A 206,420-nucleotide genomic window follows, 5' to 3' on the forward strand; every position below is an offset into this window, starting at 1 on the left:
CAGCATTCAAAACAGAAGGACTCTAGAAGATGACAGGCAACAGGGGGTAACTTAAGAGTTCTACATCCCATGGCAAACCCAGTTCAATACAAGTTCACCATTCATGGGGAAGGCAGCTAATGTGATTGAGTATCCCTCACACAAAAGTGAGGGAAAGAGGGAGGACTGTAGTAGGTCGATGGTAGAGGAGGCGCTTCATAAGCATAGCCAGGTTTCATCTCCGGAAGGTTCCAGATAGAGTTGGGAAAAACGTTCCTTTCCTGCTTCAAAAGATGGAGAGCTGCTGTCAGGCTGTACAGGCAATACAGTGGTCTAGACTAGAGTAGGCACCATAAATGCTAATAAGCAAATTAGCAGAAAAAGGTTTTTAAAAATACTGTAAATTTGAATTATGGCATGTAGGGGGAAAGCTATCCAGACTTGTATGTGAGCGAGGAACTCCCATTCACTTCAGTAGGAATTATTTTCCCAATGAAAAGCGCAAGCATGAGTAGCTTGTTGTGTTGCCCATTATTTTTCCTTAAAAAAAACAAACTTAGAACTTTTAAGAGAATAGCACAACACATGAAAAATTCTCATCAAAATGTCTGTAAAATTCCTTGGAATCACCTTTAAAGGTAAATTTAGAACATAACTGGAAAAATTCCTTATTACCTCATTAAAGCAACTTAATTTCCACTCTTTGGACGGCTTTCAAAATGTAACAATACTATGTCCTAATTGGCTTCTTCTTTGAAAATAATTCCTTAGAGGTAACAACTGTATTGCTTGGAACAGTGGTCCCCAACCTTGGGCCTCCAGATGTTCTTGGACTTCAATTCCCAGAAATCCTGGTCAGCAGAGGTACTGGTGAAGGCTTCTGGGAGCTGTAGTCCAAGAACATCTGGAGGCCCAAGGTTGGGGACCACTGGCTTGTAACATGTTACTCCTAAACTCTGGGTCTGACTTGGTGCAATGCCACTTGCTTGCTACATCCACTGCAAGAGAAAACAAATACTCTCGTGCTCTGCTTTAGAGCTTTCCATAGTCCTCTAACCTCAGTTTAATCCTTTTAGTGTCTAATGGAATTTCATGCTGGATTTTATCTAGAATCCACTTACTGTATTTGTCTTTCTGACAGTTCTCAGTGTCCCTGAAGCTCTCCTCCACATTTTGAATGAGTTCATTATTTTCCTGTCAGCTTCCTTTGCTGTCCAACTTTCACATCCCTACATAGTAATCTAGAATACCACACTATGGATGTTCTTGGTCTTAGTTTCCTGTAACACATCTTTGCTTTTTTCAAGTTCCTTAATAGTTGTCCTTCCAAGTCTTAGTCTTCTTTTGATTGTATCTATCAATGACACCTTCTTTTGAGGTGTCTATTTTGATATTTTAAAAGTAGATTCTATGCAAGGAAATCTGAGGAAAACCAGACAGATTTTTTTTTTAAAAATCACCCGGATTTTTCTTTTTTTCATAAAGAGTAAATTGGAAATTATAAACAACACTGTGAATCATTCATAAGCATATTACCAAAGGTTGCTAGCTAATCCAGATTAAGTAACATGTGTTTGGAAAACCCTATGTTAATGATGTCCTATATTTTTACTAGCCAATGAATATATTAATGTAAAGGGTAATGAAAACACAAATAATAAAGTTTTCTCCATTTTCTTTATTTTTATTGTATTACGTAGAAACCCAAAACTTAATGGGATGAGTTGATAGTATCTTTTCTTTAGATTCACCTTGTAATTTGAGGTTTTAAATTTTACTTAATTTGTTCATAAATCTGACCTAGAGGAGAGGATTTTGTGAGAGGCAGGGCACTAATTAGAATAGGTCTTCATGCTACACATCAGATATGTTCTTGTGTTGCATAGGTTGAATACAGTTTAAGCTGAGGGAACATGCTATAGGTCCAATCAAAATCAGGGGAGCAGATTAGTCATAACTGTAGTCCTGTTTGGGATTGAGAGTAAGCCCACATAACCTAGATTTAGAAGACATATCCAGCCTTAAGAGTTCTAGTTTAGTTCCAATGCCATGTCTTCTAACCTGGACTGAGTACCATCTCTTGACAGTATGCTCAAAGCCACCAGTGTAAATTAGAATTCCCAGTTTACCCATAATGAATAAAGAGAGAGATCCAGTGGAAAAACCAACCAACCGACTCACCAGCCGAGAATGTTCTGTTAGGTTTTTCAGAATTGAAAAAAAATCATTGCCTAAAATCATTTATTAAAACTGGAAGTACCAATCAAGTACCAAAGGTCTACAGTTTAAAAGACCATTTTCATTGTTCCCCTGATTCTCTCCACAGTTTTCATTCATCCTGGTTCTTTCCACGATCAACAAAAATTAAAATCTGTCCTAGCACATTTTAGATTGAAAAACAACTTCCTCCTGTGCTCATATAGTTTGCTTCTGAAAGTTTCATACTGTCATATTACTCTTTGTTCTGAAAGCATATGATATGATATGATGCAATTTCTGGTTTTCCTCCTTTCCTTTTACTATTTCTTTTACTCTTCTACTATTGCAGCACATTGGTCCTTACCTTCACATGACTGGAGGAAAAATCCATCCCTTTTCTGCTCTTGAATTCCTCCGCTATCCGCTACAGCACAATTTAAGAATGCCAAGAAGTAACACATTTATATTAAGTCATCCTGACAGTCTCAGTTGGAACCAAGATTAAATTGGATGGTGGCTGTCACACCACTTGTCTCTGCTAGTGTTGTCAAATCTACCTTTCCCTTGTCACTCGACTATTTAGATAAAGGTCTCTTTAAATCACCTCAGGAATAAACATGTCTTCCTTAATAATCTTCACTTATTTCCTCCCTTCCTTTGCCTACTGCAAACAGCCTTAGTGTGTGTGTGTTTGTCTCTTCACTCATGCCCTCATAACACTCTCCATGTAACCAGCCCTCAGGTGTTGTACTTAACACCATTCAGCGTGAACAGAACAAATAAGGTTTTATTAGAATAACAGCGTTAAAAGAGCATTTTTCATTCCCAGGCTTTAAATTAATCCAGCACAATCTTTCACTCTCTATTACTTCTTCCGTCCCCGTCCCCACCCCCACCCCTCTCTCTGGTTGACCTCTTTGAGGTTGACCTCTTTGAGGTTGACCTCTTTGAGACTGCTCTGGAGGAGACTCAAGAATCCCTCACAGACACTCCTTATCTAGTTTCCCTCCCAGCCAATCATTCTTCCCAATACTCCATGCTCCTCCCATGACAAACTTACCAAATCATACCAAAAATACCTTTAAATACAACCAAACATCCTGGTGGCCTTTTGGATATTTTTGAATTATGGGCCACATAATCCCTCTGTAACAATTTGTGGCAGATACATTAGCAGACTACTGTACTGTATAGCAGGCTAGTAAGCTAAACTTTGGGCGATGAACCAGGAAGAAACAAAAGGGAATAAGGAACTAATTTACCTTTTTTGAAGGAAGAGGAAATGACCCAAGGCCAACAATTTACAAGTAGTCACTTATCACAGAAAGTCAAAACTGTTTAAAATGCTCTACTCCACCTAGCTCTCTATATCTCTCTATTGCAACCCCAGCATAATTGCTTGCATTATTCTCAACACCCTTAGCATTGAGAGATGATGACCAGGAGTGATGGTGGCTGCTTGCAATCCAACCTGGATGGCTGCACATTCCCCCTCCCTCTCCTGCTGGGTAGGCTCCAGTTACTATTAACCTTAGTGAGTACAGTAGCACACTTTTGCTTTGAGTAGTGGCTGACACTTAACCTTGCTGATTTATAGCTGGGAATCATTTCTCTGTTTGGTTTTCAATGGTAGCACTACTTACTTCCTAACTCCTTTTCAGATCTAAAGAGGACTCGCTTTCAACCCTATCCAGTTTGCAACCTGGGTCCCACTTTCAGTCATTTCATCCCATGCATTTCTTTGCTGCGCCTCGCCTGGACATACAATGTGATGCCACTAGAACAGAGAGAAATCCATTTGGGAATCTTGTCCCACCAGCTGAGGATGCACAGCCATTGGATAGGCCAGGAAACCTAGGGCATAAACACCTCAGAGACCTGAAACGGTTCAACTATTCAGACACATATATAACTGTGTGAGGTCGAGTTGATTCTGACTTATGATGACCTTTTCCAGGGTTTTCTAGGCAGAGAATACTCAGAAGTGTTTTACCCTTTCCCTTCTTCTGGGGGCTGTCCTGGGACTGTGCAGCTTCCCCAAGGCCACATATAATTAACCCCAAACTGACCTTTAAAACTAACACAAAAACATCTTCTTCAGGGGTGGGGGAATGCCAAGCAGCAAAAGAGGTTTTTCGTTGCTCACAATTGTCTCCCCACCTTTGCTGAGGTTCCTGCATGCATGTCATTCTTTACCAGGAACCTTGGGAATTGTAGGAGGGGGAAGGCTGGTGGCTACATTTCTCAACATGCTTTGGTAGAGAAACTAGATATCAACACAATCAAGGTCTGCATGCCATTTATTCTTTTATCACGACGATACTTTTTTGTCCCACTTTTTGACTCTGCTGAGGCTAGTCTTAGCCCTGTGCTGTGTGGATACTGGGATGCAGTGCCAGGACCAAAGAAAGTTGAACAGGTGCTCAGAGTGAAAAGGCTCCAACCTAGGAAGCACCACCTGCGTGGTTTTCTGTTCCATATGAATTTATAAAGGGAACTCATGTTCAGAAGGTGACCTGGTCTGTTGTGCTGAACCCAACCTATCCATGATTTCCAGGAGGAGCTGTACTGCAAATTGGGGAAACAAACCTTTTGGGTGACAGTGAGAGAGAGGAGGCGCTGAGGATGTGAATGGTGATCAAGGGAATATTAAAGCAGGAAGTTTGCACGACAGGGATGATGATATTTTCCCAGCATTAGATTGCATGCCGAGCAAGCTGGAAGCGCATCCTTCCATTCATTGCCTCTTTTATTTTTTCCTGTAGGTACCACACACAACTATTTCCTTTCCCCAGCGAATTGAATGCAAGGACAGATGTGACCCAGATTCCCTGGGCAAAGTTCCTGACTCTCTGGTAACTATTCTTATCTGAATGAAGCATTTGGGGCCATTCCAAACAAAAAGCCCAGCATACCCCTAATGGTCAATATATTATTGCCTATTTGTATGCATTCCAAAGGGGGAGCCCTGTTGGCCTACATCAGCAAAAGCTGTAAAGAGTCCTATGGCCTCCTGATGAACAAGACATTTAGTATGGCATGTATTTCTGCTCAGTTTGTGCTGAATTTGCTTTGGCACCTTGGACATGGGCTTTGCTAATACCATATAACAATGGCTGTAATCAAGTCCCACATCCAAATGTCTACAGCCCATCTTCTGGATATATATTTTTAAAGCATACATTTGTGCAATGGTTTTGAAATAGTTTTCCAAGGACAGGTGAGGTCCACTGGATAGAAACTTGATGATAAGGTGCATTAAAAATGGCTGGATGACCACTAGTGGTGTTCTTTGTACCAGATGCAGCCACAACAGCTTGTAGGAGTGTTTGGAAGGCACATGCATTCCCAAATCAGCAATGGTGAGGAGGGGGGCATGGCAGTCCTAGCTAGTGCCCAGTTTGTAGCCCAGAAAAAAATAGCTTTCCTAAGCTCTGCCGTTGTTTGAACTGAGACTGGGTCACTGATTGTAGGAAAGATAACTAAATCCTGAGAATCCCTTGTAATGATGTCTGGGAAATTCCACAACAGCAGATTCTCAGATTTGATACAGAAATGGTTCCTGAGAAAGGCTGAAGTCACTCATTTTTAGACTGGTCTTTCCAAAGGTGATGAGCTCCAAAGATTGGGTGTGTCAGCTGGAGAGAACAGGAGTGGGAGACAAAGACACTTTTAGAGTTCACTGGGTTTGGCAGTGTGGATAATTCTGTTTTTTCCCCTACAGCCCCCTCCCCCAGCCCAAGCAGCATAGCTAATGGTGAGTTTCAGGCCAAAAACATCTGGAAGGCTACAATCATCCACTTCTGAGATAGAGAATAAGTGAACTACTGAAACTCAATGCTGCAGGGTTCAGTTTCCATCTCAAGGAACTGAGAGAAAACTAAAGGGACAATGGCTGGCAATGACAGAAAAGGGACAGAATGAGATGGGATAAGCCAGTGGCTCCCAGCCTTGGGTAACCCAGAGGTTTCTGGCTTGCAACTCCCAGAAACTCTGGTGGTGAAGGCTTCTGGGAGTTACAGTCCAAGAACATATGGGTTATTCAAGGTTGTGTGCCGCTGGGGTGAGCTTTCCATCCCAGGCGGTAAGGAAAAGGAAAGGATCCATTTCTTCCTCTACTGCTTTGTCTTTATCTTCTCTAGGGCTTCACCTTTTCTGATGAGGTTTTTTTGAATATTGAACTTTGGTCCTGAAATCTATGCCTTTTGACTTGGTTCTAAGCCTGGCTTTCAACGTAACATAAACTGACCCTTGGCTTCTTTCTCTGTCTTTCCCAGCAGTGCCTCACAAAAATAAGAGAGGGACTTCACCATTATCATAAGCTTCTGACCCAGTTTTCTAACTCAGGGTTAACTGCTGAGCTCCAAGATGCCCTGAATTCATTGCTGCAGTTGCTCCTTATAGAGGTGAGTACGTCTACTGGAGAGCAAGAGTTTGGCCAATGGGATGCCAAGGTGTGTGTGTTTGGGGGGGGAGGGAATTCAAAGGAGCTACTGAAATGAACAGGGCACATAGGAGGGAGCTTTTTCTCTTTTTTCAGTCCAGCTTTTAAGCCAGGGAGAGACCAGATATTGATTCTGTGAGTTTAGGTAGACTGTGAAGGAAAGGGCAGTGGAACAGGCTAGAGGAATCTTCGCAGGACTGCAGATCAGGCTGGTTGCAAGATGACAGTAAGGGTCACAGTGGAGACATTCACATTCTCCCAGACATCTTAGGAACTGTTTTCAGTGCTTTTAGTTCATTGTTCCTTAGCTCATTCTGTAAGGCTTGGGAAGGTAGCATTCAACTTTGACATGGATAGAAAAAGAAAAACATGGTCAACAAGAGGTAGCAACCCTGGGGTCATTTCCGTATCCCCAAAGGCTAATCTGAAGTGCCCCCTATGGAAAAAATAGTTGCTTAGATGGGAGAGTGGGACATTTCCCCACTTCTCCCCATGCCTTGTTGCAGGTTCTGCTTATTCAAACCCAAAAGTTATCCCACAACTAGAATAAAGCAAGGGTGCTTATATGAGGTCCATGGCGAAAAGCAGCCTCCAGGGTCATTTTTGCAACCCAAAGGCTACCATTAAACCCACCACCTTCCCCATGAAAAATCCAGAGTTTTTAATTCCATTGTCATACTGCTCTAACAGTTAGGAAGATTTTCCTGATATTGAGCTGAAATCTGGCTTCCTGTCAACTTGAGCCCATTATTATGTGTCCTGCTTTCTGGGATGATTGAGAACAGATCCTGTCCCTCCTCTGTATACCTTTCATGTATTTGAAGAGTGTGATAATATCTTCTCTCAGTCTTTTTTTCTCAAGGCAAAACAGGCCCACATCTTTCAGCTTTTTCTCCTAGGGTTGTTTCAAGTCCCCCTGAGTGGCTGCATTTGGGCCCAATGCAGCCCACAGTGGGGGCCTGGGAGCAGAAATGTGCCCCTGCAGCCCTTTGAAAATGCCCACCTATCATATTAGTGCAATAGTACCATGGCAGGGGTGGACGTAACAGCCGAATTGGATACTCAGTGTGCTTAGTGGATAGAGTGATGGACTAGGACTCATGACACCTGGGTTCAAATCCCTGTTCAGCCAATCAAAGCGTACTGGGGTGGGGCAGACTCCTTAAATAGCTCGCTTACCCTGAAAGCTCTACTACGGTCACTGTCAAGTTAGTTCCAATTTGACAGTACACAACACGTACCATGCCAGACTCAATGCCAGTACCTTAAGCAAAGGAAGCCTCATTAGCCAATAAGGAAAAAAAAAACCAAAGCCTATATTTTCATACTTTTACTGGGCTATCTGGAAGAGAGCAGAAAAAATGAGTGTGAATCTATAGGATACCCAGACCAGAAGGCAAGATGTCTGTAAAAAAGGTTTGAGGCATGTAGAGGACAGAAAGGAGAAGAAAAACAAACCCACTCCCGGAGAATGGTGTCTTACAGCCACTCCCCTCTGGTCTCCACAGATGTGTATATTCATCTTGTGGAGGGGTGATGATGAGTGTTTATAAGAGCCAAGGTAAGGTTACAGCAGCTGCAAGGGAGACCCAGAATTTAGGACAAAAAGGAAATGTAATCCAAAATACTTAAAAAAAAATCTTCTACAGGATGGAGGCAGCCAGAAGGAAACAAACAGCCCAGCCATTCTGGATAATGTGCAAGAGTGGGAGAAGACACCGCTGCAGAATTTCACCCTGTGGCGTCTGCAGTCCTTTGCTGTTGTGGTGGCCAGAGTCCTTTCCCACTGCGCCTCTTTATCCGAGGCCAGCATGATCTAAGGGAAGAAGCCAATGTACGATGTATTTCCACTATGTGCTTCTATTTATTTATTTAATCTTTTGTTTGTATTGTGTTTGTTTATGATCTATGCTTCTATTTAAGCCATTTAATCTATTTATTTGTTTGTTCGTTTGGCCTGACTCCTGCTGGACACATCTTAAAATATTAAGACCTTCTGTCCCAGCTTTAAATATCAAGGAGGAGCAAGTTTGTTATAGAACTTCATTTCCAGACGAGGTACCCGCACTTCTGTACTATGTGCCCATCCTCTTTTGTGGGATGACTTGTGGGTTGTAACTATTACTCTTTCCAAAGAAAGAAGTCAACAAGGGAAGTATTTTCATTATGTAATTCTACTTATTTAATGTGTTTATTTAATCTTTTTATGTGTGTATTTATAATCCATGTATTTATTTATTTATTTATTTGCCTACTTATTTTATTCATTTGGTTGGATCCCTGCTGGATACTGCTATGCCACTTGATCCAGAATGTGTAAGGGAAGCCATGTGCCAATTTTAGATTCTAAGAAGGAGCAGGTTCATTATAGAACTTCACTTCTTCATTACCGGACAATGTATTCATTCTCTTTTGTGGGATGAGATTTGCAAGTTATACCTGTGCACATACTTTGCATGGATTTACTCTAATAAAGCTTTTGTTATTCTATGTGGAAATGCATTTTTGTCTCATTTGGGAAATGTAAGGAAGAGAAAATTAGGGAACCAGGGGTGGGGGAGAAAAAAACACACATCAAAGCTGATCTTAAAAAATGTAAGCTGCAGTTTGGAATACACTCTGGGAGCGATAGAAGGGTTCAGAATCTCTGATGGCTGAGATGGAGGGGTATAAGGAAGAGCATGGACCCTAGCAGGAGAAGGAAGTAGTAGCCAGTGATGTCAAGAGCATGGGGTAGGCAGAAATCCACACTCTGCTGCCTTTAACTGCTTTTGCTTGTTCTTCACATTGGAGAGTAATGTTGGAATGTGGGTGTGGGTGTAAATCTGCTGGTGCGTTTGACACCTTCATCAGAGTACTACTGCAATCCCATGTTCCCTAGTGGCTGGCAATGTTATGTTTTTGGACAGCTCCCACAACCAGCATAGCTAGTGACCGAGTTGGCCAGGGCACTGAGAGCTGCTGTCCAGAACAAGAAACCTTTCCAAGTTTGGTTTTTCTGGAGTACTTTTCCCTTCATGGGCTACAAGGGCTCTCGCCAGGTTTCTTTCAGAATTCTATGGTGGAGAAAATCCATGCTTCACATTTTCCACTGTTCCGATGTAGCAATGGAAAAGGTAGAAATGGGATGATAATCATGAATATGTTTTTCTTAAAAGGAATTTGATTACTTCTCTGTCAAAAGAGGGACATTTTTTAAAACAATTCAGTAATTTTAATTTGCTGTTTAAATGTGTTATTTTAACAGACAAGGGCTAGAATCTTGCTCGAGAAAAATGTGTACACAAGCCTTAATTGCACATATAGGTTCTTCTTTGTTGGGGTGTTGAGGGTTGAAGAACTAGTTGCACAACCAGATGATGGGCATGCCATAAGAGGGAGGAACTGCTTACATGATGACCCCTCCTTGGTTTCCCTCTGGCCTAAATGTGCTACAAGAATAAAGGTGAAAAACAGTGCCGTTTTACTCCTTTTAGTCTTCACATATTACCTTCCAAATCAAACCAAGGATTTCCCTGCCAATTTGCTAGGCAATTAAAATCTGAACAGATATCTGTACTGCCCAATTTGGTCTGCGCTCTTCTCCAAATGATGGGAAATGGCAGAGTAGTTTGACAGGTCCAGTCTCCCACAGAGAATTCTGGAGATATAAACAGGGTTTTGAAATAATCTGTTTATTGATAACTATACAGATTGAGTAAGTAAGAAATGACAGCCCTCACATACAAAAAACCCTCTCTGCTACCAATCATCATAAATCTAAATTAAAGCATGCAACCTCCAGCAAGAAGCTTCTATGGTATTCCACACTTTAGAAACACACACAATGCCTCCTCCTTCACCAAGTGCTTCTCCTATTATACCAGGAACACAGATTGCCAGGGCTCTGCTGCCAAGTCACTAGTCATGGCACCCCTTTCTGCCAGATATTTTCATCTGACTGAAATTATCTATCCACTTCCGCAGACTCTCCACAGACTCAACTCTCTTCCCCTGACGGGGGTCTCTCCAATCCCTCCGCTTCCAAAGGAGTCACTTCTGGCTTCTTCTCCTCCTTCCACCCCGTCCTATAATTTAGGACTAAAGAAGTTACCCAAATCCTAGCTCACTCCCCTGCTATCTTATATCCTGAGGTTGAGGGGCAGGTTTTAAAAAACAAAGAAGCTAAACAGAGCATTTTGAAATCTGAAGCAGATTCCTCCTGAACAAAAGAGACTGTTTTTTGCCAGGGAGGCTCAAGATATTTTGCTACCATAGGTTTTTCCCTCACACATACCTCTATATCCAAAAGGAAAATAACTGGGATTGAAAAGGCCCTCCCCATCACACCGAAAGGCAACAGAGAACTTTAGGGCTACGGTGAAAAGGTTCCAAGGCCCACCAACACACAAGAGTTCTATCTGCCAAATGAGGGCTGCCCCGAGGCATTTGCCCCACCCCCAGAGGGGGCTGCCCCAGTCTACCAAGGGGCAGGTCCCATCCTGTTCAATAGCCTTTTGTCCTGCAAAAAGCAATTGCTCTCTGTGAACAGAGGACAAAACAAGCATGACTTTGGAGTGAGCACCAAGAACAGAAACTGCCCAGAAACAGGAGTGTTTGGAGAGAAATTAATGAAAAGAGGTGAAGAAAACTCCAGGAGAGGTTCACTGTGCGGAGAAAGGGGCTAAGAAAGGACTGTTGCTTAACTGTGGTCAGAATCCTTACTGGTGTATGTGGGTGTGTGCATCAGAATCAGTGTTCAGTTTCTAAATAATATACGTATATAATATGTGGAGAGTAGGAATGAGAAAGCCATAGTTCCTATAAATTCTTTTCTTTCAAAAGCATCCCTGTTGTGTCCAAACCTCATTATTTATTGACACACACCCCACTCCCATTATCCTCCAGGCACACCAAAACCCCAGTTAGTCTAGCCCTTCCATTTTACATGGACACTCAACGCAGCCACCCCTCCCACCAGTGACATTCAGAGAAACCAGAGTGAAGCCAGTTTCCAAGATCATTCAGTGTCCTTCTTGAGTTGATTAGTTTTGAAAAAGGCTGTTTTGCACTGGGGCATAAGGATGGCAGAGGTGAACAGCAAGAAATACAGACATCCAACTTGGCAAAAACCCATCAGTACCACTATTGCCAGTTGGGTTTATTTCTAAGATGAGAACCACTTGTGCTATCAGGCGGTAGGAGAAGAAACCTATAGGAAAAAGTCTTCTTCACTGAGATGCAGTTGTTTTAATTCTTGTATCTCTTCAGATGCCTCCTCTCCAACTGGTGGTGAAAGAAAAGGATCTGAGAAAACAAGGGAAGGAGAACATCAATACAGGTGAAAACAAAGGGAACACTGCAGAGACGCTGAGGGATGAAGAGACGCTGAGGGATGCCAGAAGCATCGCCACTGTGGTCCCAGCAGGAAAATCTTTGATCTTCTCGTGGGTGGCCACTACTTTGAGACAAGTGAATGTTCACCCTTAGCATGACCCTTGACTGCCAGAAAGATAAACAACTGGATCCTAGATCAAATCAAGCCTGAACTATCTCTGGAGGCAAAAATGTTGGAGCTGAGGCTGTCCTATTTTGGGCATGTCATGAGAAGAAAGGATTCTCTGGAAAAGGCAACAATGCTGGGAAAGGTGGAAGGCAGCAGAGAACAACCAAATAGGAGATGAGCTGACTCCTAAAGGAAACCACAGGGCCTGTTTGCAGGAATGGAGCAGAGCTGTTGAGGACAGGACATTTTGGTGATCCACCCATTCACAGGGTCACCGTAAGTGGGAAGTGATCCTTGATGGCAATGTTTAACAGCAACATGACCCTAGAGGACTCACCTTGCCTCTCAAACAAAAGGCCTCCAAGTCCTTGTTCAAGGTCGCTCAAGTAAGCGGGCAAAGGAATGTCGTTCTCAGGGAGTAGCTCATTCGCCTCTGGAGACTGCCCCTCCACAGGCAGCTCTGGAAGTTGGACCTCTGCAGCTTGAATTTCCGGAGCAGGAACCTCCGCAGCCTGAGCCCCTTCTGGTTGGCTAAGTGAACAAAACAATCACATTTGTGTAAGGGACAAGAAGGCAATGTCCCACCACTTTATGAAATGTAAGATGCTTGAAATGTAAGAGGCCTGTCTTCTACTACTGAACTACCCAGATTATGGAACTCCCTCCCTAGAGAAGTTCTACGCAGGCTGCTAATCAAGTTTTCATTTTTCCAAGTGTTCTTTTTAAAGTGTGTGCTGAAATGTAACCTCCCCACCTACTTTTCTACTTTCCTCTCACTATGAAATGCGCTTTAAGTTGATAAGCCAAATGAATGGTGGAGGCGACCCATCTGGAGGTAGAATGGGAAGTCACCTGACGGCCTTTTGTAGGTAGCCGATGGTTTATGAAGAGACGAGATGACTGTCTAAAAGGTTAGGTACGTTGGAGATAAAAAGCAAGAGCTCTTCTGACATCCAATGTATGGAGTAGTTTTTCTTGGTTTGAAGAAGGCGACGCAAAAAATGAAGGAAGGACTATCGGCTGGGAAAGATGAAACTGAGAGACAATTTTGGGGAGGAAGGAAATGTCCATGAATAACTTCACCTTATCAGAAAAAAACTGTAGATAAGGGTAGTCGTAGCGTAAATCTGCCAATTCGCTAGCTTGTCCAGCTGAGGTGATGGCTACGAGAAAAGCTGTTTTAAAGGTGAGGAGTATTGAATCAGTGGTAGCTAATGGCTCAAAAGGAGCTTTGGTAAGCTGTTTCAAAACAAGAGTTAGTGACCATTGTGGAGAGGGAGGTTGGGCTGAGGAAGTGGGTAAAGCAGCCATGAAAGGGCTTCAGGATTAAAGGGGTGCGATTGTGCAGCCCTTTCACGGCTGCTTTACCCAAAGGGAGCCTACCCTTCCTTTTTCCTAAGCCCCGTGGCTTCACAAAAGGCAGGGAAAGCGGGTGCCTTCCGTGTATAAAACGACCCTCCGTTTTTTGTCTAAGGAAAAAGTGTTGTTTTATACACGAAAAAATACGGTATGTCCATTTTACTGCAAAATGGTCTACCCAAATTTCATGACTGTAAGACAGGGAAGGAAATGGGGATTAATACCCACAACAAACAAGACCTAGGGAAGCACTGGCAGAAGGCAGGGAACAGGAGACAGCTTCCACAATCTCTCTCTCTCCCCCTCCCCTCACTCTTGAGGGTCCTGGGCAGGGGCTCCGGAGTGGGAAGAGCCGAGAAGACTGCCCTCCCTGACACATGGGTGAAGGCTGCCTACTGGCGCTGCTTCTCAGGGCTCAAGTCAATATCTGTGCACATGGCCGAAGGGACAAAGTGAGCTTTGCAGCCGGTGGTTCCGCCACAGCTATCAAGGTCCGAGAAAATGTGAGGAGACGGCATTGCTCACCTGGGATGGGAGACTCTGATCAGGCGACGCTTCAGGTATTTCCTGTGTTCTGACAGGTCTGAAAGGAGGAAAGACACACAACAGAACAGAAAGTGAAAGAGCCGGAGCGGGGTGGGAGTCTTCTTCAAATGCTGCAATGGACTCCTTGTGTGTGGCCAAGGCTCCGCTGATTCTGTGCTGAACGTTTTCCAAAGTGTGCAGAAAGGTCACCCCCCCACCCCATACTGCACATTGTTTTGATGGGAATGTTTACATAATAAGTCGTCATGTGCATGTTTTCCAGCAAATGGCATCTGCATGAAAGATGGGGTGACGGGACTGGGAGGCAGGGGCTAGTGTAGGTGCTGCCCTCTAGCTCAAACTCAAGGTGGGGGGGGGGAAGAATTTAACTCTTCATCCCCACCTATTGCAGCCCTGACTGGGTCTCCACTACAGCTGCTGCTGATTACATGAGCAGGGAAGATCCAATTCATGCTTTGCTTTTCATGCAAATGCAAAGCACAAACACGGGAGGGAGGGTGCAAGCTGGATTGCGAACGAGACAAAGGGAACAGATCAAATCATTTCCGTCTTGGCCTCAGCCCTGATCAAGACAGCACCCTCCCAGCTTTCATGGTTATGCTTCACTTGCTTTTAAAAATCTGTCTTACTGTTCCACATTTTTAATAGGCAAGTCATGATGAAGAACACTTGGTAGTCCTGCCTCCCAGCAGGTAAAAGAACAACTGATAATGAACCTGACTTGCCACTGATGATTTCCAGAAATAGACACCGTTCCTGTATTTTCATACATATCCACTCAACTTTAGCCCTATTTAACAATGCCAAGAAGAGCTCACCCGTGTCAGGGTCACCATCCTTAATCACCCAGTTGTGGAGTTGTGACAGAGTGAAGAGCAGAGCGTTGGCAGGCTCTCCATGAAATCAGTAACTTTGAAAAACCAGGGCCCCCAATCAGGTGGAGAGCCTCTCTCTGTACCTAAGGCTTTCCTCTTCAGACCATTCCTCTTCATCATGAAAGGAACAGGGACACGGAAGCGTCCCTCCCCACGCCTTGAGATCCACCTGATTTTGAATGTCTGAGCTCTGGAACGTCTCAGCGCATCCAGAGGCCAGGGGTCTGAACTAAAAGTAAAGAAATGCGAAGTGTTTTTAGAGCCATGAGGCTGATTCTGGAAGAAATGTTGCCGTAACCGGTAAAAGCGTATCCTGCCTTTTCCAGAGGATACAACGCTTGAAAGAAAAATTAGGCCAAAGAGAAAAAAAGACACCAAAGCTTGAAAACGTTTGCCACTAAAGCATCGCAAGGCACTACTTACAGTATTTTTCGCTCCATAAGACGCACCTTTCCATAAGACGCACCAATTTTTTAGGAGAAAACAGGAAAATATAATCTGTTTTCTTCGCTCCATAAGACACACAGACTTTCCACCCCCGTTTTGTGGGGGAAAAGTGCGTCTTATGGTGCGAAAAATACGGTAAGTACGCTCCCCTTGATGTTGCTAAGAAAACCCCACCCCAAACTATGGAGCACTTTTTTATATCCTTTAAAATGTCACTTTGCAAACAAATAGAGAGATTAAGATAAACCTCCTGGGACCAGTTCCAAAAATGTGCTGGATTCTGCACATGCTGACTACAGAAACGCACAATACATCAAAGCTGTGCTGCACAAAGCTGCACATTAGAAGGCCCAGCGTCTTAACCCATGAATGTAATCCCCAGTGGAGGACCAAAGTTCAGGAGAAGCCAACAGTGATACCTTCCTGGCGTTCACTGTAATAAGGACCAAAAGCTTCATCCCGATCAATGTCTGGATAGAGGTAGTGGAACGGGTTCTCAGGGATGTTCTCTTCAGCCAGGATGTGGTAGTCGCGGATGATGTCAGGCAGCGACAGGATTTTGAGGTCATCCTTGGTGTAGGGCTCAACTGCCTGGAATTTGGGGGAACCTATGAAATTTAGAAGCACATTGATAGAAAAAATAATTTAAAAAATCATTACAGCATCTCAAAGCCTCAGACTAGGGTGTTAGTCTACACAAGTGATGTGGAATTTCCTAATAATTTTTTTAAAGTGGACTGACAAAAATGGAAGACACATAAACAATGTTTGTTGACAAATCCTGCTTTGCCACCCTCTCTTTAGTTCTCATCCTAATGTTGTCTGAAGGGATGGCTGTGGGGAACAGGAGGGTAAAAGGCAGAATCCTGCACATTTTTGCAAAATTGCTGAAGGGCAATCATGCAAGCTTTTCCGAACCGCCCCTACCTAGGAATTTCCATCGTGCAATTTCCTGCACAACATCTGGAAAATTTGGTATGTATGCAGCTGTGCAAAAGATAGCCCACCCAATGGGAAAAAAAAACAACTGCTTGATCACCATTCTGCCGGTAGCTTTCACAAAATTCTGATTGATTTATGAACTACTCCCTGCTGGCGAGGAAGGCACAGCTGAAGAGTCATGGGGCACTTGCTCCTCCCTAAAGGACACACTTCTAGTTCCCCTTTTTCTTGTCCTTCAGGGAAAGTTGACCCTTCCCTGCCTTCTCCACTCCCTCCTTGTGTGTGAAGCATTAAGCCCAAAGCTCGCAAGCTTGAGCAAAGGCCATCCATGTCCGCACGCACAGTCTGGGGACATGTAGAGGCAACTGCGTCGTTGGGCAGCTCAAGCAATGCACTGTGCTTGTCACCCCTACCCCTTGACCTAAACAGATGAAAACAAGGCACCGCAGGAGAGGAGGAATCTGGGGGAACAAGGGAAAGGAGAGGATGCTAGCACTCACCTTGGTTGTCATACTCCACCCAAGTGCAGGTGATGCCACCGTTTGGGCTACTCTCACTGAAACGGAGCAGGAAGGTGCCCCCCACCTTCCTCTTCAACAAATGCCTCTCCCGTTTACGGCTCACAAATCCCATGATGAGCCTAGGGTGGGTTGGGAGAGGAGGTTTTTAAAAACTAGACTCTTGGCTCACCCTGAGCAACCTCTTCATGACTCCTCTGGCCTTGTCCTTTTCCTGCCCTCCGAGATCTTCTCTCCTCCCACCGCCCCCAGTGGATTTCCATAGGGACCATCTCTCGTATACTTGTATCCCATTATTCAGCCTTCCTTAACAGCTCACCCTCCTGTCCTTGGCATCTCTTAGCAAGACCTTCCCCCCAAGGTGAACACGGGTTCAATCCCAGCAGGCACCCTGCCCCTCCCATTTCTTGCTTTACATATGTGAGAGAGAGAGAGAGAGAGAGAGAGAGAGAGAGAGAGAGAGAGAGAGAGAGAGAGAGAGTAGGTGGCCCTGGGACCGCAAGGGTGGAGGCAGCTCACTACGAGATGAGGCAGGCAGGTGGGGCAGGCCTAGCTCCATAGCTTTCAGGGACACTTCCAGCACATTTATAAGAGTCATTTTTCCGAGTCATTCTCCATCCCCAGAGGCACTCCTTGGAAATGTTACGTTTATTGGCCAACAACTTGAAAAATCCAATGACTGCCTGCAAAGCAGGTGCGCCTCCTGCTCTGTGGGTCCTGCCTCCTGACTTCTGTCCTGAAAGTTCCTTCTCACTTCTGGGCATCTCATGCAAACCGTAAGGTGACACCCCCCCTTTTGTTGTTGTTGTGACAGTGGAAGAGCAGAAGAAGAAAAAACTCATGGGTGATGTGGGTCTAGTTGTATTATCCAGATTTTCCTTTCCTTTCCTTTTGTTTCCACTTATAACTCACAAAGTCATACAAAAGAGCGTTTTGGCATTTTAAAATGTGTGTGTGTGGGTGCATGTGTGTATATTTTTAAATCACTGCACAACCCAGATGATTTTTCTAATGAATGATGGAGGCATGATTCCACCTTGCAAATAGTATCTTCATGGTCTACAACTTGCTAAGTGTCTTTAAAAAGTGAGCTGGGACCTAAGATTCCTTAAAGTTTAACTGTCTACATGAGAAGAAGTCGACTCTTCCACTCTCCTCTCTGCTTCATACCCATTCTTCCAGAGTTCCAGCAGGTGTTCCCGTATCAGAAGTATGATCCCATCCATCCAGGCCCAGAAGGAGACATTGGCAGTGGTCAGCTCCTGGAAGGGGGAAAAAAACCAGGTGGGAAAGGTAAGCAAGAACCTGCTGGGTGTGGGGCAAAGAACTGACCAAAGGAATTTTTTTAAAGGAAGCATTTTATTCCATGTTTCAGTTTTGTTTCTAATACTATTCTTATTATGGGTTTTAATATGATATTGATTTAATGCTTTTAAATTATGGCAATCATTTATTATTTGGCTTTTAACTTTGTCTCTTTTAATACTGTATAAGCTGCCTTGTATCTTTGAGGAGAAAGGCGGCACAGAAATATGTTAAATAAATAAAAATAAGCCAAGGAAAGGGCACTTGGGAGGGCAGTTTAATGAACACTTACTTTGGAGAACTGATTCCAGGTGATGGTGCTTTCTGCCACGACAGAGGATCCTTAAGTGGGAAAAAGGAAGGAAGGGATGAACAACTGCAGGGGGGGGGGATTCCCCACATGTCCCCAGTGGAACGTTGGCCTCAGGCACGTGCGCGTGTGCACATACACACACACACCTTCTGCCATGGACTACCTGGCAACCCAGACAGCCTGATGGTCCTGTGGAAGGCAACAATGGGGCTCCAGGGGAGAAGGTCCGAAAGTGGATGAGCAGCCATATGTGAAGGATGGAACCAGAGCAAGGGCAGGATGGTAGGAGCTGGGTTTGAAGGGGTAGGATGAGGGAAGACGTTCATTGCCCTCATCAGATAATGGAGTCAAAGGGGTGGGCAGAGATCTCTGGGGAACCCCCTTCTATTTTCTGTGCCCTTGATGAAAACCAGCTGTGGTGGCGGTGGCTGCTGCTCTAAGGCTCACAGGCAGAGGAATGAGATCGGCTTTGCCCCTGAAAAAGGATGGGGGAGGAGACCTGCAGGTTGTTGCACCACCTGGGTCCTCACAATAATGGTACAAGCACCTGGGTCAGCTACACCAGGAGTCTGGAGTCCATGGAGCCTCGGGTTGAGGAAACCTGCCTGGCCACCCGGACCTTTGAGGGGAAGTGGGTAAGAATGCTGGGACTTCTTCCTAGAGCTTGGCAACCTTACTTCTTAACACTTGTTTAGTCATTAAGTCACGTCCGACTCTTCGTGACCCCATGGACCAGAGCACGCCAGGCCCTCCTGTCTTCCACTGCCTCCCGGAGTTGGGTCAGACTTCTTAACACTATAGCTCCCCAAATCCCTCAGCCAAAGCTGATCATGTTTGTTCTGAAGATTCTAGGAGCTGTGTCAAGAAAAATAAATATCTCTCTTTAGCTCTGCTTTTTTAGCATCCCACCTACAAGCTTCTGCTTTATGGCTGTGAGACATTACTGAAGTACAGGCTTGAATAATGAGAGATGCCATTTCGAATAATTTCTGTTTCACCCAAAGTCCTTTGCTGAGGAGAGAATCCCTCTGGGGAAAAATTCCAGCCTGGCCCTCCTAAATACTAGGCCCCGTATTATCAGACTCCTGTGTTACCACAGAGTTTCTCTCCCAGCATCTTGAGCTGCTCCGAGTTTAGGGTTCGCTCCGTAGTGGCAGCAAACTGCCAGCTCAGCACGGTGGACAGCTGGGCCCAAGTGGCAGCTGGTGGTTTGGAGAAGAACCGCTGGTTCTGCAAGAAAGAAGATGGGCAACACGATGGGCCTCAACTGGCGGGAAATGTCTTTGCTAAATGCAGGCCCTGAGCAGGCTGCCCCATGGGATCTGACGTATCAGGAGGGCTGGGATTCTAAGAATCTTAACAGGCAGCAGCCCAGCCCACAAAGAGGGGATTGCAGAGGAAAAGTGAGATGGGTATGTCCGTTCTTACCATGGGGTCTTTACTGAGCATGATGAACCATAAAATGGAAGCCCAGGCGGGGGACATCTGATTGGTGTTAGAAACAATCACCACTGGCAAGGTAGAAGTCTAATGGAGAAAGATCATAATAGATGAAAAGAGCATAAATCTTTGCCCCATCTCAAGCCATCGACAGGCAGGTTAAAAAAGGATCGAAGCTCTTTAAGGCAAAGCTTGGTCACATTGAATTAACAACACAATACTACAAGAGGGGCCCCACAACATGCCCATCACATGATTGTGTAGCTTAGTTTGCATAAAGGTTAACCTTGCCATGAAGCCCCATGTGGCAGCAAGTAAAGATGGGCACTAATCAACTCATGTTGCTTCATATGAAATGCACTGCATGGCACCACAGCTGCCACACGGACATTTCCCCCCCCCCCCCCCGCTGGCTGGCCCACTCACAATCTATCACACACTGCTGGGGCCCCCCTTCTCCAGCAACGGTCCAGTCTGGCCAGGAGTGTGGCCTGCCCTTCACAACCCTCTCTGGCAGCCTACCCACTCCATGGCTGTGCAGGGGGAAATCCCTGTCCGGCCTCCTTTCCCATCTCCTCGTTGGGAGTGGCCAGCTGTTGGGAGGAGGCGGGAAAGGGCAGGCCAAACCCCTGGCCAGACCTGGAGGCGCCACCGGAGAAGGACCCCAGCGGCATGTGGTAGATTGTGAGTGGGCCCAGCTGGCTGGGGTGGGGTGGGGGAGGGTCTGCACAGCACCTGTGGAAGTGCAGCTCCGTCTCTAGCAGCAAGGCATGGTCAAGTCCATGCTCCACCACTCAACTGTTCTAGAAAGAATCATTGCTCTCAGGGCAACAAAAGGCTGACCACACACTAGAGGCCCACAAAGGCACAAGCCAACTCAGTACAGGAGACAAGTGGGTTCCCCCCTTCCGCCCCTTGACAAGATCTCTGGTTCTTCTCATCTAACAAACTGTGTGGAAAGGGAGACGTTCTGGTACTTGTTTCCACCTCCACTCCCCAGTTTTGTGAAGCACCAGAATGCAACTGATAACTTTGGGCTGCTCTTCTGTGACCACTTAGGTGTGGGGAAACCAGGACTCTCAAAGCTATTTTTGCAGATACAGAAGCAAGCCTCCATGGCTCCCCCCAAGTAAAGCAAGGCATGCTGCTTATGTGCCACCCCCATGGTGCTCAAAGCACTCTCAGCAGCTAGAATTGTGGTGGTTTTCCTACTCCTGTAGGCAACTAGCTGCAGCAGGTTTTGTGTGAGAGTGATCATAGCCTTCCCTGACCTAGAAACTTGCCTGCCCCGCAAAAACAACAACAACAAATAAACAAATCCATATAAAAATGGACATTTTATCACTTCCTATTTTGATCTCTCCTCCCATAATTTTTGGCCATTTGAAGCCATTTCCAGGCCCACGGCAGGTACTGGGGCTGATCATTTGGCTCCTACCTCTCATCACCACTGCTCTCCTCCTGGTTCAGGAGAACAGCCTTGGGCGAGAGTTTTGGTGAAAAGGTGGGGCATGCACAAATTAAGCACATAGATTTAAAAAGCAAAGCAAAGTGTACTGCTTATATACCACCCCATAGCACTTCAAGCACTCTCTGGGCGGTTTACAAGTTAATTATGCAGGCTACACATTCCCCCCCCCCCCCAGCGAGCTGGGTACTCATTTGACCGACCTCGGAAGGATGGAAGGCTGAGTCAACCTTGAGATTGAACCCCAGGTCGTGAGCACAGTTTTGGCTGCAGTACAGCAGTTTAACCAATGCGCCACGAGGCTCTAAAAAAACCTGCAGTTCTCCAACAAATGGCCAGAAGGACAACTGTTTCTAGCCACTGCTAAGGCTCAGCAGGAAGGCTGATGACTATCCCTTGCCCTTCTTCTCTGTTATAGGAGTAAGGCCCCTGAACTGACAAGCCAGCCTGGGGCCAGGAGGGAAATCAGGCTGATCACACTGGGCCACCAAAAGGCACAGCCTGACATTACAGTGGTACCTTGACACATCAAAACGAGGCTCCTTGTCCTGCCCATAATATTTCTGATGCCTTCAGTGGGGTCTTTATACCTGTAGCTGGCATTTGATGCCTTGGTAGCAATAGTCCAACGTAAAGGTGATTATGTGCAACTCCTCCAGGATGGACAACAAACCCTGTGAGAGAGAAAGAGAAGAAGAAAGAGAGAGAGAGAGAGAGAGAGAGAGAATGAATGAATGAATGAATGAATGAATGAATGAATGAATGAATGAATGAATGAATGAGGATGTGCAAAAAAAAGGTCCAACTCTCCATATTAAAAACAGTGAAAGGTAGATCCTTCTTATTTCCTTTCAAAGGGAGAACAGAGGCTGAGAAAGAGTTATGTCACACTCATGTCAGCAGCAGGAGAAAAACCCAAATGGGAACACCTCACAGGCTCAAATTCAAGCTACCAAATTAGAAAGCAAAAGGAGCAGAGAACTAATTCCAACACGGCTCTTTACATGACAGAATACCTGCTAGAACTGTGGTTTTGTTCCTTCATTGGACTCCTGAACCCCCCTAACCAGCATTGGGCTCATAAGAGCTGTAAGATAAGGAGTAACTTCCAACACTCCTTAAATATAAATTAATGGAGCATCACATGCTTGAAAAGCAATTATTTCTTACAACCTAGACAGGGTGCCAATAATTTTGGCCAGTGTATTTTTGGGTTTCTGTGTGGGATTGTATCAGATTTGACTTTTATTCTGGTTTTTTGTGTTGTTCCAACGCAAACCAAAGAAATGAACATGTGCATACCAAAACATTTACAACTGCAACAATTTTCTGAGAGAAGGGTTGTGTTTTCTTACAGAATTGCAAGGGTGCCAATATTTTTGACCATGACTGTATATGCTGACATGATTTCATAATTGCTTAGTCCAAGGTACTTGGATAGATGTGACTTAACTGAGAGCTATTTTTAAATAATTTAGAAAGTATGCCCTTGTAATTATTTTTAAGTTATAGTCTTTATTGTATCACTCTTCAGCAACATATTATTTTTCTTAGAGCCTTTTAAAGCTTTGTTATTTATATTTTCCATTTAATTCATTAAGTTTTGATAGTTAAATTCCTAAAATACAGCTTTTTTACAGTTACGGTATGTTTTTTTGAATATTCAGTAAATAATTTAATAGGGAAAAATATAGTAGGCATCCTTCAGTCTCGAAAGACTATGGTATCGTGCTCTGTATGGAGGACTTGGAACAGCGTCTAGTGTGGCTGAGGAGGCCAATTCGAGAGTGACAATCCCTTCCACACTGGAGACAAATCCAATCTGTCCCCTGTCCAGCTCCCTGGTTTTGCTTCCTTTGTGACTTCCTCTTTGCCTCAGCCTGCTGGACAAGGGTCTCTTCAAATTGGGAGAGGCCGTGATGTACTGCCTGCCTCCAGGCTGAACGATCAGATGTCAGAGTTTCCCATCTGTTGAGGTCTATTCCTAAGGCCTTCAGATCCCGCTTGCAGATGTCCTTGTATCGCAGCTGTGGTCTCCCTCTGGGGCGATTTCCCTGCACTAATTCTCCATATAGGAGATCCTTTGGAATCCGACCATCAGCCATTCTCACAACGTGCCCAAGCCAGCGTAGACGTCGCTGTTTCAGTAATGTATGCATGCTGAAAATTCCAGCTCGTTCTAGGACTACTCTATTTGGAACTCTGTCCTGCCAGGTGATACCAAAAATCCGTCGTAGGCAACGCATATGGAAGGTGTTCAGCTTCCTCTCCTGCCGGGCACAAAGTGTCCAGGACTCGCTGCAGTACAGGAGTGTGCTCAGGACACAGGCTCTATAGACCTGGATCTTGGTATGTGTTGTCAGTTTCTTATTGAGCCATACTCTCTTTGTGAGTCTAGAGAACATGGTGGCTGCTTTCCCAATGCGTTTATCCAGCTCGACATCTAGAGAGAGGGTGTCAGAGATGGTTGAGCCAAGGTACACAAAGTCATGAACAACCTCCAATTCTTGTGTGGAGATGGTAATAGAGGGAGGTGAGTCCACACCCTGGCCCATGACTTGTGTTTTCTTCAGGCTGATTGTTAGTCCAAAGTCTTGGCAGGCCTTGCTGAAACGGTTCATGAGTTGTTGGAGGTCTTCAGCAGAGTGGGCAACAATGGCTGCATCGTCTGCAAAGAGGAAGTCCCTCATGCATTTCAGTTGGACTTTGGTCTTCGCTCTCAATCTAGAGAGATTAAAGAGCTTTCCATCTGATCTAGTCCGGAGATAGACACCTTCTGTTGCAGTTCCAAAGGCATGCTTCAGCATGACAGCAAAAAAGATCCCAAAAAGTGTTGGTGCGAGGACACAGCCCTGTTTCACTCCGCTTCGGATGTCAAAGGGATCTGATGTTGAGCCGTCAAAAACTACAGTGCCTTTCATTCCATCGTGGAAAGACCTGATGATGTTAAGGAGACGAGGTGGACATCCAATCTTGGGAAGTATTTTGAAAAGGCCATCCCTGCTAACCAAGTCAAATGCTTTTGTAAGGTCTATGAAGGCCACTAAGAGTGGCTGTTGTTGTTCCCTGCATTTCTCCTGCAACTGTCGGAGGGAGAATACCATGTCAGTGGTGGATCTATTTGCTCGAAATCCACACTGTGATTCCGGATAGACTCTGTCTGCAAGCACCTGGAGCCTCTTCAACACAACACGGGCAAGCAGCTTCCCTACAACGCTAAGAAGAGAGATACCACGGTAGTTATTGCAGTCACCCCTGTCACCTTTGTTCTTGTACAACGTGACAATGTTTGCGTCCTTCATGTCCTGTGGTACTCCACCTTCCCTCCAGCAGAGACAAAAGATTTCATACAGTTCGGTGATGATGATCTCCTTACCGCATTTCAGCACTTCAACAGGGATGTTGTCCCTTCCAGGTGCCTTGCCAGAGGTGAGGGAATCCAAGGCCGCATTTATTTCTGCTAGGGTTGGTTCGCTGTCCAGCTCTTCCAAGACAGGCAGGCACTCAATGTTATTTAATGCTTCTTCGGTTACTACATTCTTTCTGGAATATAGCTCGGAGTAGTGCTGCACCCAGCGTTCCATCTGCTGTGCTCGGTCCTGGATGATCACACCTGTAGTAGACTTTAAGGGAGCAGATTTCTTCTGTAATGGACCTAAGGCCTGCTTGATACCATCATACATTCCTTTGATGTTACCTGTGTCCGCTGCTATCTGTATCTGAGAGGAAAGCTGAAGCCAATAGTCATTGGAGCATCTCCTGGCAGCCTGTTGGACTTGGCTACGAGCGGCTCGAAGAGCTTGCAGGTTGTACTCGCTAGGACAGGCTTTGTATGCTGCTAGAGCTCTTCTCTTACCCTCAATGGCTGGCATTAACTCCTCCGAATGGGCTTCGAACCAGTCAGCCATCTTTCTGGTCTTCTTGCCGAAGGTGGACAAGGCGGTGTTGTAGACAGTGTTCTTGAAGTGTTCCCATCGTTCAGGTGCATTTACATTAGCTGGACCTGGAAGGGTTTCCTCGAGTGCTTGGGCAAATTCCTTCACTTTTCTTTGATCGCGAGTCTTGTTGATGTCAATACGTGGTCTTCCTTCCTTTTTCATGTGATACAATTTCTTTGTTCGCAGTTTTACTCTACTACACACCAGGGAGTGATCAGTATCGCAATCAGCACTCTGGTAGCTGCGTGTGATCGTAACACTAGGAAGGCTCCCTAGACGTTCTAGGGAAAAATATAAACGTCCCTAGACGTTCTAGGGAAAAATATAAACAACATATTTATATCTGCTTACATGTGCTTGTTCAATAAAAAGAAGAAAAGCAGAGATTTTCTTGGACATTCAATTTCTCTGTCTCGCACAGGGAAAAAAAGTTAAAGGATATTCAGAACGAAGTAATGAAGGACTGTCCTTTGCAAAAGGCAACTGAAAGATGGGACTTATTTTACAAATGGTTAGGATCACCAAATAATGCTTGAATAACATAGAATAAAATGTGGATTCAAATCTAGAAGGCAAAAAAGAGTAGAAAAGTAGAAATGGAATTTTGGGATGATAATGTGAATAGAATGGATGTTAATATATTTTTGTATCTCCTCTTCCTCATAACCCCAATCCCTCTTCCTTTTACCTTTTGTATCCCATACCCCAGAGGTCAGGGAACTTTTTTACCTTTTACCCCCCAAAAATTTATATACGTTGACATTACCCCCCCGGCTGTCACCGCCCACAGCCAACCGCCCGCCTCTGCGCTTGCCCGGGACCTGTGGCTGCTGCCTGAGCAGCCAATCTGGAGCCGCCACGCCAGTGGGAAAGCGCATCCTTGGCGAGTGGGGCCAGGCACCGGCCATGAGCTCAGGTGAAGTGGGGCAGGAAGGGGGCCTCCTCCCCAGCGCATCAGGTGGATGGGTGCGGGCAGGAAGGAGAGCCTCGGCCAGGGCTCCGCTGGGCAGAGAGTCCAGCTGGCCTGGTACGCCGCCCTCGCCTCCACTTTGAAGGTGAGGAGGGCAGGCGGGTGCCCTGTGCAGTTCCTCGCCAGGGCTCGCTCTCCCCGCGACAGAACATCCGCCTACACACAGCATTATTGGAAATAAAATGCCTGGGGGTAAACTGCCTGCTGCAACCGTCCTCATTACCCCCAGGATTTTCGTTTTTACCCCATTTGGGGTAATTTACCCCTGTTCCCTGACCACTGCCACACCCTATCCCAAGTTATTAAAAAAAAAAGGATATTCAGAACGAGTGAGTAAATTATACAAGGTGCAAAATATTCCTCTGGGTCACCCTGGGATGAATGCCAGCTGTGATGAACACAGGCTTCTGTTTTTCCCCTGGAGGTCTATAAAGTTCTGTGGGACTCTAAGGGAGAGGTTCAGATTCAGGCGTCAGTCTCCTTGACCTGACTAATTAACCAGGTTGGGAGGGGATAACAAAAACTGCACTCCAACGCCACCTGCAGGGCCACAGGCTCCCAAAGCCCTGAGTGACCATCATGGAAAGAAGAACGAAGGGGCTCACCTTCAGGCAAACTCACCTCGTTGACCCCTTTGTTGCCCTTGCCCGAGCCACTGCTCTTCTGCTCTTTCAGCATCTGCCGAGAAAAAGGAAAAGGAATCGCACATCCTTCAAGTTGGGAGCAACCATAGACCACGCATGCGGTCTTACCCCATTGCCTGCAGAAACAGCTAATGACTTCCTTACAGGCCACAGGCTTATAGCAGAATTCATTAGGAAAGATTTGCAAGTAATTGTTCAAAAGCAATTAATCAGCAAGAGAACCTGTATATGAAGCCAACCACACAATCACATAAAAAGGGAGGAAAGTGGAAGAAGTAACAGTAGTCAAGGTCAACTTCTATCCAATTTTAAGGGAACATCCTTTACATCTCACCTATGCACTTGACCCATAATCTGCCTGTAAGCAGAATCCATGCACTAAGTTATTTTTAAGACAAAACAACAAAGCAAGCACAATAAAAGGCAATCTGTCAGACAGATAAGGCCAATTTCTTTAGTTTCAGAGGCCAGCCTGTTCCCTACTCTTACAATCTGGAGGGCGGAAGTATATTTTGCCACAGAAACTGCCGTCACCTTGTGACACTCCTGTTGCTTAATCATGTCAACTTAGACTGCAATCTAATGTATTCAGGAGCAAGCCCCACTCCACTCCATGTACTCAGGAGCAAGCCCCACTCCACTCCACATGGTGCACAGCCACAAGACACACATTTAGATGTGTGTCATATTAAACAATCAGAACGTCATAGTTAGGAAGCTAAGAAAATACTTTGAGATCACATGCAAAATCCAACTGAGGAGGTACAGCATTAAAGATTGGGCTATATATCTCTAATTATATAGTCACAGGAACAGAGAGATATTGCAGGGGGATGTTCCTTTCATAGGTGCTCTCTGACCTCCTTCTCGAGTGTATAGTTTTCATCTTTATGTAAAAAGACCAGATATTTGGAAGACAAAACTACCTATTCAATTAAGTTAGCAACGTGAATTTGCTGCTGATTTAAATTGTTATACCATTTAAGAGGAAACACACCAGGATGGTCTTCTATTTTCACCAAGTCATACCAAATCAAATGGTTTACTTGTGTCTGAATTTTTTTGCCACATGGCATTGATTTACAAGAACGCCATTAGGGTAGTAGGTTGCTATTTCCCACTCCACCCAGCATGCATCACCGGAGATAACTCCCTCGTGCATTGTAACAGCCTCGCAGATATGTGCCATGGACTGCCAGTGGGTGCCCCCGCACCCCCAAGCTTGGGGAGAGTCTGGATTTTCAGCACCTTCTACCACTTTAGTGGCATTTACCCGCAGCACCCCTCACTCCCTTCTTAACGTGAGAACGTTTTGAATTTTCCACACACGCACTGTCCTCTCCCCAGACCCGTACAATGTGCTTGAAGTCGCAAACAAGCTCCTGCACTTGAGGGTTGTCCATTGTCAAGGTTTTGGTGTTTGATGGCAAGATGTTGAATCTCCGGAACCTTTAAAGGAAAGAGAGAATGATAATGAGGTAATACGTGCACACGACCCATAATATAGAGGTTTGATGTCATCTTCTAGTGGACATAAATTGATACCATCACATTGAAATGGACTTTGACTGGTGTTACGTGTTGTTCACACAAAGAATCCCAACTCCCTGCCTATAAACCAGGGCTCAGCTCCTCTCCTCTCCTGCACGGCTGCCACACACACCCCTGCCAAGTTCCATCTTAGCTCTGTGGTTCTGTTCACGGGGACCAGCTCTGGAACTAAGGCTGCAGATTTAGACTAGCCATTGCCAAAACAAACCATTCCTGAGAAAGTGATTTTTTTATTGCTTTGGTTTCTATAAGTGTTTTTAAATAGATTGCATGTATGCATGACAAGGATCATGATACAAAACAAACTTCCTACTGCACAAACCCATATGAACAGAAATAAGGACTATAGTGGAATACTAACCAAGAATATATAATTCCAAGCAATTTCCAGTGCTCACAGGTTGTCCTTGTGAACTTACCAGAGGACTGGGGCCATGGCTATGCCCCATCAGCCATGACAACCATGCACCCTACCCCCTGTGAAGGTTCGTGTAGGCGGGCTGTCCCTTCTCCAATAAACGGACGAGACTCTTGTGGCAAACCAAACGGCAACGTGTTTATTTCAACCTTAACATCTTCATTGACAATTCCCATAAACGGGTTTAGAGACGTCTGGAGACCCGGGTTCGGTTTGGGAGGGGTCCATAAACTGTGTACAAAAGGGTTAGAGTTCTCTGGGTTCCAGGGACCTGTTGAAGGCGGCACAGGTCCTGGTCCAGGGTTCACTTCTTCTTCCAAGGAGATTAAGGGAAGGGTCTCCTCGTCTCCGCTCCAACCGTCCCATGAGGACCCATCTTCTATGGTGTAGCCCCAGGGCCCGGGTAGCCCCCCAGCTTCCTCAGTTCGGAGATGTGCCATTGGCGTTTCCTTTCCAGCTCTCGGGCCACCGCCTCCCTCTCTTCCCTGAGTTTCCTACGCCACTCTCTCGCCTCCGTCTCACCCCAGTAAGACGGACGGGGCTTCAACCCGAGCTGTCGGCGCTTCTCTGCCTCTTCATGCGGCACCCGGACTTGTTCCCATTTGTGGGTCCACGGATCCTCCATCCACACCCACTCCCAACCGCCCGGAATATCCCTTGGTCTCCCTCTTATATCCCCCATCCCCGCCTCTATCTCCTCCTCCCTTTTTCCCGCCTGAGGCCGTCCCGTTTCGCGGGCAATTCTTAACCCCTTCATGTCCTCCTCTAAGTCACGGGTGTCTACCCCCTTGTTTAGGGTGAGGGATCCGCCGCATTCTGCTCCCCAGTCAGGGGTTCCCACTCCTTTCTCTTCCCGTCGCGGTGGGGATGGTGGGGGGGAAGTCTGTGTCTGGCTGCTATTCTTCAAGAGCAGCGGCACTCCAACCATGGCTTCCACCTTGGGAGCCTCACATACCCCCCCATCCGAGAGTGCCGCACGCTCTTCCTCGCTCCGCGCCCACGGACCCTGCCGGGAAAAATAATCTACGTTAGAGTGTTCCTTACCCTTACGGTATTGGACCTTGAAAGAATAGGGTTGTAACGCTAGATACCAGCGGGTAAGCCTGGGGTTCGTTTCCTTCATACGGTTTAACCACTGTAAGGGGGCATGGTCTGTTACCAAGGTGAAGGGGGCTCCCTGGAGATAGTACTTCAGAGTGTGGGTGGCCCACCTTATGGCTAGCGCCTCTTTTTCTATAACCGCGTATCTTTCTTCTCGGGGTTTCAACTTCCGGCTCAAATAGAGAATAGGATATTCTTTACCCTCCCTAACCTGGGACAATACCGCCCCTAAACCTCTATCCGAAGCATCAGTGAAGAGGATGAAGGGATAGCTGAAATCCGGGGAGAACCTTATGGGCAGTTCACATATGATCCCCTTCAAGGTCTCGAAAGCCCTTTCCTGGGCAGGTCCCCACTTCACTTTAACTGAAGCCCCTTTTCTGGTGAGGTCCGTGAGTGGGGCAGCTATGGATGCGAACTGGGGTATGAACTGCCTGTAATAGCCAATCAGGCCCAGGAATTGCTGTACCTCCTTCTTAGTCCGTGGCTTATACCATTGCGAGATCTTGGTCACCTTTTCCTCCTGCGGCTGTACCTCTCCTTGTCCTACCCTGAAGCCCAGGTATTCCACCTTGTCTACGCCAATTTTGCATTTTTTGGGGTTGACGGTTAGGCCGGCCTTCCTCAACTCTTTGAAGACCCTCCGTAAGTGGGTTAGGTGTTCTTCCCAACTGGTGCTAAAAACAATGATATCATCTATATACGCCGCAGCCCAGTCCCTTTGCGAGTCTAACAACCGATCCATAAGCCTCTGGAAGGTCGCGGCCGCCCCATGTAGCCCGAAGGGCATTTTAACGAATTGGAAGAGCCCCTTAGGGGTGCAAAAGGCCGTCTTCTCTCTATCTTGGGCTCTCACCGGAATTTGCCAATACCCTTTAGTTAAATCGATCGAACTCAGGTACCGGGCATTCCCTAATTTATCTAGCAAGTCTCCCACCTTGGGCATGGGATACGCATCAAACTTTGAGACCGCATTAACTTTTCTAAAATCGACACAGAACCGGAGAGACCCGTCGGGTTTGGGTACAATGACGGGAAAGCTGCGCCAGGGGCCCTTAGCCGGTTCTATAACCCCAATACTTAACATGTCTTCTACTTCCTTTTCTATTAAGGCCTTCACGTGGTGGGGCCACGTTCTACCATTCTCCCTTACCACCACCCCGGGGTCAGTTTCGATATGGTGTTCTACCAAATTCGTTTGACCCGGAATCTTTGAGAACACCTGGGGAAATTCATCTTTCAAGGATAGGGCTTGCTCCTTCTGGGCGGGGTTCAGGAGCTTGCCCACCATGATTTCTTCTTCCTCCTGCATTTGGCTTACTTCTGGCCCCAATTCCTCATCCGTCTCTCCATCGAAGAAGCATTCACGGTCTACCCACGCTTTTAGTAGATTTACGTGAAAAACCTGCCTTTTCCTTTTCCTATCTGGGGTTTCCACTTCGTAATCTACTTCACTGAGCCGTTTCACCACCTCATACGGCCCGTGCCATTTTGCCAGAAATTTAGAAGTCTCAGTCGGCAGCAACACTAATACCCTTTGTCCAGCTTCGAATTCTCTAAGTTTCACTTTCCTATCATAACGCTCTTTCTGTTTTCCCTGTGCTTGGGCCAGATTCTCTTGAGCCACCTCCCAGGCCAATTTCAAATTATTCCTCATCTCTACTATTTGCTGCAGGGCATTCCGTGAAGCATCTTCACCCTCCTCCCACTTTTCTCGGATGAGGTCCAGCACCCCCCTAGGTTTCCTCCCGTACAACAATTCAAATGGCGAGAAGCCCGTCGAAGACTGAGGGGCTTCCCGCACTGCAAACATTAGAGGGTTAACAAACATATGCCATTTCTTGGGGTGTTCCATCGCCACCTTTCTCAACATCCCCTTCAGAGTCCGGTTGAACCTTTCCACCAATCCGTTGGCCTGGGGATGATAAATGGAAGTCCGGAGGGGCTTGACCCCTAATAGTTCCCACATTTGCTTAAACGTTAAGCTCATGAAATTGGTTCCCTGGTCCGTTAGCACCTCCTTTGGGAATCCCACCCTCGAAAACACCCCCAAAAGCTCTTTGGCCAGTACTTTCGCCGTTGTTGACCTCAAAGGGAGGGCCTCTGGGTATCTCGTCGCATAGTCAATTATCACCAATACGTACTGATGTCCCCCTTCCGACTTGGTAAGGGGTCCCACAATGTCCATGGCAATACGGTCAAAGGGCCTATCCACCAACGGCATGGGTACCAGGCCCGCCCCCGGGCCAGTCTTAGGTTGCGTTAGCTGGCATTTGGGACATGATTTACAATAATCTTCCACGTGCTTCACCATGTCTGGCCAAAAGAACCTTTGGCGGATGCGGGCCAACGTTTTCTGAGCGGCCAAATGACCGGCCACTGGCAAATCGTGGGCCCAGTGCATTACCCAGCTCCTCAAGTGGTCGGGGACTACCAGGGTTGACTCCTCCCCCTGTTCCCCTCTTCGTATCTGATACAGCAGTCCTCGTCGCACCTCAAACCCTTCCCCATTCACTGGGGTTTCCCCTTCAGGGTAGGCTTTTTGGAAACAAGGCCTTAGGGAAGGGTCATCTTGTTGCAGGCCCCTTACTTGATCTCGGGACAACTGCATTATCTCTCCTTCCCCTTCTCCCTCTTCTCGTTCGCCAACCAGTCCGTCCTCTGCTCGTCGCGCCAGGTCCTCCAGGCCTGGCCAGTCCCTGCCCAACAACATCTCGCGGGTTAAGCCTGGAACGACTCCTACTTCCAAGATGGCCTCCTGGGTCCCGATAGTCACGTTTGCCCTGGCCGTATCATATTCTTTGGCGTCCCCGTGGATGCACCTTACTACCACCGTTTCCCCCAGTCTCGGTCCCTCTAGTTCTCGTACCAGGGATCGGGTGCACCCAGTGTCTATTAGGGCCCTTTTCCTCTGTCCGTTAACCTCGGCAGTCACCACCCACCCGGGATGGAACTTCTCACCCACCTTAGCAGCGTTCGCATAGATGTTGGCCCACGCATACTCTTCGGCGGGGCAGAATTTCCGGATGTGGCCGAACTGGCCACAGCCGAAGCAGGCGGTCATTTTCTCTTTCCCCTGGTTCCAGGTGGGGGCTAGCTTGCTTTTCGCCGGGTCGGTCGTGATCGTCGGGCGAGGGATCCGTGATCCGGTTGGGTTCACATACTCGACACGGTCGGGGCCCTGTTTTTTCGGAGTCGCCATCGGGGTTCCTCGTGGAGCTCCTGCGTTTACCGTCTCCGCCATCTTGTCCTTGCTCCGGGGTTTCTCTCCCCCTGCTGCAGGGCGATTTGACCATGGATCTTCGGCTCCTAGATAGTCCTCTAGTAACGTCACAGCGCCCTCTACCGATGTGGGTTTGTGTTTCACTACCCAGTTCCTGGGTCCGGAGCTCAATGTTGATACCAATTGTTCCAGTATTATTAATTCTAACACCTGTTCTGCCGTTTTTCCCTTCGGTTGTACCCATCTCGTAGCGTTTACCCGCATCTTTTGCGCCACCGTCCGCGGGTGTATGCCCGGCTTCAGCCGCAATTCCCTAAATCGTCTACGGTAGGCCTCCTCATTCAGATTCAGTGTGTTGAGGATCGCTGTTTTGACCTTTTCATAGTCCCCTGCGTCTTCTGGGTCTAACGTGTCCACTATTTCCTGAGGCAAGCCTGTCAGGTAAGGTGTGACAATTAGAGCCCACTGGTCCTTTGGCCATTGCGCTGACACCGCCACTCGTTCAAATATATTCAGGAACGCCGCCGGGTCGTCTTGGGGACCCATCTTTTGGAGTTTGATCGGTGGGCGGTGTGCAATTGCCCCTCTTCCTTCCGCAGCTGGCGTCTTGGCCGAGGACCCTATTTGCGTTCTGCTTAGTTGATCTATGATGAGCTTCTGTTGATCTGCCAGTTGTTTCATCAATGCTTCTTGCCCTTCCGTTATTTGTCGTATCCATCCTTCCGTTTCTTGCATGGCAGACAGCCCCCCGCGTTGGGCGCCAATATGTGAAGGTTCGTGTAGGCGGGCTGTCCCTTCTCCAATAAACGGACGAGACTCTTGTGGCAAACCAAACGGCAACGTGTTTATTTCAACCTTAACATCTTCATTGACAATTCCCATAAACGGGTTTAGAGACGTCTGGAGACCCGGGTTCGGTTTGGGAGGGGTCCATAAACTGTGTACAAAAGGGTTAGAGTTCTCTGGGTTCCAGGGACCTGTTGAAGGCGGCACAGGTCCTGGTCCAGGGTTCACTTCTTCTTCCAAGGAGATTAAGGGAAGGGTCTCCTCGTCTCCGCTCCAACCGTCCCATGAGGACCCATCTTCTATGGTGTAGCCCCAGGGCCCGGGTAGCCCCCCAGCTTCCTCAGTTCGGAGATGTGCCATTGGCGTTTCCTTTCCAGCTCTCGGGCCACCGCCTCCCTCTCTTCCCTGAGTTTCCTACGCCACTCTCTCGCCTCCGTCTCACCCCAGTAAGACGGACGGGGCTTCAACCCGAGCTGTCGGCGCTTCTCTGCCTCTTCATGCGGCACCCGGACTTGTTCCCATTTGTGGGTCCACGGATCCTCCATCCACACCCACTCCCAACCGCCCGGAATATCCCTTGGTCTCCCTCTTATATCCCCCATCCCCGCCTCTATCTCCTCCTCCCTTTTTCCCGCCTGAGGCCGTCCCGTTTCGCGGGCAATTCTTAACCCCTTCATGTCCTCCTCTAAGTCACGGGTGTCTACCCCCTTGTTTAGGGTGAGGGATCCGCCGCATTCTGCTCCCCAGTCAGGGGTTCCCACTCCTTTCTCTTCCCGTCGCGGTGGGGATGGTGGGGGGGAAGTCTGTGTCTGGCTGCTATTCTTCAAGAGCAGCGGCACTCCAACCATGGCTTCCACCTTGGGAGCCTCACACCCCCCCACCCCCGACACAAAAAACTCACTGCTCTCCAGTTTTTCCCTGGCTGCCTCTTACCCTCCGAAATCAGCAGCATCCCTACAAAGAAACGAGAAAGATAAAAAAGACTGATCAATGGATGATGGAGCTGCTGCAGCTCCCTCTCAGCTGTGCCACTGCATTCTCCAGCACTTCACTGTGAAGAACTGGGTGGCTGGGTGCTTTTATAGGACAACACACCTGTCAATCTCAATCTTCACCTCCGCAGAATGGTTTCGATCCAGCAACTTCACCAGGAGCCTGGAGAACAACAACAACAACCAGTTACAACCCTTGTGACCAAAAGTGGTGGCCTTCTATGGTTTTTGAACGGACCTCTGCCCCCCCATCTCCTTGCAAAACCAAGGTTCTAGACAAGGACCTGCATTACTCTGCCAGCCTGCAGCAAAAACAAGGGCCGAGCACAGCAAATGGAACACTGGGTGCAGCACTACTAGAGCTATATTCCAGAGATAATGTAGTAACCAAAGAGGCACTAAATAACATCAAGTGCCTGCCTGCATTGGAAGAGTTGGACAGCGAACCAACTTTAGCAGAAACAAAAGCGGCCTTGGATTCCCTCACCTCCAGAAAGGGACCTGGGAAGGATAACATCCCTTCTGAAGTGCTGTAAAGAGATCATCACCCCCAAGGTGTATGAAATTTTTTGTCGTTGCTGGAGGGAAGGTGGAGTACAGGACATGAAGGATGCAAACATCGTCATATTGTATAAGAACAAAGGAGACAGGGGCGACTGCAATAACTACCGTGGCATCTCGCTTCTCAGCATTGTAGGGAAGCTGCTGGCCCGTGTTGTGTTGAAGAGGCTCCAGGTGCTTGCAGACAGAGTCTATCCAGAATCACAGTGTGGATTTCGAACTAACAGATACACTACTGAGATGGTATTCTCCCTCGGACAGTTGCAGGAGAAATGTAGGGAACAACAACAGCCACTCTTTGTGGCCTTCATAGTTTGCACAAAGGCCTTTGATTTGGTTAGCAGGGACGGCCTTTTTAACATCCTTCCCAAGATTGGATGTCCACCTCAATTCCTTAAAATCATCATGTCCTTTCATGATGGAATGAAGGGCACTGTAGTTTTTGATGGCTCAGCATTAGATCCCTTTGACATCCGAAGCGGAGTGAAACAGGGCTGTGTCCTCACGCTGACTCTTTTTGAGATCTTTTTCGCCATCATGCTGAAGCACGCCTTTGGAACTGCAACAGAAGGTGTCTGTCTCCAGACTAGATCAGATGGAAAGCTCTTTAATCTCTCTAGATTGAGAGCGAAGACCAAAGTTCAGCTGAAATGCATGCGGGACTTCCTCTTTGCTGATGATGCAGCTGTTGTTGCCCACTCTGCTGAAGACCTCCAACGACTCATGAATCGCTTTAGCAATGGCTGCCAAGACTTTGGATTAACAATTAGCCTGAAGAAAACACAAGTCATGGGCCAGGGCATGGACTCACCTCCCTATATTACCATCTCCACCCAAGAATTGGAGGTTGTTCATGACTTTCTGTACCTTGGCGCAATGATTTCTGACACTCTCTCCTTACATGTTCAGCTGGATAAACTCATCAGCAAAGCAGCTACCATGTTTTCTAGACTCAAAAAGAGAGTATGGCTTAATAAGATGCTGACGGCATATACCAAGATCCAGGTCTATAGAGCCTGTGTCCTGAGCACACTCCTGTACTGCAGTGAGTCCTGGACCCTTTGTGCATGGCAGGAGAGGAAGCTGAACACCTTCCAGATGAGTTGCCTCCGACGCATTTTTGGTATCACCTGGCAGGACAAAGTTCCAAACAGAGTAGTACTAGAACGAGCTGGAGTTTTTAGCATGTATACATTACTGAAACAGCGATGTCTACATTGGCTTGGGCATGTCGTGAGAATGGCTGATGGTCAGATTCCAAAAGATCTCCTGTGCAGAGAATTAGTGCAGGTAAATCAGCCCAGAGGGAGACCACAGCTGTGATACAAGGATATGTGAAAGCGGGACCTGAAGGCCTTAGAAATGGACCTCAACAGATGGGAAACCTTGACATCTGAGTGCTCAGCCTGGAGGCAGGCACTGCTTCATGGCCTCTCCCAATTTGAGGAGACCCTTGTCCAGCAGGTTGAGGCAAAGAGGTAGTCCCAAAATCAGCAAAATCAGGGATCTGGACAGGGGACGGATTGTATTCGTCTTCAGTGTGGAAGGGATTGTCACTCTCAAATTGGCCTTCTCAGCCACACTAGACGCTGGTCCATGTCCTTCATACAGAGCACGTTACCATAGTCTTTCGAGACTGAAGGATGCCCAATCTAAAAGGTGTTGCAGAACGATTACGTATTACACTGATAGAATTGTGACTTGATGTGTTTTTGCATTATATTGCAGCTTTAATCTAACTAGCAAAACAGAATAGCGCATGGAGGGGGCGGTGAGAACAACAGCTGCCAGTCTGAAGGCCCGGTTTTGCAACCTCCCTCGAGACCCAATATGGGTCACTCATAACCCTGCTGCCAAAATGAAATTTGACACAAAGAGGGAAAAGCCATAATCCCAAAGACCCTTTAAAAGAGGCATATTTTTTTTTTTTTTTGCTTTGTGTTGAAACTGACAAGCATGGTAGATGGCAACATTCAATACCACTGTTTGCTCCTGAATTTTGGTGGCACTTTGGGGTACATAGGGCGAATTGCCCGAGGAGCGGCATACAGACAGCTGCGGAGGCTACATACTCTTCATTTTTCTTATTTTATCTTGCAAGTCACCCAAAGAGATTTAGTCAAGTACATGTGCATACATAAATAAACAAAATAGACATAAACTTACCTGAGCATTCTGCAAGAGACCCAAAGAGGTCCCTGGCCATGTGTTGCTATTAAAAAAAACCTGGGATGTCTTTTATAACACACTTTTATGGTACAGGTCTCATGTACCTCACACTTATAAATCAAAGGAGCAAGAAAATCCAGCAGGTTATTCAGAATCAGGGTGGATAAAAATCAATGATGTTAATTAATGAATCAAATTGATTTAAATTTAAAATTTTCTAAATTTACATTGTCAAAAGAATACTATTTTTAAAAAAATGATTTAAATCATATCTACCCTGGATCTGGAACTAATCTGGATCTGAAACTTAAGGATCAGATCATCCTTCTTTTCACCATTAGGGTTCCCCTTCATTCGGGATGAGACCACGGCTGGAGTGAGAAAATTCCTCACCTGACACGGACAGAAAACTTCTGGCTAGTTTTCAGCACCAATGGACGCCGGTTGGGGAAGGGCATGCAAGGCTGACTCTCTACCACGAATGCACTGCAGACAAAAGCCAAAAGGTATTATTAGCCTGAATCCACAACTTATCGAGGCTCTGCCTCCAAGGCCCTTGGACTCTTGGATACCTTTTCAGAAGGAAGACAATTTGCTCCTGGAGACGATTTTTAAGCTGGGGCAACTGGACAGTGAGAGGGTCTCCTTTGTAGGTCAGCTTTTGGGGCAGCGCCTCCATTATGTGCAAGAACTGAAGCAAATGGAAGAGGTCCTCAGCGTGTGCTGTGAACCTGCAGACACACACAAAGGAGGGAAGGTCATAAACAAGATAGATGTGTTACTGAAAAGGGCATAAGAGCTGAGCAGGCATCAAGAAGCCCGGGATGTAGCATGCATGGACTAGACTGTGGACACGCGCGCACGTATGTGTTCAGACTGAAAAACCACACATAGTGCACCAGGCCTAGAACAGCTTTCAACTTTCACAGTTGGATGCCTCCAGATTAGAGATGGGGGTATTTGTATCTGTATGTGAATACCTCCACAAAGGTGGACATAACAAGGGTCCAGCACCCTGGGACTGGACTGCCCACTTGCCCTTCCGCTGTTGCCGCGGGCTCCGCACTCCCTTCCTATCACTCCGGAGTTTGCGGACTGCAAGCCACTCCTGGCAGGAGATGGGAGGATGAGCCCCATTGCAAGATCGAAGAGTGGCTCGCAGACCGCGAGCTCCGGAGCGATAGGAAGAGAGTGCGGAGCCTGAGGCAACAGCAGAAGGGGAGTGGGCAGTCTGGCCCCAGGAGGGTGGACCCTCGTTATCTCCACCTGTGCGGGGGCATTCGTATTTGCATACAATATGAATACTCCCACCTCTACTCCAGAGATAATGGGCAGTGATCTCCATAACACCTGTGGACATGGCCAGTAGTGAAGGAGCATGAGAGCAGAAGTCTAAAACATCTGGAAGACACCAGCATGGCAATATGGAAAGCAAAATGCCCTTTTTGCCCTTACAGAGAACAAAGGAAGAAATCCTGGCCAGCACATCTAGTGGTGAAAGCTTCTGGGAGCTGCAGTCCAAGAACATGTGGGCACTGAAGTCCAGGAACCACTGGGCTGAAAGGTTACTTTTAAAATTCTCCACTTGGCTGCATTGCCTGTCCTACTGTATGGGAGTCCAGCTTGAATACAATCCCATTCATCCAACTAGCAACTGCACAAACAACCTTTTCAAAATTAAAAGAGCAAAATTAAAAGAGCGGCTTGGGCCCTGGATACCTGAAGGGCTGCCTCCTTCCATATGAACCTACCCGGCAGTTAAGTTCTAGCCAGGGGGCCCTTTTGAAAGAGCCATCCCTCAAGGAGGTAAGAGGGACGGCTTGTAGACAAAGGGCCTTTTCGGCAGCTGCCCCCAGACTATGGAATGCCCTACCGACTGAGATTCGTCTGGCGCTGACGCTGATGACATTTCGGCACAAGGTCAAAACCTTCCTGTTCCAGAAGGCTTTTATTGAAATAATATCAACTGTGGGTCCTGATGGCAATTTTTAGATTATATATTTTGTTTTATTTTTTTACTGTATTTTAATTGTTGTAAGCCGCCCAGAGACCTTTGGGTAGTGTGGGGGGCATATAAGCTAGCTAGCTAGCTAGCTAGCTAGCTAGCCAGACAGACAGACAGACAGACAGACAGACAGACAAGAAGTAGAGGAAAAGGGTGCATGGGAAGGCCCTCCTTCACTTTCTGCTTGTTCCCAGGGAAAATTCATTTCTCTTCCTTCTACTATGAGACCTGCAGCTAAGCTCAGAGCAAGCAGGGAAGCCTGTAGAGGAGGTGATAAATTATGTCATCATCATCCATGCTACTCAGAAAGTCCTGGTTTGGTCCTGTGAGCCCTGGTTCCCCTATACATCAGTGGCAAGAAACATTTCCATCAGTGAGTCTCACCATGTCTCCAGTTGTCCTAAGCTGGTATCACAAGTGTCTCCAATACATGCCCGTCGTTGGCGATCTTTCCAGGCATCCCGCTGTTCCAGCAGCAATTCCCTGAGAGTGTCAGAGCGACCCAGCAGTTCCTGAATCCGGGCCAGTACATCCTGTTGGGAGACCTAAGATAAGTGGAAGTGGCTTTAGGGTGCAGGATGGGAGACTGGGAGAGGGAATGTGCCATCTTGGAGTATCTCTGCTTTAGCAAGGATATTGGAGGAAACAGGGACTTGGAAAAATGACTTTTTTTTACTACTCCCAGAATATTCCAGCCAACATGACAATGGAATCAGAGGGATTCTGGGAGCTGTGGTCCATAAAAGTTACTTTCCCAAACCCACCAAAGATACAGAAATATTTGCCTGAAGGGGCTGGACCTATTTTCACCAAACCCAAGGTTACAGAGTTCTGATGGGTGGAGCTCAAACTTACCTTGCGGCAGACGTTCAAATTATTTAACATGACTTGCATTTCCCGTGTTCTTTGGGACTGAACAGCATCAGTACTGGTGGTTGTTCTTTCTGAAACACAGGAAGACATTTAAGACAGCAACGGGCAACAGGCCCTGTCCAACAAATCAATTCCCAGCCTTTCTGCTAGGAAAGCAAGGGTGTCAGCAAACTACTTTTACAAGCAAACAGGGAACATACCACTGGGATGTGAAAATTAACCAGTTTCATTTGTAATGGCATTTCTCAGAATCCCACAGGCATTTCCATCTGATCTTGATTTCTTATCAGGTTGGGAGATTCCTTTTTCTTTCTTTCCACACAGAAATGTGTGTGTATTCTTTTAATGCAAACATATACACATTTTCCTATTACATGCATATTGGTCATAACAATTTTTGAAATATAGGTATGATTCTGTGCAGACACCCCCACGCACCCAAAATACATTAAAAGTATCTGAAAAGTGGAATTTCAAGGAACATGCACTCTGCTGCAGGGCCACTCAGAACTCACACGACGGGTATTTTCACAGAGAAATGTAAACCGAGCTTCTTTTCTATTTCTAGACTCCACATATTTGTTTCACAAAAGAATTGCTGGGATTGGGGCCGTGACAGAAAAGCTGGTGGTAGCACCAGAAAGATATGCAGGCCCCCCCACTCCCTTTACTTAGCAGAAGGAGAAAGGTGCTTTGGTTTTCCTGCTTTTGCTGTAACAGCTCCCCTTCTGAAATTTGTGGCAGAGGTTACTCTGTAAAATTAGTAAGTTATTCAGCCTTTACTAGGGAAGTCAGGGGCACTATAGCATCCTACACTCATGCTATGGTTCGGCACATCAGAAGATCAGGGGTGGGGGTGGGGGAAGCAGGCACTCTGCTCAGAAAGGAGGAAAGAAGAATGGAAAATCTTCAGTTTTGTGAAATCTACTCTGCCATTTACCAAACCATGAGATCTACCAACTGCAGACAGTTGCAAAAAATTTAGAATGAAATAAAACTCTAGGTGCCAAAATTTCTTTCAGGCACCAGAAGTGAGCCAGGCCTCATAGTTTCACACCAACCCCAACTATCAGCTCTTGGTGACCTCAAGCTTTCTACTCTTTAGTACTATAATTTAGAGAGAAGAGAGAGAGAGAGAAATCATTTTGTTCTTGCCACTGTTCGAAGGGAAGTAAGGAATCCTAGTTAATCTATCACAAACCAGCCATCAATGCACTGCTAGGTTCTGACGAACCTCTTGCCCACCTCTCTGTGAAAATATCTCCTTGAGAGTCCCTGACGCCGGAGGACAAGGTCCCTCCTCCCAATTTTTCCATGCTTTCAGCCACACGTGGCTTCCACCCAGAGTTTCCCCTCCCTCACCTAATATCCTCTGTGTTTGTAAACGGAAACCACAGGTGTCCTCTAGCAATTCAAGTTGATCTATAGAAGTTCTCAGACCCTGCAGGATAGAATGAAGGATCACACTCAGACAATAGCAAACACATCAGACGTGACAAGCAAATAGGTAGGGGAGAAGGTGTGCCCTGCCCTTGATAACGATTCATTCACCCAGTTCTGTGAATTCCAGTCAGACATTTCTATGCTTCCCCAAACTCCCACAAACACGCACAGAGCGTTGCTTACTTGCCAGGATAGCTACTGCCCATTTACCATGTGGAGGTGGTGGTGCTGGTGGGGAGACCAAGCTGCCATTTTGCAAGAGACAACTGCATGTGGTGGAAGGGGATGTAGGCCAGCAACCATGGGGAGAACCCATGACTTGGGCCTCTCTTAGGCATTCAAATATTGCCTTAGCAGCTTCCAGTATTCTTGCTACTGCAGCTTTTGAGGGAACAATGGAGAATATGCCATAAAGTTGCTGCCACCGCCACCAAACATGTTGCAGGGAGTAAAAGGGGAATAGCGGCCTTTGAGCCAAGGAACAAATCCCCCTGTGTCAGAAATGTACACGGCCAGAAATTTACCATGTACTGGAGAAGCAAGAATCAAATTCAAGCATAATTTCCCAAGCATGTCATGAATTAGGTTGTGTCAAAGGTGTTCCTAACATCTCATTTTTCTAGGGTTGCTTTTCCTTCTGTGCCTGCATGAAGTGAAGATGACTAGACTCCCAAATTTAATCTAATCAGTTCTTGCCATTTGACTGACGTAATGCGTTGGGCTGTAGGAAACAGCTTATCTTAAGAACCACAGTCTCGCCTCCTGCACTGCAGCTCCCCCACAACCGCCAGGATCTGAGCTCTGTGCCACAAAGAAGCTGTGACCATCTGTACCCTACAGGAGTAAGATTTCCAGAGGATCTTATCTACACCTCCCTAAATCCCTGATCATTGACCATACTGGCTGGGGTGCTTCTGGGATCCGTTAAAAAACAAAACAGAAGATATCAGGATGCTTACTAATAGCATACAGTGTTTCTGCAAAATTACCACAGGTGCAGTTAGAGCTGGAATAACAAGCTTGGTGTTGTGAGGATACATTTCCCATATGGCCACACCATTTTGCTGCATGACTAGAGAGTTGAGAGGAGCAGAGAGAATACAGGGAAGAGTTGGCAATGCTTCTTTTTATTAAAAATGTTTTATTCTTATAAATTATGTAAGATGATGACATAATGATCTAAGGCCATACATTTCCCACCAATACAAAAGCAAACTTTCCTAAACCTTGGGGAAGATTTGGATGTTTGCTTGCAGTAAGCATCCAGCTATCCTCTGGTGTTTTTTTTTTTAAAAAAAAACAACAAATCCCATAAGCCACCAGTCAGGATGGCCATCCATCAGGCACGGTCCTCCAAACGTTGTGTCCTCCAATTACCTATCAATCCCAGCCAACACAGCTAATAGTACAGGATGACAGAAGATGCAGCTCAAAATATTTGGAGGTTCTCTACCTCTGCTTTAGAAGGAATGGTGCTGAGGATAAGTGTATCTCTAGGGCTCTTCTGAAGAACTGCAAAGATGGGACCTGATACATTCATTGGAGCTCCCTCCGTGCTAGAGCAGGCGTACGAATAATTACGCACCATCAAGTAAATTCTGACTTATGGTGTTTCCTAAGTAGAGCCTACTCAGAAGTGGTTTTCCATTCATTTCTCGGGGTAGGGTGGGGGCACTTCTGGAATTGTGCAGCCTGCCCAGGGCCATTCAGACTGCTTTTCTCTCAAGAGGCCCAGTGGGGACTTGAACTTCCTGGCTCTCCAGGCAGACACCTAATCACATGGTACTGCATGCAAACAGTGTGGTTTGCAGTGACCATAAATTAAAACTCTAAAGAACTCAAAAACTTCTGCTGCAAACAACAAGAGCACTACCAGCAGAAAAGCAAAAGCACCCAGCTTAAAGGGTAAAAGATGGGCAGACTTCCCCAAACCACCAAGTCACGGTGCCTTATATGCTCACCTGAACAGTCCTTCGCATCTCGTCTAGCCGTTTCTCAATGTTGTGCCTCTGGCTAGAAGTCATGGAAGCATCACTTGGGGGCTCCACTGCTGGCTGCAGGGACAGGGAGACGAAAAAAAAAGAGAATCTGTAACAAATTCTAACTGGCCAAACTCTTTTCACAAACAAAACAACGCTTGGGCTAACATTCCTTCTTTTTAAATAAATAAAAGTTTCTAGTCCTAAGTGTTGTACAACTGCTTTGAAAAATCCTTGATTCCTTTGCTGAAGAGAAAGACTGTCTGAACTGTATGTGAATTTTTCATATTTTCCCTAATCTCATTTGGTCACCCTTATACACCCTGGCTCTTTTTCAGCTCATTTATCTACACTGTTCTTCCTCCCAGTGCAACTCACAAGGGGTGGGGGTTGGTGGGGGTCAGATTCAGCAAACAAATATCAAGTTGAGCACTCAATTGCAAACTCAAAGCATCCATGAGAGAAATAAAATGTAAAAAGTTAAAAGAACGAGAGAAAGAGAATAATGAGAGACAGAGAAACCTTCTTATATAATTTAGTGACTAGCACAATTAGTTTTCGGTGCAAATCTTGAGAAAGCAGGATGCATTAATATTAGCCTGGAAGTGGGATTCTAAACAGAGGGAGAAAGGCAAGGTAAGTGGGATAGCAGCACTCAACAATTGGGCTTGCGGGTAAGGGATACTATGCAACCGACAGGAGAACATGCATTTATTATTTGTGTATTATTTGCAATTACTCTATATCCAAGCTTTTCTCCATGAGTTAAAGGTGAGGTATATGGTCCCCCCCCCTTGTTGCCCCCACAAACTCTGCAAAGCAGGTTAGGGTGTGTGTGTGAGAGAGAGAATGACTGAGGTCAATCAGTGAGTGTCATGGCTCAGTGAGGACATGAAACTGGGACTCTCCAAGTCCCGTTCTTTTATTTTTAACCGTGACATCACACTGGTTCTAGCTGAACACCTCCCTCTCCTTTCTTCTGCCCCCATTGTGCTTCACTTACCTGAGAGCCAGCTGAGGCTGCCAACAGGATTGCTCGCTCCTGGGTCAACAGGCCATCAATGACAGCAGCCAACTTCTCCGGATGATCTTGATACATGTACTGAGACAAAAGATACAGCAGGATGGAATATGGAAGACAACAGCCACACCTCTTCACATGATCTGTGGCAGAACTTTCTACCTCAAAACACATAACTCACCACTCCTTCACATATCATCCTATAGTATTCCCATACACCATTTTTAACATGTGATTACATTTTTATGGCCCTTTGCCTTAATCATTTCTCTTCCTGAACCTAGACACGTTTAATTTTTCTTTTTTAATTTCTCTTTTAGCTCAGAAAAGAAACCCTTCAAAATTAAGATAACAAATGCCCTGAAATGTAAAAGCCTTGAGAAAATTGCAAGAAATAATTCTGGAAGGGAAAATATTTTTCTCTAGATTATTTTCACCATTTTTGGTGGAAAAGTTGAAAACTTTGTACAATATAAAAAAGAAGGTTTTAATGAAGCCTCTCCCCCCTTCTTTTGGAATAAAGCCAAAATTATCTAAGTTTTATTCACACAAAACAACCAAGAACTGATTAGCATGACAATATGCATGTTAGACAACCTACAGAATTAGGGAACTATAATTTGTGTATATAGTGCAAACACAGGGCATGCAGATCCAGGTGGCATTTATGCACTTGGTAGATAACTGACATCTTCAGAAAAGAACATACAGAGACCTTCATTGCTTGTGAACTGATGCTCACCTTGTGTAGATGACTGTTTGCCCTTTGTAACCTTTGCAGGAAACAGTCACACAAGAAGCAAGAGTGCCTTCGTCCAAATAATACATTTTATCATAGAAAAATGCAGTTGAACGGGGCCTACAAGGCCATCAAGTCCAACCCCCTGCTCAGCACAGAAATACAATCAAAGCATATCTGCCAGGTGATTATCTAAGTTTTTCTTGAATGCCTCCAGTGTTGGAGCACTCACCAACACCCGAGGTAAGATGGTTCCACTGTCGTACTGCTCTTACAGTTAGGAAGTTTTTCCTGATATCCAACTGAAATCTGGCTTCCTTTAACTTGAGCCCATTTTATTTTAATTTATTACACACCATGTGGTTTCTATATTCATTTTAACTACTTCCTTCAATTGTTTTCAATATTTTTAGTTTCCTGGAAAACCGCTCAGGAAAATTCTGTTCTTTGCCAGGACTTCCAACACTTATGGAAATGTAACACCTCCAGTTCTAGTCCACAAAAAGTTATGTCACAAAACAGCACCATAGAATGCCTGTTTATTTAGATATCATTGAATTCAATGGGGTTTACTTTCAAGTAAACACACAAGGGATTCCTGCCAAGATCAGTTGATCTTTACTGTGTTGCTGGCCGTTGTCCTGAGGCGTATCAGCATGCAGTACACAGTTATTTCAAAGTATAAACAGCCGCAGCCAATTGAGGGATTCATTACTTATTCATGTGCACAATGGGAAGTGAAAAACTGAAAAAGCTGATCTTCTTGGGTTTGTGCCTTCTGCGTCCTGTTAATTTAACAACTAACTAAAGAAGAAGAAGTGGGAAAATAGTTCTAGGTTTAAGGAATTATCTTGAAAAGTGACAAGACTGACTTGCTCCTATTTTCAAAAAAAAACCTGCCATGTTATTTTGCCTCTGCATGATGGCAAAAAGAAAGAAAAAACATAAAAACCGGCCTTTTATTTTGCCTTTTCTTCTTTTGCCAACGTGACTTGCTACAAAAGTGTATCAGCTATTTGATCATCTGTTTTTAACAACTCTAGGCCAGACTGAAAACCGAAGTAACTAGATTTAGCTTCACTACTTTAGAAATTCTTGGCTTGCTCTTCCTTCCTTTTCCCCCCACAATTAATGTTCTCTTCAAAAAAATTTTTTTAAAACCAACTCTACAAGAAAGAAAAACCAATTTGACATGGATTGAATTTCCATGGATGTATATCATCATCATCATCTTAGAACTGCAAAGCTGGAAGAGACCCTATGGTTCATCAACTCCAGCCCCTGTCAAGGAGGAACAGTGGGGAATCAAACTCATAACCTCTGGCTCCACAGCCAGATCTTCATGTACTGGCTATATATCATCTTACATTGCACTCAATGTCTCATAAAGTACTTCACAAACATTTTTTTAAATAATAAGCAAAATTAAATAGATTTCTAAAAGTACAGAACTAAGCAGTTTTTGAAAATCAGTAGATAATACTAATATCCCAGGGCAATCTTCTCTGATGGCTTCAGACAGCTTGGACAAGGCCAAAATGAATGAAGAATCCACCACCATGGGAGAGGTTACTTCTGGAAAAGCATCACACTGGAACTGCAGTCCATCAATGCTCCCTCCCACAGGAGGCCAGCCTGGCTCCATCTTTGCTGACCTTCTGCAAGCAGATGAAGACCTTTCTCTTCAGGCAAGCTTTTCTTTAGCGACTGAATGTCTAGGAGTTTTTAAAATGGGATGGTTTGTATTTTGTTGCTCCTAAACCTGTTTTTAGTAATGCTTTTGCCTAATGTTTCTTCAATACAGTATAATGTTACTAATCCTTTTTTATATTTGAATAATTTTCCTTTTGTTAGCTTTTAATATTGTGTTTTTAATTATATAAGCTGCCTTAGGTCCTTTTTCAGGAGAAAGGTGGGATAAATATAAATAGATAGATAAATAAATTAAATAAATAAACACAATGTGAAGCTCCCCCATCTGGCCAGCCATCACAGCTGCTGCTTGAACAACTTGCAGGACCAGAGCACAGCAACTTTGGCAAGTTAGGCAGGCATATTTTCCCTCCCCTGGTCTTTGGAATGTCGTAGAACTTTCCAAAACTTCTGCCCATCCCAACAATTCATTCAAAGAGCCTCTGCATTCTAAACGTAACCTCTCCTCCTCAGGGACTGTTCAGGACTTTAAACGCCTTTTAAAAAAATGCACATGACAAGCAAACTTTTGTATAAGATGCAAACCACTTCCCATGAGCCTTTTTAGGGGTGGCAATCTGCCATCTGGGAGAAAATAAAACAGGATGCTGGGAGTTTGGAGGGGAGACTGGTGGCTCTGGGAAGCCACTTTTGGCCCTTTGCCTGTCCTTGTCCCAGGGCAGTAAATATCCTTGGGCTCTGTTCTATCTTTGCCCATCTGAGTTGGCCATGGGGCAATGAATGGCTATAAAGAAACCGCTGTTTAGGTTCCGACTTTGCCTGAGCAACAACAGTCTTCATTCATATGAAGCTCAGCTCAGACTTCCAATCTGCTTTCTCAGCTCTCTGTTTCCCAGCTCCCTTCTGAACTCTCTTTCTGTCTGATCTCTCTCTCTCTCTCTCTCTCTCTCTCTCTCTTTCTCTCTCACACACACACACCCTGTAGTACAGAGTCTACACCTGAAGTTGGAGTTTGGAACGATGCAGGTTGTGTTTCACCACTATTTTAGAACTGTCTTCTTCGTTGAGCTCAAGGCGTCCCAGCTCATCATCCAACATATCCTGCATCGTGTGGAAAAGGCAGCAGGCCTGTGAGGAGTCGGAATGGGCTGCGTATCTCCTAAAACACAAACAAAAGAGGAAAAGCCCTGGCTTCAATGCACAAGAATGATGTAGACACTGGCAGGCAGATTATCCAGGCACACCTGGACAAGCATATGGAAGCAGGGTGAGGAAAACCAAGGCAGCTTCTCTTCCAAATCAGGATTCCACTGTTTGGATCACAGCCTATGTGGTCCTGAAGCTGGTACGAGCAAAGGCAGATCAACTGGCCCATAGACAAAACCATCTGAACTGGATTTAGGAGCGGTCCGCCACTCGCTGAAGAGATCTTCTTCCAGTCGAGACAAAGCAGTCCATGTGGAAACGCCTGACAAAGGATTCTGCAAATCCCTTCCCAGAAGACGCCTTGTGGTTAAACGCAGATGATGCCACCATGCTTCTAGTGGCGTGAACAGTGATGCCCCAGAGCAGCCTTGAACCAGAACTCTGGAAGCACAGACTGATGCAATCAGCCACCTAGAGAGAGTAGGTTTAGAAAAGCCTTTTCTCCCATGGCAGAAAGTTGAAGGACACAAAGAAGGCATATCTCTGCATGAAGTGTCTAGACCAGGGATCCCCAAACCCCAGTCCGTGGCCTGGTGCCAGTCCGTGGGCTTCCCAGGACTGGGCCGTGGAGACAGATCTCCGTCCCCCCCCGCATGCACGCACAGTGGGTGTCATGCTCGTGCGCATGTGCACGCGCAACACACCCATCCGCAAGTGTGACACATGCCCTGCAAGCACAACATGCACCCCACAAGCATGGAGGTGCCTCCGCCCCCCCCCAACCGGTACACGGTTCCAAAAAGGTTGGGGACCGCTGGTCTAGGCCATTTGAGATTTCTTCAACTGGACAAGAGAACCAAAATTCCACTATGGGTTTTAGTTCTCTCTCTGTCCCTTCTTCTCATATATTTACACCTGAGACAGCAAAATCACACACCTATTATACTGGAACCCAGGGTCATTCAATTAAATTGAAAGGTATGGCATGTTAGGACGGAGAAGGAAGCGTTCATTCACTCAGCACATGGTTCAACTATGAAATCCACTCCCTTGAGCCACAGTGATAGTCACAAACCTGGAACGGGATTTTCATATTCTGCCTCTCTTCCAACCAGCTCAAGGAGTCCACATGGCTTTCCTCCTCCCTACTTCATATTTTTTTACAATTCTGTGAGACAGAACTGAAGAATGTGACCATCCCAAGGACACCCAGTGAATTTCATGATGGTCTTGAACCCAAATCTTCCAAGTCCCAGGCTGGCACTCCAACCAGTATATTACCTGAAAATAAGCCCTAGTATGATTTTTCAGGATGCTCGTAATATAAGCCCTACCTCAAAAATAAGCCCCAGTTAAGTGAAACCCTGCCCTCCACCCTTGTGCAGCAACCAGAAGAAGATGACATGACTGTATTTGAATAACTGTAGATTATTGTACATGGGGGAAAAATAAAACATCCCCTGAAAATAAGCCCTAATGCATTTTTGGAGCAAAAATTAATATAAGACCCTGTCTTGTTTTAAGGGAAACATGGTATAACAAAAGCAGTGATAGCTATGTTGGCACACAAACATTTTCAAAATTCCATACCAAGGAAATAGTTTTATAGGCTAATGAGAAGGACAAAACGGGGCACACAAAGATACACAAGTTTTTGACAATATTTTCTCCTCATCAAATGAGAGGATAAAAGCAAGCACAGAAAAATAAGCACATGCTGGGGGGGGGGCAGAAGGGCTGATCTCAGATCCTTCTTGCCTGCAGTTTCAGGATGCAAGAGGTGTTGCAGATAAACAAATGGGTTTCATCAAATTAAAACAGTGTGGTTCAATTTCAGTGGAGATAGCATACAGACTCACTGAGAGCTAGAAAGAAGCATGAGGCTTTCTATTTTAGACAATCCGAGTATTGCACAGCAAACTCAAAGCTGCACATTTCTTCCCAGAGGTAGTATGTAACTTTTAGAACTGCAACTCACCAGACCATCTGGGATGTAACTCACAGAACTGCAATTCACAGGGGGAATGGAAACGCCAGTTACAAAAGAAGGGAGAAGGGAGCCTGCATTCTTAGCAGAGACAAAAAGGTCTTACCAGTCCTGATCCTCAATCCAGTGGGACAGGTACTGTCTCACTTCCATGGGCAAGGAATCTTCCAAGTAGAGGCAGTGCACCTGATCCAAATATACGCTATCCAATGACTGGATCTGCTGCCATAGAGCCATACTGGGAGTCGATACTGACCTCTTCACACCGACCAAAGCCTAAGAAAGCAAGTCAGGACATCAGGAGCTGGAAATACAGGAGTTCTGTTGATGGGCATCAAACAACAAAAAGAGTAACAGACGACACTACTTGAGTTGACATACACTTTTAAATCAAAGAATTTCAACAAGCTAAGAGAGCAGAACATTCTCTACTTTTGAACAATGTTAAGTCACAATATGTGCAACTACAGTACTAGAATTACTCATTCATTTGACCCACTTCCAATCAATCTATCTAGCACAGATTGCCAATAGAAAAACAAGTGAATTCTAGATCAAATCAAGCCTAAGTTCTCACTAGAAGCTAAAATGACTAAAGCAATAATATCTTGGGCATATCATGAGAATAAAAGACCTGCAGGAAAAGAAAATCTCATCAGGAAGAGTGGAAGGCAGTAGTAGGAAGAGAGGAAGACCTAACATAAAATGGATTGACTCAATAAATGAAGCCATGGGTTTAGTTTGATCACAAGATCTGAGCAGGGCTGTTAACAATAGGACTCATTAAGAGTTACTTAATTTACAGGGCTGCTGTTAAGTCAGAAGCAACTTGATGGTGCACCACACACATAGATACACCCCGTCACCCATACACAAAATTCAACATCACCTACAGTAGAAACAAAGGACCTAAAGGAAATTGAATTCTTGTGAATCTGGAAAAAACATCTGAGTTCAGCTTTGCTTCCAATCCTCTCAGATATCAGACGATGTAAATAATGTTGCTGTGATTGGGTTCGTTGAAGAGCTGGAGCAGTTCCTCTCTTTTGGCGGGTAATGACAACTGAGTCTCTTCTTGAACACTTAACTTTTTATTTATTTCAACATTAGGAGAATCGATAACAACCTCTATAGGCTCAAACAAATCACCATCTGGCAACTGTCCATAGCTTGGAAATAACAACTCTTGGTTAGAACTAATATGATTTACTGTGGGGCTGGCCCAAAGCATTCCTGATCTGTGGGTTTCCGCAAAGGATCATTTCGGTCCGTGCAAATTGTCCCACAGCAGGGACGTCATGCCCAATCTCTCTCCAGGAATGGACTGTTGAGGGTGGGTCCCGGACGGATCACTTTCTTCAAGGGACCTTGCCCCCGCAGGAAAACCATGACCACCCATTCCAGTAGATCCAACATCGCGCTGCTCCCCTTAGGTCTCCGTGGATCCAGTAGCAGTCCTCCCACTTTCAAATTAGGGAAATCTTCTAGCATCCCATGCGTTCTATCATAGTCCACATCTTTCCCTTTCCCCCCTTCAGCATCTTTACCCAATTCTAATCCCGTTGGAACTCTGAACACCTCTTTCCCTCCACACTCTTCTCCTTCTTCCTCCCAAACTGGTAAAACAACTCCTCCCCCTTCTCTGCCTCTCTCTCTTCCACTAGAGAAATCTCCACATCTCCTTTCTCCCCCTTGATTCCCCTCTTTTCCTCTTTCCATATTTAACTCTTCACTTTCTCTCATCTTGGCTGACTCTATCTCCCGCTTTGTCTTGGTCGTCCTGAGTTGAGGGGATGGCTCACTCTGTTCTCTCCTCTCTTCTTCTACAACTCATGTAGAATAGTTCTACAACTGTGAAAACAGTTGCATATTGCACAGTAGAATCAAAACAAAGAGGATGTGAAACCAGGAGGATAGAACACAAAACCACGAAAGATGGCAGAACAGATCAGACAAGTAGGTGCAGATGTCAAAAGGGATTTTGAAACCAGGAAGTACAGTTCTCAACAACAGCCTGTAACAGGAAAAAAAAAAAACCCGAACCAAAAGCAAAACAAAACAAAAAAACATACTGAGAGATTTGCTCTAGCAGCAGTATTCTCAGAGGTGCTGAACAGCCTGAACTTTTTGGAGTAAATTGCTGAAGAACTTCCATCTTGGTATAGCTACACTAGCTACCAATATGAAGCAACCAACATGAATTTGACCCAACTCCGGGAGGCAGTGGAAGACAGGAGGGCCTGGCGTGCTCTGGTCCATGGGGTCACGAAGAGTCGGACACGATTTAACAACTAAACAACAACAACAAACACTAGGAAACAATCTAATGCTCCGAGTGAGGCCAACTGAAGATGTTCTTGACTTCCCTTTCCACTTGAAAGAGAGGGAAACAGAAGGAGGAAGGGAGCATTCTCAACTAGAGAGTGGTAGAAGTGTCTACTCCCTTGGCCAAATTTCCACTGGCTGTGTTTTAAACAGGACACTTGAGGGAGAACAGTCTTGGGGCAAATGAGGATCTACAGGAGGCAGGCCTTCTCTTTCCTCTGCCACCCCTTTCAAAGAGAAACCACACCAGCCCAAGAGCTGATCTAGTAAATTCTTTCCTGTACTAGTACAGCAGGTGACTCCATCCTTCAATGTCCTCTTGGTCCCAGGGACCGCAGGTGCCATGGGCTGCTTTAGTTACTACTCTAGACTTCCCAACATCATATTATTGCAGGTCAGCAACAGTGAGGCAGAAGCATGCACGGAGTGGACTTTTCCAAGGGAACAGAACTGTTCCTATTGCACACTCGCATGCAAGACGTAAGTGTGTCTTCAGTTATAATTCAGGGGTTTTTAAGAAAACACACACTCACATACTTCAGCTATTAAAGATTTGAGAGGCACTAGCCTAGACTCATAGATGAATGCTACTGTAAATTCAAAGAGTTACATTTAAAAAAAAAACATCGCATTGCAATCTACACATGTTTATTAATTAATTTCATGCGTCTTGAATTCCAGGCAAGGGGGAAAAGGTTATGGTGTCTAAAAGTGTCAAAAACAGCATTTTCTGCCCCCAGAAAAGAAACCAGAGGCTGGCGATCTTTCAATATTAGAATAACTGCAAGATTCAGTTAGGGGGCCAAGTGAGGTGCTCTGTACCAAAGTTCCGAAACACATTTCAGAGTTTCCAAACGTGTATAAAGCACTGCAGTGGTACTGCAGATGGTTTCGTTAGCTGCTTTAAAAGGGCTTGATTAAATTACAGACATTTAGCAGGAGTGAATCAGAATTTCTCTCTTGGTAACCCTAGACTCTAGGGTCCAGAGCAAGAGCTAGAAAATATAAAAGACTGCTGAGGGCACACAGAGAGATTAAGAATAATGGAGGCAAGCAATTGGATTAAAATGGGACACTGTGTAATATCATCACTCATAAGGGAAGGGAAAACTACATAACGAGCCATGAAAAACTGTTGCTAATTAATGAGTCCCTAGGACTCCTGTCATACACCAAGCCACACAACTGGTGTTTAAGGAGAATACCAGCAGGGAGTTGTTAATTACTGCACTGGGAATTTTTCAGAGAAAGTTACACCATTTCCCTCCCGCTGGCATAAGTGCACAGCAGGATTCTGGCCTGTCAAGATTTGGATTTTTTAATATGTAGAGTGTTAAAATAATTAAGAGGATATGGAAAAAGCAGCCCTGAAAATATAGTCTATGTTTTGTGATATCTAGATGAATTTACTGTACATGATTAGAAATGGTTGTCTGATTTCATTTTGGAATTGACCCTAAACAGGATAAATGCTAGCTGTGATGAACCCAGCCTTCTATTTTTTTCCCCCTACAGGTCTATTATAGGGCTCTTATGGGCATCAAATCCTCTGACATGACAGGCCAGTGTTATCAAACCAGCCGCCAATGACTGCCCTAATCACAGGCAAAAACCTGTGCCAAAAACATTAAGATTTTTTTAAATCACATGTTTAAATTTAAATTGGACTTCACAAAATCTGTATTGTGAAATACTTTTTTCTTTTGGGGAAAACATTCCCTGTGTGGTGAAACAATTTTAATTTAAAATTGTTATAGCTGAAAGTCTTCATTATGGAATAGGGATTGTAAATTCTAATTCTATATTGCAAGAAATTATACTGTATATCAATTTTTTAAAAGTTTTGTAAGCAGCATCCAACAGTTCTTTGATAAGGGCATCCATTTTATGGGGTTACACAGACTTCTATATAAATTATTTAGATTAATTTCCATTGCTTCCCTAGTAGTCAGTCCAATAGACCCTAGGAAAACCTGCAGCTGTCAAACTGGGTGTGTCTACACAAATGCATGCATTTCAACACCAGTATCTGGAAATGCAAAATAAAAGATCAGACCAACTCAAATTTTCTCAGGTAATTCCTAGATTTCTCTCTCTCTCTCTCTCTCTCTCTTACTCAACATGATATAATGTTGGGAATTTTTGAGAGCACTATTAAAATCTCCAGGATCAGTGGTACTGATTCCCTCAGAGTGGCAATTTTTTGCAGGCAAAGTCCTTGCTTCCCTTCCTCTCTCCAAGTGCTCGCTTTGGCAGATATATATATATATATATATATATATATATATATATATATATATATATATATATATATATATATATATATATATATATATATATATATATATATATATATATATATATATATATATATATATATATAGTTTTATTTAATAAAATTACAACATAAATAACACATATATTCTCCACAACACATTTGTGCTATATTACCCTCCACCGTCAGGATTATATAACAATACATTTACTACATGTACCTACAATTGTTTTCAGAATTTTGTTTCTTGTTTTAACTTGTGCATCCCATCTCCTTCCAAAACTGTATTGATTCTTCTGGTGGCGTATATCCTTTATGTTTTAAAAATACATTTTTTAATAAATTCGTTCCAAATTTGACTAAAAACATTCTCTTTCACTAGCCCTTTTCTAACTTTCAGTTCACAGGTCAGTTTGTCATTAATGACTAACTTCCACATTTCATCATGCTATTCTTCTAAACTCAACCACTTATTATTTTTCCAGTTCTTTGCCATTATTAATCTTGCAGCTGTCACCATAATTATAATCAGTTCCTTTACCCCTTTTTCTATTTGGCCGTTTCTAACTATGTTTAACAAAGCTATCCTTGGACATTTTTCTATATTTATCCCTATAATTTCTTTTATTTCACTAAATACCATTTTCCATTCCTTTTGTTTTTCTACACAAGTCCACCACATATGATAATATGTTCCTCTTTCCTTCTTACAACTCCAACATAGAGGTGGTATCTATTTATTCATCATATGCAATTTTGCTGGTGTTAAGTACTATCTCCATATAACTTTGTAGCAATTTTCCTTTTTTTCCTCACTGATATTTTTCATTATTCTTTCCCCCATATCATGTTCCACATTACTTTCTTCATTTCTTTGTTAGAGTCTCCTTGCCATACCTGTTTTAATGCTGTTGTTTTATATTCATCCTCAAGTAACATCTTATATATATTACACTTATTATCCCTTTTCTTTGGTAATGATCTTTCATCTCTTCTCTTTTCTCAATATTTTCCTTGAATTCAGTCATTGCCCCACATTCTCTTTTTTTATCCAAACCTTAGTCCAGTTATCTAACGGTCTTATATTTAGCCAAGTAAATCTTTCTTTTCTTAATACTTCTTTTATTCTCATTGTATCAAAGATCTTTATCCAGTCTTTAATTTTACTGTAATTGCTCTCTGGGACATGCCTCAAATGGTTAGTTATATGCTGTAGTATAATTTAATATCAGGTATACCCAATCCTCCTTTTCTTTTGAGGTATATACCATAATTTTTTATGGATTCTTACCCTTTTATTTTTGTTGCAATATCTATTAATTAGATCCTGCAATTCTTTTAATTACTTATCATGTATCTTTATGGGCAGCATCCAAAATAAAAAAAATTAATTTAGGGATTATCTTCATTTTCACTATTACAACTCTTCCAAACCATTATATCTTCAATCTATGATAATCTCGAATTTGTTATTTAATTCGTTTCTTCACACTATCTAGATTTGTTTTCATAATTTCTTTTGGTATCCTCTCTAATTGCATTTGCTAATAGTTCTATTATCAAAATAAACAGTATTGGAGATAACGGACATCCTTGTCTTGTTCCTCAGACTACGGTTATTTTTTCTGTCATTCCATCAATTACTATACAGTAATTGTAGCTGTGTTTTCGGAGTACAGTCGCTGTATAGTGTTTCTAAAATATATACCAAACCCTAATTCTTTTATTAATATCTTTACAGCTGTCCATCCCACCTCGTGGCGCAGTGGTTAAAACGCTGTACTGCAGTTAAAACGGTGCTCACATCCTGGGGTTCAAATCCCAGGTAGCCGGCTCAAGGTTGACTCAGCCTTCCATCCTTCCGAGGTCGGTAAAATGAGTACCCAGCTTGCTGGGGGGGGGGGGCAATGTGTAGCCTGTATAATTAAATTGTAAACCGCCCGGAGAGTGCTTGAAGCGCTATGGGGCGGTATATAAGTCCAATAAATAAATAAATAAATTGAAGGCCTTAAAAATATCCAATTATAGTATACCTGCTTTTATATTTATCTTTTTGTTATATTTATTATATCAAGTACTCTTCGCACTAAATCTCCCATTTGTCTACCCTTTATAAAACCATTTTGGTACTTACTTAGGTATATATTTGGCAACAAATCCATTCAATCTTTTTGCTAAAATTTCCATAAAAATTTTTGCACCCTGGTTCATCTATGAAATTGGCCTGTAGGAATCCCTACTCATTGGATCTTTATTTGGTTTCAAGATTAATAGTATCATTAAATGTTTCTTGCTGTGTTCTTAATATGTATTTTTCACAACCTCCTTTCCCACTGCACTGGGAGACACATGAATAGAGATTAGTAGAGGCTTGAAATTCATCTAGCAAGGAGACCGAGAAAAGTATATATTGTGGAAACATTAATACAGTGTGCGTGTGTATATATATATATATATATATATATACACTGTATATATGTATACACTGAATATATATGTATATATAAAAGAGAGAGAGAGAGAAACAAGAAGAGAACAGTTTTGGGGGAGGTAACAGTGTTTCAAATTGTGGTTGAAGTCACCATTTAATTTTATTTGATTTAAATGAAATCTACCCAAGGAGCAATGTTTCCATTGGTAACTATAATGGTTCACTTCAGCTTCTGACTAAGAGTAAGAACTTTCAGAAACGCAAAGTACAGGAAAAATCTGACATATCCAGAAGAAAGAGAATGAAAATTGCCCTTTGTCCAAACAACAGTCATTTTTTCCACTTTTATGGCTGGGTGTCAGTTTAATCCATTTAACACTAATATGGTCCTGTTTGCAGCATCAACGTTGTCCATGCATCTGCTCACTAGTCCTGCTTATATTTTGCCTGCCCCAATGCTAATCAACTCAGGTGGCCCCATCTTTGCTGTCCTTCTGCAAGCAGGCAAAGACGGTTCTCTTCAAGAAAGGCTTCCCTCAGTAACCAGCTACCTGTGTGTGATTTTTATACAGATTGTTTTACATTACTGCTTTGACTGGTTTTTTAGTACATTTTGGTGTTTTTCATTTCTCAGAGTGACATTTTTTAAACTGTTGAATACTTATTCATCTTTGCCTTAATATTACCTTTTAATGATGTAAAATGCCTCCTTATTTATTTTTCTTAGTTTTAAAATATCATATTTTAATGATGTTAACCACCATTGTATACTCATTGTTTTCACCTTTACATATTGCCTTTCATTGATGTAAATCGTCTTGGCTCCTTTTCAAGGAGAAAGGCCGAGTAAAAATATTTTAAATAAAACAAACAAACAAACAAAAGGCCCCCATTTGGGGGAAGAAAAAAATATTTCTTTTCACATTGTTGTATGTTGCAAAATTTGTCAGAAAGATGTAGCAATGGGTTGAGGAAAGTCAATGTACTGTATAAAGAAAAGGATTAGCTGGTAACAGTCAGCTCAAACACCATATCAGACATACATTGATGTCAGTCAAAAATCTACAAAGCTGGGAGGACGGGGCAGACTATGACTTCGTAGATGCCTGCGGCTGATGGAAGTTCCAAACCAAACACATTGGAACAGCCATAGCTGTTTACCTCTCCTGCAAAGCATCTACAAGAAACTTCCACCTAATCCCAACATACTGTTGGGCAACTCCCATCTTCGCCAACCACTGGCTATACTGACTGAGGTTGATGGAAATTATAATCCAACAATACATGGAGGGTGACATATTCCACATCCCTGCCATACAGTAAATGGAAAATCACCCTCACTCTCCAAGTAGGCCCCTTAAGGAAACTGTTGGATTTACAGGCATACCTCTGTTTACGAATGCCTCAGTTAACGTAATTTTTGGTTTACGAAGGAAAATCCATTGAAAACAACACCTCGGTTTATGGGGTTTTTTTTAGTACAAAGCATGTTTCCCCAGGATGCATTGTGCCTGGAGGTTTCTAGCGCCGTCCCCATTCCTATGGCAATCCACGTTTCAGTTTACAAATTTTTCGCATGACGTAACATCCCGGATAACTCATTAAATTTGTAATATGAGGTACGCCTGTACTGGAATCATAAAGTTAAAAAAGAGATGCCACCATTCACACATAACTTGATCCACAACCACCATCCTCATAACTCCAACATTAACCATTATCAGTATTAATCAATTTGCTAATTAAATATACACATTCTGAACTCAGTCCTATGTGCCAGAAAAAAAAATTGGTAAGAAGACCCTGCAGTCCAAATAGAAAATCTGAAGATAGAAATTTTTTTGATTAAAACATATTAATCATTGTATTTCAAAACAGTCCAGTCTTAAAAACATTTGTATACCTGTATAACTCTGAATTACACATTTGCAAAGAAGCTCACATGGTTTTAAACAAACCAGCCAAAGGGGACATATCTGATATATGAATAAGAAGTGCAGAATTGAGAGTTGTAATTCAAAATTCTTGGTAAAAATAAAGAAATGCAAATTAAAAACCAAAAAGGAAATAAAAATATTAAATCCAGCACTCATTTGAATAAGAGCTTGGCAGGGTCTTGGACAAGGCCTTTTAATTTTGGGGTGATATCACCAAGACTGCCCAATTTTTGGTTGCCACCAGGATGCCTAAATGCCTCTAAGTTAAGACATTTGTACAAAGGTTTTTAATGTTATCCCAGCTAACTAGCAGGTTCCTCAAGAGAGGCTAGCTGTGACCATCTAGGCCAGCACTAAATGCAGAAGAAACCAATGATGAGTTTCTAAGTGGGCATGCCACACACCAATCAATCTGTTCCTCTCTAAAATCCTGTCAATGTACTGTATTGTGAACCCATCGAAATTCAGAAGTAAGCCTCAAAAACTGAGCAAGATAGTAGTATAGGGTGTTACCATGGCATGGACAAGTCAGACTCTCTTTAGAAGACAGGAATGACTTTCAAATTGTCCCTACCCAAGATAGTTCTCATATGAACTGTATAAACAAGTCAGGGCGTGCTGGCCTGGCATACAAAGCAGTGACTGAGATATTTCTTATGGACTAGCCCTCACTAAGCCTGGAGAATTAATGTAATCTTCCACCTCAGTTTTACCATACATGTGTGTAGTTGTCTCTTCATATATTTCCTGTCTGGCTGGCATCAAATTTTCCCTCATGGGGCCAACTCAGGAACAAATAACTCCTCCACCACTTGACTAAGGAAGCCATCGGGATGATGGCCAGACAGACCAGAAGCTGCTTCCCTCTAATCAGATATTTTCTATACCTGCAGGACTGCAATACCTGTGAAGCCTCCAGTCAAGACATTCCTGGCAATGCTAAGTGAGGATGATGGGAGTGGTCACACAGCATGTCTAGAAGGAGTAGGGAGCCCTGAAAGCATACCGTTTACGGAACAAAAAAGCTGTTAATGTTGATGCTCAGACCAGAAGGTGAAGAGAGAGCGCCCCTCCCCAAGGGTGTTACAGACTTGAGAGGAGGAGGGGCCGCTGACAAGAGGACTGGAAACTTGGAAGTCAGCTGACGCCAAATAAGTGGGGCTCACACCAAGCAAAGGTTTTAAGGTGCCACGACACTCTTCGTTGATTTTCCTTTCCTCCCCCCCCCCGCACACCGTTAAGGTTAGGTATGCTTAGGATCCCGTCTCTTTTTGTTTACATCATTTGTCAGGCGAAGGTAAAGGAAGTCCTGCTGCCCATTCAGCAAGCTCTCCTTCCCCCGCAACCAACCGACCAGCCCCCTTCTTCGTCGCGGGTTTCCCAGCCTTGCTCCCCGCCATCTCCGATGCCTTCTGCCACCCTCTGGGACCGACGCCCCCCACCAGAACCAGAACCAGAACCAGAACCAGGCACAGGCACAGCCATCATCGCCCTTCTCCCCCACTTTGCCCTGCTACGCCTACGCGATCCTCCCCCCCCCCCCTCCTTTCGCTCCTGAGCCCCCTCCCCCTCCCCTCGCAGCATCCTCCGGCCGCCTCAGGACACCCCGCATTCCGCGCGCGCAGCCGCTACTACCTGCCAGCCCCCGGCGCGCGATTCCTCTTTCTCTTTGCCGGTCTGAGCAGCCTCGCAGGGCAAAGGGATTCCCACCCATCTTTCGCCTGATTGGACGAAGAGCCCAAGCCACGTCCCAACGCGGAGGGAGGATAGGCCATGAGAAAGAAGAGCCGGTCCGGGCTGCCGAAGATTTCGATTTCCCAGGTATGATGTCACTCGAAGGGGCGGGGCAGAGCATAGATGGTTTGTTTACACCAGGTCGTGTTCCTGAAAGAACATCGTCGATTGTTTGACAGCTCTTTGAAGCTTTCAAAGAAGATGCGTTACAGCGGGTTGTTGTTTTTTTTAAAATACCGAACGTCTGAAGAAGTGGACTTGATTCTCGAAAACTCACATTAAAATATACGCGATAGCCTTAAAGATGGCACAAGTTTGTTGTCCTTTTTAAAATTTTAATTCTTTCTTCTTTTTTTGGATTTTGCTTGATATGTTTTCAAAGCGTGTATAAGAAAAACAATTAGGACACAAATGCAAGACCAGGCGATGCCTTTATTATACCACTAAAATAAATAAATAAATCAAGGGGTCTAATGAAGGTATCGCCTGCTCTTTTGCAACTGTATTGTTTTGGAGACCACAGGGCCCTTTTCTGGTTGTTCCAGAACAAAACGAATAGCTTCGAGAGAATGTCTGAGGGAGCTCTTGTAATCGGGGAAACTCCAGAGTGAAATAAAGCTATTAGCTTTAAATGGGCCAGGATACTTTTTTTAGTTATATTTCTGATGCAAGCCTTTCATAGAATTTCAGGGGCCTCTGTCAGGTTTTTTGTCTGCATGGAGGAGAGAATTGGCAAACAGATAGGCTGATGTCAAGGCAGCAATGTGCTGTCACAGACAATAGACATCTTCTCTGGACCAATTTTTTGTCTGGTTATTCCCCCATCTCCAAATTTTATACCATTTTTGCCCCATTAAGGTTTCTGGAGAACCCAAAGCATGCTTTGTTGGTCACTTTTTTATTATCCAATAAAGGTTTTACTCAGTCTGGGACTGTATGGATCCTGATTTCTCATTAGATAGAATTGATTCCATCGTTGGAATCTGTTTCTCTACAATTATGGACTGGCCTCTTGAGTGCATATTAGAATGGAAAATTCTGCTTCAGAAAATGTGCAATTTCTGACCGACATTTCTATATCTGCAATAGACCTTTTCTCTAATGCAGGTCAACAAACTAGGATTTGTTAGGCATGTTGCTTGCCATTCTCTTGACAAATCAGGGCTTGTTCTTGGCTTACAGTTCCTAGCTTGAGTGACCTCTCTTCCCCACCTCAAAAATAATTTAAGAGTGCTTACAATTACAGTAAGGTTACTCTAGTGAACCCCTATTAACTAATTTCCTCACCTTTTTAAAGGTGAGAGACCTCTAACAAAATGTTGCAATGAAGTGTGCTGGTGTTCAGGTTTCCAGTCTCTTCTTTTCTGTCTCCACCTCCCACAGTTAACAACTGTTTACAGTAAATTATTACTAGACTCCATGAAGCCCCCAACCACAGTTTAGTGTTGTTCTTTTTCAACAGCTGTTCTGCAAAACTGGAGTTCCCTTCTGTAGACTTTGAATTCCCTTCAACCTGCTGCTAACTCTGTGTTGCTTGTGGGTCCAGCCAATTTCTATAAATAATAGCCCTCACAGTCTGAAGTTGGAAAGGTAAGGAATGCATCAGGGGAAAAATTAATCATTTTGTTCAAAGGGCAGTTGACCTCTTAGGCTTCTGAACCATTTCCATAATTACACCTAAACATTCCCACTGTAGCAAGCTCCTTCTACACTGTGTTTGAGAAGAGAAAGAAAAGCAATGATACTGTTCCTCTTCAACCATAGTCAAAATCAACATAACGCTCTGTGCTTTCCGAGAGCGACCTCCATGTGTTGATGAAGAGTGGATATGTGAGCAGGTGTCATGTTTGCAGATTGTAAATATTGTAATATGAGTTCTAATTCAGGTAGGATAAATGCAAATAAGCCTTGAAACAATTAACTTTTGGAATGACAGAGGCAAACAAGCTAGCAAAAGGGACAAAAGCAGTAAGAAGATATTTAATGGATAACGAGTAAGCAGGAATAAAATAAGTGGTACCAGTGTCTGGTGCTTCAGAAATCTATTTGGGCATTAGCCTAATCTCTGTTCGGACTCCCTGCAAAACTGCATCCTTTGGTGTCTAAACAACTTTAGACACCATTTTAAAAACCAATAACTATATATGTAGGTGCCCACATGACAATTTAGAATAATAGTATCCCCTATCTTTTCTTCTCCTCTGTTATCTGTATTCTTGAAGGACAAGCTGTGGATATTGTTTGCAAACATCAAACAATATTAGAACTGCTGGATAGCTCATTGGATTAGGCATTGGCTGCAGAGCCAGAAGTTGGGAGTTTGATTCCCCACTTGTGCCTCCTTGACACAGGCTGGACTTGATGATCTATAGGGTCCCTTCCAGCTCTGCAGTTCTTAGGTGGTGGCTGTTGTATTGCAAGGGACTTTTAACCTGGGATGATCAGAGTTGAGGCACATCTAGATGATGGTGGCTGGTAGTAGGAGGGGGTGAAGGATCTTCTTTCTCTTGATTGAAGTAGTCGATCAATCTATATATACCCACTTTGTACCCTGGCTTTAGCATTGCAGAAATTCCCAACGCAGCACCACCACCTACCCCACCAGTCATACCCATCAGTGCATCATAGCTCAGATCTATGGCACCCTCCAAAACACGTTCTTTTGCCAGGTCTGTGCAGCCTTGGGTGGCATAATAGACGCTGGTTCCAAGGTTATAGTAGGTACTGACTACAGGCACCCAACTTAAAACTTCATAGACTTGTTGCTCTTTCTCACTAAGACAATCTTCTGGGCTGGAGCGCTGGACTCTTGCAAGACCATGGCATTGATGTAGCCAAGAATGGGCACCATGGTGTGGTAGGAAGAAGCTGCCATCACGAGCCACCACTTGGAAGGAACTGGTACCATTGGAGGCTACTCCAGCACAAAGATCTCCCAGATGGCGACAAGCTAGAGCAGCTGATAAAAAATCCTTGTAGACTCTGTATGCCCGGCCGTGCAGGAGTGTTCCATTCACCTGCCTGAGGCCTCTGCAGTGCCAAGCTTGGGTGGGCGCTAACTGGTCCAAGTTGAATTGCAAAGCAACGCTGCTTTTGTTTTCATGGGAGGGACTCGGTGTGCCCAGGGCCCCTGCCATTGTGACCAGGAGGTGCTCCGTATCTACCTCTCCCAACTCTTTGGAGAGTTGCAGGATCAGGGTTTCGGCATGTGAGGGACAGCCTGCACTTTGCAAAGCAAGTGAGAAGGCAGCTCGAATGAAGTTCTGGGCAATTGGGGGCACCTTGGCAAAACCTCCTAAGGCCTCAGGCATCAAGTCTCGGCAGGAAACACCTTTTTGCGGCAACTGGAGCTGGGGAGATTTGGGGTTGAAAGAACGGAAGAGGCTGTGGAGAGCTCCAGGTCGGTATTCAGAAGTAGACTGGTGGGCTCTAAGTTCCGTTTCTTTGGGGTTAGCCATGGACAGGAGGTGTCCATCCAACCCCTGAAACATCAGAAGGCCAAAGAAAGCAAAGACAGCCATAGGTGACGGCAAGTACATGTTGGACTGATACTTTGCACCCTGCTGAAATGAGAAGAGACAATTAGCCAAGGCACCTCCAGTTCAGAACCTCTTCCAGGGGAGACATAGAGGGGTAAAGCAGAGAAGGACATCTTTGCCTAATGGGGCTTCACGGATGAAACAGGTCCAAGGTTGCCTCACTGCCTAGGGAGATTACAATAGTTTCAGCACTTTTTTGTGAAAAAATAGTGGGTTGCTTTTCCCCAGAAAAAATGTTGTTTACATTAATTAAAAGCTTTGTATTTTACACAAAATGGAAGTTTTTAAAGTGCCCAATACATTCACCCAAACATGCCCCCAGATGCAAAAACAAGAGGGCTTTTTAAGCTGATGTGGCTGATGGCCAGAGTGTGCTGGTCTTTTCACGCTTGTGAAGACGTGAAGAAAAAAAAAAGAGCATTCTATCATTTTTTTCAATTGAATGTCTTAATGTACGAGAACATGTTTAATTTTTGTCAAGGATGGTGTGTTCATTACATTCTAAAGTCCCAGGCCTACTGAGTTGGGCACTCTCCTTTAGGAATGGAGGAGAATGGCATTAAGCAGACTCCAGCAAAATCATACCAGTCGTCAGACAAGCTGCTACAGTTCTCTTCACATCCCAAGTCAGTCAATTAGTTTCATTTACTTAACCGACTGAAGGAAATATGGGACACTTCTTGTCTTAAGGAAGAATTTAGTTCTGCTGCCACAAGGGGAGGGAAGCATATTCTTGGATCAGCAATGAGCCATACTGGCTCCCTTGGAAGCCCACAGGATTCATTTCGAAGTGCAAATCTCAGTGGCAGAAAGTTACGAGGAGGAAATCTTTGGACAGGAATAAGGCTGCTTCAGACAACAGGAGAGATCTGCCAGGAGGGCTCCAGCCTGACCCTTCTCCCACATCCTTGCACAAATTATAGTCTTTTTGCATTGGAGAACGTGGCCCTTAAAGCAAAGCAGCAGCATCATGTTTCAAGGAGGAAATAGGAAAGGAAAGAATTGCTTGCCCCTTCTGCCTCCTGGGAAACTAAGATGTGGCATACTTTTGCCTCCTTCCAGGATCAAAAGCAGGGATGCAGGCAGCGGGGGGGGGGGGGGGGGACCAAGTGAGGGCACACATTAAGGGATCAATAGTGGCGGACCAAAGGGCGAATGTACTAGAAATGAAGGCGATCCCTGACCATGTACAACAAGTTATTTGCAAACAAATCAGCAAAAAACACAACTTTTATAAAAATAGAAATTTTTCAGCTGAGGGAGCCTTTCCTTTGTCATCAGTGCTTACAAAACAATGCAGACACAAGAAGTTTTTTTAAAGCAGTGTTTTAAGCACTGGTCAGGTATGATCTCTCTTTCTCTGTGTGCTTTGCAACTCTTTAGTCTGACAATGGGATGAAGCCCATCTTGCCCATTTAATGCTCACAATGTTATTTCCATAAAGGAAAAATAGGGACATATCCACACATCTCTCTGAAATGTGTGTGTGACTAAAACATGGAAAAATGTACACACACACATGCTTTAGGTAAACAGGAAAGTGCATGCAAAAATGGACAAAAAATTTCCACTCAGTAAGGCGGAGAAAATCTCACATCCGTTGAGGAACAAGGGCAAAATAAGCATGCTGTGGCAGAGGCTAGTGTTTCTTCCTCATGCCACTCTCCCATTTTAGAAAGTACAGGAGACTTTCCCATCTCTTTGGCAGGCTGCCTTGCCTTCAGAATGAAGTCCTGAAAATTAGTCCTTTACACATGATCTCCTTCCATCCCAAACTATTTACCGCATGCCTTGAAACACTAGCATGCCCATGTCTTCTGACACCCCTTCCCTGGCCACCCAGAGGGAACTGCTTACCTCTGTGGAGCAAAGATGTGTGTACAACACCTCAGGATGAGAATGAAGAGCTGTTGCAATTTCATGCCGATATATACAGCCAGTCTTATCAGCAGAACCAATTGCAACATGCCTCTTCATGGGTAAATGCTGGCATTTTCTCTCCCTTTGCAAGGGCCCTAAATATTTTCTCTTCTCCTTAATTCTTATGCCTGTTTGATTTGGCAGTTATTTTGAGATGGGAGAGAAAAGAAGGATCATTAGGGATGGGACTTTCATATTTAATGGAGGTTCATTGTGGGAGTGAAACGCCATAGCAGAATGAGGTAGAACGGCTGCTCCATCTGCATTTGGTGGTCTTACTGTTCCTCTCCTCAGTGGGGAGAAAAGATCCTGGCTGTTGAATGGACATCATGAGCTCTCTTGAGATTTGCAAGACCCCAGGGTTTCCCACGGAGCCATTCTCTGTCAGAATCCGTCCTCACATGGGGCTTTAGCAAGTGTCAGGGAATTTCATGATTGCAGGTTAGAGGGGCTGCTCTCCCTCATGCTTCTAGGGAGCTTTCACTCCCATATTCCAGTCTGGGGAAATTCTTGCCAAATTATCGGTGTGGAAATCAATTAAATACAAAAGTCCTGTCTCTAGCGATCAAGAGAAGCAAAGCAATTTGGAAGGTAGAGGTGAGGAGAGAGAAGCTGCTGCATGTTGGCTGCTCTTGTTTGCACAACCGAGATCAATACCCCTTTCTACAGCATATAAAGTTCAAAGCTTCTGGACGACCCAGGTTTCCTCACCACTCAGCCAAAATCCAGTCAGATTACTTGGGTCAAATATTTGGAAGACCTGAAAATATTAAACCTTGCTAAAACCACCCTGTTTGTATTGGGGAAAAAAAAAAAAAACCAAAAAGGAAGGTCTACATCTACACAGTCACGCAACACAGGACCATGTTCTCATAGCCTTCCCAACCGGAGTCCCTTTGCTGCTTTGTGGAACCCCAGGGGAGAAGGCAAAGAAACGTTTGAGGCATTTTATTTCTTTTTTTTTTTTTCTTAATATCAAAAGTACATCACACATGCAAATTACGAAGAAACATTTCTTTCCTAACATGGAGGACAGAACCGAAGTAAGAACGTCAAGTAAGAGGCATCCTGTCTGAAGCTCTCTGACATGGCCTCCCTTCGAAATGGGCCCAATGAAGTCAATAACTGATAAAGCCATGGGGGGGGGGAGAGGGAGAGGGGGAGGAAGCAGCTCAAAGCAAACAACAGGGGAGGCAGGCATCTCTATTTGCGCAGAGGGAGGGAGGGAGATGCTTCCTGTGTGTAGAAAAGAAGGCAGCTTCTGAATCCACCCCATCCTCTGCAAGTCACATTCCGTTCCTAATAGCTGACATTAAATGGGCTCCGTTTCCAGTTCCAGCACCCGTTGTTGAAGAAGGAATGTCTGAGGTAAAACAGTGTGCAATGGAAGCAGCAGAGAGATGGAGATGAGGGTGGGGTGGGGGTGTCCATAAGGCAGTGTGTGAATAAAAGCAAGAGGGCCCCAGTCTGGGGTGGACATGGATATGAGGCAGACCCACAAGTCAGGCCCAAGGATACCATTCAAGAGGTGGGTGTCACAGGGTATAAACAGATGGCTATAAACATGGAACAGTTTAAAGGAACTTTCTCACACCAAGTTGACTGCACTTTGCAAGGTGGGGGAACAGCATGGGAAGAAGCATGCTGGCTCATCATAAAAAAGGCTTATTTCCCACGTCAGGTTTAACACTCATCATATCTCTGCCACAGAGCTGAGAGCAGCATGGGAATCAGCACCACTGCCACTTCTCCACTCTCCTCCCCTACCCTCAGTGGACGGCACATTATTTCCCCTCCCCTTCATATCCATGAGTCTGATCTCTGTGCCCCCTTCCCTGAAACTAAAGTATTGTGCATGGAGAATGCAGGGATTCTGGCAGTTTTCCACTCTGGTCCATCCAACTCCTCATGGTCTGAAGGGAGTGGCTGCAGGTCCTTGGCTTAGACCTCTGCGCAAAACGGCTTTGCTGGGCCCAGTCCCAGTGTGCAGCCCGAGTCCATCAGTCATCCTCCTCTTCTTCCTCAACTCGGAGGCGCTTCCTTTTGCCAGAGGGACGTGGTTCATCCTCATCACTGGAGCCTGTAGGGGCCAAAAGCCAAACATGGCGTCTTAAAGATTTATAGCCCTAACTCTAAGCACGAAAAGAGAAAATGGACCCTTAAAGGTTCTGAGGGTGGAGAGAATGGCAGGGAGAAGTCATAGGGGCAGTAATTAATATGTTACAAATGGTACCTCAGGAACAACACAATATTCAGGATACTAGAAAATCAAGATGAGGAAAGACAGGAATCACACTTCACTTTGATACTTAAAAAAATGGATAGTGGTAAGATTTACATACTCTCAGAGGGTTTGTGCCTCCAGGTTTGTGTGCAAATCTTGACATCCTTTCTGACTTTAGAGGGCTCAGAGCAGCAACTTACGGAGATAGGCAACAGGCAGCCTCCTTGGGAGGAGGCAGTTCTACTGCATTCTCTATAGCACGAATGAGTGACTGACCGAATGAATCAATCACAACTTTACAACTTCCTTTGGGGCCCCACAATTTCTCGTCCATTTTACTCACCAGTATCCTATTATCCAAATGCAGAGCAGAAAGGTAATCACGTATGCCTCTGGCAGGCTCTCCAATCTATGCCCATTCTCATGAGACTGGTTGTGCAAGCGGTTATGTGAGAGGAGTCCCGCAGGACTGAGGGCCACTTAGACAATTTAATTTTCACTCCACATTTAGGTTCCAAAATGGCCGCCGGACGCCCAAAATGGCGGCGCGCAGCATTTTCGCGCCCTGCCCTCGCTTACCGAGGGCGCAAAAATGGCGGCGCTATGGAGAAACTTCGCAGAACAGTGAGTTTAGAAGCCATAGGAACGCATTAAACTAAGTTTAATGCGTTTCTATGGCGTTTTCCGTTCTGTATAGCTGTTTCCCCATAGCGACAGTAACCTCGCTATGCGGGGCACCACTGTAATAATGATTGATTTCTGAACTTCACACCATGAATTCTCCTATAGCACCGGTGTGCACTCCAGCACACCGTTCAGAGATTACCGTCCTGTGTCTGGCGCACTGATGAAATTGCAAAGAGGAAAGATCTCACAAGCTAAGGAGGAACAGGCAGAGAGACGTTTCAGGGAGGGGTGGTGGGAGTGGATATGTTATAGGCATGAAATCTACCTTGATGGTTGCTCTCCTCCTCCTCCTCTTCCTCTCCACTGTCACTGATTAAGCGGCTTCGTTTCGGTCCTGGAAGGAGCTGGGCAGGTTCCTCCCTGCCAATGAGAATGGCGAAATGAGAACTTTTGAGACATTTTACCACCTTTTAGTCAGAAACTTTGGGATTGGGGGAAGAGTGGCAGGCAAGACGTGAGTGCAAGACTGAAATTAAATCTTCCACCACATCACTTTAGATAGGCTTTGGAAAACTGATAACCCCCATTTTCCTTTAATAGAATAGTGAAGTTGGAAGGGGCCTATAAGGTAATCGACTCCATTCCTCTGCTCAGTGCAGGAATACAAATCAAAGGAGCAGTGCCATATGCCGTACTGCTCTAATAGGATGTTTTTTCCTGATATTCAGCTGAAATCTGGTTTCCTATAACTTGAGCCCATTGTCATGAGCTCAGGGATGATCAAGAACAGATCCTGCCCCTCCTCTATATTTCAAAAGTGCTATCATATCTCCCTTCAGTCTTCTTTTCCCAAGGCTAAACATGGCCAGTTCTTTCAGTCTTTCCTCACAGGGCTTGGTTTCCAGCCCCCTGATCATCCTTGTTGCTCTCCTCTGAACTTGTTCCAATTTGTTAGCGTCCTTCTTGAAGGGTGGTGTCCAGAATGGGACACAATACTCAAGGTGAGGCCTAACCAGTGCCGAATAGAGGGTGGACTAGTACCCCGTGGGATTTAGAAACTATACTTCTGTTAATACAGCCTAAAACAGCATTTGCCTTTTGTTGTAGCCACACTGTTGGCTCATATTCAGCTTGTGATCTACAACGAGTGGAAAACCATTCTGACACTACAGTATATGAATTTCTCTCTCAGAATTTCTAAGAAGAGCCATAGAAGCTCAAACTGAGCCTCTGTTGATGTAAAGAGATGAAAGAAAAGCTGAAGAAACACATACATAGGATCCCAGGGCTGCTGGCTGACCACTGATTCTATATAGCCATATATGGGGCAGGTTAATACAATGGAGCAAGAACCATAAAAGAGGGAAGGAGGGAGGGGAGAAAAAAAGTGCTCCTTCAGTGGATGTCTTTGCTTCTGTTTGGGCGATGGAACCTGTTTCTAGAAATCAGATACATAATCCTGAGTTTGAAGGGCAGTCCTAACGAACTCCAAGATCTTCTGGAAAGGAATCTGTCACTCTCATTCCCTCTGAACAGGAAAGAGAAAATGGATCCTAAAAGGATCTGGAGGATACGTATTGCAAAAATGCAAAGGTTCCCAGGCTCATCCTTCCCAACCAGTGAGGGGTTGGTGGGCAAGCCTTCCTCCATTCCTGTATGCATAGGCTCCAGATACAGTCTTGCTTTTCAACAACAGGATTCATTAACAGAGGAGGACAGGATATAAGAAGCTCAGGAGTTCTCTCCACTCCTGGGAGACTCCCAGGTGGACAGAGTGAGGGATGCTTGTCCCTGGGAGGAGTCAGTCTTGCCTGGGCCCTGAGTTAACGTCATTTGAGTCTTTGGTTTCTGCCAGGAAGGTTCTCCAAAGAGGGCTAAAGGTAGCCGCTCAGGGGAAAAGGCAGCTTATAAATCTTTGCCTTGGTCTTTCTGGAAGTGGCGACTGCTGTTACTGCTGCTGGAGGTGCCACTGTTGCTCCTTTTGCCTTTTCCACCTCCAGCATCACTTCCAGGTGGGCACTGGCCCTCTGGCCCTCCATGGGTGGCTGTCAGTGGCAGCAGGGGTCCCAATGTTGGGACTTGGGCACAGGAGAGGGCTGGGCACCCCTTACCTGTCGCCTTGTTCACGAGGCAGCCGGAGATGCACAAGAAGAACCCCTGCCCAGGAATCTTCCTGGCATGTGTAGTCCTGGGCTGCCTTGGTGCTCAGTGCCTCCCCCTCCTCCATCCCCGAGGTGTCCACAGCCTCCTTCAATGGGGCCAGCTGTTCCTCATCTTCCCCAAGCCTCCTCCCAGTCTCCCCCAGCACCTCCTTTATGGTTGACGATTGATAGACAGCCCCCTCCCTTTCCTCCTTCCAAGTGCTGTGGCCCCCTCCTGGGATGATTGACCCTGTTCCGCACCAGGGTTAGACCCAGCAGTAGCTCGGTCCAAGGGCCCTAACTTGGGGGCTTAGGGTGGGGGCTGTTGGCCCATCTGGGGCACCAGCAGCAATGGCTTTACATTAAATCACACCCACGTTTGGTCTGACCGTTATGGTCTTCTCCACCTCCAATACCTCATTAATCCCTGCCCTCATGCACGTTGGCTCCTGCCCGCTTCCACCTTAAATTCTCATGGATTATCCCAGTTCTTCTCACCTTTCTGCTGTCAGGCTCCCAGGCTCCTCTAGACTGAGATGGTCTTCCTCTGAAACTAAGGTGGGAGAGGGAGAAACAACATGAGAAAACCCAGGTCACCTCTACATAGTGATAGGATAGTCTGTTGATGAGGCAAGCTAGTTCCTTGAAGCAACCATTTACCTCAGAGATATTCAGCTCTTCAGAGCTGGTTAGGTACCCAAGCAAGGGACTGGAAAAATCCCAGAGCTAGAGGGCTCCCCAACCTCCCACCTGTAGCACAAGTCCTTAGGGTTGCAGATAACATCTTAGAAAGAGATTGAAGTGGATCCCAACCTTGGATAACCCAGGAGTTCTTGGACTGCAGCTCCCAGAAACCCTGGCCAGCACAGTTCACGAGGAAGGCTTCTGGGAATTTCCCCCTGGGAGTGGTGGGGGGAATGAAGCTTCCAAGTTCTGGTCAAGTCTCAGCCCAAGCCTCAACGGGGTCCAAACACAGAGATGGTGGATTATGTCTCTGTGTCTGTAACTCTTCCACAGGCCAAAAGGAAGGCTGGGCCTAGCAGATTCTTCCCCTTTCTGGATGAAACCCATCCTTCCCAGCTGGCAGTGCCACAGACAGGGTGCTGGGTCTGACACAGTGAAGGGAACAGAAATGGGAGAGGATAATGCCATTTAGGATTAGAAATCAGTAACTGATTCCTCACATTCACGTGTGTTTTGAGAAACGAAACTAAGCAATACTAAGTTTTTAAAAAAGCCCAGGAGGGAGTGCCTTAATTTCATTAGGAAGCAGAATAAGAGGCTGGGTGACTGATTAACCAAGAGTCAGAGGAAGTTATTTTGGGCTTGGTTTTGCAATAAGTGGGAGCTGCCCTTGGGCATTAATATTCTTTCTTCGGTGTCTCTTAGTGCATTCAGACCTTGCAATGCAAAACTGTGTTCTGTTATCACACCTTGTCCGTGCTTGTTGTACGAGTGCAAAGGGGGAAGGGGAGAAAAGTGTGTGCAGACTTGCACCAGAGCCCACCAACACAAGTGCAAGTGAAGCCACTGTTAGGGAACATAAAAGCGTGTCTTTTGGGATAATGCTTATCTTTGACATCAGAAGCCACATGCTTTTGTTGCTTCAGATTTCACCCAGTGAGTGCATTTTAACTTTTGGGCTTCCAGATGTTGCTCAACTGCAGCTCACATAACTCATCATTGGCTTTGCTGATTAGAACAAATGAGAGGTACAGCCCCACAACATACGGAAGGTCACAACATCAAGCTCCATTCCCCACCACTACCGTTGCTTTCTGCATAAGAAAGTGACAGCCTGAAGGAGTGACTATTCTGCCTGTGTAGCCTCTCTATGTGAGCCAGATGTTGGGTCGGTGGGTGGGAAACAGAAAGAACAGTGGCTTGGGCTCCCAGATATTCTTGGGCGACAAAAACCAGAAATCCTGGCCAGCACAGCTGGTGGTGAAGGCTTCTGGTAGTTTTAGTCCAAGAACATCTGGGGACCCCAAGGTTGGGAACCACTGAGACAGAACAGCCCCCCTTTCACCTGTTGAGTCTGACACTGGATATGTAGTGGGGCTACTGCACTTACTGTACTCCCATCAATGTGTGCAGGCTCCAAAGGCTCAAATAATGAGTAAATAGGGCTTTTATCTGTAGGTCTTGGATAATATAGTAGCATATGTGCAACATAATGTAGGAGAAACAGGGTGAATAAAAATCAATGATTTGTTAAAGTCACATGATTTTTTTTAATTGTCAAAAAAATTCAGGTTGTTGGATTTAAATCAAATGCACCCTGGGGAACAGGGGCTAGTTTCAACAGGCTGGGTTTTTGGTGTTATCAACACTTCTGTTTTCCCTATAAATCTGTCTCCCAGCATCCAACTTACTGGCTGGTCGCTCTTCAGTCTCACCCTCCATTTCCTGTGGGGCCATGGAAGCTGCCACTCGTCGTAGCAGCTCTGGGCTCAGTTTAGCTGGGATGCGCCAGAAAGATTCCTGTTGGAAGTTTTAAAAAAGGTTGCTGGCTAATGGCCCATAAAACAAAAACATCTGCTTCTATACTTGGTCCCCAATTAAAAGCCCTTAGCTGCACTAGTGCCGACGGGAGAGGTTTGTCCTGAACATCTGCAATCTCAGAGTTCAGGCGTTCTGCACCTGTTTGATTTAAAAACAAAAAGCCCAACTATATGTATTGAGAAAAAATAGTATGCCAAACTCAGACAAGAAAGGAGAGCTACAAGAAGAAAAGTTCAAACTCCACTCTTTTAAGGGAAATGCACAGTATAAATAGAAGTAAGTAAGTAATTAAGTTACTTACTTACCTTAGGGAACACCAGAAATGACACAACAATTAATGGATATTTTATATGGCTATATAAGATACTAAATTACAAAAGATAGACTGAATGGTTAATGGAAGAATAGAAGTCTCAGATTTCTTCTCCGGAGGAAGACAAACCTCTTCCACCATACCTAAGAATCACACAGGTTAGAGTGTTTGTCCAGAATTGGGATGGGGGAGTGTGGGTTGCTGCTCTCTCTTGAATGCATAACACTTCGTTCTACATCGTTATTTCAACCCAATGAGACCACGTCCCTCCCTCCACCTCTCCGAGAACACACCTGGCAGGAGGGAAATCATGAATGATATCCTAAACCATGAATCATGTACGGGGCTGTATTTTTGTTTATTTATTTATTTAAAATATATTCATTCCACCTTTCTCTTTAAAAAGAACTCAGAGTGGCTATACATGTCGGGACCTCATCCTTGTGTTTTGTACTGGTGCTGAAATTGTGGATGTGTTTCCCAGAAAGCACTGTAAGTGACTGCAACCTAGAAGCTAAATACAACAAATCCATTTCCTAAGTAGAAAACAACTAAGTATACATCCCAGACTGAGTGAAAATAAAAGTAGAAAGGAGTGTGGCTGAAAGCTCACCACATTTCCAAATAAGCAATTAAAACCAGAATAAGCCATTTTGACAAGTACAGAGAGCAATTTCGTGATCTAGAACCTTTCTGAGGACCATCTAATCTTGCTGACATGCAGAATTTAGGTGTGGTTTATCCCCACCCCCACATTTCCAATTCAAACAACTTCTAGTAAGCTCCTAAGAGCACCGTTTTCCTTCAAAATAATAGAGAATGTAGTTTTAATTCTAGCAATTATGACTGCAAGAAATGGTGGGTGGGAATAGAATGACATGGGGACATATATAACCTGTGTATAAACCACCGAATGATTAAAACAACAAGAAGAAGAGATTATGATTAGTTGAAATGCTTGACCAGCAATCCCAGGGCAAGAGTGAGTGACACCTTTATTACACCACTAAAAAATATATATATTAACGGTCCATAAAGCTAGATTTCTAGGTTGAGCACTGAGGAGTTTTGGGTGTTGCAGAAAAGACAATAAAATAAAATAAAATTTCAAAAAATCATGGTTAGACATGCACTCATTTAAAAACAAATCCCAAAATGAGTGCTAGAGACTCAGAGCGGAGATGCTGATTTCAGATTTCACCTCGGGTGGCATGGAGTGGAACATCTCTCTCAATGTTGTTAGATAAAGGCTTGCCCTAAGCTGCAAGTAACATGTATTTTTAAAGTGTCCCCAAAGAAAGAAAAAGGGCAAATAACACCCCAAATTCTCACTGTAAAACTGTTATGTGCACTCTATTTTCGCTTTACCCCCTAGGAAAAAGAGTTACCTGTTCATTAGCCGGCGCCCGCAAGCCCATTTTCCGCAGAAGTTTTTGGAAATCCTTGTGCTCCATGGCATCCTCGTTTTCTTCAGACAGTGGCACCAAAGGCACAGGCTGAGCGCATCCTGGTGAAAGAGGACCAAACGCTTTTCAAACTACATTTGGCTAATCACACTAAGAAAGAGTAGGAAAGAATTCTTGTCTGTACGGTCTTGGATGGTGTTTAGCTCCTGTCTATGGAAGGAAATGAAGGTTCAGCTCTGAGCCCCTCGCTCTCTCTGTGCCTGAATGAAATAAATGCAAGGCAAAGAATACAGCCACGAAACCGGAGCTTTTCACCTTAAGAACCACACCCCTTCAGTCCCAGGCCCAGTTCCCCCCTTTTATTTACCATCCTCTTCTCGGTCTGTCGCTGTTCGGTTCAAGCAGTTCTGGAGCCACAGCAGGGGGCCAGAGAAACCTATGTGGACAGAAACAGGTAGAGAGATGAAGGGGCTTCTTCTGTTAATGGTCTCAGATCAGAGGCACACCTGGACCTCGACAATCCACAGGGAAGATGTAAGATGGTAAAACGGACAGTCCTATTTCAGAACATAGAAGGACAAAAGAAGAACCTATATTGCAATATTCAGTAACATTACCTAATTTTATGATTCTGCTGCAAACGAAAGCACTGGGGCTGCAGGGAAAGAAGTGGGCTAGAAAACCTTTTCCAGAAGTAGAGCTTTGCTGTTTGTGCACACTATATTTTGAGATGATTGTGGGGGAAAAAATCCTATATACAGATTGAAATGGTCATGTCTGTTCTGCCACCCCAACGTGCTACAGGCTCGGAACAAGAGGAAGTGTGAGTCGTGTTATCTCCAAAGGCTGAACTTGAAAAACTGTGAAAACATGCAAAATAGGGGTCTGGATAATCTTAGGATTCTCTTGAAGCCACTGCTGATCCCCCTTTGTCTTGAAGAGAACGGCAAAAGACAAGAGCATTGGTTGCATTTACAGTCTACAATAGTTGGACCAGGTCAACGCTTGCCACAATGGCATGTGCGGTCATCAAGACTACCGTGAGATATTCTGCAGCTTTCTTTCTTTTCTTTTCTTTTTTTTTTTTTTTTGAGGGGGGGATTTCTCTAGCAAACCAATTGATGAGAGTAGAGTGGGGAGATGATCCCTGAAGACAGAACATTCAAATTGCACCCAAGTCTTGTGCTCCTATGTCAGCATCAAGCAACTTAGTGCGCTCTGGATATTTTAAACGACTCCCATGAGTCCCAGCTAGCACGGGCAGTATTCAGGGGCTTATGGGAGTTGATGTCTGAGAGGTGTGGAGGGCATCAGACTGCTTGCCCCTGCAACAGAGAGGGCCACCGAGTATCATGATAAGACGCCAAAGTTCCCTCTAGGAGGGCTGCCGAACAGCCTTACCTTCCTGCCTCAGGCTTTCCACCATGGCTTGCAAGTCTCCATCTGTTGCAGCTCCCCGCTTTTTCTTCACCCGCCTGTCCAGGGACCTCTTGCCCACATCTTTATCCCTATTGCCCTGAGATGGCTCCTCCTCTTCCTCACTGTCCAGGTCCTCCTCCTCATCCTCCTCCTCTACTTCTTCATCATCAACTTCATCCAAGTCAGCTATACCTAAGCCTTTCGAGAATATATCCGTATTCTGAAAGATAAGAAGGTTTGCTACAGTACAATTGGCCACAACAGATACCCCTCTAGTGTCTTCATAGCAATCAAGTCCTCCTTTCACAGCCTCAACTCAATCTGGAACTAATAGTCCGGAGAGCGGCCTATCCCACACACAATGCTGCCTCATGAGAGTAGTTCACAAGTCCTCCATCCTGGCATATATTTTATTTGCAAACCACAGCTAGTTTTTTTAAAACTCTCCTTATATGTACAAAATATCCCTTACTCTCCCATCATCTCTTTGCCGTCACTGTGACATGGGACAGCAGCAGCCATTTCAACCTGGGTAGAGAACTGAGGATTCGGAAGGCCTACAACCTCCCTCATCACCAGTCATGGAGGCTGACGGGCAATGTCAGCCAAAACATCTGGAGGGCCCAGAGTCCCCCCTCCCCCGTCTGTCCTTGCTGCTCCCGGGAATTACTAAGGGCCTACATTCTGCAGAGGGAAAGGAGGTGTCAGTCTGAACAGGAAAAACTCTTGTCAGGGAAAAGGAAAAGCAGAGAGTAAGAACATCAGGAACTCAGTGGAGCTGAAGGGCGAGAATAAAGATGAAGAGCAGTCCCTGTGGTCTACTCCTTCCTCACTCGCTGCCCCCACCACCACAAAAAACAATAACGTGAAGGGACCAAACTAGTCCAAGGCACTGAAGGCCGTCAAAAGTTCCAGCGTACCCGGGTAGGCAGACGTACCCCTATAACCATTTTGGCACATCAACCTATACACAACAGCCACACAGAGAGAGACACACAGAAGGAGGGCTGGGCACCATACCCCACCACAGGAGCCAGGCTTGCGCTTGCGCTTCTTGTAGAGCTCCTTACGGTCCGAAACGAGCCCCATGCTGAGCATCTTCTCAATAATGCGGGCCTTGGAGCGCTTCGCCGTGATGTGCTTCATCACATTGCCTAGGATATCTACCAAGAGGGAGAAACGAGGACAATGGTAGAGAGACTCCCAAAGGGAAAGATGAGGAGGTGGGACCAAGGAGGTGAATAACTCTGCGTGCGAAAAGGTTCTTGGAAATTAGCACTCAACAGAGGCAAACTTTCCACAAAGGAAGTTTATCCATGTGGCTCTAAAGGTTTCAGTCTTTGCTCCTCCATTGTGTCTCCACCCACCCCGTCAGTCCAGCCACGGGGAAGAGCAGCCCTCTGATATCTGGCTGCAGGCTGGCGATCCTCCCGCCAGTCCAGTCTCACCATCCGTGGCCTGGAACTCCTCGAAGAGGCGCTGAAGCTCCAGCTCCTGCTCCTGCGTCCACAGCACAATGCGTGTTCCCTTCCTGTCAACAACAGAGTAGCACACTAGCAAGGAGGACGTTTACCTCCTCATGTCCCCAGCAAGCAAGGAAACAAGCAGAGGGAACCAAGATGCAAAAAGGAAAAAAAAAGAATGAGATCCTCAGACAAGAACCATGCCTGAACTCAAATCATAGAGGAAGAAAGGCATGATGGCACAGATACTGCAAAATTCTGCAATGCCCATCAATAGATCACATTCCAGAGCAAAGCACCCGAGGACTTCCTGTGCCAAGGAGGCAGGGCTTCCATGCCCTAAGGCAGGGGTGGGCAATTAATTTCTATTGGGGGGGGCACATGAAAAATCTGAACTGTGTTCAGGGGCCGAACCAACTTTACTTAAAAATAAAATGAAACAGTGATGTTATGATTGTTTTTATTTCAAACTTGTTGATCTTCACAAATACTAAAGAGGTTTTTTGCAGTATGTTAAAGATAAGCAACTGATCAACTTTAGACAAAAAGCTATAAATGGTTTTGACGTTCAAAACTGTCCGCGGGCCGGACAGGAGCAGCCCGCGGACCGTATATGGCCCTCAGGCTGCACTTTGCCCAGTTCTGCCCTAAGGAGACCTCATTTCCTCCCTACACCTACAGAAGCTAACCAAAATATTTTTCTTTTGTGCATATGCTTGCTTTGCAAGCTTTATACAAGTCACCAAAATGCACTCTCTTTTCAACATAAAATTTGCATCACCTAAGAGTATGGTTTTGATAAACACTTACTACAGGTATGTTAAACAGAGTGCACAGAAGCCTGATAAAATTTAAACTCCTTGGCTTGCTGCTACTCTTACATGGTTACTCCAAAATTAAGTGCTGCTAAAAGAAATGTATTCCTAAATGAGTCTGCTTAGGGATGCAGCTCAAGTGCAAAACCAATCCAGCTAAAGACCAAACAACTATCAGCAAACTCCATGCTAATTAACCATTCACACGGACTGTTCTTGATTTGTCACCAGAAATTCTGCACTCAGAACATTCCATTTCTGCCTTGAAACAAACTCCCCATATCCAAATGTACAATTATCTAACTGGGCAATATCTTCTTCAATTTTTATGCACGTAGAACCCCAACTGTGGAGGCTGCCACAGTGATCTGTTGAGGTGCCAATGAGATATCCAGTTTTGCACAACCACGCCTTCTCAGATGGCTCCAGCAGCTTCTGCCTGTGGAGCTCTGCCTGTCTATAAACCCAGGACAGGTTGTTACTGTCTTTCATAACCGAACCTTGCCAGCATGGAATTGTAAGATGGAGGACAAGGATTCAACTTAAACTCAGCCAAGAAATTACTGGGTGGTTTTCAGCATTCTATGATATCTCAGTCCATGTGCCCTTTCTGTAAGACAAGGATAATTACTGACAGACGTTTTAAGAGTTGCTGAGGTGTCCCTAATGCAAAGTGGAGAACGACAGGGATATACACCTAGGGAAACATAGCCATAAAGGGCACATCGGTGCTCTTTGAAAGCTGGAATTTTTGCAGATGGTTTCTGGGTATTTCCAAATAATTCACAACCACCAAAGATTGTATTAAATTTACTGTGGTGCAAGGAATGTTAAAAGATGTACCAGAACGTAAGAGGAATTTTGTACATCTAGAGCAGCCTACGAGAGACACCACATTCTTTCCTCTTGTGAACCCACCACCAGCCTCATCCACAGCTATGGCTAGAATCTGCAGCACCCACAGCAAGCTTGCTACACCTTGGGGTTGGTGGAAAGGAGACCAGGCACTTTCTGCCCTTCAGAACAAGCCAGGGGCTTACCGTTCTCGAGGGAAGTCTCGGACGCGGTTGGCCAGTCCCAAGTGCACCAGCTGCTTGGCCACCTGCTTACGTGTCCGGTTGCGAGCGCTCAAGTGTGCCAGGATGTTGTTAAGGACATCTTCCCCTGATAGTGGAAAGTTGAGGAAGGAATGTGTGAGGAATGACTAGGCTAAGAGGAGCAGAAGAACTTGCTCTTTACCCTCTTCTAAAGGGGGGAAAAAGAAGAAGAGCAAGAAGAAGCTTCCCCACTTGAGCACCTGGCAGGCATCATGTTTTACTGGCCGACCTGGTGACATGAGTCTTGCATAGCCATCAAAAGAGCCAGCTTTGCTAATAGCTTGGGAAGCTGACTGGCCAGGTATTTGGAGGGTTCTCAACTTGCCACAGGCTGGAAGTCCTCCGCTTTTTCTGACTTTGGCCCACCATTAGCCATACTTGCAAATATGGAATGAAACTACATTGATTTTTTTAAAAACACATACGCCCACTTCCTCCTCTTTTCCTTAGGGTGACAATACATAAAAGTGGCCGCTATATACTTTTCTGAGAACTGCCTAAAAGTGGATTATTGCAGAAGAAGATTGCTGTGTCAGGGGGAAAGGGACCACACCTGATACCTTCTTCTCTGCAATTGCTAGAAAAATAAATAAATAAATGTACTGTTCTCCCTTCTTGTTTAGTCAGCTCCTTCTTCTCTCAGGTTACAGACAAAGCTGCTGTGGGAGTGATGGCTGGTAGATTCTACCTACCCCATTTCCCCTTGAAATTCATCTTCTCTCCCTCTTGAAATGGCAAGGAAAGAAGATTGTTTTACTCTTCCCTTTATGTCCACTCTCCCACATACACCTCTGGCCCCAGTATTCTCTTCTGAAATATCAGCATCTAGCTCTTAACCTCCCCCCAGACCAAAGAACAAAATGCAGGCATCCAATCTTGAGTCTTCGTTTCGCATTACTGGAAGCCTCCTCCTACTCTGTCTTCCAAATTGTACCCTTTCCCCCTGTGCAGTTTGGTACCTTCCACTTCCTTGTACTTGTAATAGAGTTGCCGCAATTCCTCCTCCTCTTCCTCAGTCCACCGGGAGGCCTTGCAAGCGTCAGAGCTGTGTGAGGCAAAGAACGTCACAATCAGAAAAGTTCCTTGGATACAGGATCGCTCTTTAAGGGGGACGACAGGATACCATATAGGGCTACCTCACCAACTATTTTGTTTTAACATCTCTATGAAGCTGCCCATTTGAGAAGCTTTGGAGTGAGATGCCACCAACACAACAACCAGCTCTACCATTTTTATTTACTGGTTCCTCAACACCAAGGAAGCAGGCGGAAATGCTGCCTGAGCTTGGCAATGGGCTAGAGGAGAGTGAACAAGCTGAAACTAACTCCTGACAAGAGAGAGGTGCTTGCTGGTCAACAGAACATCAGATGGAAGAATTGGAATTCATCCTGTTCTGGAAGAGGCTGCAGCCCTCGGATAGGCCAAGTTTGTTGGTCTGGGAATACGCCTTGACTCTGCAGTGTTCCCCCAGACTCCCAAAGTGGCAGCAGTGACCCAGGAATGCTTTTGCTCAACTCCTCTTCGTGCCCTTAGCTATAGCATTTCCTGAGTCAGCCTGACTTAACAACAATCATTATACGTAGGTCTTAAGTTAGACTGACTACTGCCATGCTCTCTATGTTGGGCTACCCTTGAAGAGGGTCCAGGACCTTCAGTGGGTGCAACGTGAGGCAAATTATGACCAGATGGCCCAATACTAAAAGATCTGCCCTTGTTGCCAGTTGCCCCTCTTCAAGGTGTTAATTTTAATCTTTAAACCTCTGAATAGCTTGGGGCCTGGCTATCTACAGGATTCCCTGTCTTGTTACAAGACTGTCCAGATGTTAAGGAAGATCTTCAGAAGAGGCCCTCTTAAGATTACCAACAGTCTCAGTGGCCTGTCTAACAAGAACATTGGAGGGGGTTTTCTCCTGTGTGGCTCCTAGACTTTAGAACAGTGGTCTCCAACCTTGGGCCTCCAGATGTTCTTGGACTACAACTCCCAGAAGCCTTCACCACCACCTCCGCTGGCCAGGATTTCTGGGAGTTGAAGTAAAAGAACATCTGGGGGCCCAAGGTTGGGGACCACTGCTTTAGAATATGCTCCCTTCACAGTTGTGATCCGTTTCCATTCTGTCTGGTTTAAGAAGGCTTAAAAACACATCTTTTAAAACAGGCATAAGATGTTCAATCTGCCCTGTTAAGTTATTTTTCAACTGCATGCATAGCTGATTTCAATGACTTCAAACCAATTACTTGGTTTTAATGGCAGGGGTTTTACTTGATTTTATGAGTTTTCTTAAAATTGGTCTACCTGTTTTTACTCTTCTATGAAGACTATAAACTGGTCTAAGTTCCACTTTTTAGTGCAAAGGCAGAGCATGACATAATAAAAATAATAATAATAAAGTAACATTTCTATAGACAGATAGAGTTACTGGTGGATCTGGGGAAATGGGCCTGTAGAATAAAAGATCCTTGATTTTACTTTTAAAAAGATTTCATTATCAGGTTTTCTTAAAATGTGGCTTTACATACACTTATTTGTTCTTATTTTTTTGTCTTAACAGCCTTCCAGAGGCATTTCTCCCAACTCCCATCATCTCTGACCACTGGCCACACCGGCTGGGCCTGGCGGGAAATGGGAGTTCTACAACATCTGGAAGACCTAAGCTGTCTCAGAGGTACGCTAGTTCTGGGATGCTCAGCATCCACCTGTGACCACCTGTAAACATATCCAAAGGGCCACTCCCAAAATTCACATCTGAAAGAGCTGACAGACAACTGGACTGTAATGGGAAAGGACAGAGAGCAACACGGCTGTCTTTGAATCTTGTATCAAGATTCAAAAGAGCAATATCCATTGCTCACAGGGTATAAAGGGCAACCCTAAATAGATGGGGGCCACTGAATGGTGTGCTACCGTCTTCTACTGCCAGTCTACAGAAAAAATGAGGCGGGGAGAGAGAGAACATGAGAAATAGCCATAATAATCTGAAGGTGTCAATTGGGGTCTTGGCCTGGTACATCATCCCTTGCTTTTCTTTGGATATAGCCCTCTAGAAAACTTGTTTGATCATGATTTCTGGAGCTTACCTTCCATCCTCCCGCAGTGAGGTATAGCCTTCTGTCATCTCACGTACTACAGCGGTGCTCTTCCAGAATAACAGTTCCACGAAGACCTTCTTGTTGGTGGAGGCTAAGGCAAAAAACTTGCCCACAATGTACTTGGCAAAGGTCACCAGCTCCTAGGGGTGGGGTCAAGATAGATTTTTTTTTAAAGTCTGCAAAGGCTCAACCATCACTCCTGTAGAAAGATTTCATACCCCTTCAAACCTAAAAGGTAGTTCTATGACTCATCAGCTTGTGCAGACACATTAATTAAACAGAGCAATAATTAGCAGGATTTGTGGCTTAATCCACTGAAGACAGCAATGGTGAAATAAGCGAGTAGCTGTAGATGCTTAAAGCTAACACAACAGAACATGTGAAGGTCTGAGAGGGAAAAAAACAAAAACAAAATTTGAGAAGAGGGGATTGTAAAATATGAGGATATGCCTTATAATAAGTTAAGACAACTATGGCAGTCACTGAGCTCTGCTACTTCAGGATAAATGGTGACACCAAAGAATATAAGGCCTAACACAGAAAAATAAAAGCGTCCGTCCATCCTTCCTTCCTTCCTTCCACTTGAACCACCTCGACTCCTCTGCAACCACAGGCACTCATCCAACTGAGTCACTTGAATGTTTTTTACATGGCGCTCCTCACCTTATAAGCTCCAGCAGCAGGGTCACTGAGGAGTCGGTTGAAAAGGCAGAAGACAGACAGCTGAAAGAACAGGCCCTCCATTTTGAGGTCATAAGCGATACGGTGCAACATCTTGACCACACAGTGGTTGGTATGGGGGCTGTTCTGCTGGTAGTTCTTGAAGAGTAGGATATAGGCCTTGACTACATTAGCTGCAGCAAACCTATATGCCAGGACACAGACATGTTTACTTTAAGAGTAGGGCAAGACACCTAGAATCAGAATGCTGTGTGTATGTGTGCTCAGGTTCCTAAAAGAATTTTGGATTTGTTTTATTTTGTTCTGAGTTTCTAGCCCCATGATGGGCAAAGGGATAATGGGTATTAAAGAGAACAACAGGGCCTACAGTATATACAACATACAGGGAAAGGTGCCCCCTTGCAGCTTTTGTCCCGCTCCTGTGTATGTTGTATATAAGGGTTCCCTCATATCCGCCATTTCAGGCGCCTGTGGTAGATCAGGGAACCAATCCCCTGCAGATACGGGAGTCCTACTGTACTTGGAATGAGAATGCAAAAGGAGGGATTGTTTGTGAGACCTGAGGTAGTCGATGTGCATGAGCAATGCAAGACCAGAACAGGACAACCTTCTGACTCTTACCCACAGCCAAAATTCTCAAAATCTGCTTACCGCTTCACATAGTCCAAGAAATTAAACTCTTTTTCTGACACCTGTACAGGTGCCAACTCTTCCTCAGCAATTTCTTCTTCCTCAGCTGTTTCCTCGGGTTGATCCATCTCGGATGGTGCTTGCCCTGCATACGTTGGAAAAAGCTAACGTGAACACTAAAGAATAAGGCGACTGGTCCTATTCGGAGATCCCATAGTCTTTGCTGACATTGGAAGGGGAGACAGATCGTGGCTGAAATCCCATTGTGTATCATTTTTAAAAATTGATAATTTTCAGTCCATTCCTAACTGGAAAATAAAAAGTTCCCACCGTGATTCTCAAAGGCTGCACGCAGACAACAGGATTTAAGCCTGTGCATTAAAATGCATCCCATATTAAAGCATATAAAATGTTGGCACTGTTAATTAATGGCTGCCTTTTGTGGTTGGTCCATTTCTGTGGAACGCCTCCTTCACGTCTGTTGCCCTTCCTTTTCTTTTCTTTTTTAAGGCAGAGCTTACATCAAACTGACTTCATAATTAAAAGAAGGGAGGCTGAATCTTTAGTTGTTATTTGCATTCTTATTTTTTATAGTTTTTAGAAGTTTATTAGGATTGCAGGTTTACTTTAAAAGCTTAAAAACTGTTGCTTTGAAAACATGTTTTATTGTAACTCTGTCACCCTGGTTAAAAACTATTTTCAAAAGGCAACGTCTTGAAAAAAGTAAAACTGTTTCTGTCAACACAGGAAAACGCCACAGATGGTGGAAGCAGTGAAAAGACACCTAGGAGTCCCCATTATTTGGCTTTGCTACAGTCTAGGTCTTTGTGTGCCTACAGGTGTCTTCAGCATACATGTGCTGCCACAGACCTCGTTAGATGGAAAGAGTGGCTGACCACCAAAGACATAACACAAACTGGGCTCCAGTTTCATGGGAATAACATGGGCACACCAATACCCATATGCTTCTGTGGGAGGGGGGGAGGGAAAATTTAATTCAGTTGTAGTTGAGGCATGTTTAGTTAGTTCTCTTAGAAGAAGTCAGTTTGATGAAAGTTTTGTATTTGATTAGAGTGAAATCTCAACCTAAGAGTAAGAAGTATGAGATAGCTAAAACTTGTATTGTGAAAAGTCTGCTTTGAAGGGGAAAGTATAGAAATAAAGCATGTTTTGCTAGAGAATGTGTCAAATACAGCACCTACTTATAAAGAATTCTGCTTAAACTAAAAAGAAAGGAGAAAAGAAAGTAAATGAGGTCTCAGTTGTGTAAGAACATAATAGGTCAAAATACTGATTTCTATTATTTTTTTAAAATAAAACTTCTTTTTCATTGTATAAATCCTTTCAGTTATTTCCAAAAGCAGCAGTTGCAAGATATGATCCTATGTATAACCCTAGCCTACACAGGAACACATTTTCAAAGTTCTGTCACCAAAACAACATAGAGCCTTGTTCTTAACTCTTGGAGGGGGGAAGGGGGGAAGAGTGTAAATTAAGTCCTTAGCCATGGCAGAGTTTCACCAGCATCTGAACGGGAACACTTGCTCTTTGTCTGTTTTGGTTAAAGGACTCCCTATTACCAGTTAAATGGCAACTCCAAGCTGAGTGCAGGGGTTGGGGGTGGTTGTAATTTGGTAACAGCACCCATTGGACCAAGAGAGAGAAAGGTGGGATTAAACACCTGTCTTAAACCAACACAAAAGGTATGTCTAGAAGGGCCCTGGGACTGCTCCTTCCCCTCAACGTTTCTATGCCATTCGATGCCAGAAAGGGAGACTGGATACTCACGAGGGAGACTGGCAAAGAAGATCTGTTTCAGCAGCTCAGCTTCTTCACCTGGCTCAAGGTTGGGTGACCCAAAAACATCTCCTTCTGGCCACACCTCCCTTAAGGAACAAAATGAAGATGGGACGATCAGCTGGGCCCAACAGGCAGAACAGTGGTAAGACTTCCCTCACCCCTCCCAACATCAAGCACTGGAAGCACTATTTTGCATACTCGCCCACAAACACACACAGAGCCCAATAGCAAAAGTCCACCAAATACCAGTCCTCGTCTCATGTACACATGAGGCTCAAACGGGCTTTATGAATATATATATTTAGAAAACAAGTACATATCCGCTGGATAAAACTGATGAAAATATGCAGTATTACGCAAATAAATCTATCTGTATGAAGCTTGTGGTCTTTCCCTAACTTTAATGTGGTGGTGGCGATAATGGGTGAGATGGCACACTGCTTATCCTCACATTAATCTTTGTCTAAGCCTTTTATTCCTTTGCCTGGACTGAAATTTAGATTGCACATCTCTGGAGGATGTGCATGGATGGTGTACTATTTGCCAAAGACAAGGTCACATGGGCCACAGCCCTGGATTTTTGGAACTGGCCCTTCAGATTAACATTTGATAATGTATCAGGCAAAAGCAAAATAAAAAAAGTAAGACAGAAACATGACACCTTAAAGACTAACTGCTATATTTTAATGAGCTTTTATGGACAAGTCCACTTCCTCAGACACTTGCCCAGAAATGCTCATATAAAAATATAGAAGTTAGTTTTTAAGGTGCCATAACGTTTTTGTCTTCCTTATTTTATATTTTGCTTTTGCCTTTGGTTGATATGCCTGGACGGACCAACGTGGCTACCTCTTCTAAAACTACAACTTTTGAGAGTAATATCTGTTTGGTAAATGAGTCACCTAAAACAGTTTTTACATTTTTAAAATAAAACACTCCACTGTCCCTGACACTTCCTTTACTTCCAAGTCTCTGATGCACACTGAGGGGCTTCCATCAAATCCATCCATGAAAGCAGGATGGACAAAAAGTTGCCGCCAGGCAGTGTCACTGCTGTTGGGAGTGTTGTCCTGCCTCCATCCACTAAGAAGGCACCTGTGTCAAGTCCCAGGCTCAGACAGTCCGTACAAACAAGTTGTGCACCATGACAGAAATGTAAAGGCCTGGCCATTTTAATCCATAAACTGTCAGGGCAGAGATACAGCCCTAAACATGATTTTCTACCTTGCTGAGCGCAAGAGGGATAAGGCGTCGAGTGCCCGGTCAGCCAGCAGGTTGTCCTGGATCCGTATCATGGCCTCGGCACGCTGCTCCTCCATCGGAACCTTGGATGCCGCATCAAAGGGAACAACGTCTTCCGGGAGAGGCTCTGAAGCCTGGCCAAGGAAAGACAACAACACTGGGTGAAAAGGTATAGCAAAAGAAAGGCAAGCTCAGCACAAGAGCGCCGTTTCAGCCTTGTTGACCTAGAGGACATTTGCAGAAAAGTCAACATGCTAAACATCACACCACTGGGCGAGAGTATCAAACTGAAATGGAGACCATTTCTATGGCAGAACATGTTGGGTTTGCTAATGTAAAAAATCACTCAAGGGAGGAAAGGTCAAGGCTTGTCTTTGCCTAATGCAAAGCTGCAGCTGAAGACTGAAAAATACAAAAAATGTGGTGAATGATCTTATTGTCTGTACAACACTATGCATGAACTTCTATAGAGCTTCTAAGGCTAGGAGTGAAACTTGGGGACAGAGCATGTGCTTTGCATGCAGGAAGCCAATGCGCTGTCTCTAAGGAGGTGTGGAAAGAAGCCAGCAGCCGCATGCATCCCTCCCCCCCCCGGGGACCTTTTTGGGTGACCCCACAGTTCCTGCTGGAACCCTTCCTTTGCCACTGCTGTAGCTCAGTACTAGAGGGACAAGTGGCCTGACCCGGCACCCAAGGTAGGTCTTACGACACAGAAAAGAGAAGTTACTTACCTGTAACCATGGTTCTGCAAGTGGTGCTCTGTGAATCCACACAACTGAGTTGTTCTCTGCCTGTGCAGGACCTCTCGGAAGTTTCTAGAGCTTGAAGACATGTGGTTAGTGGCACATTCCCCCATGGAGCGCATGCTCCACCCGCCAGAGACGTCCTCAGTTCCCATAAGTCGGACGCTATCAGAAAGTAGATTGAGACGACAACATGACGGACAGAGGGGAGGCAGGGCGGGATGTGTAGATTCACAGAGGACCACTTGAAGAACCATGGTTACAGCTAAGTAACCTCTCTTCTTTGTGGTCTCTGTGAATGCACGCAGGTGGGTGACTAACAAGCTCACTTACCAGTTGGTGGGACGTCACTGAAGTAAGGTAGTACAGCTCGGCCAAAGGCTGCATCACTCTTTGCTTGAACGTCCAGACAGTAATGGGAAACACAGGTCGATGGAGTAGACCAGTGGTCAGGCAACAGGGGTAAGTTACCCCAAATGGGGTAAAAATGAAAATCCTGGGGGTAACGAGGACACGACCTTAACCCCCCTCCCTCTTCCTCCTCTTCTGCCAGGAGAGGGTGTCCCTGGCTGCCCGATCGCCCCCTTCTCTGGCCCGGCTGCAACCGAGCCACAGCGGATGGCGGATGGCAACGGGCCCCAGCCAGTGGCATCGGGCAGCCGAGGTGGCGGCAGTGGGGCTGGCCATGGTGGAGGGTGAGGCCGGGGCGAGCAGCCGAAGCACCCCGGCCAGGAGGAGCCTCTCCTTCTAGTGCGCGGAGAGGTGGATTATGGCGGAGGGGGTGGGTACAGCCACGACAGTGGCCCAGACCAGGCTCACCCTCCCAGAGGAGCCCGTCGGGCGGCAGCAGCACTCGCCCAGACGCGTGGCTTCCTTCGGCGCCACCTCCACGTCGGCTGGTGGGGCCTGGCAGAGCCTTTCGCCCTCCGTGTGGCAGCTGTCATTGCGCTTCAACGGCAAGGCCCGCGGGAGCCCTGATGCCGAGGCCTGACACGGACGCCCTGGTAAGCAGCTGCCGGAGCCAGTGCCGGAGCAGGAGGTGGCGCTGGGTGCCCCCGACGGGCGAGCCACCTGCTGTTCTTCGAAAGCCACCCAGGAGCCGACCGCTGGCAGAGAAGGAAGCCGCCCCTGCAGGTCCAAGGACTGAGCGTGGCCCCACCAGGCAGAGGAGAAGGCAGCCGCCGCCGCCCAGGCGCAGGTGGCGAGGCTTTGGCGGTGGCGCTCGACTGGCCATACGTGACTGAGATCCTTCCTTTCAAATCAAGGGGGTAATGTCAGCGTATATAAATTTGGGGGGGGGGGTGTAAAAAGTAAAAAAATTCCCTGACCCCTCAAGTAGACCAAGTGGCAGCGCGGCAGATGTGTGAGCTGTCAATGCCATGTTGAGCGGTAGTTGATGCAGAGAGAGCTCTGGCAGAGTGTGCTCGAAGAGCGTCTGGGGCTGATTTGCCCGATAGTTCATAAGCCAGGGTAATTATCTGGACAATCCACCTGGATATAGTTTGTGATGATGCCGGTGAACCTTTATGAGGGCCATGAAAACAAACAAAGAGTCATGAGGACCTTCTGAAAGACTTTGTCCTGTCAGGACAGAAAGCTAGGGAGCGCCTGACGTTGAGCATATGGTGCATGCGCTCAATATTTATCTGAGGAGATGAGAACAATGAGGGTGAGATCAGAGGCTGGCTTAGATGAAAGTCTGATACAACCTTTGGAAGAAAGGGTAGAGGGCGACTTTGGATGAAATTGAATATAAGTTGGATCGGATCTGAGGGCTGAGAGTTCACTAGCTCTCCTAAGCTGATGTTATTGTGAACAAAAAGAGGGTTTTGAGAGAGAGTAGTTTGAGGTCGGTCATAGCCATGGGCTCGAACGGAGACTTTGTGAGTGTATTTAGTATGACTTGTAGAGGCCACTGTGGCAGAAGGGGTCGCTGGATAGGTCGTATGTTACGAAGACCCTTTAGGAACTTTTTCAATGTTGGATGCAAAAATAGTCATGCTGGCTCAGGGTGTGTATGCTGGTGTGCAACAATCGCAGAAATACAAACCTTCAGTGTGGAGCGAGACAATCCACAGTGGAAGAGATGTAAAAGAAAGGTGAGGAGAATATTTAGAGAGACTGATGATGATATCAAGTGTTGGGAGGTAGCAAAAGATACCGATTCCATCTGTGAAACGGGAGGATGAAGAGATTTCTCACAGAGGTGAGATCTCAATCGTTGTAATTGTAATTTGAGTGCTGACTTAGTGACTTCTTTGCACTCTGGAAAATTATGAGTTTGGTGTTGTTCCCCTAGGCAAAAAAAAAAAAAAAAAACAACGGCAACGATTGTGCCCGTTGGATCTTGTTAGTGCAAAGCACACACCATTTGAATGGCCCAGGGGGCATAAAAGAAGCGAGGGGGAAAAGGGGGTAGGGAGGGCAGAAACAGATTTAGATGGAAAGGAGAAAAACTCAGGCATTGTAGAAAAAGAGATAACTCACGAGGGAACGTCAAAAGGAAAGGCAAAAACAGCCACGAGGCACGATAGAACAAAGCGAAACTGGTAACTCTAGCTCGTCGAAAGGTCCAACGTGAGTGGTGGCTAAAAGGAACTGAGGAGGTCTCTGGCGGGTGGAGGGGGGACATCCCACTAATCACATTTCTTTAAGCTCTAGAACCTTCCAAGAGGTCCTGTGCTGGTGCAGAACCCAATTGTGTGCCTTCACAGAGACTACGAAGAAGAACCTGCTAATTTTAGAACCAGAGCACAAGAGCAGAGAGCTCGGCTACTGCAAAGGGAAACATTCTCCCCACTTTGAGAATAACAACAAAAGCACCACCTGGGAGTTTTAGCACCACCTGGACCAAGCCCAACACCTTCATTCCCCATTGCGTTCTCCTACCTGGATGTAACGACTGATTTGTTCAGCCAGCTTTGGCCACATCTGCTCCAACTGTTCAGGAGTTCGGGGTTGCACACCTGAGCCAGCAGGACGAGCCTGGGGTTTCTTCCTCTTCTTGCATTTCTTGCTCTGCAGCAACACAAGCCACCGGGTTTTTGAATCAGCTTTTGAGGAAAAGGGAATGCCGACACAAGTGTAATATACCCAGAATCCTTTGCCCACAAGGACTGTCCATCAAAGAGGTGAAACGGGAGGTGGGGAGTGGGTAAAGCAGGGCGTTCATAGTTGTGGCCCCTAGCCTGGTTGGAAAACATGTCCTGAAACAGCCAGCCCAGTACCCTGTTTCCAAACAGTCAAGGGAACAAATGTACTTCTTTTGTTACCGAGTTTCAGACGGATCTGGCAGCTGCTGTTTATTTTAACTATTTATTTATTTATTTTTATTTATTTGATTTCTATCCTACCCATCTAGACCAAAGATGTACTCTGCGAGAATTATATTGCCAGGAGTGAGATTAGGGGAGAAAGACTGTGCCTGGAGGAACTGCTGGATAAAACTAAGATGCAGAAATATTGCAAAATAGCTGAGTAATCCTGTCCCAAAGGTTCTTAAGACAATGAATAAAGAGCTGCTGGACCCAAAGGAATAGAGCTCAAAAAACATCACGCCAAGATACCTGGACCACTAGGTTGTTCCTGCCTTTGCAAAATCTCTCCAGCATCTTCAAGAAAAGGTGAGCGGTCTCCACCAGATCTTTAAGGAATGATCTGGGCTGCTTGGTCTCATCAAACTTACGGAAAAGGGTGAGGAACAGTTCACGGAACTCCATCATGTAGAAGATGTTATCTAGGGAGGAAAATGGGACGGTGTCAATCACATTCCAACACCCTCACAAAGTCAATACTTCCTGGTCCGTAAGAAAAAAATATTAGGAGGAAAAAAGTTTGAAAGCTTTTCCTCCCTAAATCTCTTGGGTCTCCGGGAACCGAGCGAGAGGAGAAGCAAAGAGCAAGAACCACATCTTTCTTCTCCACTATTTGCTCAGTAAGCACAACTTGTCCATTTTGTTCTGGGTGTTGGACAGATCCTGACTGCAATGGTTACCAGAATTTCTAGAAGACCCTACTCTGGTTATCAAAACAAGCACCATTTGCTGTCCTCACATGTCTCAAACATGGCTCAATAGGACTGGCTCCCGACGTTGACAGGAAAGATGGAGTATTGTTCTAGGAGGCTGCCTTGCAGGGCACTAAACCTGGTTTCTAATGAGCTAGATTTTGTTAAAAAAATCCTCACTTTTAAGGATGTGGCTACTGTGGCGCACAGCTTCTTCTTGAGAATGGTCCATTTCGTGCACAGTCATCAGCAGCTCTTGGTAGGCCTTGAGAGCCAGATGCATCCTAGGAAACAAAACAAAAGAAGACAAGACACAAGAGTCCTTTTTGACATCACACAAGATGGAGGAGAAAAGGGTCCTTTTAAAGCCACACCAGCCAAAAGAAGATGGGGACATAGCCGCAAAGCCACGCCCCAGAGTGCCAGGCTCCTTACCTTCTAGACCAAGATGTGGCTTCCTTCTTATCTAGGAGCAGCATTTCATAGTAGTTGGTCAGACTCTGCTCAATAAAGTGAAAGGTCCGGACGCTAACAGTCTCAGAAACCAGCTGAGGCTGGAAAGAGTAGGCCCGGTTGAAGGCCATGAAAAAGGCCATAGCCCACAAGTAGTATGTCTCATCATGCTGCTGGGCCTTCTCTCTGATCAGGTGATCCTGTGGATGGATGGATGGATGGATGGATGGATGGATGGATGGATGGATGGATGGAAGGAAGGAAGGAAGGAAGGAAGGAAGGAAGGAAGGAAGGAAGGAAGGAAGGAAGGAAGGAAGGAAGGAAGGAGAGAGAGAGAGAGAGAGACGGTGGAAGGAAGGGAGGGAAAGAAAATAAGTAAAAGTAAAATTGCAATAGTTGAATCTTTATTATCTCTCCTTTTTTATACAGTAGTCTTATTAGGACCATACCAGATAACAAAGAAACTGGAAATTAAAAATATAGTGGCCAGTCAGCTTCCAATTTATACTACAAGAGCAAATGTACACAGATCTGCTTCTTTCGCCTGATTTATTCACTTTTTCAGACTGAAAGAACTGTAAATCTAGCCCTAAGTAACTCTAAATTCTGGGGCAAAGCAAAATGAAAAAAAAAGTATGGCAGTTGGGGATGGAGGGGTCTGCGCTAGCCAAAGACTAAATATTAAAGAAGTATAATTCCCTATGCCCATCTATTGCAACTTAAGTATTTAGCAAATTTCCAGTTTGAGGTTTTTTTAAAAGGTTCTACCCTGTTTTTCAGCATCTGAAATGGCCAAAGCAGCCTCCACCCAAAAAAACAAAAACCCACCCAAGAAATCAAAACCGTTCTTTAATATGGGAAAAAAAACCCAGCATGGAAATAAAAGAGAGATACAATGTATAAATTAAATTACTAGAACAGCATAATGAGAGTATTTTTTTAAAAGGGCCCTTCAAAACATTTTTTCTCAGAACTAGGTTAGTAAATTCAAGGCACAGCAGAGTAGGAGAATAATTTGCTGCCCTCCTAAAACCCAGAAGAGATTCTCTTTCGGTTTTTAGGAGTTCCACAATCTGGGTGCCACCACTGAGAAGGCCTGCTCATGTCCCTAACAAGCATACTTGTAAAGGTGGTGAAAGAGGGAGCAGGGCCGTTAGGTGTTGAGAACTGGGTACAAAGAGGACATCAGAACACACAAGGGAAAACACTCTTTAAAAAACCAAAAAAATAAAAAAACCTGGCTCTGAACCTTTAAGTGCTTTTCAACTTTACAATGGCAAGCAGAATTTATCCCCTGAGGGATTTAGTATAAGCAAGCCATCACAGCAGAAGTTAAGGAACAGTGAAATTCAGGGAGAATATGAGGCTCTGACAAGCACTAAATTCATTTACCATCTCATTCGTAAACAAAGCCCTCTACCGCTAAACTAAGTAGCCTCTCAGGCGGAGGAGGTCCCACTAGCTCCAGCTCCAACTAAAGAGGTATCTGCATTTCGGAGCAGATGTCCTGAAGCAATTAACCATTTAAGGACCCTTCCGACATTACCAATGCTACTCCTTTTCTGCTATTTTCCATTTGCACACTCCTCTGCAGGACAGGGACCTCACTCTCACCTTGACCAGATACATGAGACGATTGTAGCAGTTCTCCAAAAACTCCACACAGAACTCCTTGAGGAAAAGCCGCACATTGAGAGCCGACCGGCGAGGGGCGGCCTCAGTGTCACAGGCCAGCTGCCGCCTCTTTGGCACCCGGCGGGTCTCCTTGCCCAGATCGTGGCTATAGTTCTTCACCTGCCCAGCAACAGAAAAGAATACGGGTAAAAACGCACGTGTTGAAGGCAGGGAGTGGAATAATGCAAGGGGTTTCTTTCACACACACCCTACTCCTTTCCCTGCCTAAGATGTCTTGACTGCCCTCATCAGCAGGAGTAGAGGTGCTGCGATACCACATGAAGGGCACAGCAGAAAAATCTACAATAACAAATGCTTCCTACTTTACAGTTTGCTGGATAGCTCAGGGAGTTAGGTATCTGGCTGCAGAGAAAGAGGTTAGGAGTTCAATCTCCCACTGTGCTTTCTGGGGGAAGAGGCAGCCTGTGTAGTCTTGGGCAAGCTGCAGTCCCAGGGTGTTCCTAGAGGTCTACTCTGAGTACTCTTTACCCGGAAACCCCCCAAAAGAGTCGCCAGGTCAGAACTGACTTGACAGCACTCAATTATTATTATTATTATTATTATTATTATTATTATTATTATTATTATTATTATTATTATTATTATTATTATTATTATTATTATTATTATTATTATTATTATTATTATTATTATTATTATTATTATCACAGTTTGCAGAGTTTTAAGACAAGAGGGAGATGCTGCAGCCTGGCCATTTTTAAGTTGCAATGAAATACATATTGCTTGTGATCCTAGCAGGGGGCTGCCCCCAACATATGGGAAAAGATTCCCCCACCGCCACCTTCTTGATCCACAAGCTACCCTGAAAATGAAGACAGCTGGTTTTTCTGGTGGGCCTGGAAAATGTGACAGAGAAGGTAGACCAGCACCAGAAAAAGGAGAGGAGCTGAAAAGGAGCCCACGGAGGCTGTGCTGCCAGTGGCCTGTTCGAGGTTCCGGAGGCTGCCTATTGACACACACGGCAGCAGATCAAATATACTACTGTACTAGGAAACCCAGAATTCCTCTTCATCCAAATTGCCTGCCACCAGAGCAGCCACAATCTGGCTTTAGGACAGGGCAGTGAAATCTCTCGGCCTGCAAGCCAGATGTGGCCAGAGAGGATTCCTCCAGCTAGCCCACAGGCTCTTTCTACGGATAATTTCCAACCAACTTTTCTACGGATAATTACCAAAGGCTGTTTAAGGCTCTTACTGGAGAGCTGCTGCAGGGAATTCAGCCCTGATTTGCACATCAGGAACCTGTGGCATGGTGGCTAACTCTTGGGCAGGCAAGCAAACTGGTGAAAAATGTGGCTCTGTCCAATTGGCCTTGGTTATCTCATCCCGCCCTGTGCTCACAGCTGCCTCTGGAGACCCCAGGACCTTTCCCAAACTAAAACTGAATTCACATCTGAAAAAAGGTCCCTCATCGATTCTTAGCAACTATGAAAAGGAGACAAAAAGTTCTCAACCGGCATGGTGGTGCACTTGCCCACAGGACTCCATGCTGCCTTTTCTTAGCCAGCTGGCTTCCTACTTGAGGAAGGAATACCAGACCACAAGCAACAAGCTTCCTTGGCAATGAGAAGCCTGGTCAATCTGGCCTTTTATTCCACTTATCCCAAACCCAAAGCATGGAAAGTGACTTTTAAGAAGAATGAATATTATGAGAAGTTGAAGGCATCCATAGCTGTGCAGTGCACTTGGGGACCCTGCATCCTATAGCATTGCTCTGTTATAGATGGCTTCCGTGTGCCACTATATTTCATCCTCCTTCCTTCCAGACCGCCCCCCGAAGCCCACACATAAGAGTTTCAGCCCACATACGTTGTGTAAGCCCTTGTGCATCACGACATCTCTGTCTCCAATAGACTTCAAGCCCTGGATGACGTAACAGCCACCAAAACGAGAGTGCCTGTGGAAGGGGGAAGAACAGATCCCTCAGAACAGGAGCTGCTGATCAGCGAAAGAACAGCAACAGGATGAATGGAAGGCCTGGCAGAGAACACTGACTGAGAAATGGGGGAGAGATGACCTCCAGAGGGGTGTATGATTGTCTACCAGCCAAAGGCTGTGGAGCTGAGAGGGAGGAAGGTGGGAATTATAGTCCTCAGCATCATTTAGAGGACTGAATAAGACCGTCTTCCTGCAGAGACTGAGTCTTTCCTTTTTAAGCTTTATAGTGGGCTCTTAACATTTTAATATTGGTTTGTTTGGGAGACAGGGTGAAATTTGTGATTTCATTAATTTTTAAAAAACAGGCAGACATTTTTACAGAGGTGTAAAAATTTCCCAGTTGAGATATATTCAGTAGTGAGCATTAGCCCAAATCTTATATATATAAAAATAAGTACGGAGTCTATATATATATATATAGGACAATAGCTAGTAAAGCTTATGGGAGAGAAAAAAGGGGGGCAGCACTCAGAAGCAGTTCATGCTGGAGTTTACCTAGATCTCTGCTGGTGAATCAAAGGCTCACTGGGGAGGAGCCCCAACTCCGTTCCAGATCACCTACTCTGCATCCTGAAAGTCCCAAGTTCAATCCCTGACATCTCTAGTTAAAAAGATAAGGTATCACCAGCCATTCAAAAAGACCTCCCTCTAGAAGAGGAATTATTTTTCTTGCAGCAGTTCCTGAATTTAGAAATGGTCCCCAATGATAAAGATAGTCTGTGAAACTCAGGAGGAGGAGGAAGACAGTGTGCCCCCAAGACACAACCTCCTCAGAGATTCTGACCTACTACTCCGCTGGAGTATACGGCTCTTCTTCTCAGCCAGTTCCTTCTGCCTCAAGGCCTCCAGCTCAGTGACGTCAGCATCCCGTTCCTTGGCTGAGCGGGCCTGCCCAGTTGCTGCCAGCTGCTCTGGCTTCTGTAGAGAACACAGAGACTTTAGTGTCTTCCTGCAACCCCAGCAAGGCTTACCCAACCAGGTCCCTAGAACTAAACATCCAAGAAGATGGTTAAGTCTACACTGCCTCTATTTACTCTTTCTCCAGTTAGGAGAAGCCCTATTTAAAAAATGATCAAAATCCTGTTGCATAAATCATGAAGCTTAAGGGAGACCTTATTACCAGCAGGGGAGACTTGCTGGTAACTAAAGAGTTTCTGCATTCATCCTGGGGGCTCACACAACTTGTGCACAATCAGTCTTATTGTGCGCAAGTCATATGAGCCTCAGTACCAGTGATTTCTTCCTGTCCAATACTAGTGGGCAGCTTGTCACGATCTGATGCAACAGGATTTTGGCCAATAAATTATGAGAAAAACCATGCCAGATTAAATGAACTAACCCACCACCTTCTCTCTCTGCCAGCAGTCAACCAAAGAAATGTGACTCTTAAAATATGAGCACACTTGAACATGCCCATCTTTGTTTTTGCCTTCAAGGTGTGGTAAAGGTATACCACCTATGAACAGAAGTTCTCTTCCTAGCTAGTACAGCTAATAATAATTCATTCACTAATGTTTTGTGCCACCTGCCCACATTAAAAAAAACAACACCCAGGTCAGAATCGTGCTGAGAATTAACACAATTGCTATTGGCCACCATTTTCCACTCAACCAAAAGCTACCCTACTCACAGTGTCCCAGAGCTATTAGAGCAGTGGGACGTGGTGGCGCTGTGGGCTAAACCGCAGAAGCCTGTGCTGCAAGGTCAGAAGACCAAGCAGTCATAAGATCGAATCCACGCGACGGAGTGAGCACCCGTCACTTGTCCCAGCTCCCGCCAACCTAGCGGTTCGAAAGCATGCAAATGCGAGTAGATCAATAGGGACCACCTCGGTGGGAAGGTAACAGCGTTCCATGTCTAAGTCGCACTGGCCATGTGACCACGGAAGATTGTCTTCGGACAAAGTGCTGGCTCTATGGCTTGGAAACGGGGATGAGCACCGCCCCCTAGAGTCGAACACGACTGGACAAAAATTGTCAAGGGGAACCTTTACCTTTACCTCCCAACCCCAGATGTTCTTGGACTACAACTCCCGGAAATCCTGGCCAACCCAACTAGTGGTGGAGGCTTCTGGGAGTTTTAGTCTTAAGAACATCTGGAGACCCAAGGTTGGAGACCACTGCATTAGATACTAAACCTCTCATACTGGTAGGTGTCAGTCTTTCTTGAATCAACACTCAATCTCTTATTCTTCGTTCCCACCACCATAAACTTTGGGATGCTACAAAACTCCTGGCAATTTAAGGCCCACTTCCAACACAAGGAATTTCAGCAAAATGCTCTTCCTTTAACAGGCTGGTGGTGCAAACAGCCCCTGGCAGAAATCACAGGCCTTGCCTTTGATCACCTTCTCCATCCCAAGCCCGCAGGCCCCGCCATCACTGGCTTACCTGATCCCGGAACATAAGGGAAGCGATCTCTAGCACGTGCAGGCTCCATTGCTGCTCGCTCTGGGAGCTGGCCAGGAATTTAAGCAGGTCATCCATGCCACTGATATGCACAGCCCACAGCACTCGGTCATGGATGTTGGCGTCGTCATCAATATTCTGCAGTCAAACAGACCGTAAGCTTGTGAAACCCTCAGTCTTAAGAAGCTCCAAAGTGTAGTGAATGTGGGAGCCGGTAAGTCTCTCATTCAGACTGAATGTCAGGCCAGCCACTATCTTTTAGCCTAACCCAGCCTTCCTCTTAAGGTGCTGTGTTACAACTCTCAAGACCTTCCCAGCCACAGAGGTAGTTCCGCACAGCTGGAAGTCACCAAGATGGGACAGGCTGTGAAAGATCTCAGGCCATCACATCTGAAACATGGGAGCAATCCCACATCTGTGGTTGAGCAACGGGTGTTGTAAGCCTCCAGGCACTCCTTTAAAAAACCAAAACCAGATTCAGATCCTGCTCTAATTTGATACCAGCCTAGCCCAGGCAACTGCCCTTCACACAAGTACCTTCTCCTCATCAGGATCTGCTGGGACATGCAGCACATTGCGGACAAGAAGCAGGATGCGCTCGATTAACAGGTTATCCTCTTCCTGACGCTGTTCCCAATCCTGTAAAAAGGAGTGGAGAAGTCATCACAAAATATGCCCTCTGCCTCTGCAAGAAAAAGCTGCCTGGAGGGCAGTGTCTTTCGTCTCTTGCCAGCCTCCGCCCCCCCAAATCCAGTCCTGCTCAATGATGTTTTGTCCACTTCCACAAACAATTCCACATCTTGGTTACCTTCTACCTGACTAACCCTCATGCTTGATGAACACACGGGCCAGGCTTACATGTAATGCTAATGCAGGTTACTGATCGTCGAGTTCTGTCACGGTTCTGAATATAAGCTGATCATATAAAGGAGCCGTAGCTATTGTCCCAACCGTAAACCGCAGTTAGTTGCCATGGTTTCTTAGAATCCTAGAACTGGAAGGAACGCTATGCATCACTGAGTCCAGTCCGTGTCAAGAAGGCACAGTCGAGAATCCAATGCCCAACCCCTGACTTTGCAACCGAAACCACTGAACTATTATTCAGCAGTTCCTGTTGCTAACTATTGTTTATTATATGCTATCAAATCATATCTGACATCTGGAGACCCTAAATTTCAAGGCATATCAGGTATTTAAAGAGTAGTTTTACCAATGCCACTCCCCTCTGAGTTTCTATGGCTGAGCAGGGGAGATCTGAACCCAGATTTCCAGAATCCTATTCTGCCATTCTGTCCATTATGCCAAACAGGCTCTCTATTTGAACTGCAAGGTTATTGCGGTAAGAACTTATCACTACCTAGGTATCCAGAACGGCGCCTTATTTCTCCATCTACTCATCCTGAAATACAGTGGTGCCCCGCATAGCGACATTAATCCATTCCAGATTGTCGCTATGCAGAAACATCGCTAAACGGGACAGAAAAAGCCATAGGAACACATTAAACTTCGTTTAATGCATTCCTATGGCTCCCAAACTCACCGTTCAGCAAAGTTCCTCCATAGCGCCGCCATTTTCGCGCCCTCGGTAAGCGAGGGCAGGGCGCAAAAACACTTGCGGTGGCCATTTTGGGCACCCGGCGGCCATTTTGGAACTGCCGATCAGCTGTTCTAGGAACACCACAATGCGAAGATCGGTAAGCGAAACGCTTACCAATCATCGCAATGCGATTTTCGGCCATAGAAAACATCGCAATGCGATCGTAAAAATGATTGCAAAATCCGCATTGATATGCGGATTCGTCGTTAAACGGTGCGCTAGTTAAGTGAGGCACCAAGAGCTGACAAAAGGAGCAGGAGACAGACTTGTAGTTTGCTTGATAGTGCATTCTTGGCTAAAACAGCAAACCTTGGTTAATATAAACCAAGGTTTAATAGGATGTGATCAATCAAACTGCTGTAGAATGTTGATAGTAGCTGAACCTGGCACTCACCAGCTGCAGCAGATCATAGAGCTTCTCACTCAGCACCCCAAAGATCTTCTCATTGGCAAAGGCCTACAGGTAGGGGGGGAACGTGTATTAAAACTGTGGTCCAAAAAAATGATCCCAAAACAGAAAATCCCCAAAGTGTCTAGCATAGTAGACAACACAAACCACATCTTTCCACCCTCGTCTCCAACACACTTCTTGAGCCCAAATCTCTCCCCTTCCATTTTTCCATGGACCAAAGCTCACTCTATGTCTGAAGGCATCATGATCTTCAGCCAGCCACTGAATATGGCAAAGCAGCCCTGCCACAAAACTGTGAAACCACGGTAGCATTTCCTCAGGACCGCAGGGAGCGCAAGCATTCCAGAAGTCATGAAAGCATGCACTTATCACTATCTCAAGAAGGATCAGAATGGCCCCACTTCCCCCAAAACAAGACAGGAATATGGCTGGACCAGCTACTCACTTCCTTATAAGCCTGAAGATAGGAGACAATCTGCAAGAAGTGATGACGGAAGCTGGCATCCTGGGGAAGTTTACCGAAGCAGAGGACTGCTGGCTGGGTCAAATTTACCATTAACCTGGGAGTGACAACAGAAACAAAACAATTGGTGGCTCTGTCAATTACTGTGAAACGGCTTAAGTTCAGACCAGCTGAATGTTTGGACATGGCCGTGGCGGTAGTGGTGCTATGCTAAAACCACCAGCCGGGAGCTATGAATTCCGCTAGTTAGTCTGCTCTGTTGATACAGGATAAGAATTAGAAATAAAGGGGAGAGGAGAACAGCACCCGTTATCTGCGGCACACAAAGCCAGAGTGATGCCAGCAGACCTATCCATCATGTGGGGAGGTGTCAATTAAGATTCAAGAAGATTTACGGGATGCACTTTATCAAGCGCTTATTGGCTCAGGTTCGTAAGGAAAGATACGTATGACTCCTGTGGCCAAGAATCCTACCAAGTTTATTTACACTACTTACTGTTTAGCCATACACTGTCATACAAGCGCCAAGGAAAGACCTGCATGTCGAAGACGCTATCACCCACAGTGTTAAGACACTGCGGTGATAGCATCTGTGACATGCAGGTCTTTCACCCACGGTCACCCACTACTTAACACTTCTCATTGTTACAGCTTTATAGTGATTCCAAATCAGCCATTTCCCCCTCCACTCCACCTCAGGTACCTGATAACAGCATCAAAAAGCTGTTTTTCTTGAGGGTACTGGATGACGATAGGTATAAGGTCATTCTGTAGGATCTGAGCTGCCCCCAACTGTTGCCTAATATCCCGAGTCTCATCTTCGTGACGCAAGTAGCGGATCAGGTCCTTCACACTCTCTGGAACAGGTGGGAGAGAACACAAGGTGTGTAGGAACACAAAAGCACACGGCATTTCCATCCAACCACATAAAGCAAGAGAGTAGCAGGGACTGCCATTTATAGGTAGACAATTAGAAAGCCAGACTGCATTTTTGGTTAGAGGGGCCTTCCAAGGAAGGACAGCTAAATAAAGACCCCAAACGGCCCTGAAAAAAAAAAGGTAATAAGCCCGTTCCGTGTTATGCACTGTCAAGCTGGAACTGAGTTGTAGCAACCCCAACAGGGCTTTCAAGGTGAGCGAGTTACTTAAGGAGTGGTTTTACCAATTCCACACCCGCCTCCAATGAATTTCCATGACCAAGCAGTGATTCAGACCCAGCTCTCCTGAGTCCTAGACCATCACTCTATCCACTAAGCTACACTGCCTCCATTTTTCCTTGTTGATGACTCACTCAACTGGCTCCATTTAAAAACACATGACTTACAAAGCCCTCATCCCAGGTCTCTCACCTAAGCAGTCTGGCTCTTTGTGGTAGGTGTCCCCCTCCAAGAAGCCGAGGGCGCTGCAGGTCGCCAAGAGTTCACAATTCATCATGTACAAGTCCATAAATCTCAGTCTAATTGAAAAAGGGAACCCTGTGGGATAGGAGGGAAAAAACAGTTCTGCTATGCCAGTGCTGGATTGTTCACAAAATCAACAAAAATCTGAGGTGCTGCTTAAAGTCTAATGTTAGTGCGTAGAAATAAAAACATTTTACACAGACTCAAAAGTGGCTGGCAATACAAATGTATACGCTGGTTGCCAAAGGATGTCAGGCAGTTACCCCTTGGAGGTGCAATTTTTTTTAAAAAAAAAAATCCATTTTCCACTTATTTATTTGAATCGGCAGACTTCTTCTAAAGTTATCAAATGTATTATGCAGTATCATTTTTTTTCCTGAGTGGCAGAAACACACATATGTGGGAGGATTCAAATAACACCTACTGCAGTAGTTGCACCATAGCTAAAATTCCACCCATTTCCCATGACGCAGCTACCTTGGGATGAATGATCACCACCTGACACAGACCTGGCCCCATCACCATGGGTACCTATGAAAACTCACACATTGCAGAATGACAGACCCACAATTCAAAGCACTCCAAGGTTCACTTTTCCATTGATATTCATCCAAACATTAAACACGAGAAATCACTTTGGTTTAAGATTTTAATTCACAATAAAAGCAACAGAAAAATCTGGTGGCACCTTAAAGACTAAGAAAGTGTGCTTGCCATAGGCTTTCGTGGGCTGCAACCTACTCCTTCATATAACAGGGAATATAATCCACAGAGGTTTATGGCAAATAAAAGTTGTTAGCCCTTTAAGGTGCAACAAGACTCTTCTTCTTTGGTTTTGCTGCAATGTTGTTGCTATGTATTGTCAAGTTGCCTCAGACGTATGCCGACCTTATGAATGAGCAATCTTCACAATGTCCTGTTTTCAGCAGCCCTGCCCAGCTCTTGTAGACTCAAGTCTGTGTCTTGCTCTAGGGAGTCAAATCCAGCTGGTCTTCCGCTCCTCCTGCGTCCTTGCACTTCTCCCAGCATTACTGTCTTTTCCAGAAAATCCTGACTTCTCATGATGTTCCCAAAGTATGACAACCCCAGTTTCAACATGATTGCTTCATAATTTTTGCAATAGACTAAACCCATCTCCTTCCTTGGAAATGCATTTACATTCCGACAGCATGGCCTTACAAATAGGGACTCGGAAGCTATCTTCATTGTGTTCAATGGACCTCATGCCAGGTAACTGTATAGAATTTTCTTTTTACCTGCTCTTTTCCTTTGTTTCCTCCCCCATCCAAGTCCCACTGGGCTTTCTCTTTCTTCCTATAGACTCCTCTCTTTGTTAGCCCTTTTTCCTTTTCTTCTTCTTCTTCACTGTACGGCTTTTTCTCCCTCACTCACTCTGTGCTACCACAGATCCGCACACATTTCCCCTGGGTATGCCATTCTTCTGCTTTTTCCCCAGACATGGGTGTTTCTGCCCTCTCGTTCACCTGCCCCCTTCTAGTCTCTCTCTCTCTCTCTCTCTCTCTCTCTCTTTTCCATTACTGCAGGCCTGGCTCCTGCACCCCCACCGCCCTGCTCCTCCTACTACCTGGCAGCTATCATGGACATGTTTTCCACACAGAAGCAGCAGTTACAAGTGGGAGGAATAGGACTGTTGGTTGCTACCAGCTATTCAGTCTGGCCCAAACTATCATCTACTATCAAATCTAAAGAGAGAGAAAAAAAACACACAAAAGCCAAAATCTTGTTATGCAAGAAAAACAACGTTTGGAGGAGAATTCCTGCAAGTTTAAAATTATACTCCATGCATCAGAGGAAGAGGGTTGTCGTCCATGAAAGCTCATGCCAACAAATTTGCTAGACTTAACAATGCCACAAAATTATTATTATTATTTTACATAATATAAGCTTTTCCTTCCAGTGTCTCCTAACCATTCATCCACCCACAAGTTGTCGATGTTTATACAATGAAGTTCGAAAGAGTGACAAACAATCCTTATGTGGAATTCCCTTCGGTGGGAACAAATAAACAACAGGAGCAGCAACTTGCTGGTAAGCTGTACAGTACTTGCAATATATCAATGGTTCCCAACTTTGGGTCCCCATATGTTCATGGAACACAATTTCCAGAAATCTTGGCCAGCACAGCTAGTGGTGAAGACTTCTGGATGTTTTGGTCCAAGAACATTTGGGGACCCAAGGTGGGGAGCCCCTTCAGTAAACCATACATTCCTCCATTTGTACAAATCACCTTACCTCACCCATAGATCAGGATTATGACTGAGAACAAGAAATCTTTCCCTCCCCAGGATAAAGATTTTAAGTATACAGGGTTGTGGGATAAGGAAGTCACATTAAGTAATTCAGTAGCCCACACAGAATCTCCACTACCAATTGACACAGAAGCACCACCTGGACCACACAATAAAGCAGAATGTGCCAGCTTTTTCCAAGACACTTTACAAATTCTTCAGTTTTCGGACATAATTTTACTGGCCGAGACGAGTTACAGGATGGGAAGACACCGACAAGTTACAAAAGGGAAACCATGTTGTCTGAGCCCTTACAGAACATCAGGGAAACTAGTGTTTTATCAAAAAGCGGTGGTGTCTTTTTGTTATGCTGCAGAATTATAAAGTGCAGAATGAGGAGCAACCCTGTAACCTGTTGGGAGCACTGTAAGTGGGAAAAGCTATTATAAAATAAACCAAAGCTAGCCACTGCCAACTGATTGGAATAGGATTGTGATTAACTGTACCATAAAAATGCATGTGAAATCTGACACAAGACTGCATTATTTATAGCACTGTAATAACATGGATAAAATCTTACCTATGTTTCAAATTTTCAAAAATACAGGCAGTCCATGGACAAAACAAAATGACTGCACAACGACCACCTTATCTGGAAGCACCCACAGCCACCAGCGGTGATTAGGAACTGAACGTTTTCCCCACTACAGTACTGAGAACAGCGTCCAATACATATGACAAGAGGGTCTGGTTTATTTTTAAAGGCAGCAGTAACCATGAGAGACAGAGAAGACCTCTTTCTCTACCGAGCATCAGCATCAGGCTGCTAACAGAGCATCAGCCTCACGAGACAGCAATGGAAGCTTGCAACGAACATCACATTTCTTCTTCCCTTGTAAAAAATTTCCTTCCTAGGCAAGCAGTGGGTGCAAAGGGGACACAATTTCCCTCCATGGGTCAGGAAGCAAGAGAATGGGATCTCACTGGCAACTAGAAAAAAAAAGGCGGCTACCAAGCCCACCCCAAAAATGGGCGCAGACTTTTCTCATGAGCTAAGTTTGCAAAATGTAACGAAATAGGCAAAACCTGCCATGGTCCCATCCTCCATATGGGTTTTCCTCCATCTATTAGGCATATAGTCTCCCCTCTTGCATGCACTATAGTGAGCAAAATAAAGGCAAACCAGCGGACTAAGATTTTTTTACATGGACTGCACAGATCATCCATCTCAGTTTTCGCCCCAAATAGTCAAGTCACATACTTTTTAATTTCCCCCAGCACAAGCATTAAACCCTGAATGATACAGAATCAAGACCACTCAACCCACACAAGATAGGAAGAGAGGATAAATGGCTCTCCTTTGGCTAGATCAGAAACTTTAGCAAGGTGTTCCATCCCCCCACCTTGGCGCATATGTTATTGCAATTTAGTTTACCAGCAAAACCTTCTCTATCCCAAGACTGTCATGCACACAAACTCCTGAAACACATGTGCAGCTGGAATCCTTCCAAAACCTCTGGAGGCTGCAAGAGACGGACAACTCAGCAGTGTGGCGGGCTGCAGAGAACAACAGGTCTGTACTAACAGCTGGCCAAATTCTCTTGATGCTTAAAAAGAGGAGACTGGCTCTCCCCACCCACTTCTTGACAAGGCAGCTCCCTCCTCCATTGCTTTGTTCACACAGATTTCGCATAACCTGGTTTATGTAATTGGTCCACTTATCAAGAGTGCCGCAGAGTTCTAACCTAATTTCCACTTCTTGTGGTTACAATAACTGAGGTCACTATGCAGGGGAGGAAGGAGAAGGGGAAATAAAGCAAAAGGTTTCGCAGCACTACTTGCCTTGCTTAGGACGCACATCTGCATAACATGGTAGCACCTTAAATTGACAGATATTAATCTCTGTTGGAGTATCCATTTTTGCAGGACTAGAATACTGAATAAAATTTTGATTTAGGCCTTATAGAAAAGAGAAAGCATGTCATGCTGAAGTTCCAATCCTTTTGCTAGTTTGGCATTTTCATACAAACTTTGGAAACTAGTAGTGGCATGCTAACTATGGAGAATGGCAGGTTAAGCATCATATCAGCAGTGCATGTAGCCCCTATAAAGACCATGTCTCCACACATGATGTGGCAAACCCAGGGTTAGTTGCAGAGTACACTCTGAACAGGCATCCAAACCTGACTCTCTGGTGAGAGTTGTTACCTGTAACATACATACTGTTTCTGAGTTTTGCACAACAAAGGAAGATTCTGAAAAAGGGTGTTGGAAGCACTCTCCCCCTTCCTGCGCACTTGTTTTAACTGTGCATAACGTCCAAATACAGTGAGAGAGGAGGAGAGAAATCAGGACACTTTACAGCCTTCTTCAGCTTAATTCCCATTGAGCAGAGCAGAATCTCCCGGAATCACCTTCTGAAATCTGGCTTGTAGGGAGACCTACAAGAGTCAATAGGGGCTGCATGCCCTGTTGTTCTTGGAACATCAGCAGCCTACCAGCATAGCCAAACTAATTTCAGTATTCAAATCAGGCAAGACACCAGGCTGAAACGGATCAAGACAATCCTTGCTGTCTAGAAACACCTGACTGAGTTGCCTTAACTGGTTCAAGGTCCTTGCCCAAGAAAAGGGTTTATGTGCCCCAGCCAGTAGTTGCCACAATCATCTGGGTCCTGGGGAAGCTTCTTTCGGAGTAATCTGACAACCATGAGCCCTTCAGGGCTGCTGGGTGTTTTCCCTCCACAAGGTATTTGAATACCGCAGGGATCAAACTAGAAAGATAAAAGGGACACATCACCATCAGCAAGATGCTCATACAGTAGACTGAATTGCGTAGTAAAGATAAAGGTTCCCCTTGACAAGTAAGTCCATTTGTGTCCAACTCTAAGGGTCGGTGCTCATCCCCATTTGTAAGCTGAAGAGCCGGTGTTTGTCTGTAAACACTTTCTGTAGCCACATGGGTGGCATGACTAGACACAGAACACCATCACTTTCCCACCAAACTGGTACCTATATTCATTCACTCGTATTTGCATGCTTTCGAACTGCTGGGTTGGCGGGAGCTGGGACAAGCAACGGGAGCTCACCCTGTCACGTGGATTTGAACTGCCAATCTTTTGACTGACAGCCCAGTGGCTCAGCAGTTTAACCAGCAGCGCCATCCATGTCCCTTGAATTGGGTAGCTTTACCTAATTATAGATGGAGGGAATGAATGGTCAAAAACTGAAGTTCTAGTATCCGGTAGTATAATGTCTTTCCCCTCCAATGTGAGGAAGATCAGGATTCTACACAAGGAGCTTTCTGCTCTAACGATTTCTCCAGTGCAACTGCACTGATCCAAGCCCTTCCTGGTACAACCCTGGTGCTCACTCGGGACACTGATAAACAGGGTTCCTTGCCCTCCGGGTGACTAGAACCCAGTTCCATTGCCCATGGAAACTAGTTACCTGGCCATGAATGAGACAGGCAAGAACCTATCAGAAGCGATAGTTCTGAATTACGTAACAAACCTCTTTTTTTTTTTACCACAATGTGCACTGCTGTGTATGAACAAAGCCAGGTAATGACCCAGAAGTGGGTCACAGAAGGCCCCCTGCTAGAATACTTCCAGATCGACACAAGGCCTCGCAAGATAACAGGTGCATCCATGTCACTGTAAAGCAGTCTATTCTTTTGTCCAAAACAAATCCTGGCCACGTGTGGTAAGATCACAAGAACTGGCTGGCACCAGTACAACACTTGTGATGTAATGGTAGAAGGGGTAACTGTGTTAATATGTGTAAGAATTCTATTTTGTAAAAGCAAAATAGAAATAAAAAAAAGTTTTAAAAAAAGACAAACGTGGCGGCACCTTAAAGACTAACTTTTTTCTTTTTCAATTAGAACTTTTATGAATAAGTTCACTTCATCAGATGTAAGAGGAAGAGATTCAGCATGGCAAGTATTTATAGATGGCATCAAAATATAGATATCAAATACTGTATAGATTGTGGTTGGTTGGAAAGAAAGTCAGTGAGTGTATAACACCGTGGTGATAGCGTCTTTATCATGCAGTTCTTTCACTGAAGCTTGTGCTGTAAAGAATGTGAGAACCTGTCATAAAATAGTAATGGTAGAGTAACATGAAGGTTCAGGGACGTGGTGGCGCTGCGGGCTAAACCGCAAAAGCCTGTGCTGCAGGGTCAGAAGACCAAGCAGTCATAAGATCGAATCCACGCGACAGAGTGAGCGCCCGTCGCTTGTCCCAGCTCCCGCCAACCTAGCGGTTCGAAAGCATGCAAATGCGAGTAGATAAATAGGGACCACCTTGGTGGGAAGGTAACAGCGTTCCATGTCTAAGTCGCACTGGCCATGTGACCACGGAAGATTGTCTTCGGACAAAACGCTGGCTCTATGGCTTGGAAATGGGGATGAGCACCGCCCCCTAGAGTCGAACACGACTGGACAAAAATTGTCAAGGGGAACCTTTACCTTTACCTAACATGAAGGTTAATTAGATTGGTTATTTACAGTCACTGATGACTTTCCCTCTATGAGCTTTCCTTTGTAATTAATAGCAATAGTATGTGACTTACCCCAGGCAATTGGTGACCACAAGAGCATCGTCAAGAATCTGTTTTACGTATTTGTGAAGGCTTTCACGGCCGGGATCTAATGGTTGTTGTGTGTTTTTCGGGCTCTTTGGTTGTGTTCTGAAGCCCGAAAAACCCACAACAACCAATCTGTTTTACCTTTTAGGTTTCTAAGGTGGACCTGCTGAATGGGAGAAAAATATCTGGGAGATGCACTACACTATAGTATTTGTAGTGTTTATATCTAGTAGTGCCCTAAATAACCTTGGCTTATATTAAGTCCATTAATGTGTGTGTCTAGCATGTATATATATTTAATCTTAGCTGTTTCTCTCTGGATTCTTGTCCTGTAGTTTCTTTTTTCTAGGATGACCCCTTGCAAATAATCTGTGGAATGCCCTGGTAAATTAAAATGATGTTAGGCAGGTTTCTGTGTGTTGCCATTCCTGATGCCTGATTTATGTCCATTAATTTTTTTGCATAGAAATTGTCCTGTTTGTCCTATGTAGAGTGCAGATGGGCATTGTTTGGCAAAAGACGGCATAAATAACATTGATAGAAGAACAGGTAAAAGTGCCTTTGACATGTTAGGTCCAGTAATTGTGTTGCTTTAATAGATGTGGGAGCAGAGCTGGCATCAGGGTTTGTAGCAGGTTTTTGTTTATCTCTATTTATTTATTAGTTTTATTTATAATCTACCGCCTTTCTCCCAACAAGGGACCCATCTCCATGTGTGTTGCATAGTCCATTGTGTGTCAGTAGTTTGAGGTTGGAGGGTTGTCTGTAAGCCACTATAGATGTGCCACCAAGGGCTTGGGAGAGTGAAGTGTTCTTGTTGAGGATGGGTTGGAGATCATTTATGCTATGTGTGAGTGGTCTCAGTTGTGGACTGAAAGTGACAACTAGTGATGTTCAATTATTTTCTCTTCTGGTTCTGTCTTGTAGTAGGTTGCTTCGTAGTACCCATCTTGCTTTATTAATTTGTTCCTTAATCATATTGTCAGAGGAATGCTTGTAGGGGAAAAAGTCATCAATGATTGTAAATAGCCAACCTAATTAGCATTCAAGTTACTCTACCATTGTTATTTTATGACATTCTTTATAACACAAGCTTCAATGAAAGACCTGCATATCACAGATGCTATCACCACAATGTTATATATCCCCTGACTTTCTTACCAACCAACCACAATCTCTGTATTTGATATCTATATTTTGATGACATGTATAAATACTTTGGATTTCTCCCTTCCAAGACATTTATACAACTTCCCTGGATTTAATATAATATAATCTTAGAACTGCAGAGTTGGGAGGGACCTCGTGGATCATTGACTCCAGCCCATCAAGGTGGCACAGTGGGGAATCAAACTCCCAACCTCTGGCTCTGTAGACACAGACCTAAACCACTGAGTGTCATTAGCCACCAGCCAAGGGGCAATCCAGCAACACCAGGAAGACCACACTTTCCCACTCCTGATTTAACCCTTTTTCATCAAATTATCATCTTTCTCTATCACAAGCAAACCTTCCACTATCATTTAAACAGCCCTAGCTCCTGCCAACCTAGCAGTTTGAAAGCATGTAAAAATGTGAGTAGATAAATAGAGTGGTCGCATAGACCAGATGGGCGGGATACAAATCAAATCAAATCAATAGGTACAACCTCGGTGGGAAGGTTAACAGCACTCCGTGTCTAGTCACGCTGGCCACATAAACACAGAAACTGTCTTCAGACAAACGTTGGCTGTGGCTTGGAAACAGGGATGAGCACCGTGCCCTAGAGTTGGACACGATGGGACTAAATGTTAAGGGGAGCCTTTACCTTTACTGTACCTATGACTACAGAATCTATGATGAATTGCACCTTGGACACATAATAATAACCATGTGTTGTCAAGTTGATTCTGACTTATAATAGTCCTTTTTCAGGGTTTTCTAGGTAGAGAGAATATTCAGAAGTGGTTTACCATTCCCTTCTTCTGGCGGCATCCTTGGACTGTGCAGCTTGCCCAAGGACACACAGGCTGGCTCTACTCACAGAAGGAACAGGGGAGAATCAACCTTCCAACCTCTGGCTTTGCAGTCAGATATCTAAACCACTAAGCCATGTGCATTATTAGTAAAAAAATATCATCAACTTGGATGTTCAAGCAAAGCAAGTATTTAAAACTAAAATACTAACATTATAGTGGAGAAACCAGAGTTCCATAATTTTCCTGGACAACCTGGCCCAAGCACCCTCCCTCCCCAAAAGTGGCTGCGCCCAACAAACTAGCTGCACCTCTAAGAGGTACAACTGCATGACTGGCAAAAATTTTGGGACCTCTGGCTTGCTTTTTGCATGGCAGAAGATTTTAAAATTGGAAGCAATAGAAAAATGGTTTGCAAGGAACGTGGTGTGAGAGGGGTACATTCAGCTCTCCGAGGTCACAGGAGGACAGGTGCAAATGTAATATGAAACCTGGAAGCAAAATGAGATTTCTGGTAGTCCATACTGCTATAGGTAACAAGGCCCATACACAGTAAGATCATGTCAAAGTTTAACATCACATGTACCTGGTAACATATTTTGTTGGTTTTATGTTTAGAAATATGATATGGAAATTGGGGGATGTTTCACACACTGTTACACTGAATGCCAAAAATTACACCAATGCTTCAGAATATTGAAACTTTATTTGCAATCCTAGGAGTCAAAGGAGTTCAACAGATTCATTTTTACTTAATAACTGATCCCACTATCTCAGGACTGCTGAACTTCATAATAGCCTTTAAAATATAGTTCTAAAAGCCAAGTGACAAACTGTTTATACCCCCCCCCAAAAAAAAACCTCAGACACAAAGAAATATGGTAATAACCACGTGAAAGCCTCATGAAAGAATCTTAAAGGCTACACGCAGCTTGGCGGTTACACAATCTTAGCTCTTCACTGGGATTCAAGTCTTTGATAGAGTCAAAATCATTGGTGCAAAAAGCACAAAAACAGCTCACAGCTACACCACAAATATAAATATTTAACCCAGTAAAATTACCATCCTTTTCCTACGATATACTACATATCCCAACACAGAAAAGAAGGAAGGAGATAACATTTTTAATTAAGAGCTACTGCTCTGTTTTTCTCTTCTTCTTCTAATCCCTTTTTTCTTTAGTGCTGTGTTTTTCAGACTCTAAGTCTGAAGGGTAATGATTATCCAGAGGACTACAATGCACAAGCCCCCCCCCCCAATCCTTTAAATAAACATAGATTTTGCCACATGTAACCACACTGTATATACAGCATTTTTATGAGACATACCAGATTGTCATACCAAAGCCCTCGAGCCTGCTTATTGCTCTCTTATTACAGCTCATATCTTTTTCTTATACACAAACAGACACACATATTAAAAAGCTAGTGAAAACACTACCTAACTTTCAAGGAACACCAATTCACGCTGAAATCGATTCTCCAGCCCAACCAGATTTTAAACGGCCTTTTTGACAAGGGCAAAACCATGCCCCTCCCAGGCTTAGTGATCATAAAACCCTGGAAAGCAGGTTTGTGTGTCCAGTCAAACTGGAGCTCAGAATGCATAGTGTTCTATGTGCACACACAAAGCCAAATTTAAATTTTTGTTGCATATCACAGTGCAACCAATTACCCTGAGAGCTGGTCAACTGTGAAGGTCTTCAAGAGAAAATCAGACAACCATCTGTGTAAGCTGTTTTGATGTGGATTTCTGCACTGAACAGCAGGCTGGACTAAACAGCCTTACAGGCCCATTCCATCCCAAATTCTATGATTACACAGTTCATTTTAGGGAAGCTGCTCCAGAACATCTTTACCCAGATCTTCATTGCACAGTTACACTATCATTCTTTTATTAATCAAATTCCAAACATATCAATCAATATGCTTTACACTTAATTCTGAATTCTCAACTGCAAAATTAGCTTTGAGAATGCGTACTGTACCATGCTATGCATTCTTGGTTGTACCTGCAGATTTTAGAACAGCATAAATATTTTCAAGCTTGACTTCTCACAGAATGTTAAGAATTTATTGGATCAGAACCTCTGCTGTATTATGGCAAACAAACACAACACTCTTACTACTGTGGGATGTAGGCATCCTTCAGTCTCGAGAGACTATGGTATCGTGCTCTGTACGGAGGTCTTGGAACAGCGTCTGGTGTGGCTAGGAAGCCTATACGAGAGTGACAATCCCTTCCACATGGAAGACAAATCCAATCTGTCCCCTGTCCAGCTCCCTGGTTCTGCTGCTTTCGGGACTGCCTCTCTGCCTCGGCCTGCTGGACAAGGGTCTCTTCTTACTACTACGATGCAGAAAACTAGATTACTGCCATCAGATAATGAAATATAAAAAGTACAGACTGTTATCGTGGAGATAAGAAATCAGTGATAAGAAAATCAAGAAATACAGGATGGAGAAGAACCTCTTGGTTTAAGAAGCTGGCAGACCAGTCTGGGTGCAAGGTAACATCGTTGCTTAGAACCGCAGCATCCAAAGCATGCTGACGTCTAATCGACACGAAAGGAACAAGACGCAGGATGAAAAGTATTGGCTTTAATGGGTTTCTCCCGCACATTTCGCCTTGCCATTCATCCTCCAGTTACAGTTGCTTGTACTTTATAGTGTATAAAGCGAAATCCTGAGCTTCGCCCCCCCACACACACACCTGGGAGAATTAGGAGGCAGCTAAGGTTAGAGGCTGCCTCGAGATTGGGGATGGGGGGCCCCCCGCCCACCCGTTTCAAGCCACGTGGGGCTTCGGACCGCTCACGTGCAAGGAGAGGGGGCGAGGCTTCCTCATCGAAGGAGGCGCCCTAAGATCACCACGTGACAAGATACATCTTTTCTTTCCCGACTTCCGAAAGCGATCCGGCGGCGCGTGTTTTGTCCTCGCCTGCGTGTCGGGGGGGGGGGCGAATGCGCGGGCAGCGGCGGCGGCGGAGAAGAGCAGGCGCGGCTACGGCGGTTTTGCCGAAGACAAGCAGCTGGCCGCCCCACGTGCGGAGCCCGGAGCAGCCGGGAAGGCAACGTGACAGGCGCTGAAGAGCCATGGTATACGGAGGGTGCAGCGAGGCTGCGGGAAGGAAAGCGGGGCCTCTCACTCGCAAGGACGAGGCGCAGAAAACGGGAGGTGCAAAAAAAGAACCCAGCGGCATTTGGAAAACACACACACACACACACACACACACACACACACACACACACACACACACACACACACACACACACACACACACACACACACACACACACACACACACACACACACACACACACACACACACACACACACACACACACACACACACACACACACACACACACACACACACACACACACACACACACACACACACAGAGCCTCACTTTCAAGACGTGGAATACGATGCTCAGGAGCAGGAGAAAATAGATTCTTTCTGTACTCCCATTCCTACAGTCCTCCAACTGGAATCCCTAAAGTAACTTTTCCAAACTCTGCATTGCACCATAGTTAAGAGGAGTTACCTCTTTCTGCCCTGATGCAGTATAGTCTCATGGGAGACTAAACTGATCTCCTTTCAGTGTACTGTACATAAAATTTAATTGCTGTCTTCAGCATTTAGAAGCACTTCAACAATGCAGTTTGTCTGCTCAGAAGAAAACCCATTGGGCTCAATAGGATTTACAGATGTGTCTAAGATGCAGCATAAGTTAACTATATGAGGATCCTCCCCACCTCATCTGCAGTCCTCTTGATGCTGTCTACACCACTGATTCTTAACCTTGGGTTACTCAGGAGTTTTGAACTGCAACTCCCAGAAGCTTTCACCACCAACTGTACTGGCTGGGGTTTCTGGGAGTTGCAGTTCAAAAACATCCAAGTAACAAAGGTTAAGAACCACTGGTCTACGCTATGGACCACTTTGGTACTTTGTCACAAACACAAGGAAATAACTGTTCTCCCCCTCCCCATCTTTTAATCCTAGAACCACCTGGGTATGGGTGGGAATATTTCTGTGCCCACCACATAGTTATGTTCTTCACCGTCACACTTTCCTTTGCCAAAATAATTGTGCAAAGTGTTTCTAGTTACACTGAACCAAACAGAATATGGTCTAGAGGGGCGGGGTAAAAATCAAATAAATAAATAAATAAATAAAATATGTTGAAACATTCTCATAACGCATCCCAATTACCGAATTCTGATTTCCATTTATAATATGATTCAGAGGTGCAAAGACTGACTACAATCTATTGAGAGGCACCTGCGTACATGTTGGGTGTGGCAAGTGAGATGCACACAAGAGACCTGGATCTATAGCATTTCAAAGATACAAGAGTGAACTGCAATACATGTCCCACAAGAAGCATTTCTTATCCACATCATCAATCTGAGAGATATCCCTGGACAGGTGAAAATATGAGTGACATTGTCTGGGAATGAAGATCTGTCTGGCCTTTTATGTTATGCATTCATGATTTTATTGGCCCTGTTCCTTTTAGTTTGTGGCTGCTGGATTCAGTCAATTGATACCATTTTGCTCAATACTTCATAGATTGCTTTGTTCACGGTTGTATTCATTTGATTAACTATTGACCTATTGTAGTTGTGTATTAAAGAGCTATATTTACCGCTGTTCATTTGATATAGTGTGAGCATTTAGGATGCTGTTGTGGGGAGAAATGTCATAGAAATAAAAGATGATTATGACATTAAACTGACTGATTGGTTCAAAGTTGGGAAAGGAGTACAAGGCTGTATATCAGACCTGGGCAAAGTGTGGCCCGAGGGCCACATACGGCCAGCGAGCCACTCCTGTCCAGCCCGCAGACAGTTTTGAACATCAAAACCATTTATAGCTTTTTGTCTAAAGTTGATCAGTTGCTTATCTTTAACATACCGGAAAAAATGTTCTTTAGTGTTTGTGAAGAGTAACAAGTTTAAAATAAAAACAATCATAACATCACTGTTTCATTTTATTTTTAAGTAAAGTTGGTTCGGCCCCCGAACACAGTTCAGATTTTTCATGTGCCCCCCCCATAGAAATTAATTGCCCACCCCTGCTGTATATTTTCTCCCTGCTTATTTAACTTATATGCAGAATACATCATGTGAAAGGCAGGACTGGATGAATCCCAAGCTGGAATTAAGACTGCTGGAAGAAATATCAACAACCTTAGATATTGAGATACCACTCTGATGGCAGAAAGTGAGATGGAATTGAAGAACTCTTAATGAGGGTGAAAGAGGAGAGCGCAAAACATGGCCTGAAGCTCAACATCAAGAAAAATCAAGATCATGGCCACTAGTCCCATCACCTCCTGGCAAATAGATGGGGAAGATATGGAGGCAGTGACAGATTTTACTTTCCTGGGCTCCATGATCACTGCAGATGGTGACAGCAGCCATGAAATTAAAAGACACCTGCTTCTTGGGAGGAAAGCAATGACAGGCCTAGACAGCATCTTCAAAAGCAGAGACGTCACCTTGCCGACAAAGGTCCGCATAGTCAAAGCTATGGTTTTTCTAGTAGCAATGTATGGGAGTGAGAGCTGGACCATAAAGAAGGCTGACCGCCGAAGAATTGATGCTTTTGAATTGTGGTGCTCTTGAGAGTCCCCTGGACTGCAAGGAGAACAAACCTATCCGTTCTGAAGGAAATCAATCCTGAGTGTTCACTGGAAGGACAGATCCTGAAGCTCAGGCTCCAATACTTTGGCCATCTCATGAGAAGACGCCCTGGAAAAGACCTTGATGTTGGGAAAGGGTGAAGGCAAGAGGAGTATGACAGAGGACGAGATGGTTGGACAGTGTCGCCGAAGCTACCAACATAAATTTGACCCAACTCCGGGAGGCAGTGGAAAACAAGAGGGCCTGGTGTGCTCTGGTCTATGGGGACACGAAGAGTCGGAAACGACTAAACAACAACATGACATTAAAAAGTTAACTAACCAGTTGAACTAGATACCCACAGTATTCAGGAAACCACATTTCACACAGCACTTTTGATCAGAATGAATGTGCCATCCTCTGCAAGTTCATTGCATTTTCCCAAAATGTAAAGTACCGCACTTGGGTGCTTACAAAAGCACAAATCCCCTCCACAATTGTGGGATTGTTGTTCCCCAGGTATCGAATTGAAAAACTTTGTGTTTTGGAAATATCTAGAAATTTCCAAGCAGTATCTAGAAAATAGGACATCTGGATGGGGAGGGAGAACAATATACCTCGGAATACACTGAAAAGAATACTAAAAAAATGTTGGAACGTACTGACTCCTTGCAACAGCAGAACACAAGAGGTGCACTAAACTAACCATGCCTGATTAGTAACTACACATTTGTAAGCAGACAGACAAGATGATTACATCGGTCCGGTTCTACCTATTTAGTAGAGTGTCTTCCGGGCCACGGCAATCAGTGACAACGCTTGGCAGAACCCCAATAGTACAACTATCAAGAACGAGGTTTCGTAAGAAGAGCATAAAATGTAACGTTCTTACCTTGAATCACCTTGAGATCTTGAATATGAACCAGGCAGAATAGGACAGTGCTCGATTCCGGTATCCCCCCCCCCTTTTTTTAAAAAAGAAGCCTTTCCCTAACTTGCAACAGAGAGAGAAAACCCACCACCAAGTGATAGCAGGGAAGGGGGTGGTAAAAGGAGAGAAAGATGGGCTGGCGTTTCAAATCTTACGGGTAGTAAATGGTCTGTCTCCAGCCGTGAGTAATTGGAGTAGCAGCCAATCAGGGCCCCCGGGAGCTTACGCCAAGGAAGGAGCGCCCGCCCCTGCAGGGTTGAGAAGCGTCCCATTGACACCGGCAATCTCCTGTTGATTTCAATGGGATTCTGAGCATCCCAACCAGCGAACGCGGGCCCATGCAATGAATCACACACACAACAGGCGCTTCTTCCTTCTGTGCGCCGAGCCTTCCTCGCCCTGACCAGAGAGAGGTCCAGCTCCCTTCCAAACTGGGCAAACGAGGAATGAGGAACGAGCTGCTACACTCATGTCGCCTTGTACAGTAACCGTCTTCGGCCTGTGCGTCGACACAATCTTTTTTTTTCCGTGCCTAGGGCGAGCTGTTCAAATCGCCCCTCTTGAACCGACCTACGAACAATCCCCTACAGAAACCAGTGGCACTTTCTCCTGAGAAAGGATGATCGGGCTGCTGTTAATCTTCCCGTTCAGTCTCAGCCAACCTCTCCAACCTGAAGCGGACGTGCCCGCGAAAGCTTACATAAAATATAACAGCTAGTCTTTAAGGTTCCACATGCTTTTATCATTTTTTTTAAAAAAAATTCTGTTTCTTTGGATTTTGCCTGATACGCTTGCGCAGACTAACACGGCTACGCTCCAGCCTGAACATTTTCTTCACTCGGAGCAAAAACAAAACCTCCGCCTTACAAAAGCAGTAATAAGCTTTATTCATTCCAAAGAAATAAAAACGGCCCTAAGCATGTTTATTAGGAAGCTCTACAAAATTTAGTGGCACCCATCGGCTAGTAAATGCGCTTTGGAATCTAACCCCGGGACCCGATTATATGCATGTTACGTAGAAATCTGTCCTGCTGAAATCAACGGCATTTACTTCGAAGCAAGCATACATAGTTAATTCCTGATTTCCCGCCCCCCCCCGAAAACTCCCATCCCCGCTATATGTTTACCGACTCCACGCGGCGCTCCTTCGCCATGGTTCCTGCCCTGAAGTTTGGATCACGGAAAGAAACTTTCTTCTCCAGCGGAAGATCAGGATTGCTTCCCGCCTCCAAAACTCGAAATGGCGCGCAAATTGCTCGCTCGCTCCTTAAAAGGGCGACCGACCGCCTAGTAGTGATCCAGAGTACGGGGTCTCGGTTTTGCATATTTACTCTCCAGTAAGCTTAGTGTCGTCAGTAGGGCTGAATTCCAGAGGAGTGCGCGGTCGAGCGACCCCAGTTTTTGGAAGCGAGTGCCCTTTGTGGAGCGCTAAATGCTGTTGGACTGCAACTTCCATCAGCCCTACTCAGGCAGCCAAAGCTGAGTAATGATGGGAGTTGTAGTCCCGCAGCGTATACCGGACCACACTCTGCCCAGCCCTGGGGGAAGACTTGGTCGCTAAACGGTGCATACATTCGGCATCAGCGGAGTCCTATTCAGAGGTTTATATGCGAAGGCAAAGAATACCAAGGAAGTAAGAACCAAACATGCAAATACTCCGCGGTGTTCCTCGGTGGGTTTTTCCAAGGAAGAACAAACCACTGGGCTTTTCATACTCTTAAAGTTCTCGAGTCGAACCTTTCTGACTTTATCTGGTATCATCTCTCTGTGAGAAAGATTAACAGCTGGTTGTGTTTTTGGCGTCTTTCAGGGAGGAGATACACGTGTCCGGGCTGTGGCCGCAGTTCTTTCCTCTCTTACACGCGAATACGCCCCACTTGTTTCAGCGAGTTTATTTCTGAGTACTGTAGACGGGCCCTCCTAATCCAGTCTGGCATTGCCGTTTTAAACCTTAAAAAAAACACCTAAATCCCCGCCTTCTTGTCTGTGCGCCGCTGTCTGTCGGGATGGGTCAAACCAATTTTGCAGCTAGCGAGGGAGATGCCGGGAGAAAAGTGGTCTCGAGTTACTCGCCTTTCCGGTTCCTTCTTTTCTGTTTATTTATTGCTGTGTTTTATTTATTTGCGTACAGTGCTGGCTTTCGGTCAAACGATTTCTTGGTAATTCACGATAAAATGCATGTTGATTAAATCCAACTATCATTTTTAAAATACTGTAGCAAGAACTGCAATTGTATGCAAGACGTAAAATAGGCTAAATAGAAGATCCGAAGTTTTAAAGCCTAGAGACGAACAAAATGTCAGAGAGGTTTGCCATTATGAAGCAGACATCGGACTTTTAATAATATGAAACGACAGAAAATTGTTACTTTGTCTGTTATGGTTTTGCTACCAGGGTAAGGTGGCTGTTTCTAGGTCCTGGGTACTTTGATGGCTTGGGGGGGTTCGATTTGCTGTAGGAACTCTATAGTTAAAGTGTGACGATTTTACTATGCCTTTATTTTAAAAGAGAAAGCTTCTATTCAGTATCAAACAAGTTGTCCTCTCAGAATGATATTTAATACAGAAAATAACTTTGAAGAGGTGTGGCAGGTTTCTGAATCATAGAATAATTGAATTTGAAGGGGCCAATTTAACAGAGATAAGTGCAGTCTCCAGAAGTGGACTTAGTACTCCAGATGTGGCCTAACAACAGCAGAATAGAGGGGGACTAGTTTCTCATGGGATTTGGGGAGTTATATTTCTATTAATGCAGTCTAAAATTGCATTGTTGGGCTCATATTTAGCTTGTGATCTACCACAATTCCAATATCCTTCTCACTTGTAGTATTATTGAACCAATTATCCCCCATCTTATAACTGCCTTTGGTTTTTCCCCCAGGTATAGAACTGTGCACTTACACCTGTTAAATTTAATTCTGTTGTTTTTAGCCCAGTGCTCAAGCCTATCAAGATATTTTTGAATTTTGTTCCTGTCTTCCAAGGTATTAGCTATTCCACCGAATTTTGTGTCATGTGCAAATTTGATAAATATTCCCTCCACCCCCTTGTCCAAGTAATTAATAAAAATGTTGAAGAGCACCGGGCTCAGTTGTACTCTATTTGTCACCTCCTCCCAGTTTGAGGAGCCATAGATAAGCACTTTCTGAATATAATTCTGTAACCAACTGTGTATCCACCTGACAGCCCACACTTAGTTTCTTTGCAAATCAGAATAGCATGGGGGAGTTTGTCAGAGGTTTTGCTGAGGTCAAGATGTATTACATCTATAGCATTCCCGCCATCTATCAGGAAGGTTACCTGATCAAAAAATGAGATAATAGTAGTCTAATTTAGTCTTGACAAATCCATGATGGCTTCTAGCTATTACTGCATTGTTTTTAAGGTCCCCTCAAAGTGACTGCTTTATAATCTGCTCCAGAATTTTCCCTGGGATTGATATCAGGCTGACTGGTCTTTAGTTCCCTGATTCCTCCTTTTTGCAGATAGGTTAGCCCTCCTCCAATGTGAAGATAAATCTGAAGAAATATTTCAGACAGAGTTCCTACTCCAGTCCTCTGAAGATGATGGCCACAGAGACTGGCAAAACATCAGGAAGATCAGCCTTCAGAACATGGCCAAAGAGCCTGAAAAACCCACAAAAACCATTAGATCCTGGCCATGAAAGCCTTCGCGAATATTTTGAAAGTTACAGTACTTTGCAAAAAAAATTGTTAACTGTAATTATATTTCCAAATTTTCTTTCTTTCTTTCTTTCTTTCTTTCTTTCTTTCTTTCTTTCTTTCTTTCTTTCTTTCTTTCTTTCTTTCTTTCTTTCTTTCTTAGTTGCCATCATGCTTATGGTTTTTAATGCAACTCTCCACTTTCCTGGTTCTTAAAAAAACTGAAATAGTTACTGTAACGTTACTTTTAGACTAACATGCGAATACTACAAGCTTCTGGCCTATGGTACAAACACACTGTCTTCCTGTCAGCACCCAGAACTTATCGTAAGATAGCAGTGTGAGACCAGAGCTGGAATTGAGTCATATTCCTTGTCAGACCACATCTCTGAAACTACAGTATAAAGTAACTAAAAGTTTACACTTAATGCAATTGCAGAATGGCAGTGATGCAAGCACTTCCCTCCTGCAGGCTCTCCTTCATGTGAGCAAGCACACAGTTTGTTGTGCAAAGGATAATGTGCTACAGGGCAGCTGCTGTTTGATTATCATTGCACACTTGATATTTTAAACAGGAATTGGGGCAATTATCTTAATTGGGAGAAGACATAAATAAGTAACTACAATTTTTTATATAGTTATGTCCAGGTTCTGGGAGAACAAAATTCCAGGGCCACACCATGATACTGTATAGTGCATTACTTAATACACTGTGGCTGAAATTCTGCTGTTTTGAAGAGAAAGTTGCAACTGGAGTAGGCTAATTGAATCTGGGAGGATTTGGTGAATCAACTTTTCAGTCATTTCCATTGATTCAATGGTCCTACTCTACTTAGGACTTAGTACTAAGCAACAGGATTTCAGCCAGGATTTCCCATTTTTAATTACTGTATATAGCCCTAGAAGGAATGGCATTTGGCTGTTTTATTCAGTTGGGAGTTCAGTATTGTTATTTTTTTCCTTGTTGCCCCCCTTGCCTTTTCCACAGACTGGTTGTTTCTGTAAATCACCTTGCCTCAGCTTTCTTGGCACCCTGCTCTGGCCATGTGAATGGCAAAAGACCAATACTACACAGCATAATTGTTATGCTGCTCTGCACTGCTTGGAGCAATATGGTGATAACAGCTCTGCAATACATGGCCAAGTTATTGTCTGGCTACTAGCTTCTCTAATGGTTTCACCTATAGAATTGCCAGAAGTGGAAGAAGCTTGCATTAGTAATAGGAGTAGGGGTGGATCCATAGCTGAAGTTCTTGGCCTGCTAGGTTGTGTCTTTATCATGAAACAAGGGAGCTATATATATAATGTTACAGAATGGTCTGAAGGCACTTGGTACATTCTGCTGCTGAAGCTGACCACGTCTGCTTGTATGGGAAATAGTAACCCTTTGCTAATGTTTTAGAGCAGCAGTTCCCAACCTTGAGTAACCCAGGTGCTCTTGAACTAAAACTCCCAGGAGCCCTCATCACTAGATATGCTGGCCAGGATTTCTGGAAGTTGTAGTCCAAGAACATCTGGGGACTCAAGATTGGGAAGAACTGTTTTAGAACATGAGTGAATGATTGTAAACTGCTGAATATTTTTCATGTACAACTCCGATCATCCTTAGGCAGTGTGACCAATGGTGAAGGATGATAGAAGCTGCAGTTGAGAAACATCTGGGGACCCACTGCTACACATCCATGTTTTACAGTACAGTGGGGTCTTGACTTGAGAACTTAATCCGTATTGGAAGGCGGTTCTCAAGTCAAAAAGTTCTCAGGTCAAATCTGCATTTCCCATAGGAATGCATTGAAAGCCATTTGATCCGTATCTGCTCTTTTCCGTCCATAGAAACTAATGGGAAGCTGCTACTCCGCCTTCGACCACTAGAGGGGGATATTTTCTTTCTTTTTTTCTTAGGTCAAGAAAGGTTCAGGGAAGGCAGGGAAAATACAGTCCAGGCAGTACAGTACCAGGCAGTCTGAAGACTGTCTCCCAATCCACTCTCTAAATGCTGGGAGGAGTGAGGAAGCAGACAGGCACCCTTTTCACTGGCCAACAGTTAACTGAAAGTTCAAATTTTGCACTTTCCCTGCCTCCCACATGGTTTTTTTTTCAGTTCTTAACTCAAATCTAAGTATGTAAGTCAAGTCAATATTTTCCTATGAGAGTGGTTCTTAAGTCAAAATGTTCTTAACTCAAGCCATTCTTAAGTCAAGACCCCACTGTACCTACCTACCCTGCATGTGTTAGGAGCCAAGGGAGAAATTCCCAATCCCTACATTTTTGAACAGAAGATGCTTCCCACATATAATCTATACATGGTTAGACTCAGCTGCACAACTGGGAATGTAATATTTGCAGCAGAGGGGTTGTGTAGTTAGTCTTGGCTGTGTAAGTTGTAGTAATAGTACAGTAGTAGCATTTTTGTCCTTCTATATGTCCATTTGATCATATTCCCAAAGTAATGTACAAAACAAATAAAATAATGAACATTTAAACTGAAACAAATGCTAAAGATACAAGTTGTAAAAATAATTATGTGGCACTAAATCAGTCAGCAAGATGAAATTTTATATGCATAAACATACACACACCCCTTAAGAAAGCAAGCAGCTCTTTTTCTGGCACCAAAAGGAGGATAATTCAGGCAACAGGCAGAGAGTGACTATGGATAGAATTATTTGTGACACATTGATTAAGCAGCAACATGGTGGTTTTAAGCCTTTCCTGCTTTCTAAAATGTGGCAGGATTGCAGCCTGTACTGGATGGCATTACACTCCCTCTGAAAATACAGGTCCACAGCCTGGGAAGGGGGTGGGGCTGGATTTGTCTTTGAGCCCGGATGTCCAGCTTTTGGCAGTGGTGAGGAGTGCCTTGGCACAGTTAAAACTAGTGTGCCAGTTGCAACTGTTTCTTGTCTGATCTGGCTATGGTGACATGTGCCCTGGTTACATCTTGACTGGATTACTGTAATGCACTCTACTTGGAGCAGCCTTTGGAAAGTGTTTGGAAACTTCAGTGGGTACAAAATGCTGCAACCAGATTCCTAAGTGGTGCTGGTTGCAGGGATCACATAACCCCGGTTACAGCAGCAACACTGGCTGCCAATCTGTTTCCGGGCACAATTCCAAGTGCTTGCTTTAACCTATAAAGCCCAAAATGGCTTGGGTCCAAGCTATTAAGGCTATGTCTCCTTCTAGGAATGTCTGGGAATTAAGATAATCAGGGGAGGCCTTTCCCTCAGTCCCATCACCTTAACAGGCGCACTTGATGGGGACATGAGAGAGGGCCTTCTCTGTTGCTGCTTGGAAGACTTTGGAACTCCCTCCCATGGGAAGCCAGACCGGCCCCGTCTTTGCTGTCTTTGCTGAAGCAGGCAAAGACCTTTCTCTTCAAGTAGGCTTTTTCTTAGTGAGTGGCAGCCTGAGAGGGGTTTTTTAAAATGGATCGTTATCGTTTTGTTTTTAAATGTGTTTTTAGAACTGTATTGATTTTATTGACCATTTTTAAAATTCTTTTTAAGTATTTGTATACTCACTGTTTTTAGCTTTTGAATATTGTCTTTTAATTGTTGTAAGCAGACTTGGGTCTTTTAAAGAGAAGGGTAGGGGGAAAATGTAAACAAACAAACAAACAAACAAACAAATAAATAAATAAATAAAGTGTTTGGTAATGTCTCCTATGTGGCATGGCTGTGTGGTACATCCAGTTATTCTAAAGCCCTTCCAGCGACAACACAAGTCTGAAGGAGGAAAGGGCAAGTTCTGGGACAGCAAAGGATGTAGCAGTAATTAAGTAAATATGATGATACTGCTCCTGCATCCCTCTCTGAGGAATGTCTTGTTATTTGGCAAGGACAAACTTGTGTGCAACACACATTTGATTGGGATACATGATGTGGTATGTGGAGCTGGATGGGATTTTGCAGTAATTGGCAAAGGCTTGGATACTTTTTCAAATAATTTGGGAGGCCTTAGGAGAATTCCAAAGCACCTTTTGTTATTCCTTTGGGTTCATTATTTTTCCTTCTTTCCTTTTCTTCATTTCAAGTATAATGCAGCCCAGGAAAACTCTCAAGTGACAAAGTAATAGGGTAATGAAAGCACATATACAGTAAAAGTTCCTGCTTGAAGGTCAAGAAACTGAAGTGTTGGAATTAAATTGGCAGCTTCTATAAAAATGTTTTTGTACCCAGCAAACTGGATACAGGGCTTGTCCCCAAGTTTCAGGTTTTATATTTCAGGTTTTTATTTCATTTGTAAATCAAATGAATAGCTTACATTATCTACTCACATGTAAACTGGCTTCTATGCCTTATCAGCAACTTTCACATAGTCCAGATGAGAACATAAGCTTCCCTTTCCTTATAAAAATACTCTTAATTCTATTTGTAGAACTAGAACTAGACTTCAGAAATCCTGATTTCTCAAGTATATTGTTTTGAATATACAGTATCTCCTTATTCCAGACATCCTTGATTAATAAAAATAAAAGACCTTTGATTGTCCTTTAGTGGTCAGCCAGAATTGCCTGGGAAGCCCACAAGCAAGGACATGAAGTTAACATTCCTCTCTAGCCGCTCTGCTCCCGAGAAGCATACCGCCTCTGAAACTTAGGAACTAAATGTAGGTGTTCATAGATTTGCAGGCAATTCTTTATGAGTCTGTTCAGAAGTAAGTTATAGCAAGTTCAATTGGTCTTAATTCCCGGTAACTTCATACAGAATTACAGCCTTGTCTTCTTAGAATATGCCATGGTATGACTCTAATGTTGCAATCGAATGTGCATTTGAGTTGAAATTAAGTCCTGCTATTTTCAGTGGGCTTGCTCCCAGATTTCAGCTGAATACTCAAGCCAACTTGGCAGGTGGTTTTTATTTTCTGGACAAGTGTGTTTGTGTAATTGAGGCCTGAATACATAAAATGCAGGGATGTTGTTGTTTTGTACCATAGATATCATCCTTGTAACATTGACAGATATCTGTGATGTAGAGCTACTACCAAAATAAATTATAGTATTTAATTAAATAAATAAATCCCAAAACAAAAACTAAGTAAGGTCTTTATGCCTGCGAAAAAGAAAGGTGAACCATTTTTTTAAAAATAGGCAACTCATTGTGCTATTATCTAGCCAGAGGAATAAAAGGCATGAACAACAAATAAATTATTGGTATCTCAGTTACAGAAAATAATATGGATGGGTCAGTTTTTACATTTCTGTGTAAATCCAGAAAAGCTGATAGGATGATCTGGGGTCCTTCCATTGACTTTAATGAAGTGATGTTGGATTCACACCAATAGTTAGTCAGCTGCTTTTGGAAGAGTCATAGACATCGCTTGTTATAACAACAGCTTCATCTCCGTGCTGCCAGTTTTAGTTCTGTCAGAAGCAAGCATAACACCTTGCTGTGAAGCCACTTCAGATTCAGACTAGTTATGCCTTTATTGATCTCAATGAAATGAAACTATTGTAGAGAGATTCTAATACCATTGCGCGACGTCATCTTGTCCATGTTGGTTTCTAAACTCTCTGGATTGGTGATGGATATAATCCAGTGGATTTCAGTGGTGTGAATCCTTTGATCACACTTTAAATTTACACCAATTTGTGCTACAGCAGTTGTAGTAGAAAAACTCCAAAAATAAATTCACATCAATATATCTGAAAAAAATTATCCACTCCTCAGTATGTCAACACTATGAAAAGAAGTATGCTCCAAACAACAATGTAGTGGTTTAATATATTCGCAAAGGCTTTTACGGCCGGGATCTAGTGGTTGTTGTGGGTTTTTCGGGCTCTTTGACCATGTTCTGAAGGTTGTTCTTTCTAACGTTTCACCAGTCTCTGTGGCCGGCATCTTCAGAGGACAGCACTCTGTGCTCTGTGCTGTCCTCTGAAGATGCCGGCCACAGAGACTGGTGAAATATTAGGAAGAACAACCTTCAGAACATGGCAAAAGAGCCCGAAAAACCCACAACAACCAGTGTAGTGGTTGCGGTTCACCATTCCTGCTCCCCCGTCTCTTAAAACCATCATTTAACAATCCTCTTCCCCAAGAGATTTTTTTTGTTCTATTCTGTGGAGACCTCATATTTCAGAGTTCTTTTGGGAACCATCTTCCTAGCAGACATTCTAATCTGTACTTATATATTGTCTGCCCCGGGGATATAAATAGCAAGCATTAATACTGGCTTGGTCCATCTAGCTCATGGGTCGGGGAACAGGGGTAAATTACCCCAAGTGGGGTAAAAGTGAAAATCCTGGGGGTAATGAGCAGAGTGCTACCCCCTCCCTCCACCCCCACCCTCTGCAGCCAAGCTCAAATTGTAAACCACCTCGTCCTGTTACTTCCTTCCTTGCAGCAAGGGACTTCTAAATGCTCGGTTTGTTCAGAGATTGGGGAGATAAGCTTCCTTAATAGGTTCCAGCTGGGGATTAGCCCCAGGCAATCAATCAATCCGGGGCTTCTGAACGACTGCTTCCTCCGGAAGTGAATGCGAGCAAGCAGAAGGCGGGAAAGGAGCAAGCAAGGGAAGGAGGGAAGAAAGAAAGGTGCGAGAGACCGAGGACTTCATCAGGCTTATTTAAATGTATGTAATTGGAGAAAATGAAGGGAGAAAATGGAGGGAGGGAGGAAATGGAGTGTGTGTGTCTGTGTCTGTGTGTCTGTGAGAGAGAGAGAGAGAGAGAGAGAGAGAGAGAGAGAGAGAGACTCAAAACTGAAAATGAACAGGCAGTTAAGCAAAAGAGAAACTGAATTAAGGCGGGGGGATGGCTTTTTAAGGTGCTGTCTGGGTTTATCATTGCTTTGCTTCCAAGAAGCAGGCATCTTTGAATTTTGTGGCTGCTGTCACCCTCTGCAGTGATCATGCAGCTCAAGAAAGTAAAATCTGTCACTGCCTCCATATCTTCCCCTTCTATTTGCCAGGAGGTGATGGGACCAGTGGCCAGGATCTTGGGTTTTTTTTTTGTTTTTATGTTGAGCTTCAGAGCATTTTTTGCATTCTCCTCTTTCACCCTCATTAAGAGGTTCTTTAAGTCCTCACTTTCTGCCATGCTTTTGCATAGTCAATGAAGCAGAAGTAGATGTTTTTCTGGAACTCTCTGGCTTTCTCCACAATCCAGCGTATGTTAGCAATTTGGTCTCTAGTTCCTCTGCCCCTTCGGAATCCCGTTTGTACTTCTGGGAGTTCTCGGTCCATGTACTGCTGAAGCCTGCCTTGGAGGATTTTGAGCATAACCTTGCTAGCGTGTGAAATGAGTGCAATTGTATGGTAGTTAGAGCATTCTCTGACACTGCCCTTCTTTGGGATTGGGATGTAGACTGATCTTTTCCAGTCCTCTGGCCACTGGTGAGTTTTCCATTGATGATGATAAAAAAAGCACACTGGTCCTTTGATACTGGGCTGTGGCACCAGGGTGGGTGACATGACCTTTAGCCTGGTTTGTTCCTTTTCGCACACCACACATAGAATGATTAAAGTGGTAGGGAAAGCCCCCCCCTCCCCCAATTCTGCATTGGCTGTCTCTAGCAAGCATGTCATTGCTAGCACCACTCTGGCAGCCACTAATGATCCTCTGCAAGCTAGCAAAAATTTAATGCAACTTGCTAGGCACGTTGGGCACCTTACTACTCCCTATACCACACCATGGCTGGAGTGCAATGTGTTCCAGCAAAAATAGTGCACATCTTTATCAAATTTGGTGCATCCTGCTAGTTCAGTACACAGCCTGTGTAGATTCAATAATATTTTTAATTCAAATAATGTATGATTTCCTTCCTTTCGAATCAAGGGGGTAATGTCGGCGTATATAAATTTTTTGGGGGGTAAAAGGTAAAAAAGTTCCCTGACCCCTGATCTAGCTCCATAAGAATTTGGCTGAAATGAGGGGTCAATCGTCATATTTCCATACATGCCAACCCAGAGTCTTTTGGGAAGCCCATAAACATGGCATGAAGACAGCAATCCCGTCACCTCAGTGTTGACTTTCAGATGTGCTTCCTTTCTAAAGATGGGACTTTTGTTCAGTTTACATAACTGAATAGACATTATTTTAACTTCGTTTTAGAACCACCCAAACCAATGACCAACACCATATCTAATGACATCCTATTGTGCAAGTTAATTAAATAAATTATGTGGAGACATTTTGTCAATTCAAACTTGGCTGCACATTGATTTCACCAGATGACCCCAAGATTAGGTACAACAAGGAAGCCAAATGTTGTTTCTTCACATTCTCTCCACACAGTTCATCTTCCTCCTCCAGCCTACTGCTTTCCAAATATATTGGACCACATTATCATGGCCATGATGTCTCCAGATAATGAACTTTGTGGTCTAGTACATATGAAGAACACAAGGGTAAAGCACTGAATTGTTTGCTTGACAAGCCAATTAAGTGGTGTACTACTTAGAAATAATAACAAAAAAAGGTGGAAAGCTTCCTCCTGCTTTGTTGTTGTTTTATTTCCCTTTTTCTTTAGAAGGAGGAAGGGCCAAATATGGTTCTTTTGAGGTGTGGTGTGCTTTTGAGGTGAGGTGTGGTGTGCAATCGTTGCATTTTCCCAAATGACATGACACACTTCAAAGCAACCCTGTTTAGCACAATCCACCCATGGACTAAATTTAGTTAGAAGACTTTGAGAAAGAACTTGTCACAAAAGTGTGTCCCATCTGTACTTTTGTTGATATGTCAAATAACTTCTAAAACTTTGGTGAACTGGGCTTTTGTTAAAAGCCATGCTGATTCTTTCTTACGGGAGCTTTCTTTCTGTTTGATTATTCTAGTTTAAATAATGCTTTCAACCTATTTATCTGAGATAAATAAGGGTAATCAAGCTCTCACATTCTGGCTTTTTTTCCAGAATCCCTCAGAAGAAGAAAAAAAATCTGGTAATTATTTTTACTTACAAGATGCAAATTTTGTTGGAGGACCAACATTTTCACATTACAGCTCATTAGGACAGGAGTTAATTATTTGTAGTCATCACTACTAATATACCTCAGAAGTGTGTGATGAAGAGTTTCTTTTGTTTTCCACTGATTTTTGAAGCAGGCAGAAAAAGTAATGCATGAGAGCCCACAACCATGACTTTTCTAAGCATATTTGAGAAGTCAGAAGGGGAGATCAATATAATATGAAAAAAAAATCAACAAGAACAACATCTAAATTCCTCTGTAAATGCCAGAGGAGTAAAGAGAAGAGGGAAGTCTTGTATTTTACTCAGCTTCAAAACAGGTAAAGCTTCTGCCTGCCTAAAATGTGGTGACATTGGGGGGGGGAATGGAAGATATCCCCCATGAGTTGCCAACACTTTGTGGGGGTCTTGCCAAGTCATGGTATAAAAAATAAAGAATTGGACTTTCTTGCTGTAACTAAACTGATTTTGGTCTGGTGAGAATCTGGATGAAATCAGCTGAGAAAGAGACAAGTACTTTATCTGAAGTTTCATGGAAGCAACTATGAAATAATGATGATCTGTGTAGATTGATAAGCATAAATAAATAAATTGTTTATTTAGTTTGGGACTATTTTTATCCCAGGAATCTGGCCTGGTTTCAAGATTGGTTCAGTGTTATAGGGGAACATGGTAAGGTGCCATCCTCATGCCTGCTATTTTAAATCTCTCATAATGCCCCAGAGTACTCAATAGAGTACTACAGCTGGGCTCCATAGATGTACAGTAGTGGGAAGCTTCCGGTTTCAGGACTGGCATTCGTAGCCAGCCTAGTATCAGTATCTGACACACTCAGGGTCAAGAGCCCACATGTGCTACTAGATGCTATCAGGGCCGATGCCTACCCAGCCTGGAGATCTGGCAACATCAGATCCCGTTCCTGATATGGCCACTACGTAGTTGCTCCTAGGGGAGGCTAGGAGGTAGTGCTGTTGTGGAGCCACTCCTCGTTTTCCTTAGATATGCTTCTCAAGTGATAACAATGTTTTGAGGGACAGCACTGCACTAAGGGCCCGCACAGAGTGGTGTGTAGCAGATAGGCTAGGTGTAGTGGTGTCCAACCTTGGACCTCCAGATGTTCTTGGACTTCAACTCCCAGAAATCCTGGCCAGCAGAGATGGTGGTGAAGGCGTCTGGGAGTTGTAGTCCAAGAACATCTGACGGGCCAAGGTTGGACACCACAGGAGGGGCTCAGGAGGCCTGGCTTCAAATCCCAACTCACCCATGGAAACCCACTGGGGTAAAGGAACCGGTAAAGCCAATCCTTAAATATCTTACCTTGAAAGCCATATTTGAGTCACTATAAGTCAGTTCCAACTTAATGGCACATAACAACAACAACAAAGGGCCCACTTAGATCTGGCTCCAAACATGCCAGCCCTGCTTGGTTCTTGTGAAGTCATAGTAAGAAAGAGGCATCAAAATGCTCTGGGCCTGGCGTTCAACACAACATAAAGCTGGCCCTGGATACTCAATCCAGCTACTACTGAGCTTACAAAGGGAGAAAAAAACTAGCAGCAGATTTAATCTCCACAAGTCTTATCTTCTACTTCCTAAACAGTGAAGCCCAATCTTACTATTATCATTATTTTGTAATACTATACTTTTATTTGATTCATGTGTTTTCCGGGGGGGGGGCATGGGGAAACTAACCATGAAAATGTATGGTAAGAATTTTAGAAATACAGTACTGTACTGTAATAGGCATTTACTTAGAGATGAATTCGGCTATTCTGTTTCTTCAAATCCCTGTAGCTCCTTCTCTAATCATCCTATTGTGGTTAGGTCTACTGTAGTTTTGACTCTTATCTCCATAAAGCAAATCAGGGATGTTTTTAATTTTTCAACATTTTGAGGGCCACATGTCAGGTTTAAAATGGCCAGTGAGTGAAGCCTCAGACCAAATTGGTGAAGGTTCCAGGTTCCCTCTTCAGCAAGGCCAGTTTCAGGAGTGTCCAAAGATGAGGCTTCACTAAAATCTTTCAGGGGCTTCATGCAGTCTTGTCCCCCACCAGTGCCCTTCCCTTGCTTGTCCACTGCATCATCTGCCTTTTTTATTACCAGGCAAATCCATGAAACGAGAAAAAGATGGAGTAACTTCACTTTCTGTGCGTTCTGATTGCTAGCATGGGAAGCTTTCCATCAAGAATCATGTAAGGGTAATATGGGGGGTGTTCAAAATGCCATCTTATGGCTCCTCAGTCAGTGGGCCTTGCACGGGGGGGATATCTGGTTGCAATGGAAGGTGGCTGAGTCACTAAGATACCATTTTAATATCTCTTGGCACCCTGCACAGTAGTACATTGGAGGCACTGCAGAAAACTAAAATGGTGGATAGAGTTGGCTAATCTATATTTCACAAAGTGCCCGGCCATTAGAATTACTTTTAAAGAGGGACCTAAGAGAGGCATGAGCAGCTGGTCCTTATACTGTACATTGGTGACAAGCCTTACACTGCCATCTAGAGCAAATCAATTTCATATACAAACACATGTGCACACACAGGGCCTGTCTAGACTTCCATACAGATTGCTGTTTAGATCACTGTTTGTATAGTTTGGTTCAAACCAAATTACTGCATCCGAATGTGTATCTATTTAGACCGATCCATCCTGCCCCTTTAAGAGTTTATCCTGCTCCTTTCTGACATGACGCTAGGGGCTACAATTTTGATACTCCTAATTATCCTGTTGTGTAGCCTGTGCAGATGGTTATTTCACACCTTCACGGACCTGTGTGCGACATTAACTGAGGTGACAACCCTATGATGTATTAAGTGGTTGTGACGTTAAAAGGGAGGATGGAGGGGGGAAACCCTCTCATCTTCATCTTTATTTTTTTAAAAAATCCCTAGCTGAGGCCGCAAAATTCTAAAACCATGCTAAGTTGTTGCATTGCCACTTCATTAAACAAAACAAAACAAAACCATTTTTTTTTAAAAAAAGGAAAGTCACTGAGTGACAGCCATGAGAAAAGGCGGGGAAGGGAGTTATGTTGACTTCATGAGCTCTGCCTCCACAAGGCAGCAGAAGCCCAGCATTACCCTGGCTGAGGAGAAATGCAGGAAAAAGGAGAGTTTATCTCTACCATCTCCCCAATCTTCACCCAGTATTTTTCCCTCATGCTGCTGCTGTCCTCAGCTGCTGTTCCTGCTGCCTCCTTAGTTGCAAGTAAACTGAATAAACTTGCTAGTAAGTTAACTGGTAATCCAAAGGCCTGTGTGGACTTCTGTCATGGGAGAGAAGAAACATCTCCAGTGCAAACAGAAGTATCACTAAATTGAGAGATAAAACAGATCACACTGAAACTTTTAAGTGTGAACCAGACTGCTCCAAATTCTCCTGTCTAGACAGGCCCTGTGGCAAATACTGTATACTCCTTTTCCCACATGGATATAGGACTCCATCCCACATATCCACACTGCTCCATTGTCACATGTCCTCCCCTCATCCAGTCCCCTGATCCTCTTGAGCCAAGCCTCTGTTCCTTGCTAGAATCAACAGAGATATAGGCCCAGACGATTAGGAGACAAGGCACAACGAGAAAGAAAAACAGTGAAATGCAAGTGGTCTAACTGGGGAGATATGAAGGGAGCACAGATGCTGTTCAGGGTTTTCTTTCGTGCACCAGCAGCGCATGCACAAATGCAGCACCTAACTGGCAAGGACTCCACAGATGTAATTGCACACACAGGCATAGGCACCTCTGGAGTTTTCCAGGAATTCGAAGGGAAAGGTCAGATGGAATTAATTCTCCTACACCTTTTTTTTGTAAAACTGTTTCCAGTATTTTTCACCGCATCAGAAATGGTTTAAAAACTAGGCAATGCTATCATTCCCACCCCCACCTCACCCCACCTGCTTTCCCCATTCTGTTGTCCCAGGGTTGGTCTGTCTGTTTTGAGTGAAAGGCTGGATAACAAAATGTCCCTTCAGATCTGTGCCTCCTAAGACACCACTCCCTACTGGCCAGGAGCAGTAACAGTCTCTATACTGGGCCAGTTGTTTCTGTCCCCTCTCTCCCCAGAGAAGGGATGAATGGGTATGCTATGGTTCCGCCACCCTATGGCCTCTGTTTATAGTGCTTCCGTCGTCAGCTCGACAGGTTCCTCTGGAGGCTCCGGGGGCGCACTGAGTTCAGCTTGCTGCTCACCTTTCAAGATAGAGAGGCGCTCGGACACCCCACGCCTCCGCGGGAGGAGGATGAAGTCATACAAGCAGCCGCCTATCACACCACCGAGGATAGGTCCGACCCAGTACACCTGGAAAGGAGGGAAGGAGGCAGATGGAAAAGGGAAGCAACAAAATACATGTTGGGCATGCTCTCGCTCTGTATGTGTCCCATGTGTGTGAGTGTGTGCGTGCACATGCTCATACATGCGCATACAAGCACTGCAAGAAAAAGGTCTCTTAAAAAAAATCAGACCTTCTTGAATGTCAATAGAGGTTGGCAGTGATCAGAGGCAGCATCATTTTGGATTGGAGGAGCTTGCACAGATCAATATGAATGAGTACCCCCAAGATGAGTAGACCCTAGTGTTATGTACTAATCAAAGGAGAGTGGGCACCTATTATGATATCCTCTCAATATAGTTGGAGTTGGGGGACTCAGAGATTGGAAAAGGTAGTTTTTGGACTTCACCTCCTAGAATCCTGGAGCCAGCAGAAGTGCTCACTAAGCTGACTAAGCATTCTGGAAGTCTTAGTAGCCAGTATAGTCCTTGAGCTCCAACTGAGAGGAGAGTGCCTCTGGAATTGTATGCCAGATGGTGCCACTTACAGAAACCCTGCTGTTTGCAATGGGTGATCTCTGTGAAGAAAACCTGCCCTCTTGTGTGCACAATAGCAGTGTTTGGCTAGTAGCAAAATCTCACTTGATTGTACGTACTGGCAAGACTTACTGCTCAACAAAATCCCCCAAAAGGAACTTTTTCAAAGCCTGGGTTGTCCCCACACCCAACCACAGTGTTAAAAAGTGGTGGGAAAAAATGGAAGGACTGCAAATGAAAGGCAACACTTATTTGGTTCACCTATAAAACTCCACATTTGAGGCATGGTGAGTGAATAATAAAAGCCTAGCCTGGAAGCAGTAAGGGGAGCGAACACTGCTCTTTGCAGGGCACAGATGTAGCGCTAAATCACATGTAGTAGAACGTCATATGAAGGTCAGGAAACCTCCGGTCTAAATTAGTGAGCAAGAAAACCATGCCTTTAATTGATACAAAGGAGATGTCTGAAAGATTTTAGATATAGGACTCCATCCCACATGAATAAAGGCTGGCATTTGAATGATTTAAGGGAAGCCAATGAACTCTATCTCATCAAGAAGCAATAGAACAGGCTGACTTTGGAGACAGAAAATGTTTCAATTAATGTTACAGAAAAACTTTAAAACTTCAAAAGTTCTTTACTTGTTGCACAAGAGAGTACGGTACTTACAGTTGTGCTTTATTGCCCTTTGTCCAAAATAATTTTTTTAATAAAATATGTCTGGGAGGGCACTGGAAAAAAAGGTAATGCAATGTTCTATCAGTAACCTTATCTGAATGCTCTGGAGGAAAGAGAGAACAGAGAATTGTTGTGTGAACAATTCCCGACAAGGCTTTTATCATGTCTCTACCTTGCCCCATTCACTGAATATGATGGGGGCTTCGTGTGCTAATACTGCCATATTATTGCAGCTTTTTCTCTGGCATGCACTCATACATGAAGTCCCTCTCCAATGTCACTCATCTATTATAAAAAACATTGGCCAAAATCTTGTTGCTCAGTATAGTAAATTGTACTAGATTAGGCCCATTGAATCCATGGGGATTCATGAGTTCTATGAATTTGAATGGACCTACTCTAACTCTCCCTTACGTTAGCACTCTAATGTCCTCTTCCAAATTACCCTTTACCCAAATATTTCCTTGAAACAGTATTTTAACCCTCAAGGCTCCGTAACATTGCTGATTTTTATCAGTTTCAGCTCCAATATACAGTATTTTAAATCTATTTACAGTCACATGGTTTTTGTATTGCTGTGTGTGTTCATTTAAAAAATATTACTCCAATATAAAGTAGGGGTTTAAAACTGCTTCAGGAAACTACACGTGAGATTTAAAATTGTTTCATTAACCAGCATGTCCGCGGTTTTCACTTTGAACCTTTGTCCTGCGCCTGTCTATCCTGACTCTGGTTGCCTCCCATAACCACTCACTGCTTCTGCTGTGAGCTTATTTTTATTAATTCCCCCCCCCCCAAGGAGTATAGTGATAGTTTGACATGACAGTAGAAATTTACTAGCCAGTAGAGAGAGAAAGGGGTCAAGCACTACCTCTTAAAAGTGAAGAAGCTCCCAATATGTCAATTTCACTGGTCAGTTCCACTTTGCAAAGAAGAGGGGAGCACTTTCTCTCTTTCTCTCTCTGCTGACTCTTAAATTTCCACTGTCATGTCAGACTGTTGCTATCCCTTTGAAAAAAGATTTGAAAATTAAAAACAAGCCCACAGCAGAAGCCATGAGTGGCTGTGGGAGGTAGCTAACTCCAGGCAACAGATACAATTTATACTGATGAGTATATGCCAAACCAACGAAAAATAAATTGATTTTACATCCACATTAAAACTGATGACCTTCTGCTGGGCCAGAAAATACCTAACTTCTGGTTAAAAAACCAATAATTCCTGGGCAAAAAAAAAACTACGCTTCCTTGTGGATTGTGTAGCCGGTAATTTTAAAATCAATTTTATTTAAGCAAAACCTGATTCTACATTGGTTTTTATTGCCAGTGTGATTGAGCCCTAAGTGGTTTAGGTATCTGGCTACACAGAGGTGGGAGTTTAACTCCCTGTTGTGTGTCCCAAAAGAGCCGGCCTGTGAGACATCAGGCAAGCTACACAGTCCCAGTAGTAAAAAGAAAGGGGCTTCTCCAGAATGCATGGAGTAGAAGAAGAGAATGGTAAAGTACTTCTGTGTATTCTCTAACTGGAAAACCCTAGAAAGGGTCCCCATAAGTCACAATTGACTTAACAGCACATACGTACAAGCAAGTAACCCATTTTGAACTTTGTATTTATAAGGAAACCTGGCAGTCCTTCTCAGAAGTGCCTTCATGAGAAGTAGCCACAGAAACACTCAAGGACTCTGGTTTTATGTGGGGGGAAAAGGCTTCTCCAGAATACATGGAGGAGAGCTCTGGAAGATTCAATCTTGATCAGCTTGTAGCTTTTCCCAACAGCAGTTAACTGGAGATGTTTGTTACACAACTAATCATGACTACTTTTACCCTCAGATACCTTACCCAGTGGTTGGTGAAGTTGCGGGTGATGATAGCAGGGGCGAAGGATCGAGCGGGGTTCATTCCTGCTCCTGTGTAGTATATCTACAAGAAAATAGAGTTAGGATGGAGAAATGGCTTCTCTCGTACATCAACTATCTCTATGTCTCTGGAAAACAGGCACATTCAACCCGCTTAATAAAACCGTAATGGGATTCGTATGTAGGAGCCTAGGTAGTGGACCCATTAAATGGCTGCCATGCTTTCTACAAAACTGCAGCCATATAGACTCTTACATTGGCAGTGATAATTCACTCTTAAGAGCATTGTGCTCTTGCCCTTTCACTCCCAGATATAGTTACCAAGAGTGGCAGAATGGAAATCCTTTCCCCCATGGTTATATTGTAGGTACCCTGCCCCAAGAATCTCAATAGCAAAGGAGATGAAATAATTTGTTATAAATAGAATGAGGAATAACCAAGTAGAATTATGTTTGAGGAGGGCAGTGCCATGTGGGGCTGATCTTAGAACCAAGATGTTAATTACAGGATGTCAATGACAGAGACTATACACCCCTGCGTTTTAGAAGTATTGCAGCAGGCATCACATTTCTGCTTTTGCCATGCTTCTGATTGAGATTTCCTCTTTGGAAAATGCCTTTAAGCTTATTGAGCCAAACACCATGAAAGAGTAGCCTAGATTGGTGGGGGATCGGGACCTCAGGCCCTTGAGTCTCAACATTGGAAGAAAGGGGGGATATAAATTAAAATAAAATAAACAAATCCCTGTAAATCAGCCATTCTCTGCAGGAGGGGCATATGGCCCTCCAGGGCCCTCTGGAACATTTGAAGTGGGGCCACAGCCTGGAAACAGTTCTTCACACACCGCTTTCTAAATGTTGTTGTGTGACTTTTCAATCTTGATTCAGCCTATATTTGTTTCATATTATGTTTATGGCCAAAAAAAAAAAACATTGATAATGGCTTCTGTAGATGGTGATAGGCCACTCTGAAGCTCAGGAGCCACCAAATTCTAGGAAGCACAGGCAGCTAAAATCATCTGCTCAGTTGGCTAGGAAAAAAAATAAGTGCCCAACAGAGGAATCGTGTTTCCATGTAACAAGAGATACTTATGGGGAAGTCAATCCTCTTCAAGGGATCATTCTTAAGGAGGCACTGATGGCTTCCACCTTTGTTTTGAGGAGGGCCCTGAAATCCTTTAGGGCTGTTCATGCAACACTAGAGCAATGCCTGTGTGTTAGTCCCCAGGTCTGCGGGTTCCCTGACTACCTAGATTGTCACTGGAGCCTTCTTGGAAGCAAAATGTTACTCTCAAGTTGTTATTGGTACTATAACGCCCAGTGTTCCTCACCACTAGCTATGCTGCCTACAGCTGAGTAGTAGTCCAACATCTGGAGGGGCACACCTTGCCCACACCGGATTTAGACCTCTGTACTGTCTTCTGACCTTCTGATCTGTATTGACCAAGAATTTGTTCTCTGGAGTGTCTTCAGACTTTGCTCCTGGGGCTGAACTGTGCTAACGCCTAGCTGTTCTGTGTGGTGCCTAAGAGAGCAACATCTTATACACTGAGTCATTACCCCAAACAGGTGTCCAAGAGTGAGGGAGATTCCAACGGCCAGTGCCATGTTTCTTATGTACCCATTACGTCTCTCGTCGTAGGTGGCAAAGATGCAGAGGACAAACTGTAAGGTCAGGAAGATCTCCACAACGGTAGCTTGGCCTACATTTAGACTGGGATGCATCTGCAGCCAGGAAAATATACAGAAAGACAGAACTGTGAGGCAATAACAAAGACTTGCCAGCAGCCCCACACGAAAGATAGCAGTGATTATATATTGTATCCAATAGATGTTTGTGGAGACTGATCAAAACATGGATGTGAAGATGCAAGTAAAACATTTAATAGCTGATATGAATGTCACTGATTTCAGAACTAGAACATCCTCAGATTAGAGGATGGACAAGGCTAAGACTAGTCCTGCTGTTAGGGTGAGCAACTGCTTCTGGTAACGGATATTAGGACAAGCAATGGCAGTTCCTTAGCTATTTATTATAAGTTCCTCTGCTCCAGAACATACCTGCTTGTGCCATGTGACTGTCAAAATCCCTCAAATTGGTCTACTACCATCAAGGTGGGGGTAGAGAATGCTATCACCAGTACTGAAGTAAGTTTCATCCGGCAATCAAGTCAGAGTCTGCAAATGGAATAGGGGAGGGATTGCCATCTTGTATTTTGCCTCAGGTGTTGAATTGATTAATTAATACAGTGGGCCCTCTACTTACGGAATTAATCCGTATTGTAACGGTGGCTGCAGGTTGAAAAGTCTGTAGGTCGAGGCTCCATTGCATTGAAAACCAATTAATCCCGTAACCAGCCGTTTTTGTTCCATTTTGGTTTCTTTTTTCTGGTCTGTAGGTCGATTCTCTGGCTGCAAGTCAAAGCTAAATTTTGCGGCCAGAGAAGTCTGTAACTCGAAAAGTCTGTAAGTCGAGCCATCTGTAAGTCGAGGGTCCACTGTACAGTGGTGCCTTCAATCTTCAGCAGTTAAGTCAGTTATCCTGACTTAGCTTTAGGGATCCTGTGACTGTAGGGGATGAATATATACCATGGGGAAAATATATGGATGAAAAAATAAAGGGGAAAAAAGCCACCTAATCTCAATCTCCCAATCTCTGGATGTCTGTGAATTTCATTGTATGGGTATACAGTACTGTGTATATACTTACAATGACAATCAATCAATCAATCAATCATTGCCCCAAAGCAGGAGCACACCATCAGTACTACATTACAGACTATTGTACAACTTGTGTTTTTGTGTGACAACAAGCAGGGAGCAGAAACAGAGTCACAAAGAAGGAGGGAACCTCAGAAGGGAAAAGAGGTTCTGCAGCATCCTTAAGAGCTCCAACCTCTGCTTAACAATTCTAACCAAGGAGAATTCACCACCAACAGAGCCAGTCTGATCAGCTGCCAAATAGACAGCAGCTCAAGTTTAGCTGAAGTCTCTTGCCTTGTAAATTGAGCCCATTGACTTGGATGCCATCCTATGAAAAACAAACACCACTTTCAGTCCATGATTGCTCGTACTTGATAATGTCATTCTTCATTATTGTTCAGACTAATCATAGGCAGCAACATTTGCAGTCTCAGAGGACTTGGCCTCTAGGTACCACACCATGGTCCAGAGTCATCCCTATGGGTGGGTGGAGATTTTGATTCAATTCTTCACTGCATCTTAGTCTTGCACTTTGAGTGGTACAGTCTACTGCCTTCTCCCCCTGAAATGAATGTTGCATGTGTGCCACAGCATGTGCCACAATACATGGGACATTAAACCACATATCCCTTCTTTATCACACCATACTTACTGCTATTACTTAAATGATGGGGGTGATGGGACACAAGAAGGGATTTTATTAAGTCCATATTATGATCCCCTTTCTCCCGCTAGTTTCAACCAAATCATGTCCCTATCCCTGTGCAGCAGAAGTGTTCTAAAAACACTTGCTAACAGGGCTAGTGATAAAGGGTAACGGGGAGTGGTTGACAAGATTTGAAGGGGCTTCTTGCAGTCAGACCACTCCCAAAGCACTAGCCTTACAAAAGGCTGCTTTCATATCTATTTCTGCTCTATTTTTCAAAGTAGTTTGGACTTCATCAGGGAGAACCCATTCTAGCAGTGAGCAGTAGAAATTAGTAATGCACATCAGGTGGTCATGTATCTTCTTTTAGGGAGAGCAGTTCTTCATTTGAAAGGTTGCCATGGAACAATCCTCCTGCTGAAGGTGTAGAAGTATCCAGTCCAAGCGTGATTTAAGTATAAGTAACCATAAGACGGGTTATCCAGGACCTTGAAGTTGCCCATCCACAGCACTTGGGCAGCAGACTCAGCAGGCAAACAGTCAGCTGGTCTTTCACACTCAAATAAATGCACTGTGATTCGGCCAAACCTACAGAAATATTGTTTCTAATTTTGCACCTCCACATATAAATCAACATATGGAGTTTTATGCAAATCAATGTAATTTTTGTTCTCCACTTTGGTGATACATGGCCTCCTGTCGGGTGATGTGTATGTGGCCGCTATAAATGCATAGCTCTGAATTTCATCCATGGTCCCACAGCAGCTTTGTTCTCTTGGACCAGATTGTACTGCTGCTTTTTTTAAATAGACACACATGAATGTGATCGAACAAACATTAATGTAGCACTTTAATCTTTTTTCTTTTTTAAAAAATAAGCAAGCAAGCAACGAAGAAACTCTCTTACACACATGCACACAGAAGTTTATAATCCTAGGAAATTTGGATCTTGAACCCCTAGAATGATTGCTAGTTGTCTCGTTATTCTTTTTGTCCAGTGCTTTTCACTTTCTTAGTCACAAACCCAGATTGGCTACAAAACATTCACTAGACAAAATTTTAAAGAAGCATAGCCAAGATAAAAGCAGCATATGTTTACTTCTTTAATGCATAATCATAATTAACTGAATATTAATTCTTAATTAACCTGAGTGTCCTTAGCAGACAGATGGGTGGTACAGAAGTCAAATACATACATACATACATACATACATACATACATACATACATACAAACAAACAAACAAACAAACAAACAAACAAACAAACAAACAAACAAACAAACAAACAAACAAGCAAAGCTTAGAATTGAAGAGCTAGAAGGGACCTTATGGATCATCAAGCCCAGTCTTTTACAAGGAGGCACAGTGAAGAATCAAACTCCCAACCTGTGACTTGAGAGACTTAAACCACCGAGCTATCCAGCAGTTCTTAAATACTCCCCTGCCTCTCTCCAGAAAACAAAAGAAAAGTAAATAAAAGGTTGCACAGTCCTTGTACACAATCTGAAGGCATTACAGCACTCAAAAATCTCATGTCAGTTTCCACAGAGGTCTTTCTCAGGCCAGAACTGTGGATGGTGCAGAAGAAGCATAATTTTTCCAAAAATCATGGTCACATGTCAAGAGAGCGAACCAAGTTGCTGAAGTTTAGGACCTTGCATAATTATAAAAATACAATTAAATAACAGCAAAGGATGAAGGACAGGTCATAATAATTCAGTCTCGTTAAAATATATGAATTGAGCCATCAATCACAAATGACATTTTAAAATGGGGATATAATCTCCTTTGTGTTTAGGGTAGAGATTATTAATTCCGATGTGGTTTCTGGAGAAGACATATTGATTGTAACATATTTAACTACCTAAAGTCCCATCAGTTTTAATTCTGAGGCTTTGCCATCATTTGTAAGCTCTGCTATATTGAGACCTTGCCTTTTCTCCATGGAGCTTCATTTTTAGGTGAAAAAACTGTGAGCACCAACAATCCTGTTCCCCTGGAACAATACCACACAATATATAGACTTACAGAATTTTAATATCCACCAGTAGATACAGGTATCAATTTGATGTGTGGTATCAAACCAGCTCCCCAACTGTAAATACATCTGAACTGAAGTTAGATAGGGAGACAGTCCAGGCTGAAAAGATTTTGAATTATAAATGCTTAATTTTTAGATCTTGGATTTAAATATAATTGAACATCAATTCAAACTTTGATTTCAATCAGAGGCAGAGTGAATTTAAATTTTATAATATTCACTTTGTTTCACATTCCTCTGCCTATGTTTGAATTCAAAGTTTGAAATTATGTTGCTGCTCACTTGAAATTCAGAATTTCCCCCTAGATAATTGATATTTGAATATTCATATTTTGTAGTTCAGTTCCAAGCTCTACAAATTAAACAGTTATAATGCGAAGTATTCTTAGCTCAGGCGAAGACCGAGGAAATGCAAGGCAGCCTCTTGAACCAGTCAGTCAGTGGACATGCTTAATGTTTGTCTGGTTTTATTATGATAAAATATTATGTAATAATGAAATGCTTTTATCAAACTTCTTTTTCCCCCTACAAGCCTCACCCTTTTTCAGCAACTGGCCCACTTGAAAAGGGACTCCAGCCCTATGGAAATTGCCCAACTCTGGAAGGCACAGCTTAGAAACCTTATGGGTTGAAGCTCCCTGCATCCTCTAGGGCAGTGATGGCGAACCTTTCTGAGCCTGAGTGCCCGAACTGCAACACAAAACCAACTTATATATTTCAAAAGTGCCAACTCTGCAATTAAACCTGAATATTGAGGTTTTCGTTTAGAAAAAACAACTGCCCCTGCACTGCAAGGGTGAAATGCTTGTTTTTTCCCCCTAGGGGCAGTATTAACAAAGAAATACCTACTGGTCCTCCAATCCCACATCAGGCTAGACCGTTAATTGCCACCATTGCATCCCTCCACTGGACCACTGCACCAGCAGAGGAGAGTACCGAAATCTGGGATCAGAGGACGGCTAAGTATTTCTCGATGGCGACTTATGGCTCACATGCCCACAGAGAGAGCTCTGTGTGCCAGCTGTAGCACATGTGGCATAGGTTTGCCATCGCTGCCCTAGGGCAACATGGCCACTGACCATGTTGGTTGGCGATTCTGAGAGCTGTAGTCTTTAAATGCAACATTTCCATGCCATGATTCAGAACAAGCTCTGAGAAACCATCTTCCAGCACATGAAATGACAGATGCTTTCTGTTCCATTCTTTCAAAATATGTCAGAGTTTTTCTGTGTGATTATCTTATTCATGATTCCATGTGAGGAAGTCCCACTGAGCTCCGTGGCAGTGACTTCTGAATAAACATATTTAGAATTGCTCTCTTAATGGATTGGCATTTAAGAGGCACCTTATCCAAAAACTAACCCACACACACCTGCCTCTGAAACAGAGACAGAACTGTCAGCATTTAAGATTTGGCCTAACAGTTAGAAATGAACAGCATTTTCAGACAGATAATGTCAGCTGGTCCACTCCCACCTCTGTGAAATCAGTATAAACATAACATCTCAGTTCTTGTGGGATTAACACTTCCTTCCATATTTAACCTGATAACAACAACATTCTTACTCATGTCTCAACCAGCAGATGGAAGCCCCATGAACTTGTTAGTGTGAAAAGCCCCTTGAACAGCAAACATCACATAACAAAAACAGAAGATTTCATTTTAAATACTGTATCAGTTAAACAGGTTTATGCTAGATTTGTCTGTGTGATGGACTAAAACTAAACGTAATCAAAGCAGTTCCACAGTTATCTCATGTGACTACAAAATGTGGCTCCCTTTTCTCACAAGTGTGTGCATCTGTGTGTTTTCCTTCTGATTATTCTATTATCGCAAAACTCTAATTCTCTTCAAATCCATTTTTGTGTTTCTTTATATTTTCACTCTTTCCTCTCACAGGACACACACAAAGGCATAGGGCAAAAAATCTTCTGTACTGTTTGGCTCTTGTTCACTTATAAAGCCATAATGGTGTTGATAAAACATTGTCATCACTCAAGGGAACAGCTAACTAAGCCTAAGGGAACACAGACTAAGCCTTTCTTTATCTCCTATGAAAGCAGATACATCCTCACTACAAGGCTTGGGCTAGAAAGTTTATCCTTTGCCCAGTGGTCCAGATTTTAAAAACTATTCTGTGTAGATCTCTTGCAGATAAAGCAAGGCTACTTCATTAGTTATGATGGATGCCACCATTCTCCTCAGCAAGGAAAGGAAAGGAAAAGGAAAGGAGGAAAGGAAAAGAAAACATTTCCAGATAACTCTGCATCATCCAGTTACCGTGTTGAGTGCCAGGTTACCCCGCAGTGCTACTGGGGTGATTCCGTAAAGTACCGCTGCACCAGCCACTCCGCCCAGCACCTGGGCAACCACGTAGAAGACAGCACGGAAGATGGAGAGCTGAGAGCCCAGCAGGAAGGCCACGGTGACTGCTGGATTGAGGTGGGCACCACTCACGTGGCCCAGAGACTGCACCATGGTGGCTGCTACTAGGCCGAAGGCCAGGGCCACCAGCAGAACATTAATGGGGCCAATGACCCAACGTAGCGAGGCTCCCAGGCCAAAGAGGACATAGAACAGAGTGCCAAAGAACTCGGCGAAGACAGCTCTCCAAAAGGAGGCTGAGCGTGCCTCCCACATGATGAGGGCCAGAGGGAAGGGCCGCGTGGAAGGTCAGCAGAATGGTCCTCAAGCTTCCTCTTGCTGCTGCTTACATACACACACTCACACACACACACACACACCTAAGCTGGCCAGTTTGCACTGTGACTGTGAGCTTTATATGGTTCCCTAGCCTAGCCCAGCCCAGGAGGTGGGAACTGATGAGTCTGACTAACCAGGGTCTCTTAACTCTTCAGTGTCCAGCTGGGTAGCTGCACTGCCTCTTATAAAGGACTGAGCACAAGAGATGGTCCGCGGTCCTGCTACTGCCACCGGACCCTTCCTCTCTAATGGATCAACCCCTTGGTCCTTTTCCTTATTCCTTTGAGGCCAACCATTTCTCAGCAGAGGGTCTACTATCGGGTTACTTGTTAGCAGCTTCTGGGACAAATTTGTCATTACGTCTAAGGATACATTAGCATAAGATAGGGCAGGGGACTGATCTGTGAGTGTCTTTACAGTGTAGATATTGTCGGAACCTTCTGCTATGAAGGGTGTGTCCTCCTCCTCCTTATATTCACTTCCAGAAGGGACTTTATCGACTGAAGACAGTCACATAGCATTGTAAAGAGGCTTCTGCAGTTTTTCGGTACATAATACTGTTAAGTCTTTCCTGTACAAAGAATGCAATAGGTACACTGTCTGCATTGTGATAAGCTTTCTGGGCTGAATGCCAAGTGGAAAGAGCATAGTTTCCGGAGACAAGGTAGTGTATGAGCAAGCACTCAGATATAATTTGGAATGCAAGCAGTGCTTGTTAAACTGATTCTGACAGGCAAGCTTCCCCACCTCAAGCTATTTGGCCAGCAGTGACTCTGAGAAGCATGCTGTCAGGAAAAGGCACAAATGCTGGCTGGATTTTTTTGGGCAGGTGAGACAGGCAAAGCACTATAGCGGCTTCACACCAGTAGTGTGCACTACCACAATGCTGTGCCTACCTCTGTGCATTAAAATAACAAATAAGATTTAGGATTCTGGATGGCAAGAATCCTCCCAAGGACCCCCCCCCCCAAAAAAACACCCATGGTTTCAAACTTCAAGCTTCCATCCAGTGATGGAAAAACAGGCTACCAAGCATATCAAGCTGGCAAAAAAAAGAGAGAGAGAGGCTAAAAACTTGATTGTACTAAAACACAGGGGCTAGAGGGATGTAGGCTTAATAAGTGTAGATCCATGGCACTCAATGCAAGTTAAATTAGGCATGATCTTATTTCACTGGGCCTACTCTGAACTTAGCTCAGTCTTGATCCAATCCGTGATGTAAATATATAATGGTGTTGATAGATTCTTGTTACAGCTCTCTCTCTCTCTCTGTGTGTGTGTGTGTGTGTGTGTGTGTGTGTGTGTGTGTGTTTTAGAACTAGAACACTTGAGGTATGTCCATGTGTTTTTTGTGTACACTCCATGCAAATGTCCTAGGGCCTATTCAAGCCAGCTGCCACAATGACTGTCGGCACTGCAGCCAGTTGTGTACATCTGGTGTGCACAGAAAAAGTCACACATGTGTTTCAAAGGTTCTATGACTAGCGGTTTATACAACACATGTTTGTAGCATACTATTTTATTTGTAATTTGAGAAGCAGCCTTACATTGTGAGTGAAAGTTACTGAATATGTTTTCCATGTAATGTTAAGACTTTGTGTTATTGGCTTCCCTGCATATTTCAATAACTAAATCCTAATTGAACAACATTTCATTTCCAGATGACAGTACATCCATTTCAAAACAGGAACCTGCACTTGAGGACATGAGATGAAAGAAACACCAAGGTGGGTATAATCTGTATCAAGGAAAGGACTTTCAGCGAACTGGTAAATATTTTAATTGTTTGACAATTAAAGAAGTAACAGCAAAATGAATTATTTCACTCAACCAAAATTATACTACAGAAATGAAGACTGCTGAAGGTAACCTTGAGTACTGAAGGTACTTTTCAGTGCTTTTCAGCACTGGTAGTTAAAACACATTCCTTGGCTCAGAATTCTTTATGTGTATATCTTTCCGGCACCAGGCTATGGCTAATGGGATTCTACTAAGAAACCAAGTACGGTAAATTCCACAAGGTTCAAGGTTCTAGTTAGGACTCTGATTATTATTCTATTATGAGTCTGTTAACATATAATAAAATTTGCTGTTAAAAATTGAAGCTATCGCCTTACAGGCTGACAGCACTGTTATATATAATAAGCATCTGATCCACATCTCATCGTTTTTGTTGTAAAATGCCAGAAATGGAAAATTCAAACACAGGCATAACATTCATTGAAGGAAACACAACTTACTTAGTGAAATATGTATCACATTTTGTGCACTTCCAACCAATGCATTTGAGATTATTTTTCAAACACAATATTATGTTTGGATACATTATTTCATTATCAGAATTAATAATATTCTGTAAATATTATAAAAATACCTTTGCTAGAGTAGTGTAGGGTGTATTTTAACAGAGGGTGGGCACATGTTGTACTAAAGATACACCACATGGTACCATTAGCCATGCTATCTCAGTGGAATACAAGATGGGTTGCTGTCTGCAAAAATATACCAGTGGAACACCCCAGTCACATAACTGTGAGGGGGACACCAGAAATGCATCTGTGCATGCCCTATGCCCCCTTGAGTAACAAGCTTCTCTCACATGCAGTAGAAAACAGCCTTATTCTCTACAACCCTCAATATTTGTGAGTTTTGCAATCCTTGTGCAGCACCTTCAAAGTGGTAGAAATGATGCATCAAATGGGCATTCCTAGTTGATACTGAAAATCTAGGATTGCCCTTTCCATTCCAAGCCTATGCTGTAATTTTTGAGATTCTTTTGCAATGCAAAACTCTATGTGTGCAGCATACCCACACCCAGACCCAAAGTGGTGGAACTTGGCATGCCAGTTCCTCCTCTTTGGAGGGTGCAGCAAAATGCAGAGTCTGCAATGTTAAGGGACTGGAAAAAACTTGGCATATGTTTAGAGTGAAATAGACAGTACTGGATTTTCGAGTATTAACTAGGATCCTCCATGTGTTGTATCTGTTACATTCTTTAGAGAGGTATTGTAAAATGCTGCAAAAAAATTGCAAAAATTTGCTATCGTTTGGAGGGGTTCTCAGATTTCAGGGTTAGTAGTTAATGGAGCTGCGGGATTCTGTTGAAATAAAATTCAACTGCCAGTCTAAACATGAACTAGAGAGCAATGCCATGTTGCCCTTTACCTCATTGGGGAGCGGGCGAGAGGGGGGAATTAACGTTCCTAGTGTAAGCCCATCCCGCTGACTGTGAAGAAAAGCTTTCCCCATAACGTGTGTACTACATTTTTCTGCTATTATTTCATGCTTCCTGCAGCTAGCTTTGCATATACACTCAGACCCCAGCCTTGCTGTTCCAACCTTTCCTGGACTTACTGTGGAAGGGGTGCAAATATACAAGATTTCTGCACTTCTAAGCAGAGGAGTCCCCACACTAGCTATTAGAAGACCTGGTGTAACTATTCCATACTTCTCTCCCCTTACAGATTTTCTTCATTATGAATAAAAGATGGAGGCAGCAATAGCAAAGCAAAGAAGGGCTATGAGAGCAGCATCTGTAAAGTTTCATGAATTCAGTGTAATGGTAGAACTGAAGGTCTCACTTGGAACCACCCCCAGTTAAAGTTTCCGGCAGAAAGGCTGGGACCATTTCTTTGGCCAGACTTGTTACATTAAGGGCCATATGCATCTTTTTCTTTCTCTTTTCCTTCCCTTTGTTCCAGCATTCCTGGCAGAGCTGGGAGCTGTTCTTCAAAACTATGCTGACCTTTCAACCAAATGAGCTACTAGGAAAAAGAGAAAACTTTCTTTTTATGGTTGGGAGTCGGGCCTTCATACATTTGTTTCAATTTTTTTGTAGTCTGTATTATAGTCTGTCCCCCTTTGTGGCCTGGTCAGGCTTCCTAGAATTAATGGAGGTGGAGTTTTTGGGGTTAACTATTCAGCAAAAGAGATGAGGATAAATCTAGGCCCCTCTGGGCTTAGAAGAAGGCTTCTGGGTTATTTGTCACCACAGCGTTTTGGTGCAGAGGTTTAGTCAGAGCTGTTCAACAAGCTCTAATTCTCTCTGGTCTCCGAGGGATTTATCAGCCTGCTTCGTGATTGGGCAGGCAGGAGGAAAATGGCCAGGCCTGAAAGAGGAGAGCACAATAGGACTTGCTGGACTCAGCACTTCCTCGGGCCCAGCTTGTTCCAGGCTAATGGGGAGGAGGACCAACATCTGCGTCACACATTCATCAGGTTTAGAAAAAGTACTATTGGTTTAGGCCTGTTGTTTAACTCCACCTATATGGCAAACAGAACAAAGGGCCCAGTGATTCTTCTGAGGAGGGAAGGACCCAGGAAAGATGCCCCTAGAGTCACCCAATGAAGCAGAGCATGAAAGTAAACCCCGACAGCATTGTTTCTAATTCTTCAAGTGTCAGCTCACTAGGCACCATGACAACCCTGGGACAAACACCAGAACACCTCTTCCTGTAGTTCACTGTGTCCTGCTTAGGGGCAGAGAACCAGGAACCCTACTTCCAGCCATTTCCCTTGTGTTATCCTACTAGACCCTCTTATTCTGTATGCAGAAGGCGTCAGCCAAGGCTCAGTGTTATCTATATCACTCTGTTCTGCAAGACCAGCCCAAGACATTTTACTGTCTGAGCCAAAGGACAAGATGGAATCCTCACTACCGTCTCTCACACAGAAGGTGGTTGGACAGGCAGTTGGATCTTACTTTAGCCCACAGTGTCATCCACCATATCTAAGGCAATAAAGTAGTTTAAGGGGCCCACATCAGCTAGTGTGGCATATACAACTCTCTCCTCCAACAGCTGGCTGTAAATGAGGAACAGCCAGGAAACAGCCATTGCCACCTCAGAACATCTACTCCCTGTGGCAGTTGTCTCACTCTGCCTAATGCCAGGGCTGGTCCCTGATGTGCTGTTTTTAGAGGTTCAGATCTCAGGCTCTTTTAAGTGCCACGGCCCAGCAGGTGGTAAACATGGAAGATAACAACTAGGTGAGGTGGCAAATAACTACTGACAGAGTGATTTGACAGGAAAATAAATAGATGGGAAGTTCCTGCTGCTGCTTCCTACTCAGTGCCGTGTTCCCCCTTGCAAGATAGTTTGACAGGAGCAGAGAACGAGAGATGCTGGCCACCTCCACAACCTCGATGTCACGGCAGGTAAGGCAGGCCATGAGCTTCTCTCATGAAGTGCTGCTAGCTAAGAACTCATAGGATACATCAGCCAGGACAATGCCCAGAGTGGGGCCACGTCACTAGACCTGGAAGGAATGGAAGAGAGCATGAAGTGCATCCTGAACCAACACACCATCCCTGAGAAAGGTGGGAAGGGAAGAGCATGTGGCACTAAAGCCACTTAGATGGGTAAGGAGGCCATTTTAATGTATAACTAATATGGTGGGGCATCAACAATGGCAGGGAAACCAGTGCAGTTAGGGGTCATGTGGGGCTGAGGGACTGTAAGAATTGTAGCTTGTAAAAGTAACTTTTCCAAGATTTAGACTGGGTCTCAGTCAATGTATTTACAAGCATAGAGAAGAGCACCCAGAGGAGGTATTGACAAACACATTCTGGAGGGAACCAGATTGAGGATTTCAAAGCAATTCTCACCCCAGCTTCTAAATAAGCAAATCAGAAGCCTGCATGGCCAAACAAAATATACTGTGCCAGATAGAGGGCAACATGTCACTCTTTTCACCATTCATTCATCCAGTGATGCTCCCAGATTCCTGTTACTACTGCTTGTCCTAAGGATTGGGCTGGGTTCATGCTGCCTCCAAAGAATGTGCCCTGTAGGAAGTATCAGATGATACATACTGTATGTAGCCAGTGATATATTTTTACTTCTCTCCTGTGGTCCATGCTCCAAGATACTACAGCATCTTCTTTTTAACTGGAGCTTATCATTGTCACTTGTTATTTACAAAACACTAAAAAAATCAAACTAGATCAGTTTCCCATTTCATAATAGGACGTTCTGCTCAGAGGTACCTTTTTTTTTCAGACCTTCCAGCAAAGACTTGTAAATGACACCCATGTCCATTTCCCAATGACTGATCACAAAACAAAAACAAGCTAATTTGCAACAGGAGGTGAAGAAGGCTCCTGCTAAGATAAACTGATGTTTTGGATCCCTAGGCCAAAAAGGAGGAGGAAGAGCTGGTTGTTTCTCACACCTTCCTTAAAGGGACAGCTAGTTGTTTGGCGTTCTGCTTTCTTACGGCAGCCAGTGCACCTGCTATGACAGAGAAGCCCACGGCTAATGTCCCAGGCTTGCCCATCTCATGCCTTCGATGGTCTTATACAGAAAAGATGGTGAGAGCGAGCTGGAAAGTGGACAAAGCTTCCATTCCCGAGGCCTGTCCAGCATTGCCGTCACTGCTGACCTGAAATGAGAAACACAGAACATATTAAAAAACCTACATTCCTGTTCTCTAAAAACGACTCCCCACCAGCATGTATGCAATACTGTACTGTACACTGTTTCTTCCAGTTCTCTTGCCAGATGTGACTGCTTTAGCACTACAGAATGGATATGCTGGGATTTAGACAGTGGTCTCAGTGGCAACAGAAATTTTAGATGCTCCATCCATTGCATGCCATGTGTTGAGAGCTCAGTAGATCCCCTCTCTTGCTTTCTGTCAAGTCAGCACCTGGCTCAGCAAAAGCAGGACCTTATGTTAACCTCTCACTTGCATATGCTCCCTCTTTTTCTGTTCATTTCTCCTTTCTTTGGCCAGTGCTTGCTGACTTGTTGCAAAGAGCCAGAACAATCCTGTGAATGAAAAGGTGGGAACAAAAGCCACCTCCCCACACCCTACAGCTGTCATATGTCTCTGTCCCATTTAATTAGCATCCAATAGACTCCTTTAGGTGCAAAGATTGAGAAAGTAACACCAGGGCAGCCATTTTGATGCAAGTGATGAAGCAAAGGAGGTAAGACTTTTCTGATGCCTCTCTGCTGAGGAAACTTTGAGAGATCTGCCTTAAAGAAGGTGATCCTTTCAAATTAGGGCAGGGGGACTCACTAGGGGGTGCACAATGTTTCTGGCTTATGAAGATGAAAAGCTTAGGGAAAGTTTGTCAGGTTGTGATTGCACTCACACTGGCTTTAACGAAAGATGAAATGGAGTCACAAAATCTGTGTTGAACTGTTGGATGTGAACAAACAGACCTTGAATCATCAGTAGCAATAGAACATTATCATTCACAGCTCATACCTATTTCTTAAGTGATGTTGGCAGACATCTTATTGGTAAATTTACTCCCATAAGCTGCATGACATCATCATCTGGCAATGGGAATCTTTAATTTAATGGAATGAAACATTTCTTACCTCCTCCTCCATGCTGTGCTCCCTAGCGATCCTTTTTGCTCTTCGGAAGACTTTGGATGGACCGCAGAAAATTGCCACCAGTGATTTAGTTGTTTTCCCCAGATATCAGAGGTACTCCCCATGAATCATCAGACTCCCAAAGGCATATCAAGAGCAAAAGGTATCCATAGGAAGACATGGAACTTGAAAGGTGGGGAAACAAATTTTTAAATTAAATTAAATATTTTTTTTCTGTATGATGTTGTCTGGCATAATAAACAAACAGACAAACTGCTGGCCAGTCAATTCTAATTGATGGCCACTCTTTCCAGGGTTTTCTAGCTAGAGGGTACTCAGAAGTGGTTTCCCATTCCCTTCTTCTGGGGCATCCTGGGACTGTACACCCTGCCCAAGGCTACACAGGATGGCTCTTCTATCAGGAGGCATAGTAGGGAATCATTATGTAGCATAAATGTATGCCCACAGGATTTCAGTCATTAAATTATCAGAAGGGCATCCAATTATATAGGCGAGATGGAACAAAACAGTTTGATAACTGATATCCAGGGCCTAAATGAAATAGAGCCATATCCATCATACAAGGCCCATCCACGTTAAGGGATTTATTCAACCTTCCTTGCACCCATGGTACTAATATTACATTCCAGTAGCCATGTGACACAAGACTAAAACTACTGTAGATTTGTTGAGGTTGGAGGGAGGAGCAATATGCTGTTTGGTGTGATCCTTGCGTCCAGATGACATATGAATGTCAAGTGCCCCTATTTCTGGTCTCCTGAAATGGCACGTTTGTACAAAGCCAGAATCTGGGGAAAGGGAAAGAGGGGTGGGCTCAAGTAGGGGTGGGAAAGGCAAGCAGCAGAGGCAAAGGGAGAAAACACAGCTGATTGCCAGCCAAAAAACAGACACCCACTTACCCTTTCCACTTCCCTTTGGCTACAGAGCTTGGAGAGGGGAAAGGAGAAGGCATACAGAGAAGGGGTGTGTGCAATCTTGCACTGTGTCAACAGAATCAAAATGCAATTAAAATTTGCTTTCTGAGGGGGTTTTTTCTCTACAACCAGGTGGTGGTGGTATTCTGGCTGTGATTTGCCCCATGCATGATGTACTCATATGGACCCCAACACTGTGTTGGTGCATGTTGATCCACACACTTTGTGAATGTGTGTCATTTGACTGTTTCTTTAAAGGCATTTTTTCTGCTTGTCAGTCTCCACTCCTACACACCTGACTTCTACTACTCCTGTCTGACATTCTTGGGATGTCAGCTGTTCCTGCATTCTGCTTTTGTAATGTTACAGCTTTTGCATTATAGCATAAAAGTGAAAACTATTTTTTAAAGAAAAAGGCATTGCTGCAAAAAATGCAATCTATCTTTTTTATAATGTTAGCACTTTTGCACCATAGTGAAAGTGAACGCTAAAAATAAATTAAAATTAGAAAACATAGCAACAAAAATGTGAATGTTTGAGAATAAGGGGCAGGTAAAATGTTGATCAAATGCTTGCTGTTACACACCTCCCTGCAAAAACGGTGCATATACACGTCAGTAATTCCCAATCGTGATTTTATTCTCCTTTCAAGTTCCCAACTCTACCAATGTTCACTCATCTACCACTTGCTGAAAAAGACGGTGTCGGTACACCCACGAATCTTTACTTCGCACCAGCAAGGCGAACTGCAGAGAAAGCAATGCTCCCAATAATAAGATGGCGGCTCCACGGCTGTTCCTGCTCACAACCCTACCCCTCCCGACGCTTTCAAGATGGCGGAAGCAATTCCTGACGGGCGTGGGCGTTACACCCCCTTTCAAGTGGGCGAGCGCCCCCTGTTGTTAAAGTGCAGACTGCTCACGTGGTATACGCGTACCGTTCTAAGATGGCGGCGCCCATGTGGAGAGGGATGAGGCAGCAAGGGTGTCTTTTGCGCGGCTTTGGGCATCGTTTTGTGGAAGCAGTGCCTCGGAAAGGTAGGATTCTTCTAAACTTAATGGAAATTGCTGCCCAATTTCTACTTGTTTTTTGGCTGAGAGTCTGGTGCTCTTTCTAGGGCTTAGCTTTGTTTCGCCAGGCGTTTGCGTCCTTTGGATCAGCGTCGCAAGTAGAAAGTCCACAGGGAAATGTTTCCTTATGTTTTTCAGAGTCGCCAAAGTTAAATTGTTGCTCTTTGGGTTGCTGTTAAAGATGCCGAAACATCTAGTCCAGCAACACCCATTCCATGTCTCACAGTTTCTTGTCTTAGTAGAAGGACGAAGCTGGGATTTTCCGAGCCCCGTTATCGAAGATGCAATTGATCCTGGCATAGAGAAAGTGAGAAATGGTAGCTTGTGCTTCGTTTCAATACATTAGAACATTTCTCACATGGTTTTAAAATGTATTTCACAAATGCAAGGCTTAAGCCTAATCCAAACTAACCTGTGAAATGCCTCTTACAATTTTTGTACCATATTTCTTTTTATCTTTTACTGCTTACAATTTAGATTCATTTTAAAAAAATTCCAAGTCAATTCATTCCAATATTTTCCTCCGAAAGTTTTCACTGACAAAGGTTTGTCAGTAATTTTCTTCAGGATATAATATTATACTGGTCAGGGCTTTTTGGAGTTCCTTTCTGTGAAGATGACAAACTACACAAACTCATGTTGTAATTTTTAATTGCAGAGATCAGTTTCAAACTAGATGAGAGAACAACCCATAGCTCCTTGGATTTGTGCAGAAAGGACACTGGTGTTATCTACCGCATGCTTGGGATTGACCCAACCAAAGCCCCCCAGAACCCCGAACGCTTCAGAGATTGGGCTGTGGTACTGGCTGACAGTGCAGTGTCCAGTGGCTGCCATTACTGGGAAGTGACCGTCAAACGATCGCAGCAGTTCCGCATTGGGGTAGCAGATGTGGATGTTTCCCGGGAAGTCTGCATTGGAATGGATGACCGTTCCTGGGTCTTTGCCTATGCGAATCGGCGCTGGAATGCCATGTTTGCCAATGAAACGACTCCCATCCATAACATTGGCAAGCCAGAAAGAGTAGGTCTGTTCTTGGACTATGAAGGCAAGAAACTTAGCTTGGTGGATATTAGTAAATATGTGTTTATCTATAGCATGCCTGCTGATTTCCAAGGCCCTGTGGTGCCTGCCTTTGCCCTCTGGGATGGGGAACTGTTAACTCATTCAGGGCTCAATATACCTGAGCAGCTCAACCAAAACTGAAGCCTCAACCCCAACGTTGGATGTTCGGATGAATTCTTTACCTGAGAGACTAGAATCTTCAGAAAGCTATGTAACAAAGGGGAACCTGTCTGTCAAGCCAGAGGATTTCGTTCTGCTTTCCTCATATGAAGAGGTCTCAATTCTCTCCCGAAAGCCATCCCAGTTTAGAATGAAATCCCACTTTAGAATTTTACCCAAAGCAGTCAGTGACAGGACCACGTTCTAACTGCACTTCCTTTGTTTCCTGCTGAGATTAATGTCTAAATCAGAATAGCTGAGGCTTGGAAGCAGTTCTTTGGTTTATCTCTACAGAAAAATATGCTAAAGGGGTTAAATCTTGGTTGGGAGTCAGCAGAAGGAGAGATTTGCTCCTTTTTTTGGAGTAGCAAATGTGTTTTTGACAGCTGTTTTATGCCTCTGATCACCTATATCCTTTTCTTTCCTCATCCTGAGGGTGGGGGAGCTGTGGCTGTTGATACGTTGTTGGACTTCAGTTCCCCTCAGTCCTAATCAGTGGTCATAAATCCTGGGTATTGTAGTCCAGGGACAGCTAGAAGGCCACAGGTTCCCCATTCCTGTTCTTTCCCTGTCCTTCAATTTCATAAACAGACCCCTCTTCTCATCAGAAGTACCTCTTGGCACTTTCAAGGCAGGAAACCTCCAATTGAGGAAGAGAGCATTGCCCTCTGCTGGCCTAGGTGGAGGACAGGCATGGCTTTGTCAAAGCAGCTGCCCTCTCCATGACATGCCCAGTGGAGATCTCGCCCTCTCCTGTGCTCACAAACATTGCTGCACTTGTCAAGCGTTATAGGAATTGCTTTATCATCACACAGCTCAAGAACGCCATCTCCTTCTACTATATCTGAGCTTAGGAAGCCTGTATGTGTACAGTATCATAAAGGGCAGCAGTAATGGAATACATCCAGGTTAGGTCTGTTGATATGTAACTCCAACCTAGGATATTTTGTGTTAAGAGAGTTGGCACATAAAAGGGCACAGTTTGCAAAAGCCATGCTAGTTAGAGGCCTTATGAGATCTTGTACACCAAAAAGTGCTTGTTATTCTCAAGAGAGGTTTTATTTTGCAAAAATATAATCAAGATGAATAATTTTTTAATCTAGAAAGGAAAGTTCCATATGCAGCTCTCTGAAACTATCAAAATCAATAAAGGTGAACTTATGTAAAATAATGACGGGTTTCTTGGTGCTGTTCTGGACTACTTAGATTGACCAGTGTCTGAAAGCATCAGCGGTTTGGTAAAGGACTCTTGGGGTAAAAGGAAGGACAGTGTTTAACGTCGAGATTTCACAATTAGTCTGCAAAGTTTGCAGTTTGTCTACACAGCAGCTGTGGAACAGCAGGCAGCTCCAGGGTGTGAAATTATATTGTGACAGAGTGTATGTTCCTTCAGGAACGCTGGAATTGCTGCTGAAAGGAGAGAGGCTTCAGGGAAGAAGACTTCTGTAAGAGCTTGAGACTTTCTTCTTTTGCACTTCAATTAGGCACAGAGATGGGAATTATTTTAGGATGCAGTTCTGAGTACACATGCTACATTCAAGATGTCCTAAGTAGTTGAGTATAAATATGTTTAGCATTGTGCTGTAAATGTATACCTGTACTGTTGCAGGAGAACTGAATGTGGAGGAGGAGGCGGCAGCAACAGAAGCAACTCTGGCTTTCCAGATGCTGTTGGGACTTCCCAGGTTCAGCTCAGTTGGGTAATGTTGATGGGATTTGTAGTACAACACCATATAGAGGCCCAGAATCTTCATTTGCTCTAGAGTTATGTAGGAAGCTAAAACAAGGTTTACAGTCCTTACTTCATCAGTGGCAACCACAGCAATTATTGTTGCTCTCTCAAAAACCATACCAAGAACTACTGCACTTGGATACATATGTTGTGCAGTCTTCCTTGTTCATGTTTCAGCTTTTAATCAGTTTTTATAAACTACTCTGACATTTACTGGAGAATTTTAAAAAAAGAAAATAAGTGGGTAACCTTGTACTGAAAGCTTTTTTCCCCTGTTGAATTAGTGCTGTGAGGGTATGGTGGATTTTGAATTTAAAGGAGCAGATAAAAATCTCAGAGGAATTCCTAGTAGACCAGATTTATACATGTAGGCTTTCTCTAATAGGTTAAACAGGGAGAGCTTCCTCAAGAAGAAAATGTAAGGGCAGAAGTGTACAGACAGACTTCAGGCTTATATGCTCTGTGTTTTGCTTCCTTTTTTTTACTAGTATTTCAAAATCCACCAGCTGGAGCCTAGTACAAACACCATACATGCAAGAATATTGAGCCCTGGAATCTCTCTGGACTACAACTGACACGTCAACACACCCATACACACAAATTTACACTTGGTTAACCCCGTGCTCTTTTCTTTTCAGCAATAAATTTTACAGTGAAGGGAACAATTTGCTGTTGCTATTGTAAAAACTGTCAGAAATGCTTTTCCATCTATTACATATACCACAAGCATGCTCTACTTTCTGCACTACTCTGATAAGGGCAGTGATGGCAAAGTTGAGCTTCTACCAGAACCCCAACCAAAACTGAAAGAGAGGGAACAGCTAATCCTACTGACCCCCTTCTCTTTTCTCCTTTGGTCTTTAATGACATTCAGCCTAGGTTGCAATGCATGTTTTGATCTGAAGTTCTGGCTGAAATGCTAGCTGAGAGAAAGCCTCGAACTTAACTGCAAGGGCTGTCAGCTCAGTTCCTGTAGACTGATTCAGTTGTGTCACCACACACCAAGCTTGTCTATGGAACAAACAAGAAGGCCCTACATTGATGGAGTGTGTGTGAGAAACACTGCACATTGTTCAACAGAAGAGAGGCTCAACAAAATGATATACTTCCTGCCTCAAGTCTATGTATACTTGAGATATACTTCGTGCCAGAAAGTCTACCGTTCTGCTTGTTCCCTCTCAAGAAAAGACAAGTGACAATTGTGTATTTTTTGAGAATATGCAGCCAATGCAAAAATCTATGGTATCTCTGTCATTCTCACACCATACTTTCTAAGTTCTCCTTGGAAAGATCTTCAGCTGCTTCCTCATCCTGCCGAGGTCCTAGTACATAGGTGTCTTGGTAATCCTGGAGCAGCTTCACTACCTCCAGATGATTAAACTGGATAGCATCATCCAAGGCAATGTTCCCCCACCTGGAGAAAACACAAGTGATAAAGACAGCTGTTAACTGAGGAGTAATAGACAAGCAAATGACCCTCTGCCTACCAACCCATCAGCACCAGACAAATCAGTCCCTTATTTGTTCATCTGTACAACACAGACTACTGTGCTTCAGATGGAGAAATATTAGAGAAGGGGCCTAAGGAGCAAGCAGTGCTAGATGACTCGGGCATGCCAAACTCCCCAGTACATGCTGTAGGAGGAGGTGACTCCAGGGAATCACTAGATGATCTAATTTGGCAGAAACTGAAAGCCTCTCAGATTGTTGGAGCAAAATGGATCACTACATCAACCTAAATATGAAAGAAAATTTACTGAGATATTGCACTGCCTGTGTCCAGGCAGTGGACATCTGTTCTAGCTGTGACAACTCTGAAGTCAAAGAGAACGGGGCAGAAGCTGTGCAAGGTGATGGCAAGGAAAAACTAACAATATGCATGTGTACCTGCATGTACACACACTTTTCATATTTAGGGTAAAGAAAGGGGCAGCCTAGGCCTTGGATTGACTCAGCCCTTTGTCTACAACACCCAAACAGCACTATCAATGATGACTTTTTAGGAGTCATTAATTCACAGGGTCACCATAAGTTGGAACCAACTTCACAACATAATACACCCATCCACTCCTTGAGACCTTGCATATCTCGCTGATGGACTGGCATATAATGGTTTATAACTGGACTCTACAACTTCTGATCTGCAAAGCCAGTTACAGCTCTACAGTTGCGCTGCTTTCAATCTTTTTAGTTTTGTAGTTCCAAGCAGATAGCAGTAATGAAAGAAATGGGTACAATGGAGCCTGTTTTTGTGGGCCCTATACTCCCTCACTGCAAGTGCTGAATTTTGGCAATTCACTGGCAAAAAAGCCACTACGCCTATACTTTCAATTTAAAGCAAGAGATGCAGAGAACACGTTTTGTTTTAAACCAAATCTTGCCTTCCAGAGCATAAATCTGCTTGAAGCAAGGCACAAGATTGTTGTGTGCCTTGTTTTAAAGCAAAAGTATGCATGGGGGGAGGGGAGAGAATAGTTTGCTACCCTGCTGCCTAGGTTTGGTGGGGTCTCCTGAGAATTCCAGGCAGGGACCAGTCACATCTGTGTAAGTTGCCCACCTCTGATCTACACAGAAGGCAGCAGGTCTAGGTTTGTGCTGTCTTGAGATTGTATCATTGAACATGTAGCCAAGGATGGGGGCAAAAAGTACCTCTCCCCAGTCTCAGCTTATCAGCTCTTACCTGTCTTTGACAAAGGGATTGACTCTGCAGGCCTCCACCAGAAACTTCACGACTTCCAGATGTCCTGGGGAAGAACCACACAATTGAAGCCAGTTCAGAAAGCCCATTAGACACCTTGTCAAAACAAAGCCTGTGACCCACATCTTGGAACACCTGTTTTGCAGCTATGTAGACAGTCTAACTTTTGGAACTGAGTTGCTATAAGTTAAGATACTCCCTTAGACTTTTATCTCTTGTACACTGAGTTGCATAGCTGCAAAACTGGATTTCAGGCAGCCTAAAACAATGTTAATGCCTAGAATCTGTCCTTGATATCATAAGACATTTTTTCATTGAGTCGTTTTTGTCAACATGTCTGCAATTCAAAGAACAAACAGCTTTTATTTTGGAGATGCAGGTGTGATTGGAGTTTTAAAAAGTTGCTTTTTTGGACTACAAGTCCCAGAATCCCTTGGCTAGAAGGGCCACTGGCTATGGGATCTGTAATCCAATAGAGTAGCATTTCCTAGGCTCTAGCTCTGTGAGGTTAATTTGGACGTTCAGCTGTATTTAAAAGTCCAGAATCCTTTAACAATCCCAGTTGTCATGGAGGCCTTTCATGCCTTCTGTTGTTCTGATGCTGGATGCTGTTCTATTTTTGTTGTTACTGTCAGACCTTATGCCATAATACTCTGCCTGAGATCCAAATTCTTGATAACCTTTTAAATACGACAGGGCCCTTCTGTCTCAAAAGGTACATTTGAATGCAATGAGGATCATCATGAAACAGTCCACTGCTCTTTTTAGGAGTGATGTGGCACCTTGTTATCAAGCTATACCATTACTCCTGAAACACCACGATCACACCAGACCCCACAAGTACACACCTGGACACCTCAGAGATGCATAGCACAATTTGGATTGCAGAAGTCTGATGCACATCAGGACTCTGCAAGCCCGCTGATGCACATACACCTGCTGCTCCCAACAGAGTGTGTATAAGAACCATGACACATTTGTGCACCCAATGTGCTACCTTCAGCTGCAGCAACATGGAGAGCTGTGCGGGAATCGTAGTCTTTCTGCTCCATATCCATGGCTGACAAAGCAAATCTAGGGGGAAGCCAAACAAACAGGAATCAAATGGCATGCAGAGCAATTTGGATTATGCCCAGATCAGCTGATGAATATCAGCTCAAGGAACCTCCCTGCACCACTATCTCTCCCTGGTGCTAGCAGGCACATACCTCCGAAGGGCAGATACATCACCACTGTGGGCAGCAAACAGCAGGTTTACAACAGTCTTGTTCTGAAAGACACCAAATGAGGTATGCATCGGTGTAGTCTTTCTAACAACTATGCTTGTTCATATTCTGTTTCATCCCCAGAGTACTCAAAAGCTTAAATCTGATAATAGGTTTTCCAATTATCATGATTTTGGAGCTACTTAAAAACAAAAACATCATGTATGCATTTACTAATGCAAAATTCCTTGAGTTCCAGGGTTGGAATATAATGCATACACTGAGGAAAACCTTAAAACAACTTATCAAAAGAGACTGACAGTGTAAAATCTACAGCATATGATTCTCATCTTCATGCTGTAAGTGGAGTATTCTTGACAAAGAATTTGGGTTTCTATGTGGGAGTCGTTTCCTGGGCTCCTCCTACTACTGATACAACCACCACCACCACCTTCACTAATTTCAGTACTAATCTGCACCCTCCTTATAATGGAGGGGGCTCTCCAAGCACTTCAGATCAGCCAGTGTTTCGCACTGCTAATTGCTCTCACCTCTTCACAAAGTCCTGTTCCCATCTCTTTCTGCCTGCCCACTGCAATCAGGACTAGAGATGGGATATTTGTATCCTGAAAGATACAAATACAAATATCCCATCTCTAATCAGGATTCACTGCCCTGGATCGTTCTTCTAGCCATTCAAACCCAACCATAGTTTCCTTGTTATTCCCCTGGCTTCTCTTCTACCACCACATCCTTCCACTCCAATCTGCTTATGCCATTCAGTCTTGTCAGCCTTTTGTCTCCTTACTCGAACTTCATCTCCTTCACGGCGTGGGTCCATCTTGCGGGTACAGTGCAGCAAATTGTCATAGTTGTGAAAGTTGAACAAGGAGACCAGTTCCTGGAGAAAGCACATAAAGAGAATGACACCAAACATGAAAAATGCCTGCCAAAACACGCTTTGAAATGTCCTTTAGAAGTAACTTTTGAAAGTAATTAGGCATTATTTCTTACACATAAGTAACAGGTATTGCTTATTACAACCACGAAGTAACTATTAGCTATACTGATTCTTGGCAAGAGTTAAGAATCTAAAAGAGAAGTGTAGAACCATGGCTATTATTGTATACATGGAGTAGAGTATTTAGCCTCTGAAGCTGGTGGAGAACTTAAATAGCAAAGGATAGAAGAAACCAGTAGAAAAACTGTGTAGGTTACAAACGGAAGATGGTGACACCTGGACTTCTCAATAAAACACTGCAGCCTTGTGCGGAAAGACCCCCTGCTCAGCCCAGTGTGAATCCGGAGTGACACAGGAATTACTCTTAGTTTTATACTCTGTATTTTTAGAAATATTTCCAAGGTGAAATATTAGAATTGGCTGCTGGAGAAAACCAGAGAGTCCTTTCCTGTATTTTTCTAGCCTGTTGATAATGACAGCTCATTAATAATGTGCAGTGTGATGAACCAATTTGGAATCAGAGCAACAGTCATGATAACAGCAACTTGGCTGCCAAGAAGTAATGGGTAACATGACAAGCCCTTTTAAAATATAAAGCTCTGAGTTTTGGTTCCAGATAGCACAATTCCTCAAACTCAGGTGAAAATGCATGATTCCCTGACCAAGAGGTTGGTTGCTTTATTTTGTGACTGGTCAAAATGCAGCCTTCATTTGTATTTATTTATTTACTTACTTACTTACTTACTTACTTACTTACTTACTTATTTAACTTATACAGTATGCCACCCACTCTACCCAAAGGTCTCTGGGTGGCTTACAACAATTAACATTCAATTAAAATACAATAAAAGATAAAATGATTAAAGTACAATTAAAATTGCCATCAAGACCCACAGTTGATGTTAATTCAATTAAAAGCCTTCTGGAACAGGAAGGTTTCGACCTGGCACCAAAATGTCATCAATGTCGGCGCTAGACGAATTTCTGTTGGGAGGACATTCCATAGTCTGGGGGCAGCTGCCGAAAAGGCCCTTTGTCTACAAGCCGTCCCTCTTACCTCCTTGGGGGATGGCTCTTTCAAAAGGGCCCCCTGGCTAGATCTTAACTGCTGGGTAGGCTCATATGGAAGGAGGCGGTACAGTACAGTATGATTGCTCTGTCATGATTGTCTGCCTGAATCATATCTAATGGATGTCAGTTTCTAATTATGAACTCTGTGTAACATATAGCTCGGGCCTCAACTAAACAGTGATGAAATGCTATAAATTGCATTAGTGATTATAAATGTACTATTTCTTTTTAATGTAGTTGTATCATGGAAGATTTTGATGGCTACTTATTATTACTTAAATTTGATATAACATTCTGGGTGCATCTATGGCAGAGAACATAGTCTATAGCCACTAGTAAATGTGTTATTTAATTATTTGGTGTGTTGTTGTTTTGCCAAGTTCTATACAAAGTGTTTCATCATCCTTGCTTTATTGGTCCTTATTTCTGAGCACAATTTGCTGTTATTTTTCTTTAGAGGTACTGAGATTGCCGAAAGCTGCCTCCCACCAGACCTATGTCTCTTCCGCAGTTTTCAGTGGCTCTTGTGGACCTCTCCCATTTTATAGATCTATAGACCTAGGACACTTACCTGGCAAAATCCTATCCCTCGGGTGCTGTTGCCACCTTTATCTAGAGGAGGGGAGAGACACATGACTCCCATGACATTGGGCACCACTAGCAGGATGGCTCCAGAGACTGCAGATTTGGCAGGTAGACCCACCTGGGTATGAGAGAGCCTTAGATCAGTAACCAGGTAAGGTAAGTCAGGCTGAGAGAGTGTAACTAGCAGATGCTCACTGTCAGTTCCATGGCTGGAGTTGGTGGGAGGACTGGAAACCAGATTCCTCAAGTCCCAGCCCAGCATTTTAACACTACGGCACAATGGCTCTCCGTGCAATGGAGGATGCTCCTTGCAGACTAAATAGAAAAGACAGTGTTTTTCCAGTGCAAAAGACCATACATTGTACATCAGAAGAAAGAAGCCAATTAATGGAGTGGTGTCTGCATTTTCAACAACTGCTGCTCAGATGCAGCAGGAAGAGATCTTGTAGAGCAAGAGTGGCTCTGAGCAACAGCGGCCATGCTGGTCTGGCCTATCTAGGCCCGCCCTCCAAGCAAGGGCTCTACACTGTGCAGTCCTAGGGGTGGCCCATTCTCAGCTATCCTCTTTTCCAGAAGGCCACGAGGCCCCTGAGGAGAGTAGCTGAGCAGCACTTGCCTTTCAAAAGTCGGTGGCTAAGGGCAGAGTTTGTATTGCACAAATACGAGGAGGGCATAAGGTTACGAGAATCATTGGCTGTCACAAAGAGAGCTTGGGAAGCTGAGTCGGGCTCTCTCTAGCCGCCTGTGCAAAAACTGAAAGGGTCCCTGCAGTGGGCAGCTCCAGGCCCAGCAACCCCAGGTGAGCAAAATGGCTTCAGCTGTTAAGCATCCAGGAGCAAGAATAAAAGCCGTTCTAGACTGGAGGGATTCTAAAACTCCAGCCTCACACTTCCAGCTCCTGGTTTGCATTAATGTCTGTGAACAACGTCAAATCACAGTTGAGTGCAGAGATACCACAGAGGACACCTGTACACTGGCTTGTAGTCTAGTATTTATAGACAAGTCCATGAGGCGTATGGATGTATTTGTCTAAACTTGCCAGTATCCATCTTCCAAAGGATTTCCCACGGGCAGACATATTATATTCTCTCTTCATTTTCCCAGAACACGGAGGGAGGGGACCTTATAGGATTCCAAGAGCCCTTTAATGAAAATGCCCATCACCCAGTGCTATTGCCCAGAGCTTTTCTGCCAGCACTGAAGCCACCCTGGCAAGCTCTTGGCTGCAACCCTTCAAGGGAGACAACAGAAACTTACATGGAAGGCAAACTGCCCGGAGAAGTCATACATGCCACAGGAATGCATGAGGCTGAGGGTGTTGCGGACAGCTTCATCGCTCAGCACATACTCGCCGGTGATAGGACAGATGCCGCCATTGGCCAGGGTGGCTGCCATGACGCTGCCGGACTCACAGGTCACTTCCACAGAGCACAGCTATATTTGAGGAAAGGAGGAAGGAGAGACTCCATGGGCCTTGCAATGCCAACCCTATGCAGACTCTGGGAAACAGGGTAAACCAGCCATTAGATGCTGGCTGGTTTACCCTGGAAGTAACAGGCTATATAACTAATGACAGTACGTACTCAAAAGGCAGAAGTGTTTTCTTTTTCAAATTACATCATGATTACTAGTATTAGTGGAGGGTGGTGCCAACAGTGTCCATGGAGTGGTTGTTCTTCAGAAGGAAAGAACAGGAAGCTTGAACAGAGCAAGGCCAAGCTCAGTCACAAAGATTTTTATTGAGGCCTTTCTCCCAGGTCACATTTATGTGACTGTAACTATTTGACAGACTGAACTCACAGAATTGAAAACGATGGGATTTGTAGTCTAAAAAAAATCAGAAAATCCATTGTTTGGCTTTCACTGATCATTATTTATGTTACGAATATTTATGGAGAGCTAAAAGTGCTTCTGGCATTTTGAGAGGATTTTACAAATGTTAGCTATTTTTGTACTTATATTGATTTTTTTAAAGGCAAAAAAAGAAGCAATGGAAGAGGTAAAAGCAAAGTAACAAGCAACAGGATGAGTTACTAAAAAAATAATAACATTGCAATGCTGATGTCAACAGTTTTCCCTTTTGGAGTGGTGCTTAGAATGAGTTTATTTATTCGTTTATTTGTTTGTTCGTTTGTTTGTTCATTTGTTCATTTGTTCATTTGTTTGTTTGTTCGTTTGTTTATTTATTTATTTATTTATTTATTTATTTATGTATGTATGTATTTATTTATTTATTTATTTATTTATTTATTTATTTATATCCCGCCTATCTAGTCATCTATCTAGTTATCCAGCCAATAGGTTATCTTGCAAAAAATAATTGTACAAGCTCTGAATCAAAATCACTGGACTTGTCTACCAAACTCAGACATGACTAGGCTGAAACTCAGCTATGCCCCATTTAGTGGAAATACCATATTCATTCATCCTCAGATGGATCTCCCCCTCTGTGTTCATTTCGTTTAGCTCAGAAGGATACTTGAGGCTGAAATATTTGACTGACATGAGGTCCCAAAGCAAACTCACCTGGAAGTACAAGTCAAGGGCTGACATCATGTCCACACCACGAGGAAAACACTGTGGCATAAGAATTAATAGGGGGTGAGGGAAGGGCAGAAAGAAAACCATGTTAGATACTGAGAAGGATGGATCAATACATCATATCCCAATTTAGCACTTTATCCACCAGTCCAAAGTGGCTGTTATCATTGTCTCTTGTCTACTGAGAAGAATATTTTTAATCTCTCTTCTCTCCCCCCCCCCCAGGTTTTCTTACCTTTTTATCTTTGAGATAGTACCCAATGGCATAATTCCGGTCCCCCGTTTCTTTTTCTGATTGAAACCTATAAAGAGATACAAACACAGTCTCGTCTCCCTCCTGTCTCTGTCCATACACACTCCTGGAATGATAATTCAACATGGCAATTTAATCCTAGTCTTGCCCTAAATTTTATATTATTCACATTATAGGCAGGAAAAACATGATTAGTCCCTTCTGTAAAAGCAGTGTTGTCCACCTGCCTCCCTCCTCACGTTGGCCTTACGTGGTGTTGCTGAATCCCACGTACTCATTTCCTGCCATCTTCTTCAAATAATCCACTACCTAGAAGAGAAAAAAAGATAAGAACACAATTCAGCCCCTCCTCTTCTTGTCTTATCCCATTTTTCTTTCTTTACTTCTTGTGGTTCCTTATTTAGGCTTTGATCCCATTGTCAATCTCAAGTAGAGTCCATCTGTTGAACCTACAGTACTTCAGTGCTGACCTACCAAGTCCTGGGTGATTCAATGGATCTACTCTATTCGGGTTTAAAAAATTGGGTTTAGCTCTTTGACTGTAAACCTGAACAAAATGTTTTGTTTATGAGTAATAATCACTCATTACTGCACAAGGCACTGTTTTTTAGGAAAAATTAAAAAAAATGTTGTAGTCTTCATGAGATTCAAGTTGGTAAACTGGGATGGCAGAGCTCTTCAGCAGGTTGTCACAGAGCTACCTCAAGTCAAAGCCTATGGAGACTATAAAAATGTTCCTGGTCACTTTGTAATTTGGTTGGGAATAAATCATGCCTGAAAGCACATCCCTGGTGCCTAGAATATGACTTATTTTTGGTATAAACTTCGCTAAGTGATTCTGCAAGCACAAACTGGATCATGTTTTTATTGCAAAACAAAGGCATTGTCTGCCAATATTGCCAGTCAGTTGGTTGCTCCAGCCTGGGCGGGGAAACCTAAGAATGTTTAAAATATAATATTTAAATAGGATGGGAAAAGAAGGAAGGCCATACTCACATAGTCAAACTTCTCAGCTTTCTTGCAGCCCATCTGAGAAAAAAATAAAAAGAGAGAAGCACCAATTTAGGCTAACTTGAATTTTCAAGCTGAGACAAGGACCCATGATTTTTTTTTAAAAAAGCAAAGATAATGTGAGATTTGTATCCTTGAGGAGATCTAAGGGTATGTGGGCAATGGCTTCGATTTGGCCCTATAGATGGAGCTGATAGAGGAGTCCTCTGACATCTGAATGGGAAAGGAGTCCTCTTCTTTGATCCAGGGAATTTCATATTGTGGTTGTGGAATCACCCTGGCAAATGAAGCCCAGTTTATCTCCCAATTACCAATCATAAAACAAAGCAAGCTAATATGCAAATAATGGGAACCATGAAAAGCTCCCTCATGTGACAATCAAACCTTTTCAGCACTTAAGGGATTTTATCTTCTAGCAACTATTGGACCCCTTGCCTTGCCTTTACTTGAGCGAGGCTCATGATTTCACTGTAATCTTGAGCAGTAACCTTCAATCTGAAGCAGCATTCTATTTGATGTAGGGTAGTAGCAAAGCTGATCTTCACATTGTAAGCTGGGAAAAAATGTGGCCTTCCAGATGTTGTTAGATTGCAACTCCCATCAGCCCTAGTCAGCACAGCCAGTGATGAGGAATGATGGGAATTTTGGTCCAGCAACATCTCAAGGGACAGTAGTTCCCTATCTCTGCTGTTGCCTCAGTGTTGCTATTGTTGACTTCGGCCCATAGTTTAGCAGAAGCCCAGCATCCAAGGAAAAGGACTATAATGCATAGCCTTTTTACTGTTCCAGTTCACATGCTACAGAATAGGGTTTGGTTGCAGAATAAGCTTGCTCTCCCTACACCCAACCCATTGGGGAATAAATTCGATATTCTCTCTGTACTACCCGTATCCATAACAAGCAACCTCTGATAGCAGGGTTATAGCGGCATGTGCCTTACCTTGACGAGAGAGCTGATGACAATGGCCCCTGCATTAACCATCGGGTTGTGGGGAATCCCTGAATGTGAAAAAATCTCTATTAGAACAGAGTTACTCAAACATTCTGCTTTCCCAGATCATGCAAGGGGTGGGTGGGAAACAGTGAAAGTGAAAAGTGCAGACAAATTGCCATCACAGTGGACCATATGCAAGAATCATTGCTTTTGAATATACAGTGGTGCCTCGCACAACGATGTTAATTGGTTCAAAAAAAAACCACCGTTCTGTGAAACATCGTTCTGTGAAACACCATTTCCCATAGGAATGCATTGAAAACCGGTTAATCCGTTCCAATTGGAACGGATTGCCGTACTTAAGCGAAAATCCCCATAGGAAACATCGTTGAGGGAAACGCGGTTCCCCAATTGAAATGCATTGAAGTTGACTCAATGCATTTGAATGGGTTTGCGAAGTCCCTTTTCGCTCCTGTAAAAGTGCCTTAAACTGTTTGAAAAGTGTTTTAAATGCTTGCAATCGTTAGCCCACCTCCTGAAACCTATGCAAACTTAATTTGGTGTTGTTCTGAGGCGTCGTTAATTTTTGGTGATTTTTTGTTTTCTCCATTGAAAGCCATTGGACGGCTTAGTTGTATAAATCTTTATATGATAATTTGTGAAGCAAGCCCTGCAAGAGGGCAAGACCTGCCCAAAGACACACAGGGCCAAAAGACACTTTTGGAGAAATGGCATCATTCCCGCTCCTAGAACGTTTTCTCCCCAGTAGTGTTGACTGCTGTTTTGCAGGATTCTAGAACTAGACATACAAAAGAAGTCCTTGTTAAGAGATAATGTAGATGACCCATGCTTCTTCTTTTAATGTGCTTTTACAATCACACCTTTTCCATTGCTTGGGGGAGCACTCCTTCAAGAAACAATTTTTTTTCCTGAATGTGTGCTTTGGCCTTTAGTGAGAGGTGAGGATATGAACCTTGGTCTCTTACACACAAAGACATTGAGGCTCCTCCCTCATACTTTCTTACCTGGAGTTCTGCTGTCTTACCTTCCTCATTGAGAGAGAGCTTGTCGTAACGCAACCCGCTGGGCTCTTTGCCGACATACTGATGCACTCGCTTGGTACCTAGTTCATTAACAGCAACAGCATATTTCAGGGGTTTGACACATGACTGGAGGCAGAATGGTGTCTTGGTGTGGCCCATGGAATGCCTGGAGGAAATAAGCAGAGAGAAAAGTGTGAGAGGAGATGCCACCTGTTCTGGAGTTTGTTCACACAACTGAATAGCAGGGTGGTAAATAGTTTTGGCAAATGTGTCACAAGTTATAGGCATTAGGAACAGAAGAAGCTGCCTTATTCCAAATCAGGACATCTGACTCTGTACTGGAATATCTACACGTCACTGCCAGCAGGTTTAGCGTGTGCCCAGCATACTCTGACAGAGAGAAGTATAATTTGAGTCCTGCATGCCGGTTTTTAGCTGAGCAAGTCTGTTTTCAAAATTTTAAATGTTTTAAATTATTTAATGTATTTTAATTGTCACAGTATTATAATTAAATTGCTTTTTAATGCAGACTTTATTGTTTTTTAAATTCTGTTTGTGGCCTACAAATTATACTAAAACAAGCAAACAAATATTGAATTCAGAAGTTCCCCCCTCCCTTAATTGGCCACCTCACTTTTATCCTCAGATCCTTTCCACTCACCGTTGTCCGTCTACTGTGCAAAGAGATACTCCCCAGATGTCTGGGTTACACTTTGCCAACTGTGGGATGTAATTTGCCACCTAGAAAAAAAAAAATTAAAAAAATAAATGGACACAGGCACTGATAAGGAATCCATTCACATCTCAGCCATCTGGCCAGCCACCCGAGGGCAGCACAGCAAGCTTCCTTGGACTATCTCCAGCAGTGTTCATATTATTGTATTTTCTAGTCCTTCTTTCTCTGATCAGTAGGCAGTCTAGAGGAGAATGTTTTACACTGCACTGGTCCCCAACCTTGGGCCTCCAGATGTTCTTGAACTTCAACTCGCAGAATTCCTGGTCAGCAGAGGTGGTGGTGAAGGCTTCTGGAAGTGGTATTCCAAGAACATCTGGAGGCCCAAGGTTGGGGAACCAGTGTTTTACAGGATCGATATGCTTTTAAGGAGAGTGGGTTGGAAAACTGAGCTGGGTTTTGCCACACTTTTTCAGTTCCTGGCTCACACATTAAACAGAGGGAAGCAACAGGTTTTCCCTCAACAAGAAGGGCTTCCACAACTACTTCTTGTGAGCCAGTTGACAAAATGCAGACTAGCTTTTCCTTCAATGGCTACAAAGAAGAATCCTCATAGGAATCAGACTACATGCCTCATATGCTGTCTTCTGAGAGGCATCAAAGCTCAACAAGTGAACACCTAACAAAGGATACACTGATAATAGGAACTGCTTTTGAATCGGGTTTTGCATAATTAAAACCAATTTGAATAAATCCTGACTCCATGACTCATGGTGAAGTACACTTTGTTCAGTTAAAAAGTTATATTTTTTTAAAGAGGCTGGTGAGGACTTTTTAATTCAATACACTTGTGATATCAATTTGTTATGAATCACTTCAGGCAATGTGAATACCTCTGTCATATTAAACACTGCCTTTGTGGGTGGTCGTGGGTTTACAAAGCAATGTTTCTCTATCAATCTGTCTCTTAAAATTTATTGAATACTGCCTTTGTGGGTGGGTGGTCGTGGACCACAGCAAACTATGGCAAGTCCTTAAAGAAATGGGCGTGCCTGACCACCTTATCCATCTCCTGAGAAACCTATATGTGGGACAGGAAGCAACAGTTAGAACTGGATATGGAACAACTGATTGGTTCAAAATTGGGAAAGGAGTACGACAAGGCTGTATATTGTCCCCCGGCGTATTTAATTTATATGCAGAATACATCATGCGGAAGGCTGGACTGGAGGAATCCCAAACTGGAATTAAGATTGCCGGAAGAAATATCAACAACCTCCGATATGCAGATGATACCACTCTGATGGCAGAAAGGGAGGAGGAACTAAAGAACCTTGTAATGAGGGTGAAAGAGGAGAGTGCAAAAAACGGTCTTAAACTCAACATCAAAAAAATCAAGATCATGGCCACTGGCCCCATCACGTCCTGGCAAATAGAAGGGGAAGATATGGAGGCAGTGACACATTTTACCTTCTTGGGCTCCATAATCACTGCAGATGGAGACAGCAGCCACGAAATTAAAAGACGCCTGCTTCTTGAGAGGAAAGCGATGACAAACCTTGACAACATCTTAAAAAGCAGAGATATCACCTTGCCAACAAAAGTCCAAATAGTCAAAGCTATGGTTTTTCCTATAGTGATGTATGGAAGTGAGAGCTAGACCATAAAGAAAGCTGACCGCTGAAGAATTGATGCCTTTGAATTGTGGTGCTGGAGGAGGCTCTTGAGAGTCCCCTGGACTGCAAGGAGAACAAACCTATCAATTCTAAAGGAAATCAACCCCAAGTGCTCACTGGAAGGACAGATCCTGAAGCTGAGGCTCCAGTACTTTGGCCATCTCATGAGAAGAGAAGACTCCCTGGAAAAGACCTTAATGTTGGGAAAGTGTGAAGGCAAGAGGAGAAGGGGATGACAGAGGATGAGATGGTTGGACAGTGTCACCGAAGCAACCAACATGAATCTGACCCAACTCTGGGAGGCAGTGGAAGATAGGAGGGCCTGGCGTGCTCTGGTCCATGGGGTCACGAAGAGTCGGACACGACTAAACGGCTAAATGAAACGAAACGACGGTCATGGACTTCCGAAGCAGTGTCACTATGTCACTTAAAATTTATTTTTAAAAAGAGAGAGAGAAATGCACACATTTCAAAGGATACCTGACAACCGAAGAAATACTGGACAACATTGAAAATAAATGGGAAAGAGAAGGCTGCAATCATTCGTGATGTTCCATGATCAACAAAAATGGAAATTTTGCAGTTTGCAAACATTGAAGCCCCTACTTTATATCAGAGTAAAAATTTTCAAAGTGAGTGTGCACAGCAATACACCTGACTGAAAATGGATTTAAAATATACAGGAGCTAAAACTGATACAAATCAGCAGTGTAACTACACCCCTAAAGCACAGCGTGGGGGGGAATGTGTCCCTGGGGAGAGAGGATGATGAGTGAAGGGCTCCTCTTTTCTCTCCTGCTTGCTGTGTAGCTTCCCAGGACCAAGCCACGTTTTCTCTTCGTACGCAACTTCTGTCCTCATGCTCAGCAGACGCCTGCTTCCAAGCAACCCCTTGCCGTGGTTCATTAGTGAAAGGAAAACCGGTCTCAAGGGCAGATCTTGCTGTTGCCTTTCCAAGTTGTCCTCCAGACTAATCTTGCTGGAAAAGTGAGGAGCTGCAAGGAGCATTCCTGGCTATCTCGCTCGCTCCGCGTGCACTGCAGCTGTTTACCACCTCCCTCCCTTCAGTCCCTTATCCAAAGCACACCGCATCCCCTCACCTGACAGACTGCAAACAGAGACAGAGCCCGTGACTCTCCCTCTCCACCCACCCCTCCCAAAAAGTAGGGAGCGTGGTGGTTGTGTGGTGGTACATTCTGTGCTAGAGCATCCTTTCAGGGAGAAGCACTGCAGTCCTCTTGCTCAGGGGCAGCCCACGGACTAGTACAGGGGAGGTACTTCACCCCTTAGTTTGGAGGTGGGGAGGCAGCCCCCCCCCCAGCCCCAGTCACAAGCCACCTCAGCCCATCTTGCAGGCATTCCATCTGATCTAAAGGGACTCCTGTTCCACCTCATACACCAAACATGAAAAGCTGCTCAACAAATGGTCTCCTGAACTATCCCAAAATGAATCGTCTTCAGCTCCAGCACAAAAATTAGCTGTTTATCTACAGATAAGCTCTTTGCATTTGATCACGATTGTGCCTGAACAGAATGGTTCTTTCCCTGCTGTGCTGCCTACTGTGGATGGAACTTGGCTGGACAAACCGTTCTATCCTTCCAAGGCTCACTGCAATTCCATTTGCCTCCTTCCAAGGACAGAGAAACATTTTCACAACATTGAGCACCTTCCACTTTAAAGCACGGATGGGTGCCTCATCAGTTCACCCTTGCTGCAGCTGTATTCAAACCAGGAATCATTTCTGCTTGTGGGAATACTGTGCGTCCTCTGGTTGGGATTTCCACATCTTTTATGAGCACTGGATTGAACGATGTGATCCATGCCTCTTGGCCAGGCATTCCCTGAACACTGCTTGCAACATGAACCTCACAGATTACACAGCCCACCTTTATTGGTGCCAAAAAAGCCAAGTGCCCCCCCCCATACAATTCCAACACAGAAAGACCACTCTTTCTTCAAACTGAAAATAAAGCAACAAGGATACCATGCCTCCTTCCCTGCCACAGCAATGCTTGGCTTTTAGATGAGGATTTCATTTCATCATTATCTTAGAACTGCAGAACTTGAAGAGACCCTATGGATCATTGAGTCCAGCCCCTGACAAGGAGGCACAGTGGGGGAATCAAACTCCCACCCTCTGGCTCCAGAGTCAGAGAGCAACACCATTGAGCTGCTGAGGGAATGAACATTCCAAAAATTCCTTGGTGGCGCAATACTTCTGCTAATGGAAATATGTATACCTCGTCAAATTGTCTGTTTTGCAAAGCACAGAATAGCAGTACAGCTAATCCCCATGGTCTGTTAGGTTACAGATATCTGTATGACTGTGAGCCTCGTAACATCTCTGTCAGAGTGCAGTCCATCCCCCTTGGACAAGGGAGGCCTGAAAGAAATGACAGAGGTGCAAACTGAAGAAAGGAAGGAAAGACAGGAGACCTCCAGAGACGTGGAAGAGAAAAATGAAGGGGAGGAAAAAGGGAGCCTCGAGGAATTAGAAAAGGCAGGAGAACGATTGAGCATAGAGAAGAAAGGCGTAGAAAAAGATGAGAGGAAAGGAAGATGGGAAGCAGAAGCAGGGGTTCCTCTGACATGAAGAAAGAGAAAAGGATCTTGTCCCCAAGGTTGGGAATGGAAACTGGATGGAAAATCCATGGACCCATAAATGGGAGAAACTAATGGTCCCATAGAAAGAGGCTGACAGAAGAAGGAGAGGAAGGACATCCCGAAAACCCTCATATTGGGGTGAGACAGAGGCTCAGGAGTGGGGAAGAAAGATCAGAGAAGAGCGGGCAAAGATAGAGAGACAAGAGAGAAAGATGGACGAGCCAATCTGGGTTGAGGAGATGTACACCCCCAGGACCTGGGATCTTAAATACCTTAAATACCGAAACCCACCAGGAGAGCAATTCGTTGCCATTATCGCCGGAACCGGTGCTGATAGAGTTAGAGACTGAAGGTGTTGGAGGACTTTGAGAAGAAACCTCCGAAAGCCTCTCCGTCGCTTACGAGAAAAATCATTTTATTAATTCTGTAAGTTTTGGAAGAGTTGTTGAATGTTAAAGCTGATGTTCAGGATTTTCTTGAAGTTCCAGAAATAAAAGCTGAATGTTTGGAAGAGCCATCGAAACCTGCGGGGTCTAGTCTATGCCTGCCCAGAGACTCTAAAGAGCCCTTCTTGTCAGAAGGATCCTCACCAAGGACTACGCATTTTTTTCCCTGTAGTGGATGCAAAAGCTGGAATTGTTCTGCTGGCATAAACTGGGCTGGGATGCCAGAAATAAATTTAAAGTAATGGGAAGCTTCTTATCCACCCTGCTCCCCCATGCCAGCTTAACTGGAAATCTTCCTTCCAGTTTTCGAACTGCCCTGGAGAAATCTTTGGGAGCCTCAGGACTGGGAGGGCAAAAGGGAGCTCTAGGTAGCCTTCAGAGTTGAAATTGAAATGGATAGGAAGCCTTACATTAATTTAAATTGAATATCCAGTAAGATTACGTGTCTCCGTTAAACTAATCTGAATCAATGCACTATGTTAAAAGGGAGGAGACAGGACACACGGATGAGCTCCTAGTCTCTACTACTCACACAAAGTTCTGGTTTGTTCTTTCATCTTACCTTGCCTTCCCGGAGTCCTCTGGTGCTCTCAAAAATCTTCTCCATATGAGTTGTGAACTCCTGGAAATCAGGGATGACAAATTTCTTCCGGAAGGCCTGGGTTAGGAGGACAATATTGCTGCTCACACACCTGAGAACAGAAGGGGTGTTGAACATGGGTATGTATGGTGCCGAGTAATACATCTTCATACAAACATGATAAGAAAAAAAAATTGCAAGATTTATCTGTAATCTATTCAATATTGCTCTCTTTAACTGTCTTGCGTCTTTGCCCTGCAAAGCAAAGAACCTCACTGGATGAGCCTAGCAATGCAAACCAAATTTCCAATGATCTTGCACTCTGCCTATCAAAAATCCATCTTATTCTGAAAGATTGCTTCCAGTTTTTGAAAAAAAAAGCATTTAATTTCTCACATGCCTGGTATCATTCTTTCCATGGCAATCCTCCCTTCTAGCAATTGTTTAACTTCTGAAGTCCAGGGCTAAAAGGAAATTCCAGAACAGCCTCTGTCTCATAAATGAGTTCCACCAAAGTTTGAGGCAGACTATGAACTAATAGAAAATAAGTTGAAAATTTTCCAGCTTGGTGGGTTTTTAAAATAATTTCTGTAGCTAATGATTTAGGGAGAGGATTTCTAGGACATGTCATTGTTCCCCCCTACAGCCTATGTTTGAATTTGTGGTGGATTTGAACATGTTTATGCGTAATCTAGTGAGAAAGGCTGCATTGCTCACAAACATATTTGAACTTGCTTATAGGCTTAAGTGTAGGTTGCAGGGGAAATGTGAAATGTCATAGAAATCCTCCCCCCTTTTGATAACTATTGTATATCTGTTATTACTGAACAGTCAAATAAGCTACAGGTACATGTTTGTTTATTTATTTATTTATTTGATTTGATTTGTATCCCGCCCATCTGGCCTATTCGACCGCTCTGTTGCTTCATTTCTTCTAGTGTCCACAGTGCTTCCTTCCCAAGCTAATGTTGGGGCTCAGTGCCATGTAAACTTGTTCTAGTTAGATAGATATAAGATACATATGGTCAAAGTAAAAGAGATTAAAAACAACCGAGAGATTGGACCATGGCTGCAAAGAGATCTGATAAAGGTGTGCAAGACATTTAGGTCAGAGGGTGGTGCTTCCGGGGGAGGAGGGCTCCTTGCACTACCAATAAATATACAGTGTGAAGTTATTTTGACATTTTCTCCTTAACAGACTACCTTTAGGTAAGAAACAAGATGGAAAACAGTGGGCAAAGTATGGGAGGGTGACCAAAGGAAGGTAATTAGGATTTTGAACCACCTGCCCAGACAATCCTGGAACCAAGACGAGATTATGGCAAGATAAAATACTGTCTAGAGATGCATCCCAAGGGCACTGCAACAAAGTGAATGGCCAGAGGTTGGGGAGGTTGTGCGTATCTGCAAATGTTGGTACCTATAATAGTAATAATAACAGAAGATTCGTGTGAATCTGCATGTCTTTGCCGCAGCTTCAGGACCATAAAACCTTATGGGGTGTTGTTTTCTTCAAATTAATCTGGTTATTTTAATTAATTTAAATCTGTCTGTATTCTGCAGTGCCATCTGAAGTAACCAAGAGGAGGATGTCCCTAACGAAGGGAAAGTTGAAAAAAAAAAGAGAGAGAGAGACTAGATACCAATGCTTGATAAATGGGCATAGTGAGGGCAGAGGGAAAGAATGCATGAGCACTGGGATGGGAGCTGAGAAAAATAAGCAAGAAAAGGGGAGATGGGGTGGGAAGATGAGAGAAGAGAACCATTTGAGGGAAAGAGAAAGAGACCTTGGGTATGTAAGGATAGAGAAGAGGATTTTGAGGGAGAGAAGGAAAACCAGAATAGGTGAACAGGTATGGGAAGAAGAAGACCACTGTGTTTGGGGCACAAGTGGGAGGAGTAGAGAAAGAGTGCTTAAAGCAGTGGTGTCCAACCCTGGCCCTCCAGATGTTCTTAGACTACAGCTCCCAGAAGCCTTCACCACCACCTCTACTGGCCAGGATTTCTGGGAGTTGAAGTCCAAGAACATCTGGAGGCCCAAGGTTGGCCACCACTGGCTTAAAGGAAAGAACACCATGGTGGCAAACCAAGGGGTTTCTTCCAATCTCTGCAAAACCTGGTGTATCTACTAGTATTTTTACTAGTAAGATTAGGATTTTTGTATCAGCTGCAAATTATAATCTATCAAAGCACCACTGCAATACACCATACCTACGGAAAAGTTCCCGGTTCAGTACCCCACCAGCACTGGGATCTTGTGCTGCCTTTTGCATCAGGTTCATGCAGTCACGCAGGCGTGGATCTGAGGTCCAAAGGCCAGTACCTTCCAAGGCCTCAACCAAGAAGAAGAGGGCATGGAAAAATACATAGGTTACAAAGTTATGGTACTGGAAGGGGTTATGTCAACAAGGTGGGGTGGGGAAAGAGTTTAGACATTTAAGAAAATAGACAGCAACAACAACTTTATCGAATGGGGGCACTATCACAGAAATATCTTCTGGAAATAAAGAGACACACTCTCTGAAAGAGTAGGTGTGTTAATCGATCTTGTGAAGCCTACATCTAACTTACAGGGATGTTTAGCTATTTAAAAAAAACTACAGCAAAGGATAAATTGTCATTAAAATGCTGGCAATGATGTTTTCCAACAAACAATGAAAGGATTTGCAGGTCCAGTTGCCCACCCCCACTGCTCAGGCTTGTCAGATGGAGAGTCTCTTACACTGGTGAATTTGTGAATGGAAATGCACTCCTGTCCCTCAGCAACCGTGTAGAAGAGAAGATCACTAAGGCGTGGCAACATTCCATTCTCCGACAGATCCCTAGGAAAAGATGAGAGTCACTTGAGAGAAAAGCTTCCATGATGCCAAAACATAATTAATTACAAACCATTCTCCTATTGCTTTGCAGGTTTGGATTATTTGTGTGGTGTAGTGCTCCAGATGGTTGTCAATTGCACTTCCACTTGTGCCCTCACCATTTCCCATGCTGACTTAGGTGGACAGGAACTGCAGTCCAACAACATATGTAGGGCAACAGCTGCTCTCCCACCCACTCCAAAATCCCTTTCTTTTTTGATCAAAATTATACCACAGCAGTATAGATGTGAAGTTAGGACTGATTTATTTGTACTCTCCACATCCTGCATAATCCTCTATATTGCATTTTATCCTATTCTAGCTGCAACATGAAAAATGCATTGCCTGATCATTACTTATTTCCATTGACCTTTTTCTTGGCCATAAAAGTAAATTTAAGAATATCTCTATACTTCTATCTTTATGTCAGAGTTCTATGATATCTCATACAACTCCTTGTTCTAATGTCATTGATACCAATTGAGCTGTTCTAATGCATGTATGTCAAAAAATATTCATATAGTACCTATACAGTATCTTAAATCTCATTTTGCCAAATCTTGCCTAGTCTATTATAGCTTTTTTAAATTACTGTACTTATATATTCATTGGACATACATTCTGGGTTCTTACATAGTACCTAATATATAGGTTTGTAAGAACCAGGAAAGAAAGTGCTGAAGAATGTTAAGCTATTCCCTACTGACTGATGATATCATGCTCCACTTAATAAACTTCATATTTCCTACAAGGAACAGTATGTATAAGCTAAAACCCTCTGTGTTATAGATCTATGATTTTAAAATTGAGGAACGAGAACATTTTCAAAACAGTGTGCCAGAGAGCATTGAACAATACAGGCACTAGCCAGTTATGTTCTGGTGGCACTCATTCATCTACATTCTAAGATATACATCAGACGTTTTACTCTCTCAGTCATGGAGGTACATAATATGCTAGCCAGATCAGGAGCATATGAAGTTCAGTTCTTAAGTCATTCATCAGCTTTGTATAAAATACTGTATATATGAGACTCAATACCTGTATAAGGAACTGGGAAATAGGAAGCAATGAACTATACATCAAATGGTGGGGGAAATGCTACAAAGAAGCTGTCGTACCAGTGTGAGAAAAAGCAAATTGCAAATAGCAAGTTGGTGTTTGTACACTACAAAAAAGCAATGGATGGGGAAAATATTTGTTTAGGTTCCACATCACAACTCAACCACCATTTTACATTATTACTTAGACAGTGAAACAGCCTTTAAGGAATTGCAGATTTACTGTTTTTCCCTAATAATTTTACTCAAAAATTCCAGAGACCCATTCCTAGCCTCACTAGTGGTACAAAAAAATGAGATTATTTTCCTTTCTTTCTACCCTTCGTGCCAGACTGAGCACAATTCTGCTGTTACAGAGATGTTTCTATGGCAGCCAGCATTACTCCTGGAACCAGCATCGGAATTTGCCTTCAGAATGATATGAGGGTAGAGATACTTAGCACACCATGGTATTTTATATGTGGTAAAATAATGACTATAAAATTAGGGAGCAAGAATATCAAAAGTCAATACCTATAAGAAAGCAACTGGCTTTATAGACATATACAAATGTCTTATTTTCTCTTCCACTATTTAGATGAGGAATTATCTGAATGTGAAAGCACTGTTGTTATTATGTAGAATCAAACTGCTTCTGAAGTATGACAACCCTATAAATTAATTATCCCCCAAAGGCCAAATCATGAGCACCTATGCTCAGGTTTTGAAAACTAAAGACTGGGTTCTTTTACTGAATCAATCCATCTCATGTTCAGTCTTCCACTTTTTCTAGCATTATTTGGTTTCTTCCCCATAGAGAAGAATCTTTTCTTCTTCCAGAGTAAGATAATCTTATTGTATTCATTTTAGAATCTAGTGAGAAACATCACCAGTTATGAATGAATGAAGAAGAATAATTGAATGAATGAACTTTAAGAATAATAATGGCATGCTATCAAGTCAATTCGGACTTATAGGGGCCCTTTCCAGCGTTTTCTAAGTACAGTAGAGTGTACTCAGAAGTGGATTCCCATTCCCTTCCTGTGGGCCACCCTGGGACTTTGCAGCTTGCCCAAGGCCACACAGGCTGGCCCTTCTTCCAGGAGGCACAGTGGGGAATCAAACTCCCAACCTCTGGCTCTGCAGCCAGATACCTAAACTACTTTAGCACACTGAAATTCAAGATCACAACACTCCATTCTTTGTTCTTCGTATTTGACTCTGTCCAGATTTTATATACATCACACCTCCTTTGCCTTGCCAGTTCTCTGAAGAAGTACAAACCTTGCCAGTGGGTTTGGGGAAGAAAACCAGGGACATATGAGATAACCAAATCCATGCAGGGATGTCAGCTAACTTGATTAGGTGTATAGTTACGAGGACAGGTACCTACCTTTGCAAAAGGTGGAAAGTTCACTAGTGCAATTAAAGGGTTGCAAAGACTCCTTCATGGATTGCTGCCTTGTCGTGGCGAAGGGGCTTGAGTAACTCAGAGAAGCTATGGGCTATGCCGTGCAGGGACACCCAAGACGGACAGGACATAGTGGAGAGTTCCGACTAAACGCAATCCACCTGGAGTAGGAAATGGCAAGCCACTCCAGTATCTTTGCCAAGAACGCCCCATGATCAGAAACAAAAGGCTAAAAGATATGACGCTGGAAGATGGGCCCCTCAGGTCGGAAGGCGTCCAACATGCTACTGGGGAAGAGTGGAGGACAAGTACAAGTAGCTCCAGAGCTAATGAAGTGGTTGGGCCAAAGCCGAAAGGACGCTCAGCTGTGGACGTGCCTGGAAGTGAAAGGAAAGTCCAATGCTGTAAAGAAAAATACTGCATAGGAACCTGGAATGTAAGATCTATGAACCTTGGGAAGCTGGAGGTGGTCAAACAGGAGATGGCAAGAATAAACATCGACATCCTGGGCATCAGTGAACTAAAATGGACAGGAATGGGCGAATTCAGCTCAGATGATTATCATATCTACTACTGTGGGCAAGAATCCCGTAGAAGGAATGGAGTAGCCCTCATAGTCAACAAAAGAGTGGGAAAAGCTGTAATGGGATATAATCTCAAAAATGATAGAATGATGTCAATACGAATCCAAGGCAGACCTTTCAACATCACAATAATCCAAGTTTATGCACCAACCAGCATTGCTGAGGAGACTGAAATTGAACAATTCTATGAAGATTTACAACACCTTCTAGAACTGACACCAAAGAAAGATGTTCTTCTCATTCTAGGGGACTGGAATGCTAAAGTAGGGAGCCAAGAGATAAAAGGAACAACAGGGAAGTTTGGCCTTGGAGTTCAGAACGAAGCAGGACAAAGGCTAATAGAGTTTTGTCAAGAGAATAAGCTGGTCATCACAAACACTCTTTTCCAACAACACAAGAGGCGACTCTACACATGGAAATCACCAGATGGGCAATATCGAAATCAGATTGATTATATTCTCTGCAGCCAAAGATGGAGAAGCTCTATACAGTCAGCAAAAACAAGACCTGGAGCTGACTGCGGTTCTGATCATCAGCTTCTCATAGCAAAATTCAAGCTTAGACTGAAGTGAGTAGGAAAAACCACTGGGCCACTCAGGTATAATCTAAACCAAATCCCCTATGAATACGCAGTGGAAGTAAAGAACAGATTTAAGGAACTAGATTTGGTGGACAGAGTGCCTGAAGAACTTTGGATAGAGGCTCGTAACATTGTTCAGGAGGCAGCAACAAAAACCATCCCAAAGAAAAGGAAATGCAAGAAAGCAAAGTGGCTGTCCAACGAGGCCTTAGAAATAGCAGAGAGGAGAAGGGAAGCAAAATGCAAGGGAGATAGGGAAAGTTACAGAAAATTGAATGCAGACTTCCAGAGAATAGCAAGGAGAGACAAGAGGGCCTTCTTAAATGAACAATGCAAAGAAATAGAGGAAGATAACAGAAAAGGAAAGACCAGAGATCTGTTCAGGAAAATTGGAGATATTAGAGGAACATTTTGCGCAAAGATGAACATGATAAAAGACAAAAATGGGAGGGACCTAACAGAAGCAGAAGACGTCAAGAAGAGGTGGCAAGAATACACAGAGGAATTATATCAAAAAGATTTGGATATCCCGGACAACCCAGACAATGTAGTTGCTGACCTAGAGCCAGACATCCTGGAGAGCGAAGTCAAGTGGGCCTTAGAAAGCCTGGCTAACAACAAGGCCAGTGGAGGTGATGGCATTCCAGTTGAACTATTTAAAATCTTGAAAGATGATGCTGTTAAGGTGCTACATTCAATATGCCAGCAAGTTTGGAAAACTCAACAGTGGCCAGAGGATTGGAAAAGATCAGTCTACATCCCAATCCCAAAGAAAGGCAGTGCCAAAGAATGCTCCAACTACCGTACAATTGCACTCATTTCGCACGCTAGCAAGGTTATGCTCAAAATCCTGCAAGGTAGGCTTCAGCAGTATGTGGATCGAGAACTCCCAGAAGTACAAGCTGGATTCCGAAGAGGCAGAGGAACTCGAGACCAAATTGCTAACTTGCGCTGGATTATGGAGAAAGCCAGAGAGTTCCAGAAAAATATCTACTTCTGCTTCATTGACTATGCAAAAGCCTTTGACTGTGTGGACCACAGCAAACTATGGCAAGTTCTTAAAGAAATGGGAGTGCCTGACCACTTTATCTGTCTCCTGAGAAACCTATATGTGGGACAGGAAGCAACAGTTAGAACTGGTCATGGAACAACTGAGTGGTTCAAAATTGGGAAAGGAGTACGGCAAGGCTGTATATTGTCCCCCAGCTTATTTAACTTATATGCAGAATACATCATGCGGAAGGCTGGACTGGAAGAAACCCAAGCCGGAATTAAGATTGCCGGAAGAAATATCAACAACCTCCGATATGCAGATGATACCACTCTGATGGCAGAAAGTGAGGAGGAATTAAAGAACCTTGTAATGAGAGTGAAAGAGGAGAGTGCAAAAAACGGTCTGAAACTCAACATCAAAAAAACTAAGATCATGGCCACTGGTCCCATCACCTCCTGGGAAATAGAAGGGGAAGATATGGAGGCAGTGTCAAATTTTATCTTCCTGGGCTCCATGATCACTGCAGATGGAGACAGCAGCCCTGAAATTAAAAGGCGCCTTCTTCTTGGGAGGAAAGCGATGACAAATCTTGACAGCATCTTGAAAAGCAGAGACATCACCTTGCCGACAAAAGTCCGAATAGTCAAAGCTATGGTTTTTCCTGTCGTGATGTATGGAAGTGAGAGCTGGACCATAAAGAAAGCAGACCGCCGAAGAATTGATGCCTTTGAATTGTGGTGCTGGAGGAGGCTCTTGAGAATCCCCTGGACTGCAAAGAGAACAAACCTATCAATACTAAAGGAAATCAACCCTGAGTGCTCACTGGAAGGACAGATCCTGAAGCTGAGGCTCCAGTACTTTGGCCATCTCATGAGAAGAAAAGAGTCCTTGGAAAAAACCTTGATGTTAGGAAGGTGTGATGGCAAGAGGAGAAGGGGACGACCGAGGATGAGATGGCTGGACAGTGTCTGTGAAGCAACCAACATGAACCTGACACAACTCCGGGAGGCAGTAGAAGACAGAAGGGCCTGGCGTGCTCTGGTCCATGGGGTCACGAAGAGTCGGACACGACTAAACGACTAAACACACACACAAAGAACCCAATCAATGGGGGCGGGGCGGGGGCTTTGCCGTGATCTAGACAATTCCCAAGCGTTGGGGGGGGGACAACGACAGACTCTCCACTCCATCACTTATGAACATCATCACAACCACAGTGATATGACATGGGGGTCATGCATCCCTTACTGGTCGGTGAGGTGCTGCTGCGACAGTTGGTGGCGGCCATTCATCATCATCACCGCCTCTCTGCCTGGAGCCGAGGAGTAGCGGGCTCTACCGAAGCCCACGGGCACTACCACTATCTCCAGCCGGTGTCCCGCCCCTCTTTGCCACCAGCAATGGGTCTCACGAGGCTGCAGGATCCTGGGCACAGCCCGGAGGGAATGCATGGCTGCGGCTGCGGCTGCGGCTGCTGCTTCCCCCACCTCTCAGGATCGGGCTCTTGGCAAGAGAGAGCAGGGAGGGATGCCGAGGGCGGGGAAAGAGAAGCACAACAAGCCGCTGGCCCTTTAAACCTCAAGACAGTCGGGTTCCAAAGGCGGGCGGGACGAGCGACTAAACAAGAGGGGGGGGGGAATGACAGACTGGTGGCCTTGGCTTATCAGAAGAGAGGAAAAACGCACGCAGACCAATGAGGAAAGAAGGGGAGCGTTGTCCGACCCTCCCGTTTGTTTCTCCAGGTGAGTCATAGGGAGATGTAAGAGCTTCAGGGCAGCCCGGCTTTCTTGTGGGGCCTCCTTCCGGACACGCCTCATTCCTTATTCCTGATGAGGGAATGTAGAATAACCACCCTCGCTTCATTTTTTGTATTCATAGGCACTGGAGCCTTCAGGAGTAACCGGTTTTATTTCGGACAAACTTTTCGTGGACTTTCCATCTTCAGATGGAAGAGAAAAGAGCCTAGGGGAAGGAAATTAAGTCATTGCTTCCAAGTTTCTATATCCTGTTGGAGTTTTTTTTAGGCATACTTACGTACCATGATCCATTTTAGCATGTGCACTCTAGAAATTCCTAATGAGCAATACAGATAAATGTGTCTTTTGGAAAATACATATAGGTTAAGATAAAGCTATACATATGCAATAGCAGGAAGTGTGTGTGTGTGTGTGTGTGTGTGTGTGTGTGTGTGTGAGAGAGAGAGAGAGAGAGAGAGAGAGAGAGATGCTGCTTGTGCGCATCCAGACCAGAACAGGATAATGAGTTTTAAGTAGCAATTAGGTGGCTCATTATAAAGACCGCCTCTTGTTACATTCCATAATTTCTTTTCTTTTGTTACTTTTCTGTTATTTTTAGGAGGCAATCAGATTATTAAAACAATGGCATGGAATTTGCAACAATCCATCTACAGGTAAAAAGTAACTTTGAAAGTAATTTGAAACTGTTATTTGTTACATTCACCTGCAAGAGTTAAATCATTCCTGCTCAATATTCTTTTCAGTGTGGCTTCCACATGCTCTGGTGAGACAAACTGTATGGGGATCCCTCACATGCAACTTGATACAGTGTCTACATTGTTTCTAATGCTTTATTTCCAGTTATGATACAGGTGAAGATGTTTTTCCTTGCAGATCATACCACCGTTGTATGTAAAATCCTTAAATGGTGGGTATTGAAAGCATGACGAGGTAACTGACCACTTGGATTAAATATACAGTATTTGTAAAGTGTGTCATTTGTTATTGGGGCTATGTTTAGACACCACACTAGGTGGCAGCAATTTTCCTGCTTCCTTGACAGAAGCAATAATTTTATAGGATTTTTACAAGCATAATTCTCAGGGGAATCATTAGTTTCAGGGGTTTTAAACTCAATTTACCTGGGGGCCGCTAGAGACAGAGTCTGGGTGAGGCTGGGCCGCATCAGATTTTCCGCTAAGCGGAGCAAGAGCCCGAGGAAGCCTCCCAGGAGTTTCCTTAGCCGACAGACAGGTGGGCTGGCTGGCAGGCTGCAGTTCTGGATGGAGGGTGCAAGAGGTGCTGTCTTGGGAGAGAGCCGGCGAGCGAGGCAAGGTTTTTTTTTACTCTTAACAGCAGAGGATGTGTGGGCGCTTGGGGGGGGCAGGCAAGGTGAGGGCCACAAACTATCATCTGGGGGGGCCGCAAATGGCCCCCGGGCCGCATGTTTGAGACCCGATAATTGTTCATATAGAAGTTCTTTATTCCATGCACTGATCAGGAGATAAGACTTGAGATCTCTTATAGATATTGTCTCGTGTAGATACTGATCTCTTAAAGGTAAAAATGATTAAGTTTCTCATGAGGACTAGAAACTTTCTCTTTGGAAAAAGAAAACAATTTATCAGTCTTTTTGGCAGAGAAAAGCCAATAAAGTTTGCACTTGATACCTAACAGCTTAGATCTGTGCCTAAGCCAAGTGATTTCAATGGACATTGGCATGGTTTACTCTGCTGTGCCTAAGGGTCAAGCTCCACCATATATTGTATAGCCATACAGATGCTTAAACATTAAAAAATTGATAGAGACCTAATTCCTGATCCTGTATTCTCTTTTTCAAAATCCTTTTTTGTCCAGTGACAGTTGATACAGTGGTGCCTCGATTTATGACCATAATCCATTGCAGAAGATGGATGTAACTCGAAATAGTTGTAAGTCAAAGCACCATTTCCCATAGGAATGCATTGAAAAGCAATTAATCTTTCTGGCCAAAGGAAAAAAAATCACTGCAAGACTTATTGGAAACGTGATTAATCCCTTCTGGCCGAAGGGGGGGGGGGAGAGAAAAGCAATCAAGCATGCAAGAGCCATCGGAAATGCACAGAAAACAAACGGAGCAGATCAGAAATGCACAGAGAACAAAGGGACCAGGTTGGAAATGCAGAGAACAAAGGAAAAGGCAAGGGAAGCATGCAAGACCCATCAGAAATGGGGGAAAAACCCCAAAGCCCCATCGGAAATGGGGGGAAAACCAAAAAAAAACCCCAAGACCTATCGGAAATGGGGGGGAAAACAAAATGCAACCAAACCCCCCAAGACCCATCAGAAATGGGGGGGAACCAAAAAAGAAACAAACTCCCAAGACCCATTGGAAATGGGGAAAAACCAAAAAACAAACAAACCCCCCAGGACCCATCACAGCTCAGAAACATAACCCCCCAGCCCAAAACCATGCTGCAACAACACCCAGAACAGTTTTTAAAAAGCATAACACAGCAGCTTATCTTACCAGGCAGCCTTCTCCGATTGCACACTCTCTTAACTGCTGGGGTGAAAGAGCTACAAAGAAGCAGCCTCGTTGTCACCTACAGTTAGAAATTTGAATTTCCCACCTTTTTTCCCTGCCTTTTTCTGTTCTTAAGTGGAAGCTCCGGTCGCAAGTAGAAGCAAAATTTTGTGGCTGGAGCTGGTCATAACTTGAAATGGTCATAAGTAGGGTGAGAATAAGTCAAGGCACCACTGTATATGGTGAGAATAGAATATTGTACAACTACTGCTACTGAAAATGTGCATCTGAGACAACAGGGTGGTAGACGGTTACTCATAAGGCCAATCGAACACTCAGTTTTCAGTAATTTTGTCCCTAGGGCAGGGATTGAGAATGGGCAGCACACCAAATGTTGTAGGACTACCACTCCCATAAGCTCTTACTACGCTAGCGAGAGTTGATTGGCGTGGCAGTCCAGCATATTGCAAGAGCCACCGTTGCTGATCCCTACACAAGGATAAGGCAGGGCTCTAGCCCTGGTTCTATTTTAGGGTACTCCAATAAGGAATTATAAGACTCACTTTCCTTTGAACTGTGATGCCATCCCCATGTATCTTTGGCCTTCAGTGGCAAAAGGCCTGACCTCAACTGTGACACCCTGAGAAAACAGTCTTCTGAAGTGTCCTGAGGATATAGCACAGGACTATATGTGCATGGTATTTTATATGGGGGATAAATCTGTCAGTGGCTAGATGCTGTGGTGAATATGTATTCTCTCCAGTATCAAAAGCTCTTTGGCTCTCAGTATTGGTTGCTAAGGGACATCAAGAGGAGGTTGCTCTGTCCTGTCTGTGGACTTTCCAGAGGCATGTGGCTGGTCACCTAGAGAGGCCTAGGGTTTAAGGCAGCAGGATACAGTTGTGCTCAATCTAAGATAAGTGCATTGTTGTTCTAAGAAAATTATAGACTAGCACTCTTCCATCTGGATTGACTGCTTCTCTCAGTTACAGAGCTACAGAAGGGAGAGGCCACCAAGCCTGCCCCAAGACATTTTAAGAGATATACTCAGCACATCATGTCTCCTCACCTCAGTGGAAGTGTCACCCTACATATGATCTGATAGTTCCTTCAGTGGTTATGGTGCATATTTCAAGTGCCATTTGCCAGAAGTGATCCATTGCAGAATGCCTTCATTTCACTATCGCTTTGTCAGGGACTCTCAAAAGTATGGTGAGGGGAAAAGGAATACTGTACAAGAAAAAGGCAATTGCTGCAAGTGTTTCACAATCTGGACTGGTCCTCTGAAATAAATGCAATGGCCTTCAGGCCCTGAGGAAGGAAGAGAGAAGGAATGAGACCTTCCCGAGTTCTCAAAGCGAGAGAGAAAAGGAATGGGATGATTTTACTTAAAATTAAGCCAAACCTTCTAGACTCCATTGAAAATATAGTTTTACATCTGTCTGAAAAGAAGTAGAATATCATCCCATCAAATCTGAGTACTGGCGTTCTTGATTTTAGCTTGTGGGAGGGACATAGGAGCAAGTGTAGCTCTTGCAAGATTTAGGGGCAGGCATCTGTGGTCCTCAAACCTCTGGAGGTTGACAGCCCTCATATAAACCAATGGCTCCAAGGTCCTTCTCTTAGTGTAGTAAGTCACTCTACAGTAGGCCCACTAAATCAGTAGGGATTTGGTGATTCAGCTTCTCTTAAGTTCTACTGAGTTAAATAGGCCTACTGTAGTTGTGACTTGCTATGATAAATCACAACTAGAATACAGTAGGCCCATTTGAGTCAAGGGAAATTATAGACAAGTGGATTCAGCGATCCCCACCGATTCATTAGGTCAACTCTAGTGTAATCTTCTACACTAAGGAACAGGATTTCAGCCAATGAGTGTGTGAGACTTCAATGTGTGGGGGGTCAACTCTGGCTCGTTCAGAAGGAATGCTTTAGACGTGGATTGCTTTTCTACAAAGGAACATTTATTGTGATCTTAACAAATAAACCAGTGTCTTTAATTGTATCTGAGTACTTTTCTCCTTCAGCCAACGTAGCCAACAGGGATTTCCAGTTGTCCATAACAAGGGGTTATTATAACTAGTGTTCCAGGGTCCTGGGAGATCAGCAGACATCCAGTGCTTCAAAGTGGGGGGCGGCGAACCCGGCAACAGGGACACAGTGTCATCTCTGGGAATCTCATCCCACTGGGTATCCCCCGGCCTATCCAGTACTTGCCATCCCTTTTCTTCTCCTCCATTCTCATCTCCAGAATCCTCCAGCCTGTCCTCACCTGTCCTTTTGCCTCAACTTTCTTTCTCTCTCTCTTCCTTCAGCTTTCTCCGCCACTCCTTAGCCTCTCTCCCCAATAATCCCTGTAATCTGCCTCCTTGTGAGGAACTCCAGTTCTCTCCCACCTATCTGTCCAGGGTTCCTTTGTCCATATATATTTCTACCCCGGAGGCAAGGGCTCATCTCTTTTTATAGCTTCCTCTTGTCCCGCCTCCAGAGTCTCTATCTTCTTCTGGTTTCCTGCTCTTTTTCCTTCTCCTTCTCCAATACCCCTCAAGTCTGACACTAGGGTATTGGATTCCCTTTCCTCAGTGTGCCTATCCTGCCCCCCCCCCTTTGGGCTGCTCTAAACATGCTTTCTTCTTTCATTCTACTTTTTGGGTATAATATGATGGATGGCGCACCAGTGAGGGAAGCCTCATCCTCGCTGTCTTTCTCACAGAGTGGCAGCCACTTATTTATAAGAGGGCAATACACTAATGGATATTATTTAGGTTGGAAAATAAACTTGCTTTTCCTAACTCCTATGTGCTTATCCTATCTTGGGTGTTGCTTCTTGGGTGTTTTTATATATAATTTTATCTGTTGTTGTTTAAGAAAATGTGTTTATTCCCTTGTTATCTGGCAGCAGTAACAAACATTACATCAGGTCATAGCAGAGGAAATGAAGCAAAACAGGCTTGCCGTGATCACTGCTCAGATGCCTCCTTCACTGGGCTCTTCCCTCTAATTCATAAGCTGAGTTCTTGTGGTAAAATCAGAATCATAGAAGTATAGAACTGCAAGGAACCCCAAAGACTATTGAGTATAGCCCCCGCCCCATGAAAGCAGGACATTCACCGTTACAGCATCCCTGTCAAATGACCATCCAGGCCTTTTTTTAAAAAACTCAAATAAAAAAAATTCATTCGCTTTGGTCCTGACCTCTGGAACTACAAAAACAAAAATGCTAAGCTGAATCTTCTGGGTGACAGCCTTCAACGATTTAGAAATGCTATCATATCACTGCCCAGTCGTTGCTTCTCTAAACATGCTTGAGCTGCATTAACCATTCCACAGAGGGCTTGGTTTCCAGACCCTTTAACACCTTGGTCACCCTTCCTTTGGACACACAGGCATCTTTCGAAAATTGTCGTGTCTTGAACTGGGCACAGTGTTCCAGGCGAAGTCTAACCAAACCACACTTCCCTTCATCTGGACACTATGCTTCTGCTGATGCAGCTGACTATTGTGTTAGTTTTTTCTTGTACATAACACTGTTCATTCTTGTTTTGCCTGTAGTCCACTAAGCCTCCTAGATCCTTTTTACAGAAATACTACTGCCAAGCCAGGTGTCATCTATCTTCTACCCCGTTGATTGTTTCCTAAATAAATTTAGAACTCAACTTTGTGTACGCATTGAAACTTGTTTTCTTTGTCTTTTTAATATTTCCCAATCTATCAAGGTCATTTTGAGTTCTGCTTCTGTCTTCTGAAGAGTTAGCTACCCTGTCAAGTTTGGTATCCTTACATTTTATGGAGATCCCTTCTGCTCCTTTATTTAAGTCAGTAATAAAGATATGAAAAAAAAAAGTCAGCTAACAACAGAACTCTGTGGCACTCCCACTTGTTACTTCTTTCCAGGGTGACAAGAAACCATTTGTGAACATGTACAAATCCACCTAAGAATAAGATTTTGCCCACTTTGTACCCGTTTGTCTGCAAGAATATCAAGGGGGACCCGGCTTGAAAATCAAGATGGACAGCTTTCCTCTCATTTCCTCATCTTACAATTCTGTTTTGTTTGTTTATTTATTTGAAAAAGAGATAAAATTAGTCTAGCATGACTTGTTATTGAGAAACACACATTGGTTCTTAGTAATCAACCTATTATTTTCTAAGTGCTCAAAGACTGTTGAACTATCTGTTCTGGGAACTTTCTTGGTATTGATGTTAAGCTGACTTATTGGTAGTGGCCCAAGCCTCCTTTTCCTACTATACCCACCTCTAGTCTTCATGGACCTCACCCATTCTACAAGAATTCTGAAATACTGTAGACAAGAGATTTTGTGATTACATCTGCAAGTTCCTTTAGTACAACAAGTATGCTGTGTTTCAGGCCCCGGATACCTAAATTAAAGAACTATACATAACAGTCATGGAACTGAAAATTATAACACCATGTCTAGAACAAGCCATTGTTTTCACTCTAGAGAACCTTTTTATTTAAAAACCAAATATAATATAAATACCAGCTGAGGCAAGGAGGCCCTGGCTGGATGGCACAGTTAAAAGGGCAACCTCAAACACTTTGGAGAGATCGGAAGGAGTTGTTCATGGACCAGCTCCCTAACCCAGTAACTGTAAGAAGGTGCCAGAGAGATGGTGGCAACTATCTGGGGAGTCTGTAACTCATTAGTGGAATAGCAGTGAGAAGAGAAGCCTCCCTAGGGGCATGGCAGCCTTGTGTCCTATTTTACACAGAATAGCTTTCCATCTGAAAGGACGATCCTGTCCAAGCTGGTTTAAAAACAAAGAACCTTCAAAAGGGAGACCTGGAGTCACGAAGTTGCCCATTAAGAGATAGCAACTGGACAACCTGAACAGTCATATATCTCACCTGGTTGCAGCCTTCACCACTGCGGCGAGCCATAGTATGTTTCAATTGATATCATAGTGGATTATTTCTAAATCAGTTCTTTCACGATCCATGTACTGTATATGTCTTATTTTTTTGCTTTTTGTTCTGTTTTCCTGGCAGGGAGGTTCAGGATTTACCCTAGCCTTGGCTTGTTCTTTCCTTTCCCTGCCTCAATCCCTTCTCCTTATGTCCTCTCTCTCCTCTTCATTGTAAGCCTAAGGGCAAGGACCCTTGTACTTACTTTGGCAAGCTACTCAGGAAGCCATTTTCTGCTGAGGAGCTGTGTAAAAATATCTTAAGGATAGCCACCTTTCTGAGGTTTTGCCCTGCACTGGTTTACACATTGTTTTTGGGTGCCACCCAGCCTGCTGTTTTTGACCAATGACACCCTGTGTGTTTTGGGACCAAAGTATTTGAGGGAAAGTTTCCCATTTGAAGGAAGTGTTATAAGCCTGGTCTGCATATTGGTACAGCTTCCTCTGATACTCCTGCTGTGTTTGTGCCAGATTCAGTGAAATTTCTAATTTTAAAACTGGTTATAAAGACTGTGTTTGTACTTAAAGCAAAGGATGAGCTTAATGTAGTTTTTTTGGAGGGGAGAGAGGAATTAACAGGGAGAAAGCTTACTCTGAAACATTAAAGGAAAGACAAGAACTTCAAGCGAACCAGAGTTCACTTTGCTGATAGTATGTTCACCATGTAGAAGGCTTAGCCAGACTCACACTTGGGGTGAAGACACTGTTGAGAAATCTTTTAAGTACTCATTGCCTTGCCTTTACCCTTTTGTGGTGCAATCTTAAACATGCTAATTTGTGGTGCAATCTTAAACATGCTAATGGGCTTTAATAATTAACATGCTGCCTATGGTGGAATCCAACCCTTTCCAGGTTTTTCTAGGTACAGAGTACTCAGAAATCGTTCACCACTCTGTTCTTCTGGGAATGCTCTGAGACTTAAGTAGCTTGCCCAAGGCTACAAAGGCTGGCTTCTCTGTGGAGGAACATGCATTGGTATATACACTGCTGGTCATTAAAAGAAAAAATACAAAGGGAAAAACTAGTTGGCAGTGCTTTCCTTTAAGGCAAACTGTGAAGGAGACATTTTGCTAGAGTAGCAGGGCAAAGATGTAGTGGTGGCAGTGGTAGCAGCTGCTAGTGTAGCAGCTAGAGAAGGTGACCTCCGAACAACCATCAAGTGAGTGGTCTTGGGCACTAATGAGAACGGATGAACCGAGGGGTCCTGGCTGTAAGCCCACTCCCATTAACTTTCACTTGAATTTCTGTGCCAGAATAGGGACACATCCTAGGTCCATCTGTTTTCCCATCAGACAGAAATATATCTAGAAAAATTCCCACACTGCTCCAACTCAGTTTTTAAAAAGCAAATACAGTAAAGTAGAAACTATACTTTTGAATAATGTAGAAGTGCCTTTTTTTTTCAATCTGCTTCTAAAGTTTTAATGCTAACATGCTGATATGGAGATATCAGCTGGTGAATAACATTTATTTCTTTATGGTACAAAAAGCTTCAGGGACTGATTCTTGCACATGATATGGCTGTTAAAAAACAGTAGGCCAGGGTATTCGCTCAACCTCATTTACCAACCAAAGAACATTCTCTTCCCCCCGCCCCCAATATGAAAAGAGTGCTGTAGCCTAGGTTTTGGTATAAATCAAACTTGCTGCAAACAAGATTAAGTTTAAGCAGAAAATGTATGCATGTGTTTGTGTGTGTTTTAAAGTACTGCATTTAATGCTGGCTACTTTCCTAGTACTCATCTTTTTTAATTTGCCTGGATAGTCTGTCTCAGGCCAGGCTATGCAGTATACATCATGTTTTCCTGTTTTACTCCAAGTTTAAAGTAAATTTAGATGACCAATGATATACAGGAACAGAGCAGCAGGTAACTCCTGGACTGGATTCTACTAACTGGGGAATTAACTCAAAAGTTTAGGGCCGTGCAGAAGCATTAAATAAAATAGTTTCAGATCGTGATTCCAACGCTGTTATTTCACAGTCAGTTCCTTTCAACAAACCCTAGGAGGGCCAGCTCCTCAAATACCCGAAAGACTCAACTTTCTGGAATTAGCCATTTGGGGTTCACAGCAATGCAGGGCCCTCCCATCCCCCAGCCTGGACAGAAACTGTCATTCATCCAAAACAAACTGGTCCCATATTTCCCAACTATTTTTGCCCCCTCCCTCGCAGATAGCTGGGCTGGCATCCAGCACATCTGCAGTTACGTTTAGGCCTTGCCAGCTGGAAAACCCGGAGGCTGTGACGCTAGCCGAGAAGAAGGCCGCTCCAGCCTGACTGTTCCTCCAGGACTGGATCCCACCCTTTCTCCTCTAGGAGGGAATTTCACTGGAAGGTAAAAAAAAAAAAGCAACATGGGTCTCCTTGACCTCTTTGGATCAGCAGAAGAGATACACGGCCTCAAAGCAAGCACAGGCGCCAAGTTTCGATCAGCTTGGAAACTTCAGCCTCAGAGTCAGCGCTCAGTTTTGGGTCATGTGAAACAGCCAATAAATAACGCCAGGGAAGAGAGTACCTCAGGATGTGCAGAGTATATTTCAAGCTACGCTGAGGAGCCCATGCCAGCCCTCACTACTCCAGATTGCAGGACCATGGTGTTCATGAGCAAGAATATGTGAAAGTATTTTGGCTTTAAGCTTTGGCACACACATTTTAAGTGAATAAAATTTATGTACATGTAGGGAAGGGACTTAAGTATTTTCTCAGAAGACCCTGTCCTTTGCTCATTTAACACTCTGAAGGGATGATGCTGGACACTCTTGTTTCTGCATTGCTACAGATTAATCTAGAATCCCCTTGATTACTTAAGAGCTACCAAATGGACAGGATTCATTTCTTTAGTGTTCATTTCTAATTCTGGTAATATCTAGGAGTACCACCATTTTGTAGCTAAGTGATATGAGTTGTCTCTTTTCACAACAGATACACAGCTGCTAATTAGGGCATGGCAAATTTTGCCTTTGCTCTATAATATCGAAACTCAGAAGGCTGTAAAATGTAGAGGTGAGTCGACTAGAGAATGTCAGAAAAATAAATGGCAACATTCCATAAATCTAACATCTCCCAGCATAAGATGAAAAGGAAAGTGATTCTATCCTGATTGTGACAGTGTGGCATTTCCCCACCCCCAAGAAATAGAAAATTCATGCTTTCAAAGAAAGAAAGGAGGATACTATCAAAGCATGTTCATCATCCTCTGCTCTACCACACTTAGATAAGGATCACCACAGCTGCAGTGTTTATACCTGGCATTACTGTACATGTTCCTATTAATCAGAAGTTAGTTCTACTTGTCTTCTATGGGGTAAGTATGTTTAGGATTAAATGTTTAAAAAAGAGGCTGCAATCCTATGTGTACTTACCTAAATTCCTCCTTTATTTTTTTTTCACTTTAAAAAATCTTCCTCCCCCCTGTGGAATTTTTCCAACTTTATTTGAATTAGAGGGTTGTATGGTTTAAAATGATGGCTGCAGATGAATTAGAATCATCATCATCATCATCATCATCATCATCATCATCATCATCATCATCATCATCATCATCATCATCATTATGCGCTGTCAAGCCAATTCTGACGTCTTCTTAAAATTATTATAGAAGTTATAATCCTCAGTTCACATAACAAAAAATAAAAAGTGATAATTGCCTATAAATAGTTACACTTTCAATAATTTTCTTATGTATAGTATACTGATAATTTGTAAATATTTATATATGTTCTACTAACCAGCATTTCAGCCCATTTTCCAACTGATGTCCTGCATCAGAGCCAACAAGGGATTCCATACTTCCATAAATGTTTCTTATTTTATTTCATCTCTATAGAGTTTAATGTGATAGGTCAGTTTTTCCATCAGAGCCAGTCTCTATATTCTATTTTGTAATCTTTGCAAAGACAAGTCCTGAGCGTCCTTCTAGTGCTGGGCAATTTCATTACGGGCTCCTCCTAATATACTCGCAATTAGTTGCTTATTCACAATGTTTTTGTTCCCTCCCATAAATAACGAAAAGAGTAGCAAAGTTTAATGTGATACAGTATTATTTTTTTCTTTTGTTATACTTTCCAACCACTTAATTTCCTCAGACCAGAAAATTTCCACTCTTGGCCATGTTAATCACATATGTTCCAAAGTTCCATTATTCCTGCACTTCCTCCAACACATGTCTGATATTCCTTTATTTATTCTACTTAATTTTACAGGGTATAAGTACCATCTGTGAGTAATAAGAATACCCAGAACTCGTCAAAATCAATTTTGACTGGGCACTACCTTTAACACTGTTTCTTTAGCTAGTGATGAAACTGATTTGTAAGGTTGAGAGGTCCATATTTTTCCCATGTGTTTTCTAATATTCGTTTTTAAATTTGTCTCCCAAGTTATCTTGGATCCCATATTGTATCCGAGTTGTTTATCTGTAATACTTTCATAAATTACTGAAATTAACCCTGTTTTCCTTTTATTCCCTGTCTCTATACTGTACAATATTTCTTTATTTCTGTTAATGGACTGTTTGAGTCTCGTGTTTTATGCAAAAAACACCCTGATCACCATAATCACCCAATCTCCTGAAAAGGACAAAAAGCTGATTCCACAGCTACAAATACTCAGCTATCCCCCACACTACACCAGAGTTCTAACTCCTGTCCTCTGCCAGCCGCAGAGACTGGCGAAATGTTATGAAGAAAAAAGTCCAGAATATGGCCAAACAGCCTGAAAAACCTACAACAACCATCGGATCTCAGTTGTGCAAGCCTTAGAGAATACAGTATTTTTTTTAATTTGGCCTCAAGGGATTATCCCAGCTGCAACTGCTTGCACATTCTTCCTCCCAGTTTTTGCCTGTGTATCTGATCTCCATCTGTAGAGCACATGCCTGGCACACTTGTGTCTTCCAGTTACCCCCTACCATGCAAGCTGACTTCACCTGCTGCGATTAAGTGTGCTTTTCCTACACTCCATAGCATTATGGGGTGGATGGATTTTGACTTGGGATCCTCCTTTGGATTGGTTGCCCAGCCCTGCTCTTTCTCTCCTTTGGCTGACTTCCCAGCCTAGCTTGTTATTCACCTTTGATACATTATGTGTTAGCTCCCCCAGCCCTAATTCTGCAAAAAGCGCATGGCTCTTCTTTTCTATCTCAGAGTGGGACTAATTCCAATTGGACTTACACACTTCCCCCTAAGAAAGCTAACTTTTCCACAGTCAGAATACCAATTGCTCATAGAATGTGATCTTATTTTTTTAATGGGGGTGCATGATGAGGATCTGTTTGGCTTGATAGCTCAGTGATAGTGGAGCCAGAGGTTCAGAGGTTGATTCCCCCAGTGCCTTCAGGGAGAAGAGCCTGTACATCCTTGGGTCAGCTGTGCAGTCCTAGAATGCCACCAGAAAAAGGGACTGGTAAGCCACTTCTGAGTATTTTATACTAGGAAATCCTGGAAAGTGTTCCCTTAAGTTGGAACTGACCTAACAGCACATGGCGGTTGTTGTTATATTGCACATCTTATTTCTATATTGCTGGTGCATGGGAGTGGATAAAAAGATCAAGCCTACAAAATTAGAAGCCAGGTCATGAAGATGAGACAGTTAGTTAGGCATCCTTCAGTCTCGAAAGACTATGGTGTCGTGCTCTGTATGGAGGACTTGGAACAGCGTCTAGTGTGGCTGAAGAGGCCAATTCGAGAGTGGCAATCTCTTCCACACTGAAGACAAATCCAATCTGTCCCCTGTCCAGCTCCCTGGTTTTGCTGCTTTTGTGACTTCCTCTTTGCCTCGGCCTGCTGGACAAGGGTCTCTTCAAATTGGGAGAGGCCGTGAAGCAATTGCCTGCCTCCAGGCATGTTTGTAAAATCACAAATGTTGGAATTTCAAGAAGCAAATTAGCAGATATTCACAATTGTTTTAAATTAGTAATCAAAGATTTTGGAACCTCTCCTATTTGAAAATAGGCATCATTTAATTTTCTCCATCAGGCTGGATAATAGTTAATTGATTTAGGCATCTGGCTGCAGAGCCAGAAGTTGGGAATTTTGTTTCCCTGCTGTGCCTCCTATGAGCACCGCCAGCCTCAGTCCCAAAGTGCCCCCCGGAAGAAAGGAATGATAAACTACCTCCAAGTACTCTTTAACCTGGAAAACTCTGAAAAGGGTTGCCATAAGTCAGAATTTACTTGAGACACATGATTATTATTATTTTCTCCAGATTATGGGGAAAAGGCAGGGACAAGTGGAACTCAAATTAGTCTTTGGAAGGCGAGAATATAGCTATCATATTCACTCTTAACAAACAATGAATAGGCTGGTACTACCTTTATTTTCTAGGGGGAAAGGAAAGGGTTGTGAGTTTAACCAAACTATTATCCAGTCCTACTATGATCACCTGCATTGCTTTTTTTAAACATTGTTCAGTGTACGTTCCTTAAACATTGGCTGTTTCTGTTGTATCTTCCTACTGCTGAGTAACCTCTACAAGCCTTCTAGGGTAGGCTTGTACATCTTGTATTCGGGTTGCAAAGATTAGACAGAGTCTTGTCTTCAATATTTCCTGACTGAGACGTCTGCTCTTATGTCTAAGGAAGTGGACTTGTCCACGAAAACTCACGTTAAAAAAATATAATAGTCTTTAAGATGCCATCATGTTTTTGTCTTTGTTAGTATCTTTATTAGTTTTAATTTTTAATTTGTTTTTACCTGTAATGAATTAGAAGGATTGCCACCAGATGGACAATTTAAAAATACTCAAATTTACAGCTCAGGACATGATCTCTGAGCCTTACAGATTCATATAACATATTTATAGAAGAGAAGCAGTCAAAAAGTAGGTTGGGATCAGAGCAGGCATCACAATTATTATCCTTTCAACATCTCCCAGGTTTTAAAATATATCTTAAATGAAGTCTTATCTTTTAATATTGTGTAATTTTACTGGTGCACTTGCCTGGCTTCCCTAAGCTGTCTCAAAAGCTCTGCTGAAAGGGAGTGGGAGAATCTAAACCTATAAAATTAAAAATATTCACACTCCTGGTAAATCTATTTTGGAATGTTGGCAACAAAAGGTTTCCAAGCCAGCTTTGCCATCTCACCCAGAAGGAGAAGCCTTGGTTATAAAAGGGTGACAACGTTGCAATGTGTAGGCGAAAGACTTGGAATTGTGATTGCTAGAACTGTGGGGGATTTTCTGTGATTTGGAATGAACTTTGCTGGTAATTTCTTTTACAGTAAAAGAGCTTTCTTCTGTCCTGCTGGTGAGTTGATAAGAAGTATCTCTTAGATCTATGACTGCTGTTCTTCTCAAAGGCTTCCAATTAATAGGCCTATTGCAGAACTGGCTTTTGGTGACACCACATTCGAAATATACAAATGTCTGTTTCCCCCATTCCTCTGAGCAAACAGGGTCTATTTTAAAGCCAATATTCTTGTTATGACTTCCATTATTTGAAATCAGGCGTTTGGGGTTTTTTACCCCCAGGGCCTCGGGCCAAAGTAGCATGATTGGGGCAGAAGGTGGGTTTGGGTCCACTGGGAAATCTCGGGGTGATTTCCACTAGATCCAAGGGTTATGATTCCTCGCTGGTTAACCTTCCCCCACACCTATTTAGGATGTTGGTAGATGAAAGCTGGCTGGGAAATCAAACACAGATTGTGTGTGTGTAGAAGAACTTTGAGCTCAATTCTGGCTCTGCAAGTAAATTCCTGGGCTGATACTATGCTTAGTTATTGAACTCTGTGTATGTCTTTCGCACACCTGTACATATATGTCATGTGGCTGTTATGCACCTGGCTCCCTTATGTGGTTTTCTGAGTTAGATTAAAAAACAACTTACAAGCTTGAAGTCAGCCCATATTCTCTTCTAATTGAAAGTGTAATGCTTAACTTTTTAAAGTTTTGGGGGTAGAGGGCTTTCCCTCTTGTCTTCATGGTGAACAAGCAATACCCCATGCATGCACACACACACACATACACACACACGGAGTGTCCAAAAAACTAGGCGTTTGTATGGGCAGCAATATGAATAATGAAGTTTAATGCTCCCCCACACACACCAGAGGCAGGTCTTTCATAAAACGAATAGGTCTTAATTGCCCTGTCAGGACCAAAACACTCTCAGATACTTGATATTGCAACAGGGATTACTTGCAAAAATATACTGTTCTTGGGAAAATATATTCCTCCCTGAATCATTGGGTGGATTTAAGCTGCACTCAGAGGTAACAATGAAGCCTAAGGGGAGTGGCAGATGATTTTACACTTTTTGCTACTAAAATAAAGCCAACTATGCAGCCCAAGGCCGTTATTTCGGACTGCTAGGTTGTACTGTCAGGTTCTTGGGGGATTCAATGCAGTTGAGTAGCCTAGAAAGTAAGATGCTCTGCCAGTTGCAACTTCTTTTCTTACTGTTACACTCAAGATAGAAAAGGCAAAATATCCAGCTTGCATGTCATCTCTTAAAAAAATGTCTGGGGCCATTTCAAAGTCTGACCTTGACAACTGTGTAAGAGTAGAATTTTGCTGCTGCTTGCAGCAGGAGAAATGACACCCTCCCCCATTCATAAATGTATGTTCTTGCTCCTGATTGGGAGCAACAAAAGACTCAAAAAAAATAAATAAATATGGAAGCACACTCCGAAAAAAAAAATATGGAAGCACCAACAAATTTGGATCTGTGCAGGGTGGCCACTTCATCAGCTCACATCAAGATGAACCCTCCCCATCACAAGCTACCGGTGGATGGAAGCTTAGCAAAGTGAGAGATGGCAATAAACAAGATTGCACTGTAGGGTGGGTTTTTGGAAGAGGCTAAAGGGATCTCTCTGGGATGGGGACGGAGTGATGATTAAGAGAAGCATGTTAGAACCAGGAGTGCATGGGCTCTGAAGAGGGCATAAGTTGTCTCCCTTTGGATTGAGGATAACTCTAAAGGCCAGGCAGGGTTCTGTGAAAGTCCTGGGAGTTCCGGCAAGTAGGAAATGGAAGAGAAGTTCTTCCCATACAGTATTTCATCTAGTAGCAACTAAATGCTTTAAGAACACCCTCCTATCTTTCAACACATATTAATTACCATTTAACACCTTTTAACCACTTTGGTTCTCCTCTGTTTTCCTTGCAATTAGATCAATTAAATAATCAGATAAGGTGTATTTCCCCCTCTGCTCCCAAATACTTCCAACATATGCTAATAGTGAGTTTAGTAGTGTTAGCCAGTGAGATAGGAAGAGGGACGGAAATACCATAGGCTGCTCTTGCACCTGAAAAGAGTAGAAAGCAGTTGGTGAAGCTTATCCCTGGGTGAAGATAAATGTCATCACCTGCTAATGTCTGCCCATCAAACTATTCTTAAAAGCAGTGGTTGGTTGCATAGCTGGCAACTGTATTTCAGATCCTGCCACAGGTGTGTGTGCTGGTGCATGCATGTACCTGTGTATATTTTATTTTATTGCATCTTTATCTCACTTTTTCTCCACAGAACTCAAGGTAACAAAAACTGTCCTTGCAGATCTATGTGTGGACAAATAAAAAGGAGGGGAAAATGTGAGGGAAGGTGCTGTCCTGGTTCTAGCTGTTCAAGCGAGAGCTTTTTGAAATAATAGTAGTCGGTCCAAATGTACATCCAGGCCTACCTTTTGGATGCCCAGGGGACATCAATTAACATGTAAAGTTTAATGAATGAGCCAACGGTGCACATTCAGGCTGGAAGTCAGTAGATAACTGACTAGAGGTATGACATTTTAGTTAATCTGAGCAAAAGTTGTGGACTACGTGGGCATATTATGCAAAAATTCTTAGGCTTATTATAAACCATTTGTCTGTTTGGAAAACCTCTTTACAAAAATCTCTGTTCCTAGATACTGGGGCAGATGGGGTTTTTTATATCTTTGTGAGAAATCTGTTGTAGTAGATTTGTTGGAATTCTGTTTTCAGAGAAAGGTTAACAAAGTAGATCAAGAAAGGTGGGAACGGGACAATTTTTTCCTTTCTGGCTTACTTTGCAGTGAAGTTGAGATGCCGGCCTACTATTCTCTAGAGAGTGATTGCTCCCTGATGAAGTGATATAAATTGCATTAGACCTGTCTGGGGATAAATCCATGCTGAAAAACATAGGGCGGAAGACCTTGAGTGGTTGCTTTCAATACATGGTCTTGAACATGTAAACATCTGTAGCACAATATTGAGGTTCCTCAGATGTTTCTCAGGGGTTTCTCAAGGGAAAGCTCAGGAGCGATTTATGAATTTGCCCATTTCCTGCTGATGTCCCATCTTCTAAGGTGTGGTTTTAGCAGAGCTCGGAAAAATGAATGTTTTTTTTAAGACTACAACTCCCACACAGTACTATGACTTGCAGCCAGTATCTCTGCTGGCTGTGGTGGCTGGTGATTTGGGGGATGATACCAATGATACCAATCTCCTACAACTCTTCTCAGACTGAAAAAGCCACATGGATGAGTAGCGAAATGTTTCAACCGAACGAGAAGTCTAGTTGCCATGACTCAACTTCCAGATAACCTCACCTGGATGACTGAGACTCTTCACAGATGTTTTGGGAACGATAGTTTCAAAATATTTTTTTTCGAGCTCTGAGATGCAAAGGAGTGTTAGTCATGTTCTGTACTATATATTTCATTCCAGCAGGACAAAAGCAGCAAGGCTGAACAGGTTTGGCCCATGTCCCAGGTCAACTGTGTGTTTTGGCAAGCACATGTACTCTCCTCGATATCCTTTGCTGTGTTCAGGTATATTCTGCTGTTTTCTGCGGATAGTGAATGTGGCAAGGCTTACCCAAAAGCTAAAACTTTAGAGACCTCTGTCCTTGGGCCATGTTTCAATAACAGTCTTATGCAAGGTAAATTACTCTTAATTCGCTTGCTAACAGTTTAATTGTAAATCAAAGATTCACAGACTATTGGGGTTACTGATTATGAACAAGACTCTTTCAAGAGCAGAAATCCCTTTCTCCCAGCTGGACTCAGAGGTCTCCTTTGCTGGGTAAGGTCTGCTGGCACAAAAAAACCAAAACAAAACAGAGTCGGTCTGAGAAAGGATGAGGTTCTGGAGGAACTAAGATGTTCCAGAAATAGCCACAAGGGTGACACTAAGGTAGGACAGAGAAAAAGTGGCCCTACTTCATTTCCGACATCCCTAGGGTGGGAGAGGTTTGGTTTCAGCACATCTTGAGCTGGCCTAGTCTTGACTCAGGTGGTCCTTGGCTATCTTTACCACAGTTAATATTGCTGCAGTTTGATTTGCGGTCTCTTTTAGGGTCGTGTTCAGTTTAGGTGATCACGCAAAGCCCCCATGTAAACTGATGTAAAAATCAAGCAGGATGGGAATTCCGTTTGACTTGTGCTAGCCTATAATATTATCATCTAAACTATAATATTATCATCTAAACAAAAATGATCTTGCAAATGTTCAGAGTCATAAATAGGATGTATTCTGGCAGGGGTGCATGTACTTCTAATCCAAATAAGGATTATCTTTCCCTGTGCCCCCCTGATTGTGTAGATGGTAGTGGAAATAAAGTAAGTTAGTGGTCTCAGTCAGTTACCACTTTTCTCTTTTTTTGTTTATTCCAGAATCCAAGGGACATGGTTGCACTGTGGGTTAAAACGCAGAAGCCTCTGTGCTGTAAGGTCGGAAGACCAGCAGTCGTAAGATCGAATCCACGTGACGGAGTGAGCTTCCGTCGCTTGTCCCAGCTCCTGCCAACCTAGCAGTTCAAAAACATGCAAATGCGAGTAGATAAATAGGTACCACCTTGGTGGGAAGGTAACAGCGTTCCGTGTCTAGTCATGCTGGCCATATGACCACGGAAACTGCCTTCGGACAAACGCTGGCTTTATGGCTTGGAAACGGGGATGAGCACCACGCCCTAGAATTGGACATGACTAGACTAAATGTCAAGGGGAACCTTTACCTTTACCATTACCTGAATCCACATTGTTATTGGTGTTGTATGTTGTGTTATATGATAGAAATGAAGAACCTGTGTTTCTCCAGATATTGTTGGGAGTCCACAGTCCCATCAGCCTAAGCCACCAGATTCTGTGATGAAGGATGTGGGCACTGGAATATGCCACCTTGGGGGAGCAATGGCTTCTCCATTACTGTCTTCTAGGATTTATCTGGAGTAGAAAAGGTAATGGTTGTTCTGGTGTCACAGGTGGGATGCTGAGGCAATACATTCCTGTTTCTGAGTTCCACTGGACCACACACCTGTAGATGTGCTCCTCTCCATGTGGAGAGTACCAAAACAGAGTTCCCACTCTTTTCTGCTTCCTTGTGAAGCTCTGGGCCCCATCTGACCCCACAAAATGCAACATGACACACAGAAAACCCATGGTGCAAGAAGTTAAGTTATTTGGGGATACTTTTCTGCTTTTTTCCATAGCTTTTTCTGTGAGGAACAAGAGACATTTTTAAATTGCAATTTGTACTGTCTTCCCCATTTGCAGATGCTCTCTTACTGCTTTTTAGATAGTAGAAGCTCTAGCTCCTCTTCCTTTCATTCCTTGTTTGTGGCTTCCCTGAAGCATTTTATTAGCCTCAGAGAGAAATAGGAAGCTGGAATGGATGGTCCCTTGGCAACCTTAAGCAGGAAC

At 43.9% G+C, this 206,420-nt stretch overlaps 7 protein-coding genes and 1 pseudogene across 21 annotated transcripts in view; 2 read left to right on the top strand and 6 right to left on the bottom strand.

Moving 5' to 3' along the window:
• IL23A (interleukin 23 subunit alpha) overlaps nucleotides 1-8,591 on the top strand; it is a 14,300-nt gene extending 5,709 nt beyond the window's left edge. For 2 of the 3 annotated variants that reach the window (XM_020786275.3, XM_072990866.2), the window contains exons 2-4: nucleotides 4,944-5,033; nucleotides 6,456-6,584; nucleotides 8,272-8,591. In XM_020786275.3, the coding sequence (XP_020641934.3) occupies nucleotides 4,944-5,033; nucleotides 6,456-6,584; nucleotides 8,272-8,442 (390 nt within the window). In that variant the 3' untranslated portion in view covers nucleotides 8,443-8,591. The remainder of the gene's footprint in view (nucleotides 1-4,943; nucleotides 5,034-6,455; nucleotides 6,585-8,271) is intronic. The other variant, XM_020786293.3, reaches the window with a different exon arrangement.
• A 1,689-nt stretch (nucleotides 8,592-10,280) lies between these two features.
• Nucleotides 10,281-61,310, bottom strand: STAT2 (signal transducer and activator of transcription 2). Of its 5 annotated transcripts, XM_072990868.2 has the most exons (25): nucleotides 60,392-60,712; nucleotides 55,344-55,430; nucleotides 50,626-50,795; nucleotides 48,386-48,545; nucleotides 44,977-45,075; nucleotides 43,956-44,048; nucleotides 41,914-41,992; nucleotides 40,534-40,622; nucleotides 40,063-40,223; nucleotides 38,246-38,404; nucleotides 38,067-38,159; nucleotides 35,047-35,106; nucleotides 34,885-34,905; nucleotides 28,228-28,321; nucleotides 26,850-26,906; nucleotides 21,911-21,994; nucleotides 19,841-19,939; nucleotides 19,507-19,642; nucleotides 18,392-18,441; nucleotides 17,965-18,056; nucleotides 16,777-16,916; nucleotides 15,754-15,942; nucleotides 13,992-14,049; nucleotides 12,445-12,638; nucleotides 10,281-11,908 (listed from the first exon to the last, which is right to left on the bottom strand). In XM_072990868.2, exons 3-25 carry the CDS (start codon nucleotides 50,754-50,756, stop codon nucleotides 11,814-11,816), a joined length of 2,433 nt encoding a protein of 810 aa, XP_072846969.2. In that variant the 5' UTR covers nucleotides 50,757-50,795; nucleotides 55,344-55,430; nucleotides 60,392-60,712; the 3' UTR covers nucleotides 10,281-11,813. The 5 variants fall into 5 exon arrangements, with proteins under 5 accessions (XP_072846969.2, XP_020640576.3, XP_020640602.3 ...); XM_020784917.3 differs by lacking the exons at nucleotides 55,344-55,430; nucleotides 60,392-60,712 and adding an exon at nucleotides 61,123-61,310; XM_020784943.3 differs by lacking the exons at nucleotides 55,344-55,430; nucleotides 60,392-60,712 and adding an exon at nucleotides 61,123-61,309 and having other exon boundaries at nucleotides 40,063-40,211.
• Nucleotides 61,311-63,174: 1,864 nt separating this feature from the next.
• APOF (apolipoprotein F) lies at nucleotides 63,175-67,334 on the bottom strand. Of its 2 annotated transcripts, none has more exons than XM_020784974.3 (2): nucleotides 66,618-67,334; nucleotides 63,175-64,781 (listed from the first exon to the last, which is right to left on the bottom strand). In XM_020784974.3, the coding sequence occupies exons 1-2, from the start codon at nucleotides 66,735-66,737 to the stop codon at nucleotides 63,663-63,665; spliced, it is 1,239 nt and encodes a 412-aa protein (XP_020640633.3). In that variant the 5' UTR covers nucleotides 66,738-67,334; the 3' UTR covers nucleotides 63,175-63,662. The 2 variants fall into 2 exon arrangements, with proteins under 2 accessions (XP_020640633.3, XP_020640625.3); XM_020784966.3 differs by having other exon boundaries at nucleotides 63,175-64,784.
• A 279-nt stretch (nucleotides 67,335-67,613) lies between these two features.
• Nucleotides 67,614-119,867, bottom strand: TIMELESS (timeless circadian regulator). 3 transcript variants are annotated; one of them, XM_020784811.3, is made up of 30 exons: nucleotides 119,737-119,867; nucleotides 103,194-103,319; nucleotides 102,548-102,701; nucleotides 101,827-101,941; nucleotides 101,364-101,426; nucleotides 99,910-100,011; nucleotides 99,355-99,510; nucleotides 97,749-97,882; nucleotides 96,836-96,923; nucleotides 94,947-95,126; nucleotides 93,315-93,532; nucleotides 93,060-93,163; nucleotides 92,440-92,609; nucleotides 91,763-91,891; nucleotides 88,113-88,264; nucleotides 86,877-86,974; nucleotides 85,110-85,233; nucleotides 84,441-84,642; nucleotides 83,766-83,917; nucleotides 81,650-81,735; nucleotides 80,634-80,757; nucleotides 78,764-78,846; nucleotides 78,336-78,478; nucleotides 77,298-77,535; nucleotides 76,264-76,332; nucleotides 75,879-75,997; nucleotides 74,048-74,156; nucleotides 72,171-72,225; nucleotides 69,857-69,951; nucleotides 67,614-68,760 (listed from the first exon to the last, which is right to left on the bottom strand). In XM_020784811.3, the coding sequence occupies exons 2-30, from the start codon at nucleotides 103,288-103,290 to the stop codon at nucleotides 68,681-68,683; spliced, it is 3,639 nt and encodes a 1,212-aa protein (XP_020640470.3). In that variant the 5' UTR covers nucleotides 103,291-103,319; nucleotides 119,737-119,867; the 3' UTR covers nucleotides 67,614-68,680. The 3 variants fall into 3 exon arrangements, with proteins under 3 accessions (XP_020640470.3, XP_020640478.3, XP_078240519.1); XM_020784819.3 differs by lacking the exon at nucleotides 119,737-119,867 and adding an exon at nucleotides 118,571-118,776; XM_078384393.1 differs by lacking the exon at nucleotides 119,737-119,867 and adding an exon at nucleotides 104,133-104,947.
• Nucleotides 119,868-120,133: 266 nt separating this feature from the next.
• Nucleotides 120,134-158,342, top strand: SPRYD4 (SPRY domain containing 4). 2 transcript variants are annotated; one of them, XM_072990877.2, is made up of 4 exons: nucleotides 120,134-120,281; nucleotides 148,276-148,341; nucleotides 155,530-155,914; nucleotides 156,606-158,342. In XM_072990877.2, exons 3-4 carry the CDS (start codon nucleotides 155,824-155,826, stop codon nucleotides 157,151-157,153), a joined length of 639 nt encoding a protein of 212 aa, XP_072846978.1. In that variant the 5' UTR covers nucleotides 120,134-120,281; nucleotides 148,276-148,341; nucleotides 155,530-155,823; the 3' UTR covers nucleotides 157,154-158,342. The 2 variants fall into 2 exon arrangements, with proteins under 2 accessions (XP_072846978.1, XP_072846979.1); XM_072990878.2 differs by lacking the exon at nucleotides 120,134-120,281 and adding an exon at nucleotides 146,259-146,353.
• On the bottom strand, nucleotides 127,490-146,648 carry MIP (major intrinsic protein of lens fiber). 2 transcript variants are annotated; one of them, XM_078384396.1, is made up of 5 exons: nucleotides 146,192-146,648; nucleotides 140,080-140,244; nucleotides 138,504-138,584; nucleotides 135,371-135,479; nucleotides 127,490-127,635 (listed from the first exon to the last, which is right to left on the bottom strand). In XM_078384396.1, the coding sequence occupies exons 1-5, from the start codon at nucleotides 146,549-146,551 to the stop codon at nucleotides 127,610-127,612; spliced, it is 741 nt and encodes a 246-aa protein (XP_078240522.1). In that variant the 5' UTR covers nucleotides 146,552-146,648; the 3' UTR covers nucleotides 127,490-127,609. The 2 variants fall into 2 exon arrangements, with proteins under 2 accessions (XP_078240522.1, XP_020640548.1); XM_020784889.3 differs by lacking the exon at nucleotides 127,490-127,635 and having other exon boundaries at nucleotides 134,987-135,479.
• On the bottom strand, nucleotides 151,553-153,957 carry LOC110075151 (aquaporin-4-like; annotated as a pseudogene).
• A 1,022-nt stretch (nucleotides 158,343-159,364) lies between the features above and the next one.
• Nucleotides 159,365-186,224, bottom strand: GLS2 (glutaminase 2). Of its 4 annotated transcripts, none has more exons than XM_020784864.3 (18): nucleotides 185,901-186,224; nucleotides 179,908-180,007; nucleotides 179,397-179,518; nucleotides 177,168-177,297; nucleotides 171,867-171,946; nucleotides 171,208-171,371; nucleotides 170,169-170,227; nucleotides 169,214-169,246; nucleotides 168,468-168,526; nucleotides 168,200-168,266; nucleotides 167,950-168,000; nucleotides 166,681-166,857; nucleotides 165,410-165,541; nucleotides 163,615-163,707; nucleotides 162,810-162,871; nucleotides 162,599-162,675; nucleotides 161,584-161,647; nucleotides 159,365-160,317 (listed from the first exon to the last, which is right to left on the bottom strand). In XM_020784864.3, the coding sequence occupies exons 1-18, from the start codon at nucleotides 186,101-186,103 to the stop codon at nucleotides 160,161-160,163; spliced, it is 1,830 nt and encodes a 609-aa protein (XP_020640523.2). In that variant the 5' UTR covers nucleotides 186,104-186,224; the 3' UTR covers nucleotides 159,365-160,160. The 4 variants fall into 4 exon arrangements, with proteins under 4 accessions (XP_020640523.2, XP_078240520.1, XP_020640530.2 ...); XM_078384394.1 differs by having other exon boundaries at nucleotides 179,397-179,487; nucleotides 185,901-186,008; XM_020784871.3 differs by lacking the exon at nucleotides 165,410-165,541.
• Between the last annotated feature and the right edge of the window lie 20,196 nt (nucleotides 186,225-206,420).

Source organism: Pogona vitticeps, chromosome 2 (genome assembly GCF_051106095.1).
Source record: "Pogona vitticeps strain Pit_001003342236 chromosome 2, PviZW2.1, whole genome shotgun sequence".
NCBI lineage: Eukaryota > Metazoa > Chordata > Lepidosauria > Squamata > Agamidae > Pogona > Pogona vitticeps.

What these genes read in the sequence shown, in the direction of transcription:
- STAT2 (XM_020784917.3), bottom strand. Translation starts at nt 50,756, where the DNA reads ATGGCTCTATGGCAGCAGATCCAGTCATTGGATAGCGTATATTTGGAT. An exon ending in GCAACAAAGGGGTCAACGAG is followed by an intron (nt 21,995 to 26,849) that starts GTGAGTTTGCCT and finishes TCTCTCTCACAG; the next exon opens with GGTTTGTTGTCCATCCTGGA. An exon ending in GCTGGGAGAGAAACTCTGTG is followed by an intron (nt 18,442 to 19,506) that starts GTAACACAGGAG and finishes TTCCCACTTAAG; the next exon opens with GATCCTCTGTCGTGGCAGAA.
- APOF (XM_020784966.3), bottom strand. Translation starts at nt 66,737, where the DNA reads ATGAAGAGGCATGTTGCAATTGGTTCTGCTGATAAGACTGGCTGTATA. An exon ending in CACATCTTTGCTCCACAGAG is followed by an intron (nt 64,785 to 66,617) that starts GTAAGCAGTTCC and finishes TTCTCATTTCAG; the next exon opens with CAGGGTGCAAAGTATCAGTC.
- TIMELESS (XM_020784811.3), bottom strand. Translation starts at nt 103,290, where the DNA reads ATGGACTTGTACATGATGAATTGTGAACTCTTGGCGACCTGCAGCGCC. An exon ending in GCCACATCTTGGTCTAGAAG is followed by an intron (nt 93,164 to 93,314) that starts GTAAGGAGCCTG and finishes TTTGTTTCCTAG; the next exon opens with GATGCATCTGGCTCTCAAGG. An exon ending in TTCTTGGACTATGTGAAGCG is followed by an intron (nt 84,643 to 85,109) that starts GTAAGCAGATTT and finishes CCTGGCATATAG; the next exon opens with GTTTGCTGCAGCTAATGTAG.
- MIP (XM_020784889.3), bottom strand. Translation starts at nt 146,551, where the DNA reads ATGTGGGAGGCACGCTCAGCCTCCTTTTGGAGAGCTGTCTTCGCCGAG. An exon ending in GTAACCTGGCACTCAACACG is followed by an intron (nt 140,245 to 146,191) that starts GTAACTGGATGA and finishes TCCTGGCTGCAG; the next exon opens with ATGCATCCCAGTCTAAATGT. An exon ending in CTCTTGGACACCTGTTTGGG is followed by an intron (nt 138,585 to 140,079) that starts GTAATGACTCAG and finishes ATTTTCTTGTAG; the next exon opens with ATATACTACACAGGAGCAGG.
- SPRYD4 (XM_072990877.2), top strand. Translation starts at nt 155,824, where the DNA reads ATGGCGGCGCCCATGTGGAGAGGGATGAGGCAGCAAGGGTGTCTTTTG. An exon ending in GGAAGCAGTGCCTCGGAAAG is followed by an intron (nt 155,915 to 156,605) that starts GTAGGATTCTTC and finishes TTTTAATTGCAG; the next exon opens with AGATCAGTTTCAAACTAGAT.
- GLS2 (XM_020784864.3), bottom strand. Translation starts at nt 186,103, where the DNA reads ATGCATTCCCTCCGGGCTGTGCCCAGGATCCTGCAGCCTCGTGAGACC. An exon ending in GATGTATCTGCCCTTCGGAG is followed by an intron (nt 162,676 to 162,809) that starts GTATGTGCCTGC and finishes GCTTCCCCCTAG; the next exon opens with ATTTGCTTTGTCAGCCATGG. An exon ending in AATCCCTTTGTCAAAGACAG is followed by an intron (nt 160,318 to 161,583) that starts GTAAGAGCTGAT and finishes TGTTTTCTCCAG; the next exon opens with GTGGGGGAACATTGCCTTGG.